Source organism: Dermacentor silvarum, chromosome 5 (assembly GCF_013339745.2).
Source record: "Dermacentor silvarum isolate Dsil-2018 chromosome 5, BIME_Dsil_1.4, whole genome shotgun sequence".
NCBI lineage: Eukaryota > Metazoa > Arthropoda > Arachnida > Ixodida > Ixodidae > Dermacentor > Dermacentor silvarum.
This window is the reverse complement of record NC_051158.1, coordinates 31868346-32090845: the sequence shown is the minus strand read 5'-3', so window position 1 is coordinate 32090845 and position 222500 is coordinate 31868346. Positions and strand designations below refer to the sequence as shown.

The 222500-nt window shown below is 46.8% G+C and overlaps 8 protein-coding genes and 2 long non-coding RNA genes across 13 annotated transcripts; 8 read left to right on the top strand and 2 right to left on the bottom strand.

Moving 5' to 3' along the window:
• Positions 1 to 16346: 16346 nt before the first annotated feature.
• Positions 16347 to 18407, top strand: LOC125945667 (uncharacterized). The gene is made up of 3 exons (XM_049667885.1): positions 16347 to 16358; positions 16971 to 17416; positions 18287 to 18407. Exons 1-3 carry the CDS (start codon positions 16347 to 16349, stop codon positions 18402 to 18404), a joined length of 576 nt encoding a protein of 191 aa, XP_049523842.1. The 3' UTR covers positions 18405 to 18407.
• Positions 18408 to 29445: 11038 nt separating this feature from the next.
• On the top strand, positions 29446 to 35490 carry LOC125945581 (uncharacterized). The gene is made up of 3 exons (XM_049667661.1): positions 29446 to 29513; positions 31948 to 32237; positions 34907 to 35490. The coding sequence occupies exons 1-3, from the start codon at positions 29502 to 29504 to the stop codon at positions 35022 to 35024; spliced, it is 420 nt and encodes a 139-aa protein (XP_049523618.1). The 5' UTR covers positions 29446 to 29501; the 3' UTR covers positions 35025 to 35490.
• A 1622-nt stretch (positions 35491 to 37112) lies between these two features.
• LOC125945583 (uncharacterized) lies at positions 37113 to 48280 on the top strand. Of its 3 annotated transcripts, none has more exons than XM_049667664.1 (3): positions 37113 to 37503; positions 38058 to 38314; positions 48107 to 48280. In XM_049667664.1, exons 1-3 carry the CDS (start codon positions 37492 to 37494, stop codon positions 48222 to 48224), a joined length of 387 nt encoding a protein of 128 aa, XP_049523621.1. In that variant the 5' UTR covers positions 37113 to 37491; the 3' UTR covers positions 48225 to 48280. The 3 variants fall into 3 exon arrangements, with proteins under 3 accessions (XP_049523621.1, XP_049523622.1, XP_049523620.1); XM_049667665.1 differs by lacking the exon at positions 48107 to 48280 and adding an exon at positions 39579 to 39816; XM_049667663.1 differs by lacking the exon at positions 38058 to 38314 and adding an exon at positions 46582 to 46838 and having other exon boundaries at positions 37115 to 37503.
• Positions 48281 to 54581: 6301 nt separating this feature from the next.
• LOC125945582 (uncharacterized) lies at positions 54582 to 57248 on the top strand. Its single transcript, XM_049667662.1, has 3 exons — positions 54582 to 55013; positions 55574 to 55830; positions 57010 to 57248. The coding sequence occupies exons 1-3, from the start codon at positions 55002 to 55004 to the stop codon at positions 57125 to 57127; spliced, it is 387 nt and encodes a 128-aa protein (XP_049523619.1). The 5' UTR covers positions 54582 to 55001; the 3' UTR covers positions 57128 to 57248.
• Positions 57249 to 66660: 9412 nt separating this feature from the next.
• Positions 66661 to 155496, top strand: LOC125945584 (uncharacterized). Of its 2 annotated transcripts, none has more exons than XM_049667666.1 (3): positions 66661 to 66839; positions 67511 to 67767; positions 155282 to 155496. In XM_049667666.1, the coding sequence occupies exons 1-3, from the start codon at positions 66828 to 66830 to the stop codon at positions 155397 to 155399; spliced, it is 387 nt and encodes a 128-aa protein (XP_049523623.1). In that variant the 5' UTR covers positions 66661 to 66827; the 3' UTR covers positions 155400 to 155496. The 2 variants fall into 2 exon arrangements, with proteins under 2 accessions (XP_049523623.1, XP_049523624.1); XM_049667667.1 differs by lacking the exons at positions 66661 to 66839; positions 67511 to 67767 and adding exons at positions 151120 to 151189; positions 153628 to 153872.
• Positions 82284 to 95599, top strand: LOC125945586 (uncharacterized). The gene is made up of 3 exons (XR_007467025.1): positions 82284 to 82345; positions 94303 to 94349; positions 95472 to 95599. It is a non-coding gene; the product is annotated as an uncharacterized LOC125945586 (long non-coding RNA).
• Positions 105086 to 107991, top strand: LOC125945585 (uncharacterized). Its single transcript, XM_049667669.1, has 3 exons — positions 105086 to 105142; positions 106930 to 107174; positions 107836 to 107991. The coding sequence occupies exons 1-3, from the start codon at positions 105131 to 105133 to the stop codon at positions 107951 to 107953; spliced, it is 375 nt and encodes a 124-aa protein (XP_049523626.1). The 5' UTR covers positions 105086 to 105130; the 3' UTR covers positions 107954 to 107991.
• Positions 145656 to 147952, top strand: LOC125945580 (uncharacterized). Its single transcript, XM_049667660.1, has 3 exons — positions 145656 to 145706; positions 146252 to 146634; positions 147770 to 147952. The coding sequence occupies exons 1-3, from the start codon at positions 145695 to 145697 to the stop codon at positions 147885 to 147887; spliced, it is 513 nt and encodes a 170-aa protein (XP_049523617.1). The 5' UTR covers positions 145656 to 145694; the 3' UTR covers positions 147888 to 147952.
• A 2358-nt stretch (positions 155497 to 157854) lies between the features above and the next one.
• On the bottom strand, positions 157855 to 165528 carry LOC119453251 (uncharacterized). Its single transcript, XR_007466815.1, has 4 exons — positions 165235 to 165528; positions 163972 to 164077; positions 160397 to 160479; positions 157855 to 158183 (listed from the first exon to the last, which is right to left on the bottom strand). It is a non-coding gene; the product is annotated as an uncharacterized LOC119453251 (long non-coding RNA).
• A 26188-nt stretch (positions 165529 to 191716) lies between these two features.
• On the bottom strand, positions 191717 to 209868 carry LOC119453250 (ubiquitin domain-containing protein UBFD1). The gene is made up of 8 exons (XM_037715276.2): positions 209673 to 209868; positions 206701 to 206736; positions 205879 to 206025; positions 204915 to 204943; positions 203300 to 203365; positions 195205 to 195310; positions 193632 to 193714; positions 191717 to 192065 (listed from the first exon to the last, which is right to left on the bottom strand). The coding sequence occupies exons 1-8, from the start codon at positions 209755 to 209757 to the stop codon at positions 191967 to 191969; spliced, it is 651 nt and encodes a 216-aa protein (XP_037571204.1). The 5' UTR covers positions 209758 to 209868; the 3' UTR covers positions 191717 to 191966.
• Positions 209869 to 222500: the final 12632 nt, after the last annotated feature.

Here is a 222500-nt window from a genome sequence, read left to right as displayed (position 1 = left end):
TGGAATTAAGAGGGATGACTAAGCGAAGTACACTAAGCGAATTAAGGGGGATGACTAAGCGAATTAGGAGGATCAGTAAGCGAATTAAGCGGATGAATGAGCGAATTAAGAGGATGCGTAAGCGAATTAAGAGGGATGACTAAGCGAAGTAGACTAAACGAATTAGGGGGGATGTGTAGGTCATGTGTCGTCTTTAATGCATCGGCACTTGGGATTTCGCCTTCAAGTCGTCTTAAGAATAACATAAAAGCGCCTGTGAATTTTTTTGTCGCGCCACCTAGCGCTCGACTGCGTTACCCCTTTCTTCACACTCGTGCTCCTACTCTAGTAGACCAGCGGTTATCTGCCTTACGGCTTACATCGCCTGCCCAACTCCAGTTCGTCCTCCTAATCTGAACTGAAATATCGGCTAGACACATTCGATATCCGCACCGCTATCTTCGAGTCGCCTAATGTTATGCCTATCATTTTTGCCGATACCCATGCTTTTTACCATACCATGCTTTTGCCGACACTTTACCATATCTGTCACTATTATCAGCATCGCGGTAGTACAAAGGGCACCGCAGCGCTAGAGTAAAACCGGGGGTCAGAGAGAGAGAACATAAGGGAAACGCAGGGAGGTTAATCAGGCTGATGCCAGTAGGCACTGGGGCAAACGTGGAGGGGGGTTGAAAGAATAGAAGATAAAATATACAAGTGTGAGGAGGCTTGGACAAGTTCGGCACAGCATAATAAACGATAACACATGCACAGAAAAAAAAGGAAAGTGCCACTGCAAGTTCGAGTTTGTCTATTCTGTGTTCGTCTCTTGTTCCGATGTGCCCATCCATTGCTGATGAAATGACATCTGATGCGAAAAGCGCGGTTATCTTATCGTGTCTTCCTCTGAGTTATACGACCGCACTCGAAACGCATAGCGAGTCGACCCTGTGCTAGACAACAATTTCGCAAGAATTCAATTTTAATTTCAATTTATTTGGACATGTGTACAGCATGCTCACGAGATGATGCAAGAGGAGGCAAGGGCTGCATGCCTCCTGACAAATGTCAACGTCCCGGGTAGTAAACATCGGACAGTCAGCGGTTAAGCAAGAAAGAAGTATAAGAAACAAGATGGCGTAGATTATCTTCCGTATGAGTTTTTCTTTTTAAGAACTTGGAAGGTGAGGCCATCGACACTTTACTCCAGGTTATGAATAGCGTATGGATCGATGGATCCCTCCCACTTGAATGGTGACACTCCGTAGTGGTGCCCATACCTAAACCAGGAAAGCCGCCAACAAGCTTTGAAGCTCTCCGGCCAAATTCTTTGACACCAACGATCCGCAAATTGTTTGAATGAATGCTGGTTACTCGCTTTCGTGGTGGCTCGAACACAACCATAAATACCATCCAGCTGAGACCGGATGCAGGCCCTACTTAGGTACGGAAGATGGCCTAGCTATACTGGCCAATGATGTCCTGCATGTCTCACCTTACAGTCATTTGGTGCGCATTGTAGTGGCTACTGATATAGCCAAAGCGTACGGTAATGCAAACCGCGAGACAATTCTACGAAACATGGACACGCCCAGCTTGCCGCTTCAGGCGAAGAAATTAGTACACTCGTTCTTAACCTGCTGAACCTTTTCTATACGTGTAGACGGATTTAGGTTCATTTACATCAAACCCTGGGGTACTACAACGCTCCGTTCTGGCACCATTATTATTTATTATTGCCTTCACGCCTCTAGTGTATAAACTGCAGGACATTGATCATTGCCGACGACGTAACACTCTGGTACACTCACAGAGACCTTGAGATACAATATAAACAACTGCAGAAAGGTCTTGATGTGTTACACGAGTACGGGCAGTCCGCTGGACTCCAGATATCGACACAGAAATCTCGCTCCGTACATACACGTTGCCAACGAACCTTGCAGAAAATCAGTTTCTGATAGCGACTTCCATCACAATATTGGCTCATCATTGATTCCTGAGAATGAAGAGCTGCGGGTTCTTGGCCTGGAAGTTCACCAGTCGTGGTCTAGCCTAAAGGGTATCAAGAAGATAAGCAAAACATCAGCAGAAACAGTTCATCTGATTCGCAGAATTGCGCCACGGAGTGGTGTGGCTCACACTGACGTGGCGCGTTGCCTCGTGCGCTCCGTCCTGCAGCCTATAGCATTATGTATCAAGCGCAGTTCCTACGACTTACTGCTAAACGTTGGGACAAACTTGAAGTTAACAGAAGTGCCATGACAGCAATTATGGCCCTACCTCGTCTAACACCTATACCAACGCTACAAGAGCACGTACAGCTTAACACTATTTCTGAGCTCGTTGAGCAGCGACAGCAAGCAAGAAAGCTTAAAAGATGCCACATACCGACAGTCACGGCGCTCCATTCCTATTAACAGCGCCGCTGTTTAAGCTCTTGGTTGCGCCGCGTAGTGCGAACAAAAACTGCTCTTGGCGATGACGTCACCGCGCGTTGCCTAGCAACCATCTCATGGAGCGGCGTGTGCTTCGCCTCCTCTCCGTGCCGTGCACATGTTGCCTTGAGATGGGACGTTAAGGAGAGGGAAGAAGAGCATGCGCGCGGCACGTGCTATGCTCGGGAGAGAGAAAAAAATAACAGAGAGAGAGAGAGAGAAACAAATTGTAGCAGCACCAACGAGACAACGCGCAGAGATGCTGCCGACGCCGTCCGCGTTTCGCCGCGTTCATGCCGAACGCGCGCGGTGTCCGTGCCTGCAGCAGGGTCCTCTGGTGGCGGCTCGGCAGGTTTCGACCAGCCACGCCCCAGCAAGTGTGGTGGCGCAACCTAGCCATGACGTCACCGGGAAGATAAAGCTCGGAGCCGTCGCGACAGTGGCAGAACTCTCGTTGACTCTGTGGCGAGTACATGTAGTCTTGACATAGGACGACCAAAGAAGATCCGGACATCCTAAGAAGAAGCCGCTCATCTTGAAGCGCGTCGTCCGGCCAAGCGAGAATCTGCACGTCGGCGGCGAGCCGATTCGGAATACCGTGCCTAGCAGCAGTTAGCATTTCCTAGCAAAGCTTAGCCAAGCCTTGTAAAACCTGGAAGAAGCTAGGTCGATCACCAGCTCCGCTGTTTACTCCAGCCTTGCACCACTAGTGCAAGCTGCCCACATTTTTTTCTATGGAGATTGTGATATGACTACGGAATTGGACAATCTTCCACAATGGAAGTATACATCTCTAACCAATAACAACGCGACAAAGCTCCGCCGGCGGGTTCAACCGATTGCATCAACTGAACGCTGTGTGATATACACGGACACGGGGATTAACTCAAAGGGAGGGCAAATAGCCTTCTCAAGTCCGACGCAATGACCTTGTTGATCGTATTGCTCACTTATTCTCGACATCCGTAACTCCTCCTTTCTCCCTCTCCACTTACGCCCGCTCGGTTTGCGTTGCCCAAAAATCCATCATCCAGCGTGAAACGCGTGTCCTCATCCATCCGTGTGTCGGCTCCCTTACCCACAATCTTAATCACGTGGAGGAAGTCTCCCTCCGGAGACTTCCAGCCGGGGCGGCTCTTACACCAGCCGTCAGTTGTGCTTGGGTCAACCACACGAAGACATTGTCCAGTGTCTGAAGTACTCTGCTCCTGCATCTGCAGCGGATGCCCACCAACTACTTTGGATGTGTCCTGGGACAAAGACAATTCGCCAAAGTGTTCTTAAAGATGTGAAATTGAATAGTAATCAAGTAGAAGATTATGAAAGATGGGTTATGAACAGCGCATTTTATAAGTCACTGTTGAAGTATCTTCATGAAACGGACCTGCATGCTTATATTTATCTCCATCATGATGTTATGCCGCGTGGCAACCCAAGCGAAACAAAAGTAATCATATGCTGTATATACTATGCTAATGAAACCATGACACGAGGCCGGATATATATATATATATATATATATATATATATATATATATATATATATATATATATAGAGAGAGAGAGAGAGAGAGAGATAGCACAAGTACAATTGGATTACTTGCAGAATATAAATTAGAAGAATCAGATTTTGGAGGCATGAAATACATATTTAGTAAGATCATCCACAGGATTGCAGGAAAAACACTGATCAGTATAATAAATAAAATTTTATTTCAACGAAATAATAAAGCTAGTCAGAAAATATATAGTAAGTACACAGGCATTTTGTGTGACTTGCAGGAACTAATAGGGAATGTGCTGACACGGAGGTAGTAGATAAATTATTTTGCATGCTTCCAAACAGAACTAAAGAATGACTTGTTGATGATAGTTGATGAAAATGTAGCCTTACTTTGCTCTTAAACTGAAAAACATTTCTGAATCTTAAAACTTCGCCTACCAAAAGCGGATACCCTACAACAGTTATACTATATGGTTATTAATGGCGTGCCAATGTTTTTTTTTTTTTTAGGGGCTGCCCCGAAGCCGAAGAAGTAACAAGTAGTTCACATTGCAGATGACAACTAAGCTACGTTGTGATAAATGACGTAGGGTTTTGTTTAAATCTGCTGCCAATCAAAATTGTAAAACAAAGTCTGGCATTCTTCAAGTGCCAAACTTCAGTCCAGCCTTCAATTCGAGACAAGAATTCTTGTCAACAACTCAAAACTGCAATCAAGGACATAAATAAATTCTTTCCACGTCGATGTGGCATAGCATGCTGGATTCTGTAGGCGTGACACAGTTGATGTATGTACCATCTGCGTCACGATTGATGTTTTGACGTTAGAGCCACAGAATTTCTAATCAGCCGATGCATATAAGAGCGACCGCAGCATCGCACGACGAAATCAAGAATTCCTGGGACAGACGACGGCTGATCCATTAGGCGATCCGGACACAATCTAAAATTAAATATACTAGAAACAGAGCTGCTCGAAAACTTCACCGCTACTGGACGAGTACATAAACAGGTAAAGAGTAAAACATGAAGGTCACTTAAAACAGGACCAATCCACACGATTAGAAACAGTGCAAACACATATACATGGGAACGCACGTATGAGCTCAAAATAACAAAGAAATGGGCTGCAAGAGAGAAAAAAAAATAGAAAGACGAACACTGAAAACAAGCCGAGCCCATGAAAACACAGACAGCACGCACTTATATAAATGGATACGAACGTACGCGGGCGAAAGAAAATGTTTTGGCTGAAAGAAAGGTGGAAGCAAAGGAAGGTGCAAATGTTTAAAAGTGGCAGTTTCACAGAAAGTGCACAGCGTTGGCATCTAAACCAAGATTTAGCGTTGTGCTTGAGCTCCTCGGACGGTGTTTGAACTATACGTGGGCGCGACATACACAGATGCGCCAAAATTTCCGGCACCCTTGAAATATCCGGCACACTTTATAGCGCGACGTGTAGGGCCTCCAATCATAGCTCTACCGCATCGCGCAGGTGCCACTGCGCTTCCCCTAAAGAGCGGCGCCAGTAAAAGTACATCACTTTCAGATTATGATCACTAATATAGCCTTGCACTTTTTTTTCTAATAGACACAGAAGATTTCAGACAAAAGACATTTTCTGCGAATGAAATGCCTCGTGATTTTTGTTTGCGCGCGGCAATTTTCAAAACATTCTGAGGAATATGCAGTCAAGAACACAAGGCGTGGTTTGCCGCGGCTTCGTATATTACGCTTTATGTGGGTCTAAATTTCAAAGCAATTTATACTTCTCTAATGCAGAGGGTAATACGACTCTGCCAAGCGCGCATAATCGCTGCTAATCGCAGTGGTTCCGCTCGCCCAGGCGTCCGTGAAGTCATGGTTTCAATACGGGGTTTCGGTGCTAGAAATCCTGCGTTCGAATCCCGCCGTCGGACAATTTTAATAATGTTCAATTAATCATATATAACTCAGTCCCTTCTTAAAAATGATCACTTTGCAAAGTCACGAAGCCATCCTGAAGCCAGAAGGACGAAGTTTAGACAAATCCATGTTACTACCCATCGTTTCCAAGCTGGCTTAACTGCCCTGCTAGCAGCTACCGCGGACACTGTCGCCACATTTCTCTCTAGTAATTGTATGAGACTCTGCGGGTGCCCAGACCCACTAAAAATACGCCGGACTCAAACCTTATCGATTTGATAATAAAGTTTACGTTCTTCTTCTTCTACGGTCTGAGCATTTGTGACGGTAGAATAGTACAGCATTCATCTCGCATATACGGCAATAGATGAAACATGTCGCATGCATGCGTGTACGTAAATATTTACAGAGCGTCGCGGCTACGGCGAAAAATTCGCCTGGAGTGTCCGTATTAACTGCTACCGCAACAATAAATTGTGGGGTTTGACGTGCCGAAAGAGCACCTTGTCTTATTTTCATCATCAGTTGGGGCTCCTTAATGTCCACCGAACGCGCGTTACACGAGCATTCTTGCATTGCAGCCGTCACAAACGGGAATAGCAACCGCAACCTCCCGGTCAACAATGCAACGCCATTGCTACACTTCGCTAGCGCTGCGAACAAGAAAGGGAAGAGCACACTGAAAACATGTCCAGTCGACAAGAACACACGCAGATCACGTACGCATGGACACATAGATAGATAAGAGCGCGAGCAGGCGACATAACGAACAGAGAAAGAAAGCAGACGTGTGAAATGCGAGCGGTTCTGCATCTCAAATCTTGACGAGTTGTCCGTGCGCCCGCGATCGAAGAAGGCAGATCCCCCCCGCACGGTCGTTGGGTGGTAGGACAGAGGGGGGGGGGGGGGGGGGGGGTCCGACCGGCTCGCCGCGCAGCTAAACCCCAACGAACGGGTTTTTGGTTCGGCCGCGCGCGGCATCGTCGATTCAGGGCACGCTCCTTCATAAACCTCGGTACAAATGGTATCGACGACAGCGGCACGCACGTCTGCTCGCGTCGTGTACGCCGATGTGTAGGCGCGATATGCCCGAGAGTGCCGCGGATGCCTCGCGAGACACTCCGGCGTAATAGCTTATTTTTGAACCCTACATAGACACTCCGTGGGCACAGTGCAATGACGGTGTTGCTGACACGGCTTGACACGCGGGAGCTGGAAGGTGATCTCACGGTTATATATACCTAGAGAGATAGGGAGTCAAATGCACCGCCGCCAAGGACGATGGAAATATACGGTGTGGCGCTGAACTTTAGTCGAGACTTGGAGCTTGGAGGATAAGGTGGCCATGAGCACGAGCAGCGCTTGTATAGAAGGAGCAACTACACTTGACCATACTGACGCGTTTGTTCCTCACTGTGACATCCTTTCATTCAATCATTGAACGGTGAAGTGTTTAAAAAAATAAGGTAAACTCAGCAGCCCAGCGTCAATGACTTGCTTGGGCAGCGGCCCTGCAATGTACGTGGCCTGGCAGGCCCAGTCATACAACCAAACGGATATTTACATAAGCAATGATCAAAATTGAACTTCACTTGAACACGCCACTGCACGCTGTTGTCACTACTCCCTGACCCCGCAAGCAGGCAAATTCGTCCCAAGCCTTATTTTCGTTTCCGAGGCTTGACGTTACAGCGGTGTCGTTACAGGGATAACCTGTTTGCTATTTCACAACTGTTTAGCGCTGTAAAATTCCACAGACCTCGGTGACTCTTTCGTTACCTTAACCTAATGACTGCGAACAGCAGCAGCTGCAAGGCCCCGACTTTCCGCGCGAATGCCTTCCTATAGGTGCACGTTAAAGAACCCCAGGTGGTCAAAATTTCCGGAGTCCCCCACTACGGCGTGCCTCATAATCAGAACTGGTTTTGGCACGTAAAACCCCATAATCTAAGTCAATCAACCAAGTGCTGTCGTGATGCCGTCGTCGTCATCAACGTCATTGCCATCATGTCGACATTGTCGTGCCGTTTTTCACGTGCTTCAAACTAAAAACCAAAGGCTTGACGACCAAACGAATGAATAACACCGGCCCCATTTCGCCCCTCACAACTGGTGTACGCAGCAAACTCTTGCGCATGTTTGGCAAATAGGTGCGCTAACCCTGCTGGTCATAGCATGTTGCGTTACGTTTGGCAGCACCCCACGCTTTTCGAATTTCTTGAACTTGAGACAAGTTATATACGCTTCACACGACCTCAGAACAGTGTTTTTCTTCCCTTGATTTCGTGCAGAACAGGTACCGTGAAAAGAAAGAACAAGGCCAAAACTTCGGATAAGCTTTTCTACAAAACAATACTAGAGTTAACTCTACCACGGCGATTGTATACAGCTGACATGGCAATGAGGTTTAGCACAGGGATTTGTCTGATTTTCCAACTTGTGACTTCAGACATCCTTCTGATAATATACGTTATCCTTCTAAATTGCCAAGAACTTATAGTTTTCTAGATGTGGCAATACAATTAACCAATGTGTAGATGTGCCATCATTGCGAATTTTTGCGCTTATAACACACGATGTTTTTGGACGTGATCAATTTGCTATGTCACAAAACCCTTTCCAGCCAGAGGAACAGGGTCTTAATTTAGACATAATCTTGTACTAACCATCATTCATTTGCTGGCTCAACCGCCATTCTTGCAGTTACCACAGGCACCATTGCCAGAGTTCCCGGTAGTAATTTCTGTAGGAAACGCTATGAAGTTTCAACAGTGTTTTCGAATGTTCTGAACCAGGCTACATTTTCATTCGCAAAAGGAAATTGTTTAGTGGCAGTTCCGTCGCCCGGTTAGAGAAAACGATGACCTCAATGACACAAACGTGCTTTTTTTTCAGCAATGTTTTCAGTTCGACCTGATGCCGTATGATTGCATGGTACAGTTTGTCACAAAAGTTCCCAGGACACAGGATTATCAAATAAAGAAAGATCAATTGCTGTGAACCTTTGACACATAACATCGAATACAGTTTCCGTGTTTGGTAACCCTTGCGACCTACACATGAATCCATTTAATTAGAGTCGCCATGCTTTAATTGACGCCATGACACAGAAGGTGGTCACGTGGGAGCAGACATTGTGACGTTTTGGCACTCATTCGGGCTCGCTCTGTCGTCTGCTATGCTGCTACATCGGGTAGCACAATGAGTAACCGTATAGTAGACGACCTAGCGTGTCGGAGCAAGTGCCGCAATGTAGCGATGGCCTACTACCACGTGACCAACCTTCCGTGTCATGACGTCACGGCACCTAAACCTACCAGGAAATGAAAAGAAGACTGTTCGTTGAAAAGATGTTGTAGTTAATTATTTAAAGCGCTCCGCGAATAGGCGGTTCTGAGGTTTCAAGGTGGAGAGTCTTGATTGGTCGCAATAAAGCTCGAAATATCACGTCATTACACCATTAACATTGCACAAAAGAGAGAAAGAGGATGGAAGAAGGCAAGGCAGGAAGGTTAACCAGACTTGAACCAGTTTACTACCCTACACGTGGGGAGGGAGATGGGGGAGTGCATTGCAGAAATCCACACTTGTTCGAGTGGCCTCTTCAAGAGAGCATTTCTTTTTTTCGCTTGGTTGCCACGCGGCATAACGTCATAATAGAGTTAAATGTAAGCATGCAAGCCCGTTTCATGAAGCTACTGCAACAGTGACATAAAATGCGTTGTCTACAATCCATCTTTCATAGTCTTCTACTTGATTACTGTTCAGCTTCACACCTTTAAGTACACTTTTTGCGAATTGTCTTTGTCCCAGGACGCGTCCAAAGTAGATGGTGGGCATCCGCTGCAGATGCAGGAGCAGAGCACTTCGGACACTGGACAATGCCTTCGTGTGGTTGACCCCAAGTACGAGTGACGGCTGGTGTAAGGGCCACCCCGGCCCGAAATCTCCGTAGAGAGACTTCCTCCACCCTAGAAAGATTGTGGGAAAGGGAGTAGACACGCGGGGGGATGAGGACCCGCGCGTCACGCCGCAGGATGGATTTTCGGGTAATGATAACAGAGCGGGGGTCAGAGGAAAGGGAAAGAGGAGGAATTACGCGTGTCGAGAAAGAGTGAGCAATACTTTCCACAAGGTCATTGTTGTGGTCGTGACCATGTGCCTGCACCCAGTGGACAGTAACGTTCACACTCGCGGAATTGTGAATCTTGTGTATCTGCTCACAGAGACTATAGTTCTCACAGATGTTCCATCGCCTCGTCTATTTGTTTTGGTTTGGTGCATTTGCTTTATCTCTCCGGCATTCTTTCCTTCTTTATTTTCACTTCACTCTTCCGCCAATGCAGGGTAGCAAACCAGAATTTCTTCACACTCGACCTTAAGAGCAACGACCTCGATGGTTCAAATAAGTGTTTTCTGGCTCTCTCTCTCTCTCATGTTAACCTGCCTACTTTTCCCATCGCATTTCTCTCTCTATCATTTCTCATGGAGCCCACGTTCAGTAAACTTTTGTGGCCGACTGTACATGATGTATTGTTCTAAAACCAAAAGCGAGTTCGTTAGAACTGCCGTAGTTGAACGAGATATGGTGTGTAATATGATTGATAGCTGGGCGAGTTGTTGCAGCGCTAAAGGAAGAATACGTGGACGAGATTTTTGTTTGTTTCAATCGCTGATATACGATCTTTTGCAATAAAATCTTCATTTGAGAGTCAGCGTTCGTCCTGTGCATCTCGTCTACGTCTTCGTCCTTTCTCGCTGCAACAGAAGTATGAAACATGTTCTGCTCAGCTCTTCTTTACGTGGAACGGCCGATAACCTGTAACGGTGTGAAGCGCGCGGTAATAAATATTGTTTACCGAAGGTTCCGGAGATTCCCTGGCGATTTACATGCGGGGTGCTTCTCGGAACGCTCCAGCGGCGATTACAAATGGCCCTGGATACGTAGGTTCATAACGCTTCGGGCCAGTTACAGAGCTGCTGGTACTGCTATAAAGCTTGAGTTTCCCTAGAACTCCTACGGCGAGAATTACGGCGTTTTTATACGATTCTGAGACAAATTGCTTCAATTGGAGCTAGCGGGATTTACTCGAGGAGTAATGAGGCAGTTTATTACCGGACCCGAATCGGAGAAAGAGTGGGTAAGGGGGATCCTTGTTTAAGAACGCAAGCAGAAGGCAAAGGTGGTACAGTGGTGTCTTACGTAATATGTAAAACGATTGCCAGGTCACGCACTCTAAGTCGAACTTTAAGCGAACCGAGGAGAAAAAGAACTGTGACTCGGCCAGTGTAGTATCTTCAGACGGCAGTAGGACTGAAGCATATTTTAGTCGGAGGGTTTCTCACGCGCGCTGAGCAATGTTGGGTCGTTGGGTTGCTTTCATGTAAAAAGAAGAACGCAATTATATGCGCAAACAGGTCGGTAGCTTGTCGCGAACCCTTTCGCTTGCGACATTCCGCTAGCAATAGGTCGTCCAGCAGCATACGTGTCTATTGGCTTTGCGCAACTGATCAAGCGGCTACGACTGCACCGTCTGTGTAACTCTGGATTGACTACGAAGGTTGCGGGAAGCGGGCTGATAGCTGACATGGGCGCACCGCCATCACTTTTACCGAAGCTCAGCGGCTTTACTATGCGTAAACGTATCACAAAATTAAAATTAAATTATGGGGTTTTACGTGCCAAAACCAGTTCTGATTATGAGGCACGCCGTAGTGGGGGACTCGGGAAATTTTGACCACCTCGGGTTCTTTAACGTGCACCTAAATCTAAGTACACGAGTGTTTTCGCATTTCGCCCACATCGAAATGCGGCCGCCGTGGCCGGGATTCGATCACGGCGGCCGCATTTCTATGGGGGCGAAATGCGAAAACACCGGTGTACTTAGATTTAGGTGCACGTTAAAGAACCCCAGGTGGTCCAAATTTCCTGAGCCCCCCACTACGGCGTGCCTCATAATCAGAACTGGTTTCACATCACGTGCAATGATCATACGCGTTGCATACAACCCTTGAGCATTCGCTGTCATGTGACTCGGGGGTGTATAATTGTTCTTAACGCGAGATTTGCACGTTGGTGTAAATGCTGCTCATTAAGTTTGTTAGCGTTGTTCCTGTAGATGGCTTGTGCGTCATGTCACCGACACTTCTTCTCCCGGCGCTGGTATTCCAACATGGCGGCTAGGATGATGTCAGTGCACTCGTATTCACTGACACGGGTAACCTGCGTCACCCTCATAGAAACACGGTCGGAACTCTGTCGGAATCTGTGCCAGAACCACGGCCGAACCGGCGAAACCACCGCGCGAAAGGCGAACTGGCACAGCTTCTCACCGTATTGATGCTCCAGCATAGCGGTTAGGATGACGCCAGTGCAAGCTACCTATACGCCGTTTCACACATGACAGGTAACGCTAAAAATGCCAGAGAGATTTCTCTCATTGCTCGCCTCCATGACCAAAACATATTGCGTCACAAATGAAAGAAAGTTATAGGTATACGTCATGTAATTCTAGGTACCCTTAAATCTCTAACTTTTATGCGGCAAACTATGACGCACATATTGCGTGGAAGGCGTCCGGATTTTAACTTGTTCACCAGCGAATGCGCGGAGTGACACATTTCTGGGACCCGTCGCCAAAGCGCTGCACTTTCGCTCAAGACCAAAACATAGTAAGTCGCATAGTGGAAGCAAAGACGTACAAAAGTAATACGTGATGTGACGTAACATTGCATATTGCCTGCAAATTTCCTAACTTCATTACCCCACCTAGTTTTCTGCCATCCTTGACTGCGCTTCCCTTCTTTTGGTATCCATGCTGTAACTCTACTGGTCCACCGGTTATCCATCCGAAGCATTACATGGCCTGCTCAGCTCCATTTTTTTTTCCTCTTAATATCCTGATTAACAGGGCGTTTCTGTACCTCGTATCTATTTCGCGATTTCATGCACGCTGTGACGAGATCGGCACGCTCGAGAACGAGACGACAATAACGTTTGCACTGCTAACTCCGCATACGCAGCGGAGTTTGCAGCTCCTCCCAAGTGCACATCCCACAAATTGTAGCCCTGCTGCGGGCAGCGGAGATTATGTCCCACGTTCTTTCAACCACTATACATCTGTATTCTCTGGAAAGTTTGCCATATTTTCTCGTTAAATAGAGTCATTATCCTACTTCTTCAGAATATCTTTATTTCATTTTATTTCATTTGTTGCTCAATCGATTCACATGCTTTGATTTCTCATCTGTGTGGCCAATCTCCTTCGTGGGCATGTGTCATGTTGAAAAGGAACGGACACCAACTGACCGCCTTGAGAGCCGAACCCACGTCTTCCGAATTGCGCATGCGCAGCTTTACTAATAAAGCCAAAACACGGGGAATCCCTCCATCTATTTTCTTGGGTATTTACGGGTACACGTGCAGAAGATTAGTAGTTGGAGTGTCAACCAGAACCACTCACAGTCATGGCTGCTGATGTGGAACATCTCTTTAACCGCGGGCGTCGGCGCGAGCTTATGGAGCCCCCTTCCCCTCTTTCCCATACAAGCGTCCGATAAGCATTCCTACGCTATATCATGCCATCAAGGTTGCCAACAATTTCGAGGCGCTCGTTATACACTGGGTAAACGCCAATGCTTGAGAACAGTTAGGAACATGCGCTGTCTTATCCATTTTCTTCCTTCTTCGTACTCGTGTCGTACTTACAATCGATGCGTTGCATTTCCTAGCATGAACGGCTTTCTTTTAATGCTTGCTATATTTATCCTTCTCTTAACCACAGAGATCATCAGCGGTGTGGATCAGAGAGCAAACGGTAATATCCGATATTCCAGTTGACACTAAGAGAGAAAGAAAGCCACAGTTTCGTCTGGAAGGCAAAGCATCGATTGCGATAGCAAATTAGTAGCCGGCTATACGAAGTAAGGATAGTAGTTTTATCGGCCGTATAACCTTCCAAACATAGGCATACTAACTAAATTAACAAGCATGGCATCACGCGCGCACAAGCAAACATGTACACATCTCACTCGATGGATGGATGGCTGGATGAAAAACTTTATTAGGGTCCTTTAGGCCGCGCGCTAGCGCGCAGCGGACCGCTCCCACGTGACCGCGGAAGAATCGCTGTCAGAACGCCGGAGTGAGGAAGCGCGGCAGCAGCAGCGAACGAATTGACCTTCGCGCTGCCTCTCGCATCAACACGAACTAAGCCACAAAAACACGGCATACGGCAGACTCTGTCCCCTTCGCCGATGGGTTTCGATGTTGCGCGGCCCGTGCGGGCGCGCGCGGCCGCGCCTGGCGCAGCAGCTGCCGGAGTATGACCCCCCCCCCCCCCCCCCCACTCTTAATTTCCCCTCCCTCTGGAGCCATGCGCGCGACGGAAGACGGTGCGCTTCCTCCGCGCTTTCACTCACACATACAGCATACGGCAGAAATGCGCCTGGAGTGTCCATATAGTTGTTATCGAAATAAAATGGAGCCGGGCAGGCCACGTAATGCGTGGGGCAGATAACCGGTAAACCATTAGAGTTTCAGAATGGGTTCCAAGGGAAGGGAAGCGTAGCCGAGGACGGCCGAAAATTATGTGGGATAATGAAATTAGGAAATTAGCAGGTGCAAGCTGGAATCAGCTAGCGCAAGACGGAGTAATTAGAGATCGCTGGGAGAGACCTTCGTTCTGTAGTCGGCATAAGGATAGGCTGATGCTCCTGGTGATGATGGTGGTGGAGGTGATGATATTATTTGTCCTTCACATGTTGCTATTGCCAGTCGGCGCAAGCTTTTTTTCGCACTCGCCGCCTGACTGTATGGGAGGCGGAGCTCTGTCAAACTGCAATTTGCATTTTTTTACTCCGTAATGACGTTTCATTCTGTAGAATAGCAGAACGTCCGTCCGTCCGTCCGTCCGTCCGTCCGTCCGTCCGTCCGTCCGTCCGTCCGTCCGTCCGTTCGTTCATTCCTTCATTTGTTCGTTCATTTGTTCGTTCATTCGTTCGTTCATTCGTTCGTCCTCTAACGCTGCCTGAATGAGCCGCTGACGGCGGCAATGACGTCACGCCTCGCAGCATATCTGAAAAACATTTTGCACCCTTTAGTGTCTGATCTTGTACCCCTCAAAAAATTAAGCAAGTGTTGCACGTTTGCAAAACGTGAAGGCGAAATCCTGTCGCCACACCGACTGGTAGTGGGCCAGTGGCGTTAGCGCCTTCGCAGAGGGAGGGGCATCATGGGAACGCTGGCACAGTGAGCGGCATCGGAGCGAGTTGTGGAAGAAGACGACGACGAACGTGCGAGCAGTGGCACGAGCGCGTCTCTGTGGCCACGTGACTTTTTTTTTACTCGCAGAAGCATCGACACGGGTTTTTAAAGTGAAGCATTCTGTGTCTCACTGATTCGTCCGTGAGCGCCGAAAACGCGCTGCAGGAAAGCCAAGTTACACAAAAGAACTATCTGCTCATCTGCGCACACAATCGTAGAACACTGCAGCTTACATTCGCAGTTATACCGATAAGAACAATGGGAACTGCAACGTCACGCTACCCAGACGAACTGTATATATCTGTATTGCATTACGAGCGTCACGCAATGCATTCCCGGCTGTCACCATGGGTAGGCCGCGGGTGCAGCGCAAATCACATATGCATCGCATCGGGTCGCTGAGCATTTTTTTTTCAAGGTTCTTTGAAGGTCACTGTGCGATGAGGCATATAAGGCGCTCGTCCTTAATAATGGTCATCCATCTCGCGTGTCATCTCCTTAAACGCTATGAGCTCTTAACTTTGCTGTCGGGAACGCAATGTCACGCCGATACGCGCAGCGCGTTCGTGACCTAGTGGTACCAGGATCGCAACGCTGAAGCGCAAGGAAACGCAAAGCGAGATATACGACGATCATCGTCGTGGGACAAGGGTATAGCCCCCCCCCCCCCCCCCTCCCCGAAAGTGTGCAAATCTTCCTTGGAGCGTAAAGGGACACCGCGCGTACTGGATATCGGTGCGAACCTGTTCCTCTCGCACAGGCCGGTGCCGGATGGTGTGAATAGGAATCGGAGGCTGTTAATCAACCGTCGATAAGCGGCACGAAAGTAAGCGGGTTACGGGGAAAGGTCGCGAGCAGCGGGAGCGGGAGAGTTCCTTCCTGGAGATCGTATCGACAGACAGCGTTGTATCGCGTCCACCCGCACACACGGGCACTCACGCATGTTCACACTCCCGTCCACTCACACTATCCAACGGCACATACGTTGCACGCGAGAAAAAAAAACAGAAGAAGAAAAACGCTAAATGAAATCGGAGAGGGTCGGAGGAGAGGCGGAATTTTTGTCGCCACTCGTTACAAGGCGAACGCGCTCATTTGCCGCATGGTACGGCGGTCCGGGTATAAAAGAAACGGTGTCATCTTTTGGCAACGGACACACGCACGCCGCACGCGTTCGCATCGTCGATCTCGGCCAAGGACTGCACGACATTTCGTCTCCTGCCCCCTCCGAGGAAGCCGCGAAGAAGGAACCATGCGAACTTTCGTGAGTTTGTCGGTCCATTCTCAAAACTTTCAACCGGAACCTACAAAAATATTTAGACGAAGTGCACAAACGAATTACGTTGAGCGCGGACGAAACGCCACGAGTGTATGTACTATATATTCTTTAGTATTATTAGTATTAGAGGTTGTTCCAGATCCAGAGGAGAGATGGAGAAAATAGGCACTACTTGCACTAGTGTTTGCACCCAACAGAGGCTACTGCGTTGGGCTGCTGAGCTCGAGGGCTCGATCCCGGCCGAGACGGCTGCATTTACATGGGGACCAAACGCGAAAAACGATCGTGTACTTCGCAAAACAATCGTGTACCAACGAATTGCGACCCCAAAGCCCCCAAAGCGCGGCACACAAGCGTTCTTGCATTCCGTGACCATTGAAATTCGGCCACCGCGGCTTTCGTGTTTGTCTCTTTCCCTTCTGCCGTTTCTTGTGCTGTTTTTGTTCGTAGCATCACGTGCCGCCTAGACCAACAGCAAACTTTCTTGAAAACCAATCCACCAACAACCTTATGTTTCGCAGCAAAGCGCCGTAGCCAGTGAGCTACCGTGGCAACGTTTCCATGGACTTACTTAAGTTAACCTTTTCGCGAGCGCAGGCTCTCGTCGTGTGCTGCCTGCTCGCGGCCGGTGCCCGGGCCGTTCCCATCTACAGCATCGGCGTTCCCGTGGTGCAGTCGGCGCTGCATCACACCGTCATCCAGCCCGCCGTGCGAGCCACCGAGCACCACAGCACCGTCGTCGAGCACCACCCGGGAACGGCCGTCGTCAGCCACCATCCGGGAGTCGTGGAGACGGTGCACCACCACCAACCTGTGGCCGTAGCCCATGCGGTGGTCAACCCTGCACGCACTGTTGTCCACCACGTGGCGCCGGCCGTGGTCCACCACGCCGAACCCGTGGTGCACGCCGTGTTGCGGCCGGCCGTGGTGGCGCAGCAGAGGGAGCTGGTGTACACGCCGCACCACGAGCACGGCTACAGCGTCGTGCAGACGAAGGTGACCCAGCCCAGGTCCAGCGTGGTCGAGCACCATCCTCTCACCGGGTAGGTTCTATAGCGTAAGCTGGTCGATAAGAAGCCTTAGGAAACATGGAGGTCTGGGCTGTCCGTATAACGTATTGCCGTTTACGGTGAATTCCGGATCCCTTAAGGCGGAGACATGAAGCTATTATAATTCTTATTATTATCATTATTAATAATATTATTATTACAGTCTAGCATCTTGCCTATTTCTACTTTCTATTGTCTCTCTAAACTAAAATCTTTATCTCTATATTGTAAACTTACCTATGCATGTAACAACTCTGACGTCATCCCTTTTCCGCATTTTCCCACCAATGCTGTAAACGTTCTAATTGATATTAAGATAAAGAAATGGAGCTGTGCGGGCCATGTAATGCGTAGGATGGATAACCGGTGGATCATCAGAGTTACAGAATGGATACCAAGAGAAGGGAAGCGCAGTCGAGGACGGCAGAAAACTTGGTGGAGTGATAAAGTTAGGAAATTTGCAGGCGCAAGTTGGAATCAACTATCGCGCAAGACAGGGGTAATTGGAGATAGCTGGAAAAGTCCTTTGTCCTACAGTGGACCTAAATATAGGCTGATGATGATGATGATGATGATGATGATGATGATGATGACTCTAAACGTCGATTGATTATTTCGTCCACTTACTCGTAACGCTCTCATCAAGTTTGAACTGCAGTGGTTCTGGAAGGCAGACGTTGCATGAGGTCCTGGATGGAGTGATGCGTTACGAATGCATGCCAACCTGAGAACGCATTAACGGAGCTTTCTTGCTTTCAGTTTGCTCGCGTTTGAATTTAGGCTAACAGCAGAAGATACGGTAACGTGTATTTTATTGACGGTTGTTTCAAACACTCATCTACTCGAACGGTACGTGTCTCGCAGGCTTCCGTACCGCCAGACCGACTACCACCACGCCCCCGTGGTGAGCGGTTCCCGGAGCTCCGTGCACCACAGCAGGCCCGCCACCCTTGTGCAGCGAACGAGGACCTTCCTGGTCTAAACACCGGCGCGACCATCTTGGATTGCTTCATTTCTACCATCGCGCATTGTAGAATTCTAGATGGCGCTGTCCTTCCACGTTTTTTTTTTTCAACATTTCTTTCAAGAAGTGTTCATTGACTCTGTAATGCTCCGGCCAAATTTTCCTGACGTGTGCGTCGCTGTGCAAGGACTGGGTGATAAGGCAAATTTGTTATCATAAATATACGCATGCGGACATGTAGTTAGTGTTTCTGAAGCACGTCCCAAAGCCTAACTGGCAGGGAGACCGCTGACAGGTTGGTGTTAGACGCGTACAACTGTACATCATAGATAGGGTTCAGCATTATCGTGTTTCTTTTGATTTTTTGAAGGAGGCGGAGGCAAAATTAGAGTGTGCCTGTCGAATGTTTTGTTTTCTTTTTTTGTGTGTGATAGGTGGACTTTATCGGAGCTTTATTTTACAATAAAATTCGGAGCTTTCAACGTTTTTAACGTTATTTTTCTTTCAGATCCCTTCATACTTCTAAAACGGCCTTTGATGCCCAAAGATAGGCAGTTACATAGCCGCAGCAGAATATTCATTTATAATTTCCAGTTACAATAGCAGAACACTTTATCGCCATTGCAAGTTATTAATATTCTGCCATTGTTGGCAATGATCATTACGGCGCACACTTTACGCATTACGGAACAAAACATTGAGAACTTCCTTTCAACGCTCGCACTGGACAGACGCAAGGACACTAGATCCAGCACAGTCCAGATGTTGCCTGATGTTCTATGTATTTCTTACTGCATCTCTGCATTCAACCGTACACAATACATTTTGCAAGTACTGCGAGCTGTGTCGAAGTCATCGTATCACCGGAACACGTGTGTTAGCAGTGTGTGCAATGGGATACAAATTTGCGAGCGTGTCCAAAGAATCGTTATGCATGTAAACACATTTAAATGTAATGTTCATTTTCCCGCTTTTGATGTTATGACAATGATCAATTCAGCGTTGTACCCATGTTCACTGCCGATGGGTGACTGGGGCCCAGTTGGGCTGCGGTTGTAGAGCATTTTTTCCGGCCACCTTTTTTCACTGTAATTTTTAACGAAAATAAAGCGGATTGATTGATTGATTGATTGATTGATTGATTGATTGATTGATTGATTGATTGATTGTGAAAGGTTGGCTACCATGTAGTGGGGGAAAGGGAAGGGAGAGGAGAATATTAAGAGGAGAAAAAGTCCAGTGTTGATATCGCCGACGTAGAGTGAAAATTCATCTTGCAGAAAACTAAGAGCTCAACGATTTCTTAGCCATCCGTCTCATGAGTCATGACACTACCTTGCCAGCAAGGTAGTGCCATGTCTCGTTGATGTGAAATTCTTTCTTCTGAGAGACGCCGGTCGTCCAACTGGTTGAGCACGCCGGAAAGCGATTCTCACTGAACAAGGTACTGTGGGCACTGGCACAAACCATGACAGTTTGTTTTCTCGTCGCCGCAGTGGCCGCGGGCTGCGGTATCGGCCACCCCTATGCAGAACGCGTAGGAACTGGTAAAGGCGACGCCTAACCATAGCCTACACGAAAAGGTCGCGTCTCTTCGGGGACGCCTTGGTAAAGGTCGAAAGCTTAAGGTTGGATCCAGGGTGTATAATCAGGTATCCATGAAATGTGGTTCGGATAATTCCAATAACGCCGGACCCTAATTATGGGGCAGGTGCATAGACAATCACAGTTGGCCCATCAAAACAAATAACATCGACTGCAGCATTATTCGGTAAAACAAAATGCGTATTGAAATTAAAGTACGTCACAGGGAGATAAGATGACTTGGCAAAGCAGTGAGCGAAAGAGTGGGATATTGAGATAGGGAACCGTATGGTGGGTTTGTGCTGCTGTCTCAGCGATGTAACCAAAATAACAAGAAAAAAAAGAAAAGAAAGGAATAGGCTGGAATGTTAACCAGCTTAGCTGGTTGGCCTGAATGGCTAGTTGATTGGCACTGTCTGGGGAGGCGGAAGAAAGAAAGAAAGAAAGAAGGAAAGAAAGAAAGAAAGAAAGAAAGAAAGAAAGAAAGAAAGAAAGAAAGAAAGAAAGAAAGAAAGAAAGAAAGAAAGAAAGAAAGAAAGAAAGAAAGAAAGAAAGAAAGAAAGAAAGGGGGAACTGTCTCGTTGGCTACCTAACACGAGGGGGGAGGGTCCTCCTTCCCAAGTTTGAAACCGTCCATCTTCCATATATGATCACATTTTACGAGGCTTTCGGCGATTAATGCCTGGTTAGGAATTGCAAGATCCTTAGCGAATTGCAAAAGAAAGCTAGTCGCAGGTCAGAGCCGCATCAGCACCTTCCGCATCACGCGAGCTGTGCTTTTACCATTCAGCAACCGTGGCGGCCATACTCTTGCCCACGTATGTATTTTTGTATGTGTGCTAGATTAGCAACGGCCATGGCGGCGGCATGGTCGCGAGTAGCACTATAGCTGACACATCCAAGGCTCGATCTAGTACATACGCAAATACCCAAGAAAGCGGGCGAAATGATGGCCGCCTCGGTAGCTCAATGGCAAAGCACCACTCGCAGATGCGGAAGCTGCTGGTGTGGCTCCAACCAGCGGCTAGTGGTACTTTTCTGTCACTTTCGTTTCCGTTTTCCTGGTTATTTCGACATTTCAGTGAAAACAAAGTGAACTTTTTCCACGCTTTCCCCGGTCTCATTGACTGCTCTCTTCATGTGGCTGTAACTAATGAAAGAGACTGGTATTTTTTTTTTTGCGTTCACCGAACGTGTGTCCAATTAGTGGCGCGCTTTCGAATTTAGTGGCGCGTACCTGGTACAGGCAACGCTGGATAGGTTCATCAGGAAGCTAAAATGCTTCGTCCGGTTCACCGCCGGTTCGAAGGCAGCCGAGACCGCCCAGTTGAGCTGCGTTTTGTCCTCGTGGAAGATGCACTATAACTGCCCATGTCGATGATGCAATGCAGAGAGGTTAACGAGGCTTTGTTCAGTTTGCTAACCTACAGGTGGTTAACCTATAGGTTGCTTAGTTGTGAGGCCAGGCTCAAATGACTTCTGCTTAGGCAAAAGGCCAATCCTCTAGGCAACTCAAGCCACACTGAAGAGCCTGTCAGTGGTTTTCGAACCGACGACAGTCGCAGATGACTGTTGAGATGGCCAGTAGATGAGATGGCCAATAGTTTCTTCACATCTGTACTGAACGCGCATGGGTGAGTCAGCCACTAAGTGCGATAGCTGCGTGAATTCGTAAAGGCTGCTCCGACACACTGCAGAAACTGCACTGTATCGTCATATCCTCAAATATTTAGTAGTAACTTCCATCGCAATGACAAATTGAGGCTGTATAAGTGGCGGTTCGGGTTCGGCGGAGCATTCGAATGATACAACGTGATATTAAGCGCGCGGTATTGCCGAAGCTATCTTGCAGCGTCCACGCTTGATAACGGCGTGATGAGTGTCGGGGCTCCAGCGTAGGTACTCCAGGCAGCGTCATGAGTGACGTGGTTATACCAACGATGCTAGTGTCACGACAGCATTTGCAGTATTAGCATATTGTTCATAGCATTAGCATACAACAATTGCAGCACTGTAGAAACCAATATACCTCAGCTGCGATATTACGTTCCACCAATAAACATCTCTTCCACCAACTATGCAGCTCGGCGGCCACGATCTAGCTCTATAAAGTTTTGAATCGTAATCTGATATTCGTCCTTCCCGGACAAAAAAATAAAGCCGTCTCTGTTCCACAAGGCCAAATAGTAAGTCCAGACCATACCATCCAATGCCAAGGACGTCGACGAGCTAGGCATCGACCTGCGGCCTCCCTCAAGCGAAGAACTTGTCGACTGTCACCTAACGGTCCTCCTTCGCAAAAGAAAAACCAGCTATCTTCTAGAAGGTCATGCAGCTCTTTTCCATCCGTCTCGAACAGCAGAGTAGGATCTGCAATCTAACGGTCGCCCTTTCCAGTCGAAAAGCTGCTCGTCTTCCAGACGGCCATATAGTTCTGCGGCCTGCGTTCAAGAAAATTGGCCTTGACAGCGGTGGCGTTGACATCGTCAGTCACAGTCCCAAGCAAGATAAGGCCGGTCGTGCGTTGGGGCGGTGGGTACTGTGCACACACAAGCAGTTAAATATTGGTTTCTCGATGGCGCATGCTGAGATGCGACGGTGACACGAGATGGGGCGAACGATCCGCGTCGCGTCTATTAATTAGCTTCGCGCTGCATAGCCCCGACATTTATGGTCGCACAAATGTCACAAGCGGCGCCGGACCACGTATCTCAAGCGTCCCCGAGAAACACATTTACCAGCGTTATCTGCAGCGCGCCAAGGACGTCGACGGGCGAGGCATCGATGAACCCTGTTTATTATAGAGACCTGCGTTTTTTCCTTAAAATGACACAAAGAAGTGTCGCTTACTGCTGCTTCGTTCTTGCTGAAGTTTCGCAGCAAGATCTCATTTTAAGGTCCAGGTGCCGAATTCACAAAGCTTTTCTTTCGTACGCACTCTCTGCCACAGGCCAACCGCCTTCGCTAATAATATGTCCACCATCAGGATTGACTGAAATTTTCTCTTACAAACAATTTTAGCGCATGAATGTTTTGTGAATTCGGCCCCAGATTTTTTTTTTCAATACAACTCTTGCCACTGTTCCTTGCCTGGTTTCAGTAGTTCCTTGAAAAAAAAAACCTGCATATCCAAAGCACATGTTGGATTATATGTGAAGTAAAGCTTTAGTAAAGCGGTTATTGAATGCTTTACAACTAACGGCGAAGCGTGCAATTTTGTTTACTTTCATCCTATGCAAGTGGTAATTGCGTAGAAAGTTTATTTTTTGTTGTTTATTCGCCGCAAAGGTCATAATTTAATGTCATGCAGATTTTATGCTTGTGGCCTACATCGTTCGCAAGTTATGCCGTAACGCAAACTCCAATTTAGGAGAATGTACAATGTGAAACATATATTGCCTGAGGGCGAAAAAGAAATGTACGGATCAGACCGTAAGTGACGCTCTGCTAAATTTGTCTAAAAAAATGTCACAGTTTCGACCTAAGGGCGAAGCAATGAGTGCGATAGCAACACAGCAATGTCATACGAAGTAAGGTGAGCGGCTTTGGTAGCAATATGAATTGTAGTAAACATGAGCTGATTAAGTAAGCAGGTGTGCTGCGGCGTAAGTAGACCGACATGAAGAGAGACTCGATGACCACGAGCAGGCGCGTGTGAAACGGTGGTGTTGATGAGAAGCGCTTCCCGTGGGCAGCGCGTGCGAAGGGACACACCTGTAGCGCTGCACTGCCGATCCGGGCAGCATTGCGTGTGTAGCGTGCGTTGGAAAATGTGGCCCGACTATTACGAACTGAATGAACAAGCGTGGTGTGAGCGCGCACAAACACGAAGAGATCACACTGAATGACAGCAGACAACGACTGTCAAAACGCTGGCAGCAAGCATACGCCGCAGCGGGCGAAGGTACGTGCGGTCTATCGCTTCAACGGAAACTGAGCGGCGAATGCACGGCGCTTAAAGGTCAGAGCGGTGTGGAGATAAGAGACGGTGCGAGCGAGCGACGAGCGCGGTTGTTGGCAGAGAAGTGCGCCCCCCCCCCCCCCCCTTGCTCCCTCCGGCGCTGGCTTCCTGCTTCCTTGCTTACGCGTGGGAGATTGAGTGCGTTCGCTCTCCGTGATAGCGCGCGTCCCCGCACGCTTCCTCTCGGGCATACGGCGCGCGGCGGAGATTTTATCTATAGGGAACCTCACGGCGACGGCGACGACGACGGCGACGCCGACGGCAGAAATCCGGTTCAAGTGTCCATATAATTGCTATCGCAATAAAACGCATTCGCAACAGGTGCAACTAACAGTCACAACAGAAAAACACGTTTTCTCATCTTAGCTCGCAGATTTCATACACGTCGATCGGTTACCAGCGCTCACGCTCACGGTCCCGCTTTACCTGGAGCCCCAGTTTTTTTTTTTTTTTTTCTCCGCTCCAGGTGTCCAAGCCTTCCGGAACGCCCAGAGCACCCCTTTTCGCGTCGATCCGTCGCACAGAAAGGACGTAGACGCCAGTCACATTTTTGTGCTCGAACAGATTGAACTAACATACGCAACCAAGTTATTCTTCGACGCGTTCAGTTGACATTGGCCAGTTCATCCATGTCACAATCCGGCCGTAAAGCAACCGCCGTGCCCATCCTCTGCCGCCTCTGTGTACCAAAATGGCTAGGGTGCCTCAACAACGCGTCCCTCGTATCGAGGCACCGCTATAACAATGGCGACCGAGCAGCGCGAGGCTGCTCAAAGACTGTCACTACCCTGAACGGCGGCGTTGCTATCGAGGCACCCTATTGGCTGGCGTTGTCAGACGCCTGGTAGCTGCCAGAGCACTGCTCTTTCTGCCAAAGCAGTAGTCGCCTTGCGTGCTTCGTCACAGCAACATATTACAACAGAGTATAGTTAGAACACCTTCCAAGGAGTTGAAGCGCAACTATAGTATTGACAAACGGAACTTAAAGTTGAGGGACAATAAGTGTGGGAAAAGTACAAGTGTGAGGAAAGTTTCAGGATAGTGCTTCAAAAACGACACTTAAGTATCACATTCCAAAGTAACACTTTTCCGGACAAGCGTGTCGTTTGGTGTCGAGGCTACGTAAATAATTTACGCGTACGATGGGCTTAATCGCAAAATAATAGTTTTTGCAGCAATATAATGCCGAAATAAATGTTGCAGTGCTCGCACACGCACTCTGCTGAGCAAAATAAACCACGGTTTACACTTTTAATGCTTCACTCAAACTCGCCTGGCCACAAGTTCACATTGGACCGAGGTCCAATGCGAACAGCCGCACCGCGATTGTGTGCCGTCATCTCGATTTTTTAGATGTTGTTGAGAACGGGCGGAGTCCGTACGTAGTGTTTGTTGTTTCCGCTTAGAAGGTGTGTGTGCGAACTGTTTGTGTTCTTTTTTTTTTTTCAACCCGCGCACGACGATAGAAAAAAAAAGAAAACCAATTTTTCTGAAGAAGAACGCGCCGTGCTGCTGGAACTTGTCTCGCGCCACCGCAGCGTGGTTGAAGACAAGAGAACGGACGTAGTATCCATCAGTCGGAAACAGGAGTCCTGGAAAAAATAGAGGGCGAATTCAAATGCCGCCATAATGTGACGCCGCGGACGTGGGTTGAGCTGAACAAATGCTGGGAGAATCTGAAAGACAAGTGGCGTAAATGTAACGCAGAAGACATGCGGGAACGGTTTTCTAATAATAATAATAATAATAATAATAATAATAATAATAATAATAATAATAATAATAATAATAATAATAATAATAATAATAATAATGCCGAAAAAGCACCGCTCGCTTCGAAAAGCGCTACCGCAACAAGAATTCCGCGTCGTTATACACCTCTATGGGATTCTGTCGATCCCTGAGAACTGGCCGTAACGGCCGGCGGCGCGTATCGGTATGCCTCATCCTCCGTAATATCGTCCATACTTCCGACGAAATCGACCAAGTCGGCAGGGCTAGTCGTAGCAGTCGGCCATTTTGTTTGACGAATGTAGAGAAAGTGGCACTTAAGGTTGCCAGTAGCTGTACTTTACTGTCCGGCAGTTAAGTGTCGATTAAAGTTTACCTTTAGTGTAAGATTTGTCTCTGAAACGCGTTAAGCGCCGACCGGTTACTTAAGTCATAAGTTAAGGGTAAGTTCCCGCTGTGAATACGGGCCTAAACCTTGCTATCGATGTCAATGCTTCGCTTATTTTGGTGAATCTGCCCAAAAAAAAAACTTTTAATACGCTTTGAGTCATGTTTTGAAATAGATTCTGCTGGTTTGATCTGATCTGACCCGATCTGTACTCTAGCGTTTCCGAAATGAAGGCCACTTTAGGATGGGATCTACTACACATGCGTAGGCAGAAGTTAAGGCTCAAGCTATTACACCGAATATATAACAGTGAGACAGGTATCGATCGCCATATCTATCTACCGGAACCAGATTACATATCGACTCGCTGTGATAACAACAAAAAGATCTCAGCCTATAACTGCAGAACAAACACGTTTTACTACTCTTTTTTCCCCAAATCAATTAGACAATGGAATACAGTATCAAATGATATAGTAAATGTGTCAAATAACGAATTATTCTATTCTATGCTGTGATGGTGCTCTTGTAAAACAAATGTATTTGCTATATATCCTGAAAACCTGTTTGTTTGACATTACTTGTGTCTCTCTCTAAATACTATTGTAGTGCTTCTGTTTGTGAGTATATCTGTGCAAAAGCTTTTCTGTATTACTGGTCATGTTTTGTTCCCCCCTACGTAATGCCTTTATGGCGATGTAGGTACTCTGTAAATAAATAAATAAATAAAAATAAATGCAACTCTAGATTATTTTTGCACCCTCCCCCCATCTTAAATCGCGAGCACTTCACGATATCACCACAAGCATTGTTGCCCAAACTCCGTCCAGTTTCGCACTGGTAGCTACCTAAACATCCGTTGTGAGTTATTAGATAAAAGTGTTGTTCCATAAGAGAGACGCTTCTACGAAGTTCGGTGTGCCCTTTGTAGAGGTGCCTTCGAACACGTTCACCTCTCATGCCCACGTTCCTGCTTACCTGTATCACTTTTATCACTTTATTAAGAGCTCAAAAAGGTTCGTTTACATTGCCCTTAGCTGCACGCCTTAAAGCGCATCGCTTAATCCCGGAACGGAGCATGACGCAGTGTGCGCGCTCTGAAAACACGCGCCGCGTGAGTTATAGACGCGCGCTCTTGGCACACTTGTCCCACCGCGAGCCCTCAAACTTATGCAGATGCACGAATTCAAGGCAACCGCTGCCGCTCCGCCTCCTAGCTAATGGCGGCTATACACTCGACTTTACATAGTTTGCCTACGACAGTCGCTGATGGGTCCCGCGCACGCGACAGTAATCCAGCCGAGCCGTCTCGAAGGTCGAACCACGCAACGGTCAACAGTTCAGCGCAACCGGCTTGCTTCTGCAGCGGTACGCCGCTTATCTTGCGAGCTGTGCGCGCTTGCGGTATCGCCTTAGAAAATTCGACGTCGACGCTCTCCGGACATCCGCCGTCTCTTGTTGGGAGCACAGCCGTCGTCGTTCTCATGGAGAGACTATAGGCGCGGATGTCACGATGAACGAGCTGCTTGAAGCGCGCGCTTTTATCCTGCAAACACTTGCTAAAATGTATCCGCCACAGCAGCCGGCCAACGTAGATTACAGCGTGGTGGTTCCGAGGTTTCGATCACTTCTCGTACAGCGTAAATGTTAAACTGAACACAGAAAGTGGCACGTGTGACACCTAACATACAAGTGCCCGAAACCTTTGAGAATATTCTCCCTGGCTTTCCCTCTACTTTCTTTCTTTTTCACCTTGGATCAACGTCGCCATAAGGAGAGTGCACACTTTCAAAAACTCTTACGGAGATGTAGCTCATCTTATTGATTGATAACCCACAGCAACAAATAGCGGAATTGGTCAGACTTTACATAAAGTTTTCATTATTTCCGTAAGAAGACTACAGGAAACGCGAAACTGGAAGATTCTTGCGTCGGTCGGCATATTCCCTCACGAGCACACTGACTCATACTCGCACCACGCTCATTTCACAGGCGTTTGCAGAGTGTTAATGAGTGATGAACGGAGTGATTGGAGATGGGTATGAAAGAGAATGACTGCCAGTGATCTGAGTCATCGTCATCGGCATCACTGACTACGTTTATAAGGCCGCTGATCGGGGTATTGAATAATGGTGGCAAAGAATACGTTCACAATATTCACTATTAGTTTGGTCCCTTATGCAAAAATGAGTGGGAGAAGTTTTTTCATGTCTCAAAGGAAGTGGAAACAGCTGGATTCCAAACAATTGCAGAATACACGCGATTAAAAAAAAAACCAAAAATTGCTGAAGTCGCACTTTAGGAAACATTGCAGAGCACTGCACATGGCGGGGCGAAAAGCTCAGTTCAAGAACGCTGTACACTCGTGGAAACTCACTGGACTAAAAGTGGACTTGGGCATGAAGTGAAGGCCGGTTGACGTATCAACGAAAACTCAGTAACGTTGACATTGAGTGCGATTATGAACGTGAGTGACTATCTGAGAGTGTGAGCGGACGTAAGAGGTAGTGAGTACGAGTTGGAGCATGAGTTAGAGCACGAGTTAGAGCATGAGTCGATTCCGGCGAGAGTCAGTTGAAGGAAGTATGAACGCAAGTGAGTGTTGGCGAGCAGGTGTGCTTGCGAGTAAGAACGTGAGTGAGTGGCGATGAATGTGAATGTGAACCAGTGGGAAGAACATGAGTGAACTTGAGGCTAGCCCGAAAAAAATATTAGTGAGTGAGTGGTGTGAGTGAGTGAGTGTCGAGGTGATCTGCAAACTGTGCATTCTGAGGGACATTTCAGTGTGCAGGCGAGTACGTCCGCTCCATAGACGCGAATGTGCGCATACCTCCAGTGGCAGACAACGTTCTATGGCATATGCCCGCACGGAAAAGCAAATAGAGGTAGCGCACCTGCCACCGGTAACCGGAAGCAAGCTTGGCTGATGCTAAGATACAGAGAAAACGGGGACTCATTGAGCCTTACCACGCCGGATCCGTGATCGTTAAACTTTTTGTGGCGATTCCTCGATACTTTACGAGTTTTCACTGTCGAGACTATACCGCTAGATCAGAGAATCCGCATCCTCTGTGTCAGACGGAATTAAAAACGAAAAAAAATGTTCGAAGAAAGCAGTGAAAGCTCAAGCAGGAATAAAATGCGAGACACTCTGCCAAGGTCACCGCATCAAACCGACAGAAACACAGCCCTGACGAAAATGGGACATGAAGGTACTCGCACGCTTCTCTTCGGTTCAAGTACGTGGGGTAAGTACAATATACGATGTTTTAGGAAGCTTTTATCGCGTCTGATACAACTCGGTTCCGTGCGCATGGAATTGAATGCTGCAAGAAGATGGGCGGTAGCTTCGAGTATAAAGGAAGCTCTCAATACGCAGTCGGAGCACACGATCGTCTATAGCCAAGTCAGCGCTGGCTTACCCCTCTGGTCTACCTGCTTTCCGAACACCATGAACACATTCGTGAGTACCTATTCTCGTCGTCTATAGTCCCTTCTCACCGCGCTACTATGGCCGCCGCCACGTTTGATCACGTGGTGACGCGTCCATTGCTTGCCTCAGCCAGCCGCCGCTGACAATGTTTACAACGACAGCGCACGACGACGATGCGAGGCAGCAAGCCGCTGTTTCGGCGTATTGCAGCCGACACTGACTTAACGAACGGCGCGAAACATTGGACAACCCTTCAGAAAACATCTAAACGTCGCATATCCATCCTTCAGAACTCGTTACGCCCTGTCAAAATGGCGCGAATACTGCCAGTACGGTGCTTGTACTAGAAATCCGAGCTAGAAATTGTTTTCCGAGACACAGCCGCTTTATTAAATCAAGATTACTGTCATTCTCTCATCGGTTTTTTTATTCTTGTTTATTGTCAATGACTTGGAAACTACACGTTGCCTTGTTTCGTGAACGTGTCAATTACGCTATATTTCTTTACACCACGCTCTTAAACCATCCATAGTACTAAGTTTTATAGTAGCTTACAGAAAGGGCGTAATACCGTTCGTCACCCATTTACGTTGTGCCACGTGACGAAACGTTCAGCTTCGAATACTCTTACGTAGCCTAGTATGTAAACCACTCATTGGGCGGCACACTAACTGGTGCACTCATACTTATTGTGTGACTGTGAGTCTCCAGTGAGTTTTAGTGACAGCAGCCCGACGTTAGTGGATACCAGAAAAATAATGTTTACAAGCGCTAGCGAGTGCCTGCAAAATTTGGGGTGCCATCTTGCCAATATACTTTTATGTCAACTTTGCCTTTCTTATAAAAATAATCGCAAAATTGTTTTGGCACAGCAAAACTTTGGCTTGAGTTAGATGAAGGTGTGATATTTTTTCCGGGGCTGGCGCACAAAAAAAAAACAAGAATGAGGCAAACGTGGGAGGACAGCAGCTTGTTGCATACGGTAAAGCAGAGTTAGCATAATGGCATTACCGAGCCGGTACATCTTTTTTGCTACGAATGGTACAGCTGGCTTCAGGAAGGGATGTTCTACAATGGAACATATTCATGTCAACAAGCAGGTATTTGAGAAATCTGCGGAGTACAATCAACCCTTCTATATGCTTTCATAGATTATGAAAAGACATTTGATTCAGTAGAGATACCAGAAGTCATAGAGGCATCGTGTAATCAAGGAGTACAGGAGGCATAGATGAATATCTAGAGAAATATCTGCAAAGATTCCACAGCAGCTTGGTTCTCCACAAGAAAAGGAGAAAATTGCCTATCAAGAAAGGGGTCAGGCAAGGAGACAATCTCTCCGGTGCTATTCACTGCATGCTTAAAAGAAGTATTCAAGCTATTAGACTGGAAAGGCTTAGGAGTGAGGATCAACGGCGAATATCTCAGACACGTTTTGTTTGCATGTGACATTGTCCTGTTCAGAAACGCTGGGGACGAATTACGACAGATCATTGAGGACCTAAACCGAGAAAGTGTAAGAATGAGGTTGAAGACTAATATGCTGACGACAAAGGTAATCTTCAATAGCCTGGTAAGGGAACAAGAATTCAGGATCGCCAGTCAGACTCTAGAGTCTGCGTATGCTTACTTAGGTCAATTACTCACAGGAGACCCTGGTCGTGAAAAGGGAATCCCCAGAAGGATAAAAATGGGTTGGAGTGCATACGGCAGGCATTACCAAATCCCAACTGGGAATTTAGCACTGTCTTTGAAAAGAAAAGTGTACAATCATTGCATTCTACCGGTGCGAACATATGGGGCTGACACTTGCAGGTTAACAAAGAAGCTCGAGAACAAGTTAAGGACCGCACGAAGAGCGATGGAAAGAATAATGTTAGGCGTTACGTTAAAAGACAGGAAGAGAGCGGTGTGAATCAGAGAGCAAACACGAATAGCCGATATTCTAGTTGACATTAAGAGAAAAAAATGGAGCTGGGCCGGCCATGTAATGCGTAGGATGGATAACCGGTGGGCCATTAGGGTTACAGAATGGATACCAAGGGAAGGGAAGTGCAGTCGAAGATTGACGAAAATTAGGTGGGGTGATGAAATTAGGAAATTTTCAGGCGCAAGTTGCAATCAGCTAGCGGAAGACAAAGGTAATTGGAGGTCGCAGGGACAGGCCTTCGTCCTGCAGTGGGCATAAAGGTAGGCTGATGAGGATGACATCTTAGTGTGACATTAACTGGTTAAATTTGTTGGCTTGTCAACTACGAATTTCGATTTGTTGTTTATGAGATGTCCGCCTCTTCAACTAGTCCAGTTCAGGAATTAAAATTGTGCTACCCGCCTCAGATAATTTTTTTTCACTCTTTATGGCCTAAGAAAATGCTCGTTATGAGTCCTCCACCAGAGTTCTGTTGCCGTTTTTTATACACGACTCGAATGAGCAGTCCCAACTAATTTTTATTTTGTGCCCCAGACCCTGTTCATCGCCTGCCTCCTAGTGGCCGGTGCTCGCAGCGCCGCTGTCGTCCCTTATGGAGTCCCGCATACCGTGTCCGTGGTACACCAACCCTTGGTACACCAGCCGCTGGTACACCAGCCGCTGGTACACCACCCGCTGGTACACCAGGCCGTCGTCGCGGCTCCCGTGGTGGCCCAGCACAAACAGCTTGTGTACGTGCCGCACCATGAGCACGGATACTCTGTCGAACACAACAGTGTGGTACATCCGAAGTCCACTGTCATCCACCACGACCCTCTAACAGGGTAAGGCTGGCAAATTTCCACATTGATAGACGTTCGCTTGCAGAGCACCTAATGTCAATTGACCGCGTATCCTACTTTCTAGTTGTGTGCCAGCAGAACTGTATTGCAGTGTGGCTGTTCTTTTGACATGTATTATCATAAGGATATACAGGTTCCTTCAGCTAACATGTGGCAAGCCTTAAGAAAATCACGTGTGTGTGCGAGAATACAACCAAACTAGTATTTTTTACTGGCCGCTTGAGTAACCCAAGACATTTAACTGTAAGCTTAAGTCATTATTCTAAATAATTATTATCTAACTTCTAAAACATTGATTTAAACGCAAAACATGATACGTTTGTGTGTGACTATACGTGATGTTAAGTGTTTATCACCGTATGTATCATAAGCATCATCCAGCACCTGGAGTAGCATGTCAGACGAGCGGCTAGGCTAACATCTCCAGCATATCATCTAACTTCATTACTCTCTCTCTCTCTGCAACGAAGAAGTTATACAGCCTTTCGAGACGTGCCCAACTGATTAATTTCCACGCGGATAGCTGCAGTGGTTCTCACTCTCCAGGATGGATGGATGGATGAATAACTTTATTAGTGACCCGGGGGCGCCACAGAAATCACGTGAAATCTATCAATGTGCCACGTGTCCAGGTATCTTGCAGGTAGCTAGTGAATAATTATTTCTGTTGCACGCGCACGGAACGTATGAATAGGCCGCAAGCGAAAACTTTGGTATCAAAGGCGACTGCTAAAACCGTCCTTTCAGATTCATCGCCCTCCGCCACCAAGACCTCATCACCTTTTAGAAGCTATGTCAACAGCAAAGAAAGCTGACTGAATTTCAAGAATTGTTATAATCGACGACCTCCTTTGCATGCATGGCTTCAGTTAAATAGATATCTCGGCCACACTGTCAGTGACACTGTCTTCGGTCCAGCTGCACTGCTTAAACTGGATTCATGCGACGGACCAGATTCAGCCGACCAGCATGACGTGGCTGAACCGCAACGAATAGCGCCGTCAGCAGATCATCTGCTATGTCCTTGTGTGTTGCGTGATTGAGCGGCCCTGAGCCTTGTAATGCTGGTACACATAATTTGGTCGCGTCCTGTGAATCCAGCTTTTGCAGACTACTCGTACATCTTTTCTACAGTATCAACCCTTCCTTCGAATCATCTTCGAGGGCCGGGCCTATTGTCGATGCGAGCAATCGCATAGTCACGTGGTACCAATCACACGCGTGCTTCCTGTTCAACCCCGAAAAAATGAAAGCCAAAACCGCTACCTTCATTGGAGGAAATCATTTGGATATTTTCCAATGTGGTTGTTGAGTATCGTTACAAAGAAGAATACGACGCATCTTTCTCTAGCCTTTTCCGTCATCGTTACCAAACGGGCTCATGGTCGTGAACAGCCTTGGCTCCTGTTTCTTTTTTTTTAAACAATGCTTTTCACTTTCTCATTTAAGGCTTTGCGTTTAAATCAATTCTTAGCATTTCCTTTAAAATCATTTTTGTTAGTTCGTGACAAGCTTGATGTAAAAAAGGTGCTTTGAGTTGCTTAACCGAACAGCTAACAATACTGAGTTGGTTGCATTCGGTTACAAGTTAGATATGACATTCTGTACACAACAATTTGATGTTGCCAGTAGTACTGTATATGACGTTGACAGTATTCTTTAAACGCTGCCCACGTTGTGCAGGTCAAATGGCTGGTAGGGGAAGATTTGAACAGTACATGCTGTGTAAAATCTGCCATGGAAATACACATACACTCGTTCGTCCACCATCCAGATGAAACACCAGGCAATGGATATCAGGCCGGGAGGGAACGTTTAAATCATTGGCTCAGAATCGCGGTATGATGTTTTAGGAGGTGCACACATCTTTATCATGGCAATCTTGCCGTGACAGCTTTTTCAATGCGGCACTATCGTCATTGCCAACTGTGCAACCCGGCAAAATAACATGACGTTGTCGCCTAACGCGGGGTCATTCGCTTTCCTGAACTGGACTGCGACCTTGTTATTTAAAGAAAAATCTTCCGCGACACTGCATTCATGATTGATATAACAAAATTTTGCATGCCTCAATTGATTTCTACTTACTCGAGTATCCAAGGTTTCATCAGCACCGCTAAGCTAATATTCTGAAGTTAGAAATATCCGGGTCAAAGACTTTTCTCTCTGCGTTGAGTTGGCAGGGATCATAACGACTATTGCAATGCGTAGGATGGATAACCAGTGGACCATCAGAGTTACAGAATGGATACCAAGAGAAGGGAAGCGCAGTCGAGGACTGCGGAAATCTAGGGGGGGGTGATGAAGTTAGGAAATTTGCAGGCGCAAGTTGGAATCAGTTAGCGCAAGACAGTGGTAATTGGAGATCGCAGGGAGAGGCCTTCGTCTTGCAGTGGAGATAAATATAGGCTGATGATGATGATAACGATTATTAAACCGATTCTTTATGATAACTTACCTGTGAAATCGAGGACAGTGAAAGCACAGGTGGTGACTGTGCTACTGAACGTTAATCGACGATTCACCTGCAAGCCAAGGTAAGTCTGGTATGTCTGAAACAGAAAGTCGACTTAAACCTAAGTTTTGTTTTGTCGTAGCATCCTTCGACGACTGCGCGCAAGCGTTTATCGCTTCGTCCTTTTGTACCGTAGCCTGCCGTACCAGCAGACCGACTACCACCACGCCCCCGTGGTGACCGGCTCCCGGAGCTACGTGCACCAAAGTCGGCCGGGCTACGTCGCTGAGCACACCAAGACCTATCTACTATGAACGACATGCCACGACACCAAACTATTACCACACGTCACAATTACTTGTGGCCGGCTGATAACATTTGTATACACCTTGTTCCCGTATCCCGCATTTTGCGAGTGAATAAACGTTGATATTCGCTCCCAACATGACTGCCTTTTAGAATTTCGCTCGTGCGAAGCATTCTCCATTCCAAGAATCCAGCTCAAACCCAGAATCTGTAATGCTGAATCCAAAACTCCTGACCGCGTAAAAGACTTGTTTCAGTTTATCAACTTCATCGGTCTTATCAGACGGTTCGTATTCTTGCGAAATTTTCCGGCAATGCTCCACCCGGAGCGCCACCTTTCGGCAGAATTCAGGAAGTGTGAAATCTACGATAATTCCAATATGTGCGTCATCCACTGATCTGAGGTGCGGTGGATCGAGAGATACCGTTGATACCTTTTGCAGGCTTTCAGGCCATTATTCACCTCTACCTTCCTCATACCATGTTCTAATAAAACGATTTCAGCAAAACTACGTCACGTAGGGTACCAACGCATATACCTCGTAGAGGCGCTTACTTTACCTCAACATAGCGGCTCGCCGTGGTGATTCACTGGCTACGACGTTCTACTGCTGAACACGAGATCGCGGGTTCGTTTAACGGCCGCGGCGACCTCATTCCATTGGAGTCGCGGAATGCAAACTAAAGGCTCGTCTAGCGGGCTTTCGACGCGCGCTATAAAAGCCCTATAGGTGGTCGAAATTTTCCTGGAGCTTTCCGCTCTTCATGGTTGAGGATGCACATTGAGGTGCCCTGCTTCATAAACCGCGTCTACCGAAACTAGTGCTGGGGCGGACGACCATGTAGTACACCGACCGAACCAGTGTTAGGAGAATGAAGTATCGCCGAGTCAAACTTTTCTCCCTCGAGGCCAACAACTTGCGACCTGCAACTGCACCTTCCAAAAGGCTGCATGCCAATTCTTGCGTTTTCTGAGACACTTAAAATAAAATTAAAATTAAATTATGGAGTTTTACGTGCCAAAACACGATCTGATTATGAGTATGAGGCACGCCATAAAGGAGGACTCCGGAATAACTTGGACCACCTGGGGTTTATTAACATGTACCTAAATAAGTACACGGGTGTTTTCGCATCTCGATTCCATAGCAATGCAGTCGCCGTGGCCGGGATTTGATCCCGCTACCACGTGCTTAGTAGCCCAACACCATAGCCACTAAGCAACGACGGCGGATATACATACACTTCCACAGGGTGAGCCGCACTCCTCCACCAAATGTTGGGCGTAGAAGGAGTACACTACCGCTTAATAACACATGCTCGCCCACACCGTAAAAAAACAATGTATTCTACCCACCGTAAGGCCGCATATAACAATGCTTGGCCTGGATGTGCAGTGTTGAGCATGATCGCTTGTTAGGGTGGCCTTTTCAATAATGCGTGTCGACATTTTGGTAATATGTCCGCTAGTTGCACCGGATTTCTTTGTATTCTCATTTATATGTTTTTCTGCTACCACACAATTCTTGGTGTATCCCCCACCATGCGTTAGTGCCGTTACCTGCGGACACCGTCCCTACCCTCATAATTTCAGCTATTACAATTTATTCCTGTTCATACGATTAACAACGTAAAAGACCCTCGCGTAGTACCCGACTATGGATCCTGCATGTAATACTGCTATAAATATACGAATAACTAAGTATAAGGGAAACCATCGGACAAAAATAAACAAGTTTCTATTCAAAACAATTTTTTTGCGTCCTGTTTTTTTAGCAATCCCGCGACGAGCGAAATCCGCGCGCTTTTAACATAATTTTAGACGTACAGCACCTCGAGACGATCCCTCTAAGTCGATAAGGCCCCTCCGGGAACGCCGAACACTTGCACCGACAATTTCAACACGGAGTGCACCCGTGGAAAGATGAACAGATACAGTGCGGAATGCGTTCTACAGATATATCTCGCCCGCTGAATGGCAAATAACCAAAATCACCACGCCTCGCTGTCTACACTTGCACACCCAGTCATACGACGTTAACTTTTTTTTCGTACTATTCGCACTATGCGGGCATTCCATGTCTACAACACACTACGCTACCAACTGGTCCTGGCAACGGCACGGAATGAGAATAGAAAAAAAAAAGCAGTAAAGGAGGCGGAGACGCTCTTTCAAGCAGGAAAAGCAAAAATAATCCGCGAAGAATGTTAAACCAAAACAAGTTCTCCGTGGAAAACGCACGCGAGCCCTCAGTGGACAGGCGAGGTGAAATTCTCTGTTGTTTACGAACAAGGTGCCGACCCTCCCGCTAATAGCCCATTTGCCTAGGCTGGAAGAAGATCAGCGAATCAATGAGGCGGATTCTTCGTGGCGTATAAAAGCAATCCGTCTCATCGCAGAACACGCACTTCTCTCCTAGTGAGCTACCAGCAGTAACAGCAGCTCCCTTCAGGCCGCTTGACTCGTAAAGCATCATGAAAACTTTCGTAAGTACCCACCACTCTGCTATGTTTCGTAGTTAAGGGAACGCCAATTGAGCGCAAAAAAAAAAAACAATGTCTACCGCTATAGTCTTTTCATAACGTATAGTTCTCGGCAGGCAAGAATTAGGCAATAGCCTATGCTCTAAAAGTAAGCTCTAAAGAAGAGCAAATTAAAAGTTTTCATAAAGGTACACCCGTGGTAAATATGAAAGGGAACTGTCAATTTATATTCAAGCTACAATTACTTGTGACACGTGCATGCAAACCGGATTTAGCAATATGTGTTGAGAATCTCATCCGCTTAACACAATTCTATTTGGTGTGAATATTAAGCTACATTGGCCTCCTCAATGCTAATTCGAGTGTTTTGTTCTGCGTAGCCCGGGGGGAAGGGGGGGGGGGGGGGTGAGGACTCTCTGAAGCTCTCGCTCTTTGGCACGATTTTGCACATACCATGAAAAGCGGCTCCTAAAGTCCTCATAATTCCTTCTTTTTATGTTTTATAGCATTAATCAAGTAAATTAAGCATCCCTCAACAATTGTCGATCCCTCCGCAGACCCTGATCGTCGCCTGCCTCTTGGTGGCCGGAGCCCATTGTGGCGCCATCTACACCTACGGCGTTCCAGCCACGTATCCAGTTGTCCACCAGCCTCTGGTGCAGCCCCTGGTGTACCAGACTGCGGTCAGGGCCCCCGTTGTGGCACATCACAAGGAGCTGGTGCACGTACCACACCACGAGTACGGCTATGCCGTCGAGCAGAGCAAGGTGGTCCAGCCAAAGTCCACCGTCCTCCACCACGATCCACTGACCGGGTGGGAAACGCTAAATATAAATATATATATACACTTGCATTGCAGAGATTTCTGCACCCCGCATTAACCAACAGTCTGGGAGGTACAGAGAGTTGCAAAAACTACGTGGTATGAAAATGTAGGCTTACACTCATCCGGACTGCTGTCTAGATCACTGAATCCGTGCGCTGTCGGAAGCTAAGAAACTCGATATCTATACAATGCGGGTCGGTTTTAGAGACAAGGTGCTCCTGATCAGCGGAAGTCATAGCTACCACCACGGACGACACAGCGTTCAGCCCGGTACCTTGAACCTAGCATCTGCTGTGTTATCACTCTGTCCGTGTCCCGCAGCCCGGCGCCCTGGTGCTCTAGACAGAACTGAGGACGACCGTACAAACCGCGGTCGCCAGCGCAACGAGGACCGCACAAACGCCGAATTGAAAGTTAGCCCGGCGGCTAAAAAGGAGGAAGACAGAAAAACCGTCTGTGCATGGCGGGGTACTTGTTGCATTTGCGTTGTCATATTACTTTTTCCTGCGACCGTGTTTGTACGCGTACATTTTCGTAACATGCATCTGCTGTTCGAATTTGCGAGAAATACGTTTTGTAGAAGCGCGAAGTTGTTCTTACTTGACGTGAGCTGCTCCGCGTGTTTGATTTTTACGGCATAACGCCACCTCTCAACGCAAGACATGCCTAATAGAGCAGAATTCAAACTGTGGCACCACCTAGCACGGTCAAGTGCTGGTGCTAACTTGAAAAAAAAAAAAAGACGTCATGCATCTCCCTTGTCTACCGAAACATACCGCATACCAAAGCTTGTACGAGGCCGAAACAAAGTGATGCTTTTATAAGGCCTGTTATAATTTTTAACGTAATGTATGTCATTCCCAAACACAGTGTCAAGCGGACGACACTCAGTCATGCGCATTGAGGCGGCTCATTGGGCCCATACAATCCGCATAAAATAAACCCACATGACCATTTGATATCTACAATCCCGTGTGATCATGTGGGACTGTTGAACATGGAGACATGTGGTGGTTTGTTTTGTTTTTCACTTGGAAACTGTTTCGTCATGGAACGATCGAGAACAGCGATTGAGAGAGAATAACGACAGTTACAAGCTTGTGGTGTTCGCAATGTTGATGTGATGACAGTGCAAGCACCACAGAGCACACTTCCCAGATAATCTTAGCTACGGTGACATCAATTATGGTTGCGCTAGTGACGTTCCACGCTGCATGTCACATTGCCATCTCGTCCTTTTCCTCCCGAACAGCCTGCCCTACCAGCAGACGGACTACCACCATGCACCAGTGCTGACCGGCTCCCGCAGCTACGTGCACCACAGCCGCCCGGGCTACGTCGCCGAGCGCACCAAGACCTACGTGCTCTGAACAAGCCCCTGTGCGCCATGACACCACACCCAAACTGCATACGGCCAGTTAGCTGACCAACCACTCTGGATTCGTATAGTTGTGTTGTTGCTGTTAATAAATACAAATGATTTATCTTTACTCTGTGCAGTACTTAATATTTTGCGCGGAGCAACACGCAACTGAGCAACGGCACCACTGCGAAATGACCTGCCTGTCGATGCCCTTCCGCTAAAGTGAAAGCATCTTACGTAACACATGCTGTCGCACGATACTGTCAAACATCGACTCACTGATTCTGCTGCGGATGCCCTGTAATTTTAACCCCGCGCTGGCTTAGCGGCTATCGTGTTGCGCTGCTAAGCACGAGGGCGTGGGTTCGAATCCCGGCCCCTGTGGCCGCATATACGATGGGAGGTAATACAATGCAAAAACGCCCGTATACCATGCATTGAGTGCGTGATAAAGAACTCCAGGCGGTCACAATTATTCTGGAGTCTCTCACTATGGCGTGCCTCATAATAAAAGTGTGGTTTGGCACGTAAAACCACATACTTAATTTTTTTTTTTTTTTTGCCCTGGAATTTTCTTAGTGGCACTTATGACTAAATGTCGAAGATGTGGATCACGTGTTGTGAGCGAGTGTTTTGTTGCCCCAGAATGACTGCATCGGGCCTGAGAAAAGATGAATAGCTCTCTCGAAGCAAGCTGAACAATCAATAACCGCATGGTTTGCTGGAAAATCGCCACCAAATCAAGAAGAAATTTAATCCAAGCAACCTCATAAATTGGACTCGTAAGAAATATTTGTTGGGTAACATTGCAAGAAAATGTTTTTTGGCATATGGATTTGCTCATCGTCATTGACTGCAGCGTTGCCTATCGATAAATTACGGCGGTGGTAGTCTTGCTTTGGTTTCCTGGTTTCCGACGAATGTTACGGAACAGAATTAAGTGCTTCAGTCAAGGCTACTATAAATATTAGCCATGACAAATGCATGGTGTCAGGGATGCGAGAATTTCAAATTCAGGATGTTTGAAAACCTCTTACGTTATCAAGCCAGAGGTTTTCCTTCTGTTTTAGATCAGATGATAAATTTTAACAGAAACACGTTTTTTAATAAGATTTATCCGGTGCTAGAATGCTTTATACACTATCCGCCCTTCAGCGTGGTGGACACAAGATCATCAAACAGCCTTCGCAGTCCGATCGTTAATTAAATAAAATAAGTTAACTCTCTAATCTCTGGCTTTAACGCCCATTGTACGATGCCAGTTTTATGGGAGGGTGCCGCGGGAATGAATGAACGAATGAATGAATGAATGGGTTTATTTCTCCTGTTTACAACAGAAAGGAAGCAGAAGCTAAAGGCCGTGTTGCCTGACAAAGGCTTCTGCTCCTACATCAATTCGGCATGCAGGCCATACGCAGCAACATGAATCATACAGACATACCGAAATCAACTGGAGTGTCGCGAGAAAGAATATTATTTTCGTAAAAACAGAACGTCTACAACAAATATGAGAATCCGATAGAATACACTTAAGGTACATTTCGTTTCAGACTAACTGTAACCTGAAAACAATATAAATAAAAGACTGAAAATTTATCCTGCGGTTCTAATCAAAGTCAATATAGTTCACAATGAGAAAAGTTTGGTATGATTTATTGGAACCTTCCATAATTTCATCTTCAAAATCACGTAGGCGATGTTGTCGAAGACTGTAGTGCAAATTAGTGGGTACATTCAAGATATACTATTTGTTTTGTTTAATGTATTGCATCAACTTGTAGTAATACACCTGGTTTGCCTTTAACATAGAACGTTTTATAAAAAATCGTTTGGTTCGAAAGTTTTATACAAGGCCATGATATCCCTCGTATGCATGTGGGACTCTTTCTTGCAGTACTATCAATTTATTATAATCTTTTGCGAAGTAGTGCTGTAGTGCCCCAAATTAATATGCAGTAAGTTAGTCAAAAATATAAGAGTGCGTAGTACAATGAACTTTTCAACCATGGAGGAACCAAAGTACTCAGTCTGTATAAGCAACCAACAGTTCGCCATAGTTCCATACCAAGTTTGTCGATGTGCATGTTCCAGGCGAAATATCCTCGGAACGACACTCCAAGAAATGTTTGACATTTTACCTGCTCTATAACATTTTAACAACACTATCCGTTTTTCCGATGTACATCAACGAAAATTTGTCTTTTTTCGCTTCGATTCCGAAGATAGAGAAAAAACATTTATTTGGACCATCCAGGTCGTTGCTCTTGAGGTCGAGTGAGTGGCGTCCTCATTCCAGGACATCACTGGCCATGGCTGCTCGACGAACTTGCTGGACGAAACCTTCTTGTCCCGCCAGGGTATCACCGGTGAGCTGTACCTGCCACCGACCAAATGACGTGCTAGGCCTCTTTAAGTGTTGAGGTTTGCACCCGCACTCCCACGAGATGTGAAAGAGTGTAGGGCGTGTGTCGCCGCACCAGGGGCAGATGCCGCGATATGTTTTGGGGTACATTTTGCTGTATCTGTGTAGGTTTGGGAATGTGTTAGTCTGAATAAGTCTGAGAGTTACTGCCTCTTCTGTGCTGAGCTTTTTGTGAGGGGGAGGATAAATCCTGCGGTTGAGCCGCTGGATCTCGAGGCGGTCGCAGTAATTGGATGGTAGAGGCACGAAGGTATAGGGTGGGGATTGATAAGACGATTGGTTTTGCCCCGCTCGGTTGATTAGCGCTCGTGCTAAGGCGTTCGCCCTTTCGTTCCCCTCGTGTCCCGCGTGACCCGGCGTCCACATGATTTGATGGAATTCTTGCAGCCTCGGGCCTAGAATCTGAGCCGCCACCAGCGGTGTTCGTCCGTTCCTAAAGTTACCGCAGGCCTGCTGCGAGTCGGTAACGACATAAACTTCCCTGCCCACCCTGTCTTGTTGCTTTATCACTAGCACCGCGGCTATGGTCTCAGCCGGAGCTGGGGTCTCTGCCCTAACGGAGGCCGCGAGGGTTAAGGAGTTGTCTCTCCCGTTCATGGCGGCTACCGCGAAGAGGCCCCCTGCAGGGTACGCCGCCACGTCCACGTACGTTACGTACGGGTCACCCTTGAATTGTCGGCGCTGTCTGTCGAGGCGAGCCTTGCGTCGTCCTTCGAGGAGTTCATGACTCATGTGTTTCAGGAGGGGGTTCGCCTTGATCTTCCTTCTGACCTCGGGCGGGAGTGATCGTTGCGCATCGAGGGCACGGAGCACCGTTGCCGTTCCGGTCCGGTGGAGGATGGCTCTGCCCGCCGCCGTGTTCTGTAGTCTGGCTTTTTGCGAAGCCGTAACTGCGTCCGACAGCTCAGCGAAAGTGTTGTGGATCCCGAGAGCCGCTAACTTCTTGCTTGAGGTGGTGCTATACGTCACTCTGCTGATCACCAGGGCCTGGACGAGGCTGAGCGTGTCCTCTTCTCGCATGCCCTCGCGGCTTCTTGTTATTCGTTTGATAATCCACGAGATCTCGTTGGTGGCGGACCTTAGGGTTTGGATGGTGTGGGAGGCTTTCAGGTTCCTCTGGATCCAAAAACCGAGATTCCTAGTCTTAATGCTTTCCGTGATTAGGGCCGGGTTACTTGTAGATTCCTCCTCCGGGCACCTGGATCACCTCGGATTTCTCGGGCGCGCAATGCATCCCGCTCGCTGCCGCTAATCTCGCCACGGCCGTCTCGGCCTCCTGAAGGGTCGCCTCTTTTCGCGCGAGGGAGCACTTGGTGGCCCAAAACGTGATGTCGTCTGCGTACAGGGCGTAACCTAGGTCCGGGATCTTCCGCAGCTCTTTGGTCAGTTCTAGTATCACGACGTTGAAGAGAATCGGGGAGACTATCGCCCCTCGCGGCGTTCCTTTGTTCGGCACGTCGATTGTATCCGATCGAGTCTGGCCTATTCGGATGCTTGCCGTCCGGCCCGTCAGGAACGATTTGACGTAATTAAAGATGCGCTCCCCGCAGCTGATGTCGTCAAGTCCCTTGAGAATGGCCTCGTGAGAGATGTTATCGAAGGCCCCTTTCAGGTCGAGTGCGAGCAGGAGGTGTTGTCCTCCCTTCGGGATCCCCCCAGAACTTCTTCCTTCAAGATTAGGAAAGCATCTTGCGCAGAAAGTCCGGGCCTGAAGCACAGCATGATGTGCGGGAAGAGGTCACCGTCCTCTATGTAGTGTTGTAGGTGGGCTCCGATGACCCTCTCGTACAGCTTGCCGAGGCGCGAAGTCAGCGAGAAGAGAGGCAGGGCGTCGATCGCGGGCTTCTTGCCGGGCTTGGGAATGGTCACGATTTCCGCGTGTTTCCACTCGTTGGGTACGTGTCCCTTGCTCCAGAGTCCTTCGTTTAGGTATTCCGTCAAGACCAGGATGTGCATCGGGCTCAGGATTCTAATCATGGCGTTGGTGATACATACATCACACCAACAACATTAAGCAGGATCAATCCTGGCCTTCCTACTGGATGCCCACACTGCGGCCACGAATACAACAACTTAGAACACATGCTCTGGCTGTGCCCTGCCAACGCGGGTACGGAATTTCCTGACCAGTCCTCCTGGGACTCAGCGCTCAGAAGCACAGAGCTCATTGCTCAGCTCAAGGCTGTCCAGAGGGCCCGGGCCGTCGCCGAAGGACTCTGTCTACCGGCCCCGAGCTGGGTGGAGCCACCGGATTCATTGGAGGGGGCCTCCGGCCCCACATTAAATCTTTCTCCTCAGGACTTCAATAAAGTTCGTACTCACTCACTCACTGGTGATTTTGTCAGCCCCGGGAGCAGTGTTGCGCTGTGGGGCACGCGCCGCGGCATACACCTCTTCCTCCGTGATAGGAGCGTCCAGTGCTGGTCTTGGTTCCCCTTCGTATATTACGAGGCAGGGTCGTATAGTCTCGCTACCCAGGTATGTGGTTTTTATGGGGTCAATCAGGTCCTGGTCATTCCCGGGGTATGTATGTGCGATTTCTTGAAGCATCCGACTCGTTGTCGATTTGGCCTTGTCGGGCTCGATCAAGCAACGCAGGATGTCCCAGGTCTGCGCCGTACTCAGGGTATACCCTTGAGCGAGGTGAAAAACTACGAAATTTTACTGCGTCAGCTCGGCCGCGTAATTTCTGCTTTCTTCTGTTATACGCTCGATTCGGAGACGGGGTTTCCGGTTTAACCGCTGTCGCTTCCAACTTTTGAGGAGGCCCTCATGGGCTTCCCACAGGTGTAAGAGCCGGCGGTCGACTTCGGGCGTCTCGACCGTGCGCTGAATGGTTTTGGTGGTTTGGATGTGGGCGTCCCGGAGGTGCTGCATCCATTCCACTATGTCCGTTATACCGATTTCGGGCGTGGGGCGCCGGAAGCGCGGCCCACGTGATACTTCCAGCATCGCATTAATTCTTTACGTCAATGGGTTAAACGCCTAACCCTGCTACACTTTCGTGTTTCTCGAGGGTGACTGGCCTTTGTGAACGCTTTTGACTTAGTGGTGCCTTCCGCGGTTGCGTGAACTCATCGCGTCGTTCGTCTTTCCTTCCACTCTCTCTCTCTCTCTCTAATCTTTCTATTCCTCTTTCCCTTCCGTCAGCGTAGAATAGCCAACCAGACGCATTTCTGGTTAACAACCCTGTTTCTTTCGCAATCCCGAGAAGATCAAAATCCGCGCGTCCAACGCAATTTTAGACGTACAACACCGCGAGACGATCCCTGTAAGTCGATAAGCCCCCTCCGGGAACGCCGAACACTTGCACTATACCGCGCGTCACCGACAATTTCAACACGAAGTGCACACGTGGAAAGATGGACAGATACAAGCGGAATGCGTTCTACATATACATGTATATCTCGCCCCCTCAATGGCCAATAACCAAACGCACAACGCCCCGCTGTGTACACTTGCATACCCAATCATACGACGTTAAACTTTTTTTTCCGTACTATTCGCACTATGCGGGCTTTCCGTGTCCATACAACACACTACGCTATAGCTGGTCCTGGCAACGGCAGGGAATAAGAATAGAAAAAAAGAAGTAGTAAAGGAGGCGAAGCCGCTCTTCAAAGCAGGAAAAGCAAAAATAATCCGCGAAGAATGTTAAAGCAAAACAAGGTCTCCGTGGAAAACGCACGCGAGCCCTCAGTGGACAGGCGAGGTGAAATTCTCTGTTGTTTACGAACAAGGTGCCGACCCTCCCGCTAATAGCCCATTTGCCTAGGCTGGAAGATCAGCGAATCAAGGAGGCGGATTCGCCGTGGCGTATAAAAGCAATCCGTCTCATCGCAGAACACGCACTTCTCTCCTAGTGAGCTACCAGCAGTAACAGCAGCTCCCTTCAGGCCGCTTGACTCGTAAAGCATCATGCAAACTTTCGTAAGTACCCACCACTCTGCTACGCGTCGTAGTTAAGGGAACGCCAATTGAGCGCGAAAAAAAAAAAGGTATACCACTATAGGCATCGTCTTTTCATAACGTAGTTGTCGGCAGGCAAGAATCAGTCAATAAAATGAGCTCTAAAAGTAAGCTTTAAATATAAACAAATGAAAAGTTTTAATACAGGTACACCCGTGGTAAATATGAAAGGCAACAGTCAATTTATATTCACGCAACAATTACTTGTGACACGTGCATGCAAACCAGATTTAGTAATATGCGCTGAGAATCTCATCTGTTTAACAGAATTCTATTTGGCGTCAATATTAAGCTACTTTGGCCTCCTCAATGCTAATTCAAGTGTTTTGTTCTTCGTAGCCCGGGGGAGGGGGTGACTCATTGAACCTCTCGGTCTTTTCCACGATTTTGCGCATCCCTTGAGAACCGGCTCCTAAAGTCGTCAGAATTCCGGCATTTTTTGTCTTATAGCATTAATCGAGTAAATTAAGCCTCGCTCAACAATTTTCTATCCCTCCGCAGACCCTGATCGTCGCCTGCCTCTTGGTGGCCGGAGCCCATTGTGGCGCCATCTATACCTACGGTGTTCCAGCCACCTATCCAGTTGTCCACCAGCCTCTGGTGCAGCCCCTGGTATACCAGACTGCGGTCAGGGCCCCCGTTGTGGCACATCACAAGGAGCTGGTGCACGTACCACACCACGAGTATGGCTATGCCGTCGAGCAGAGCAAGGTGGTCCAGCCAAAGTCCACCGTCCTCCACCACGATCCACTGACCGGGTGAGAAACGCTAAATATAAATATATTTATACATTTGCATTGCAGAGATTTCTGCACCCCGCATTAACCAACAGTCTGGGAGGTACAGAGAGTTGCAAAAACTACGTGGTATGAAAATGTAGGCTTACAGTCATCTGGACTGCTGTCTAGATCACCGAATCAGTGCGCTGTCGAAAGCTAAGAAACTCGATATCTATACAATGCGGGTCGGTTTTAGAGACAAGGTGCTCCTGATCAGCGGAAGCCATAGCTACCACCACGGACGACACAGCGTTCAGCCCGGTACCTTGAACCTAGCATCTGCTGTGTTTTCACTCTGTCATGGTACCGCAGCCCAGCGCTCCGGTGCTCTAGACAGAACTGAGGATGACCGTACAAACAGCGGACGCAAGCGTAACGAGGACAGCAGAAACACCGAATTGAAAGTTGTCCCGGCGGCGAAAAAGGAGGAAGACAGAAAAACCGTATGTGCATGGCGGGGTACTTGTTGCATTTGCGTTGTCATATTACTTCTTCCTGTGACCGTGTTTTATACGCGTACATTTTCGTACCATAAATCTGCTGTTCGAATTTGCGAAAAATAGGCTTTGTAGAAGCACGAAGTTGTTCTCACTTGACGTCAGCTGCTCCGCGTGTTTGATTTTTACGGCATAACGCCACCTCTCAACGCAAGACATGCCTAATAGAGCAGAATTCAAACTGTGGCACCACCTAGCACGGTAAAGTGCTGGTGCTAACTTGAAAAAAAAAAAAAAAGACGTCATGCATCTCCCTTGTCTACCGAAACATACCGCTAACCAAAGCTTGTTCGAGGCCGAAACAAAGTGATGCTTTTATTAGGCCTGTTATAATTTTTAACGTAATGTATGTCATTCCCAAACACAGTGTCAAGCGGACGACACTCAGTCATGCGCATTGAGGCGGCTCATTGGGCCCATACAATCCGCATAAAATAAACCCACATGACCATTTGATATCTACAATCCCGTGTGATCATGTGGGACTGTTGAACATGGAGACATGTGGTGGTTTGTTTTGTTTTTCACTTGGAAACTGTTTCGTCATGGAACGATCGAGAACAGCGATTGAGAGAGAATAACGACAGTTACAAGCTTGTGGTGTTCGCAATGTTGATGTGATGACAGTGCAAGCACCACAGAACACACTTCCCAGATAATCTTAGCTACGGTGATATCATTTTATGGTTGCGCTAGTGACGTTCCACGCTGCATGTCACATTACCATCTCGTCCTTCTCCTCCCGAGCAGCCTGCCCTACCAGCAGACGGACTACCACCATGCACCAGTGCTGACCGGCTCCCGCAGCTACGTGCACCACAGCCGCCCGGGCTACGTCGCCGAACGCACCAAGACCTACGTCCTCTGAACGAGCCCCTACGCGTCATGACACCACACCCAAACAGCATGCGGCCAGTTAGCTGACCAACCACCCTGGATTCGTATCGTTGTGTTGTTGCTGTTAATAAATACAAATGATTTATCTTTACTGTGTTCAGTACTTAATATTTTGCGCGGAGCAACACGGCAACTGAGCAACGGCACCACTGCGAAATGACCTGCCTGTCGATGCCCCATCGCTAAACTGAAAGCATCTTACGTAACACATGCTGTCGCACGATACTGTCAAACATCGACTCACTGATTGTGCTGCGGATGCTCTGGAATTTTACCGCCCCCCCCCCCCTCCCCCGCCGGTGGCTTAGCTGCTAGGGTGTGGCGCTGCGAAGAACGAGGGCGCGGGTTCGAACCTCGGCCCCAGCGGCCGCATTACGATGGAGGTAAAATGCAAAAACGCCCGTGTACCATACGATGGGTGCGCGATAAAGAACTCCAGGTGGTCAAAATTATTCTTGAGTCCCTCACGACGGCGTGCCCCATAATAAAATTGTGGTTTGGCACGTAAAACCCCCTACTTAATTTTTTTTTTTTTGCCCTGGAATTCTCTTAGTGGCACTTGTGACAATAAGTCGAGGATGTTGATCACGTGTTGTGAGCGAGTGTTTTGTTGCCCCAGAGGGACTAACCACATCGTGCCTCAGCAAAGTTGAATAGCTCTCTCGGAGCAAGCTGAACAATCAATAACTGCAGGGCTTGCTGGAAAATCGTCACCAAATCAAGAAGAAATTTATTCGAAGCACCCTCATAATTTTGGCTCGTATCAAATATTTGTTGGGTAACTGACAAGCTCGCGCTCGTGCCATCACGTCCCGTGCACTTCGAAGTGCGCGCGCGAATGCGCGGGACGTGATGGCACAAGCGCGAGCTTGTCATCGAACGCTGGCTAGTTGTTGACTCCAACGCCTAAGCTATGCCGCTTAACATGTTCATGTTTCTTTGTTTGTAATAAATCGTCGGCAGCCACAACCTGATGCAAAGACGCGACAGTAACATTGCAAGAAAATGTTTTTTGGCAGCTGGATTTGCTCATCGTCATTGACTGCAGCGTTGCCTTTCGATAAATTACGGCGGTGGTAGTCTTGGCTTCATCTCCTGGTTTGCGACGAATGTTTCGGAACGGAATTAAATGCTTCAGTGAAGGCTACAAAATATTAGCCATGACAAATGCATGGTCTCTTGGATGCGAGAATTTCAAATTAGGGATGTTTGAAACCCTCTTACGGTATCAAGCCAAGGGTTTTCCTTCTGTTTTAGATCAGACGATAAATTTTACCAACACGTTTTTTTTATATAATCAGATTTATTCGATGCTAGAATGCTTAATACACTATCCAATGCTTCAGCATCGTGGACACAGGATCATCAAACAGCCGTCGCAGTCCGATCGTTAATTAAATAAAATAAATTAACTCTCTAATCGCTGGCTTTAACACCCATTCTGCGATGCCAGTTTTACTGGAGGGTGCCGTGGGAGGCAAAAGCAGATTACACTATTTTGAGTGAATGAATGAATGAATGGGTTTATTTCTCCTGTTTACAACAGAAAGGAAGCAGAAGCTAAAGGCCGTGTGGCCTGACAAAGGCTTCTGCTCCTACAGCAATTCGGCATGCAGGCCACACGCAGCAACATGAATCATACAGACATACCCGAAATCAACTGGAGTGCCGCGAGAAAGATTATTATTTTCGTAAAAACAGAACATGTCTACAACAAATATGAGAATCCGATAGAATACACTTAAGGTACGTTTTGTTTCAGACCAACTATGACCTGAAAACAAAGGAAATAAAAGACTGTAAATTTATCCTGCGGTTCTAATCAAACTCAATATAGTTCACAGTGAGAAAAGTTTCGTATGATTTATTCGATCCTTCCATAATTTCATCTTCAAAATCACGTAGGCGATTTAGTAGTGAAAGTGCCTGGTAACTGACTAGTTTTGCGTAATTGGTTCTTATTCTTGGTGTCCTCATATTATGTTGTCGAAGGCTGCAGTGCAGATTGGTGGGTTATTTAGGATATACTATTTGTTTTGTTTAATGAATTGCATCAACTTGTAGTAATACATCTGGTTTGCCTTTATTATAGAATGTTTTATTAGAAATGGTTTGGTTCTAAAGTTTTGTACAAGGCCATGACATCCCTCGTATGCACGTAAGACTCTTTTTTTTTTTGCAGTGCTATAAATTTATTATAATTTTTTGCGAAGTAGTGCTGTAGTGCCCCAAATTAATATGCAGTAAGTTAATCGAGAATATAAGAGTGCGTAGTACAATGAACTTTTCAACCAAGGAGGAACCAAAGTACTCAGTCTGTATAAGCAACCAACAGTTCGCCTTAGTTACATAGCAAGTTTGTCGATGTGCATATTCCAAGCCAAATATTCTCGGAACCACACTCCAAAAAATGTTTGGAATTTTACCTGCTCTATAACATTTTAACAAAACTATCCGTTTTTCCGATGTACATGTACGAAAATTTGCCTTTTTTCACTTCGATTCCGAAGAGAGAGAGAAAACATTTATTTGGACCATCAAGGTCGTTGCTGTTGAGGTCGAGTGGGTGGTGTCCTCATTCCAGGACTCCACTGGCCATGGCAGCTCGACGAACTTGCTGGATGAGAGCTTCGTATCCCGCCAGGGTATCTCCGATCAGCTGTACCTCCCACCGCTCAAATGACATGCTAGGCCTCTTTAGGTGTTGAGGTTTGCCCCCGCACCCCCACAAGATGTAAAAGAGTGTAGGGCGTGTGTCGCCGCACCATGGGCAGATGCCGCGATATGTTTGTGGGTACATTTTGCTGTATCTGTGTAGGTTTGCGAATGTCTTAGTCTGAATAAGTCTGAAAGCTACTGCCTCTTCAGTGCTGAGCTTTTTGTGAGGGGGAGGATAAATTCTGTGGTTGAGCTGCTGGATCTCGAGGCGGTCGCAGTAATTGGATGGCAGGGGCACAAAGGTAAAGGGTGGGGATCGATGAGACGATTGGTTTTGCCCCGCTCGCTTGATTAGCGCTCGTGCTAAGGCGTTCGCCCTTTCGTTCCCCTCGAGTCCCGCGTGATCCGGCGTCCACGTGATTTGATGGGATTCTTGCAGCTTCGGGCCTAGAATCTGAGCCGCCAGCAGCGGTGTTCTTCCGTTCGTAAAGTTACCGTAGGCCTGTTGCGAGTCTGTAACGATATGAACTTCCCTGCCCATCCTGTCTTGTTGCTTTATTGCTAGCGCGGCGGCTATGGTACCAGCCGGAGCGGGGGGCTCTGCCCTGACGGAGGCCGTGAGTTGTCTCTCCCGTTCACGGCGGCTACCGCGAAGAGGCCCCCTGCAGGGTACGCCGCCACGTCCACGTACGTTACGTACGGGTCACTCTTGAATTGTCGGCGCTGTCTGTCGACGCGAGCCTTGCGTCGTCCTTCGTGGAGTTCATGGCTCATGTGCTTTGGTATGGGGTTCGCCTTTATCTTGCTTCTGACCTCGGGCGGGAGTGATCTTTGCGCATCGAGGGCACGGAGCTCCGTTGCCGTTACGGTCCGGTGGAGGATGGCTCTGCCCGCCGCCGTGTTCTGTAGTCTGGCTTTTTGCGAAGCCATAACCACGTCCGACAGCTCAGCGAAGGTGTTGTGGATCCCGAGAGCCGCTAACTTCTCGTTTGAGGTGGTAACAGGGAGACCCAGGGCCGTTTTGTACGCGCCTCTGATGATGGCATCGACTTGTTCTTGGTCGCGTTTGTTTAGTGAGTGGTAGTGATACGGCGTGATATACGTCACTCTGCTGATCAACAGGGTCTGGACGAGGCGGAGCGTGTCCTCTTCTCGCATGGCCTTGCGGCTTCTTGTTATTCGTTTGATAATCCACGAGATCTGGTTGGTGGCGGACCTTAGGGTTTGGATGGTGTGGGAGGCTTTCAGGTTGCTCTAAATCCAAAAACCCAGATTCCTAGTCTTATTGCTTTCCGTGATCTTCTGGACCTCTAGATAGAGGTCGATAGGTCGAATCTACTTGTAGATCCCTCCTCCATGCATCCGGATCACCTCGGATTTCTCGAGCGCGCAACGCATCCCGCTCGCTGCCGCTAATCTCTCCACGGCCGTCGTGGCCTCCTGAAGGGTCGCCTCTTTTCGCGCGTGGGAGCCCTTGGAGGCCCAAAGCGTGATGTCGTTTGCGTACAGGGCGTAACCTAGGTCCGGGATCTTGCGCAGCTCGTTGGTCAGTTCTAGCATCGCGACGTTGAAGAGAATCGGGGAGACTATCGCCCCTTGCGGCGTTCCTTTGTTCGGCACGTCGATCGTATCCGATCGAGTCTGGCCTATTCGGATGGTTGCCGTCCGGCCCGTCAGGAACGATTTGACGTAATGAAAGATGCACTCGCCGCAGCTGATGTCGTCCAGTCTCTTGAGAATGGTCTCGTGAGAGTTATTATCAAAGGCGTCTTTCAGGTCGAGTGCCAGCAGGAGGTGTTCTCCCTTCGGGACGCCCTTGAGAACTTCTTCCCTAGGATTAGGAAAGCATCTTGCGCCGAAAGTCCGGGCCTGAAGCCCAGCATGATGTGCGGGAAGAGGTCACCTTCCTCTATGTAGTGTTGGAGGCGGGCTTCGATGACCCTCTCGTACAGCTTGCCGAGGCATGAAGTCAGCGAGAAGAGACGCAGGGCGTCGATCGCGGGCTCCTTGCCGGGCTTGGGAATGGTCACGATTTCCGTGTGTTTCCACTCGTTCGGTACGTGGCCCTTGCTCCAGAGTCATCCGTTAGGTATTCCGTCAAGACCAGGATGTGCATCGGGCTCAGGTTTCTAATCATGGCGTTGGTGATATATAGATCACACCAACAACACTAAGCAGGATCAATCCAGACCTTCCTACTGAATGTCCACACTGCGGCCATGAATACAACAACTTCGAACACATGCTCTGGCTGTGCCCTGCCAACGCGGGCACGGACTTTCCTGACCAGTCCTCCTGGGACTCAACGCTAAGAAGCACAAAGCTCATCGCTCAGCTCAAGGCTATCCAGAGTGCCCGGGCCGTCGCCGAAGGACTCTGTCTACCGGCCCCGACCTGGGTGGAGCCACCGGATGGATTGGCGGAGCCTCCAGCCCCACTTTAATTCTTTCTCCTCAGGACTTCAATAAAGTTCGTACTCACTCACTCAGTGGTGATTTTGTCAGCCCCGGGAGCAGTGTTGCGCTGTGAGGCTCGTGCCGCGGCATACACCTCTTCTTCCGTGATCCGAGCCTGCAGTTCTGATCTTGGTTCTCCTTCGTATTTTATGAGGCAGGGTCGTATAGGGTATCTGGATTTTCTGGAGATCTGGACCCAAGTATCTGGATTTTAGGGTGTCAAATCAGGTGCTGGTCGTTCCCGGAGAATTTGTGAGCGATTTCTTGAAGCGTCCGACGGGTTGTCGATTTGGCCTTGTCGGGCTCGATCAGGCAACGCAGGATGGCCCACGTCTTCGCCGTACTTGAGTACCCTTGAGCGAGGTGCAAAACTGTGCCCAATTTTGCTACGTTAGCTCGGCCACGTAACTTCTGGCTTCTTCTGTTATATGCTCCATTCAGAGAGGGAGTTTCCGGTTTAACCGCTGTCGCTTTCACCGTTTTACGAGGCCCTCACGGGCTTCTCACATGTGTAAGAGCGGAGGTCCACTTCGGGCGTCTCGACCCTGTTCTGGATGGTTTTGGTGATTTGGATGTAGGCATCCCGGAGGTGCTGCATCCATTTCGCTATGTTCGTTATACCGCTTTCGGGCATGGGGCGCCGGAAGCACTGCCCACGTGATACTTCCCGCCTCGTTCTGATTCTTCACGTCAATGGGTTCACCACCTAACCCTACCAAACTTTTGTATTTCTCGAGGGTGACTGGCCTGCGCGAACACTTTTGACTTAGTGGTGCATTCCACGTTTGCGCGAACTCACCGCGTCGTTCGTCATTCCTTTCTCTCTCTCTCTCTGTCTCTCTCTCCCTCTCTAATCTTTCTATTCCTCTTTCCCTTCTGTCAGCGTAGAGTAGCCAACCAGACGCTTTCTGGTTAACATCCTTGTTTTTTTTAGCAATCCCGCGATGATTGAAATCCGCGCGCTTTTAACGGAATTTAAGACCTACAACACCGCGGGACGATCCCTCTAAGTCGATAAGCCCCGTCCGGGAACGCCGAACACTTGCATCGACAATTTCAACACGTAATGCTCACGTGGAAAGAGGGACAGATACAAGTGGAATGCGTTCTACAGATATATCTCGCCCGCTGAATGGCAAATAACCAAAATCACCACGCCTCTCTGTCTACACTTGCATCCCCAATCATACGAAGTTAAACTTTTTTTTTTCGTACTAATTGCACTATGCCAGCTTTCCGTGTCTACAACACACTACCCTACCAACTGGTCCTGGTAACGGCAGGGATTGAGAATATAAAAAAACAGTAGTAAAGGAGGCGAAGACGCTCTTCAAAGCAGGAAAAGCAGAAATAATTCGCGATGAATGTTAAAGAAAAACAAGGTCTCCGTGGAAAACGCACGCGAGCTCTACGTGGACAGGCGAGGTGAAATCTTCTGTTGTTTACGAACAAGGTGCTGGCCCTCCCACTGATACCCTATTTGAATAAGCTCGAAATGGATCAGCGAATCAAGGAGGCGGATTCTTTTTCGCGTATAAAAGCAATCCGTCTCATCGCAGAACACGCACTTCTCTCCTAGTGAGCTACCAGCAGTAACAGCAGCTCCCTTCGGGCCACTTCACTCGTCAAGCATCATGAAAACTTTCGTAAGTACCCACCACTCTGCTACGCTTCGTAGTTAAGGGAACGCCAATTGAGGGCGAAAAAAAAGGGTCTACCACTACAGGCACCGTCTTTTCATAACGTAGTTCTCGGCAGGCAAGAATTAGGCGAGAAAATAAGCTCCAAAAGTAAGCTCTAACGATGAGCAAATTAAACATTTTCATACAGGTACACCCGCGGTAAATATGAAAGGGCATAGTCATTATATATTCAAGCAACAATTACTTGTGACACGGGCATGCAAACCGGATTTAGGTATATGTGCTGAGAATCTCATCTGTTTAACATAATTCTATTTGGCATCAATATTAAGCTACTTTGGCCTCCTCAATGCTAATTCGAGCGTTTTGTTCTTCGTAGCCTGGTGTGGGGGAGGGGGGGGGGGGTGAGGCCGGGGGGACTCTTTGAGCCTCTCGCTCTTTTCCACGATGTTGCGCATCCCATGAGAACCGGCTCCTAAAGTCCTCATAATTCATTCTTTTTATGTTTTATAGCATTAATCAAGTAAATTTAGCCTCGCTCAACAATTTCTATCCCTCCTCAGACCCTGACCGTCGCCTGCCTCTTGGTGGCCGGAGCCCATTGTGGCGCGATCTACACCTACGGTGTTCCAGCCACCTATCCAGTTGTCCACCAGCCTCTGGTGCAGCCCCTGGTGTACCAGACTGCAGTCAGGGCCCCCGTTGTGGCACATCACAAGGAGCTGGTGCACGTACCACACCACGAGTATGGCTATGCCGTCGAGCAGAGCAAGGTGGTCCAGCCAAAGTCCACCGTCGTCCACCACGATCCACTGACCGGGTGAGAAACACTTTATATATATATATATATATATATATATATATATATATATATATAGTATATTCACTTGCATTACAGAGATCTCTGCATCGCGTATTAGCCAACAGTCTGAGATGTACAGGGAGTTTCAAAAAATACGTGGTATGAAAATGTACGCTTACAGTCATCCAGACTGCTGTCTCGATCGCTGAATCAGTGCGCTGTCTGAAGCTAGAACATTCGATTTCTGTACATTGCGGTCGGTTTGAGAGAAAGGATTCTCCTGACCAGTGGAAGCCACAAACACCCTCCCGGTCGCCACATCATTCAGCCCGGTACCTTGAACCTAGCAGCTTCTGTGTTATCACTCTGTCCTTGTCCCGCAGCCCAGCGATCCGTTGCTCTAGACAGAACTTCGGACGACCTTACAAACCGCGGACGCAAGCGTGACGAGGAGTGCAGAAACGCCGAATTGAAATTAAGCCCAGTGGTGAAAGAGGAGGAAGACAGAAAGACAATCTGCGCATGTCGTTGTCCTTGTACTTCCTCTTCTGACCACGCTTTGTACGCGTACATTTTCGTAAAATGAATCCCTACCACATTTCTGAGCTTTATGCTGTTCGAATTTGAGAAAAATAGGCTTTGTAGAAGCACCAAGTTGTTCTCATTTGACGTGAGCTGTTCCGCGCATTCGATAACGCCACCTTTCAACGCAAGACATGTCTAGTAGACCAGCATGAAACCTTGGCAACTACCTAACACGGTAAAATTCTGGTGCTAACTTGAAAAAGTTATCGTGCTGACTAACGCTTGTTCGAGGACGAAAGAAAGCGATGATGTTTTAAGGCCTCTAATTATTTTAAAGTATTGTATGTCATTATCAAACGCAGTGTCAAGCGGACGACACTTAGTCATTCGCATTGAGGTGGCTGATTGGCCCCATAGAATCCACATAAAATAAACCCACATAACCGTATAAGATGTGATCATGCTTCGTCATGGTACGACCGAGAACAGCGATTGAGAGAACAACGACAGTTACAAGCTTGTGGTGTTGGCAATGTTGATGCGACGACAGTGCAAACACAACAGAACGCACGTCCCGATAATCTTAGCAACGGTGACATCACTTTATGGTTGCGCTGGCTAAGTTTGACGCTGCATGATAAATTACCGACTCGTCCTTTTCCTCCCGAACAGCCTTCCCTACCAGCAGACCGACTACCACCATGCACCAGTGCTGACCGGCTCCCGCAGTTACGTGCACCACAGCCGCCCGGGCTACGTCGCCGAGCGCACCAAGACCTATGTCCTCTGAACAAGCCCCTATGCGCCATGACACCACACCCAAACTGCATACGTCCAGTTAGCTGACCAATCACCCTGGATTCGTATCGTTGTGTTGTTGCTGTTAATAAATACAAATGATTTATATTTAATCTGTTCACTACTTAATATTTTGCGCGGAGAAACATGCGGCTGAGCAACAAGACTACCATGAAATGACCTGCCTGTCGATGCGGTTTCGCTAAAAGGAACGTCTATTACTTTTCGTATGCATGTCCCACGATACAGTCAAACATCGACTGTCTGATTCTGTAGTCGTCGACCCGGAATTTTCTTAGTGGCGCTTAATTTCTGACTAGAAGTCCAGGATGGTGATCGTGTGTTGTGAGAGAGTGTTTTGATGCCCCAGAGTGACTAACTACTTAGGTCCTCAGGAAAGATAAATAGCTCTCTCAAAGCAAGCTGAACAAAAATAACCGCTAGGCTTGCTGGAAAATCACCACCAAATCAAAAAGAAATTTGATCCAAGCAACCTCACAAATTTTACTCGTATAAAATATTTGTTTGGTGGCATTGCAAGACAATGTTTTTTACATGTGGATTTGGTCAACATCTTTGACTGCAGTGTTGCCTTTCGATAAATAATCGCGGTGGTTGTCTTAGTTTTGTCTCCTGCTTTCCGACGAGTGTTACGGAACGGAATTCAGTGCTTCAGTGAAGGCAATTAAATATTAGCCATGGCAAATGCACAGCCTCGTGGATGCAAAAGAATTTCAAATTTGGGATGTTTGAAAATCGCTTACGCCTTCAAGCCCAAGGCTTTACTTCTTTTAGAGCGAAACCTCCACTACGCCATGTCCCGCAAGGTCATTCATCACGTCGCAATGACCTTGAGCCGCCGGAGCGCGAGCTACCGGAGCGAAGGAAGGAAGGAAGGAAATCAACTTTATTCAAGGTCCTGCAAGCCACGAGAGCTTTGGGGATCTCATAGAGTGGGCTTCTCCCACGACAGAACCGGGAGGGTGAGTTTCCTGCCGGCGTCGTGGACCTGCTGGACGGACCAGAGTTGGGGAGCGAGTTCTTCGCTCCGGATTGCTTCTTCAAACTTGCGCTTGTCTGGTTCGAAGTTTATGTGAGCTTGCGAGCACGGTCAGAGTAAATAATAGACGTTAAGGGATGTATTGCAATTGGTGCAATAAGACTTGTCGTAGAGCTCAGGCATGTAGTGGTGTAGTCTGTTTTGCGTGCGGTATGTGTCTGTTTGTAGCATTCTGAGCGTAACCGCTTGAGCTCGGGTGAGCATGCGGTGTGGCGTGCTAAACTCTATACGTTGTAGGTAGTAGTGTTTAGTGATTTGATTGTATGTAGTGGGGGCGTCCTTGTTCTCCGAGTGGTCGGGTGAAGCTTCGTGGTCTGTAAAGCACGCGGGCAGCCTCGTGTGCCGCCTCGTTGAGGTTGGGGACGTCGCTGATCTTTGGTGCTAAGTGTACCGGGAACCAGTATATGACGGGGTGCTTAATCCCTTTGTTTGTGACAATTCTGAGAACCTGTGCGCAAACCGTGCCCTTTTAAAAAGCTCTGATAGCGGCTATGCAGTCGCTGTGAGAAAGATTGAGAAAGATGTGAGAAAGATTGTCGTCGGTGAGCGCAGCGGCGATCGCAACCTGTTCGGCCTGTTCAGGCTTCCTTGCGATTACCGTGGCTGCATGTCCTGTGGATCTGCGGCCGTCCACCATCGCCACTGCGAAAGCTTTGTTTCCCGCGTATGCCGCCGCGTCCACAAAAGCTGAGCGTTCGCGGTTCGCTAAGGCTTGATTAAGGAGGAATTGTCCTCTCGCTTGTCGTCTGCCCCTGTTGTTTTCGGGGTGTACGTTTCTGAGTATAGGTCGCACCGTGATCTTGGCGCGGATGTCCCGTGGGAGGTCCGCAAAGTTTTGTATGTTTCCTTGAGCAAAGCCTATAGCTTCCCGATGACCATGCGCCCCGGAGTCGTCGTCGAAAGCCTACCAAGCTGGGCGCGCTGCTGGGCTTCGGCAATTTATTCCAGGGTGTTGTGCATGCCCGGGATCCCCAGCTTCTCCTTGCTGGTGCTGGTCGGAATGCCAAGGGCTTGCTTAGTGACGTTTCTAATTTGCGCATTGAGGCTGTCTCTATCGGATCTTGACCAATTGAGCATTGCCACAACGTATGTGAAGTAACAGGTGACGAACGCGTGTATGAGTTTGACGAGGTTATGTTCCTGGAGGCCCCTGTGTCTATTGGCAATTCCTCTGATGAGCCCGATAGCGTTGTTGGTCTTGGCGATGAGCTTCTGAACCGTAGAGGCATTGACGTCTTTAGTCTCTACGAAGCGGAAGTGTGGCAGGTGTGACGTCACGTCACGTGATCCGCTGCGGAGAGGCGTCGCAGCTGCGCTCGCTCGAAGCCTCGCTGCTGCGGTACCACGTGGCTAGGCGAGGGATTAACGGCTGCTTCGCCGGCGCTTGGTCACTTATTCTCGCCATGGATGGCGTGTCGACTGGGCCGTCTGTGCGTGCGCTTCAGCGCAAGCAACAGGGTGAATCCAATCATCCAGTAGATATAGCTAGACGGCAGGCTGCGAAATCTAAAGCAAATGCAAAATTGGCTGCTGAAACAGCGGAGCAAAGGGAGGCCAGATTAGCACGTTATAGAGAAGCTTACCAAGCCCGGAAGCGTACATTAATGTAACACTGTGCATAGTCTTCGCAAAACCGAGCCGAACAGACCTTTCGCTCGTGATAACAATGTTTACAGGCGTTAAACCTCAGCCAATTTTTTAGACCAGATGATAAATATTCATATAAACAGATTTTAAAAGCGAAGCTTTTCTTTCCGAATTCTTTGCGAACCTCGCCGGGTTTCGGGACCGTGGCTGCGGCCTTTGGTTGGTTGGAATAGGCTAACCTCCGATTGGTTAGCCTATTCCCTCGCCGAATAGACTAACCAATCACAGCGGAGCACGTGCGCCGCGCGCGCCGCTGAGTTCCTTGCGCTGCCACCAGGTACGCTCGCCTCCGCGCATCCGCTGCCTGATCGCTCGATTATATTCGCCGGGTAGCCGCTGCCGGATTCTATTCAGCCTTAGGGTAAAAGAAGTGACCGTATTCCGCCTCCTATTTGGTTTCGTATTCCGCCTCCTATTCAGCCTGAGGCTGAATAGGTCGCGGAATACGAAACAGCGCCCGTTTACTACACTAGGGGAACGTTATTAAATCAGGAGCCGCAAGTCAATCCCCCCAAGTCATTCACAGTAGTGTTTCTGATATCCCTAAGGCCGATTCAGTGCACAAAATCCATTCATTTATTATGACAGAGCTGAACGTAGCTGGCCAACAGGTATGCTTTCTCAGCCACAATTACTGAACACGCTCGATCTGCGAAAAACCTAGGTAGATAAACCAAAGTGTTAAGCCAAGACATTCTTCCTTCCGCTCCGGCCAAAATAGTTCAGTTTCGGTTCAACTGTAGCGCGAAAAATAAGATAACGGTTCAGCCGGCCTGAATCGGTTTTGTTTTCGCGATTGCAGAATGTTTGCAGGATTGCAGCATAAAATGATTTAAAACGTGCGCTAGCTGTTCTTCGCGTTTGGACCAGTTTTTAAAAAATGGCATTGCGGAAGCACAAGCGTATCGAGCTTACTCCAGTTTACATTCCAATGTAATTAAAAGTGGCCGTACAGCTAGGAAGCGGTTTTTCATTTCAAGATTATACAGTTTTTTTCTACTTCAAATACTTTTTTACGAAAGCCTACAAAGGCTACTCGAATCGCGTCACTACAGAATAATTATCTGCCCAGGCGGACTTCATTTCCAGGAACAATAAAAGCAATCTATTTACTAATTAAACAAATTACATTTATTAACTTTGTCCTTATAAACTTCGGCGCACATGTATATATTGGAAAGTTAAAAAGAGTTGGCATAAAAGTAGAAGTGGGCGAATATCAAACTTTTCGAATACGAGTCGAATACGAATACATAGTAAGTAGCGAACATCGAATAGTCAAACGTAGACACATATATTCATACCACGAATATTTATTTCGGTATAATTGGGCACGACGCTTGCACTGACTGGCGAAAAAAATACAGCCAACAATCACGGAAAATGAGTATCAGTTTTAAAAATAAGATCACTAATTTTCTATAAAAGAACGACGCGAATAGGTTCTGGACATCCTTAGAGCCTGGTCGCAAACAAGTTTAACAAGAATGAATGGGTGCTGTATGAATATACCTTTGCGAAATCTTTAAAGAAAAGATTGTTTTAAAAAAGATCGCAAGTTGTGACAAAAAAGAACGGAAAAAAAACTGCTGAAGGACTTGTAAACTGTAGCCATATATGTAAGAGGGCCCGTTTCAAGGAAAACATAACTCGCTGTAACGTGAAAGATAAAACTTCTACATGACTACAATTGCATGAAACACTACTTTATTTCAACTTTGAACCTTATTTCGCATTTTCCCTCCCTTTTTTACAAAGAAAAAAATCAAGGACAAGGATCAAAAATCTGCACAACAGCAGCTCGAACTTGATTCCTGCCCCTTTTTAAATAAACTAAATTACAGACTACAAGCAAGTATCAGAAGTTGTAATGCAGGCTTCCGCCGGGAAACCAAAAACAAAACTTCGTTACCGAATCTATTACGGCAGTGCTTCGAAAGCTTTTGTCCTTCTTGCACGTCTGGTAATTTGTGATACTTAATTCTATTGCGACGACAATTGCACGGACTCCAGGCACTCCACCGTCGCCGTGATGTTCCGTATAAAGCGCAAGCTGCGATAACATCGCAGCCGCGCGCCGTATGCTGTGCGTGCGAGGGTGGTCCGAGGATGGTGGCACGATCTCGCGCGTGCAATGGAGGAAAGCGGCAAGGAAGCGTGCCCTCTCCCTTCGCGGGCAAGGCACCGGGGAAATGATGGACGGGGGGTGATTGTTTTATTCCTGCGGTGGCCACTTATGGCGCGGGTGAGCACGGCCGAGGTGGCCCAGTCTTGAAAGGGATCGGCGATCGGTACTGAGTCTAGAGCGCCGAGGGTTGATAGCTTCGTACGCGCTGTGCTCTTGCAGCTTAGTTTGCAATTTAGCGAGAGGCAGCACGAAGGACAATTCACACGCTGTTGTTGCCGCTCTTGCTCACGCCAGCGTTTTTACATCCAGTGTCCGCGGTCATCGATTGAGATGTGTTCATGTTTGCCTCAATCGTTTCAAATAAAGTTTCTTCATTCATTCATTCTCCGCACGTGACACCCTGCTTGTTAAATGCGTAAGCATTTCTATGCTAACCCAACGAGTAAAACCGTCCGTGCGTCCATCCGTCACTCCGTCTGTCCGTAACGTAAGCCGATCGCTTTCAAGATAGGGCCCTCAGCACCGGGCGAATTCACGTTCGCGCTGCGTCTCGTTTCAACGCGACCTAAGCGGCGAGAACACAGCGCTCACGAAGCTGTCAGCAGTCGGCGCTCTCTGTCCCCATCGTACATCGCTTTCAAGATAGGGACCGCGCGGCCACGCCATACGCAGCCGACACCGGAGTACGGTTGATCACTGTTCATAATGGTCGACGTAGATGGATAAGGCGGCTAAAGAGCGATAACGTCCTTATACTGATCGGAACGTCATCAGTGACCTGGCACCGCCACCTTGCTGTAGTTTGCTTGCGTCATCAATTCACCTTTAGCCGCCGTTCGCCGGCAGTTCGTGTCACACAGGCACTGTCGTTTATACAGGTCGGATCAAGTTTCATAACATTGATAACGACACAGGGCCTGCGTGGAGATGAGCGAGTGGCACAATGCTTACGCATGCTTAGACAACTCCCAGAGCAGTTTCTGCGTCAATTTTTAATGTAGTTAGTAAGTCAATGTTTACAAGTTTATACGGTTGATAGAGCTACTACCCTTACTTCGTATAGCTGTGTAATAATTTGCTATCGAAATCGATGCTCCGCCTTTCGGGCGTGACCACGACTTTTTAGCAGACATAATCAGGTATCCTGTACTAATAATTTGAGGGCAAATATATCAGTATACATGGCAGTTTTTAAATGTTGAAGCACGCAACTGGACTTTCATGACGATCCCCTTCAAGTTTAATTAATTGATGTCATCACTATGATTAGTCAATGGATTGGCTTGCGTCTTTTTGCAAATCATGTCCGCCCCGGCACACAGTTCGTCTGTAGCGACGTAATTCGAGTAACTTTGTGGGCTTACATAAAAAAGAGTGTTAGAAGTAAAAAAAAAACACTGTATAATGTGTGTTTCACGAAATGTGTTTGGAATTAAGTTAGATAAGATTAGATAATTGAACAGTTTTATATGGATTGCTTTTACGAAGGTATCATTCATGTAATAAACTGACTGAATGCAGTTATTAGAAAACTAATGCACCGCCGTGGCCGGGATTCGATGCCGCGACCGCGTGCTGAGTAGCCCAACACCATAGCCACTAAGCAACGGCGGCGGGTACATACACTTCCACAGGGTGAGCCGCACTCTCCACCAAATGTTGGGCGTCGAAGGAGTAAACTACCGCTTAATAACACATGCTTGCCCACATCGTAAAAAAACATTGTCTTCTATCCACCGTAAGGCCGCATATAAGCATTCTTCGCCTGGATATGCAGTGTTGAGCACGATGGCTTGTTAGGGTGGGCTTTTCAATAATGCATGTTCGACGTTTTGATATATGTCCGCTACTAACATCCGATTTCTTTGCATTTCATTTATATGTTTTTCTGCTACCACCCAATTCTTGGTGTATCCCCCACCATGCGTTAGTGCCGTTATCTGCGGACACCGTCCCTACCCTCATAATTTCAGCTATTGCAATTTATCTTGTTCATACAATTGACAACATAAACGTTCCTCGCAAAGTACCCGACTGCGGATTCTGCACGCAACACTGTTAAAAGTATGCGAATAACCAAGTTCCAGCTATGGAGATTTGTCCAATATATTGGACATCAAATACTCCATCGCTCTGCCGTCCTCAGCGTATTTTCCCCGTAAACACCAGTTGTCCAATATTTTGGACACCTACTAGTGCCATCTATGAAGTTTTGTCGAAGTTGCGCCAGCGGATCCGGAAATAAAGGAGACGACATGGCGGCATTCAGCGGAGCGGCGTTCTACGGCGACCGCCGGAGAAGTAAGTGCTGTTCATAGTATTGTTTGACCGTTTTAACGTGTTCTTTATGATTAACTGGAAAGGTAATGATACAGGAAGTATGCTGAATGGAAAATTTTAGTTACGCGTACGCTTGCTTTTCTCTGCTAGTGATTTGATATTGCATGTCGAACACTTTGGACACTGGCACTCAAGACCGTCATTGCGAATGTACGGTCGCCACGTGCAGTGCGTTGAACGAGCGTTCATTTCGGTGTCACGCGGCGTTTCTTTGTGCTTGCTTGTCTTTTAAGTGCGAAGCACGCGAGGGGCCCGGGCTGTCGGCGTGTCATGTCGTGGTCCCGCGCAAAAACACAGTCAAAACAAGCGCAGAATTATCAAAACCGGTTCAAAATAAAGTAACATGATTCAGAATATTCAAGCATTGAGTGCATTAATTAGCAGAAACTCGTGAAAGTCGTGAAAATCTTGTAACTGTGATCCTCATGTCGTCGTGGCCACGCGCAGCAAAGACTTCGGCTCCACGCGCGTGTTGGTTTGGCTCCATGTGCATGGCGGTTTCCCGCCTGTTGTGCCTTAGCACAGGTGTCAAAACGGATGATTGATTGCTAAACACAAGATAAACGCAAGGGAAGCACCGGCGAATCACTGCTTCGCACTTCCCCAGATTTCACGTTGAGTAGAACTGCATTACCGCCGAGTGTACCAATGCCGCTGTACCCAATTTTCTTTTATGGCGTGCATGAATAAAAGTGCCTCTTTTTTTTTTTTTTTTTTTGTTCTGGGGACAGCCCTCGCTTGTCGGAGGACATGGCGGAGCAGATACTCCAGCAAATAGCGCAGGGCAGCTCGTCAGACCTCGACTTGTCGGACACCGACGATGACATTATCGCTGATCCGAGCTTTTCTGCGCCCCTTCACGGTTTGAGCTCCGAAGAGGATGAAAGAGGCGATGATGACGGCCCATCCACATGTAGCAGAAAGTCAGCTGGGGTGTCCTGAAACCGACAGAATAATCAGCTACTACAGGATAAAGGCAGGCGTCAATAAATGGATCGTCAGGAGCATATTTGACCTTTTCGACATTGCTCTTGGCAACTCGTGGAGGCAGTACACCAAAGACTTGCGCGCACAGCAGAAACGGCAGAAAGAAATACCAATATTCATGGAGTTTCGTCTTGCAGTGGCCGAATCACTCGTTGAACTGGTGCCACGTGAATGAAAACGCAGACGGCGACAGCGACACCGAGTGGGTTCCGCCATCGAAACGCGATCGAAGTACAGCTTCCGCCATGCACCTCCCAAGGTCATGAGGAAGCTGACCTTGGGAGGGCAGCTTCCGGGCAGCGTGTGCATCCTTGAAGCATGCATGAAGACGAAGTTCTTCTGTACAAAACGCCAGCTCTTCTTTTGCGTAACGAAGGAAGGGCACTGTTTCGAATCGGCCCACACAAGGTAAACTTCTGACAAAAATAATTTGTGGGAAGCAAATTAGTGCCCACTTTGTATTTTATTTTATATTTGTAAAGTGTTGATTAATAAACGGTTCTTCCAGCATTGGTAACAATTTTCTTCAGTGAGGTAGCTTTGTGTTACTGCAAGCCCACTGCTTCACAATTTACCTGATAGAGTTCCAGTGTCCAGTATATTGGCATCATGCCATAATAAAACCATGGACGTTATTGAAATAAGAAGCGTCACTTTTCATCTTTGTTGTCTACACATCATAGCTTGAAAGTTTCAGGAAGATCTGCGAACCGAAATACAACCCGGAAGTCAGGGAGGATAAAGGAATTCATAGGACAAGAAAGCTTCTATTAAAAACAATTTCTTTGCATCCTGTTTCTTTTCGTAATCACACGACGATCGAAATCCGTGCGCTTCTAACGTAATTTTAGACGTACAATGACGGGACACGACCGCTGCAAGTCGATAAGTCCCCTCCGCGAACGCCGAGCACTTGCACCTAGGTCCCATAACCGACTATTTCAACACGAAGTACACACGTGGAAAGATGGACAGATACAGGTGGAATGCGTTCTACAGATATATCTCGGCCCCTGAACGGTCAATAACCAAACACGCCACGCCCTGCTGTGCACACTTGCAGCGCCAGTCGTACAACGTTAAACCTTTTCTTTCTTTCTTTTTCTCAGTACTACCAAGACTACGCGAACTTTCCGTGTTTAGAACACACTGCGCCGCTATCTCGCCCTGGTCACAGCACCGAATGAGATTAGAAAGAAAAGTAGTAAAGGAGGCGGAGACGCTCTTCAAAGCAGGAAAAGCAGAAAGAATCCGCGAAGAATGTTAAACCAAAACAAGGTCTCCGTGAAAAACGCACGCGAGCCCTCCGTGGACAGACGAGGTGAAATGCTCTGTTGTTTACGAACAAGGTGCCTGACCCTCCCGCTGACAGCCCATTTGCCTAGGCTGGAAGCGCATCAGCGAATCAAGGAGGCGGAGTCTTCGTGGCGTATAAAAGCGATCCGTCTCATCGCAGAACACGCACTTCTCTCCTAGTGAGCTACCAGCAGTAACAGCAGCTCCTTCAGGCCACTTGACTCGTCAAGCATCATGAAAACTTTCGTAAGTACCCACCACTCTGCTAAGCTTCGTAGTTAAGGGAACGCCAATCGAGCGCGAAAAAAAAAATGTCTACCACTCTAGGCACCGTCCTTTTCATAGCGTAGTTCTCGGCAGGCAAGGAATTAGGCAACGCATATGAGCTCCAAAGATCAGCAAATGCATAACGTTTATACAGGTACACCCGTGGTAAATATGAAAGAAAACAGCCTATTTATTTTCAAGCAACAATTATTTATGACACGAGCAGGCAAACCGGATTTACGAATATGTGCCAAGAATCTCATCAACCAAACACAGTTCTGTTTGGCATCAATATTAGGCTACTTTCACATCCTGAATGCAAATTCAAGTGTTTTATTCTGCTTAGCTCTGAAGCTTTCGCTCTTTTCTAAAGTTTTGCACATTCCATGAGAGCCGGTGGCCAAAGTTGTCATAATTCCTGCTTTTTAAGTTTATTCCGACTTAACATAACCAATTAACAACAAAAGGGTATAGACATTTCGCCACCTATATATATGCATGTGACATCCTCAGTATACGCTGACACAAATGAGGGGAGGTCCCAATCTACTCGGCTCACCCGGCTTTTGGAACATTTTTTGCATTTGTAGGTTTTATAGCACTAAACAAGTAAATTAAGCATCCCTCAACAATTGTCGATCCCTTCGCAGACACTGACCGTCGCCTGCCTCTTGGTGGCCGGAGCCCATTGTGGCGCCATCTACACCTACGGCGTTCCAGCCACCTATCCAGTTGTCCACCAGCCTTTGGTGCAGCCCCTGGTGTACCAGACTGCGGTCAGGGCCCCCGTTGTGGCACATCACAAGGAACTGGTTCACGTACCACACCAGGGGTACAGCTACGGCCTTCAGGAGAGCAAGGTGGTCCAGCCAAAGTCCACCGTCGTCCACCACGACCCACTCACCGGGTGAGGAGTGCTAACTATAAATATCTCCACTTGCATTCTGCGGAGATTTCTGCACCACGTATTAACCAACAGTCTGAGATGTAGAGAGAGTTGCAAAAAAATAGGTTGTATGAAAATGTAGTCTTAGCAGTCGTCCATACTTCTTTCTAGATCCACTGCAATCAGTGCGCTGTCGGACGCTAAGAAATTCGATATCTGTACATTTGGGTCTAGAGAGACAAGATACTCCTGACCAGCGGAAGCCATAGCTACCATCCCGGACTGACACAGCGTTCAGTCCTGGTACCTTGAACCTAGTAGCCGCTGTGTTTTTACTCTGTCATGGTACCGCAGCCCAGAGTTCCAGTGCTCTAGACAGAACTGTGGAGGACCGTAACCGTACAAGCCACGGACACGCGCTCAACGAGGACAGAACAAACGCCGATTTGAAAGTAGGCCCTGTGGCGAAAAAGGAGGATGATAGAAAAACCATCTGCGCATGGCGTTGTATTCGTTGTGTTTGCGTTGTCCTTGTACTTGCTCTTCTAACCACGCTTTGTACGCGTACGTTTTCGTAAAATGAATCCCTTCTCTCTTGCTCAGTTTTCTGCTGTTCGAATTTGAGAAAAATACGCTTTGTAAAAGCACCAAGTTGTTCTCACCTGACGTGAGCTGTTCCGCGCGTTTGATTTTTCTGACATAACGCCACCTCTCAACGGAAGGGATGCCTCGTAGACCAGAATTCAAACTTTGGCACAACTAACACGGTACAGTACTGGTGCTGACTTGGAAAAAAATCGTCATTCATCTTCCTTGTCTGCCGAAAGATACAGCATACAAATGTTCGTTCGAAGAGCTTTTAAAAGACCTCCGACTCTAAAGTATGCCTTTCTCAAACGCAGTGTGAAGCGGACGTCACTCAGTAATTCGCATTGAGGCGGCTCATTGGCCCCATAGAATCCACATAAAGCAAACCCAGATGACCATATCAAATGTACAGTCTCATGTGATCATGTAGGACTGTTGAACATGGAGACACATTGAGGTTTCTTTTTTCTGGTTTTGGTTTTTCAAATAGAACCTGCTTCGTCATGGTACGGCCGAGAATCACGATTGAGAGAATAACGACGGTTACAAGCTTGCGGTGTTTGCAGTGTTGATGCGATGACAGTGCAAACACCACAGAACGCACGTCCCAGATAATCTTAGCGACGGTGACATTATTTTATGGTTACGCTGGCGAGGTTTTATGCTACAGGTCACATTACCATCTCGTCCTTTTCCTCCCGAACAGCCTTCCCTACCAGCAGACTGACTACCACCACGCCCCAGTGGTGACCGGGACCAGCAGCTATGTTTACCAAAGCCGTCCGGGCTACCTCGCCGAGCGCACCAAGACCTACGTCCTCTGAACAAGCCCCTATGCGCCATGACACCACACCCAAACTGCATACGGCCAGTTAGCTGACCAACCACCCTAGATTCATATCGTTGTCTTGTTGCTGTTAATAAATACAAATGATTTATCCTAATTGCGTCCAGTACTTAATATTTCGGGCGGACCAACATGCAACATGCGGAGCAACATGCAAATGTTTGCTTGTGTGCGCGTAACATCATGCTTGTTAATTTAGCTAGTAAGTGAACGTTTAGAAGTTTATACGGCCGATAAAACTGCTATCCTTACTTCGTATATCTGTCTACTAATTTGCTCTCTTAATCGATGCTTTGCCTTTCGGGCGACACTGCGTCTTTTTTGAAGAAAACCCACAAATGTTACTTGAATCACGTCACTAGAGATTAACTATCTGCCCAGGTGGAAATCATTTGCAGGAAAACCAAAGCAATCAATTCAATAGTTCAGCTAATTACATTACTTAAATTTTAGTTACAATCTTTAGGGCACATTTATATACGTAAGGTCGAAAGGAATCGCCATAGAAGTAGACGTTGGCGAATATAAAACCTTTCGAGTAGGAATCGAATACGAATAGTAAGTGTCGAATATCGAATAGTCAAATGCAGACGCATATATTCATGACAGGAATGTTTATTTTGGTATTATTAGGTATCACGCTTATACTGACTAGTGAAAAATATACGGCCAACTATCACGGACAATTAGGATCAGTTTTAAACTTAACATCACTATAATTGTCTATAAAGAATGATGTGAATAGATTCTCAACATCTTTATAGCCTGGTGGCAAACAAGTTTTCCAGGAATGAGTGGCTGCTGTACTGATCACCTTTCCAAAATCTCTAAAGAAAAGGCTCTTTAAAAAGATCACAATCGTTGGACAAAGAAAAGAACGGAAAATGACTGCTGAAGGTCTTGTGGGCCGTAGCCGCACCTAAGAGGGCCGTTTCAAGGAAAACAAAACTGGCTATAGCTTCAAAAATGCAGCTGCTATATGACTATAATAGCATGAAACACTAAATTACAGACTACAAGCAAAAATTAGAAGCTTTAATGCAGGCTTCCGCCACGAAACCGAAAACAAAGCTTTCTTTACCCATTTTTTTTCGGCTGTGCTTCGCAAACTTTTGTCTTCCTTTCACCTCTGATAATTGTGATTCTTTTTATTACGACAGCAATTAAACAGACACTCCAGGTGCGTTTTCACCGTTGCCGCCATGTTCCACACAGTCCAAGAACGATAACATCGCCGCCGCGCGCCGTATCGCGCGGGCAATGGAGGAAGGTGGGGAGGAAGCGTGCCGTCTTCCATCGCGCGCAAGGCACCGGGGAAGGGGGGGGGGGGGGGGGGAGCCGGGGTTGAGCAGCAAAGGAACGTCAGGCTCTCTAGTTTCTCTGCAGACAGTGCTTTCTCTCGCTAAAGAGACGCAAAGGTGTATGAATGAAGGCGAAGCTACTTTCAACCCCAGTCACATCATATGCTGTAGCATCAAGTCCATTACAGACACCGAGGCCAGCGTCAAATCACTCTGCCTGCAGATGATTGCAATCAAGAGCCCGCTACGGCACGGTTTGAGAACTGCGGCACGCTGCACCATTGGCTGAAAATGCGATTACCATTCGCTTTTTATTGCGATAGCAAATATATGGACACTTCAACCGGATTTATGCCGTCGGCGTCGCCGTCGCCGTGAGGTTCCCTATAGATAAAATCTTCGCCGCGCGCCGTATGCCCGAGCGGAAGCGTGCGGAGACGCGCGCTATCACGGAGAGCGAACGCACTCAATCTCCCACGCGCAAGCAAGGAAGCGGGAAGCCAGCGTCGGAGGAAACGGGGGGGGGGGGGGGGGGGGGGCACTTCTGCTCTGCCAAAAACCGCGCTCGTTGCTCGCTCGCACCGTCGCTTATCTCCGCACGGCTCTAACCTTTATGCGCCGTGCATTCGCCGCTCAGTTTCCGTTGAAGCGATAGACCGCACGTACCTGCGCCCGCTGCTGCGGCGTATGCGCTTGCTGCCAGCGTTTTGACAGTCGTTGTCTGGAGTCATTCAGTGTGATCTATTCATGTTTGTTTGTGCGCGCTCACACCACGCTTGTTCAATCAGTTAGTAATAGTCGGGCCACATTTTCCAACGCACGCTACACATGCAATGCTGCCCGGGTCGGCAGTGCAGCGCTACAGGTGTGTCCCTTCGCACGCGCTGCCCACGGGAAGCGCTTCTCATCAACACCACCGTTTCACACGCGCCTTCTCGTGGTCATCGAGTCTCTCTTCATGTCGGTCTACTTACGCCGCAGCACACCTGCTTACTTAATCAGCTCATGTTTACTACAATTCATATTGCTACCAAAGCCGCTCACCTTACTTCGTATGACATTGCTGTGTTGCTATCGCATTCATTGCTTCGCCCTTAGGGCGAAACTGTGACATTTTTCATCTTCGGCGCGTCCATGACTACCGCGATACCGAACCGCCGAACTGAGTCACAGATTTCTATCAGCGGGTGACTGCTTCGGAGGAGGGCCGCTTGGCGACGCCTGCGTCGCTAGAATGACCGAATACGGCTGAGCGTGGCCGCACTTGCCCTATCTTGAAAACAATCTGTGATGGATACAGAGTCAGTCTAGACGCACCGAAGGCTGATAGCTTCGGGCGCACTGTGTTCTGGCCGCTTATTTCGCGTTGAAGCGTGAGGCAGCACGAAATGCAATTAGCTCGCCGCTGTGGCCGCTCTTCCTCGGGCCAGCGTTTTGACAGCCAGTGTCCGCGGTCATCGAGAGGGACGTGTTCATGTTTGCATCTCTGCACTTGTTAATGTCATGCTTTCTAATTTAGTTAGTAAGCCAATGTTTGCAAGTTTATACGGTCGTATAGTTGTCCAATAATTTGCTGTCGCAAACGATGCTTCGTCCGAAACCACGAGCGACTTTTTAGCCGACATATTCTTAGCAGAACGAATAATTTGAGGCTTATTATGTCAGTATACATGGGAAATGCTTCTGGTAGACTTTTATGGCGATTCACTTCAACTTTCCAATATGAATATGGCCCGTAAAGTTTGTAAATAAGAATTTAACTACTGGATTCAGTATAATTATTCAATAAATTTCTTTGGGTTTTCTTGCTAATGATGTTCGCCCGGGCAGATAGTTCGTCTGTAGCGACGTGATTCGAGTAACCTTGTGGGCTTACTTAAGAAAGAGTCTTCGAAGTAAAAAATAAATCACTGTATAAGGGTTTTTTCATGAAACGCGTTCGTAATTCGTTAAATTAGGTGAAGATTAGGTAATTGAATAATTTCATATGGATTACTTTTATACATGCAAGAAATCACTGAATGTAGGAATTAGAAAACTGATTGTGCAAATTCGACACCACGGACCCGAGCACATGAGGGTTGGACCCTCCCACGTGTCGCCGTGCGTGGCTTAGCCGTGTCCGGGGAAAGGGGGATCCTGGGGGTTGAGCCAAAGCCGGGTGTTTGGACCTTTACGGCCCCTCGGCAGAGGCAACACACCTCTTTGGCCTCTGCTTCACGTAGACGGCCCCCCTGGGCTGACCCACCCAGGGGAAACCGGCTGGTCGCCTTTTCCTATCCCCCTCTCTGCCCTTTTTTCTTTCCTATCTCCTTTATTTACTGTCCTGTCTCCTCTTCTCTTCAGTTACTTCCTCACTTTCATAGGCGGCTCGGGTTAAACTTGTGTAGGTGCCCTCTCTTGGGTTTGTATATAAGGTTATAGCGGCAATGTACGGCTGGCGCCTGCAGCCTTACACGTTAAGTGCTGCAGCGTCCCCTTGTTGGACTCCGTGGTGGGTGGCTGCCATTGCTGCCGAAGTACACTATACTCCTATGGGAACACCTGCTTTTCCACGGCTTCTTGATCGTCTGCCTCAGAAGAGGGGACGCACCGATGAGTTCTTGAATTTGTTCACCCGGCCTAAAGACATTTCCCCACGATATCAGGTAGTACATAGTGAAAGAACTGAAAGACTAGCGAGAACCATATCCCCATTTGTAGTTGCGAAAACCTTGACCAACACTCTAGGCCCTGGCTACAAAGTCACCAAAATGCCAAGTGGGGACCTTCAGCTTGAGCTACGTGATAAGGAGCAACACAACCGACTTAGCAAGCTTGTTACCTTTGGTGATGTCCCAGTTACTGTTTCACCGCATCGATCCATGAACACAGTACGGGGGGGCAGTATCCGAAGCAGACCTCATCGACCTATCTGAAACCGAATTGCTAGAAGGATGGAAGGATCAGAACGTCACAAATGTGCAGCGCATTGTTATGAGGCGGGACAACAAAGACATTCCCACGAAACACCTCATACTCACCTTCGAATTGAGCACTTTACCACAAAGCATTGAAACAGGCTACACAAAAATAGCAGTAAGACCATATATACCCAATCCTAGGCGATGCTACCAATGTCAAAGATTCGGCCATGGTTCACAGAACTGCCGTGGTCGACTCACCTGTGCTAAGTGTGGAGTACAAGGTCATGCCTCAGACAACTGCGAGGCCACACCTCACTGCGTTAATTGCGATGGTGAGCATCCAGCGTACTCCCGGTCTTGTCCAAGTTGGAAAAAAGAAAAGGAAATTATAACACTGAAAGTCCGTGAAAACATATCGTTCAGGGAAGCACGCAAAAGGTGCTCACCATTCCACACGACCACTTACGCTGATGCGGCGCGTCAAGGGGCAGCGTCGCAGCGGCTACTGCCACCAGCCCAGCCCGCGCACAGCGAGCTGTCGCTTGTGGCTCCTGCCCCCAGGGTGGAAGTAGCTAAGTCTACTCCACCTAACCAGCAAACAGGCCCGGTTACCCTAGGGTTGCTGGCACCACAACAGCCCTCGGTGGCAGCCTGCGCTACGCGAAGCGAACCCGCAGGCCGGCCCACCAGCAGCTCCCACGGTGGGTGCAGTCAAGGCTGCCTCACCCTCTCCGGCCATTGCTGGCTGTGGTAACACCCGGCGCAGCTCAGGCCCAAAGGCAGCCCCATCGACCTCCGGGCTGGTGGGCACAAATGTCTCGTCCTTCGCGGCGAGACTCTCTCGCGAAACTTCTCGCTCGCAAGAGCGCGTGTCCGTCGCCTCTCAAGAGGCTATGGACACTACACCCATCCCGACGGCGCACCAAGCGCCTAAGGAGCGGCGAGGCTCCCTCGATCGACCGCTTCAAAAAGGACAAATCCCGCGTTACAGGGCCTGGAAAGGGCTCTGTAATCTAAGGCAATACAGCACCAATTTACTTTCATTATGGAAACACAAATCATTCAATGGAACGTCAGAGGCCTTCTTAGGAACCTCGACGATGTCCAAGAACTTCTTTACCAACACAATCCAAAAGTGCTGTGTGTACAGGAAACGCACTTAAAATCGAAACCTACAAATTTTCTCCGACAGTATGTTACGTTTCGTAAAGATCGCGATGATGCTCTCGCATCATCAGGCGGTGTTGCCATTATAATTCACAAAAGCATAGCATGTCAACATTTGCAGCTACAAACGCCCCTCGAAGCAGTGGCAGTTCGACTTGTTCTTCTGAACAAACTCATCACCATTTGCTCGCTTTACATTCCCCCACATTACCACTTACACAAACATGAATTTCAGTCCCTTATAGACGAATTGCCAGAACCTTATCTTGTTCTTGGCGATTTCAATGCGCACAGCAGTCTGTGGGGCGACTCTCGTATCGATGCGCGAGGTCGTCTTGTTGAAGAATTTCTTTTCTCGTCTGGTGCGTGCCTCCTGAATAAGAAGGAACCTACATTTTACTGTATTGCAAACAGAACCTTCTCTTCTATTGACCTTAGCATAGCTTCCCCGTGTCTATTTCCTGAACTTGAATGGGAAGTTACCAAAAATCCGTACGGGAGCGATCACTTCCCAATACTACTGAGAACAACCACAGAAAATAAGTCTCCACCACAAGCCCCTCGATGGAAGGTTGATACAGCAGATTGGGAGAAATTTCAAACTCTTACTAGCAATATCTCCTGGGCTGACATGTCTTCGTTAGGAATTGATGCTGCTGTAGAGTATTTCACTGCCTTCATAATTGATGCCGCTTCTAAATGCATATCCGAAATAAGTGGTGTGGCATGCAAACGCCGTGTCCCATGGTGGAACGACGAATGTAGAAACGCTCGTAGGAAACAGAACAAAGCGTGGGGGTTGCTACGTGATTCACCTACTGCCGAGAATCTTATCAACTTTAAGAAGATAAAGTCACAAGGCAGGAGAACGCGCCGACAGGCCAGAAGAGAGAGTTGGCAGAAGTTTTTATCAGGTATACACTCGTATACAGATGAGGCCAAAGTATGGAACAGGGTTAACAAGGTGAGAGGACGACAAACATATTCACTCCCTTTGGTAAATACGCAGGGCGACAGCTTGGAAGACCAAGCGAACCACCTGGGTGCACATTTTGAACATGTGTCGAGTTCATCGCACTATTCTCCGGAATTCACAAAATGCAAAGCAGCAATAGAAAAACAAAAACTAGACCGAAAGAGCACCGGGAACGAGCCATATAATTTACCTTTCTCTTTAGCAGAGCTTCATGCATCACTCGCCTGTTGCAACCAATCTGCCCCAGGCTCTGACCGCATATTATATGAAATGTTGAAGAACCTACCCTCTGAAACGAAGAAAACCCTTGTCTGTCTGTATAACTCTATATGGACCTCCGGCGAGATCCCCTCTGCCTGGAAAGAGGCCATAGTGATCCCTATCCTGAAGCAGGGGAAGGATCCATCCTCTGTATCGAGTTATCGGCCCATAGCGCTAACAAGCTGTCTCTGCAAAGTCTTTGAAAAAATGATAAACCGTCGCCTATTACATTTCCTAGAATGAAACAGACTGCTTGATCCATACCAGTGTGGTTTTCGCGAGCGTCGATCCACCACTGACCACTTGATACGTATTGAGGCGCAGATACGCGAAGCTTTTGTTCACAAACAGTTCTTCTTGTCTGTATTTTTAGACATAGAAAAGGCCTACGACACCACATGGCGGTTTGGCATACTGAGAGACCTCTCCCACTTTGGTATACGTGGTAATATGTTAAATGTTATTGAGAGTTATCTGCTGAATCGCACATTCCGTGTTCAAGTTGGCAATGTTTTATCACGACCTTTTGTGCAGGAAACTGGTGTACCCCAAGGAGGCGTGCTCAGTTGCACACTCTTTATCGTTAAAATGAACACGCTTCGTGCTTCTTTACCACCAGCTATCTTTTATTCCATCTACGTGGACGACGTACAGATAGGCTTCAAGTCCTGTAACCTCGCAGTGTGCGAGAGACAGGTACAGCAGGGGCTCAACAAAGTGTCTAAGTGGGCAGAGGAAAACGGGTTCAAAGTAAACCCCCACAAAAGTTCTTGTGTTCTTTTCACCAGGAAGAAAGGTCTTGTTGCAGATCCAACTATCGAAATGTATGAACAACAAATACCTGTGAACAAAGAACACAAATTTTTAGGCATCATACTTGACTCTAAGCTTACTTTCATTAGCCACATAAAACATCTAAAGGCGAAATGCCTAAAAACAATGAACTTACTGAAAATTTTATCTCACACATCCTGGGGCACCGACAGGAAGTGTTTAATGAACCTTCACAAGAGCCTCATTCGGTCACGATTGGACTATGGTGCCGTAGTATATCACTCTGCCGCCCCGAGCGCGCTAAAAATGCTAGACCCCGTCCACCATCTAGGTATCCTCCTGGCCACTGGCGCATTCAGAACAAGCCCCGTTGAAAGTTTATACGTAGAATCCAATGAGTGGTCACTCCATTTCCAGAGAACATACATCAGCTTCACCTATTTTCTCAAAGTACACTCCGATCGTGAACATCCTTGTTCTGCAACCCTTAATGATTTGAAGTGTGCAACGCTTTTCTATAATCGACCCTCTATGAGGCGGCCTTTCTCATTGCGTGTAAGAGAACTTAGCGAAGAGATGGATATCCCACTTCTAGAACATCGCCTAATGCCTCCAGCTAAGCTTTCACCGCCCTGGGAGTGGCAGGTGATAGAATGTGATCTATCCTTTGTAGAGGTCACAAAGCACGCTCCCGAGCTCGAAATTGCAATGCATTTCCGCGAACTTCAATCGAAGTACTCGTGCTCGGAATTCTATACCGACGCATCCAAGTCCCATGCTGGCGTATCTTATGCAGCTGTTGGCCCCTCCTTTTCTAAATCTGATGTATTGAACCCCGTAACAAGTATCTTCACAGCAGAAGCATACGCAGTACTGTCTGCGGTGAAACATATCAAGAAATTAAAACTAGAAAAAGCAATAATATTCACAGACTCGTTAAGTCTTGTAAAAGCACTAACATCTTTAGAAAAGCATAAAAATCCTGTTTTTATTGAGCTTTACTCACTCTTGTGCAACATTTACCAATCTCATAGACATGTAATAATATGCTGGGTGCCTGGCCATAGAGGCATCGAGGGCAATGTGCTCGCAGACCAGTTGGCCAAATCAACTACATCACAAGCTATTAATCCTGCTGCTGCTATTCCCTCCACAGATCTGAAGCCTTTTTTGCGAAGGAAACTGCGAGGCCACTGGCAGCGTCTGTGGGACGCTGAAACAACTAATAAGCTCCACTTGATTAAGCCACAGTTAGGTTTCTGGCCCTGTACAACTAAAACACGACGTACTGATGTCCTATTCTGTCGTCTCAGAATAGGACACACATATGGTACTCACAATTTTCTATTGAATGGAAATGATCCTCCAACATGTGGTAGATGTGGCGACAGGCTCACCGTCCTCCACGTCCTCTTGGAGTGTCGGGAAGCCGAAAGAGAAAGAAAGAAACATTTTCCTCTCGCATATCGCTATTGTGTTCCTCTGCATCCCGCTATGTTTCTCGGTAAAGAACCACTTTTCAGCACCAACGCAGTCCTTGCTTTCTTGAAAGATGTTGTGCTACATGTTACTAGCCCAATAAGTTCGTAGTGCATCGTCTCTCTAGAGGATGTTGCTGCGATAGTTTTTTAACTGCACATGCCTCCAGGCCCTTGTGTTTCAAGGGCTCTGTTTAGGCACTTGTGCCTCTGGCCAATTCTTGTATCTTTAATTATTTGTAACTCGTATCATTCTTTCGCAATGCATTGTTCATGTCCATAGTACACATAATCACTCATTGCATATTCTTATTACTTATAGATTTTACGCACTTTACAGCGACTGATTTTAGGCCCCTTTACAGCCATGCCACATCTAATGTTCATATAATTCCCTATTCATCTACCACTAACAAGCCAGTACCATCGTCTTGGCGCGAACTAATACTGTCATGGCGCTCTTTGGCCATACCTGGCCCTTGCGCCACTAAACTCCAACAATCAATCAATGATTGTGCAAATTAGACTAATTAATTTTTTAAACCGGAAAATCCATGCTATTGATCCCCATGGAATGCTTCAACCGCGCCATAGGAAAAACTCATAAGCGATTTCCGAAATGCGTGAAGTGGACGCTAATAATTTTCACATGGTGATCAATAGCGGCCAATTTCACACAGAAAAACGAAGCTGAACAGCCCACGAGCACAACTGTGACACTCATAGAAGACGCCCATGAGTGAGGGGATTCACTGTGTCTCACAGGTGGACGAGCATTAAAAGAGCATCCTTATCAAGTCGCCATCTCATTGTTCTCTGGTTCGGTACTTGATTTCTTGCTTGCTTACTTTCAGCTACAATTTCGGTGTAGTCGGCTCTTCATAATTAAACTTTTCACAGTGTAATGTTATTCAAAATCAACCATCGGAGGGCCAGTCGACCGTAAACAGTGGGAAAACTAACAAATATATTACTAACACGTCTGCCTCACGACGTGGCATGTTGAAAATAGCTCTGATGGTGATGGCTCTTCTAAAATCAGGCTAAGCTCGTGAGCATTACCAGATATAGCGCATAACGCATAATCGAGCTACAAGTGCAAGCAATGCGTGGATGAAAAGCTTCAGGGTAGCTGGCTAACCTAAGCAGTAGACCATTATTACAGCGGAGGTGTTTATTGCTAGGTTCTGCCCAAATTGGCGTGCGTCAACAGGGGGTGTAGAAAAATGTCTCGTCGACAAAATTGAATCCACGGTAGTCTGCTGCGCGCCGAATGAGCTCCCTGGCTCGGGAGTGGATAGCGGAATAAACAAACGTCATTGTGTACCCACCAATGTCTGTGCCTCGTTTTCTTGTGACGTCGACATCGCTCTACAGCGACGTTATCAGCAGTTGTACTTTGGTCGTGCTCTGACCAGAACGCGCGTAGTCCGTGCTGATCAAGAAGAACGTGCATGGAAAGAGCCCCGGCATGAGCATCAGCGTGAATGGACGCGAAGGCGAAGGGAAGCCGCTGTAGACGAACACGTGTCGTCCGGAGGATCCGTAACGTCGGATAGCCGCTCTGTGACCGATGAAGAACAACAGCGTGCCCGTGAGGATCGCCTTCGCGAACAGAAGCGGGAGTGGGCCCGAAAGCATCGGTAACCAATTGCAGTGCAACACAGTGACCAGAAAGCAATGGTTACGAGAAAATAAAAGGCGATACCAACAACGAAGTCGTGTGTATGTTTCTTTATTCAATCAATACAGCAATTAACCATACATACCCCAATATAGTTATCAACAAGTACAGATTCGCTGGTCTTCCATCTTCACATTGTGGAAGGGCTCCGATTTTTTTCTCTCTCTCTCTGTTCGCTTCTGTTGTAACATGACAACAAAAAATTGTTATCTTATTGTTGGGCTCCCGTTCCCGGAAAAAAAAATCACGGGGCTTTTATTTTTCGTTTTCAGTTCAGTTTTGGTTCGCTACCTTCCACAGAACAACCACAAGACAGAAATTGCATTATTTCAAGAATTAGTGAAGGCCATTTCATCTACAATACTTCAACAATAATAATTGGATGACCACTGAAAACGAATTTTTATCAAATTCAAATTGGCCTGTTTTCCCCCGAAGGCGGAACAGCGGAGCGTGACAGCGCGTCCACGTGGCTTCTTCGCTTTTGCAGCCAAAAGCACTGCGAGTCTCTCAAAGCCTTCTCACCTTCTACAGGTGAGCTAGTCGCGCGGAAATCTTTCGTATTCCGCGGGCTTTCTTTCAGGCTCGGATCAAAAATAAAAAAAGACATTTATTAAAAAGCAGGATCGGGAATTTTTTCTTGATTGTTGCATCGTTGCAGACGAAGATTTCGTTGAACCATTTATTCGGTATTCTCACAATGAGACTCGTTGCAGAATTAATCGCTATTTTCCCCTATTTAGACCACTATCACGACGCTCATATAGCGTCTGCTCGAGAACACGGGAGCAGCGCCAGACGACAAGAAACCAAGCGCCACGCGCAAATTGGACCAACACAACCGCAGTGTCCGGCCCGCAGCGTCCGGCGTGATCCCACGGTCGTGCCGCACAAAATAGTCGACAGGCACAACTGCGCCACAGCAATGCGCAAAAATACAGCACATGAAAAGAAGACAAGTACATATACAACAACATCCTGTTGTTTGTAATTGTTGTTTGCAAAATGCTGTTGTCTGCAATTTTCTCACTGACCCTTTTCCTCTGCATATAATGTTTCAGCAGTTCAATGATTAATAATAACGAAATATGTAAATATGCGATACACAAAAAAATTATTCTCACTTGCTCCAAGCGACGGCCAACAACATTATCTTGGTTCTGTCCTGCTATATGTGGCACTTGGATTTTTTTTTGTATGTTTTTACATTTCGGCACAAGTTACTTGGGACATCCGGTATAATTGCTGCTGCAAAAAAAGCCAAATTCTAGAACTGGGAGCCCTCCGAGTTAAACTGATTCATTAAATTACACAATGCAGTCGGGCAGTTTCGGTATTCCCACACACCCACATTAAGTATTCCCACACACCCAAAGATACCCACACTATCTCACGCCTTCTGTCTCTTTCCTACGAACACACGAACACTCACTCACGCACATACGCACGCACAAGCTCGCAGCTGCACACGCACACAAAAACACGCACTTTCACAAACGTAAACACGCTTTCGCATACAAGCACACACGAGCCCACCTGTTTGGTGACTATGTGTACGTGCAGCGCGAGGATGGCAGACGCGAGCCACCTTCGTAAAACGAAACCAGAATAGCTAAACACCCAGAGTCAACACGACTCGCTCAATGTTACTGCAGCAAACCGTTGGTCGTTAAACAACTTTCTCTTGCCTCGGGGACTACTAGGCTTCGCTGTCGGCATCACATCACCGGATCTTGAATCTCGCTGAGGATGGCACGAGGAAAACGTTAAGCAAGAGGTGGTAAAAAAACTAAGCATTCCCGTACTATCAAAAGCAAGAGATGCTGTTAAAATCTTCAGATTGTTTGAAGCGAAGCAAAACATTGGCGGGAAACACCATGCCCGCGTAGTTTATCTCGCGTTTTAAATTATTTTAGGTGTGCAGTGGAGGTGAAATGCAGAGCTGTTTACGAGCGGTATTATCGGTCCTTTCTCGCGGCTCATTTGCCGCTGCGACACGCAGGGCCACTGAAGAAAAATACAGGATAGCGAGGGACCCTCTTTGGGTATAAAAGTAGCCCGTCTCACCAGCATCAGGCACAATCGTCTCTAAGTCTGTCAGCACCGGCAGTTCCCTTGGGGCTAATTCACCATGAACACCTTCGTAAGTACACATCGATGTGCTCCTTTTCTTATATTCCGTAAGTCGCACATTCGTACCCTGTGCGTGGCGTTCTATTTTCTGATAATTTGAATAGAAAATTAAAATCTGTCACGTTGTTGCCTCATTTCGGACAAGTATATTCTGACTCTCCAATGAGCCAACTTCCACTTCTTATTAAACATGTGTGTGCTTACGTAGGCTTGTTAAGCTTACACGCCGTGCACTGTTATTTGGATATGCGAGCTCCGTACACCATTCACTTATTTCACATCCCAGACCCTGGTCGTCGCCTGCCTTTTGGTGGCCGGAGCCCACTGCGGTTCCGTCTTCACGTATGGTGTCCCTGCCACCGTGTCCGTAGTCCACCAACCCGTGGTGTACCAGGCCGCGGTCAGAGCTCCCCTGGTGGCCGAGCACAAGGAATTGGTGCACGTGCCACACCACGAGTACGGATACGCCGTCGAGCAGAACAAGGTAGTCCAGCCGAAGTCAACCGTCGTCCACCACGACCCACTGACCGGGTGAGCAGCCTAAGTATATATCAACCCTACCTTTCTGTCGTGATTACGGCGCCACGTAGTGTCACAGTTATGCGATGTGGACAAAGCTGTGGAAAAAAGCGTTTCGTAGAAGCCCCAAGCTGTCCTAACTCTATGTCAGAAGTCACGCATATGCTACTTTTGTGGATTAATCCCACCTCTCAGCGCAAGACATTGCTGGTGGAGCATAATTCGAACTCTGCCAACCAAGTTAGACGGTGACGTACTCAAGATGATTGGAACAAAAATGGTTGCATGCCTTTTCTTCTGCTGCAGCAACATACAGTCTATTAATATTTGTTTGGAGGCGATAAAAGGCAGTATCTTGGCATTCTCGTAAGCCATATCACCACTGAAAAAAATCTATGCCATTATCTAAGTAATGCTTAGTCAAACAGGCTTTTCTGCGTCAGACTTATGCAGGCCACTGTGATGATGGAAACTCTTTTATAGAAACCCACTGCAACCGCAATAAGTAAACCGATGCAACCTTATAGAATGTATGACGCCATGCTATCATATGCAATTACTGAATGCGGAGATAGTTATGTGTCATTCGATTACTATTTTCTCGTTTCGGAACTGCATCTTCATGGCGCGACAGAAAACAGTTTATGCACGAATAACGACCCTATTTGAACTTGAGAGACCAGCAATGCTGATGCGATGACATGAAAAAATCCGCAGAATTCACGTCTCAAGTCAGCATCGCCACTGCGATGTTATTTTCGTGGTTGTTCGGGCAAGGTTTGACGCTGTGTGGCGCATAACCATCTCGTCCTTTTCTTCCCGAGCAGCCTGCCCTACCAGCAGACCGACTACCACCACGCCCCAGTGCTGACCGGATCCCGCACCTACGTGCACCACAGCCGCCCGGGCTACGTCGCCGAGCGCACCAAGACCTACGTCCTCTGAACATGTTACTTTCCATGATCCCCAAACCCGAACTACATATCGCCACTTGGTTGACCAACCATCCTGGATACGTATCGCTTTGTGGGTGCCGCCGTTAATAAATACAAATGTTTCGTCCTCAAGAAAAGTGTCTAGTATTTATTATTTGGCGCGAAGAATTTGACTACTGGCGCATGCATACGACATAAGAACGACACTAACCGTAAGGAACCAGCGCTTCGATAAACTATTATTGCGATAGCAATTATATGGACACTCAAAAGCAGATTTCTGCCGTCGCCGTCGCCGTCGCCGTGAGGTTCCGTATGACGTCATTTGGAGAAGAAATCGTCGCCGAACGCTGTATGTGCGAGTCAAAGGGCGCGAGGGGCGCGTCTTTCACGGGGAGCGAACGCACGGCGGAGAACAAACGCGCGTTCTGCGCCGTGCTCGCTTAAGGGCTGCAGAAATAGGCGTCTCTGTTCTCCTTCACAATCACCATGTATGTAGAGCAAACGCGCCTTCTTCCGACGAGCGAGAGGCCGTGGGGGAGGGGGAGGGAAGGGAGGCGACGTTTAGCTGCGGCACGCAGTGCCTATTTATATCAGAGGCTCCGGCAACAGTCACCAACGCCGCATGCATTTTGAGCGAACGCGGGCAAAACGCCGATGGCGTCGACAACAGTTCTGCGTGTTGCCGATGCTGCTGCATGTCCAAGTTTATACAGCTGATAAAGCTAATATCATTACTCCGTATAGCTCTCTACAAGTTTGCTATCGCAATTGATGCTTCGCCTTTCAGGTGAAACTGCGACAACTTTTTTAATTTGTGAAGAATCGAAGATTAAAGACTCAAGGTAATTCATGCTGTCATACGACATCGAGCCAAGCACCAATTGACTGACTCGATCACCGATATCCTAGGGTTCTCCCAAAGTTGCGCGCTCGTGACTGGAATACAAAAACGCAAAATAAGTAATGTGTAGCGTCAAGTTCACCACTCTGTTTCTGGACAAAGAATGAATCTCAGAGCAAGCAGCCTTAACTGAACGCCCAGGCATACACGAATACAGCCCTAAACAAGCAGAACGTCAGTGGTATAGAAACTTGGCCCAGATGGTGAAGCATAACTCAAATTCTGGACGACCAGTGCTTAGACAAAGCAGACGGCAAAAGCGAAACACACATTGCACTGAAGCTTTCACACCCAAGAGCAAAGTCTTTAGTACCACAAAAATTCTGAAAATTTGCTTCGTTTTAAGCAAAAAAATTTGACGGCGGAGCAAGTTCATACATAATGCAGAGAAGATGGACGAAATAAATGGACACGTATAAAGACTATGTGTCTCCATTTGGTTTACCGTGTGCTTTATTGCTCTTTAATGTTGCTCATCCTGTCTCACCAACAAGGCCGAACCTCTCCGCTCGTAAAACTTCATGTTATATTCTACGAAAATAATTTTAGCCGATGACTGAGTTTGTTTTAAAAAAAAAACATAAGGCAGCTTTGGTCGTTATCGGGCGTTGCCTCCCGATAAGGAGCGAGAGTGATTCCTCGCATTTTTCTCGACGAGAGTTACGGATTTTAAGTAAAGGGTTCCAGTGCAGGCCACCCAAATACATAAACCCGAGAATTCTCTGGTCTCATTAATGCAAGAATAAATATCACATCGCCGTTTGAGCCTGATTGCGATTGAAAGAATGTAATGTCGACAAGCTGAAATCGTTTTATTATTTGTATAGAAAAAAATAACAACGAATCTCTAGTTCATCTTACGTCAATGTAAATGAGAAGAACAGCAACATTTACTACGTGTAAAAGAGTATTAGTGCTCTTTCTTTGCGAAAATTCCGAGAGATCCACGACTTACACTCGAAAAAAAAAACATGGCAAATTCTACGAACATTCGATGCGTGGTGCTCCAGAAACCACTTCAAAGGAGCCGAGTGGTTGCTACTTATCGAAAAGGGATCGCCTCGGATTACGGAACCAGCTTGCTTCTGCTGAAATGCGGTATTTATCCTGCTTATAGACCACGCGCAACGACGGCTGCGAAGGAATTTATGAGGCGGCGTCGCTGACTTTCAGTAGGAAGGGACTTAACTGGGGGATCACGTATTGACGCTTCGTCCCACTCGATTTCACCTGTTTGTATGGGCCGTGGTGTTATGGTCGGTGAAAATAATTTGAACTAAAATGTGGTCCCTTCGCGCAAAGCTGCGACTGAAAGGACTTGCATTCAGGTCTGTCAGGCACATGGTGCTGCGGACGTACATGTACGTGCTGTTGCTCATCAATCGCCATTTTGAGTGAACGTGAACTGCATGCGGTACACAGGCAGCCGCATGCAGACGGTACTGCGGCGACATGTAGCATGCACTTGGCTAACGATGGCTGTTGTCTCTGAAGTTTTTGTACACATCTTAGCGTATTTCATGGCTTAATTTTTTTTTCTCGCATGGTTAGGCATAGCACGCACAAGAGGCTTCAAACAAGATGACACTTAACCGTACAAATACGAGTTTACCTTGCTATCGCGAGTAAAATGTTTCATAATTACGCATCTTCTGAGAACTGTGTTGGGCTGCTGAGCACGAGGTCGCGGGATCGAATCCCGGCCACGGCGGCCGCATTTCGATGGGGGCGAAATGCGAACACACCCGTGTACTTAGATTTAGGTGCATGTTAAAGAACCCCAGGTGGTCGAAATTTCCGGAATCCCCCACTACGGCGTGCCTCATAATTATATCGTGGTTCTGGCACGTAAAACCCCATAATTATATTATTTATCTTCTGAGAACTTACAAGCGAAGCTTTTCCCTACGAGCTTCGCCAGGTTTTTGCAACTGTGGGTGATGCGTGGCTTTTCTCTAGACGAATAGGCCAACCAATCACAGCGGAGGACGCGCGCGGCGCGCGCCGCTGTCTTCCTTGCACCACCACCAGATGGCGCTAGCCTCCGCGAATCCGAGACAACGTTTTTCCCTCCCTTTTTTTAAATATAGGTAGGGTCTCAGGCAAAATATTAGCAGTAGCTTGGTGGCGCAACCCATCACCCCGTTTCATAGGGAACGCTCATAGCATCCATCCATTCATCCGCCTCATCTACAATGGCAAAGGTGATAAGGATAAGACGAGCTCGTGCAGCCCAGTTACGGTACCATCGGGGATATATAGAATGGTAATGCAAGCCATAAAATTAGAACCATCGAAGTGGGTGTAAAAGAAATTATGTACTGGGGGGACTGCAGAATGGGTTCAATTGAACCAGGCAGACGCTTAGAGGATACTCTCTAAGTTGGCACTTATTCAGTGCATAGAGATTTCAGTAGCTTAGAATAAACCTTTATGGATAGCATTTCTAGATTTTAAAGGAGCCTACGACAACGGAGACAGGTAATTCTTATGGGATATTCTCGAGCGCGAAGGCATAGATGACAATTTCGCGGTGCTGCTGAGGGCTATATAGAGAGACAACCAAGTACAAATTGTATGAGAATGCGGAAAATGTAATGAGGGGTGGAAATTCACTAAGGACTGAAGCAAGGATGTCCTCTGTCTCCATTCATCTCCACGCTTTATGTTAAAGGCATAGAAAGACGACTGGAAAACAGTGAATTAGGGTTTGATTTCTCCTACATGCGTAATGGACAAATGGTGCAAGAGAAGGTCTCTGGACTGATGTATGTGGATGACATAGTTCTGTTAGCGGAGAATGCAAGAGATTTAGAGACATTTTAGAATATGTGTGGCAACGCAGTGACAAATCTAGGCCTTAAGTTTAGCACAGAGAAATCGGGAATGAATCTTTAATGAAGAGGCGAGTAATTACGTGATGTCAATTCAACAGCGAGTCATACCTGTAGTCAAGCAATATAAATAACTCGGCGTATGCAGAAACGAAGGAAAGACTTACTCAAGCACCCACCAAGACAATATGAAAATTAAGGGAAAGCGTAATGAAGCAATAATGAAACAGAGCACTTTGGGGCCACAATAAATATGAGTGGTGCGCGGAATCTGAAAAGGAAGAATGATGCCAGCGCTAACGTTTGCAAATGCCATTCTGTCTTCAAATCGGATATCTTGTCGGGGTTGGAAGTTAACCAAAGATCGCTAAGCCGGCTGGCTTTGGAAGCCTATGGCAAAATCACAAATGAGGCAGTGCAGGGTGACATGGGTTGGGCCTCGCTTGAAGCCAGAGAAGCGCAGGGCAAAATTATTTTTGAACAAAGACTCAGCAACATGGATCAAAATTAATGGGTGACTAAAGTGCACAAATATCTGCATGAAAAGCGTGGACACAGAATGAAGAAAGAGGTCAAGAAAGTTGGCAACCAAGTACAGGGTATTTGAAAGTGTAAATAGACAACCAGAAATAATCAAAAAGAAAGTGAGAGAAACAGAGACAGTCAATCGGATGCAAAGAATGTAAACAAAAAGGGCCATGGAGATGTACAAGAATGAGAAGAAAGAAATTAGAAAGGAAAATCTGTACGATAACACTAAGGGAAGTGTCTTTCTATTTGAGGCTCGAATTGGTTACCTAAGGACATGAACATACCGGAGGAAATATTCGCAACAAAGAAGGCATGTGTAGGCTGCAGCAAAAATTCGGAGACCACTAAGCACATCCTAATGGAATGCCAAACGATACACCCAGTGAGACCCGTAGGTAACGTATACCTTCCAAAAGCGCTTGAATTTAAAGTGGACGGAAGCATCAACCAGTCAGCATACGAGATAAGCAAGAGAGTATTGGTGGAAAAAATCAGGCAAGAGATTGATGCGACCCTATCCGTTACAGATATAGGTAGCGGCAAAAGGTAGATAGATAAGTTTTGTGGAAGAGAAAAAAAAGGTTAAATAGATGCATACAAAAATGCTAGAATGAAAATCATTTATAACATACCTGAGTAGGCAAGGGGATGACTTGTCACTGCCCCGTTTCAAAGGGGATGCCAATAAAACATCATCATCACTGCGGCGGCGCCGGCCGTGCGGAGGAAAGAACCAGAAAGCTCGCCTTCGCACACCCGCGGCAGCGGCATTGCATTAGCCTCTCTACAATGTCTGACTAAAGCCTTCCGTGTCACTTTCTGCAGACATTCAATAAACACAAACTCGTGTTTCGACTCTTTATGTACTCACACAAAGGTTCGCTGTATATAAATTTCAACTCGTTGGATCTGCTGCATTTTCTTTTCGAAATGAGACAAATTCACAAAACCAAGGCTATGCAAGATAGAGCTGTAGTTAAAAGAAAAACTAGGCAACTTTCATTTAGAAAAGTGTCACAACGAAATGAGGCAAATAACGCAAATGCGCGGAGGGCGCAGCAACTCTGTTGATTAAAAAACCAGGCAGATCCTGCCGGTGTACGAATCAAAATGAGCGAAATCCACCCAGCCAATAGGAGAGCGAATTCCGAACAATGTGACTGAGCCAGCATAGCAGTCTCATTGCAAGTTGCGTGGCCAATTAGTCACGGCCTTCCGTCATGCTCGAGAGACAAATCTCGATAGAATACGAAGTCTGCTTATACTTACAACAAGACAAACCTGCTCTCTGTATACATAATTCCCAGTGTTTATGAAGCATAGCAATGCCACTAATTGCCAATGTTCTAATGGATACTGAAATCGCACGTACTCATTTTATTGCGATAGCAATTATATGGACACTTCAACCGGATTTCTGCCGTCGGCGTCGCCGTCCCCGTCGCCGTCGTCGTCGCCGTCGCCGTGAGGTTCCCTATAGATAAAATCTTCACCGCGCGCCGTATGCCCGAGCGGAAGCGTGCTGGGACGCGCGCTATCACGGAGAGCGAACGCACTCAATCTCCCACGCGCCAGCAAGGAAGCGGGAAGCCAGCGCCGGAGGGAGCGGGGGGGGGGGGGCGGCGGCGCACTTTTCCTCTGCCAACAACCGCGCTCGTCGCTGAGCCGTGCTCCCTCAAGGGCTGCAGAAGATAGCGCCAACCTTTCCCTTTTCCCTCAAGAACCACTTATCATCATCGTCGCTCGCCGCACCGTCTCTTATCTCCACACGGTTCTGACCTTTATGCTCTATGCGTTCGCCGCGAGTTTCTGTTGAAGGGGCTGCTGGGGCGTATATATGCGCTTGCTGCCAGCGTTTTGACAGTCGTTGTCTGCAGTCATTCAGTGTGATGTATTCATGTTTGTTTGTGCGCGCTCACACCACGCTTGTTCATTCAGTTAGTAATAGTCGGGCCACATTTTCCAACGCACGCTACACATGTAATGCTGCCCGGATCGGCAGTGTAGCGCTACAGGTGTGTCCCTTCGCACGGGAAGCGCTTCTCATCAACACCACCGTTTCACACGCGCCTTCTCGTGGTCATCGAGTCTCTCTTCATGTCGGTCTACTTACGCTGCAGCACACCTGCTTACTTAATCAGCTCATGTTTACTACAATTCATATTGCTACCAAAGCCGCTCACCTTACTTCGTATGACATTGCTGTGTTGCTATCGCATTCATTGCTTCGCCCTTAGGGCGAAACTGTGACATTTTTTTTTCAGTCATGTTCAACAAAGTTATCGCCAAAAACGCATCAATTCCAGTGCTTCAATTCCAAAAGAGCCAAATGCTAAGTTTACATTTCAACATTGGTCAAATTTGCTGCATAATTTTCAGCACTTATTGTTGCAACCTTACCCCAGCTGACTTCTAAAGCGCATATCATATAATTGACTGGACACCTTTGCAGTTTGGTCCGATAACAAAGTTTCGCGTTGTTCTAAATTAGTGTTTAGGTGGATTTGACTCACTTAAAAAATTGGAGCAGGACCCATCTCACGATTGCTGTCGACGGTAATGCGTTAGCAATGAATCAATTTAGCTACACAGCGTATTGCCACCATAGAATGGAGTTGTGTATGAGGCGTGTACTGCAGCGGGACTTCTGTATCACGCTTCCCCAAGAACACCCCGTGCCCTCTAGTGGCGCCGCCGCGAAGCCTGCGCGTGGCCTCCGAAATGCACGGCGCGCGGGTGCGCGTGCGAACGCTGAGAAACGCGTCATGCGACAACCGGGCTCCTCGGGTGCGAGTTTTCACAACAAATCCGTCTAGGGACGAGGCCTCACCTCGATGACGTATCACCATTTTCTTTTTTTTTTCTCTTGTTTGGCGGCGCGGTCGGTGTGCGACGCCTCAGTTGGGATCAGCTCATTGCACGTGAGCGAGAAGTTGGCGCGCGTATCATATTCGCGGCGTGCGTTGTTTTGTTTCGCTTGTGAAAGCGCGGAATGCAACGATGAGCGAGCCTCCTGACCGACAGAAGGTGATCGAAAAGTACCTCCAAGGGTTACATCATCATGAAGACGGCTACACCCATGGCTACCTGAAGTCAGACGATGAGCTTAAGCTTTTTGAGAGGTCCTTGGCTGCCGTCAACGAGAGGTATGCTGTGCGGACATCAAGAGACCTGAACAAGCCGTCTAAATGTAAGGATGTATCGACTGCTTCTTAATGTTTCGCTCTGCGCGCATATTTATCATTGAAAAACGCAGTAGTAATTTTAACCAGGGACTCAACTTGGCAGAACGACTTGTTTTCAGTTGCGGTTAGTGCGCAACACTAGACAATTGATTTGTCTTGATTCGCCTTTTTGAAGATCGGGTTACCATTGTTCTGGTTACAGGTTCAGAGTTCCCCTGGCCCCGATTTATTTCGGTTTGAGTGGAGTATTGTTCTGGTTACCGCGAGGTGACCCAATCCTCAGAAATTTTGATTAACGTAAAAATAACTGAACTGTTATTTTTCGGTTTCAGCCATGATTAGAACCGCGCATACAAGCTAATTGTGACTTTAAAAATGAGAAAGTCTGCCCATGTGCTCTTTACATAAATGCTTCAGAGCTGCGCTTGGGCGTTTGTTTTGTAAGCATCTGCGCATGTTTGTTTGTTTGTTTGTTTGTTTGTTTGTTTTTTGTTTTTGAACGGTTTGATGGAGTCAAGGAGGAAATCGGTGTAAGAGACGAGGCGTCCTCCGCACGGTCAATTTGACAAGGTGATGTGGTGTGCTCCGATGATGGTGGTAATCATGGAGGAAGGAAACAAAACAGGAGAGGCCCTGACGTCACTTTTTTGAAGCCGGAAGTGCAGCCATGTTGGTGTGCCACCTCTCTTTGCGCCTCCAATCAGGGGTTCTGCAGCTCGCCGAAGTAGATGGGCGCGTACTTTGAACTTGCATTGTTACGAGCCGCCGGAAGTGTGTGCTCCTGACGCGCGTCAAAACAAAGCCTACATAACTTCTGTAGCAGGTTTAGTGAAGAAGACGCGCTCCTGTGTTTTTCCGTGGTACATTGAAGAAGACAACGAAGATTCGCGCCGTGATTGCTTGAGTGTATCTGTTGCTGGCCGACACTCACACTCACAGACCCAAAACACAACTTTCAAGCTTACACACCACACTCCAAAGTCAGCTTTTCTCGCAAACAAAAGGTGCTGCGGGAAAGACACCGGCGGAAAATCGTATCTCACTTTTCAGAGACCGCGAGCAGCAGCGAAAGCTTCAGGAGCTCGGTTGCCATGGCAACGTTGACATTTGGGCTACCCGTCCCAGTGCTCCTTTGCGAGAAACGGCACGTGACTTCCGCCACACCTTCTCCAATACGATTGTGCTGGCCAGGGCCTCTCCTGGGGTTTCCTTCCTCCATGGTGGTAATGGTGGTGGGAGATCTTAACCACGGTGGAAGAAGATAGGTGATCCGACGGCGGCGCGATCTTAACACCTAACACCGTGATCTTAACACCTCCACCACTTGAAACACCACGGTCGAAACGATGCTTTATTCCAAGAGGGAAAGATGGCGCCGACACAAAACGAACACGAGCCGATGATTGACGATGGTTTTGTACAGATGAAGATGAAGTCTGCATAAATGCTTACAATATATTTAACTTCTTGTGTGTGGTCAGCCTCCAATTTCAATTACTTACAAAACAGCCTGCCGACCAGGCGGTTTACCGTCACAAACTCTTGACTTCAGCACGGTTACTCATCACTTCAACACAGCTACTCATCAGGGACTTGTGCGCGCCCATAACGTCGATACTAGCAGGAAAATCCAGATCAATGCCCCGGCTCCGGCGGGACCGATTGACTGGAGCGTTACAATTCGTCCACTTGGCTTCATCGGTTTTGCACCCAGACAGAATGTGCCTCTGTGGAGGCCTCCTAACGTGTGAGCTTTGTGCGCCGTCGATATCAGGACAGCCTGACGGTGCTAACGATGACGGCGTGAATGTTCTTCGAGCATCCATGTACATAAGAGGCCTCAAATTCTAGGCCTGTATAAGCCCCCCAAAGTAAGCTTGCACTTTGCGTTACACAACGTACAATCTGACAAGTGCAGATGTAAACGGGCCAATCGCCTCGATATAGTCCACGCAAACACGGGCGCACGAACGCTTACTTTCACACACGTAAACACACACTCATAATGAAGCACGCACACACGCAAACACGCAAGCAGACACGCACACCTGTTTGGTAACTATGTCTACGTGCAGCGCGCCTGGTTGAGAGAGATGTGTCACCCTCGTGAAACGAAACCAGAATGGCTAATTACCTAGAGTCAACACGCCTCGCTCAATGTTACTGCAGCAAACCGTTCATCGTTAAACTTTCTCTTGTCTCGAGTATGACTAGCGGTTCACTGTCAGAATCATATCCTCGAATCTGGGTTCTCGCTGAGAACGGCACAAGGAGAGTGTTTAGCAGAGGAGAGAAAAAAAAACCTTCCGTACGATGAAAATCAAAAAAAGCTGTTAAAATCTTCGAATCGTTTGGAACGAAGCACGGGTGGAAAGTTCATGCGTGCATAGTTTATCTCGCGTTTCAAATCATTCTAGGTGTGCAGTGCAGGCGAAATACTAAGCTGTTTACTAGGGGGCTCACCAGTCGCTTCTCGCGGCACATTTGCTGCTGCACCACTTGAACCTGTTGAAAAAAAACATAAAAGACTACAGGATAGCGGGGGACGATCTTTGGGCATAAAAGCAGCCCGTCCCGCCAGCACCAGACACAGTCGTCTTTAAAACCGTCAGACTCAGCTGTTCCCTTGGGGCTAACTCACTCGTGATACATCATGAACAACTTTGTAAGTATGCATCGATGTGCCTCCCTTTCTTATAGTTCATAAGTCGCCTATACGTGTCTTGTGCGTAGCGTTCTCTTCTGTGATCGCTTAAATAGAAAATGAAGGTCTCATACTATTACCCTATTTCAACGCAGTTTATTGTGACTCCCTGTGCCACTACTTGTTATACAACAGTAAAACATTTTGCACCGTTAACGGTGCTGGTTTGTCCGCCCATATGGCTAACACCATCACGATAAAGGTGAATCATCGATTCACGGATGGGTACCAACTACGTTTTCTTTCTTTTTTTTTTTTGCAACTTTTTCTCTCAGGTAACCATGATGATAGCTGCGACCGAGGACACGAAAGCTGCATGAAATAAAGTTCAATAGCTACTTCTGTCAAACTATCATGTAAGATATTTAGGTGTGCACTGGGTGGTCAGAATCATTACAGTGTTCAACCCCGGCGTCTCTCCTCAAAGCAATAGTTTGAGCTCACTTTTTATAGCCCTAAGAGTAAGGGTGTAAGGCATGGGATACACTAGCACCCATAAAGGTGCAGGAATTTTTACTGAGTAAATCTTACGCAGGCGACTTAGGCTTGGGCGCAAGTTGTTGTTCTTGTTGTTGTTTTTCCTTTTTACGAGCTTCCCCACACCATACATCTATTCCTCTTCACATCCCAGACCCTGGTCATTGCCTGCCTTTTGGTGGCCGGAGCCCACTGCGGTGCCGTCTTCACGTACGGTGTCCCTGCTACCGTGCCCGTGGTCCACCAGCCCGTGGTGTACCAGGCCGCGGTCAGAGCTCCCGTGGTGGCTGAGCACAAGGAATTGGTGCACGTGCCACATCACGAGTATGGATACGCCGTCGAGCAGAACAAGGTAGTTCAGCCAAAATCAACCGTCGTCCACCACGACCCACTGACCGGGTGAGCAGGCGTAATATGTGCCCCCTCGCTTTGTGTCGAGGTTCTTTCACAGCGTATTATCAACTATATACGACATAGAGAGTATTATTACTAGTATATACTATATTTCTATTAGGGGTTTTGGGCGGTGGGTGGGTTCAGGGCTACACTGGTCTCTGCGGCTCACTGGGGTTGATCGAGAAGAGCTCTCTGGCTCTCTAGATCTTCGCTGGCAAGCCAAACCTCACACTGCCTGTTACCTGGCATTGCGCAGTAAGGCGCGAATCGGAATTCGTAAGGCGTAGCTTACACGTCCATATTGCGTGGGCAAGAGTTGGCCGCACCCCGAAACCAAGGACAGGTATCCCCATACAGGGCAGGGTGTACCTTACCAAGTACTTGGAGTTCTGGATATGTTTTTGTCTGTCGAGAAAGTGTGCAAAAATATGTTTCGTAGAAGCCCTCTGTTGCCCTAACTCGATGCAAGACGCTAATTGCATGCGGTTTTGGTGAAATAATCCCACCTCTTAGCGCGAAGCATTACTAGTGGGCCAGAATTCTTTTTGTTTTTACAACTTGACACGGTGAAGTACGTAAGCTGGTTGGAACAAAGCTATTTGCATGCGTTTTCCTTTGCTCAAGCTAACATGCAGCCGTTATTTGTTCGATGACAATAAAAGGCAGTGCCTTCAAACGTTTATCAGACATACTACTAGTCAAAATAATTTATGTAATTGGTTAACAGGTGGTTAGTTAATCAGTATTCGCTGAGTCCCTATACACTGACCACAAGGAGAACCTTTTAAATAAATGCATTACATGCACATCAAATCAACCGATCTCATCATATTGAATGTGCGATCCCATAAGATGATATGGGATCGCAGAATGTGGCGCCAGTCATGTGTCCCGTATGTTCTTTTCTTATTTGATAATTCCTTTACTACGATATGCCTGACGACAACGACGGCCAGAATAACGAAGGTTATAAACTTCTGGCATCGATATTGTCGATGCGATCACAGTGCCACATCCACCGAACGCATGTCTCAGATGACCTTAGCGAGCCTCAAATCACTTTCGTGCTTCTTCTTGTGCGATTTGATGCGGCTTGTCAATCTCGTCCTTTTTCCTCCCGAGCAGCCTGCCCTACCAGCAGACCGACTACCACCACGCCCCAGTGCTGACCGGATCCCGCACCTACGTCCACCACAGCCGCCCTGGTTACGTGGCCGAGCGCACCAAGACCTACGTCCTCTGAACATGCCCCTATGCCCCAAAATGCCGCACCAAAACTGCTTACTGCCAGTTCATTTAACAACCATCCTAGATCCATGTATGTTCCTTGCCATTGCTGTTAATAAACACAAATGCCTCTTTCTTTTTTCAAAAGAAAGTAGTTGCCAACCACTGTTATTTTGAGCGGAGACTTTGACTACTTGCTCATACAACGGACAAACGACACCACAACCAAATGACCAGCAGTTTTGGTGTCATCTTCGGTTAGTGGAGTACCGAAGATGAAAGCTTGTTAGATGACGGATGCTGTCATACAATGCACAGATAAGCACCAACATCTTAGAGTTTCCTTAAACCTATGCACTCGTGATTGCAGCGCGCAAGACTGTAAAACACGTGTTGTGAAGCGCCGGAGTGACCACACTCTTTCTGACCAAAAAAAAAAAAAAGGGGGGTGGGCAGCTTTCTAAAAGCAAGCAGCCCCAACTGAACATGACGCAATGACTACATGACTATATATGACTTATGACTATGTTCAACATATTTGAATATAGTCGTAAGTGAGCAGAACTGTCATGCTAAATAAATTTTAAAATCTACATTGTATTAAGTAAAAAAAATTTAATTCCACTTTAAAACCATTAAAGCGCAACCTAGAGCACACGGACAAAGCGAGTGAACACACATCGAGCGTCTATAAGTATGTGCACTTGTTTTTCTATATGCTTTATTGCGCTTGAAACTTCCACCTTATGTCTGGCCGACAAGGCTGAAACTCTGCGCACGTAATACTTCGGGGTACACTTCCGGAGAATGAGAAAATAAGTTTCGCAAGTGCCTAAATGCATTTTTTAAGGTCTCACGATGAATATCGACCCTAAACTGCAGCCGGAATTCTCTTTCACGATTCTGCGGTGGCGCCATCTATAGCTGGGGCACCACAAATTCCGCGCGGTGGGTAGGTTCCATTCGACAGAGCACCGGAAATTTTTACACGATGTTTACAGTCATTGCATTAGTGGTGCAATTCTCCTTTAAGCTTCTCTCACTTTCTTGCATTGGACAGTGGCAATAAGGCAGTGGCACATTCCCATTAACCAACTTGGCGTCAAAAAGGTTCATTGAAGAGCGGCGCATGCGCAGGACTACAAACCCAGTGACCCAAGTTGGTCCGTCGGTTGGTTTCGAACATTTTTCTCTCGGCCCAGCTGCCCGATGCGCTGTACATTCGACCATAGACTAACCAGTGATTCAGGTTGGCGGGAAAGCGGTTAGAGACGTAGACAGTCAGCCCCCGAAAAGTACTCGAAGTACTCTAAGGAATGCTAATCGCATTAAGAAAGCATGAAGCAACATTGATCGTTAGCATTGACTAAGCGTTCCGTTTTGATAAGCAGCGGGAAATGACAACTTTCTGTTCGCTTTCATCGTCTTCGGCCAGAAATACGGATCCGGAATGAGCATTCCAGTAGAGACCACCCAAAAACAAAACGACGGTAAATGCCGGGTCTCGTCGAGGCAAGAATAATTATCAAATTGGGTCAGATGACGATTGAAGAAGTGAACGCCACCAAGCCGAAACATAATTTGTTTTATTTTCCTTATAGACGAAAATTACTTCAAATCTCGCGTTTGTCTTACGTCAATGTAAACACGACGAATAGCAACATTCTGTGCATGCCAAAGAACCCATGTATTAGTGTTACCTCTTCTCGAAATTCCGAGATATGCGCGGCTTACACCACAGAAAAACATCGCCAATTCTGCGAACGATCGATGCGGCTTGCTCGGGAAACAAGTTCAAAGGAGCCGAGCGCTTGCGATCTATCGAAAAAATCATCGACTCGGATTACGGAATCGGCTCGCTTCTGTGGAAATACGGCGTTTATCCTGCCTATACCATGGACGAACAACAACGACCGCGAAGGAATTTACGAAGCTGCGTCGGGGGATCACGTCGGTGAGGTTGGAAGCTTCATACCTCTCGATCTAACTTCTGTCTGTATGGGTCAGGGAGTTACGAGTGATGAAAATAATTTGAACTTTAAGAAGAGCTCTTCGGCACACAACTGGGACTGTGAATTTAGTAATAAAAGAAAGAGTTTAGTTGTTTCTTGCACGTGATGTAGCTGACATGCGTACTCTTGCTCGTCAATAGACCCTTCAGGTACAGGTTGATGAACCTGCACCAGCCAGCTGCAGTCGCTATGCGCCTTGGTGAATATTCTGCGTTTGCAGCAGTGGTGGTATTACGGCGCATGAAGCGTGAACTGTGAGAACGAACGGTTTTTGCCTCGCATAGTTTTGTACACAGTCTAACGTCTTTTATCGCCTTAATTCTTTATTTTCTTGGTTTCTTACAAGACTAGGCATAAAACATTCGAGGAGCTTCAGGGCGAGGTAACCTGAACCAGTGCAAGCACGGAGTGTAGCTTGCTATGGGAAGTAAATGTTTACCTGGTTTTGTATCTCGGTAGCACATATGACACACAAGACGCTTCAGACAAGGGGCATCGCGAAATATTCAACCGCTAAGTATAATTGATAATTGCATGTTTTGTTTTTCGTTTGTCATTAGAAATAGGACACAAAAGAGGCATCAGACAAGATGATATAAGCGAGTGCAAGCACTAAGTGTAACTGGCTATATAGCGAGAAAAGCTTTCCGTGAATACGCATCTACATCTACTACATAAGCAGTTTTTTCCCGAGGTATACTGCTAACAATTTCATTTCTAGGAAACGACGTCACCATCAGACATTTCTCAAGCCAAAACAGCCCTCATTTATCAAGTCAGCATATACATATGTCCATCTTATTACCGCTACAGATGCTCCGACCACTGGCACTTTTCTCCACAGAATTACACAACGAAACAACAAGCGCTACCTAAATAACCTCACTGCAATAAATACACGCCTTGAACCCCGCCCCCCCCCCCCGCATCATTCCTTTATAAACCAAATTGCTTTATTTCACTCTTTCTCCTGTTTTCCGGCAATTAACTTTGGCGCTCCCTCCCGTTTTCGTGGTTGCATTTCTTCGCCTAAAGGGACCCTCTAAGACTTTTCAACGCACATAAATACACGCCTTGAACCCCCCGGGGCCACCCCCCCCCCCCCCGCATCATTCCTTTATAAACCAAATGCTTTATTTCACTCTTTCTCCTGTTTTCCGGCAATTAACTTTGGCGCTCCCTCCCGTTTTCGTGGTTGCATTTCTTCGCCTAAAGGGACCCTCTAAGACTTTTCAAGCCACAGTCCTTTTTGTTGCAGGTTGCGTAGTTTGATGGTTGGAGCTGCCTCTAGCGTAGAGCAAAGCACCAATTTTAAAATATGATTTTTTTTAATTCACGCAAACAAATGACTTCATCACTGCCGACCGCATAATCGCCCAGTGGCGTTCACCGGAAGCATGGTCGACGTCACCACTCGTTCGTCCGTGATTGGTTAAACACATACAGCAACAACGTGACAACGATTATGTTTTATTTTTGTGTGCTGTACTTCTTAAACAAACGGAAATAGGCCTGGTCGTAAGGAAAAAATCACAACCACAAAAATTGGAGGGCGCTTCAGCTTCGCCTTTAAGAGTGGAACGCGATAGCATTCAAAATCTCTGAATGCTTGTCAGGTTTCCCGGCAACTGCAGCTTTTTTTAACAGCGGAGCTGTTGAAGCCGGCCGTAATGTCTGCCGCCTGCCACTGCGTTGCCTAGCAACCACCTCGCGGAGCGTCGCGCGCTATGCTCGGGAGGGAGAAAAAAAATGTCACAGTTTCGCCCTAAGGGCGAAGCAATGAATGCGATAGCAACACAGCAATGTCATACGAAGTAAGGTGAGCGGCTTTGGTAACAATATGAATTGTAGTAAACATGAGCTGATTAAGTAAGCAAGTGTGCTGCGGCGTAAGTAGACCGACATGAAGAGAGACTCGATGACCACGAGAAGGCGCGTGTGAAACGGTGGTGTTGATGAGAAGCGCTTCCCGTGGGCAGCGCGCGTGCGAGGGGCACACCTGTAGCGCTGCACTGCCGATCCGGGCCGCATTACATGTGTAGCGTGCGTTGGAAAATGTGACCCGACTATTACTAACTGAATGAACAAGCGTGGTGTGAGCGCGCACAAACAAACATGAAGAGATCACACTGAATGACTGCAGACAACGACGGTCAAAACGCTGGCAGCAAGCATACGCCGCTGCGGGCGAAGGTACGTGCGGTCTATCGCTTCAACAGGAACTGAGCCGCGAATGCACGGCTCATAAAGGTCAGAGCCGTGTGGAGATAAGAGACGGTGCGGCGAGCGACGAGCGCGGTTGTTGGCAGAAGAAAAGTGCGCCCCCCCCCCCCCCCCCCGCTTCCTCCGGCGCTGGCTTCCCGCTTCCTTGCTTGCGCGCGGGAGAGATAAGAGACCGTGCGGCCGAGCGACGAGCGCGGTTGTTGGCACAGCAGAAGCGCCCCCCCCCCCCCCGGCTCCCTCCGGCGCTGGCTTCCCGCTTCGTTGCGTGCGCGTGGGGGATTGAGTGCGTTCGCTCTCCGTGATAGCGTGCGTCGCAGCACGCTTGCGCTCGGGCATACGGCGCGCGGTGAAGATTTTATCTATACGGAACCTCACGGCGACGGCGACGGCGACGGCGACGACGACGGCGACGGCGACGGCGACGCCGACGGCAGAAATCCGGTTGAAGTGTCCATATAATTGCTATCGCAATAAAAGAAAATGAAAGCGAGAGAGTGTGCGCGCGTCGAGCGCTGTGCTGGAGAGAGAGAAAGAGAAAATGAGAGCGAGAGAAACAAATTGTAGCAGCACAAACGAGGCAACGCGTAGAGGTGCTGCCGACGCCATCTGCGCTTCTCCGTTTCCCCGCATTAGCGCCGAACGCTCGCGGTGTCTGTGACTGCAGCAGGCGCCTCTGGGGGCTGCTCGGCCGAGCTCCCACCAGCTGCGCGCTTTCGCGCATGTGCCGTGACGTCATCCAGGCGTGTCGTCTGCTGCGCGCCGCCGATACACTTTGCATAGCTTTCACCCCACTTCCCCTACGTGTGCTCGGACTGCAAGTGCTTCGCGAGGCATTCCCCGATGCCACGGACCACGAGGTAATGCTTATACACTTCGTATAACTTAACATCACTTGGCATTACTTCATATAACTTAGCATCACTTCGTATAGCCAGTACCAGCTAGAAACCGATTAGCTCCACTGTGTTTTTAGCCTTGCGCCACTAGTGCAAGCTACCCGATTTTACAGTGTAAGCTGTTATGGGCTCATTCGAATAGTCGTTTCGGATCGCGTTGTTGTCCGCCGCCGCCGCTTAACCGCTATCGCCCGAAATGCGAAAAAATGTATCCGGTCTCGGCCGGGACCTAACCCAGGCCCGCTGCGTGGGAGTCGGATACTTTACTACTGAGCCACGCAAGCACGTCTGAAAAAGGCCCTATAAACGCGCCCTAGGCAGTCGCGCACGCGCAGACGACCCGAGCCTCCACCGGTATGGTGGCACCATCTAGTTAAGGCGCCTGCAAAAGCCGCATGCGCAGGCGCAGACGACGAGATGCCATTCAGACGAGGCGCGCAATACACGCGATCCCGATGTGAGATGTGCGCCACGTATTCTCGGTACCTCTTCGGTACATGTTATGGCGTCTCCTCGCAAGGTACGAACCACTGCTGAAGAAGCGAATCGTAGAGCTACGTGCGCGGCTACAACCAAGCATCATCGGGCTCAGCAGACTGCTGTGCAGAGAGCATTACAGGCCGCAGCTTGCCGTCGACGCTGGGCGGACAGTTGAGATGGCTCTCGTCAAAACGAGGCGAAGAGACTTTGCCGCGAAGACCCTGTTCTGCGTGGTGCCGAAATTGCTACTCTTAAGCCGCTCGGTCCACCAGCTTACGCTGTGACTGTGCTGCGTGTGCAGCGCTGGCCTGTTTTCTCCACCTTCGCCGCTGCGCGCTGCTGCCGTTTTACGCTGCCGAGGAGGCGAGTGCCATCTGGATGGTGTTTTTGTAAGTAACCTACCCGGGCGCGCCGCTGTTGGTATGGTAGAAATGCTGGAAAAAAAGGGGTTTGTGTTTGAGTTTCTCGTAACAGGGTTATGTTTTCTTGTATGTTCAAATTACAATCCAACGCTATCAAGTCTGTAGGTTGTCCTTAAATCGTACTTTACGATTTTCCTGACGTATTTCACTTTTAGAAATTCCATTAGTTCAATAACAACTCTGCGCCACGCGGAGGGGAGGACCTGTGTGGTCGGAGTGGTTCGGAATGAATTCTCCGCCACCGACGCCGGCCGCCCACGCCGACACCGACGCCGGATTTTCTGCGACACGGGGCCCTTTCTATATATATATATATATATATATATATATATATATATAGAGAGAGAGAGAGAGAGAGAGAGAGAGATTTGCAAGTTTTCAGTGCGTTTGAAGATGCTGAACATGCATCAGTGAACGTTATCTTTGTCACTGAGAGACATGCTTATCAATCATGCATAATTAATCGTTCCAATGCAGTGCTGACAACTTTTTGAACAGTGTCGCTAAGACAAGAAGGTTGATAAAGCTCCTACTAATACTCTCATTTGTTCCAATTAAAATAGGCGTTTTGGAACACTAATATAAGCTAACGTGAAGGGAATCATTTACAAAGACGTTTCACGTTTTTATACTGTTCGTGCTGGTGACGGTTAAACAGCGAGTTTACCAACACGGTGCAGAGGGCTTCTATTTATTTATTTATTTATTTATTTATTTATTTATTTATTTATTTATTTATTTATTTATTTATTTATTTATTTATTTATTTATTTATTTATTTATTTATTTATACATCTATCCATACTGCAATCCCACCTGGTGATTTAGGCCGGGAGGATTACAAAACAAAAGTGATTATAAAATTTGCAGAAATATAACAAATACAGATAGAAATCACAGTATACAAAAGAAAAAAGCACACCATCTCCCGACACTACTTTCGATGAAGAACTTCAGCATTAGACAGTTCCACTAGTTAAGAGTTTACGAAAGAATAGGTACAAGCAAATAACGCATGTACGAAAGGGCGTTACTCTTAAATTAGTGAGGAGCATAATAAAGGTCGAACATTATTTTTTTAAACCGAGGCAAAATGTCAACGGCCAGTTTATATACCGGTCATTTTCTCTTGTTCATACAGTATTTTTTTTTTTTTTAGGATTAAAGTTTGGGAGGTGAACCGATATTCCGGTCCGAACATGTCTTGGACTGCCCGGCGACAGCCTCCTCTGCAATGCAACTGTACAAGGCACGTTCAGCAGGCGGTTCGTACCCCGGTCTAGCGAGCGTGATTGCTAGAGCACGTGACGATGAGGCGCGAAAGACAATCTTCACTGCCTCAGCAAGGAACACGTAGTAAAAATAGTATGCTTACGTGGGCCTTATGGCATTGGCCTCAGCTGTTCTTTTGGTGGATTTACCAGTGCGCAGCCGAATCACGCACGTCGCCCGCTTCTGACTAAAGTGCCGGGGCGAAAGGGGGGGGGTTACGTCTCTGCATATACGCCTATGTTTATGTAGGCTCGTGAACAGCCTTGTCGCCTCGCTTTGCACGTGCATTGCACTAGCGAGTGTTGTTCACGGGGTGCAAGTTTCGCTCCTGAGTACATCGTTGTTGCCGCACCCTTTTTGTCGTTCCTGGTGCTGTGCTGAACATCCTGCGCAAGCTACGAAGGAAGATAAATACGTTGCACAGTCCCGGGATTATCGACCAGCAGTGAAAACCACGAAATCTGCGAGAATGTGGGAAGGTCGTTTCCGAGCATAGCAACGGCCGCGCCACCAACACACCGGAGTAACCGGAATACGTAGAACATGTACGCAACCACGGAGTACGTACCTCCACTGCGTAGGCGCTTCGAGACTGTGGTAGCGAGTGGTTAAGTCAGCGAATGAGAGAAATGGGCACAGGAGACCGCGCAAAATTTGAGTTCAGGGTATGCATTCTTTGTTCTTGTATTTCGAAATTTCTCCGCTGAATAACATCGGACTGCGTACCCCTATATCGCTGCCATTCGTGTTGCATTTATCTCTATCACCGTCAATCTACACAGCCCGCGACCGAAAAACGGTTGCCTGAACAGTGTTCGAGGGCCCCTATATTACTTGTTCTCGCGCAAACGAGCTGCGACGCGCGTGCGCCGCCCAACGCTGACAGACAATGTGAAATGTATAGGAGGTGAGCGTAAGCAATTTTCTGCTCAAACTGCGTATTCTTTTTTTTTTTTTTTTTTTGAGACGCGCGGGCTCTGGCACGAGAGTGTCTCCGCCGCTTGGGCTGACGTTTCCGGGTTGCGTTTGTGACCGCAATGCACTACTCGTGCCTTGTCGGGATGTGCCGAAGCCATGAGTGATCTTCCATAGCTAATACACATTTTATTGGCATTTACTTGCTAACCTATATGTGACTACTTTGAATGTTCCTGAGGCACTAACCGGCCGCGTCTTCTGCGGTCACCTACCCTGGTTAAAATATCCACTAGTCCCTTTTTTTTTTCTACTTCGGTAGAAGGCCTTCGATCTTCAATCCCTGGACGATTAAATTCGGTCAACGCAGAAAATTTTTTCATCAAATTAAGAGAGTCAAATTCCAGGCCTAGAAGCCCACCTCAGTAAGCTGGCATACTGCATAAATATAGCGTACATAATGCAATCGGACAGCTGTAGCTGTGAATCCCCTTCGATAGAGCCAACATTCCCTCACACTTTTCGTATATACGGTCTTTCACCGTTGCCCGTCAATTTCCTTTTTAGCACTCATTACACCACGGTATCTCTCGTATATGTACACACAAACACCCGCTCACTAACACTCGTACACAAACACACTGACGCGCACACTGACGCACACACAAATCCACGCAGTCTCTCACACACACACTTAAGACACTCGCTCACGCAAAATCCCGCACAAGCTCACACACACCCCCAGTTTGTTGATTATGTCTACATGCTGCGCGAGGTCGACACACGGGCGCCACCCTCGTAAATCGAAACCAGAATGGCTGATTAGGCCCAGATTCCACACGCGTCGCTTACTGTTACCTGCACCGTTCGTCGTTAAACTTTCTTTTGCCTCGCGTATGGCCAGCTTTCACTGTCGAAATCTCATCACCTAATCTTTCTTCTCTCTCGCAGAGAACGGCCTGAAGAAAATGCTAAGCGATAAGAGGGCGAAAAAAAAGTCTTGCAGTACCAGGAAAACGAAAAGAATCTGTGAAAATCATCAAATTGTTGGAAACGAAGCACAGACTGACAGGGCATGTACGCAAACTTTCTCTCGCTCTGCAATCCCCTTTAGGTGCAAATTGGAGGTGAAAATACCTAGCTGTTTACGAGCGGACTTATCGTTCTTTTCCGTGGCTCATTTGACTGTGCACCAAGCGGACCTGTAGAAAAAAAAAAAGATGGCTGGGGACCATCTTCGGGTATAAAAGCAGCCTGTCGCACCGGCACGAGACACACTCCTCTTCAAGTCCGTCAGCACACCACCACTCTTCAGGCTAATCCACTCGTGATACATCATGAACACATTCGTAAGTATACATCCATGGGCTCCTCTTTTTTTTTTTTTTTTTGTACTCCCTAAATAGCCTATTCGTGCTTTGTGCGTAGTGCTCTCTTCCGCGTTTAATAGATTGAAAAATGAAGATATCTCATACTCTTGCCATATATTTAGGGCTGCTCCTTGTTATAGAGCTTACGCACGCGTGTTAAATTTGCGTCGTAACGTAGACCTAACAGAAAACTCGGTCTCACGGAAGCGTCACAATATGGATCTAAAGCTCGAGGTACGACATATCGTGAAGCGGTCTCTCTGCATTCACCAGAGAAGTGATGGCTCGAGGAGCACTTCTCCTGGCAGATTTGTTTCTTCCAGTGTCCTTTTTTTAACTTCGCACTGCCAATATATATGAATGTTGAAGTCTCTAACTTTTTTTTTTATTTTTCGCCTCTTCGTCCCAATTCATTCAGCATTAACAGTGCGCGTTCTCCGTCCACCAAATATACAACACATTCTCTTTAGTGGCGCTTGCAGAGGGAATACAGTGGTCTGCCCTATATACGGGGTGATCATTTTCAAGTTTTACAGAACTTTTCAAAGTTGCCTGTGGCAGATAGCGTAATTCTACTCCTTGAGGTGGATTATTCAAAGAGACGGACATTACTCGACGAGAAATCGAAAGATATAAATACAACTGATTAACAGGAACGCACTAATTAACTTCTTATTTAATGACTTTACGGCGAATATTGCAAGTTACGAATTGTAGCCGGTGTGCTTGCAAGGCGCATCCACTTGGATTGAATTTCCAGGATGGCGCCAGTTTTGAGATATGCGCCATGAAACTCGACGTAAAAAGGCACTGCTATTTCCCTTACTCATTTAGCAATACGCTGTTTCATGCATTGAAGCACAAAAGTAACAGGAAAGCCCGTGCTTTTCATCCCCCACTTTGGAATGTAATATCTCGAAACTGGTGTAATCGCGAAAATTGACGTCATGCTGAGCCATGCATACGACGTAATGATAACGCCTTTCTCTCACATTCACCGCTAAATGACCACTGAATTTTTGTTTCTTTCGACTATACACTGTACACCGTCAAGTTTATGTTTCTCCAAATGCCGTCTTAGATAACGCTAAATTCATGTTCTTGCACAATTTTGCTCCAGTCTTGCACAGGTACACAAAAAGTAGTGATCCATCTTGAAGCTTTGCGAGAGGACATGTATAAAGGCCAATTAGTGACAGGTGACGACCTGGGTGATAAAGAGGAAATCGGCGGAAACATGAAATGTGTCGGAGCGCACACGGAGGCATTCACATGCAATAGAACCAACGGCATACCGATGTCCTTGAAAATAAAGCTATGAAATTAGTACCTTCTACCAGTACTAAACTCGTAATAGAGAAAATGGGTGGTATCTGACATTCTAGCTATTATGAATAAGTGTAGTTGAGAAGGTGATGTAATGTGTAGACGCACATACCCTGTCATCTCTTAGGAGTTAAAACGGAGTGGCGGCAGGGAGGAAGGAAAACGAGTCCATGATAGCAGAGAGCATACGGTATGAAAATTTAGCAGGCATAATGTGATCAAATCAGCTGGCCAAGACAGAGGTAATCGAAGATCAGTCGGCGAAGCCTTCGTCCTGCAGTGTACATAAACTGGGATGATATTTGCTAGAATGATGGTGATGCTCATGGTGATTACGATGATGATGATGCAAAAAATTATGTGTGATTTTTTTTTTTTTTGGGGGGGGGGGGGGGGGCGAGCTGCCCTAAACCATGCATGTATTCCTCTTCGCATCTCAGACCCTGGTCGTCGCCTGCCTTTTGGTGGCCGGAGCCCACTGCGGTGCCGTCTTCACCTACGGCGTCCATGCCGCCGTGCCCGTGGTCCACCAGCCCGTGGTGTACCAGGCCGCGGTCAGAGCTCCCGTGGTGGCCGAGCACAAGGAATTGGTGCACGTACCACACCACGAGTACGGATACGCAGTCGAGCAGAACAAGGTGGTCCAGCCAAAGTCAACCGTCGTCCACCACGACCCACTGACCGGGTGAGCAGACTTCATATGTGCCCCCTCGCTTTGTATCGAGGTTTTTTTTTCACAGCGTATCGTCGAAGGTATGCAATGAAGAAACATTTTGGGGGAAATAACGCACCGTAGAAGCCCAAAGTTGTCCCAACTCAATGTAAGACGTTAAGCGTGCACATGTGGCCTTTGTGAATTAGTGTCATTTCTCGAAGCAAAATATTACTAGTGCCACAAAATGTGAAATTTGGCAGAAACCCGACACTTTTAAGTGCACAAGCTGATTGTAACTAAAATATCTGCATGCTTTTTCTTTTCTTTTCTGTAGTAACATAAATCCTATGATCATTTGTTCGAGGACGATATAAAGCAATGACTTCAAATTTTTATCAGACATACTACCAGTGAACGTAATTCAGGCCTTTATGGCGTTGCGCTTTTGAGCTCCAGGTCTCGGGTTCATTGCGATGGAGGCCGGATCGCAAATTACGATAGCACTGACGACAACGACTGCGAGAACCCATAAACTTATGACATCCATATAGTCGATGGCATCAGAAATGCGACATTCACAGAAGGCAACTCTGAAGTGAGCTTAGCGAGCCTCAGATCATTTTCATGCTTCTTTTGGTGAGGTTTGACGCTGTATGGTGCATAACCATCTCGTCCTTTTCCTTCCGAGTAGCCTGCCCTACCAGCAGACCGACTACCACCACGCCCCAGTGTTGACCGGATCTCGCACCTACGTGCACCACAGCCGCCCGGGCTACGTCGCCGAGCGCACCAAGACCTACGTCCTCTGAACATGCCCCCATGCCCCATGATACCGCACCCGAACTACATATGGTCAGTTGGTTGACCAACCGTCCTGGATCCGTATCGCTTTGGTGGCGTCGTTGTTAATAAAGGCAAATGTTTTGTTATCAAGAAAAGTGTACAGCACTTATCAATGCTATTAGCAATCTTTGGGAACTTCTCCCAGTTTGCGGTGTGTCTGCATCTATCTATGTATGTATCGATGTACGTCCGCGCCTAACCTCTTTCCCGCTGACTTGAGCCACCGTGTGTGTGTCTGAAAACTTTATTCAAAGGACCAGAGGCTCGACTTAAGCCGAGGCGGGCCGCTCCCACGTTGGCACTGTCAGGCCAAGCCCTTCAGTGACATCATCGGCCCTCTGGACAGTCATTACTTGATTTTGAAGCAATGGGTGTTGGATTCTCTTTTTTTTCCCCATTGTGTATATATAGTGTGTCCATTGTGTCCATAGCCACCGGGTAGTCCATATAGTGAAATGGGCATAATATCGGACTGCTGTGCTGACGAAACGGGGTACAAAACCGACCCTAGGACCAACTTGGATCAGTTGATAGGTGCCGCTCTTTCGCACAAACTTGGGTAACTGTGTGTGTCGCTGGGTACGTCCAGCTCTTCAATGATTCTCTTTGACGCCTATTTGGGTCAGCGGGGTATTTGCCAGCTGGGTATGCGCTGGGTCTTCAATACATCTCTTTAGTGCCAACTTGGTACGTGTTGGGTAACTGCCACTAGATACGTGCCAGCTTTCATAATGAAATTATACAAAGCATATCATCAACACTTGCACACTAACCTCAGATTGATCGTTAGAATACGATCAAATTCGCCAATAACATCTGAAGAAAAAATGCACTGCCAATTTTTTTTCGCCCGGAGACTGACCAGATCACGCTTACAACATAGCAACGACACTACCGCGAGATGATCAGCGTTTCAAAAAAATGTGGGGTTTAACGACCCCAAATGCCACAGTGCGGAACGAGGGATGCCTAGTGGAGGGGCTGAGGATTAATTTTGACCGCATGAGTTTCTTTAACGCGCCCCCAACACACGGTCACACGAGTGGTGTTGCAGTTTAAGAGAAACAACGAGAGTCTAGCTGGGGCCCTACTCGGATACCGCTTATTCAAATACATGTAAATCGCAGAAACGCTTTTTCTGGGAAAACCACTGAGGCCGACATTACTTAAATGTGTTGCATTTGAAAGAGAAAGCTGAATTCTTGTAACTGTTCAATGCGAATTTACGATTTAAAGCTTGAACTTTCAAAAATAATTTTCAAAAATTGGTAAGCTTGAAAAAAAATATATAAGCACGAAGCTTACAAATTCACAGCTCTGCACCAAGAACCGATATTGCAGTGCGGTAAACTGCATCCATTAGAACATTCAAAGTGGACAAATTTCATACATCAATTTATATCTTATGCGAATTCGTTACATTGTTTACAAGAGTTTTGCAACAGCCCTACTCACATATTAGTGGTCCATTAAAAACTCATGTATAATTCACCAATATTGTCCGCTTTAGATGTACTACTATATCTGCAATTAATAGAAGGCTGATATCGTTTTTCATTGCAGAGTTTCAGAGTTGTAAACCATATAGTTTCGCTTTCCGAAAAGTTCCAATTTTCAACAATTTTTTAAAAGAAATAGTCAGTTTAAAGAAAAAGTTCGCTTTAACAGTAATTTTACCTTCTTTTGTTTTAAATGTAACGCCTCTCATCCAATTTGGTGCAGTGATTGCTGCGAAAAACGATTTCTCCTTCCCCACGCATTTAAGAATGGAGTTCTCGAGCTACAGCTTCATCTTAAACCCCGTCACAATGTGGCCGCAGCGGCTGATAACGAACCCGCGTCCTCGTGCTCGTCAGCGCAATGTCACATAGCCAATGAGCTACCCCGGCGGGTAAATGCTAGCGTTTCTATGCCCTGTTTGGGTGATGAACTTTGTTCGGCAACGCAAGCTATCGTACAAAACACCACCAAAAAACCGATTGACGAACTCAATCACCGATGCCCCACATATTTTTCCTAAAGTGCTGCGTTTGCGGCCGAAAGACAAGAACGCTACACACGTGTTACGACCACGTGTTGTGGTTGCACCAGGGTGGCCACACCGGTTCTGGCCAAAGATTCCATAGCTTTCTCAAAGCAGGTAGCCCTGGCAAACGTCAGGGCTTACTCGAATATAGCCCTGAACAAGTGGAGCCTTTTGTCCCAAAGAAACTTTCAAGATCTGCTTCGTTGTAAGTAGAAAAACAGTAAAATTCCGCTGTGATGAGAATTCCTGTGCAATACAGACCACACTGGTGAAGCAAATTGACACATGTCAAGGGCCTGGGCACGTCTGCTTACTTCTCTGCGTCCTTTATTGCGGTTTAATTAACGTCCTGCACTGTGTCCCTCCAACAATGACTAACCTCCCCGCTCGTAAAATTTTGCGTTACATTTCCTGAAAACAATTTTGGCAGATGGCTGAACTTATTGTTTAAAAAAGCATGAAGCAACTTTGGTTGTTATATATCGTTGACTACATCGTTGCCTTTCAGTAAGCAGTGGAGATAGTAGTTTTCGGTTTGCTCGCAACGTTTCCGACGAATGTTACAGGAACCCAACGTAAATTATCCAGTGCAGGCAAACCAAAAATAACGCCACGGCAATCGCCTGGCCTCACGAACGCGAAAATATACATCAAATTGTTTTGTGAGCTCCATGGCGACTGCAATACTCCAACGTCACCATATTGAAAGCTAGTTTTCACTTTTCATAGACGAAAGTTACTTCAAAAGCTTGGGTTTGTCTTACTTCAGTGTAAGCACGAAGAAAAGCAACACTTCCTACATGTCACAGAGACCACCTACTAGAGCTACCTCATTAAATATCGCGAATATCACCGCTTACAACAAATCCAAACACGACCCTTTCTGCTAACTATACAGAGACTCGATGTTCGGGAAGGTACTTTACTGGAGCCGAACAGTTGCGATCTATCGAGAAAAAGAATGATCGATTGAGAACGGACTCAGCTCGCTTCCGTGAAAGCGGCGTTTATCCTGCCGGAGCCACTCGCAACAACGACTACGACGAAATTTATCAAACGGTGTTGCTGACATCGAACACGATGGGGGTAGAACAGCGGGACCAAGTCGCAATATCTCATTTTTGCCCCGCAAGGTATGGGTTAGTGGTAATTTCTCAGACCAAATTCAGGGAATCGAATGTCGAATACGTTTCTAACAGTTTTCGAGCATTGAACCGCTGTTTCAAACCTTAATATAAAACAATGTTCACATCCTAGGGTTAATAGCGTTAGCGTTAATAACGTTAGCAAAGTCCCGTCATTCCATTCTACGTTAAGAATTATTGTTTATTAAAATCCCTATTTGTACTTTTGCAACAAATAAGAAGTGTGTTCGCATACAGAGGGACTGTTCGGAGAGTGCGAATGTTCGCGATTTAGCCGGTGCCGGTAAAGTCTCATTCCCGTGACCAATGTAACCTTCTCCGCTATACGTAACTTCTCATGTATTATACACACTATATGGACGATGGAATGAAATCCATCGCACTTTTGCTTCGATTCCATGTTTGATTGCACACAGTTGACAATTTTGAGTACAGCGCGTGGCGTCTGCAATGCTATTTTAACATATCGACATAATCAAATGTCGGGTCTTGGCGTCGCACCAAGCCAGCTGGCACGTTTGATAAAATATAGCTTTTACACGATGAAATCTGACAGCTGGCGATGTATCCCACGTTGAATCCACGACGATTGAATCAACATTTACCCACACGCAGTACGTGAGGGACTGTTACAGACATTGGCGGTGCATATCGCACTCCTCCGTCGGAACCTGAATGGCTAATGGCACAAAATCAACCCTCCTCGCTCAAAGTCGCCCCGACATAGCGTTAACGGCGGCATGCGAAAAAAAGATCATTCGTCTGAGAAGCAAAAAATATATCGCGTACCAGGAAAAGCAAAAGAAGCCGTTAAGATATTCGAGTCGTTTGAAACGACGCTCTGGCGGAAAGGGCATGTACGCAAAATTTCTCTCGCGTTTCAATCCATTTTTAGGTGCGCAGTGCAGGTGAAATACTGAGTTGTTTACGGGCCGGCTTATCGGTCCTTTCTTACGGCCCATTTGCCGCTGCAACACGCGAACCAGCTGGGAAAAAAATGAAGATTGTGGGGCCCAACCTCGGGTATAGAAGCAGCCCGTCTAACTGGCACCAGACAAAAATCTCTCGAAGTCTGTCAGCATCGGCAGCTCTCTTGAGGCTAATACACTCCTGATACAAAATTAGCACATTCGTAAGTATTTCGGAAGGACAAGAGATACCGTTGTACCCATTCGTCCTCGGTTTATTTGGAATAAAATTAAGAATTAATGAAAACAAAATGTGCACCCCGCCAACGTAGTGTTCTTTTGTCGCCTCTGTTCTCTCTCTTCAATTTGCTTTCTATATGTTCCCGCCGGCCGGAATTATCGAAGCAGCTATCCAGCCTGTACAACAGCTGAATCGGTATTTTGGCCAGTTTCACTTCAGGTGTACTAAGCAAGCACGCACTTACTAGGCACTCTTCACCCGGGAAAATCATTTCGTACCTTGCATAGTATCCGATTCTGTGTTTTATAACCTTGTCCAAGCGGAATCCTTGTATCTTTGTATAGCCAGCTTTTTTTTTTCTTTCTTTTTGGGGCACTGGCACCTCGGCGTTCCCCTTAAATACTCTTGTTTAAATCTTGTTCGCTATGCTGTCATTGCCTTTCTGTTTTGTTTTTTTTTTTTTCTCCAGTAATTCAGCTAAGCGCGTGCTCACTAGGTTTGCTGGCTTCCTGTTTGTTAAGCACTTGCTTGACTACTATTACATCCGCAGCTGTTATGGGCAGTGGCCAGTGCTGCCAACCTCCGAAGACATTTTCCCTTAAGTTCGATTTTAAGACATCCCATATTTCTCTATATTTTTAAAAATGTATTGTTAATCAGTTTTTCAATGTGATTTCTCCAAAGGCAATTTTTGTTTGTATTAGGAAAATAGACTATCAAGATTATGATTTAAACTTATTTCTGCGCTCGTTTCAACATATTGAAATAATGAAATCCCTGCACTAAGGCTGAAATGATGTCGCAGTGCAAGTTGTTACGCTAACAAGAATGCCTCCTCCTTAAGCCGTATTCAGAGAAGACGTCAGCACGTTTACAAATTGTTGTTGTCCAAACTTGCTTTGCACGTAAAGCAGAGTCATGATTACACAGAACTTTATTTGAATTGTAAAAAAAAAAATCTTGCCGCAAGGTATATGAAGAATAAAAAAAAAAGTTAAATAACAGCTTCCAAATTGTGCAAAACTGCAGCAGTGTCTCTGCATACTTATTGTCCATCACCCAACGGTTGCAGGTTTCAATGTATAGGTCTGACTTCAGGCCGGCATTTCCTAAAATCTTAAGTCTTATTTTGAGCACCAGACCTTCCCTTACAGAATGTAACAATGTCAAAACAGTGCGCCCCTTCCCGACACTAACGTGAAAGATGAGAGAATGTCTTTATTTTTGCATGCCGTGTACTATTACCTGCAGCAAAGCACGCAGATACGCGGCCATTTTTTTGTTTCCTCCAAAGCAAAAACTTCCCCAAGCAAATGGCCACTGCGACTGTGTTCTGTGGGCGGTTGCCGAGGAATCTTACTATATGCGTGCGTAGTCGGCGGTTTAGCAACTACGACCCCATGGTCATGCTCGCCGATAGGTATAGTGTGTTTTTTTTTTTGCCAAATTTTCAAAAAAAATTGCCTGTGGCAGATAGCAGAGTTCTAACATTTGAGCTGAGTTACTCGATGAGGCGGCCCATTGCTTGTACGAGAAATTAAAGTTATTAGTTGAATAATTAGCGGCAATTACGCTAATAACTTCTTAAGTAATTACATTACGGCGCACATTTTAATCTGCTAATTGTAGCTAGCAAGTTTGCAAGGCATATGCACTTGTAACTAAGTCTGAGGACGGCACCGGTTTCGAGATATGCGCCGTCAAACGGGCGGTCATACTGCACTGTTGTTCCGCTTACTTTTTTGAGAAAACGCTGTTTCATGCACTTAAGCACATAATGTAACTGGAACGCCAACAAATTTTGTCGGACACATTAGGAATGAATATCTTGAAACGGTTTAAGCCCACAGAATAAGCAAGAATTTTTTTTTTGCATTCCACTCTAATCAGAACGCGGCCGCTGCGACCTTGAATCGAACCATGAGGCATCAAATGGCTAGGCACGGCGTAAGCGCCATCTGTCTAAAGTGAGCGAACTAGCCCGTGAAAAGGGTCTATAGTGGCTGGTACTAAAGGACACATCCGGTTAGCAGTTCGCCTTGCTTTAGTGTAATGCGATGCAAGTGCAAAGTGACATGGCCCAAGCCGATGATAATTGTTTCTTTTATAGCTCAAGAAGTTACAACAGCAATGTAAGTTACTCTACTGGATGTACGTCACAACAGAATATGCCACGTTGACAGGACTTCTAACGCGACACATGAACCACGTGTAAGAGTTCCATTAATTGAACCCTCGTCATAAAAAGGAGATGGGGGAGACAACAAGGTAATTTATCATGTGTTGTTAATGTTGCATGGTTCGGTATAGCACTCAACCGTTATTCTCTCCTGCCTTTTTGTCTGTGTTGTCTGTCATACCAGCAGATTGACTACCAGCATGCCCCAGTGCATGGTGTCCGGTTCTCGAAGCTCCATGCACCACACAGTCACCCGAGCTACGCAACCTAACGTACCAGGACCTTCGTCTACTAAACACGCCGTTTCCAAAGATGACGTCATCGACCGAGTGAGGACGCGCTAGCTTCCCGCCCTTTTCTCCACGTTCCCGTCCTTCCTTCCTGTCGCCCACTGTGTGTCGTGCGATCGAATAATAGTGATAACTCTCCCCCACAAGACACCCTCCTGGCAAACCTTTGGACTATAACGTAGGCCCGAGGTCAGGTCGTCAAATGAGGCCCTTAACAACCACTCTGAGCTCGAAGGCGAACGAGCGGTTTCGCTCTTGCCTTCGCTATTTTTCCCTCGGACGATCTCTTCTTCTTCTCGCCTCACACATCTCTAAAAGACACGTGGACACTACTTCAGTACCGAAAGTCACGTTTGCGCTCTCGTTTGAAAACGTCCTCAACTTCTGCCTATCAGGAGTCCACGCATTCCGGCTACACGCCATTGCCACCACACGCTCAGTGCAAAACACGCTACACGAGGTTAAATCAGTTGATTGCGCCCGGCAGGCAAGCGAAACGACAAGGAAGAGCGGACGTGCGATTGCATGGAAATGTCGTACTATAGTGGACGGATCGGAACTGACGTCAGTAGTACGTCACCAAGTCCTCAACTCGAACCTCGGTCGCATTACGCGCATGGCACTTCACCGTGTATCAAGAAGGAGCAGAAAATAGACAAACCAACTTTAGGATACTACCTCGGTGACGACGAGTTGTCACCAGATTGCAAGGTCGCAGCTCTCAATGACAGAGAGAAGGACACACACTCTCACACAAAGCGCTTGCAGTCGTAAATCACTCTGTGCGTGACCTCCTTGATCTTGTCTCCGAGCATTGGAATCTTGTGTCGATGAAAGTTCGCTCACGTAGACATCGAGTCGAGAAAGACGGCAGTAGCGACACATTCAGTGAACCAATACAGAGATGAGACGATCGGCGAGATCACGTTTAATTACTCCTATAACTCTGCCGCGGCGGCGCTTGTGTCAGTAAGATAGCAGCACGGGAAATGTGTTTCCAAGCAGGTCGTTCTTCAGTGTACTGCGCTCGCCCCACTGCCGCCACCACATAAGACAAATTACGCTATACTCCAAACATTGTTTCTTACAAACCCGTCAGAATTAACTTTGCTCTGTTGCGCTGAACTAGCACTACAGTGCTCCAGGTTTTACGGCGATTCACAGCTAATGCCGAAGCAAGCCTACCGACTATGTTTCCACCACACCTTAGTGATCGAAGGAGCCGAGAACTGACCGTCTACGAACCGCATACGGCCAGCGAGAATATTCATTTATAGAAAATACCTTACAGGGCCCCTTATGAGGCATTGAGTAAGGAGGGCTTAGAATAAGTTACACAAATAAAAAATTAAATTGTAATGTTTATATAAATGAGAAATGAGCGAAAACTGAACACATGGGGAAATTATTATATAAAAAGCAACGCTATAGTACATACATAACATACATACATACATACATTACATACATACATACATAACATACATAATCATAATACATACATACATACATACATACATACTCATACATACATACTACATACATACATACATACATACATACATACATCATACATACATACATACATTACATCCCTACATACATACATACATACTACATAATACATACATACATACTACTACATACATACATACATACATACATACACCTACATACATACTACATACATACATACATACATTACATACATACATACATACACATACATACATACATACCTACATACATTCTACATACATACCTACATACATACATACTACTATCCATACATACATACATACATACATACATACATACATACCATACCATACATACATACATACATACATACATACATACCTCACATACATACATACATACATACATACATACATATCACAGGAAACACCACAAGATTAACCACTATTCAATAAATGACCAGTCGACGAAAAGTTACCAAATGCAAAGTACTGTAACAAACAATTTATCATGGTAAAATACGATTAATAAAAGTTTCCAGGGGCTAACGGGGGTATCTATGCTAAATGACCGCATGTCTTGCCTATGTATTGAGTGTGCGTTGCGGCTACCAGCAACAAAAGCTAAGCTTCCTGTACCTTTCATGATTCACCGAGATATTTAAAGGAAATATGGCGCATTTTTGAGAAGTGATATGGTGGCAAATTTTGAAGTGTGCGAGTGAATCACGGGTACAATGAAAAAAAAGCCGCAGTTTCTCCGCAAAGGCGAAGCATCGATTGCGATATCAAATAGTGGACAGCTATACGAAGTAAAGATAGTAGCTTTATCAGCCGTATAAACTTGGAAACATAGGCACACTAAGTTAACAAGCATGGTGTCACGAGCGCACAAGCAAACATGAACGCATCTCACTCGATGACCGCGGAAACTCGCTGTCAAAACGCTGGAGTGAGTAAGCGCTGCGGCAGCAGCGAGCGAACTGACCTTCGTGCCGCCTCTCGCATCAACGCGAACTAGGCCGCGAAAACACAGCGCAAGTCGGACTGTGTTCCCGCCTCAGATAGCTTTCCCGATGCAGCGGCCAAGCGGGCGCGCTAGGCTGCTCAGGCCGCCCAGAGTAGAACGCCTCCCCCCCCCTTCCCCTCCCCCTTCCCTGCCCTCCGTATCTTTGCATGCGACTGAAAGACGGCGCGCTTCCTTCCCGCTTCGCTCCCTGGCGTGCGCGAGATTGAGCCGCGATCGCTCGATCACCCTCGCACTCTTTCACTTCCACATATAGCATAAGGCGCGCGGCGACGATTTTATCGCCCTTGGAATTTATACGGAACCTCACGGCGACGGCAGAAATGTGCCTGGAGTGTCCATATAATTGTTATCGCAATAAAAGCTAAACCTTAGTTTCTGCCCGTTTAAAGGCGTTCAACTAAAACGCTTACTATGTTTTCCCCTGGCCCTGGAAGAACCAATGGATATCCCCCCCCCCCTTTTTAATGCGTCATAAAAGTCGCACGGTTGACTTTCCCAGTCTCCTCGGTTAACAAAACATGGAACGTTGTTTATATCTGGTTGAAATAGGGCGGATGTTATGGGTGATGTGCAATCAAAGTTTAAGCTGCCTAGGTTAATTACAAACATTGTCAAAAGTTACGCAAGCGTTCAAGAGCGTTAGGAGGTTATTTTAAGAACCGCATACATTGCAGGGCCGGTGCATAGCCAGAGGAGGGCCCTAGCCCCCCCCCCCCCCCCCCCCCAACATTTAGATGGGCAGGAGGGGGATTCTCCAGCAGGGCTCCCGCCACCCCATTGCGCAAAGGAACTGGTCAACAGCTGCTAATCATGTGCATGACTGAGCACATCTTTGCGTACCCATGTCGTACGGCACCGAGTACATCGGCCGAACGTCTTTTTATTTTTGGCTCTCAGTAACGCGGTGTTATTTTCATGGATGAAATCTATTTACACGAATCGTTCATATAAAAAATGTACTATTAGGAAGATTCATCTCAAAACTAAAAATATAGCACTATTAATAAAATAGTATTTAAAAGTCACTTAATGTACATGCTGCGATTTTTACCGACAATAATTACTGAAAAACAGGTGGTTTCCTCAATTAGTGAAGGCCTTCAGCAAGTGAAGGCCTTCAGCAAGCAATTAGTGAAGGCCTTCAGGCAGTAACAAAGACAACAGCCGCGACAACAACAACAATACTAACGGCCGAAAACACACCGGCATCCCGCCCAACCACAACGAGAGTGCCCATCTCGTCGCGAGGCAGCTTACCCGCCGCGACGCGATCACCTAGAGGGCAGCCGCCGTAGTTGTGCGGGACCCCAGCTGGAGGAGTTACCAACACAACCCAAATCGCGGCGGACGGAGCTGGGGGCCACGGGGACGCCGACCGAGATATCGAGGAGTTTCCAGCCTCGTACCGAGATGTTCTTGAATACTACAGGAAAGGACGTAAGCAATATCCACAACCCCACGGGCGGCTGGACAGGTCCCAGGCAGTCGACCTGAGGCGGTTGCAGACGGTCACTTTCACCAACCCTTACCACCTGCACCGCCTGTGGCCCGCGCTGCACCCGTCGCCGGCTGCCCGTGGTGAGAGCACGAACGGGCTGATATGGCACATGCTTTGGGAATGCCAACGCCATGAGCAAGAAGGACCAAGAGGAAGGGGGAAGACAACAGCAGGACCCTCTGAAGTGGGGTTCCTCGCTGAGAGATGGCAAGCCGCCCTCCTCAGCGAGGCACCCGAGGACCAGGAGTGGACCGTCCAGCGGGCCAGGGCCATTGCCGAAGATCTCGGAAGATTTTTCTCCGGCGATGGACCCCTGGCAGCCTAGCCCCGGGCACCAACAGCCATAACCGTTGGACAAATAAAGTTTATTCCTATCCTATCCTACATCCTTATTCATATTTAAGGGTGTAAGTTATTTTGCTGTGTAAGAAGTTTTCCCAAATGTCCCGAAAGAACTCAATGTTCCACAAAGTTGGCATAAGGATTGAATAGGGGCATCTTATAGGTTGTGTACGGGCAAAGCTCCAAGAGCGTCGGTAAATTACGGGCTTTCCAAAAAATTCATTAGGCGAATGCTTGAAAGCATTATACGACCATGAAGAAAACCATCCTCTCCTGCCACCACACGAATTCGAACAGATGTTACTGCAGCAATGTGCATTCGGGAGTTGGGGGCGCTAACCACCACGCTATCGGGCAGCAACGATGTTGGGCAATTGTGACAAGGCTGTACGCTCCACACAGATTCTGCAAGTGTGCAAGTGTGATTGATTAATTGATTGATCGGTTGAATATTTGATTGATTGATTGATTTTTCGACCACCCCGCCCCCTTGTCAGGCGTATACAAGGCATGACCTACCTCCGCAAAGCGAAACAGCTGCTCCTTCTGGAGCGCTACTTATAAAACTTTGCAACAGGTGTGAAAAACTGTTTCAGCTCTCTTATGCAGAAGCTTACAGGCCATTGGTTACGTTCGTATTCACTGAAGCAACAGACGGAAAAAATAACAGACTCGAAGCTAAGAAAAAGCGATGCTTTGAAGAAGGCGTACTTCACGAAACAGAGCAAATTCCGTAAAGTGAAGTTTTGCTGCATTGTTTAACAAGGTACAGAACTAAGCCGGACGACCCCACACAGTGTTATGCGCAGATGGATGTGCGTGTTGTTCTTTTTTATGCATATTGTTCTGCAGCATGTGATATGAGCTACGTGCTTTGTTAAACTATACAGTGCAACTTAGCTTTCGTGAGGAAGAACCAACTTGCCGCTACGCAACCATTCGTTGAGAACGTGGAACCTGTTCAAATACCATACCAGGCCACATGTATGCCCCCAAGCAAGTTGTAATCCATTTAGTTTCATTTTGCACGTGCATAGAACATTGGCGTCTTCTGGTATGGTGAACAGAATCTACTTTTTTGTTTCGTGAATGTGAACACCATCTGCAAAGAATTATTGAAGGCTCACGTTTTAACCCTAGTAAAGAAACACGAACATTAAAGTGGCCTGATCGAAACAGTTTTATGTTTTTATGTTAGTGATCCATGCCGTGGCTGATTCGTCGTTTTAAAGCTACAGTCCTGACCTGCAAAAGAGTCCTTACTGCTGTGCATAAAGTTCCAAGCTTTCGACTGTACACGAAAATCTATATATCTGATCATGGCCGCAAAATTTTCTTCGCAGGAGTATTTCAGACCCCACTTTAGAAAGCATTTTGTGATAACAGCTGCCGTCATCGGTCACTGATAATGACAAAAAAGAAGTCCCAGTGCAGGAGCACGAAACGTGTCAGTCGAGCATGGAGCACCCTAGCAGGCCGGAGCTGAAAACGCAAAGAGAAATCTCACTGGATCAATATGTGCTCCTCGGGTCCGCGACGTGACTTAGGTGTCAATGTGACTGTGCTTGAAAGCAGGGATGTCATCTGGGACTAACCAGCTACACTAGACTGCCAAATTCGTTGTTTTACGTTTGTATCCAAGGTTAGCACGTTCTGAGGATCTGTGACCAAAGAGCCGACTCGAAAAAAAAAAAACAATGAGAGGAAGATAAACCACTATTTCGCATACGCCGCTATGTCTTTATAAATGTATATAAAGGTATAGTCGTCGCTCAACGTTTCAAAGTGATGCCGACAAGGTAAATGAACGGAAAGTCACCACTAGGATGTCACCAAATTTGCAGGCAGAGCTTTAAAAGCATCATCCTAATGGCACAGCACGCTCCGAAGAGGAGCGAGAACCCAGAAATTAAAACGCAAGAAGTTCACCGCCGAAAGCCTGACGCATCTCACTACACATTTGTTATTAGGCAATATGTGCATTCCTCTTAAGATAGGACGCCAGCGAGAAGACAAAGTTCTGAAACTCCTGTTCTTTTTTTTTTCTCAAACACGTCTTTTTTTTCTGCACAAACGTCATTACTCGAGCGCATTTATGCAATTCACTGCGCAGGTCATCGAATTCTTCGAGAGATTTACGGGACATTTTTTGCAAGATCGCCTCGAGAAGCAGACGAAAACCAGCGGCAACGCCTACTGTTTCTAGCGCCTAGCGCAGTACCTTGAGACAGGGAAAGAGAGAGAAGACAAAGCATTTATGAAACTGAGGCATCGTTTGTTGAATACGCAATTGCTTTGTTGTGTAAGGACACAAAAAAACACCCGCCACGCTAGCCCGGTGGCTTTTGGAACGGGGCAGTCTGTGGCTATTCAGAAAAATTTTCAGTTTAATCGACATATTTATGCATTTTTTTCGCGTACATGTCACTTTGACGTGGTGAGTTTTCGCGGTTTTGTGAGGTCGCGTGAGAGACAGGCGAAGTGGGCGATAGCCAGAAAACATTGGACCAATAGCGGAGGCCTAATGGTGAAAAGGCGTCGAATCCGGAATGACTATTTTTCTTTTGTGTGATTTAATCATGCATAATCAGTGTGTACACGTTATATCAGATGGGGAGCTATCGCGGTTTTCGTGACATCGCTTGACAGACAGACGAAGTTGGGAGTGGCCCGAAAATGTTTTGACCAATCGCGGAGGCTGATTGCAGAAATTGGAATTACAACAGTTTGGAATCATTTTACGTTATAGCGCCCCTGGTGCGCAAAACCCCAGAATTGAATTAATTCATTTTACTTTAAGGTCCAAATATCAAATGAATAGATTTATAATCGAAGCAGCGCGAGTCGATAGGTTTGCCCAAAATGTGATAGCACTCCGTTTGTTTTTTTAAGGAATGAACTGTATTTTTTTTTGCTGCCGCTTAGGTATAGATTGCCGTGTATGATGGTTTTGGGGCACATGAAACCCGTGATGCAGCTTCCAATAAATAATTGTTGAATGTTAGCGCTTATGTGTGTTTCGCCTTCTGTCTGTCTGTTATTGTGCTAAACACTAGAACAGACGTACGTACCAACAAGGACGAACCCTAGTACCCTAGTAAAGCACAGTAGTTCTGCTCAAGGCACAAAAAGGTGCAGTCTGTTTGATGCAATCAGTACATCTGCTTGGTAACAGGATATTTTACTGCCACAGCAGTTATGTGCTCGAAACCTGCCTTGCCTTGTCCGTTCGTCTGACCCTTCCATATGTCCATTCTGTCACCTGAACGAGGACCGAGATGTCGTCATCGACGACCCACAACCAGTAATCTTTTCGCCGTCAGGCCACCTCGTCAGCTTCGCCATTGCCAGAGCGTGAAGAAAAATTAAATTTCCCCACAACTGGTATTTGAACACATGCCCGTCAGGCAAAGCGCACCCTGGAGGCGAGCGCGCTAACCGCACCGCTATTCCGCAGCAACCCTGCTGTAGAATTGCTGCAACAATTTGCGCTCTACACTGCCTCTGAGAGCAGTGGCCCCTGTGCGTGTATTTCGGAGGCCAGAATGTGCAATACTGTAGTGGACACAGATCGCATTACGTGATTCACTTAAAATTTGTTCTTGTCGAGATGGCGGTGTTGTGTGCGTCATATTATTTCTTGTTATTCTCGTGAAAACAACGTCTGCAGCGCAAAGTGGCACATGATATGCCTCAAGCATGGCACATGCCTACAATAGAGGATGCGCCGAGAATAAGGTAGTTGGTGGAAAAAACACATCGAAAGTATCGGCAACGCCAGTGCCAACACTTACGTCGCAGCGAAAACACCACGTAGTTTACACTGCAGCTGATGCTATTCACACGCGCCAAGTACTGTGAGTAGTAGTACGGAAATTAATGTACACATAAAATGAAATGGATTAAATATCGTGTTACTACGTCGTTTCGGTCATGACATTAGTTGTGCAGTAGTAGTAGTAGCAGCAGAAGTAGTAGAAGTAGTCTATCTGAAGGTGCAACACGAGATTTTCTCGAAACTAGTCATCGAGCGTTAAATGCATGAACACTTCAACACAGCAAATTTCACCTAATCTGCGGCCGAATTATTGATTTACGCAAAATATGAATTTAAAAATGGTGCAAGAAGACTTGATATTTGAAGGTCTTCTTGAAAGCCATGCTGCTACGTCCTACTCAGTGTTGAAAACAAAGAAATTTGACTTTTTCACACAAGACAAACAAAAATAGAAATGATACACCAAGATCATGAAAAGGAAATGTATTTAAATAGTGAAATGTTGAACCGCCGTGAACAAAAAAAGAATCAGCATAAGCCTTTGGCCCAACAACTGCGAATAAAAGGTTCTATGAAGCTATACACTTTAATTAAGTGAATATACCCTACTTAGACACGGAGATTCTGAGAGTGTTAAAGTCCGTCTTAGGTGCGTAGTTCGAATTCCAGAACATGAATTATTGTGCCATACAGAAAGGAAAAAAAGATCAGAACATTTGTAATCCACATTTCTTTATACCATCATACAATTAATTACCTTTCGATTATTACATTAAATATTTATTTTTCTCTACCCAATTTAAGGTATACGTTTTTATATGACCACTCCCGTATCTTTATACCATCATACTACGGCACGCAGTGCCTATTTATATCAGAGGCTCCGGCAACAGTCACCAACGCCGCACGCATTTTGAGCGAACGCGGGCAAAACGCCGATGGCGTCGACAACAGTTCTGCGTGTTGTTGCTACCAAAGCCGCTCACCTTACTTCGTATGACATTGCTGTGTTGCTATCGCATTCATTGCTTCGCCCTTAGGGCGAAACTGTGACATTTTTTCTATACCATTATAGAATTTAATTACCTTTCGATTATTATATTCAATATTTATTTTTTCTACCGACTTTAAGGTATAAGTTTTATTGCGATAGCAATTATATGGACACTCAAAAGCAGACTCTGCCGTCGGCGTCGCCGTCGCCGTCGGCGTCGCCGTCGCCGTGAGGTTCCGTATGACGTCATTTGGAGATGAAATCGTCGCCGCGCGCCGAACGCTGTATGTGCGAGTGAAAGGGCGCGAGGGGCGCGTCTTTCACGGGGAGTGAACGCACGGCGGAGAACAAACGCGCGTTCTGCGCCGTGCTCGCTTAAGGGCTGCAGAAGTAGGCGTCTCTTTTCTCCTTTACAATCACCATATATGTAGAGCAACGCGCCTTCTTCGGACGCGCGAGAGGCCGTGGGGGAGGGGGAGGGAAGGGAGGCGACGTTTAGCTGCGGCACCAAGTGCCTATTTATATCAGAGGCTCCAGCAACAGTCACCAACGCCGCACGCATTTTGAGCTAACGCGGGCAAAACGCCGATGGCGTCGACAACAGTTCTGCGTGTTGTTGCTACCAAAGCCGCTCACCTTACTTCGTATGACATTGCTGTGTTGCTATCGCATTCATTGCTTCGCCCTTAGGGCGAAACTGTGACATTTTTTATATGACCACTTCCTTCCTCCCACCGCCCTATGACAGCTGGGTCCTTCTCCAGTTCCTCGTAGCCGGTGAACGCATATATTTGAGGAAGAAAGCGGCAACCAACACTTAAATGTCTAATTAATTTTACTTTCTACACCTTTGATTCGTCACCCAATTATTTCTATAGTTTTTTTTTTGCAACCTTCTAATTCCATGCGATGCTTCGTCATTCCCCGTAGTGGTATAAGCAGAGGGCAAACACACAAACTAACAAACAGGCTCGTCAGAAGCGAGTTCACGTTAACGCGTTCACGTCGAACTCTGTCAGCCAGGTCTCTGACCATACGCGCCATCAATGCGTGACATCATCATCAAATGAGATGCTGGTCTTCACGATGGGAGAATGCTTCTGCCGCAGTAAATGGGTTCAGAACCGGAGGAATCGCCCAAGTCTGCTGTCCTTTTTTTTTTTTCGTCGGTTGAACCCAGAGCCCAGATGCACAGATTACCGCATGTAGAGATCCACATCGCCAGTGGCCAGGGCGCAAGGGAGAGGAAGAAGACGACGAAGAAGAGAAGCCCGCCTAAGAATGCCACAATAAACCGATATAGTCACGATGTCTACGTAGAAACTTTAAATTGGCGCAGTCGACAGGATTGATTTAAAGGAACAGCCAAAGACCCAGCTGCAGCGACAGAAATACCGGGTGACTATGAGGATGCACTTCGATCGTCGCCACAAAACAAAAATGCCAGAGATCGACCCTGGATCCACGATACTGGTTCCAAAAGGATTGTACTAAGATTGCATTCACTCATCCGTATTTCGTTGTTAAAACAGCTAAGCAACAAGAACTGTTGAAGACCATCTATTATAATGGACCAAGTGGTAGAATTGAAGAGGCATCTGTCGGAAATGTGCTACCATGTTACCATCGTCAGGTCAACGACAGCCGGCCGGGAGAGTGTAGTTATCCACATCGCCAGGGGCCAGGGCGCAAGAGAGAGGAAGAAGACGACGAAGAATAGAAGCCCGCCTAAGAATGCCACAATGAACCGATATAGTCACGATGTCTGCGGAGAAACCTTACACCGCAGAACAACGGGGCTTTGGGTGCACATAGCGGACACATAACACATAACACACATAACACATAACACATGCACAGAACAGCTTTGACACACGCGATAAGCAACCCCGCTCGCGGACCTCCAGTCGCTGACTGAACACGAGCACGTGGAAAGGTAGACGCCCTGCCGAGAGCGCCCTATTACTCGCCGCTCGCCACCTGAATGACCAATGACCACACAAAACACACCTCGCTGCGTTTCAACTACCACCAACCGTTCATTTTTTTTCGTTTACCTTCGCTTATTCTCTTCCTTTTGAACTTTACGAGCTTTCAATGTCGAAACCATTCCGCAGTATCGGCTCAATTGGATAAGGAAAAAGATAAACTTGACCAGGGGGCAATGAAAGACCGTGTCACAGGAAAAGCAGAAAGAATGTGCGCAGAATGTGGGAAGCGAAAAATAACGTTGAAAGATGTATGTATGCCCTATTGGCAAGGGCATGCGAGAGTTTCGGGTAGATTTAGGTGGTCGGTTGAGGCAAAAAACACCCTCGCTTGTTTACTATACCAGGCGTTGGCTCCCGCAGATAGTTGATTTCTTTGTGCAAAAAAAAATGGATCACTCGAAGAGGAGAGTGCGTGCCGTGTTCGGGTATAAAAGCCGCCAGCCTCACTGGCCGAACACACACTTCTTCAAAGCCATCAGCAGCACCTCGTATTGGGTTATTTCAACTTGTCAAGCATCATGAAGGCATTCGTAAGTACAGATCGTTTTACCACAATCATGTTTTTGAGTTGTGCCTGTTACGGGCATTCAGGGGCCCATTTAAGTATGATGCGTGGAAATTTCTAGAACGCTTCACTAACTTTTCACTCTTCAAACACTTGAGATTCAAACAAGATATGACTGCAAAACAGACAACGTTCCTATTTATCCATCTGGGAGTTATTCTGCATAGGTTGCCTTAACATACGCTTAAGCATGGTACGCTCTGAATCCTGCGTTAAAGCTACGCAGTCTTTCATTGAGCTTCAAACGTCTTTTTCGACGGTTTTGGATTTAGGCCTTCTGCCGCAAGTCCTGTACGCACTGTTTCCCACAGCGGTTGCGGTAAACCGTGGTCGCGTTTGGCCTAAAGTTACAGCTACGCCGTTGTCTTTGATGACGAGCGTTCTCATACGTTACAGTCACACCATAACCTCAACTTTTTTCGAAATGTCGACAAATTGCAAATACAAATTTGTGTATATTTATTTGCCATAGGAGATGTTTAGGCACTGTCCGTGACGTCCCATTCCGTGATTGCCTTCTCTTATGGAAATTCAGCATAAGAACTCTGCAACGCTCTACAATCCAGCAGCCTTAAGTAGTAATGTTTTACTTGAAAATTCTCATAGAAAACAATTCAGCACCATGCCGAAAGCTTAGCACATATGTTCCGCAATGACTGTCGAATCCCCCACGGACTCTCTAGGACGCTCGGCTTGTGGCTATTACTTGAGCTTCCCCAAAAGAGTTTCATGACGCAATGGATGATACTCTTGTAGCCTCATTCTGGGTCATTATACGCCTTATATATATATATATATATATATATATATATATATATATATATATATGTATACCATCGGCGCCATAGTACCTGGATTTTTCGATGGGCCAAGCATATTTCTAAAAATGAGATATAACATTACATACAAAAATAGTGGCCCTGTAAGGCACCGAGAATGTGTATGTCACATTTTTATCTTTCTCAAATATCAGCAACACTATCACAGTTATTGATTTCTCAGGCATTTTCCTCAATATATGTCCCATGTCTGCACAATGGACTCTTCTGAGAACATCGCATAAGTCGTAAAGCTATATAACGAACACATGGTGTTTTTCACCAGAATAACACCGCCGAACCATCACACAATACCAGATCCTACCAGATTCGCCTTCTTTACGTCTGTGGCGAATAAGCATTCTAACCCAAACTATTTCTCCGATCCAGACGTTAGTCATCGCCTGCCTGTTGGTCGCCGGAGCCCACTGCGGCGCTGTTTTCACCTACGGTGTCCCCTCCACCGTGTCAGTTGTTCATCAGCCCGCGGTTCAACATGTGGTGCACCAGCAGGTGGTTCAGCCCGTGGTGCACCAGACGGTGGTGAGGACCCCCGTGGTGCATCAGCAGGTGGTTCAGCCCGTGGTGCACCAGACCGTGGTGAGATCCCCTGTGGTGCACCAGACCCTAGTGAGGGCCCCCGTGGTGGCTCAGCACAAGGAACTGGTCCACGTGCCACACCACGAGCATGGCTACACCATCGAGCAGAGCCGGGTGGTCCAGCCAAAGTCCACCGTCGTCCACCATGACGCACTGACCGGGTGAGGAGACTATGAGCACCGCTCTCTGGCAGTAACCACTCGGTCGCGTGTCAAGGAGTTGTTGCCGAAGACTGAACCGTGAGCAGTAGTCACCATTGGTTAAATTGTGGGAAGCTACGCTTGGTATGAGCGCTAACTCGTACAAGGGGTAAGAAAACTTGTTGGTCGAGCTGGTTGAGGCGCGCTTGTTCTACAAGAGAAGCAGCACTTAGAGGGTCAAGAACACAGAGTGCGTACTTTCCACATTTCTTTATGTTGTTACTGAACTTGGTTTCCGTAAATGATGATTCTGCGAGAGCTCATGCTATGCTACGAGTTCTGACCTAACGCTGTCTCTGAAAGTGCGCTGCGCATTTTGTTGTTCAATAAAGCGGACTAAAATCAGAGAAACAAGTTTACTGCGAAAGCATTGTCCCTACAGGTTATCATACCAGCGATTCCCAACTGCCAGGCGCACTGACAAGCTGGACTGAACTTGCGGCGTAAATTCAGGCGCCTTCTTGCGCATCGCTTTTTTGTGGCAGGTTACATCCGAGTTATATTTATACCCAAGTCAACGTAAAAATGATATCAACAGACATGTGAGTGAAGAAAGTTCTCAGCCCATTTAGTTGAAGTCGTTATTCGAACAGAACTTTCAGTAGAGTACGCAAGTTAACCACCATGGTGGCTTAGTGGCAATGGCGTTGCTCTGCTAAAAGGACGAGGTCGCGAGTTCGAATCCCGGCCAAGGCGGCCGCATTTCTACGGGTGCGAAATGCGAAAGCACCCGGGTACCGTGCACGTTCAAGAACCTCAGGTGCTCAAAATTAATCCGGAGCGGTCCCACCCCTCTACGGCGTGCCTCATAATCAGATCGTGGTTCTGGCACGTAATACACCAGAATTGAAAATATTTACCGGGCGATAAAAATATGTGCTATTTCTACTCGGCATATGATTACACAAAGATGACAGTTGCAGTGATGAGAATATCTGTGACAATGGTGATCAAGGCTTCGACAATTTTAATGCTTGAGAGTGCGACAGCTACACTATGCATGTGCGAAAGCTAGCAAACGTGACGTTTATCCCTTTCGATTTCTTTCTTCCGTCTTCCCGAGCAGCCTGCCCTACCAGCAGACCGACTACCACCACGCCCCAGTGGTGACCGGTTCCCGCAGCTCCGTGTACCACAGCCGCCCAGGCTACATCGCCGAGCGCACCAAGACCTACATCCTCTGAACATTTCATCCCCAACAATCACACTCCTGACCGACTTATCACCACTCGACCATACTACCATCACGCTCCTACGAAACGTTTCTTTTGTGAGCGAATAAAGTTTGGTGTTTGTGCCCAACGACGCCTTGCTGCAGATGAATTTATTTCGCGCCAGGCCTTGTATTGTCTGCATGTGAAAAGCATCACGAATGCGAACCCTTCGATAAAGTCTATGCCGATGGCACGACCAGAACGAAATCTAGATAAAAGCATGCTAAGTGCTCGCGAAGTTTGTCAATCAAGGCCGCAGCGTGCCACACATTACTTCTGGGAAGTGTGAGATCCATCTGCTTATATTTAAGCAATTTCTTATCTCCACTTCTGGTTACCTATCCATGCTCAAATATCACCAATGTTTTTCGACTAATGTAGCAACCATTGAAAAAAAATCGCTTTCACATTTCGTGCGTAATATATTTGGAAAGGGCAGCATGGGACGATGGATATGGACAGGGACATGGGGCCCATGCTTGCCTTGTTTCATGGATACACGTCGAATGTATGCCGCATTAGAATAGCCGACCCTCGTTTAGAGTCTTCGGATTGGGTTAGTTGATGGCTCATAGCTCAGGAATTCAACGGCCCAAAGCAGAGGCGTACAAGGAACACGTACCACAGGAGGGACGCCATCCAGGAGCATCATGGCACCAGAGTTCTCATGTGTGTTGTATTTTCGCGTCTCTATCGCACTACTGAATTCCCCATGTATGAGCTCTTGTCTCTCTCTCTCTCTCTCTCTCTCTCTCTCTCTCTCTCTCTCTCTGATGTGTGAGCCTTCTTATGTTCCTGGCTTGAACGTGTACGTGGTTAGGCTTGCGTGCAAGTTTAATATGTTTCAGTATTGGAGTGCAGTTCGCAGACAACAATGGTGCACTTCGTCTGTTTGGGACCAAATAAAACCCGATTCAGCAAATGACGTAGCAGAGAACAAACCAGCGCTCTGCATAAGCCGCAAAGCCTTTCGGACGAGGTGGAGTTCTTCATGCACATCTTGAAGCGCCGCCGACGCTGCGCCTTTGAACGAATAACTAAAGCACTGATAACTCCGCGCAACCGCCACATGTGCTTCAACAGCAGGAACCTAACAGCAGAAGTGATCCTGGGGTCAAAACAAAATGTTTTACGAATTGAACGGTCTACTGCCTGCAAATATCATAAGCGAAGACCTGAGAACTTCTACCTGAAATACCTGAAAGATCAAACTGCTTTATGCTCGGCATTCCCCTGAACCGTTTCCATTAGGTCTTTAAGTTTACAGTAAAACGTTAAGTTCTACAGATGGTACTGCAGCAACAGCTTTATTAAGGGCATTAATTATTGTTCAACTGTTGCCCGATAATTGGAAATTTTCATGAAATAAATAATCAAACGCACACATTTGTAACTCCACCGAGAGAGACAGAAAGAGAACAGGCAGGGACTTAAACCGGAGGATGTCTCCAGTTGGCTACCCTGTACCGGGGAAGGGAGAAAGGGATGCGAAATGTCAGAGAAAAGAAAACAAGAAAAAAAAACAATACAGAACTGTCTCTGTGGGCACTATCACACAGTCCGCGAGGGCGTGAAAATCAATATCTCGATACTTTGAACTGCCTCGGTTGGGATGTCCAAAGAGTACAAAGATTTATGCTTTACTCACTGCTCTAAAATATCAAAGCAAAATTTTAGGCCATCCTGAGGCAAGACAGACACAATGAACGTCATCGTACTGATCAGGGGAAGACAAAGGGCTCTCAACAGGCACGACATTTTTAGCAGAAAGCTTTCTGTTCCCTGGCTCCGCTTCCGTGCGCAGTATTCCTACGCAAAACATGAAACTATAGTGTCTCAGATATATCTAGAACACAGCAACCTCTTGATAGAATGGTTAATTATGTTCCGCACTTTGTTTGATTTACTTGGAGTAAGCATTCGCTATGGGCCACTGTGGACGTGCTCGATTATTCGTTGTGTCAATTCAACGGGAAGGCATAGTCAAGCAATATGAGTACCTCGGCGTATACATGAACGATATGAAAGACTTAGTCAAGCACCCACCAATATAATCTGAAAATAAAGGGCAAACGGCATGCAGGATTAATGAAACACAGATCATTGTGGGGCCACAATAGGTATGAGGTGGTGCGTGGAATCTGGAAAGAAGTAATGGTGCCAGCGCTAACGTTCGCAAATGCCATTCTGAGCTTAAAATCGAATATCTTGTCGAGGTTGGAAGTTAACCAAAGATCAGTAGGCCGGTTGGCTTTGGGATCCCACGGTAAAGCCACAAATGCAGCAGTGCAGGGTTACATGGGTTGGGCCTCTCTTGAAGTCAGAGAAGCACAGAGCAAAATTAGTTTTGAAGAAAGAGTCGGGAACACAGTGAAAATAAATGGGCTGCTAAAGTGCACAAGTATCTGCATACTTGAAAAGCGTGGACATAGAATGGAGTAAGAGGTCAAGGAAGTTGGTGACCAAGTGCACGGTAATTGAAACTGTAAATACACAACCAGGAGTCACCAGAAAGAAAGTGAGAAAGATAGAGACAGACACTGAATTGGATACAAAGAATGGAAATCAAAAGAACCATGGAGATTTACAAGAATGAGAAAAAGGAAATTATAAGGGAAAATATGTACGATTACACAAAAGGCAGTGCCTTGCTGTATGATGGTCGAGCCGGTTGCCTAAGGACCAAAACATAGCGGAGCAGATATTCAGGACTAGATTAGGCAAGTGTGTGCTGCAGCAAAGATCCGGAGGCCACTCAACACATCCCAATGCAATGCAAAGGGATTCTCGCAGTGAGAACCGTAGGTAACGTACATCTTCCAGAAGCACTTGGATTTAAAGTGGACGGAAGCATCTACCGGTCAGCAGTCGAGAAAAGCAAGAGACGTTTCTAGTATTGGTGGGAAAAAAAGCAGAGAAGTGATAGATACGACCTGATCTCTTACAGCCATAGGTAGTGGTACAAGGTAGATATTGAGAAAAGAGATTATTGAAATGTATACGAAAATGCTAGATGGAAAACATGTATAGCATACCTGATTAATTCAAGCAGGCTAGGTGACTATTTGTCACCACCCCGTTTGAAAGGAGATTACAATAAATTATGCATCATCATAATCATGCATAGGGATGAATATACAAGATTGTGCGCATCGCCTTTTGTTGCAAAGCATTTTATTTAAACGCTTAACGAAAGCTTCGCATCGCATGGATTCCAGCACATGGGTTGTGTCAGCATATTTCTTTCGGTATTGTTGGAATTTTTATAACTGTGATAATTGAATAGACTGAGCAGCCTCTTCACTGCGCATGTTCCTCTTGCTTAATTCTATCACACGTGAGCCGAGAAGCAACCCACCGAGCCTACGTGAACCCATGTATTTCGTGAAATAAAGTCATCTTGCAAGAGCTGCTGCAACGTCTGCATCGGTTGTTACAGTAATGATTGACATCAAAGATGTCACTTTTTCATGTTACGTCTAAACACGAGTGCATTGTTGCACGAAGCTATGATGCTGCGCAAATGCCGAGTCGAAGGCACTTGTCGTGCCATGTGTACTCATGAAAAAAATATTCGAGCTCAACACTGCGCTTCTCGCGTCGAGTTCTTACCCTGACCTCGTTTGGTTAGCCACTGTGTCAAGGACGCAAAGCGCCTCCCGAGCAGATCAAAAGAACCGCGGCAGTGACGGCAGCCATTTTGTAATATCGACCATCTCGCTCGCCCCATTCCGCCCAGCGAGCTACGTCCCCGCTCGCTGGCTGATCGGAGCGGAGCCGAGCGGGGCGGGGCGGGGCGGGGCGGGGCGGAGCGGGACGCAATAAACGTTCTGCTAAAACTGTCTAATGTTAGAAGCGCCTGCTTCTTGGCCGATTCTCCGCAGTGGGCAATAGGTGGTTGGCCAAATCCATGTCCCTACGACGGCTCTCTCAGAGTGCTTAGTGAAAGCCTATCTCGGAAAAGATGCTTTCACTAAGTAGGAAAGAGATCCTACAGCAGGCGCCGGAAGTGCATGGTTACTGGAGCCAGAAGGTCGTCATGGACGCCATGCCTTAGACGCAGCTTATTGTCATCGTTTAGAAAAAGCAAGAACCAGACAGAGTTTACGGGACCCGCGCCATGACTTTCCCGCAGTTTCAATGTGACTTTTCAAATGTTCGTGCTACCGAGGTAACTCGGTGCTCCCATTTGTTTTAATTTAATAATTTTCTACGCACCATAGTCGTATAATTAGCTCGTTTGATTAAAATTAGCGTGGTTGAATGAGGTTAAACACAGTTTGTCGAACGAGAGCCCGGCGTTGCTTGCTTTGTCAAAGGACACAGACGCTGCTCAGCGCCGTCAGCAACTATCGCATCTACAATTGCACCACAAGACAACACACAGACGCTGCTGAGCGCGGCAGCAGCAGCGAGCGAATTGACCTTCTTGCTGCGTCTCACTACAACGCGAACTAAGCGTCGAAAGCACAGCGCATACGAAGCTACCAGCATTCGGCGCACTTTGTATCGCTCTAATATTTCACACTGTAAATCACAATTCGGCTTCCACGTGCCATCAAAAATTATCTTTGGTAGAAATCATACATAAAGTTGAACGGTGTAGCAATTGACTTTAATTCAATAAATGTCTTACACACCACTTAGGCGGTTCACATGTATTTAAACAGAAACATCCAAGTCGGCCGGAAGCTAAAAGTTAACGCATCAATTAAACGTCAGCAGACGTAGAATCGTTCACTCAAGGGGAGGTTAGTTTAAGTATGGGCTTGCTATGGCCAAACATATTTTAGAACAAGCTAGGTGGTGCATAGAAACATTTATTTAGCATTGCCCTAATATTTGCCTTTCTGTCATTTAAAAAACAATATTTTTCTGCACTGAAGTAAACTCGATTAATATGTAAGGGGGTACTAATATTCGGATCCGGCCAAGGCCCATTAAGGCAATACACACTTAACCCACTGCGGAGTCTCGCACGAGAGCTTCCTTAGTGAAGAATTCCAGCCCAGATCTTCATTTTCTATTCGCGCTTCCCCAAATGGGCCTGGAGTCAAAATTTAAATATATTATCCTGATCCGATCTGCTCATATTGTTTAAATGCACGACAGATTGATGAACCTGATCGACTCATCCTCATCATCAACAGCAGCAGCCTATATTTATGTCCACTGCAGGACAAAGGTCTCTCCCCGCGATCTCCAATTTCCACTGTCTTACGCTAGCTGATTATAAAATGTGCCTGCAAATTTCCTAGTTTCATCACCCCACCTAATGTTCGCAGTCCTCGAAGACGCTTCCGTTCCCTTGGCATCCATTCTGTAACACTAATGATCCACCGGTTACCTGCCCCACGCATTACATGGTCTGCCCAGCTCCATTTCTTTCTCTTAAAATCAACTCAAATATCGACTATCCCCGTTTGTTCTCGGATCCACACCGCTCTCTTCCTGTCTCTTAACGTTAGGCCTAACATTTTTCGTTCCATCGCTCATTGCGCGGTCCTTAACTTGTTCTCGAGCTTCTTTGGTAACCTCCAAGTTTATGCCCCATTGGTTAGCACCGGTAGAATGCAATGATTGTATGCTTTTATTTTCAACGACAGTGGCAAGCTTCCAGTCAGGATTCGGTAATACCTGCCGTATGCACTCCAGCCCAACTTTATTTTTCTGTAAATATCATTCTCGTGATCAGAGTCAACTGTGAGCAATCGACCTGGATAAACGTACTCCTGCGCAGACGGTCGAGCCTGACTGGCGATCATGAATTCTTGTTCCCTTGCCAGACTATTGAACATTATCTTTGTCTTCTGCATATTAATCTTAAACCCCACTCTTACGCTTTCTTGGTTAATGTTCTCAATCATTTGTTGCAATTCATCCCCAGTGTTCCTGAACAGGACAAAGTCATCTGCAAACCGGAGGTTGTTGATATATGCGCCATTGATTCTCAATCCTGGCACTTCCCAGTCTAATAGCTAGAATACATTTTCTAGGCATGCAGTGAACATCATTGGAGAGGTTGCGTCACCATGCCTGACCCCTTTCTTGATAGGCAGTTTTCAACTTTTCTTGTGGAGAAGAAAGATAGCTGTGGAAATTTTGTACATATTTCCCAAAATATTCACGTATGCCTCATGTACTCCTTGTTTAGGCTATCCACTCATGACTGCTGGTATCTCTAGTGAATCAAATGTATTTCCATAATCTATAAAAGTCATATAATATTGTCGAGACGCCGACGCGAAAACTCCTCCCACGTTGTCGGAATTCCCTCGTGGTGAGATCGAATCACTGGCGCCACGACCAGAAGCTTTTCAATGTCTATTTCGCCCTCGAAAACAGTGCAAAGATGTGGTTTGAAAACCGCTAGGGAAGTCTGACAACGTGGGAGGACTTTTCGTGTCGATGTCACGACACATTTGGGGACACAAATCGACGTGAAAACACACTGTGCCTTCTCGATACGCGCATCCACAAGCCAAATGAAGGTCTCGCTATGTTTGCCGAAGGCATGGCGCGTTTGTTTCAACGCGCAGATCCCAACATCATCATCAGCTTATGTTTATGTCTACTGCAGGACGAAGGCATCTCCCTGCAATCTCCAATTACCCCTGTCTTGCGCTAGCTGATTCCAACTTGCGCCTGCAAATTTCCTAACTTCATTACCCCACCTAGTTTTCTGCCGTGCTCGAATGCGCTTCCCTTTTCTTAGTATGCATTCTGTAACTTTAATGGTCCACCCAACATTCCCAACGTGCCGGAGGCTAAGAAGCTGAGTCATGTCATGCGTGGTGTCAAGGAGCAGCTCTTCGCTGGCCTCGTACGCAATCCGCCGACAACAGTGGACGAGTTTATTAAAGTGGCCACTCTCGAACGCAAGCAAGCAAGCATTTTCTCCCGAGTACGGCGCGGTACAGCTGCTTCTGTATTAAAGCCCCTGAGCTTTGTGAATCACGACAATATAATCATGACCATATAAAGCCGACAGACAATGAACTCAAGGAAAGCATCGGGGAAATTAGCTGTCTTTGAAATTGCAATGTAGAAAACATTAAAGAAAGGAGAAATGAATGTGGACGAAAAGAGAAGGCGTGATCTGCAGGTTTGGGTTCGGCTCTCAGCAGATGAGAGTTACCATTTCGTCCACATTCATTTCCCTTTTCTTTCATATTTTCTACATTTGAATTTCAACCACAGCTAATTTCCCCGATGCTTTCCCTGACTTTATTCTCTGTTAGCTTTATGTGGTTCTTAATAACAGAAATCGAGCGCCTCGGTTTCCCTTCTTATCTCATTCATTCATAGCGAGGAGTCTCGAACCTGGCAGCCTTGATGTCATTAAGTAACATACGAAGGTTTCTCTGCCCGTGCCTACTCTCCTAAGTTCACTTGTTACGTGACACCATCGGGCAAAAGGGATGTTCGACATCCGCCTACCATGGCTCTGAATGGCGCTGCCAAACTCTCCCAGGGCTAGACCTAGTAAACATAAATACCCAAGTTAGTGGACGCATTGATAGCCGTCGCTGTAGCACAATTGGTAGTGAAACGCACGCGTAATGCAGAGGTTGTGGTCTCGGCTCCACCAGCGGCAAGGTATCTTTTCATCCACTTTCAGTTTCCTTTTTCTTTCATATTTTGCGCATTTCAGTTTCAACCACAGCTAATTTTCCCGACGCTTCACGTCACTTCAGTGTCTGTGGAAGCCGAAGTGAACTTATGCGGCACTTGTCCTTTAAGGGGCATGCAGGTTGCGAGCGCAATAATAGTGTGAATGCCCCAGGAAGGTATTCAGTAGAATTCATTTGCCCGGCGTCAACGCCACAGATGCCCCCTGTCGCCGAATGCACTCTGTTCCACAAAACTCATACCGGCAACTGGAGGTTGGCAAAAACACACGCGCATAGCCTTTTACTCGACGATCGCGACTGGAATCACCAACTACCGGAGAAAACACGTGTCGCTGGGTAGCATGGCGTCGCTATAGTAAGCATTCTGTCGGCAACCTTGCTTTCCCTTCTTTTTAGTTGAAAAGCTTTCACTGTCCAGATTATTCCACAGTATCTGGCGGATAAAATAATGGGAAAATGTGAGGAGCAAGCCCCGCAACCTCATGTAGCAGGAAAAGCAACAGAACGTGCGAAGAATTCGGGGGAAAAGAAATTGTGAAGTTTATACGTACTCACTGAAAAAACGGCATGCGGGCGACGTTTCGGATCGTTTTGGGACCGCAATACTGGTGACTAATGTCCTCTTGTTTACGAAAATGATGTCCCAGGTTCCCTTCCCTCTTATAGGGTATATTACTGCTCACAAAATGGGCCGCTCACATAAGAAGGCGTGTGTCGTTGAGACGTATAAAAGCCCCGACTCTCAGCCAGAAGGTCTCAAACGCATCTGCGAATTCACCAGTATAGCAGCTCCACTCAACTTGCCTAGCATCATGAACGCATTCGTGAGTAAACATTGCTATACTGTCGCTCGTCTAGCGCAATGGGCAGTGGGCAGGCATATTTTTTTTTTCTACGTTTGAGACATCGCGACATCGGCTTCTAAATACCAGACGTGAAAAGTCCTCTGGTGCCATATATTTAAGTCCTCAGATAGCCATCAGTGCTGACAACTTAAAAGAGAAGTATGCACCCTCGGTACTGTGAAAACGACGTCGTCAGGATATGTCAAGAGACCGATGTCCACTATAGATTCATGCCTCACAACGAATGCTATACCGAAGATAAGAAATGTCGTGACGCGTTACTCGTAACTCTTGAGGCCTGTTCACACTTGGCGTTGTCACTCGCGTGAGCAAGTGAATTCACTTTCGTCATTGCCGCCTGCACAGCAGCCAAGTTTGACAAACTTGCCTTATGCTTACCTGCTCATTCAACTTCTCGCAGCGTATTCTTCAGCCAATTCATGTACATTACACGAGTATTTCTGCTTCGTTGTCATCTGTTTTCCGAATCTTCTAAGCGACGCTACCCTATAACGCCTTCTCCGCCCTAGACTTTAGCCATCGCCTGCCTTCTCGTGGCCGGAGCCCACTGCGGCGCCGTCTTCACCTACGGCGTTCCAGCCACCGTGTCAGTCGTTCACCAGCCCGTGGTCAAGAATGTGGTGCAACAGCACCTGGTTCAGCACGTGGTCCAGCAGCCCGCGGTTCAGCCGGTGGTTCAGCGTGTAGTGCACCAGCAGGTCGTCCACCAGCCCGTGCTGCACCAGCAGGTAGTTCACCAGCCCGTGGTGTACCAGACCGCGGTCAGAGCTCCAGTGGTGGCACAGCACAAGGAACTTGTCCACGTGCCACACCACGAGCACGGCTACACCATCGAGCACAGCAAGCTTGTCCAGCCAAAGTCTACCGTCATCCACCACCACCCTCTAACCGGGTAAAAAGAAGTGCACATTTATTTTTTATTATTTTTTTGCTGGAGAAGCTCTTTCTACGTAGGGAGTGAGAAATTTGATTCTGAACACTGTTTCGAGAACAGTCGCTTGCGGGGAATACGGGGGAAAAAATATACAAGATATCGTACAGCGGTGATATAAAGAAATATTATACAGCGGTAATTAGAGATCACTGGGAGAGGCACTCGTGCTGCAGGGGACATAAAAATAGGCTTTGTGATAATGATTATTACAAGAAGCCGATGCGCGACGTTACGAGTGATTGAGAAAACCAAGGAGTGTTGGAGCCCGCACCGCAGGACTGACATGCCACGAGTTATGTGGTAGCTGAGTAATTAGCTGCCGCAATGTAAGGTGTACTAAAATTGACAGCTGGTCGATTTGGTGTCGATTAATTATTGTAAATGGCGCAAAAAAGACCCTCGCTGACATGCAGCGCACGTCATATCATGGCCTCCGAAATCAGACAGCGCGCGCCGCTTTTTCTCGGAGGCCTTACTCCGTCCGTCGGCTATGGTCAGGTATGTCTATCCGAGCTCCGCCCGTATCACTCACTGCGGCGAACTTGAATTTCATTGAAAATACTGCGGCCAGAAGAATACGTTAATCTTCGCTCTTTCGACAGGTTATCTTCCATTGTTAATTCACGTTCTTTCATCTGGTGGTTTGTTTTGCAGTGCTTGCGTACAGCGCTGTCACGTGACTGCGGCTTCGCGTTCATGGAACGCGTATCTGTGGGTCTAGCCTTTTTTTTTATTATTCGTTGCCCCTTGTTTTCTCGCGCCATATACAAATTATGAATGCGACGTGTGTGACTGGCAGTGTCTTCTTCGTGGTCCAGTCCCTTATTACTGCTTCCAATTTAAATCCACGTTTCATTCTTCTACTACGACTATGCTTGAAACTTCATACAGCTTTATACTATGTCTCAATTCGTTCCCGAGCAGCCTGCCGTACCAGCAGACCGACTACCACCATGCCCCAGTGGTGACCGGGTCCCGCAGCTCCGTGTACCACAGCCGACCGGGCTACATCGCCGAGCGTACCAAGACCTACGTCCTCTGAACAGTTCGCCACCCACGGTCACCCTCCTGATCGACGTATCATCCATTCATCACTCTTTAGCCACTATTATCATCAGGGAATAAATTTGATGTTTGCCCTCCACAACTTTGTCGTGCAAAGCGTTTCACTGAATGAATGGTCTGACTTTGAAAAATCTTGGTTGGTTATGCATCGAGAAAGGGACCCAGAAGGAGAATGATTGATTGATTGATTGATTGATTGATTGATTGATTGATTGATTGATTGATTGATTGATTGATTGATTGATTGAATTTAACGTCCCGAATCAACACTGCGGTTATGGCAGCTAGACACGGTTCTGAAGGGCTACAATATAATTTTGACCACCTGGGGTTCTTTAACGTGAACGTTAATCTTGGCACACGAGCGATCGCCACGGCCAAGAATCGAACCCACGACATCGTGCTCCGCAGCAGAACGCCATAGCCGTAGAGTCAACACGGCGCGTAAAAGGGCTGATCGGTATCTCGGGTAAGTAGCAAATATTTACGAAGGAAACCCCTAAGGGTTCCTCAGAAAAAAAGAACATCGCCATTTCAAGGTGTATTGAACGCAACCCCACCACCTCAGCAAGGCAATCGCTATGCATGCAGATCCTCAAGAAGTGGAGTACCGCGCTTAATTGCAGTTTGAAAGTGGAACCTAATCACGACTTTTCGCGAGTGTAATCGTTATCGTGGTCCAACCCCGAAGATACTGCAGTCTAACACAGCGGTAAATACCGCACGGCACTACGGTACCGTGTGGTATCGCACGGTGGCACGGGGAGTGTTCTCGCATTCTTCCCTCTCGACAGCTAGCGTTTTCAGACGCTGTCGTTTGAGACGCTGCACGGGGCACCGAAGTGGTCCTTGAAGAACTGGCGCTGGAAGTACTTGTAGGCCCCGCGTACGGGTAAGGCATGGTGGCAAGGAGAGCGCCACCCATAACACGTAGTGCAACAGAATCTCTCAAACAACCATCACACAAAGCATGCCGAACACTGATTAAGCTCCCTGTCTTTCCCTCGAATTGTTCTCGTCATATTCGCACTGTCACGTGATTTAACCAGAAGGATTGTAGATGTCGAGGCGAGGTGAGGTCTTGCTCTAGCTATGAGCGAAATAAAAAAAACGGGACCACAGTATTTTAACCAAATGAGTATTGCGCAAACCAGCAAGACTGAAATGGCTCGCCTAATTAAAAATGTGTGTCAACCCGAGTCACGCAAGCTTCGCGATAGTTACAGATCATGAGCTTAGTATCAACATTCCCTTTCATTAATTTTCCGCCAACCTGCGGAGTTGCTCAGAAGCCTACAGAGAACGTTTAGATACTAACGTTTAGATACTAACACAGATATTAACGTTTACTGCACACGCCATGAAATCAACAGGCGTTGGAAAAGGGATGTCGCTAATAGCCTACGTCAAGGCAATTTCAACGTTTCTTGGCAGCGTTTATGTAGCTCCCTCTCTCTAACCCCCAATGGCGAATGAGAATAGGCGGATGCAAGAAGTCTTCCGATATCAAGCTTAAATCACATGTTAGGTTATCAAGTGCACTTCCTGAAGACCCCCTCAAAACATTCTTGAGGATTCCAATGGAGTCCACAAACCATAGTTTGAGAATCGTTTGTACCAGATACTTCCTGAGTATCCGGTGAGTAATCTAGATAAACGTACTCCTGCGCAGAATCTAGAACTTGACTGGCGATCATGAATTATTGTTCCCTTGCCAGGCTATTTAACATTACCTTTGTCTTGTCCATATTAATCTTCAACCCTACTCTTACACTTTTTGGTTAAGGTCCTCAATCATTTGTTCCAATTCATCCCCAGTGTTCCTGAACTGGGCAATGACATCTGCAAACCGAAGGTTGTTGAGATATTCGCCGTTGATTCTCACTCCTGAGACTTCTCAGTCTAATAACTTGAATACATTTTGTGGGCCTGCACTGAATACCATGGGAGAGATTGTGTCGCCTTCGGTGACCCCTTTCTTGATAATAAATTTTCTATTTTTCTGTTAAAAGCAAGGTCGCTGAGGAAATTTTGTACATATTTCTCAAGATATTCACATATGCCTCCTCCTGTACTCCTTGATTACGCAATGCCTCGATGACTGCTGGTGTCTCTACTGAACCAAATGCATTCTCATAATCTATAAAAACCGTATAGAGAGCTTAATTGCACTCCCGAGATTTTTTATTAACTGATTGATGACATGGGTGTGATTCATTTTAGAATATACTTTCCTAAAGCCAGCCTGTTCTTTTGGTTGATTGGAGTCTGGGTCGTGATTCTATTGGAAAAGATATTACTGAATATTTTATGCATTACTGAAAGCAATTTAATTGGCCTAAATTTCTTCAATTCTTTAACGCCTCCCTTTGTATCGATTAGAATGATGTTGTCATTTTTACATCCTTCTGTAATCCTTTGAAGTAGTGACGCATTCCGTATAAAGGGCCGCATGCTTTTCAAGCATGCGATCTCATCCATCTTTGGTTAAGTCGAATGCTATTTAATCTACTCCTGCCGCTTTTTCCGGGACATATGTCTTGCAACGCCATTCTGACCTCATCGCTAGTTATATAACGAGCCTCTGTGTACTGGTCATCGCCGCTTACAATTAGGGTTGCGTGGCTGCGGTACTTTAGAGGTCGGTATTGAATTCCCTTCTGATGATTTTTACTGTATAATAGAAATTGCTGGTGACATTACCCTGGTTATTTCTCACTCCGTAGATCTTGCCCCATCCCGTGCCAAGTTTTCTTCTCACTGATTTTATGTTGTGGCCTGAACAACTCATAGAGCTTTAAATTTCCGCCTACATTGTATGTGGTCGCTTTTCGTCTATATACGGCTGTGACTACAAAACAGTTTTAAGCAGTCAGTACAATTCGTTCACACCTATGGTTTCAAAGAGAAAGAGCATTCGAAAAGTTTGATGCCACTTAACTTGAATGAACATCAAAACGGATGATGGTGATGATGTATGGGTTTTATTGGCGCACGGGCCAGGATGGCCAAAGAGAGCCAAGAAAAACGGTATGAAGCAGTCTATTAAATGGTAAATGACAAATGGCAATTGTACTATGGCTGTATAGAGGCCTAAAACATTCGCAGAAAATGGCGTAAAATATCTAGGCACAAAAATAATGACCATGATAACTGATGTGGGCTATGGCCATGAAAGTGGATGACACAATTATACGCATATGGTGCTGCAGCTAAACGTCGCCTTCCCTCCCTCCCATCCCCCCACGGCCTTTTGTGCAACGGAGGAAGTCGCGTTTGCTTTCCGCCATGAGTTCTCTCCCCGTGAAAGCTCGCGTCCCTCGCGCGCTTTCACCCGCACATACAGCATACGGCGCGCGGCGACGATTTCATCGCCGGTGGACTTTATACGGAACCTCACGGCAACGGCGACGGCGAGACGACGACGGCAGCAATCCGCTTGGAGTGTCCTTATAATTGCTATCGCAATAAAATGTATCACTATCAGTGACACCGCCGCTTTACAAAGGTCCTTGAGCGCAAGGGCCCAGAGGATGTGCCTTACACCACAACTATCGCAGCAGCACCCGTTTATAGAGAGGGCGTGCAACAAATATGTTGGATTGATAGCGTGCAACAAAACATAATTTTAAAAAATTAAGCACTGCTTTAGTATCGAAGAACGCTTCCGCGCCAAGAAACAGTTCGGGATGAAGGAGGATTCGCTGTTGGTATGCTAGAGGAAAGTGCTTTTTCTGTTCAGGTTCTGCTTCCCGGCGCTTCAGCAAGACGTGGAGGATGGTCAGCCTCTCACCACATCTATCACATTCGGGAGGTTCAGCAACAGTTAGGAAATAAGAATGGGTACCCTATGTGTGCCCTATCCTCAGTCGACAAAAGAGTGCATCACATCGTCGTGCCTTTGATAGTGGCGGTCACTTCCCCAGGTGGGGTTTAATTACGCGGAACTTATCCAATGTTTCGGTATTCCACAAAAGTTGCCAATATCTCTTGAGCTTTTTACGTAGTAATGGCTTCAAGTCTCTGGCAGGAACTGCTATGAACAGATTGCTAGCTTTCGTTGCTATGGCTTTAGCCATTTCATCAACTAGTACATTTCCCTCGATGCCACCGTGCGCAGGCACCCAGCATATTACAATGTATTGGTTAGCTACATAGATTGTGCATACCAGCGCGTAAAGATCGTTGATTATAAAATTTTTATGGTTGTGTAGTGATTGTAAAGCTTTCGATACTCTTAAAAAGTATGTAAATATAATGGCTTTCTGTAGCTTCTTTTTTTTTTGCTAATATCTTTAACAACCGCCATCACTGCATAGCCAGAGGTAGCAAGCAAGTTTTATACGAGAAGACCCCTTGCACCACACCGGGAGTCTCCCAAAGACTGCTGTGAGCATTAAAATCATCAGCAGTTATGAACGGTTCTGGGAGCTGATCAATTAGCGTGTACAGTTCTGTTTTGCTGAGTGTAAATGGGGCAGTTGGTATAATAACGTGTTGAAAAGAATCACTCGCACAGAAACCATCTTGAGGGGCGTCTAGAGAGAAAGATTCTGGCAAGTAACAGACTTATCTACAATTATTGCTACACCTCTGCACGAGGCAATAGCGTCGTCACGGTCATTCCGGAAGATAGCATAATACCTGAGGTAGTTTTGGGGGGAAGGATTTAGATGTGTTTCCTGAACACACATCACCTCTGGATGATATTTATGAAGAAGCGACACCAGGTTTGGGGTATTAATTCCCGAACTTTGCGGAGAAATACATAGGCGTTCCAGTTACTTTTGCGATTCAATGCATAACACAACGTTTTGTTAAGAAAGGAACTGGAACGCCAATACATTTCTCCGCAAAACTCGAGCATTATCTCGAAACCAGTGTCATCCTTAGCATTTGTTTCAAGTGGATCCGCCTTGGGAACTCCACAGCTAGAATTTGTAAATTTCAATATGGGCAATAATTTAATTAGTTAGAAACTTATTTAGTGAATTTTCCTAATTAGTCCATTATGCATTTTAATTTTCTGTGCCGCAAATGTCCACCTCTTCGAGTAGAACAGCTCATGAGTGAGAATTGTGCTGTCTGCCAAAGACAACCTTTAAAGGTTTTGAAAGTGTTCGCTGAATGACTCTGCATATTATCACCAATGTACCCAAAGTGAAATTTTGTTGCAGTTGTCATTTAAGGGGCCGGTTGCGAGCGCAAGAATTGTGACGCAAGTGACACCTCGGTGTCGCGTGTCCCCGTGAACGCCCCAGTAAAGAATTCAGGAGAATTCACTTACCCGGTGTCAACGCCACAGAGACCCCGTCGCCTAATACACTCTGTTTAACAACAATCAAGCAGTAGCTGGAGGTTGGAAAAGAAAAACACACCGGCATAACCTTTTACTCGACGCTCGCGACTGGAATTACCAACGATCGGCGAAAGAACGTCTCGCTGTGTAGCATGGCATCGCTACAGTAGGCATTCCTTTGGCAATATTGCTTTCCCTTCTTTTTAATTGAAGAGCTCTCACTGTCCAGGCTATTCCACAGTATCTGGCAGCTGAAATAATGAGGAGGAAGTCCCGAAAGCTCATGTAGCAGGAAAAGCAACAGGACGTGCGAAGAATTCGCGGGAAAAGAAATTGCGAAGTTTATACGTTCTCTATAAAAACGGCATGCGGGCGACGTTTCGGATCGTTTTGGGACCGCAATACTGGTGACTAATGTCCTCTTGTTTACGAAAATGATGTCGCAGGTTCCCTTCTCCTCCTATAGCGTATATTACTGCTCACAAAACGGGCCAGTCACATAAAAAGGCGCATGCCATTGAGAGGTATAAAAGCCCCGACTCTCAGCCAGCAGGTCTCAAACACATCTGCGAATTCACCAGTACAGCAGCTCCGCTCAACTTGCCAAGCATCATGAACGCCTTCGTGAGTACACATCACTATACTGTCGCTCGTCTAGCGCAATGGACAGTGTGCAGGCATCTTTTTTTTACGTTTGAGACATCGGGACATCGGCTTCTAAATACCAGACGTGAAAAGTCATCTGGTGCCACTTATTTAAGTCCTCAGATAGCCATCAGAGCTGACAATTTAAAAAGAAGTCTCCACCCTCACTACTGTGATAACGACGTCGGCAGATAATGTCAAGAGACCTATGTCCACTATAGATCACACCTCACAACGAATGCTATGCCGAAGATAATAAATGTCGTGACGCGTTACTCGTAACTCTTGAGGCTGTTCACACTTGGCGTTGTCACTCGCGTAAGCCAGTCAATTCACTTTCGTGATTGACGCCAGCACAGCTGCCAAGTTTGACAAACTTGCTTTTATGCTTACCTGCTCATTCAACTTCTCGCAGCGTATTCTTCAGCCAATTCAGGTACATTACACGAGTATTTCTGCTTCGTTGTCATCTGTTTTCCGAATTTTCTAAGCGACGCTACCCTATAACGCCTTCTCCGCCCTAGACTTTAGCCATCGCCTGCCTTCTCGTGGCCGGAGCCCACTGCGGCGCCGTCTTCACCTACGGCGTTCCAGCCACCGTGTCAGTTGTTCACCAGCCCGTGGTCAAGAATGTGGTGCAACAGCACCTGGTTCAGCACGTGGTCCAGCAGCCCGCCGTTCAGCCGGTGGTTCAGCGCGTAGTGCACCAGCAGGTGGTCCACCAGCCTGTGCTGCACCAGCAGGTGGTTCATCAGCCCGTGGTGTACCAGACCGCGGTCAGAGCTCCAGTTGTGGCGCAGCACAAGGAACTTGTCCACGTGCCACACCACGAGCACGGCTACACCATCGAGCACAGCAAGCTTGTCCAGCCAAAGTCTACCGTCATCCACCACCACCCTCTGACCGGGTATAAGAACTGCACAATTATTTCATTTTATTTTTGTGTTGTTTTGCTCGAGACAGCGCTTTCTACGTAGGGAGTGGGAGAGCTGGTTCCTGTTTTGAGAACAGTCTCTTGCGGGTAATACGGGGGAAATATTATACGAGCTATCATACAGGAGCATGAATATAATACCGCAGTGATTGGAGGTCACTGGGAGAGGCCTTCGTCCGGCAGTGGTCATAAAAATAGACTGATGGGGCTAATGATTATTACAAGAAGCCGATGCGCGACGTGGCGAGTGATTGAGAAAACCAAGGATTGAGCGAGTGCTGGGGCCTACACCGCGGGACTGACATGCCGCCAGATATATGGTAGCTGAATAATTAGCTATAGCAATGTAAGGTATACTAAAATAGACAGCTGGTCGTTTTGGTGTCGATTCATTATTGTAAATGGCGCAAAAAATACCATCGCTGACATGCAGCGCACGTCAGATCATAGCCTCCGTGACCAGACAGCGCGCGCCACTTTTTCTCAGAGACCTTGCTGCGTCCGTAGGCTATGGTCAGGTATGCATATCCGATCTCCGCCCAAATCACCCTACGAGAGTGAACTTGAATTTCATTGAAAATACTGCGGCTAGATTGATACCTTATTCTTTACTCTTTCGGTTGGTTTTCTACCATTATTATTTAACGTTCTTCCTTCTGGTGGTTATTTTGCAGTAACAATACCGTGCTTTAGGCGAGTTGGTTCGTCTTGACAGTTTTCATAAAAACGCGCTAAAGACGAAGACAAAAGGAACGTATACCGTTGTATGTGTTCCTTTCGTCTTCGTCTTAAGCGCGTTTTTATGAAAATTGTTTCGCAGTGTTCGCATACACCGCAATCACGTGACTACCGCTTGTACAAAACAGGGTGTGTTCGCGCTCATGGGATGTGTATTTGTGGGTGTGGTCTTTTTTCGTTGCCCCTTGTTTTCTCGCACCACATACAATTATGAATGCGACATGTGTGTCTGTCAGTGTCTTCTTCGTGGCCCACTCCCGTGTTGTCCATATTGCCGCTTCCAATTTAAATCCACGTTTCATTCTTCTACTCCGACTACGCTTGAATCTTCATACAGCTTCATAATATGTCTCAATTCGTTCCCGAGCAGCCTGCCGTACCAGCAGACCGACTACCACCATGCCCCAGTTGTGACCGGATCCCGCAGCTCCGTGTACCACAGCCGACCGGGTTACATCGCCGAGCGTACCAAGACCTACGTCCTCTGAACAGTACACCACCCACGGTCACCCTCCTGATCGACGTATCATCCATTCATCACTCGTCATTTTCACCAGGGAATAAATTTCATGTTTGTCCTCCACAACCTTGTCGTGCAGCTGCTGCTTCGCGCTAGGATTCAGCTACGCCGGTACGAGGCGAATAAGTGCTTCACTGAATGGATTGTCTGACCTTCTAAAAATCCTGGTTGGTGAGGCATCGAGAGAGGGACTCTGGAGGACATTGATTGATTGATTGATTTTAGCGTTCCAAATCAACACTGGGGCTATGACAGATGTCGTTCGGAAGGGCTACGGTATGATTTCGAAAACCTGTGGTTCTTTAACGTAAACCTAAATCTTGATTTTGAGAACCTGTGGTTCTTTAACGTGAACCTAAATCTTGGTACACGAGCGATCGCCATGGCCAAGAATCAAACGTGCGACCTCGCGCTCAGTAGTAAGAACTTACAAAGCCCTAAGAGTTTCTCAGAAAAAAAAACATTTGAAGATCAATTCGTCATGCTTCGGGTATTGAACGCTGCCCCACCACCTCTGCTATCCACTGCGATCTGCGCCGACGAAAGAAAAAACGATCGGCTGAGATTACGGAAGCAGCTAGTTTCTGTTGCGGCGGGTCGATACGACCGAGACGGTAAGAAACGCAAAAGAAATCATCCGAGACGATGTCGACATCCTCGGAGCATCAGCCACCGCTCGAACGGCGTACGTCAAGGCATCGTCGAACTACACGGAGAGACGGCGTGCGGCCGTTAAGCGCTAAAGCTGCCCACAATCTCACGATGCTAGAGACCTCTTCTCCTGTGCAACGAACTGAGACATAACGAAAAAGGGGATGTAACGAAGTGCATATGCCCATCGTGGTTCGGGATAGAGAAAGACACATTCTTTATTTGGTCTTGTAGATGTTTGCTTGGCTATACGATAGGCTTGCTAATCCAGATTTTATGGGTGTTTATGAAATTGCCCATTCATACATAGCGCACACGCATGTATAAGCACGCACGTTGACAAGTTAACTATACTGTTTTGTCGAGGCCGGTGTCCCGGAACAAGACTAGCATCGCCTTCGAAGCGCGAAACACACTACCAGTGCTGCTGGTAGTGTCAATCAATGTAATGTTAGATCTGTGTCGGTTACGAAACAATTCGCATACCTATAGGCATAAACAGCGGCCACTTTCGTTCAACGAACGTTGGCAAAGCTGAGCCGTTCTGTAGGCGTAAGAAGCCGCGTCGCTTCTATGGTGAAAACCGCCAGAGGGGTCTGTCGTGCATCAAAAGAAGACCTCAAGGACTGTCTGTATAGTGCTGGATTCCAGTAAAGGTTCCAGCAAACGGCGCCATTATAGGTCTGTGCTATTGGACAACTAGCGGTAACAAGATAACAACGCGATCGAAAGACGAGGCCACCGAGAATGACAGGACCACCGCTAACGTTCAACTACGTTTTTTAACACCGAAATAATTTATAGCTTCGACAAAAATTAAAGCAATAAAATAATATGGAAGCCGAGACAACCGGCAGAAAATAATAAAAAAACATAATGCCTACGTGATATGGAACCATGCGTATTGTTTTCCTCAATTTTTTGTTGTTTTTTTTCTTTGTTTCCGGACTAATGAGTATCATTGAAATTCAGAACAGACACCGACCATGCAAGGTGAATAAATTATTCAAAATTTATAGTTCAGATAACCACACAGAAATCTAATGTTTTCAGTAATTTCTTCACCTTGGTCGGAGTCTGCTCCGTTTTCTACACGATCCTTCTCCCAAGCAGACAATATTTCGTAATACTCTCGACTTCATAGTGTATAATGTCGAGCCTATATATATATATATATATATATATATATATATATATATATATATTGAGCGCTGGTCTCGTCGTTTTGTGTGTACTGGTCTTTCGCTCGGGCTCTTCATCTGTTGCATAATTTCGAGGTACGGCGCTAGACAACCACTATATCTGAATTGTGGCCATGATTACGCAACTGCGCTCGCACGCAAGCACTGCTTCTCAAAGGTAGATGTTACGCTGCTAAAACGCGAGCTTTACTTGCGCCACTCAAGCAAACCACGGTGGAATTTCGCTCCTCACATGCAGGTTTTGATTCCGCACGTTACTGTCAAGGACACAGCAGGGAGCGAGCAACAAAACCTTCGAAACTGAACGGGTCCATCCATCAACTCCATGAAGCAATGGCGATAGTATGGTAATGGCCTTTTTAAGAAAAGCCACCACCAAGCAGTCAGACGCGTTTGAAGCTTCCACTTCAACGCCAGTCACAAGAAGTAAGAAAAATAAAACATCGCTGCTCAAGAAATACAAGATGCAACGCTCCCTGCTGACAAAAATAAAGAAGGTTGCTTTCCTACATTTTTCGTTAGTGAACTTGCTGCGAAAATCAATTTATTCATCTACAGTTCGAAACCAACGACATGAATTATGGAACCTTCCCTCCGGTTACATCAACGCCTCTGACATCTCGCCTTGTCTAATAGAGCTAGTTTTACTACACCGCTGGCTATACGGTTGCGATAGCAACAAAACATTGTGTGCCTTCTCAGCGCATTCGCACTGCAAACCGGCTATCTTCTTGCGTATACGCAAGTGCAAGCAATAACACATACCAGACAAACGTATACGCAAACGGACCTCCGGTAGAGCCAAGCGTACGCAGTTGTACGCTAGTATTAGTATCTAACGTCCAGAGCACATAAACGTGAAAGAGATAAATGCGCACGCGCTTCTCTTCTTTTTCTTCTTTTTTTTTCGCCAACCAGGATGGGCAACGACCAGAGAAGCACCATGAATCAGTAATCACGCGCGCCCGACCGCTCTTCGTCAAACTTCTTACTCTTGTTTCAAGCATTACGAGATTTAACCGCCGAGATCATACTGTCATATCTCTGTGTCACCAGAAAGAAAAAGTTTTAAAAGAAGAGAACTAGAGTGAGCACAAGGCCCCTTAAGCCTCGTGTAGCAAGAAAATCAAAAGAAGCCACTAAGAGAGTTTAACCAAAAACCACCTTTCTTTGGAAAGGGCACCAGAGCGTTCTGTCACGTTCCTAATGCTCGTTGTGAGGAGGTGAAATACTGGGTTGTTTACGAAGCAGCCTATCGGCACTCCCGCTGATACCTGATTTGCCTAAGAAAGTTGGTGTAAAGGTAAAGTAAAGGTGAAGGGTATAAAAGCAGCCCGCTTCGCCGGCAGAACCCGTCGGTTCCAACAGCTTCACTTTTTCGGGCTACTTTGAACTGTAAAGCAGCATGAACACCTTCGTAAGTATATGCATGTCATGGTGCTCCATATTTTCCGAAAGCAGCGCTCACGACTAGCAGATATGTTCTGGAATGACGACCTGTACTCGTCCTGCCCGAATATTGTGAATAACCGGAGTTAACTGTCAATGTTGAACAGATATTTTTCGTCTGTTTGTCAGTACGCTTCAAGATCTGTTCAACGTGAACTTTACCCGACTAGCCCGTCTCGTCATTTTGGTGAATTGTCAAAAACGTGGTTAGTGCTGGCAAACACTCCCAGGGCTGGGTTAATTACCCATACACAGATACTCAAGGTGGTGTCGTGCGGAGGTTGTGGGTTCGGCTTTCACCGGCAGGAGGTTGTCTTTTCCTTCACTTTCATTTTTATTTTCTTTCTTTTTTTCTTCTAAACCCGTCATTTCAATTATTCAATTACCGAACAATTGTTTTCCCCTATGCGTTCCTGGCTTCATTTTCTTCTTGGCTAATTATGCTTGTTACTAACAGAAGTTCGAGCTCCTCAATTCCCCAGATACTTCTTGTTCAAAGTATTTCAGTGAAGCAACATTTCTTTTTAATTAAACTGATGGAGTCCACAGCACAATGATGGGGCTTCCAGTGAAGGTATTTCCTCAAAGCCGGCCAACAATTAAAATCTTTGCCCGAGCCTAATTTCTTTCTTGGGGAACTGAGCAATGAACGCACAAAGACGCCCTCGGAAAACTTTTTCAGAAAACTAGCACCGTCCCTGCACAGTAGTGGAATTACTTGCAAAAGCACGGAAACTACATCTACGACAAGAAGATCGGATGACGGTGGTGCCTGCTGTACATCGGTATCCTGGCCCTGCTTAATTTGCCACCAGGACAATGCCTGAGCATCTTCTCCGCCCTAGGTTTCTCCCAAAGACGCCATTGTTCATCTCAATGTCAAATTCTGGAGCTGTTCTCGCAAATATCCCGCACAACCTTGCCTGCAAGTTTTCGATTCTCTTCAGCTGCGCTCACCAATTTCTTGTTATTTTTCTTGTTCCCTAGTGAAATGGCTCAACCCACACTCGAGTATCCGGCTTTTTTTTTTTTTTTTTTTTTTTACCATGAATTACCAACTAGCCCAAGCAGCCACCCTCACTCCCGGGGATCGGCCATAAATCTAACTCTATATTTTTTTTAGGCAAGTAAGATTAAATGAAATAAGTATCTGCTTTAATGAGGCTTAAAGTGTCCACTGTTACAGCTATGAATGATCAAATATCTAAGTATTACAGTAAAAAGTTATGCGAGCATAATAAGTATTAAGAAGAATTTTAGCATGCAATTCTTTTTGTCTCATACCCGCCGTGGTTGCTTAGTGGCTATGGTGTTGGGCTGCTAAGCACGCGGGCGGGTGTGAGACGAAAAGAATTGCATGCTAAAATTCTTCATGTCCCGGCCACGGCGGCCGCATTTCGATGTGGGCGAAATAATGAGAAAGCACCCGTGTACTTAGATTTAGGTGCACGTTAAAGAACCCCAGGTGGTCAGATTATTGCGGAGTTCCCCACTACGGCATGCATCATAATCAGATCGTAATTTTGGCACGTAAAACCCCTTTTTATTTTTGTCTCACGCAGAAAGATGCAGAGGCCTTCACAAATGTTCCTGTGGCTGTAAGCCAGTACGGTAGCCCCAAAGGAAAGATTTGCTGGAGGAGTCAAATTGAAGTCAATGTTTTGGAAGAGTTCTTCTAAGAATATTTTCCTTTAAATAATGAACCGGCGGCGTTTATCCACCCTTGACATTAGTCAATTATTATTATTCTCGGAAGATCGCGCTTGACTGTTTTCCACAGTCTCCCAAGAACTTGCAGCTCGATTCGTGCAAGAAATTTCTTGAAGTCGCACACTATCAAGTTCGCATCACTCGGTTCTTAGATCAACTCAGTAGTTTCAGCAATTATCTTTCTCGCCACAGACACTGCTCGCCTTTTCTGCACAGCTTCACATCTCAAACGCCACAATACACAATCTATATAGGCGGGCATTGTATGCGATTCATGCGCAAGACTTGTAAACAACATGCGATGACTCAACACGAGAGGGATAGTAATGAACACTTGTTTATGGCCCCAGTAGTAGGGCCTTGAACCATTCGTCTTAGCAATGTAGAATTTTTTCCTGGTAAAGATGGCTAAGGATTTCCAGAGCTTTTGCTAGGTGCCCCGCCAAGAGTAGCGATCCGCTATTCCCAAGAGTATGGTTGTAGAAATGAGAATACCTTGACGATATGTCTTTCTCATGCGCTACGTGACTGACTAAGCACAAGCATAAACGATAATGTCTGTACACTTAATGGCGTCTTGTATGGCGGTCCAACTTGTAAGTATGAGCGTTATGTCCTGCCCGTTCTTGGGCTTCTTTTGAGAACTTACGCGCTGCGAACTCACATACTAATAGCCTATTCCCGTTTCCACCACAGACCCTCGTCGTCGCTTGTCTCCTGGTGGCCGGAGCCCACTGCGGCGCCATCTTCACCTACGGCGTCCCGGCTGTCGTGCCAGTGGTCCACCAGCCCGTGGTGTACCAGACGGCGGTCAGAGCTCCCGTCGTGGCCCACCACAAGGAGCTGGTGCACGTGCCACATCACGAGTACGGTTACACCGTCGAGCAGAGCAAGCTCGTCCACCCAAAGTCCACCGTCGTCCACCACGACCCACTCACCGGGTGAGAAGCGCTCAAGCTCAGAGTATAGGACAGCCGATGTACCCTCGGTTTGCCGAGAATCGTCGCACCGTTTTCACCGTGTGCCATCTTTCGAAAACCCTTTTCCTTGTGCAAAAGCAAGTGAAAAATCTCGTCAAATAACAGTACCGGATTCGAACGTCGTACGCCCATACATGCATTCTGGCTGCAGAAAGCCATAAAAACATCACTGCGATTTCTGACGGTAACCGGACTGAGAGACCGTCTGTGACACAGCGCTGATAAATAACTACGTCAGCGAAATCAGCACTGACATTTCTCTCCGTCTCCTAATCTTCTCCTTCCCTTTCCCCGTTACAGCGTAGCCAACACGACTCGGTCCTGATTAACTTCCCTGCCTTTGATTTATCCTTCTATCTCTCTCTCTGGCTGTATAGGAACAAGCCCGGTCAAAAATTCATGGGATCCGAGGTTTGAGAGAAAGCAGAATATTAATTTTAATGTTCCAAGGAACGCAGCCTAAATTTTAACTGTGCTACGCGTACAGATGCGCGACCATATACAAAGTGCTGTCCTGTTTTAATGTCTGCGGGCTATAACTGGGTGAATGTATCGTACTTTTTCGCGGAACCCTGATCCCGTGGACTATTGACCCTACCTGTACGTCGACAACGGCCTCCTCCAAGATAGATCGTACATGATTACTGAAACCTATAATGCACACAACTACGGATGGGACGAAAAGAAGACGACACTTGATTGCTCCTCCATTAGTACAGATGACGACAGCACTTTGACGTGATCTGCCTCCTTTCTAAGTCCCTTACATAATCGTAAGAAGTACACTACACCTGTAGAGTTTATTGGGGAGTCCTAGCAAGCTCAACTTGGTGATATTACCATAACTGGAAATATTAGCCCAGTCAGGCTCATGGCGGGCTTATCCTCGTGGCAAGGGCGAAAGACGAAAAAGAATAGGAAAAATCTAAAAAGCAAGCGACAATAGGAAACCGATGTCACGCGCTTTTTCGAGACATAAACACAGATGCGCAGACCTTTGTTGCGCACTTTTCATCATAGCGAGCATTGTATGCAAGTATTCGAGGAAGCACGAGTCATCGCTATCATCAGACATTTCTTAGGAGAAAATGACAAATGTTTTCGTACAACCATTACTATATACACATGATAGTTTAACTAATGTGCTTTCAGGGCTCAAAATAATACACGGTGAAAGAGTTTATCATCCCCGCAAACACCTAAATGAGGACGTAGTCATCGTCGGTATCGTCACCGGTGGCGTCGTAGTGATTATTGTTAACGCTCTCACATCTCAAGGATAACGTCGGCAATTTCCTTCTTGATCGCATTTTTTTAGTTGCCCTTGGGCACGTGTTTAATAGCTGTCTCGTTCTTCTGTTGCCGAGCAGCCTGCCGTACCAGCAGACCGACTACCACCACGCCCCAGTCGTCACTGGTTCCCGGAGCTCGGTGCACCACAGCCGTCCAGGCTACGTCGCCGAGCGCACCAAGACCTACGTCCTCTGAACGTGCCACGAGCGACGATCAGGTGCCGCAACGACTTGCTGACCAACTCTCACGCCTACCCCTGTCCCCGTTTCCCACCTCCTCTCACGTGTGAATAAATGGCGACGTTTGTCCTAAAAAAAAAAACAATCTTCTTCTGAGCAGTTATCTCTCCCACCCGTATTTAGGTGCACGAACTCTACGAGCTTTGCTGCAGTAAAGGCAGTGCACTCGCGGGCACAGTGACAAACGTGGACTGACACGGAATAACACGTGGATACACGGACTAACGAGCGTTGGACTGGAACTAAATGTTTATTTCTGTGCGAGAAGCGAAAGCGATTACGGCGCAGAAACAGACAAATGACGAACAACAAAGACGGACACACAAGTCCCCGTGTCCAGGCACAGTGACCTCATCAGTGGTCACTGAGATGGCACCTGTCTCCTAGTTGGGACGTTTTGGGGGCAAAACATGTTCTCAAAACTTTCTAGGAATCGAGTATTTCAGTTGCCTTAAGGATGTGTATTCCTTCTATATGTATATCGAATAAACGATTCGACAGGCCGTCCAAGGCACTCGACTTCGAAATTCGATCACCATGCCACTGCAAGTTCGAGCAGGATCTTCAAGGTGACGTCGATAGCTCGTTTATGCGCGTTCTCGCTGCTTAGCCAAGCCTCCCGTCACGGAAAGAGCAGTCGCTTGGTATCACTTAAGGCGTTATTTGTTCATACGGGTAAACTTATTTCTCTAGACTTATAGCGCACGAACCAGGTTCGATTGTCGCAGAGAAGAGAGAGAAAAGTTTAATGAATGATACGAAATGCAGAGAGATCGGCATGAGGTACATTCCTCTGGCCAGCTACTCTGCGTTGGGGAAAGGGGAAGAGGGAGAGAAAGAGGGAAGAAAGAAACGCATGATGGGTGACGATGACGAGAGGAGAAGGATGGAAAACATATAGCAAGCAATTTGGTCTACTCAAAGCCTACAGTCCAGGCCCGCACTTTTTGAATAGTCCAGTAACGCCTGGATGACCTTAACACTCGATTGAACGTCTGGCCAAGGGCCCAAAATAACGTCCTCCGACAACGGTGAGCTGTCGACGCGGGTAGGGTCATTGCTCAACTTATGTCACTCTTCCGCGTACACGTTGCACGCCGGTCACAAAGCTCATGATCTATATAGTCTCATTCGCACTGCACTGTCGCATATAAGAATGACGTCATAAAGATATACCCCGCGGCACTGCAATGTTCGGTTAATGTGACACAGCGTGACCACGCCTCGAAGAACGGCACTTTGAACTTTCGTTGAAAATACTGTTATAGTGCCTTCATTTCACTATGCGGCTGCGTGTGCCACAATATACGCCATCGTACCTTAGTCATCTGCGTTTCCAAACGTTTCTCGCGCATACGTACATATCGCGTGCAGCATTTTCGCGTACAAATGCACTGCAGCTAAAATGTAAATGCTCTTCCTGGTGAAATGCTCAAGTAATTTATTTATTAATTCAATTTACCCCTAAAAGGCCCTCCGGGTGAGGGTACTACATAGGAAGGTTTTGGTACAAACAGAGTTATAGCAGCGCGAATATGATTCCAAGATAATTATGATTAACAAAGAGGAGAAACTATAACAAACTATAATTATTTAGGTTGATCGTTTTTCTAACAACGCATTAAGCTTGTATTTCCGGCAGATTTAATGGAGACCTGGCCGAAGAACGCGAAATAAAGAAACATAAGCACAATATTATTGCGCAAGCAAACATACTAAAACAAAACGTTATGTTATCGCGATTTTTCAAGTTTTCCGAGTCTATTTTAATGCGTACAAAATATTCCTGCTACACGTTTTTTTTTTTCTAGTGTGGTCTTTCTAAGTAACTGGTGGTTCAATTGTGCCATGTCTACTGTCATTGTGTTACCAATAAACTACAAATATTACTGCATTACCAATAAACTATTCTGCTAGGTAGAGCACTTCGGCTGAGCGAACTGAACGATAAGCAACTGAGTCGTTGAAGGTGAAAGTTGACGTCGACTTAGTCGCTAACTATATACGTGTAATAATTATACATTGATTGTGTAGCGATATCTTCTAACGACGATTTCTCTTCCTTTGTCGAGTGATTTGATTATCTTATTTACCCTTTCCTTTTCTTCTTGCTCTGCCACTAATTCTTCGCGGTTTGAAGCGACCCCATGAATTTGTTGTACGTATATCTATCTATATAATTTTTCGGTCAAGCTTATTTTTTTTTCTTTCTTTTTTTCTGCGCGCAAAGCAGTTGCGCTACCTTGTGAAATGCCAGAGTGACGTTCGCTGTCATCCTGCATCCGAAAGATGCCCTTTAGCTAGCCGTTTCCCCCTCCCACCTCCATCTCCACCTCACCGAAGAATAATACCCTTGTTGCCGTGGGTACAGAATAAATACAATAAATAAATAGCGATGAGGAATCGTCGTTCCACATTTCTTCCACGTCAGCGCCCCATCTTCGTCCGTAGCCTCCCCACGTACGCGGCTCTCCGTTGTCGCATTCGTCTCCGTGCACGCTCAAGGCGCCTACAAGAGTAATTTGAAGAAAGCCGTTGGATATGGGTCTCGGTGGCTGCTTTCGTATACGCAGCTCACTCCAGTCTCGCTCCTCCAGTCTTCGGGAAGCTTCGTTGGCGAACGTGGAGAGGAACGCGGGAGCTAGCCGCGTCTCAGCATTGTTTTCTTGATGGCTCTCACGAACTGGGCCGGCACCCAGTACAACCACACGACGTCCGAGAACATTCCGGTCACGATGCACTGCGCAGATCAAAGTCGCGCCACCGAGTTGCCGGTGTATGTGTTAACTGCCAACTCTCCCGAAAATTTTTTTCGTAAACGATACAAATTTTAACGCCACAGCGTTAAGGGCCCCGTGTCGCAGAAAAATCCGGCGTCGAAGTGAGCGCGCCCGCGTCCGTGGCGGAGAAAATCATCCCGAACCACCTCGACCACGCAGTCCCTCCGGGTGGCGCAGAGGCGTTAGTAAACAAAATTGAATTTCTTAAAGTAAAATCCGTCAGAAAAATCGTAAAGTACGACTTAACCAGAACCTACAGACGTGATAGCGTCGGATTGTAATCTGAATGTACGAGAAAACATAATTATGTTACGCGGAAACTCAAACACAAACCCCCTTTCCAGCATTTCTACCATTCGATACAGGGGCGCGCCCCGGTCGGAGTTGCTTGCAAAAACACCATCCAGATGGCGCTCGCCTCCTCGGCAGCGGCGCGATGAGGCGCAGGTGCAGAAAAAAGAAAGCTGCAGTTGCCGGGAAGCCTGACAAGCAGTCAGAGATCTTTGAATACTATCTATCATCTCGTTCCACTCTTAAAGGCGAAATTTAAGCGTCCTCCAAATTTTTGGAGCGTTTTATGATTTTACGAATGTGTTGCGTCCCGTTTTACGAAAAAAAATGCTGTTCGCGAAAGGGTTTTGCTCGTCGGTGTTCGAACCTCCCTCCCGTTCGAAGTTTTACTTAGAGAAAGGGTGAGAAAGGGGTGCTTGACTTCGAGCTATAGTTGATACAGACAAGTTCCCGAAGCAGGCGAAGTCTGCAACAGCGAAGTCGCAGACGAAGGACTTACTGTGATATCAAAGACAATGCGTTGCTTGTCACTCTCGGCTGTTATAACTTTGTTGCTGCTTAAATGCTGCGTCTAAAGCTGAACCGTCGTTATTGAAGTGTACACTAGCCCCCCAAAAGGCGTGTGCTTAAGGAAAGTTTTAATTGAATACGTGCTACACCCCCTCAACCCCCCCCCCCCCCGTCTCGTGTCCGAAGGATTATTTATGAATTTTCATGTTCACAGGTTCAGGTATGATTACAGTCAATTTGACTTTGACCACTAAGAACGAGTCATCGTCATCCTACCAAATTGTACAGCACGACAAAAAGAAAGAAAACTGCCGACGACGACGTTGGTACACTTTTTTTTTTCTGCTTGTCTTCAGAGCCGGTGCGCGGCATCGGATACACTCTACATATTAAAGGAGGCTTGCACGCCTGAATCCATGGCAAAAAAATTAGCACAAATTGATAAAGTCGAGAGTTGGGCTAATTGTAGACCGAACATCTTGAGAAGCCGGAAGGCGTGGAGGCGCACAAAACACGAGCAAAGAAATTATTGGACGAAAAAATCACGGCACTGCACGGTAACCAGGTTATATTTCGGGAAAAAAAACTGTTCTATACTTCTATGACCACTATGCAACGTAAAATTGGTTTTCGCAACAAAAACGCACTAATGTTTTTCATCGATTTATTTTCCTTTACTTCTTTTTCGTTAACCCCCAACAAAATGGGGAATCATGCTATGAACCCCTCCCCAAAGCAGAACAGTCCTGACGCCATCCGTGGCCAGAAGAAAAGCGAGTAACGCTATAGTTTATTTTTCTATGAGCAACGTCACCATATATAGGTATATGCTTAGGCTTATTGCCGTGTCGTGACGTCACGGTAATGTCGATGACACCAGGTTTAACGTATCGAGACCAACTTTCGTACCGAGTTAATATATCCTATGTCTGGCCCAGCTTAATATTGGCGAGTGTCATCCTTTAAGTCCGAGAATAGCGTGGCGGAGTTTATACAACTTCAAGAATATGCGACGGTATACCGCGTCAAAAATCACGCTCAGCTCGAAGTAGGGCTGACTCAACCCGCCCCGACATTCCCCTCGGCCCGACCCGCTAGCGTTTAATTCCACGAACCCGACGACCAGATTTCGGCCCGCCAAGTCGACTTGGCCCGGCCCGGCAACGTCGGATTTGTCTAGAAGCTCTTAGGCGTTCTGCATGCCAGGCATGCCCGTTCTACATGCAGAACAGAAGCATCACGCTGTGCTGCCTAAAACACAATTTACATACTGTGCTGTTCAGAACACTGTAGCATGCAGCGGGAGGCATTACAAGTTCAACAGCATATTCGTGGCCCGACAGAAACCAGAAAAACCCAATCGGAAACTCACCATTATGTGATACTCTTCGTGACCCTCGATGGGTTGGCTGACCACGGTCAAGACTTTACTCATGGAATATTTCTCTGTCGTATCTGTAACGTGTCGTTATGGTGCAGTGAGCGTAAGTGAAATACATAACGCGTGAATGGCACATGTCAAGGAGAGCTACACGCAATTTCCCGGCTCGAACGGTGCAGAGGAACCTATCAGAGTGTCCATTGCTCCTTTCATTCTACCTTCTAAAGCGAAGCTTTCTTAGCCATTTCCACAACATTAGTGTAGTTTCTAACCACTATCGACTGCGCAGGTGCACACTGACGTCAGAACGCCGCACCCCTACAATTGTTGGGCATCGTGCCACAAGATATATAGTCTTGTATCGGCTTATACAGGGTGTTTCACTCAACTTGGACCAAACATTAAAAATATGCATATGCTACGTTGCTATCGTGTCCCGATACGGCTTTCTGCTGCTCAATACGTGCTACGTAAAAGTGTTTTTTCCGAGCGTGAAAGATGCCCGCGAATACACGCAAAGTGACTCGAGCGGCCAGTCGGGCGGCAATGGACGACGTTATCTCTTTGGATGTTGGTGGCGCACTGCAATGCCGTGAATAATTGTTGGCGAGGTTGCGCGTGCTGGTCCATGCCCATGCGCGAGTTTGTTTACGCTCCGACGCTGGCTTCCAGCATTGGTGACCCAGGTGAAGCAGTAATGGCATGACTAATTTTCCCGGGGGAGTAGTAGGGGCCGTAGTAGAGACCGGGCCTGCTCTCCTGGAGCAGTATCTTCGCTCGTGCCAGGATTTTAGTACGCTGCTCTCCGTGGCTTTTCAAAAACATTTTTGAAATGCTCCCCTTTGAGTTAAATAAACGTCCTTCTGCAAAAACATGTCCAGAAATCGGTAGAGGGTATCGGCGTAGCTTGTGAAACGGAAGCAAAGCAGGTACGTCCGACGTATCTTTAGCCTGGCACGAGTGAAAACACTGCTCCAGGAGAGCAGGCCCGGTCTCTACTACGGCCCCTACTGCTCCCCCGGGAAAATCAGTGATGTTATTCTGAAGGTAGAGCGCCGTAAGGTGCGAGAAAGGCATAATCCGGCATGACTGACTCAGCACGAGCACCGCAGGCACGAGAAAGTCTGTCCGACGGACCTTCAGCTTCTGGGATTCGCGTACGTCCGACGTACACAGCGATCACCAAATGGGGCGTCAGTGTCCACTGCTTCACCAATGCCGGTACGCCTAGGGACAAACGCGTACAAAACGAGCAAAGAAACTTCTCCTCCGTATAGTACCTAGGCAAAGTCAGATATTCGAGGAGCAAAAGCCCCCAGATTTTCTCTCTCGCGCCCGCTTTTACTCGCGCCTGCGCACAAACGTCGGGCGATTCCTGAAATGACCGTCTCGTCCCACCCTTGCGCCCGCCAATGTCGGAGCTTTGTTCTGACGTCCTCACGGGCAACGGGATCTCGCGAGAGCGTTCCGCAGGAGTCCGCAAAGCAGGAGCGGAAGCAAGAGATGCGTGCTAGCTCATACTTCTGCTTTCTTCATACATGGGCACCGTTAATAAGTTACAAGCATGCGCACGTAAGGCCGTTGCGTATACGCTATTCTAAAATGTGGGTGCGTCAGAAACGTGGGACCCAAAATTAGGACACGCTATCAGACGAAAGGCACAAGCTAACGTAGCTGAGTACAAAAGAACGCAAAACGCGCGCAAAGGACTTTGCGTGTTTGGTATACGCAAAACCGCTTGCATACGCTGCTTGTAAAGCTCCCTATTGTCTACTGACTGTATCCACAACAAAGCATAACGCACAAATTTCGAGAAGGTGAGTTTGGTAACTTGTCATACTGATTTAGGCGCGAGGAACTTCACGCAAAGCCTTTAGTCGCGTTTGTAATAACCCTGAAGCGAATTTCACCAGAGGTGGATAGCTCAGAAAAACCATCACTAAAAAAATCATTAACTACGAGGTCTGTTAGAAAAGTATCCGAGCTTTGGCCGAAGAAAAGAAACTGGCATAACTGGAGCGTTGGAAACCTAATCACCCTCAAAGTAGTCTCCTTGGGACTCCACACACTTCTCCCAGCGGTGCTGCCATTGTTGGAAGCACCGACAAGGCCTCTTTCGGAATGGAGTTTAGCTCATTTGTCGTTGCAGCGATAATGTCCTCTCTTGTCTGAAATCGCGCTCCTTTCAATGGCCTCTTGATTTTGGGAAACAGCTAGAAGTCACAGGGGGCCATATCAGGAGAGTAAGGAGCCTGTGGAACTGCAGGAGTCTGGTTTTTCGCCAAAAAAAGTCTGAATCAAGTGCGAGGAATGTGCAGGAGCATTGTCCTGATGCATGCGCCAATTTCCTGTTGACCACAACTCCAGTCTCGTGCGCCGCACAACATAACGTAGGCAACGGAGGACATCCCTATAGTACTCTTTGGTGATTGTTTGAACCTGTGATGCGTACTCGTGGTGTACCACACCGCGGGAGTCAACGAAAGCAGTCAGCATCACTTTGACGTTGCTGCGCACTTGTCGGGCCTTCCTTGCTCTTGGTGACGTGGAATGCTTCCACTGTGACGACCGGGATTTGGTTTCCGGGTCGTACCTTACACCCAAGACTCGTCACCAGTGATTATGGTGTTCATGAAGTAGGGGTCACTGTTTGTGGAATCCAGCATGTCCTGTGAGACGAACACGAAGTTGCTTTTGCTCCACCGCGAGCAGATTCGGCACGAATTTCGCCGCAACTCTCTTCATGGCCAAATCTTCGGTCATAACGGAATGTGCAGAAAAAGTGCTGATGCCCACCTCTTCTGCAAAATCTCGGATAGTCACACGACGGTCCCGCATCACCACAGCGTTCACTTCGGCATGTTGATGGCCGACCAGAGCGTGGCTCGCTCTCCACCGATGTTCAGCCGTCTTTAAATCGGTTGTAGCACTCCTTAATCTGTGTGCTGCTCATAGCATCGTAACCGAAAGCCATCTGAATCGGCCGAATGGTTTGCACTTAGCTGTCACCCAGTTTCTGGCAAAATTTGATGCAGTAGCGCTGCTCCAGTGCGCTCCGTCATTTTCCTTGCAATAAAAAAACCGACGAGAGCTCTGCGCACTACCTCACTCAAACGCGGCGTCCCAGCGACTGACGCTATCGGCAGGCGGGAAAAAATTCGCCCATGCGCACGAAGGTTCAAGGTCAGCTGATGCAAGCGCGCTTGTTTCATACCATCAGGTGTTCGCAAAAAAAAAACATAAGGTCAGATACTTGTCTAACAGACCTCGTATACTAACATGTAACTCAAATAACATTTCATCGTTCTTGAGGGTTTGGAGAGGGTATGAATGTAGTCTCCATGGCCCGAAATAAATATGAGCAAGTTGTTATAATATTCCTTTACGTGAGGTAAAGTTTGGGCTTTCTGAGGTTATTCGTGTTTTCTCTGCACGAATTTCTGTGCAACTACGGCGTCCTATAGCCAAGGAATCAGCCAATATGGTTAACAGACAAGCTCTTGTGGAGGGTTCGTGCGCCTATGTTCTTGTCCTCATCGTTACTTTTTCTTTATATTTTTTGTCACCTTTTGTGCTGATCCAGAACTGATCCTCTTCAAGTCTGAGCGTGAGCCGAACCTTTTGCTTTTGACTGTTCAGCATTCCAGTGATCGGGCCGTTGGGAAGGTTCTCCTGCATTAAAAAAATATTTAACAAAAACGGCGGTGACTGGGGACAAAGGGGGTTGTAATTTGGGTTCGGACAACCCCTGAAACATTATTAACAGGGCTGTTTACCACTCCAACCACGTCTTTGCATCGTGGTGGGAATGAGAAGATTGTTTGCCATATTGACGGAAATGAGCATGCTTGTATCCCATAAACAAGGAAATGTATATTTAGTTTGGCGCTGCAAGTGGCCCAAGAATGGCGTGCGGCGTCGCTCGACGATGAAACAGTGCAACCAAACCTCCCTGTACCTTCAAGTAACCAAAAATCAGCGCAGGGAGAGTTATCTTGCTTGTATACAATATTGTATTGCCTGAAATTGTATTTTATGCTCTTCTGCTAGCTTTTTTTGGCGTGAAAGAGGAATTTCTTTCGTTTCCAGCTAGCGCGTGTTGAAAAGTGGCGCCGCCTTGTGTAAAAACGTATGGAGCGACGGCGAACGGTGCGGTATACTGATGCACCGCCTCCGAGATTGCCATCGTGTCCTGTAACCAGTGCTGTCGGCGTGAGTACAGAGTTCTTAAAAAGAGACTACGCAGATCGAACAAAACTTGTTTTAAGAATTTCTACTCGCTTTCCAGGGAAACCACGGCACGTTCACAGACGTAAAATAGGATGCATTCTATTGCACTACAAAATTGAAGGTCCTTGAAAAGCGGTAGACAGTCGCTTTAGTAACCCTGACAAGGGCACCTCTTATTCTGCACAGCCAAAAGCCGTACACCCCTTAGGGCGTAATAATGTCACAGAACAAAAATCTCCATCGATGCTGTGTACATTTGATCCCACCGACGCAGTGCGCCGGCGACTTTTCTGTCAAGTGCAGGTAAAATCGTAGTACGTTGCCTCCGAGGTTTTTCAGCGTGCCGCGGGCGGTGCCCGATCTCAGAGGTCACGTTTACTTTTGTCAGCCTTTAGTAATGCATCCACAGGTACTTCAAGCGTAAATTTCGCACGAAGGCTGCTCTGTACCAACGCTATATGGTATTAGGCTTCTTGCGCAGCCCAAAATTTTGCCAATGCGTTATCTCAAGTGCCATGGACGGCACTGAACATGAGCTATGGGTTGTTGCAAATGGACGGACGGACACAGACAGACAGACAGACAGACTCCTGACTCACGTGAACATTGGCGATACCGGGATAAGCGTCATCCGGAACTCCGTCGTCGATTATCGCCTTGTGTCTCTGCACGAAACCGTTGCAGATGCCTACAGACAAATGTATTCGGTGTGCCCGCAACAGAAGTCGCCACGGCTCACACAGAAGGACAGAGCTTTAGTTTATCTGTGAACAGAATACCGTTTACGAACTAACCGGCCTACCGAGCTCTGGACAGCAGTAGGCACGCTACTAACATCTTGTGACGCTGTGTTCTGCTACAACACATTTGCAAACGGTACTTTACAGCGAAGCTGTATACCTCTACCAGGCAAGGAAATTTTCGTGTAGCCGTAAGCAAAAAACGCCAGGCTAAAAATTTAATACAAACAACATATCTCCTTTGAAATCAGGCATGCAGCATACAGCTCAGCACTCGTTTTCAAAAGAAAAACCACAAAACAAGCATCAAAACCACATGACAGATGATAAGGCGCGTGTGAAAAAATGGGAACACCCTCCTACGCGTTCCGGTAAAGATTAGGTTTGCAGCTGCTTTGAAAGGCGTTGAAGTCATTCAAAACCCTCGTGAAACCAGTGTCTCTGGTTTCACTCTTTGTAGAGCCACGTGTGTGAATTCAAGTGACGTCACAATGGGTAATCGTTGTGGGTGTCGTTTACAGTGTTCCTTCTCCCGCGTGCATTTCCCGGTAAAGGTTATGGTTGCATAAGCTACTCCAAGTAGAAAAGTACCCAACAGCATAGAAATCACATAATGACGTCACCACGGTCTAGTAACTCATTCAGTTCATTCCAGGCTTCCATGGGTAGACCACGGAAAGTAAGGACGCCAGAAAAACAGTGTGAATATGATGTCGTTGTGAAGTAATAAAGGGTGTGGTTAAGTACATTTCACTTAACTCTGGTTTCACTCTTTGTAGAGCCACGTGTGTGAATTCAAGTGACGTCACAATCGGTAATCTTTGTGGGTGTCGTTTACAGCTTCGCTGTCCAACCACCTTCACAGCGTGGATTGGAGCCACAGTATTTTTTAAAGCGAAAGCTTTACTAACCTAGTAGAGCCGAGTTTCGCCGTCGCCAGCAATTTGACCTTCATTTGACCGCAGCTGTGCGTTAGCCTTGGCAACGCATCACGGACTCGCCGTGCCGAGCTTCGCCGGCGTCTGACCACCACGCGGATGCTGCCCGGCGAGCTGTTTCACTGGAGAGAGTCCGGAATGCCAAGCACGCGAAGCTAGCGCCGGAGATTGAGGAAGAGCGAGCCATTCGGCTCGCAAAACGCTTGGACTTGTCGGCTTAATTTATACCCGGCTTACGATGATCTTATACATAAGTATAATTTATACCCGGCTTAACGATGAGTGTATACCTAAGTATAATAATTACACCTAAATCAAAGATTAACCAAGTGAAACCAAGACTTAACCAGGCTAAACCAAGCCTTCGCTTTGCATATCCAGGGTTAGCTGAGCTAAGCTGCAGACAGTTGTTGTTGTTGTTGTTGTTGTTGTTGTTGTTGTTGTTGTTGTTGTTGTTGTTGTTGTTGTTGTTGTTGTTGTTGTTGTTGTTGTTGTTGTTGTTGCGTGAGTGTTCGTGTCTAAGGAATGTCGGAAACGGAACGACCATTCACGATTATGTCGATACCGACGCTTTGCACCAGCATTTAAGCAGAACATGATAGGTCACTGCAGAATTGTGTGCTCTCTGATTAAACTATGCGTCACAAGAAGTCGGTGGCACCGTTTACCCGTCCGCAAAGGGTTATACGTTTGCGGACAATCTAACTCATACTTTCACATTGTTTTTTAATGACCAAGAAGGTCGAAAGGCGCATTTCTCACCAGGACCAACGGCCAAAATTTGTACTCACTGCCAGTTTGCAGAACGGCTGTCTCTTACCTGAAACAGAAGCGAGGAAGAAGAGAGGGCTATCAGATAACATCCGGCGAATAAAAAGCTGAAGCAAGTATTTTTAACAGCGGAGCTGTTTAAGCTCTTGGTTAGGCCGCGTAGTGCGAACAAGAAACTGCGCCTGGCGATGACGTCACCACGCGTTGCCTAGCAAAGCCTCGCACAGCTGGTGCGAGGCGTTGCTAGGCGACGCACGTGACGTCATCGCTCAGCGAGGTTACCAGCCTCTCCCCGGTTACCCTCGCCACAGCGCGAGGCGCGGCCGACGTATCTGGCGTTCGTCGGCGTGCCCCGGCTGCAGCCGGCGTCGAGATGCGACATGATGCATTTCGCGCCGGCCTCGTCACCCAGAATGGACCGCATCCGCGTGTCGTCGAGCAAGATGGGCTGGTGGATAGCCGTGATTATGGAAGGCACGAAAACCGACCCCTCTATAGTCCAACGTGTGCGCCGCGCCGCGCCACCTAGACGCATGCGCATTTTATACGAAACTAGGAGCTCCAGGATGATACGAAACTGCGAACTCGCTGCACGTGCCGCCTACCAGTATCCATCAGCCCATCTTGCTCGACGAGACGCGGATGCGGTCCATTCTGGGTGACGAGGCCGGCGCGAAATGCATCATGTCGCATCTCGACGCCGGACTGCCGCCGGCGCATGCTGACGAACGCCGGATACGTCGGCCACGCCTCGCGCCGGACCATAGAGTGCTGCGCTTTCGCTAGGCGTGGTGTCCCCGTGCCGAGCGCGCTCGCGCGTCAACGCTACATAGGACTATAAAGTGGCCTTTAGAAGACTGCGCGCCGACCCCGGGTATCAGGGTCGGCTAAGTTTGACTAAGAACCAGCCAAGCCAAACCAAGTTAAGCAAAGCTAAAGCTAAGAACCAGTCAAGCCAAACCAAGTTGAATAGAGGGAAGCAAAGTTAAAGCTAGGGAACGGCCACCAGCTTCGCTCTCTGACCACTATTCGCACCACAAGCTGCCCTTAATTTTTTTTCTATTAATGCGAAAGCATTCTATGCCCCATTACAGGAAAATTCGGTGCCATCGTAGTCGGCATGACCGAGCTATGGTACCAAAAATGGCCGACGCCAGAAAGGATAAAAACACGTCAAAAACGCTCGAATTGACGTGAAATTTCTCAGGGAGGTTCCTGTAAACAAAGTGAATTAATAGGCTTTGCACAAAAAATTTGGTACATTTCGGTCTGGGTGCGAATCGAATCCGGGCATCCGGGGTATACGAGACGAGCATGCTTACCCGACGCCAATGCGGCTCCACGGTTATGGCTGACTAAAGGTGTGCCTAGTGCAGGTGTCATTGCACACGTCACGTCGCAGCCATGAGGCTGACTAAATGTTTGACCTAGGGCGTGCGTCATTGGGGATGTGACGGTGCAGCCAATAGGGAGGAGGTGGCACCACGTCATGAGTGTGTATAAAATTAGCGCGCTGCCTCCCACGCGTCCCTTGCTCTTCGGATTTCATCGGGGCTCTCTCTACTGCGATGGACTCTGAAGCGTCTACCTCAGCGTCAGCTGTGAAACGTGGTAGTCCACGGAAGTACGCCTCAGACGTTTTTATAACTGTGCGCAAAAAACGAGGACACACGAAAGAAACGTGTGTCCTTGTCTTTTTTGCGCAGTTTTAAAACGTATAAAAGCTACGAACCAACAAGCCCACCAGAAAGTCCTACTATAGTATGCCTCAGAGGAAGAAGCAAAAGAACACAAAAAAGCTGCACGGTGAGCAAAGAGGCAGGCGCTCGCTGTAGCTAAAGCCACCACCAGCCTGTCTCCAAATGAACGACGTGAATATCGTTCTGCAGCATAATGGTCCGAATGTTTCCATTCTGTGGCCAACGTGTACCCAAACACACACACCGAATCACCAGAAAGAACTTTTGCATGCCGAAAACATCAATCCAAAGCGTTTCACCAAAGGCACTGTAGTGCTTTCGTATTCCCACACGCAAGCAGTCTTAAAGGGGCCCTGAACCACCCATCGGGCTTGGTGAAATAACATAGCCCGCGGGTAGCATACGCTGCTGTGCACATCTCAGCCAAGTTTTGCTGTCGTACGCAATGCGTGGAGCTCGCAAGCGGAGCGCGAAGTCACCTTTCTGTCAAACGCTTTCTTTTGAAAGCAGCAATGATGCTCACTCTTTTTTGGACGCTTTATTTTGTAATAAAGTGGATTCCCACACGCGGCTCCTATTGGTCGCTGCGGTCGGCTACACCACGGCCGCCGCGGGGTGCCGCCACGAGTCCACAGGCTAACCGCACTGCGGCTCGCTGAGGACAACCGCGTTGCCATACCTTTAAACCTTGGTGCATCATAATTGGGATACCCTGTATAATACAATAGCTTTTCTACAGCCAGTTTCCCTTTCGTTTTCCACAAGGATACCGTGTGGTAACGTCACGGCACGGTACGTGGGAGCAGTAAATTGCGACGTCTTGCCCCTCACTCCAACAGATTTTCAGCCCGGGCTTTTAACCTTCCCAAGTGCGACGAGCTACTCACGTAATGGATTGGTTTGCGAACTCTTCTCAGGCTTGGGCGGCAACACGGCATCAAGGTCCCTCGCGGTCGAGCCCACCAGCAATATCTTGGAGTTCGCCGAGAGTCCAGAGTCCCGCAGGCTCTTCTTCTCGTCCACTTGGGTCGCACCTGCAACGCGCCGCGCCACGTCGGAGAGCCGAAGCTGCGCGACCGCTCGTCATCAATGGCCTCCGAGATCGGCTGACACAATTGTCCGTTGACATCGCTGCCAAATCTCGGAGGCTATGCTCGTTGCACGCATAGAGCTTCAGACGATTACTAGAGGGAACTGTGTCTACGGGAGCTGCGAGCTGGGCAGAATTCTGCCAGCAGGGGAATGATGGGTAGTAACATGGATTTGGCTAAACTTCGTCCCTTCTGGCTTTAAAAACGGCTTCGTGACTTTGTAAAGCGATCGTTTCTTTAAAGAAGGTAATGCGTTATAAATTATCAAATAGACATTGTCAAAGTTGTCCGACGGCAGGATTATAACACAGGACATCTAGCACAGAAGTCCGATATTGAAACCATCTCGCCACGGATGCATGGACAAGCGGAACCACTGCAATTGGCAGCGAGTACGCGCGCTTGCAGAGTCTTATTACCTTCTGCATTTGAAGAAAGTATAAGTTGCTTCGAAATTTAGTCCGATTCAGGCCCAGATAAAGCTTAACAAACGAAGCCACAAGAACGTCTGAAGCCCCAAGCACGAAGATCAGACAAATCCATGTACTACCCATAATTCCCTCGGTGGCTGAACGATCGAAGCGCCCGAGTTCCCTCTAGTGATTATTGTAGGGAACTCTATGGTCGCACGTGTAGCGCGGGACTCGATATGTATCGATGACGCCATGAAGTTTTCTGCTGCATTTACAAGGGGAAGATGTGGCGCTGCGATCGTTCAACTAGACCCCTTAAACATTAGTAAGGGTGTAAATCGGACTATAATTTACCCCCTTACAACCATTTTGGGTGTAAGGCTGTGAGTTATAGACCGATTCGCACCCTTATTCACTTTTAATTGTGTAAATTGGTTTACAGCGATACCGTGGAAATAATGGGTAAAACGTGGGTTTATTTTATTTCCTAAACGCATGAAGCCAATAAGACTTGGCGCAATACCATTGTCGTTGCGAATTGGCGCATTTATACCGCCACGTTTCGTTAAAGATGATCAATTTGCATTGAAGGACAAAGTTTAGGCAAATTCATTCGTATTATACCCCTCATCTTCTTGCTAGCCGAACCACCATATCTGCTGCTCCCGTAGACAACTATACCGCCACAGTTCGCCTCCAGTAATTTTTGCAAGAGACTCCAGGCTTGACACTAACCAAAGTCACCACCCAAGTGCATACCGAAAGTTCGTTTCGTGAGTCTCAACAATAAGTATGCATCAACGCCAACTCGCACAGTTAACTATTTTTCGAAGCGGTGTGTAAAAAATTGCACGTCTCTTAACCAAACGCCACAACGCAGGCAAAAGGAGCAGACTACCCCACTGACGCTTCTCCACTTCTTCGCTGCTCGCCGTTTCGGACAACAATCACTGCCACACAACTTTACAAAGCTTATCCACGTCTGTTAAACTTGCCCGTCGAGAACGTTATGCCAAAAGTATTCGCGAAAAAAAATTTCACACTTTTTAACAAGTCCTCCGTTTCTCCTGTTATGGTCCATGCACTTCCGGAGGTTACTTGAAAAAAAAAAGTTTATCTACATTTGTGGATAAAACACTTAAGGTCCTGTCCTTCCTCTGCCTGTGCACACTTGATCGACTTCGAGGGGAAAAAAACATGTATGCATACGCTTTTAGACAGGCCGTCCGAAACATGGGTGCGAATGGTGGCTTATTACCAACGGACTTTCATGGGAGCTTTTGCTTTTGTATTATTTGTATTTTTATTTGACAATCGTCTAAGTGCGTTCTGTTCCAGTACATCTGAAAAGTGCAGTTAGCGCAAGCTAAATCACCAAATGAAAAAATGCGTTCGTTGCGTTCGATGTTTTGTGTTACAACACGAACTAAGCATAGACTCGTTGCGTGATGTCAACAACCCTGTGCCAACATTGACTTTCCAGTATCTTTCCGGCTTTCCGGCACCATCGCGAAAGGTAGACGTGCGGCCGAGCGGGCTCTGGTACAGGCTGCACTGAACGTTAGTCCGTATTTCACACTAATTCTAACAGTAAAGTGCAGCTAAAAGGAATTCGCACAGCGCACACATGGCTATGTATAGTCAGGTCAACTTAAGAAGGCAGGAGAGGCTCCGCCCAGATGACCGAAGCGCGGCAGCCGATTACCTCCGCGACTAAAGAAATAGTCCCGCTGACCCGACTCAGCTCAGCGCGGGCTGCCAGGTTCTCCGTCGGCGGGGTCACCGGCCGTTCGGCTCATGACGTCAGTCTAGTGTGCACGCCCATTGGTGGAGACTCGTGTGCATCCGCGTTTGAGGTGCGAATGCCGCTGCCTTCGAAAGTTGCAGCCGACTATATAGTTATCCGTATTTCAAACTCATGAGCGACAGATCCGTTGTGAACGGCGAGTCATTTGTCTAAAGCCGTGTAGGCGACAGCAGTCACATTTCTCGAGCCAAGGATGACATGCCGCGCGGCGGCGGCTGCGACGAGTTGACCCGATTACCCGATCGCGTGGTCGAATACTCCATATAGCGCTTGCACTATATAGTGCATATAGCACTTCGGTCGTGCTAGATGACTGCGCTGGATTGCTACAACGGTAGAACAGATATCGCAGCACAACGCCCCCTTTCTCTGTTTTTTTTTTTTTGTCTGCACAATTTTCTCTGCTAATCAGCTATAGTCGTAATTCTCGCAGCATTTTTCCGTCGCCGCTTTCGCACTGTAGTATACAGGGTGTTCCACGTAACTTTAACCAAACCTTAAAAATATGCAAATGCCACGCAACTGGACAGAACCAAAGTAATGTTGTTTGCCGTCGCTTGGAGATACTCAGATTATTTTTGCATACGGCATAATTGCATAATTAGTCCTAATTAAAGAATCTTCTCGAATCTTATAATAAATTAAAAGCGCCAATGGGAAAATTGCACAGCAACATGAAAAACTCCTGATGCAGCTTTCTGTTGCCCAATACGGGCTACATAAAGATGTTTATGTGCACGCATTGTAAAAGTGCCACGAGCGGCCAGTCGCGCGGCAACATAGCGTGTATTCGGGGCCTTCTTTCAGGCTCGGAAAAAGACTTTAATGTAGCACGTATTGAGCAACAGAAAGCTGAATCGGGAGTGTTTCATGTTGCTCTACAGTTTTTCTCACTGACACATTTCACCTTACTATAACATTTGAGAAGTTTATTCATTCATGAACACTAACTATGTAATGAGGCGGAATGTAAAAATAATCTGAGTAACTCCAAGCGGCGGAAAACAACAATACCTCGGTTCTGTCCAGCCACGTGGCACGAGCGTATTTTTAAATGTTGGTGCATGATAGTTCGGGCACCCTGTATATAGTCGACGACGCATTCGTGGCGCTATATATAGCTCGGCAACATGGCTTAATTATATACCTATCCTGTTGCCGGGAACTGAGCTTGTGATCGTAGGGCCATGTTATGCAGCGAACACGCTAAGTGCACGCCAGAAAACCGCAGCAAACTAAATGACAGCGGCAGCAGAGCCAACGCGGTCTTCAAACATCCTACGTCTGCCCTGCGCTCCCCGCGCACCATCCTTCACGATGGTGGTGGGAGCCCAACATGCGCACAGGGTTGTCGGCATTATGCAAGAGGTATATTCCAATCGATTCCTTCGATTTCACCGCTCGAATGCGTCTCGTATATAGGAAGCTTACATGCAAGTCAAAACAGCGTTTGCGTGTATAGGCTCCCTAAGGCTCACTGCGGCATCTGGGGAGCGACGAATTCAACGAAGTAAAGCGTATTTCCGTTCGTATATCCGGTAGGCACGGGAGCAACACGTACCTTTGTAGCAAAGCTTCTGCATTGACGGCTCGATTCCTGCGACAGAAAAAAGGACGATAATGCGAAATCACGACGCCACCGGCCAGACCAATCTTCTCGTTCGTTCTGCTCTCACCTTCGTTTATCAAGTAATGTCAAACCTTGATATAACGAAACTCGCTTTTACGAAATATTCAATTTAACGAAGTGGTTTTGATACCCTAACGACGTTGAAAACCTCGAAGTAACGAAGTGAACTCAACGTATCGCTCGTTATAACGAACCTGAAATACGGACGTGCTGATTGAAGGATAAAAAACATGTGAAGGACAAAAAACACGCTTAACGGGCTCGCTGTCTACGATAAGGATGATATGTGGGAATAATTACACCTGCATTTAATTTTTTTGGTCTTGAGTAGATATATAATGTTATTTGCTTGATGTGTTTTAAAGAGGCCCTGAAACGCTTTTCTACCTAATCATAGAATGGCCTCACTAATTTTTGAAACTCCCCAACCTTATTGCCCTAGGCGCTTCTGGACTTCAGAGAGTTTTAGCGGGTTCCGTATTATGGTGTAAGCAATGGCGTTCACGGATTACCTGGTTATTTGAGGCGTGCACTTGAGCGGTCGAGTTGGTAGTGCCACCTGGTGGCGCAGAGCTCAACCAAACACAGATATAATATTGCAGTGAAAACGTGTATTTTACTCTGCTGCTGGGGGTGCAAAAAGCTTCGGCAGCGGCATAGCCTTGAACAAGTGACCTTTTTAAGTGTTTTTTTTTATTTTGACAGGAACACTCATGGCACATGAAAACGTGTGTTTAAGGCATTGTGGTTAGACGGAACGTCACAAGATGTCGTTATCAGAGTGTCCGGTAACCCGCCATTACGCACACGCCCTTGCGTAAAGCGGGATATAGGACATACTAAAACTCTCTCTAGAAAGTTTTAGCGTGTCTGGTATTTCAGCAAACGCGGGCTGTTTGGGCGGATTACTAGTTGAGTGGAGGAGTAAACGTGAGATGACGATGATGATGATTTGTTGGCGTCGCCTTTGAAACGGAGCAATGACAAATAGTCACCTAGCCTGCTTGATTTAATCAGGTATATGCTTTTCATTCTAGCACTTTTGTATACATCTCCTTATCTCTTATCTCTTCCTCAAAACTTCTATTTTTCCAGTAATACTCTAAACGTCTCTTGCTTATCTCGACTGCTGACCGGTTAATGCTTCCGTCCACTTTAAACCCAAGCGCTTCCGGAAAATGTACGTCACCAACGGATCTCACTGGTTGAATACCTTCGCATTCCATTAGGATGTGCTGAGTCGCTTCCGGATTTTTGTAGCGAGAGCTACATTGGCCGTATTCTCGCCGTTTCGCTGTGGCCGGTGGCCGCACCGCGAGCTGAGCCATTGTCTAGCAACCGCCGCAGCTGGCAGCGCCGCTCGCCGCGCCATCTGGCATGACGTCAGAGGAGGAGCCGGTGAAACCGCGTTGCAACAACAGAGGAGGAGCCGGCGTTGCATCGTATATATAGAAGGGGCGGCTCGGTGGGATTCATCGGCAGATATGGAAAGTGAGTTGGAGAGAATGAAAGAAGCCAGGCTTCGTCGTCGGTACAAAACCAAGAGGAGGCAGCGAGCCGAGGAGACGGAGTAAGAAAGAGCCGCTCGATCGCCTCGAGAAGTGTCGTAAGTACAAAGCGGCCAGGCAAGTGGATTCAGATGAGGATAGCACCCGAAATGGGTTCAAGTCACTGGACGACAACCCCTTATCCTCCCGCCTCACCGACCGTCTTTGTGGCAATTGAGAAACAACAAGATGAAGACCGCCAATATAAATGCGTTACACTTTAAAAATGTCTAGTCTTTAATGTAACCGTAACTTACCGAGAGGTAACAACCAAAGCTAAACACTCAGACGTACGCAGCTAAACGATAAAGATGTAACCGTAGAGAGAACCAAGCTAAACAATAAGATTAACCGTACCTCTCGCTACACACACCCAGGCACAACTGAGTTAAGCCACAGACAATTTTTTTTTCTGTAGCATGCACATGCTTCATCTTGTTGCGAGTATTTGCTCCGGTATGTTTTTGTCCTGCGCAACCAGCTCGAACCTCAAATAGCAAGGCTATGCCCTTTGTGCTATCGTACATAATTTCTCTTCTAATTTCTTTCTTCTCATTCGTGTAAATCTCTATTGTCTTCTTTGTTGCCATTCTTTGCGTCCAAGAGTGGCCAGAGTGGTGGCGCCAACTGGTGGGGCAAAGCCAAAAAAGACAACCACGGAGCTAATATTGCCGTAACCAAGTAGTATACTCTACTTCACTGCTGGTGTAAACTTTAGACATCGGCGTAATCGTGAACACGTTGCCTTTTTAAATGTTAACAGTGTTTAACACTTGTTACCGCAATATTAGCTCTACGTTTGACTGGTTCTGCTTTGCACCACCAGGTGACGTCACTACTCCAGCCGCGCAAGTTTATGCCTCCACTCACCCGGTTATCCGTCCAAGCCGCCTGCGTTTGCCGGAATACCGGACGCGTTATAACTCTCTAACAGACAGTTTTAGCAGAGCGTTACCGTATACCGTGAGCGTCACCGTATACTGGCTGCCACGACTGCACATGCGTCTTCAGCGGGCTGTATAACCTCCGCGGAAAGAAAAAACATGGCAGTGCCCAGACTGCCCGCTTCGATCCCAATTCACTGGTGGTACTTGTTCACCGCCGTGACAGCAAGAATAGTGAAATCGGCCGGTCGCTCAGCCTCATCTCACGCTGAGGACAAACTATAAGCGCTCTTTTAACGTGATTGCGTTAAAGGCCCCGCGTCTCAGAAAATCCGATGCCTGCGTCGGCGCCGCCGCCGGTGGAGTTTCCGCGAGCTAAAATTTCTGCATATATTTAGGTATATGTATATGCCACGCTTTGTTATATAGCACGTGATATGTGCGGGTTATATTGCCACACCAGGAAAGTTGCTCATATCTTGTCTTACATTATATTGACAAAGTTAATTATTCCTCGGAATTTTGAGAATGACAGCCCACAAACAAATATCACGAAACGAAACACCGACAGCGCAAGCCTTTTTATGTTAAATCTTATCAGGCTGAAATACTAAAAATATATAGTAGAAACCTGCAAATGATGTAATATTCTTGGCGCGGATGTGCACTACATTCGGGATCGGCCCACGCAAGATGTCGCGTTTCTACCAGAAAACTCGCCTGCATAGCGTTCGCCGCCGGCGTTTTCCGGTAAACATTACGGTTACAAAGGTGCAGTTGCCGGGAAGCGGTGAGAAGCAGTCAGGGATATTTGAACGGCTATCGCGTTCCACATTTAAAGGCGAATCTTAAGCGTCCTCCAAAATTTTTGTCGATGTTATTGAGATCGGTTGTTGTTTCAACGCTTCTACTCACCGGTTTTCTCCGTTATCGCCTTCTTGAGCCGGGACATTCTGGCCGATAGCGGCAGCTCGATGTCGTATTGCTGCTTGTTGAAAATCACGTGCAGGGTGACGGGATCTTCCCCGTCGACCTCCTTCTCAACTTCGGCGTCTTCCTCAACGTCTCTCCCGCTGTTCACTTGCTCCTCCGTCGCCACTTGCTCCTCGTTCTTCTCGTCTTCCCTCCTCTCGTCCTCCGTCTTCAAGCCAGCCTCTTTCTTGTTCTCGCCCTCAACGTCCGTTCCCTCTCTCAAGTTCTGCCGGCCGGCTTCTTCCGACGCAGGTTGGTCCGCGGGCGCTCTCTCCTCCTCTTCGCGGCCGAACAACGCCGCAAACGCAGGCTATCAGCTCGTCTTCCTCCATCTCGTCCTCGGTATCGTCTTCAGCCTCGTCGTCCTCAGTCGTCTCCTCGTCCTCGTCGCCGTCGACCAACACGTCGACCAAGTGCCACTCGCCGTTTTCGTCTTCTTCCATGACGAGAATGATGTTTGCGAAAGGGTTGTACTCGTCCTCGTCCTCGCTTCCTTCCTCGCTCCTCCTTCTTGGCCGCGTTGTTGTTCTCCTCACCTCCCTCCCGCTTCTCGTCGTCTTCTTTTTTTTCGCCGCGCTCCGTCTCTGCAGCTTCCTCGGCGCTGCCCGCATCTGTAAACGAACGATACGTGAGTGGCACGCACCACCCGCCGTGGCGGGTAGAGTAATAATAATGATAATAATAACAAGCATAATAATAACCAATCAATATGTTTACTATAGTGCCCAAGAACAACTACAGGGCCTTTGTATTGGCACTTAAATAGTAATACCCGAGGCGCTATGTGCAGAAAATGCAAATGTGGTAGACAAAACAATTTGAATGAGGGAAACAAATATGGAAAAGGAAACCAAGGAGGCAGGCGCAAGACAGAGTTAATCATACAGCATGGTTATCTACACACGTACAGAACACAGGGAATGAACTCTGAAATATATTAATACAGGCAGAGTACTTGTTACATGTGTTTTGAAGTCGAGTCACAGGACAGTGACTACTGCAATAAGGCCATGCAGAAAACGCGGAATGCGGTTGCCTGGTATATTTTTGGCGCACGCAAACATGTACATGATCAAGAATCTTATCGGGCAATGTTTCTCATGAACCACCTCGTGAAGGAACATAAGGCCTTATTTAATACGTCTTGACCTTATAGGTGCGAGTTGAGGCATACCTGAGGGGGCAGGGCCCTGGTCGCTAGAACGGCAACAGCAGCTAGTGCTTGAAGATAGACACAAATTTATTCCGCACGCGTTCAAGGAGGTAAGAATTAGATATGCAAGTTCCGCCCCAAACTACGGACGCATACTCGAGTAGGGGGAAGCACACAGTAGAATACAATTTTAGAAATGCAACAGGGGAGTGGAACAGAGTAACCAGTTGGGCTTGTTGGTTGTACCCTGGAAGTCACGGGATGCACGAAAAACAATACCAAGAACGCAAAGGGCACGTTGTTTCGCATTTTGTTCGTCCAGCATGGCAGTACTGGTTATAGTCACATATATTTGCCTAGAGTCCGTCCTTCTCGCTTCAAACAGCGTCGTGACTTTGTAATTAACTCATCATTTTTTGACAAAGTACTGTTTCGTAAACATTATAATAAACACCTTTCCAACTGTCCGACGGCAGGATTCGAACGCACGAAGTCTAGTTAAGAAGCCAGATATAGAAACCATTACGTCACGAACGCAAGCTTCTACAAGTGGCATAAAACACCCTTAAGAATTTCCCTCGGGTAAGTGGGCGCGTTCAGACGCTTGACGCGTTTCGATTTGGCCTTGATTGATTGATTGATTGATTGATTGATTGATTGATTGATTGATTGATTGATTGATTGATTGATTGATTGATTGATTGATTGATTGATTGATTGATTGATTGATTGATTGATTGATTGATTGATTGATTGATTGATTGATTGATTGAAGCTAGGGCGCGGTAGGGACATTTCAGCGGCTCTCGGCCCATCTGGCATGGCCCCGCACGTATACGAGCAGTGTCGCGCTTACCCTCCTCGGTGTCATCTTCGTTCTCGCCGGCCACCTTCCGCTTCTTCGGATCACTCTCTCCGTCCGTCTCGTCTGCAGACTGTTTGTCGTTCCTGTCGGCGTCCTTGCTCTCGGCGTCTTTTCTGTCGGTGTCCTCGCTGTCGTCCTTCTTGTCGGTGTTCTTGTCCTCAGTGTCCTTTCTGACGGTGTCCTTGTTGTCAGTGTCCTTGCTATCGGTTTCGTCACTCTCCTTGGCTGCCTCGCTGGCTGCGAGACGGAACCGACGCGCAGCGCCAGTGAAGTGAAAGCGAACGTCACTATTTATTTATTTATTTATTTATTTATTTATTTATTTATTTATTTATTTATTTATTTATTTATTTATTTATTTATTTATTTATTTATTTATTTGCTAACTGTTTGGTCGACCAAATGATTCATCAACTGATCCATCAATCGTTCCACTAAGGAATAAGAGACTAACTAATGGATTCGTCGATTCATCGATTGGTTTATTGCTAGTGTGTATTTCTGAATGAATTATTAATTTGACGTTCGTCTCACTCGGTAAATTATTTATCGTTTTCCATGATAAATAATTAAGTGATACTGCGGTGGCGGGGCGGAATACAGGTTCCACTGACTCGCTCTGTCCTTAGCGTGACGCTACAGAGATTAGCGCTGCTTTGTTGTTGTTGCTTACTCTCGGCTTTCCCGTCGTCTTCGCTCTCGCCGGCGACCCTTCGCTTCTTGGGCTCCCTCTCGCCCCTCAGTGCGTCCGCCTTGCTTGCCGGTTTGTCGCTGTTGTCGCTTCTCCGCTTGGCGGCTGGGCCGGCTGCAAGGTGTAATCGATGCGCCACCACCAGCGGGTCAGTCGCGTGAAAGCGAACCTGACTGAGTGATCCCGACCGACCGAGGCTGCCATTCCGAACAATGTCAAATTCCGCCATATAGAATAGAATACAAGTTTATTTACCACATAAGTACACTGCATGATGTGTACATCATGCGCGGCGGGGATGGCAGGATAAAAGCAGCGTAACGGCAGCTTGGCTGGTCGCACCTCCCCGTGAACCACAGGCAGCAACATGGCAACAGATTCATTATGCATGCTTGCGGCAAGATTTTAAAAAATGCACACAGCAAGAGCAGAACTGTCACAACGTTGAAACGGTAAAGAAATACTTTTCAAGTGACACCCAAGAAAAGGTAACATTCGCAAAAGTATTTGCAGTAATCTGTTTTTGGATACAGGACGTAAGTTTTCATCATTGAGTTTGTATTTGTTGAGCGCTGAGGGAAGACATTAGGAGGGTGTTTGAAGGTCATAATTAATGCGTGGATGCGGAGCTGCCCAGTGTTCAGTGCATAGATTTACGCGATAAGCTGGATTCTGTTGCAAGTTTGCAATGTTTTTTGATATGAGTTGTGCCCTCAATCATCTCACATTAAAAAGAACATGCAAAATTTAAACTTCAGGAATAAATTCGCCATCTTGCCAGCTCTGATTGGCTCGCGGGACTGCCACGGCCTCTCTGATTGGCTCACAACGCCGAAGCCTCTGTATTCCATCGCACGTAACGTAAACATTTTTCATCAACGAACGCTTAACTAGCCTTTATTAGCAGATGCCTCCAAAACCCATGCGCCGGCGGAACGCCGATATTATCATACAAAAAAGTACGCGTATTATAAACTATCTATAGTGAATCATTTAGGTCGTTCTGCGAAGCGCCAGTTCTTTCCTCGGGTTTAGTGGGTTCGGATTTGCATGTTATGCGAAATAAAAGACAAGAACGCCATGTCAACACTCGTTTAAGGGGCCCCTCACCAGGCCACATAGCAAATTTCAGTTACACTCTGGAATTTGTTACGTGCCTTCTAGGTAGCGTTGTACCACAGAATTTTTCAAATCGGTTAATTATTGCAGAGTTAGAAATATTTGAAGTGTCCCAAAGACACGATTTCAGGAGGCGAGCTTCACTGCCGACATCGACACACTCACCACTTTCCCCCGTCTAGCCTTCGCAAGACTTTCGATAGCCCGCGAGGTGTTGCCTTTGTTTCGTTTCGCTCTGAGCACGATCTTGCGAGCTGCGCACTAGAACGACTGCGTTGTTGTGTGGCTGCTTCTGCGAAATGGATCCCTCAGTGCGCGCATGTTTGGAGAGACAGGCCCGGCTCAGAGATCCTTACCGCATGGAGGATATTGCGACATTTTTACGGGCCCCAGACAAGTGGTACGATAAGTCAGTGCCACATGAACAGTGAGGCAGACGCGATCGGATCAAATAACACGATAGCGCGCTGAAACACGGTAGAAAATGACATTGTTTCTTTCTCTGCGCGCGCGACTGCACGACGTGAGAAGCAGACGAAACTGAAGTACATCTCTCTTGCTACGGTACGAAGTAAAGCAAGGACACGCACACATTCGGTTTGTATGACTTATTATTTATCTAAACTTTACTTCGTCTATTGAAACAACAGATCAAACAAATAACTGACGTTGCCTCGAATAATTCTCGAAGTCACGTATCACTGTGAGTGACGTCACAGCACTGCCATTTACGTAGGCGCAGTTGTGTGACTGACGTCGACTACGTAAACGTAGCGCGGCGCGTAGCGGTGTAATATTTTGCAGACACGATCGTTAGCGCACACTGTGTGCACTGCGCTTGTCAGCTCAAAATGGCCTGACCTGGTGAGGGGGTCCGTTAAGGATAACGCGATTTCCGTGTGCCGTTCCTTCGCGTATGTACTCGATAAAAGGCTCGGTCGCTCCCACCTGCTCTTGTTCCGGAGTCGTCCCCCGGGTGCCCTCGCCCTTCTCGTCCTTGTTGAGCAGCCTGGGCACCTTGGCCTCACTCTGGCCACTTTTGTCGCCCTCTGCCGGCCGCTTCCGATGTTCCCGGTCGTCATCATCATCACTGCTCCGCTTGGCGGCCATGCCCCAACCGCTGCACCGGGACAAAGAAGGTTAAGGAATTATCAAAACGTTTTTCTTTTTGTTCGTTCAAAAGGTTTGTCCACGGCCGACCACCTTCACATCGGCCAATTTGTAGGGGTTTAGCATTTCCGGCTCCGACAACTCGTATCCGAAACCCTTGCGGATTTCCGCTTAAACTGATCCGCTATCTGTCGCTGTCCCAGAGCCTCGATTTGTCGATTAATTCGGCCTCGCTCTGCGAAATGCTATACAGTCCCGTGGTTAGCTCAGATGGTAGGGCGATCCTCCCGGGGAGGCGTGTTGGTCCCAGGCTCGAACCCCGAATCGGGACGTGGGTGTGCGTGTCACAGGCTACAAATCGCCAGCCAGTTTGTAACCCGGCGTTCACGCGCGCGGGCGATGGAAAGACATTGGTCCCAGTTTCGATCACTGGCCTGGGTCTAATTTTTCTGCCACTGCGAAAATTTATTTCTGAGGGAACAGTACGTAGGCTTTCTTATAGCTTCCTGCTATACGCTCTGGTGGATGACGCTCTTCCTCTTTATTGAATTTCTTAGGTATACTTGACTGTAGCGTGAAATGAATTTTGTGAAAAGGGGACATATCCCTTGCGTGTGTTAGCGACACAGCCATCACATTGTATTCTGCAGAAATGTGCTTTCTTGAAAAAAATGTTATCATGGTCATGTAGTTCCATGTCATACCTTGGCTCTCTGCGCACGCGCGGAAGTTAACTTTTTTTCTGTACGTTCTGACGCTGTCATTAAACAGTTGGTAGTTTGGCACTTAACTGTCTCCTCTCTTCTGTCCCCTTTTCACAAAATACATTTCGCGCCACAGTCAAGTATACTTAGGAAATATCAGCACCAAGAAGAAGTTCCTTTAATTGAACTTCCTCCCTATTGCCGGTTTACGTGGCACTGCTGATGTAAAGGCGTCAGCTACAACACTCATTGACGCATAGTAACTACGCTATTTTGTTTTGTGAGAACACTCATGTAACACGAAACGTACATTGTAACACAAATTTTGTTTGGACTATCTCGTTAGTTAAAGTATATGCAGGGCAGTGCGTAAAAACACGGACGAAGAAGGGAGTCGTAAACAGGACGGGCGCACACTTCCACCGATATTTCAGAAATTAAAAACAGGCGCGACATCAGTGAACGTCTACCTGACATGTGCCACTCGAATGCCAATAAAGGTGGAGGGAAGACGTATTCACGGCTATGGATATACCTTATCTAAAACCTGACGGCCTCCGCGAAACCACGTATACACCTCGCGGTTGATCAAACTGTCACAAGGTGTCGCTACCAGCGCTGTTCCCTTAACACCTGTTGTCAACCAGCCGGCCGATATTCCACAAGCTAGATCCTCTGCCATTAGCGGACGCCATAAGCGCCCGCCTCGGCTGCGGGAGGTTGTGGGTTCGATTCCCACCGCCACCGGGCACCCACTGGTTCAAATGGGTACAAGCGTACCCCGGCCTGGCGTTCGGCTTCCTTCAGGGGTGATACGCTTGGGAAAGGAGCCGGCGCCCTGAATTCCCGTCGAAACCCTCGCGAGCACAAAAAAGTCGCAGTTTCGCCCGAAAGGCGAAGCATCAATTGCGATAGCAAATTAGTAGAGAGCTATTCGGAGTAGGGATAGTAGTTTTATCGGCTGCATAAACTTGGACACATCCGCTTACTAACTGAATTAGCAAGCGTGGTGTCAGCGCGCACAAGCAAACATGAATAGATCACACTGAATGACCGCAGACAAGGACTGTCAAAACGCTGGTAGCAATCGCAGCCGCCGCAGCGGGCAAGGTTCGTGCGGTCTATCGCTTCAAAAGAAACTGAGCGGCCGATGCACAGCGCATACAAAGGTCAGAGCCGTGTGGAGATAAGAGACCGTGCGGGTGACGGCCACAGCCGGGCAAAGTACGAACGGAGTTGTTGGCAGAGTAGAAGCTCAAGCACCTATTCAGGTGGGGAATCCTTCGGGTTGAGGACAAACACCCCTTTACAAGCGTTGAGGTCCATAACGGCCAAGCACCAGGCCGGGAGCGCGCTTGCACCTATGTTACCGGTAGGTACCCGGCGGCAGCACTTGCCTCCCACAGCCGCGGCGGATGATCTTCAAAAAGGCCGTCTGTGGTTGGGCAAGAGGCGCCCAGAGGCAACTCCTGAAATCTCTATTGGGCCCTCTTTCGAGATGTGAACCCCCTCAAGAGCAGATCACCAGGCCAGGAAACATCTCTACCCATTAGAAAAAACCGGCGAGTCTCCGGCGGCACCGGGATTTGAACTCGCTACCTCTGCATACGAGGTGGATGTTCTACCGCTAGGCCACCGCTGCAGGTAGAGCGTCAAGGTTCGGAGCAGCAGTAGCAGCATTTCTCTTCTGGAGCAGTTTGGAGAAAGTGGAGCAGCACTTCTATCACTGTCATAGGTGCTATGGTGGCTAATATTCTAGACCAATTCTGCCACGCTGGCATTTGGGCCATTCAGACATGGCGTATAGCCGCTCTCTGAGGCAATCAAAGATGGCGAGATAACGAATTTGACCGTGTCCGGTCCAGACTAGCATCTCAATTTCATTCAAAACTGTGCGCTGTCGCTACAGGAACTGCTCGTTTCCGTGGTCTCTTTGTGACGTGGGTTATCTGGCACCACGGAAATAATGCCTGCACGCTCTATTAATGCAAGTACGTATGCTCGCTTCAAGAAAGCGAAAGCGCGCATGCACGTCACAAATTTGCGCGGACTGTTTGAATTACTCGCCACCTTGATACACAACATATCACCATTGCTGCTTCATCAAGTCGCCTTTACACAACAGCTGAGAATTTTATCCGCAACCTTACCCGTCGTACAGGCGCCGTAGATCGAACACATGCAATATCGGGGCAGCATAGGTCCCATGTACCACCTGAGCATTTAGGACCTCATGATCGTCGCATCTCAGCCAGCTACTGCAGGCAGCGCGAAAAACGGTGCTCTCGGAGCAGGTGGGCAATCACACTGTGCTTATACTGAATGCGAGCACGCAATACATGCCTCGGTGTACACCACGTCCAGCGCCTTCCAGCAGCCCTCGATGTCCTGGGTCGCCTGGATACAGCCGGGACGGAGGCGGCTAGCCCACAATTGATAATGATGATGAACCTCTGTCATGGCTCGTACCCACTAAGGGGGATTGTTGAGGTGGATGATGATCGTGATAATTATGACCTCAAGGACTATGGTGCATGACGTTACACATAGTTGTTTCTTACTTGTCGAGCGCGTTGCGGTGACATGCTCCTTTCCTATGGAACGTAAAATTTGCATCAGCACAACCGTTCGACCTCATATCGAGCGATCAAGCATGCAGCTGAGCGCTCGGCAGCAGCAAATCAAGCATTCAAGTTTGATGGCAGAAATTCTGTTTGCATTCTCTTGCTTCGGTCGCTGTATAGCCATCATCAGCGTTGACCACGTAATGTGAAGGGTGTAAGAGTCGAGACCACGGTGGTTCTGACTTGTAAACGAAGTCCTCTACGCAAGTAGGACAGATAAACTTTGGCGACGCAATCATCCGCGTAGATGATAGGCGACGTGAATGCGATTAGTAATTTTTCCTGCGACTTGTGCGTATAATTGGTTTATATGTTTTATATGTTATCATGATTATTATCGTGTAAGTAACAAGACAGAGTTGACATAATATGTACAAGTGCAAAGTGTTTATTAACCCTTCCAGCATCACTGACGTACCGGTACGTTTCCGCGTTTCTATCCCATGATTCTTCTGTCATTCCTTTTGTCAGGAATTCGTGCACCGCACCAAGAGAGCATTTGCCATTATCCGTGCTCTTTCTTTTTTACTTTCCAGCGAAGCTGTCTATGGCTAGGGTTCTATGCATTTTTCGTATCCGTCAACAGATCAGCGTATGCAAACGCTCAGCTCCCGAATTTGATGCAACATCGCTTCATTCTAGCAAAAACTTGTACGTCTCATCACTTAGATATGCATTTTCAGTAGATAATTTGTTTCCGATAGGCACCATTTTCAAAATCAGTAGACTCTCAGGTAGATAATAAGAGTTTCTCAAAGATATGCCACTGTGCGACCCACGTCGACCATGTGTACACTCGCACCGCCCTCTCTTTGTTGTCGTTCCAAGCGCTTTCGTGCCTAGTTCCTTCCGCTCTCCCGGCGTGGCGGTCCCGTCGCGCGTGTCTAGTTTCCTCTGACTCCCCGAGGTGGCGGTGGTCTTCCACGCGAATGTATGCCGCCGATCAAGCCCCGCTGATCAAAATAAAAGTGTGCATGCGGGTCTTCACGATGACCGCCGTCACCGCTCAAGCGAAATAAAATTTGCTCATACCGGTCTAAATTTTTCTCACCTCTATCTCGTGTGCTAAACTGATTCGCTGGTAATCCACACAGGTAGCAGTGGAATGAAGCGTGATTCTTTTTTTTTTCATTTTTGTACAGCCAAAAATAAACCGTTGTGCTCGTTTTATAATATTCCAGAGGAAAATGGCGGTGGTGAGGGCGTGTCATATACGGAAAAAACCCGACACTGAAAGGAATAAAGAATTTTACGTGCTATCTTTATTTGTTCTATGCACTCTAAAAGCATTTTACACTCTATGGGGTGCATATCTTTGTCCTAAAACGATAACCGTCATGACACTTCTTTGCATTAGTACATTCGTGAAGTGGGGTTGAAAAAATCTAAATTATATATATTAACCCTTCCAGCATCACTGATCGACGTACCGGTACATTTCCGTGTTTCTGTCCCACCATGATTCTTTTGTCAGGAATGTGAGCACCACACGCATACAGGGTGTTTCAGCGAACACTTTCAAAAATTCTTAAAGCGTGCCTGTGGCAGATAGCCCAATTCTAGTTAATCAGCTGGTCTACTCGAAGAGGCGGACATTACTTGCACAAAAATTGATATGCATAATCGACTTATTAACAAAAATTCACTAATTAAGTTTTTAACTAATTATCTGATGGCCCGGCCATATTGCAATTTACAAATTGTAGCCGTGGAGTTCGCAAGGCGGATGCACTTGGAATTAATTCTCAGGATGACACGAGTATCTAGATATTAATTCCCGAACTTTGCGGAGAAATGCATTGGTGTTCCAGTTAAATCCTTTAAAAAATGTCGCTTTATGCATTGAAGCACAAAATTAACTGGAAGGCCAATGCATTTCTCCGCAAAGTTCGGGAATTAATATCTCGAAACTGGTGTCATCCTGCGAATTAATTCCAAGTGTATCAGCCTTGCGAACTCCACGGCTACAATTTGTAAATTGCAATATGGGCCATCAGATAATTAGTTAAAAACTTAATTAGTAATCTTTTGTTAATTAGTCGATTATGCATTTCAATTTCTTGTGCAAGTAATGTCCGCCTCTTCGAGTAGACCAGCTCATTAACTAGAATGGGGCTATCTGCCACGGGCAACCTTAAATCAATGTGGAGAGCGTTCGCTGAAACACCCTGTATATATAATATAGTCGAATATCGATCATTCGAACTCGAAGGGGCACGAAAATTAGTTTCAATTCAATTAACCTCATTGAATGGAGGAGGACTTCCGCACAGTGCTGCATTAGGGGGCACATTGTGCATTAATTGATCTAATACACGAGATACGAGTTCCGGAATTGTGCTTCACGACAGCGTGGCACGTGCTAATGTAAATACCGTGAAAAGCAGCGATACTGTGTGTAATGATAGGCTGCAAATTGTATACTTCTTCTATCAGTTGTCTGGCATATTTATATTGTAGCCCCTCCTGCTTGAGCCAGATTGATGGCTCGCAGTATCTTGAAGTAAAATAAAAGTAAAATGAAGTTGGCCTACCCCAACCCCATGTATTTTCCTATGTATTGTATTGCCCTACATATGCCTACGGGAAAAGTGTAACGCTTATACGTTACAGACATGAGTTTGCTTTCGAAATTGCTGGAGACTCGCCAAAGAATACTATGCATTAACACCACGGATACTACTTTAAATTAATAAACGTTAAAATGTGGGCCAATCCTGAAAATAGTCTAAAAATCTTAGTCGATCCCGAATATTGTGCAGTCTAAATGTGCGAGCTGATCCCAAAGATAGAGCATCAAAAAATATCCCAGTTTCGCTATACGGGCGAAGCAATGAATGCAATAGCAACATGTTAGAATATTACACGAAGTGTAAGACTCGTAGCTGTAGTGCCAGTATAAATTGAAGTAAACGTAAGCTGACTAAGTAATTTACCGAGTTGTTGTGCTAGAGACTCGCTGTTTGAATCTTGCCATCGGACAATTTCATTTAATTGTATTAATTAAAGCCAACGCCTTTCTTAGCGACTTTACCACCACTTTTCCGTATCGGGTACCTTTCAAACCTCTTTCCTAGGCCGATCCCCGAGGTAGTGCACAGCCGCAGCAATAATAAATATGCTGGCTCTCCCGTAACCGAGAGTAAATGTAAGCATGCAGTGGCTATCCTATGGCATCTTTTGCTGCCTGTGGTGCCGCCATCTTCAACCGTTTTTCTTCTCCCAACAGTGCAGCACGCTCAGTGTCTGTTATACAAATGTGCGATTACGCTCCTGCCAAAAATTCACACCAGCAGCAAAGTAGAATACACTTGATTACTGCTATATTAGTTCTGTTTGGTTGAGCTCTCTGCCACCAGGTGGCTGCACCGTCCGGGCCATTCTAAAGGCCGTTCACGTTTGCGCCTCCGCCCATCCCGTAAAACGCCCAGGCACAGTCAGCTTGCTCTTGAGTTTACCCAAATACCGGACACGCGAAACACTATTGTGGTGTATAGTAATGCTTCGGTGTGAGGTGACGGCCACAAACGCGTAGATGCTGCTGCGGATCGGATACCGACAACCAGCGCTGCAGCCACTTCGCTCGCATGTTTGCCTTGCAGAGGGACACGATGTCGCAGCTTGATATGTCGCTGATCGCTACGTTTGCAGCCCACAACACAAGGGCGAACCATGGTGCTCGCGAAAAGACAGATTGGGACCAACACAGACCGTGGCAGCTCGCATCAACACGGAACACATTGTAACACAAGCAGACGACACTTGCTGTGTGCTGCAAGTGCTTTCAAGAATGTAGTGATACGTTGTCCTTGTGCATTCTATTTCTGTTACTTTCTTTTTATAAAAACGAATAACTAACATTTCAATTATTACGAACAACACTTATTCACCATAATGTTTGAAAAATTTTCCATGACACGCCCTGGGCAGTCAATCGGATAGCTCGCTCTACTGACGTCATATGGTCAAATCACGTCACCTGGTCAGGGGCGGCTGAAAACTCGGCCGATTGGGGTGTTGCGATCGGTAGCGATGTGCCTTTTTAAAACGTTACAATAAATTACCACTGCTCTCTACTTCAGAGGGCAAAACATAGTACAGATCAGTGTAAATTACACGCTTTACGCGGAGCACTCAGATGTGTCAATTAATGATCAGAAGGACCCACCCTAACGGCTCAGTACATTTGTACAAAATCGTTTCAGGATCCCTTGAAGGCTAAATCGGCTTCCAACTTTTCTATTTTTATTGGCGAAGCCAGCATAGGCGATGTCCATGGGACGACCGCAGTGATAGTTTTGTAACACGAATGGCACTGCCTACTTCCGTTATAAATTCAGCTTGGAGCCAAGTCATTGACAGGTGCAGGTCGCAGTTTCACGTCGCCGTGGTCAGGGGGCGTTAGGTGTCTGAACGGCACCGATTCTGCATGCGCAGTTGGTGCGAGCGAAGCAGCAAGAGGATGCAAGCAACACATCTGCTAGGCTTGCTCCGCCATTACAACACCCCTTACATCGTGAATTTCGTTGTGCAGTGCTCGGCGACTGAAACGCGATCTCGGACAACATGGCGGAAGGAACTTTTTTGCACCACCGGTGGGCGCTGATGAAACTGAGATGATGCATGTTTGTGTCATATGAAAGCGAGAAGCTTTTTCATGCATCGTAACTGCAGTCCTCAGCGACCAGTGGCGCAACAAGCGGTAGCCGCCATGCTGTCCCAAATCGCGTTTCAATCGCCGACCACTGTACATCATAGCGTCCACCAGCTCCAAGGAGTCGCGCGACGCCAGAAGTAACTTATTTTGGATGATATCAGCTACGACAAGGCAGGTCGCATGTTGTAGCGCTGGTATCAAATTTGAGAGCCGGTTTTTTTTAATACCTTTCATTCAAGGAACATGATGCAGACGACAAATACCATGAAGTACGATTCTAGTCATTATCATCATCAGCATATCTTTATGTCTACTGCAGGACAAAGGCCCCTCACAGTGATCTCCACTTACCACTCTCTTGTGCTAGCCAATTCCAGCTTGCGCCTGCAAATTTCCTAATTACATCACGCCAACTAATTTTCTGCCGTCTTCGACTGCACTTCTCTACCCTGGACAGCCATTCTGTAACTCTAATGGACCGCTGGTCATCTACACTATGCATTACATGGCCTACCCAGCTTCATATTGGCTCCTAATGTCAACTAGGATATCAGCTATCCCTGTTTGCTATTATCCCAGTTAGCAAACAGGGAAAATTGATGTAGTACACTACCTTTAACAGCTATCGCTGTAACCTTGCTCCCCTGGGAACAAGTTCATTCTAATGTTCGAGCCTTCCGTATGCTTGCAAGAACACGATTGTTTTTTTTTTACATAGGTCTAGTTCCAAGCTCTCTAAACCCTAGAAATAAATATTGACAAGTGTCAGAGCACCATAAATAATTTAGCATATTACTGGTTCTAGTAACGAGTTCCTGTTACAATAACCAGGATTGATATTGGAACAGGAAAAGGATGCATTATGGTGTAACAATACAGCTCACTTCGCTTCTGCAATCGCTCTAGCTCCCACGTTCTACACTCTTGGTAATTTTTATGGTCAACATCATCCTACCTAGGCTTATGGGTACTTTCTTCACCAAAGTTTGCTTTGTGTGGTGACATCATGATAATGTCAACCACACCAGGCACAGATTTTCGAGGCGAATATATTAGTACTTCCCAACCAGGAAAACTGGAACACCGATTTCTCTCTCTGGAACGAAACCAGAAAAGAAAAAAATTCTTCGGTTCAGGTTGGCCACCTCCGCTAGAGCTCATGCAACCCCATGCTTTGCCTGCACTTGTGGCCTTAACCATGCTAGTGCATCTGTCAATACATGAAAGCCCGCTGTCATTTTAGAAGTGGCAGCACCGCTAGTGCAGTTTTCAACGTGGCACACTGGGAGGCAAGAATGTTAGTAATACACTCGATCGTGAGCATAGGTCGGCGCACTCACTCCCGAGTATGGGCAAGTTTTGATCACATCGCTATGTAACGTGTGAAGTGGTGCAAGAGAAATTGCACACTACTTCTGAGGTGTGCTATGAGGCTAAGCAAAGGAACATAAACCAATTTGAACCATTTTCGCTGAACCGAAACGAACACTCTGTTCCCCAACCTGCATGCTAATTGTCATCTCTCTGCATGCGAGAAGCAAGAGCATCCACAACTTGGAAAACATGCATGTATGAAAACAAAACTTCACACCAAATCCCCATCTCCATTGTCACAGCTCCTTTTTTTTTTCTCACAGCACGCAACCTTTGGAGCACCCCTGCTTCAGCGTCACTCGTACAGCGGAGAACAGAAAGGAAAGGGTTGTCCCGAGTGTAAAATTGCAAAAATATCATGCTCGTCAAAGTGTTTTCTTTCACTCTCGGACGTCATCAACACTGAATATGAACATAAGAACAAGAGGAGAATCAGCACGGGAACGTTTCGGTTCTACTTCCTTCATGGCCGTCTTTCAGTTATTTTCTTTCTCCCTTTTCTCCTGCGTCTGGACTCCAGTCAATTTATGAGGTACTGTGCTTATTTTCCTAGGATGGTCTCTTTGATGGCATCCACGTACTGCGCGGGAACCCAGTAGATCCAGTAGCGGGAGGCTTCTGTTGTCCCAAGCTGAAGAGCCTGCAATAAATATTGCACACAGCCCGAAGAAGCAATTTATTACACAACGAGGTACTACATTCATCATTGGCTAATTCAACTGTGTTTGAAAGTCATGGCAGGTGCCCGCACGCTTGCACAGAGGAAAAGGCTTATTTAAAATTTACCCTATATTGCACATTTGATCATTTATACTAGAGACAGCAACTCAACATAGAGATTATGAACTCTACAGGTTCTGCTAAAGACTCTGCACTACTTTCTAGTTATTTTTGTCCTACATATTTCAAGCACATAGCTGACAGTACTGTCCCATTTGATGGTAATCACCGTACAACCCTGTGGACACATTTTTCAAGAGACCGCATGAAGAAAAAAGTAACAATGAGAAAGGTCGTAAATCGCCACAGCAACGTCAGAAACTTCTTGGAATGACTGCCAGTACAGTTCGTACTGTGACCGGAGACGGTGCGTGCGCAATTAAGGGACAAGTAATATTCGTGAGGATATCCCCAAAACACTTTTTAACTCACTTTACCACACAAGAGCGCACCTACTGCGGCGAAGCCGACTTCAGGGAACCGCAAAAACTCCAATTGCACCAAGACATGCTATTGCCTATTTCGCCTGATTGAGAAACTTGTCTGTGTAAACTTGTCCAAAGCAACTGCCCCTCCGGTGTTGTTTCGCAATCAAAAAAGTTAGAGCGGAAAGTTCAGAGACGGAAGAAAACTTTTCTCCTGACACTCCTGCCTTGGCTGCCAAAAGGCCGCTGGCAGTATTGAATAAGTAAATAAATAAATCAAATACAAACAAACAGAATTAATCTTTCTTAAAAAAACTCATCGCCGCATTCATAAAATTGTAAAACCAGTCAAAATTGGTAAATCTTACTGAAGTATTCAGGAGAGTTGGCAGCTATGTAATTACCAATGTTATCGGAGAGGGTTCAAGCTTGTGTCGTAAAACCAGACCCCCGTTTTCGACCACGCACGCATTTTGAAGGACACGAGCCATGGTTATCGGTTATGCTAGCTCGATTCCTGGTGCTAGTTAATGAAGCAGCAAGGGCACAAGCTATTGGCAACAGAGGGCTATGTCATCAGTGCCAGCCCACGCCCTGGATTAAGCTAACTTACTCATAGTACCGCAAGTGATGTCCTTCACAATGTGAATACAGAGCAAGACTAACACTTAGTTTCAAAGCGATACTTTCTTTGTATTTTTTTCCACCGAGTTCATAAGTGCTGGCTGAAGCTGTCTTGTCGTGTAAGACAACTGGGGCCACTGGGTATGCGCCCATTTTTGACCTATCACCCAGAACGGCTATACGGTAGACTTCCGTTAATTCAACTCATTAGCATAGCTAGGCTATTGGCCAAAAGCAATGTCGAGTCCGCATTCACGCAGTGCTCCTAACGAATGTTACCACAATACGAAGGTAAGATGTTATGGTCACTTTCTCGCTTCCTGAAACGTTTCTCAACATCTAGCTGTTTGCAAGCACAGAAATAAACAATGCGCATCCATGCTTGGCGCACCATCTACAATTTTCACATGAATGAAACGATAAAACCAACAGCATACCATTATGTGATACTCTTCATGACCCTCAATAGCCTCGCTGATGACTTGGTTAATAGAGTTCATGTTGATTTTTTCTGTCCTCTCTGAAAGACAAGACGACCACGTAAGCAATGACATCGAGGCATTTGCTGCTGATAGCGCCTATCAGTCATGAGATGAAAACTGCAGCTTCTGTTCAATATTGTGTCAAATAGAAACGGGGACTGTGCATCTGTTCAGCAAAGAAAGACGTGTTGGTGCAGAGTAAGAATTCGTGCACTGTTTTCTTGATACATTCGATAATTCAGCATTCAGTGAATTCAAATATGTCTTCCGGTCCCACGAAATTTTAATTAACAAGATTTTACTATTACCTTTATAGCAGTGACAAACAATTAAGCTTTTTTTTCTGTAAACGCACTACTGCAGTGAAAAATGGATAAGTATTGTATTCAAGCCCGTGTAATCCAAATCCTGCCATTTTACACAAGAACAAATTGATTTGTTTTTACGAGAACAGCAAACTGACAGGTTTGTTCACTGGTAAACATAATTGTCATAGTTTCCCGCATATAACCCACACCAAGCATTTCAAAAAATTTCACAGTAAAATTCGGTGTGCCCGGTCATATGCTAATTTCGCTTTGAGGTGCAGCTTCACAGCAGCAAAAATTTCGCCTAGAAAGCACGTAATTGTTGTTTTGGGTTACCGCATGGGAAATTGCCGTGATGGGAGCAGGCCAGGCGATCCACATTTTTAAGGTTTTGTCGTAACCACAGGGTTCAACGGGATCTGCATGGCACAAGCTCCTTCCCTAGGACAGTCAACAAGGTTAACAAATCTAAGGAAAGCCGAGTGTCGGGCTTAGCCACGCCTGTGCTCGTTTGGAATGAACCACGTCCTCCCACAGCCGAGGTGGACACTTAACTACAATGGGGTTGTTGAAAGTACGCAGCAAGGAGAGAGGTGGCACTAGTGGGGAGGTTTGCAAAGGCAAGCGAGAAACAGTGGCAGGTGTGTAGCTGTTCATCGATCGTCCGGAACTTAGCGAAGACATCATTTTAAAAAATTCTTGCAGCCCGGTTCATTATAGAGTGGTACACGTCTGCCACTACAAGGCAAAGTTACACACTTATAGAGTGGTTTAGGAGCCCTTAAGGCATAGAAAATGATGGTTCAACTTTCATGCATTCTTTAGTTTCGACAACCGCCAGAAGACCAGACCAATACGGACAAACGAAAAACTGTATTTTACTGCTAATTTCTGGCAGCGCAGGTGACACAGAAGGATAACGAAAGAGACAACTCATCGATATGTCATCTGCACTGTAGCAAACCAGTCTCAGATTACCGACAAGAGCACATCTTGACATTGCTTGTGTTGAGTTAATTTCTTGTTGGTATGACAAGTGAACTGGTGTCTAGCACAAAAGTTTCAAGACCACGTGCTTGTCCATTCGTCTAGAGACTACACTTGTGTGTCCACCTCCCTTTTATCCTCTTCTCAAGAATATCACGATAAAACACCAGTTCACTAATCTTGATGCTTTAGCAGGGCTTCTTACTGGCCACCACCACGAATGCCTTACTCACCTTTCGTGCCGATCCAGACCTGGTCTAGCTCAAGCTTGAACGTGAGTCGCACTTTCCTTCCAGATTTATTTCGCATTCCCGAAAGCGGGGCTGCTGGCAGTGAGTCCTAGGGTCAAGGAACAAGGGGTCGAATGAGCACTCCACCGAGGCATGAGAAAAATATGGCAACAATCACTGCCATGCCAGTTTTAATGTAATCGTGTATGGCAACCTGAATTATCATCATAAACACTTCGAAATAATGCTTTGTGCGATGTGCAGTGCATCATGCTATATCCTGTTGCATCCTGTTGCAAGTGCCAATATAGCAAGAGTTCGCCCTGCTGAAAATTTTGCGCTTATGCTGCTTCATTGTCACTTTTCATAAAAATTCAATTGCAAGGTTTTACGTGCCAATACCATGATCTGATTATAAGACACGCCGTAATGTAAGGCTGCGGATTAATTTTGAATACCTGGGGTTCTTTAAGTGCACCCAATGAACGGTACGCGAGCGCTTTTGCATTCTAGCTCCAGAGGAATGCGGCAGCCGTGGCTGAGGTTAAACCCATGACCTCCAGCTCAGCAGCGTAATCACTTTTCATGAAGACCGAGATTTAGCTTTTCGATATTAGTATTGCCTTTCACAAAGTGACAGTTGCTGGAGACGTAGCTGGTAGTAACAATGCTATTAGCAACATCTTGTGAAGCTTTGTCTAACAGTGCAATAAAAACGTTATTGTTCACAGCAGCAACAAATGGTGCCTAAAAGTCACACTTCCAGGACTTTTCAATTGTGTTAGCTAAGTGCACATGCGCCGCCTAATGCAACAATGTACATAAGTCCTACATGCAATGAGCTTCCTTTTGAACTCCGTTTAATTCAAACAAACTATCAAGCACCTTCGAGTTTGAATTATCTACATTCGACTACATATATCTATTCGGACAAGCTAATGCTCTCTGTAATGTCATCATTTGGTACACATTGTTTGCTTGCGTGGCTTGCGAAGACAAAATTGAAAGCCACCGTTGTAACCCCTCCTCATCATCAAAGAAGCGAGATGGTGCCGACAGCTGTACTGATTTCACTGCCTACTAGCAACTAAAAGTATGGATAGACGAGGCAGATAAGCTATGCGACAATGTGGATCAAACAATGCAATCTTCTAACAATATGCACGCGAGAACTGGGCAGGAGGTAAGCACGTAATGCTCCGTTTAATGTTGCCAGAATGAAAGACTAGCACTTCTCAATGGCAAAGCTGGGAGAAATAAGTTAACTTTTGTAAGGACATGTTAGTCACGGTGTCAGGCATACATATTGGGTGACAATCACCAATAGTGTGACAAAGTCAACCCATTCGACGCCTGCATTCAGCGGTTGAAGAGGACGTATGACCTCCAATGCAGATATCCTACGTCATCTGCAGGGGCGTAGCCAGGAGGCGGGGGGGGGGGGGGGCTGATGGGGCTTCAACCCCCCCCCCCCCCCCCCCCCGAATTTTTTCGTTCCGGCATGCACCGCTGACCAAAACTACCACCGACGCCGGAAATCATTCTGGATTCTGTCCTACAATGTCTTTTTCACGCTCGAAAAGACATTTCGGCACGAACATTGCGAACTTAGGCTAGATTTCGTGGCAACGCCCTTACACCTGGAGTCACGTAACGTAAGGAGCCCCACCCGAGCACAAACTTTCAAGGGCTTTTCGATAGCGAGCGGGCGCGTTGCGGCATCTCGCAGCGGCCGCGGAATCTACGGAGCGCATGGATTTCAATTACGAAACTTTATGACTATAAAGTTCTCATAAATTTTTGACGCGAAAGGTGCACTGACATTTCCAAAGGCGTGCTTTAAAAGATTTTCAATTCTGGACCTTTATGGGGTTTAATGCTCTTATACTCTTGGGCCAACATGCGTGCACTGGAGCCCTTGTGTCCAAGCCGTTCCAGAAATGAAAGCACGCGCTCGCAATCTTCCACGCACACGAAAATACTAAATATTACAGTGACTGTGAGCTAGCAGCTGATAATTTTCTCCAAACATTTTCAGGAAGCGTGCCCAATGTGATCGATCAGCTGGACCAGGGCAGGCGAAGTAAAGTATGAGAAAACAGAAGAAAGTAAATGGCCTGTTATTGAGGAAATTCTTTTTGCGGGCGACGAGGTCTGGCTCTCCATGGCCACAGGGACAGTGACCCTATGGATTTAAGCATAGCCCGCGCTGAAAAGACAAGTATTTTCAGAGCGCTTCTTCACATGTGAGCTGATTGTGGAGATACATATCTGAAGAACCATTTGGAAAGTTGCCCCAGTAAGGCCTCGTATTTAAGCCCAGATGCACAAAACCAAATTATAGAAATTTGTGGTGAAATTATCAAAGAAAGCCTAGTTGCAAAAACAGGCTGCTTGTCCATACTTCCTGACAAAACGACGGACATCGCTGGAATCGAACAGCCTACTGTTTGTGCAAGGTACCTAAACAAGGATGCCAACGACATCGAGGAGTGTTTTAGGTTTTAGCACCGGAATAGATGCCCTCTCTCATTGTGACTGCAGGTTCTATGTAAATGTGTACAAACAGCTGCAGATTCTAGTCACCCTTCCAGTGACCACTGCCAGCGCAGAGAGAATATTTTTAACAAGAGTTAACTAAAAAACTACTTGCGCTCTACAATGTCTGTGGAACGCATGGTTAGGCTGGCGCTTCTATATACACCAACAGAGACGTCGGCATCAAGGTGTCCGAAGTCATTGACCGCTTCGCTCAACTTCCCCGCCGATACAAGTTTGTCCTTTAGATAGCGAAGCAGCAAAAATTAATGCAAGTAAAAAGTTCTGTTCATTCAGGTCCATAAGCTCGTAATTATGAAAACGTATGACTGTTCGTTAGTTTTTAAAACCGCAGATATTTAGCCGTTTATTCTGGCAGTTAGCATCATGATCAAAATTATCATGCGAATACGAAAATTACGAGGACATCAATAACTTATTTTGACCGACCTTGCTCATTGAAAGCGCGGCCGACGCGGCGTTTGCCAAAAACTCACTCGGATATTAGGTAGTTCAACTTGCCGCATCATCTGTGGCTTTCGTTTGTCCTTTTCTTTCCTGTTTAGCTACCTGATTTTATTTCTTTTATTGCGATAGCAATTATATGGACACTTCAACCGGATTTCTGCCGTCGTCGTCGCCGTCGCCGTGAGGTTCCGTATAGATTCCAAGGGCGATAAAATCGTATGCGCGAGCGAAAGCGCGCGGGGGACGCGCGCGCTATCACGGAGAGCGAACGCACGGCCGAAAGCAAACGCCACCGTCGCGCGAAAGGCCTTGGGGGTATGGGAGGGAGGGAGGGAGGCGAGGCGACGCTGTGCTCCGGCACCAAAGGCGTGTCTTGCAATCGGGCGTAAGGGGAACTTGCCACTCAATCTCCCACGCGAAAGCAAGAAAGCGGGAAGGCAGCGCGGGAGGGAGGGGGGGGCGGCAGCTTGTATATACTCTGCCAACAACTGCACTTGTACTTTGCCCCGCTGTGGCGATCTCCCGCACCGTCTCTTAAAAGCGATCTCCACACGGATCTGACCTTTGTATGCGCCGTGCATTCGCCGCTCAGTTTCCTTTGAAGCGATAGACCGCACGAACCTTGCCCGCTGCGGCGGCTGCGCTTGCTGCCAGCGTTTTGACAGTCGTTGTCTGCGGTCATTCAGAGTGATCTATTCATGTTTGCTTGCGCACGCTGACACCACGCTTGTTAATTCAGTTAGTAAGCGGATGTGCCCAAGTTTATGCAGCCGATAAAACTACTATCCCTACACCGAATAGCTCTCTACTAATTTGCTATCGCAATTGATGCTTCACCTTTCGGGCGAAACTGCGACTTTTTTTTTAAACGAAGCAATACCCTCCTTTAATTTTGGGTGCAGAATAATTGTTGCCGCTGTGCAGGCAGATAAATTAGACATTTTCGTACGGATTTCTGCATTATTCCTCTATTATTCTGCCCATATGGCGCTGCCGCGACCGCCGCATGGCCCGAGTACATATCACGATTTCTGCGATCATAGTTTTGTTCTTGCCTAGATCATCTGTCTTTCTGTGCGCAAAGTTTACTATCTGTGACTGCGCAACATGTTTATTTGTCTTGTTTGACGCATTATATAGAGTGACGTTTCCTTCAATACATAGATTAATTGGATACTTAGACGTATATTTAAATACCTTGTTGCGAAGTTTTGTGTATACAAGCAGTGAACTTTGTTTCCAGCGACTCTTTTTTGCCCTTTAGCGAGTTGTAGCTTTGCATTTGTATATTCCATTCTATCTTCGCATTTCTAATGTATATTTAGCAGAACTCCTACTTTTTATTTCTACTCACTGTTGCGAGTGTAATATCGGTGTAATTACAATACACGACCGGTAACAGCTGCTCTTGCGCAATCTATTGCAACGAGGGACAACGTCATTAAGGTTTTTTTCCTGGCCCTTGCATATGTACAAAAATGTAAACAATGAATGACAAAGATTCATCAAAATATTTGTCCTCAACTTATTCATTTCATCGCCTTTACGTTTTTTTATATCAGCTGCATGCACTGCTTTGCTGGTTTTGAACTGATATAGTTCTAAAGTTCGTGTGATATTTTCTTTATTATTAAATAGACAAAAAAACGCGGCAGCATTGATATCAGTTATTTCTGCCACAATTTTTGGGACATACGAATATATTCTTGTATGAAAAAATACATATTTTACTTGACAGTGCGAAGCGTTCAATAATTCGTTTGCAGCATCTAATATACAGTGGCATTGGCAATGCAGTTATTATTCATGTATTTGATCCCTCGACAAATTCTATAAGGAGGAGGCCGCGCTGCAACCTGAGCCCCCCCCCCCCCTCCCCTCCCCCCGATCTAAATTTCTGGCTACGCCACTGGTCATCTGTGCTGTAGACATGCACGGTACCTTGCAATCACGTGACATGTTCGCCACAATGAGTGTACTGTACTTATTCGAATACGCCCGATTTTTCAGACGTGCCCGATAATTCGGACGCCTTCGTGGCACCGCCACGTACCTTCATAAAGACAATGTATAAGAACATCGAAAATTTCGGACGCAAAAAACCTTCGCCGTCCCATTTTCCGAACTTTTTACCATGACCGCTGGCCCGAAATGGATTAATCGAAGCCACCGCTGCCATTTTGATTATCTCGCCACCTCAAACCGGCGCTCACGCACGCAGATCCGCTAGCTGCTGTAGCCACTTCTACGGCAACGCTAGGCCTAACTACTTCGACGTTCGCTGCCAAGCTTCTTTCTGCTCAGTGCCGTATTTTTCATTGAAACAATTCACCACTGTGAGCTATGGTGCCGATTCCGCCTTTGTAATCCTCGCCAATGTCTTGGAAGCTCTGAAAGCACGGCGCGCTAAATAATGCCGATTTCCACAAGTCAGCTTCGCCTGAATTCAGCAATGTTACGCAGTCAAGCATATGCAAAGTATTGCAGTAAAGCATCCCAAAAGTTGGAAGGGGCAATTGTCACGGAGCACGGTATCTATTCCTTAATTATACACGCTTGCACCTGCCGCCTCCTATCACAGTACGAGTGATACGCCTAAGTGATGCACCTAATAGTGATACACATAATTAGTGATACACCTAATAAGTATACTGACAGGCCTTCAGACACATTTCGGACGTGCCCGCGACGAATTGAGCACTTAAGGGCAGTAAAAGAGATGCATTCGTTTTTTCGGACAGCCTATTTTCGGATATTTTCGCGGCCCCTAAGCAGTCCGAAAAATCAAACGTTGACTGTATTAGGCAAGGTCGTTTTTTCCCAAAATCCTTGGCCTAAGACTGATAGATTCAGTTACTGTTTCAAAATGGCAGCAGCAGTCCAGATTTCAGACCACAGCGCAAATTGCCGCAACTAATAAACCTTGGCAGGTGAGGCAGTACTATATTTTGCCCATATAATCCGCACTGAGAATTCAAAAAGTTGGACAGCAAAGGCGGGGTGTGAGTTGTATGCGAATTTTGCCTTGAGGAATGACTTCACAGCAGCACAAGCTTTGCCATAAGGTTTGACTTCACAGCAGCGCAGCGCACATTGCCGTAAAGCCACACCTTAAGGCGAAATTTGCACTGCCGGGAAGTCGCACTGCAAGGCCAAATTCACGCTGCCGTGAAGTCGTGAAAGGCTAAATTCGCATATGACCCACACCTATTTTTCCGGCGGCTTTCGATTATTAAGTTTTCTGGGAAATCCCCGCCAATCCTGAATAATTTTTAGCCGCCCTATATCGCCCTATATTAACGTGCATACTTCAGTTATTTTTTTCGCGTCCCCCAACTTGTAACCTCGCCGTATATTAGACTAAATACGGTGTGTGCTACCACCTGATTACTCCTTCGTGTGAATACACCGTCAAACTAGAACAAGTCCTCCTAGTGACTGCTGCTTACAAGCAAAGAATAATGAGACTAATAATTAACAATAACTTGAAGTGTTTTCACATTGTGTCTACACAACTGCACACTCCAGAGCTTTACATTCTAGTCACTGCCTGATGCTCAGGTTCAGAGATTGTGACGTATAGCTTAGTCTTAAAGGTGAAGTAAGGCACAGCAGTATATTCTTAAAATGCATAACCACGTTTCTCATTACATGTGATCAGCACGCTCACAATTCTTCTCAAATGTGACCACACTAATAAAATGAAAATAGGGGAAATGCATGTTACAGGCACCGGTCTCACTTTTGGCCAGTTCTTTACATTAGTGTAGTCATTTTAGCAATTTTTTCCATTGATTTAGCGGCTTTCTTGTCTGTTTAGCATTAAATTTTTCAATTTAGCGACCGGTCACTTTTTCAGGTATGTGACGGAACAACTTTGGCAACATTATAGCGACTTCAAAGCTATGAGAGTTTTTTTTTTCCAAAAATGGGCTTCTAGAACGCACTTTTTTACTCAAAGGTTAAATCGGTGCGGCAGAATTTGGCTGTATGTCACGCAAGCTCTATGACCATGAAGAGGCAATAGTTGCCTTCACAGGATTCAGTGTGTTCACAAAATGCAAGCGTTTTTCTTCTCTCTTAAACCGGTTTGAATGGTACTTAAAGGTCCGGTTTCTGCTCTTGTGCTAAATACGTTCAATTCGTGGACATTTCCAAACTTTACAGTGAAATTTATAACGGAGCAGGTGAATAATAAGTTAGATCACATGCAGAAAGATCTATGTTGTCGAGCCTGAACACACTGCTTTCTTATTGCATGAATCTTGGACAAACGAGGGATGCTATTCTGGACGTTGACAAGGTCCGCCATGTTGTCAAATTTGCTATCTTGTCAGCTCTGATAGCCTCAGAGGGCTGCAACTGGACTGCTACAGCATCCCTTGATTGGATAAAAATGCTGTAATCACAAGATTTCGACAATGTGGCAGAATTTTATAATGTCCACAAAGCACCCCAGTACTACGAAGAGCCTTCAGATAGACCAACGGGTGGAACCGGAGTATATAACCTGCATAAAGGTCATAGAATGTCATCGCTGTGTTAACATATGCGACAATGTGCGTCTTGCAGGGCTTTGCTATCCTTTCAGGAGTGTAGAGAAATTGATAAAAAAATTTCAGGGATAAAGTTGATAGCGTACCTCTGCATGCTATCGGAAAGTCAGATTGCTTGTGTTCTTTTAAATCATGCTGGATTTGGAACCTCATAATAACACCGAACTTCAGCTGTCATGCCAAGTATAACAGTAAATTAAAAGCTCACTACACACACTGCTAGTTAATTCGCTGTTTATTCCTCACTCGCATGGGCCCTAGACAAATGTGAGATGTTTCGGTAAATGATTTACGCCATGCTAGCCTATATTATAGTGCTCAAAAACACCTATGTAGCCTAAAGTTTTAGCGACCTTGCAGCAAATTTTAGCGACTTTTTCATCTCACTTTAGGAGGCACCTCAAAAAATTACAACACTGCTTTTCATGCACTTCAGGCCTAGACTAACAGCAAGTAGACACAGCGTGGTGTTGAAGCGATCTCAAACACACGACTTTAGCATGCCAGGGGCAAACAAATGACTTCACTAGGCTCACTTTGGCATTGCAGATTCCTGGGATGGCGTCTTCAGGAACCCCCTTTTCGACAACTTTCTGGTGCACCTTCAAGGGAAGAACGAAACAAAAACCGACAATTGTTTCACAAGAAGAGAAGACGTAGTGTTGTTTCACAAAAACAAAAAGAAGAGAACAGAAAGAGGTCATGGTTAGTATAATGTAAGGATACCCTTCGTTCTATGCTTTATCTTCTTTATCATCCACAGTTTGTGACTGGTACATACTGGTGATAACATGAAGACACCACCATTCAGACCACCGATGAAGCACAAGAAAGGAACACCAATGGAATATGATCATTACATTATCCCGGCCCACGATGACAATGCAGATATTTCAAGGGACACTGAAGGTGAACATTAATTCAGTTTGGACTTGTAAAGTATTATTTCACAACTGTGCCTCACTGATTTGACGGAGAAGGGTTATTCACTAAGGGGGGAAATAAATGTCAATCTGTTCTTGACTTTGAGCCGAAAAATCTGTGATGACAGGTCAGTGTAATGTCATAGATTTTAAATTACTGCAGTTTCCCCACTATAGTTTGCAACCGGCATAGAATTTTACAGGGGCCAGTTTGGGCTTGAAATAATGTTAATAATGTTTTTTCTGGATATTTCGCACCTGCCGTACAGTCCGCAGTGACGGACTTTGACTGAAAATATGTTTTTTTAGTTGTCTGCAACCAGTATAATGTAGGCAAGCAAAAATGTCATTGTCAACCAGCAAACGCCTAGCTTATTTTTTTTAGCCTTGCATATAGGAGTCAATTCTGAAACCCAACAAAATCACTCTCGTCGGGGCTTCAGAACAAAACAAGTCGAGCAAGTCAGAATCGATGAACGGCTCTTCAATGTCTTCATCGCCTTCACAATTCGATCTCTCTGATGAAGCAGTTTTCAGTCCACCTTTCGTGAAACCGTCGTACAGTGACGAGCATTGCAAAGGCTGATTTCAATATGCAATTTAGTGAGGCAAAAATTTGCAGGCACAGTCTGGCCTTGTTTCTTTCAAACGTGTTTCCAATGTTAAATAATGACATCACATATAGCCTGAAATTTCAATTTTAAACACCCCACAGACTATAGTGCCAAAAATACAGTACATTATCATGTTCAAGCTGCATTGGGACAAAAAAAAAGTCAAAACGTTTTAGGCCAAGTCTTTCGTTTCTTTAGAACATGGCGTAGTCCTTCCCTAGAGAAAAATAATTAATGGCACCCTAGTAGGAGCTTCCTAAATTCACAATGTCATGGAGAGATGTTGTATTAAGTTCAGGACGGCATACCCACCTGTATTCCGTTTCCGCATCTCTTCTCGCTTACCTTATCTTTCATTTTCTTTTGCTAACGCAGAACCGTAATTTACTTATATACATTAACCCAATGTTCCTCTGTACTGTCTCTTTAACAACTGTATTTCTTATGACTGCCTGAGAAGCAACGGCGTTTATGAAAAACAACTGAATGACTGAAGCAACTTGAATGCAGAACAATGGTTGAGTGAACGGATATACAGTGCCTTTGTTCAACATGCTTACTCCAAGAAGTTAAACGGTTGGGAAGCAACGGCTTCAAGAGAGGGAGATACTCACTTTTTGTTTACTGATTGGCTCTCTCGTGGCTGAAAATAAAAACGTAAAAGCAAAAAGTCAGCAAACAGCATGAGCTTTACAAGTTGGTGCATATGTGTAAAAAACGGAAAAAAAGAAGAAGAATCATGCCACGTAACTTCCAATTCAAATTAACCTCCGCGCGTTATAACAGTGAAATTATTTCACAGGCACCAACGAACTCCTCGTTGTCCAACAATTCTAAGTGCTGAGCAGAATCAGTGCAAAACAATAGAACGTAAGAAAATAAACAGACGCAGTCACATGAATGGATGAATTAATGCACTGCTCTAACTTCTGATACCAACAAAGATACGGATAGTTTCCATCAATGTTTCCATTCACCAAATGCATTACTTCAGTGGCAACCTGTTGAAACAAACATGTATTTGCATACAAAAAAATGTTAAGTTGGGCAGTTTCGCTCGAAGCGCAAAGCATGGACAGCAATAGCATTATTCAGCAGTGCACCCGAGTTTGTTGCCCAGTGTTCCAACATTACACAGGGTGACACGTTGGCGCAATGCAGCACCCAAGGTAACTGCAGCGTCGCAGTAGTAACATAGCCCTGGCAACTACCAGGGTGGCAACGCGCATAGATGGTGCACAAGTTGTCATTCAACGGAAAACCATCAGTGTTCGTAGCTTCAAAATTACTGCCCGCTCAGACGACCACTGCATGCACCACGGTGTGGTATGCACATATATATCTGCAAAGCTGGGCCGCTAGTTTTTGCACGCTCAACACTCGTGGTGACAGCGTAAGGCAGAACACTGCTTTCATTTTTACAGTAGAACGCGCTGCGCATCCGTTGCGCCTCTGAAGACCTTACCTTCCACGCACAAGCACCATCAACCGTGACAGCATGGCGGTGCTGACGACGCAAAGGTGCCTCCCAAGCGTCCGTATAATTGCTATCGCGATAAAATGTCAAGATAAACGCACCCTGTGGCGTGTCGTTCTTGAGCTGCTCGGGCGTGGGGACTTCTAGGTTGATCACATCGTCCAGGGTGGAGCCGACCAGCATGAGCTTGGCGTTGGCAAACAGATTCAACTCCAGCAGACTCTTGGTATTGTCTGGTTTGGGAGCACCTGCGTATGCGCACACACGTAAGAAAACACACCACAACACTAGAGTGAAAAAATGTAGAGTGCGTGCACGACATAGCCTCCAGTGCGTGGATCTGCTATTAAACTAGTACGCTAAAATCTCCTTAATTCGAGCCCGCTTAATTAGAACTTCCGGTAGCCGAGGTATTCGCCCTTGTGCAATGATTTTCATGCTGTATGCTCGTACATATAAAGATTCCGCATGTTTGTGATAAAACTATATCAAACTCACTGTTTCTAGATTAGGTCCTGCATACAGCAGCTAGTTCGCTGTGCTAATAAATATATACATATACCAGACGCAAATTGGTATAGGTATAGTGAAGACCAGTATCAAGTACAATAAGTCTCTCATGTGTCAGTGTTCAGATTTTTTTTTTTAACTGACACTGGTTTTGTCCAAATTATGTGTATTCTAAAGTACCAACTCATGCAACCGTGGCTGCACGAGTTGAAATTTCTAGATGTTACCTCAATTTCGGCCCTAACTTCGACTACTAGCAAACTGTAGCAATTTAAATGCTTTCCTTTACAAGGATATCGGTAAGCTGCGAGTTCCTAAACAATTCGACAACACCCTCATTTGCAAGGCTGTCTCCAAATCTTTCGGGGCCCAATGGGACAAATGAGAGCTCAGCATTAGATAGCAGCACCCACCTTTGTAGATCAGCTTTTGCATCGGTGGCGGGACCCCTACAAGACAGAAGAAACAAATTAATTGTACAACTGGGTTCTTGCAGGGCCACTAAAGGCAAGTGTCAAGACTGCCCGCAAAACTCTCGCATGTCCTAATGTTCAGCTTCCCCACACAACATGCATGCAAAGGCAGTAGTCGTAGGAGCACAGCTATGACAAGAGACGGCAGAAGTCCTCCTACGCTAGCGCCAGCCTGTGGCCACTATGGGGACCCTCAGCTCACGTACCCTGACATTCATCTTTCCCGCATGGCACACGTGCTCTAGTGGTGGAGCCATTGTTCTAGATGCATAGATAAATGAGACGGCACGAGCGCTCGCATGCTAGCACCGACTGATATCATGGGTGGCTTAGGCGCAAGAGGATGTTTCTGCCTCCTCTTTGGCTGAGAAATGTCAACACACACTGACCATGTGCTCGCTGCAGGATTAGCTTGCTGAAAGCTTCCCGTTTGGCCCTGAAGTGTGACACAGCAAGGACAAACATGATCATTCGGACAACGGCGATTTGTCAAACTTCCTCGAATGCGTAGCGTAATAATTATTGGAGAACTAGGCTCTGCATGTCATTTAGCTGGCGTTACTTTACATAAGAATAAACTTGGGCTGAAGTGCATACGGCAGGCATTACCAAATCCTGGCCGGGAGATTACCACTGTCGTTGAAAAGAAAAGTATACAATCATTCTATTCTACCGGTGCTAACATATGGGGCGGAAGCTTGGAGATTAACAAAGAAGCTCGAGAACAAGGACCGCACAAAGAACGATGGAACAAATATTTTAGGCCTAACATCTTAAGAGACAGGAAGAGAGCGGTGTGGATCAGAGAACAAGCGGGGATAGCCGATATTCTAGTTGACATCAAGCGGAAAAAGTGGAGCTGGGCAGGCCATGTAATGCATCGGATGGATAACCGGTGGACCGTTAGGGTTACAGAATGGATACCAAGAGAAGAGAAGCGCAGTTTGGGACGGCAGAAAACTAGTTGGAGTGATGAAGTTAGGAAATTCGCAGGCGCAAGTTGGAATCAGCTAGCGCAAGACATGGGTAATTGGAGATCACAGGGAGAGGCCTTCGTCCTGCAGTGGACATAAACATTTTCTGATGATGATGATGATGATGATGATGATGATAATCAAGTCAAAAAGCCAATAAATACTTCCTTTGCATTCGTTTACACTACTACGTGTTGTGTCCATCGTTCCAAAGCTAATCAACCCCACAAGAAAGCATAATGATGGGACAGGATCAGCGCCACTGCTGTAAACATACGGTGCCAGCTCCCAATGGTGTCTGTGCCCCGTTTACATGCCATAAATAGCAGCGATGGCACCACAATGTGGCATGCATGGTAGGCTGCGCCACTGCACCAAACATAAACAGAGCGTGGCTAGTGAAACCATGGTTCCACACTCACCTTTAGTGCACGTCAATTTCAGGCATTTCTTTTTGTTATTTTTTTTTCTGTAAGGTAGTGCAAGCTCTAGTCCCGTAAATATGGTAACTGCAGAAGTCGCTCGCAAACGGCAGTGTGCTAATGCGACCCCCACAAGAAAAACATGGCTATAAGCTAATTTTAAATTTTCTATGAATTTGTCACCTTAATGTGAAACTAGAGCCTTCCTTCACCTAATATCCATAGTACTTTGCAAGCTCTCCGCTTTTATGACAACGAAAGCAGGAACAAAAGTGTTCTAGTGAATATAAAATGTAACGAGAGGCAATTGTGAACTGCAATATTTAACTTTAGTTTTTTGAGTGCTGACTAGTTATGCATGTGGTGTGTGTGATAGGCTATCGTGGTGTAATGGGTGTGAAACAAAGAACACAAGAGAAGGGGCGGACAAAAACACTACTCCCAATTGAAGGACCTAAGACAACACAACTAAATAGATTAAAACAGGCCTCACACCGGCTCAAAAAACCAGGCAAGGCGTGACAGAGGAGGACCAGGAAGCAACACCAATCATGTGTCCTTATAACACGTCTGTCTCATTGGCAAACAAATTCACTAACTCAACCACCCGAGTTCTTGACGATAAGGTAAGCTTCGACAACTTGTCGGATACCCTTTCTTTTGTGCCGAAGCAAGGTCTATTCAAGCAGCAGCAGCAAGCAGCCACATCTCACACAATGGTTGGCCAGGTGGCTTCTGGCCTTCTCCGTTGACACTGAAAATGTGTAATATTCATGCGTCTACCTGTCTGCCATAGATTGAGGGAACACTCTCGAGTTCTGTTGGGCGCCCATTACACAACGATGATTCCTTACCAACTAGGTTAAATTTCAGTTCTTCAGTGACAGGTTACGCCTTGTACCACTGTTACGGAATTGTCATCTGATACTCGCCAAGACCTTTCATCCCATTGTCACATACCGCATAGACTTGTGTAAGGCCCGCACCCGTGCACGGTGTAAGATATATACTCTTTAGGTGAGGACATCTAAGCCAAGTTGTGGGTGTGACCCTTACACCGTGCACCCGTATAAGGGCCGCACCCCCAACTTGGCAGTCCAAAATTTGTTTTTTAAAAATTCCAACAGAGAAGCAAACGCGTTCTGTGCCTCGATGCTTGACTTGCGCATCGGTGAATTTTCGCGCGCTGCGTACTTCAGCATGCCGCTACTAGGTGGCGAGAGCCGGGGTGCGCACAAGTGACCGGCTGCGCCGGAATCATTTCGAACAAAAGGTTTGGTCTCGTGTAAAGGCCACACCTCGTCAAGATTATGAAAACAAAAGGTGAGACCCTTACACGATCCTATACGGCCCCTTTCACGCACTGTCGCACAGCCATCACATACTTCTCACAGGTCGTCACACAATCGCAACATTTTAGCTAAGCTCATCGTTCTTCATTTCTACCAACAACGCAAAGACCCTTGTGCCTCTCTTGCTATCGCCGCCATTTCGGGGACAGGCAGCACGATCTCACCAGTGAGCTTTTGTATTTCCTCCTTGAGCTTGGCCATCTTGGCCGAGAGCGCCACCTTGACGTCGTACCGCCGCTTGTTGTACATCACGACCAGCGGCACGGCACTCTCCTCCTCCACACTATCCTCCTTGCCATCTTCCTCTTGTAATGACTGCTGCTTGCCGGCCACCAAGCTCTCGGGGTCACCGTCCTCTGAAACCACAACAACACACTCTGTCTGAGCACACTTTCCCAGCATGCAACTAGAAGGCCAAATGAAGCTAAATTTTACAACGCTTTAAAACAATTGTCCTAGCGATAGCAGACCGGCCAACCTTATAATTCAAAAACACGACAGCAGAAGCCAAAAGTACAAGATTTCCGCGAAAATGCCAAAAATTATTTGGCTATACATACATGTTGACTGTTTACTAAAGATTCCCAGACAGTGCTTTGTAGGGGTGCTGTGAACAGCCACTCTGCTCTATCGCAGCAGCAGTGGTCTGCACCACATAACAGCATAAATGCTTGTGAAGTTCATTAATGAAATATTCACATGACGGCTGTCAAAGATTCGGCTGCTGTTGTACATTGGTTCTATCATTCGATGTCGCCGCCACACTAGTAGATCCGTAAATTCAACGTATCCAAAACAACGGGCCATATCAATCACTCAGCAACTCTATTTGTCTTTATTTTGAAAAACCCACAAAGCTCAACGTATCATTTTAAGACGTTGGCATTCCTAGATTACCTCGCACACTATCCAGGGGCTATGTACCTATCTATCTACGTACGTTTGTATCTATATATCTAACCGTTTTCTCACCTACCTGGGCCACTGGGTTGTTCGTGGTCGAATGGGTAGTGCATCAGGCTGCTATGTTGAGGAAACGGGGTTGAAACCCATGGACCAACTTAGGTCCGATCAACTGGGTAATGCTGACACATTACCGTCGACAGTCATCGTGAGATTGGTTCTGCCGAGATTTTTGATATATTGAATTTGATACCTAAAAGCTCTGATTTAGGCACTGGAAACCCAATGCAGAACCTGGAGGGAGCTTCCAGTTGTAGTTGGTTATGCAAATCAATTACTAATTAATTACCATATTAGTCACTTTTTAATGAGTTATGAATTCCACTGTTTTCTTCGTACCAATATAATCTCCATGCCAGAAATAAATCTGAATAAGATTTTTTTTAATTGTCCTTGATGTGGCATAAGTTTGCGCGTCGTGTGGTGGAATTGGCTTCGCCCTAAGCTACCGCATAGACTCGTGTAAGGGCCCCACCCGTGCAAGGAACGCACCCCCAACTTGGCAGCCCAAAATTTCGAGAAAAGAAATTTTCAACGGAGAAGCAATCGCGTTTGTTGCCCCCGAAGCCACGCGCGCGCATCGGCGAATTTTTGCGTGCTGCGTACTGCCACGTGCTGCTATTAGATGACGAGAGCTGTGCATTGACCTTAAAAAGGGGGCTTTAATTGACCTCCGAGGCGATGGAACATCCGGGGACCCCACAAGTCGCCAGCTGCGCCGGCAAAGGTTCGGTCCCATGTAAGGGCTGCACCTCACAAGTGCAGCCCTTCCATGAGTCTATACGCTATGCGCAAATCAATAGGAAACTATTTGTATATCAATACGACAATCGTAAACGAGAGCTAAAAGGCCAGACATTTTATAATAAAATCGTAAAAGTTGGCAGGTATGTAATAGGGTAGCTAAAGGAGAAGGCCCGCTGCTGCAAAGCTTTGTGTGTGTGAACAGGTGCATCAAAATCAATTGAGCAGAAGACAACAGAGGCATAAAAGTTTCTGCCCCCACTTTCAGGCAATAAAGATTCCTGCTATTCTTGTGAACAATTTTGAGAGGCGTCGACGGGAAAGCTAGGAAGCCTTATAGTGCATGCTTGACAGTGCTCTCAAAAAACAGCCGCGCAGACTAATGCGCATTCTCTTAAGATGAGGAACAGGAAAGAAATTATCTCGTTTACTATAGTATTTATATTAAAATAGACAAACTAGTACTACTCTAGTAAGACGGGCAAATTTAGTGTAATTCGCAGGCCCGTCACATAGAAAGGTTTAGCGACACTTGCTGTGGAGTGCACTTGCCAGCGAGTGTGTTAGACGAACTCACTTCGCTGTGCACACAGAAATGTGTAGCCACAATAGGAGTGCTTCAAGGATAAACAAACTACCCGATGCAGAGTCGTCACTAATTCTAAGGCCTTTTTTTTATTGCGTGTGTGAATTAAAATGTTACGAGCATCCCCGTAACATCAGCGAAGCCAAAGCAGGCTTGAAACATTCATTTTTGGCATCCATCGAGCCCTCCACGGATTCAGCCATTTTAACTGCCAGGATTTTGGATATGTTTCTTAACTGCATTTGCTCAGAAACGAATAGATGTGTTAAAAAGATTACACTATTTCTATATTTTATTGCAAAGGTTCTTGTAAATATGCATTTTTTCCACATAGTTAATTGAGTAACCCTTTCCTGAATAACCCTTCCTTTTTCCGTCTAGCACCCCGCCGCCAAAGTGACACCCAACGAGCCAAGTGCACTGGCTCAAAGTGTCACTAATGGGCTATATATATTTTTTTTATTTCTTTCTTTACTTTGCTCTTCTGAGCCTTTGGCAAATGCAAGACTTGTCACAGATAGCAAAGCTGTGCCGATTCGCATATCTGCTCCTAGAAAACAGAGCACAAAGCGCTGTCAAACTCTGCCAAATTACACTTCCCAAAGTGTTGATTGATTGATTGATTGATTGATTGATTGATTGATTGATTGATTGATTGATTGATTGATTGATTGGTTGATTGATTGATTGATTGATTGATTGATTGATTGATTGATTGATTGATTGATTGATTGATTGAAGCCTAAGGACGCGGTAGGGACATTTCAGCGGCTCTCGGCCCATCTGGCATGGTCCCGCACGTACGAGCAGTGTCGCGCTTACCCGCCTCGGTGCCCTGGTCATCTTCGTTCTCGCCGGACACCTTCGGCTTCTTGGGCTCTCTCTCTCCGTCCGTCTCGTCTGCAGACTGTTTGTTGTTGCTCTCGGCGTATTTTCTGTCGGTGTCCTTGCTGTCGTCCTTCTTGTCGGTGTTCTTGTCCTCAGTGTCCTTTCTGACGGTGTCATCGTTGTCAGTGTCCTTGCTATCGGTTTCGTCGCTCTCCTTGGCTGCCTCGCTTGCTGCGAGACGGAATCGAATCGCAGCTCCAGTGAAGTGAAAGCGAACGTCACTATTTATTTATTTATTTATTATTTATTTATTTATTTATTTATTTATTTATTTATTTATTTATTTATTTATTTATTTATTGGCTGACTGTTTGGTCGATCAAATGATTGATCAACGGATCCATCAATCGTTTCACTAAGGAATTAGCAGCTAACAACTGAATTCGTCATTTCATCGATTGCTTGATTCATAGTGTGTATTTCATTGAATAATTGATTTAACGTTTGTCTCGCTCGGTCAATTATTTAGGCAGTACGGGCAGCAACTTGACCTTACACTATAGTGAACGTGATGTGTGCCCTACTCCGGGGCTTGACTTTTCACGGTGCGCTATCCGCGAACGCTACAATGACGCTCGAGCACGGGGAATCTTTGAGGCTGCTGCTATCGCAAGGAATGGTGCGTCTTGCGTCAGCACTCCGTCTTTGGCCTTGTCTGAGGCAGAACTAACGTATCTTAACAACCGCAGTAATTCGGGGGAAATCTAATCGGTGTCTCACTCTTCTCGGCCATGTCCTGTGATGTACATTTCTTTTTCTTTAGGCATATATTTGTGTTTCTTTCTGAATAAAGAATTCAGTCGTCAGTCAACACTGGTGTCTGTTTCCCTTCTTGTCTTTCGTGGTTTTTTGTTTGTTTGTTTGTTTGTTTGTTTTTTGTTTGTTCTTGTTTTTTTTTTTTTTTTTGCGCTGTTCCCCTGTCGAGTATGTACCGACTAGCCCAAGCCTCTACGGTGTTGCAAGTTATTATAGTTTTCCGTGATAAATAATTAAGTGATACTGCGGTGGCGGGGCGGAATGCAGGTTCCACTGACTCGCTCTGTCCTTAGCGTGGCGTCACAGAGATTAGCGCTGCTTTGTTGTTGTTGCTCACTCTCGGCTTTCCCGTCGTCTTCGCTCTCGCCGGCGACCCTTCGCTTCTTGGGCTCCCTCTCGCCGCTCAGTGCGTCCGCCTTGCTTGCCGGTTTGTCGCTGTTGTCGTTGCTCCGCTTGGGGGGTGGGCCGGCTGCAAGGTGTAATCGATGCGCCACCGCCAGCGGGTCGGTCGCGTGAAAGCGAACCTGACTGAGTGATCCGACCGACCGAGGCTGCTATTCCGAACACTGTCAAAATCCGCCATATTGTCAAGTTCGCCATCTTGCCGTCGATGATTGGCTCGCGGGACTGCCACGGCCTCTCTCTCTCTCTCTGGTTGGCTCAAAACGCCGAAGTGGGCGGAATTGAGTGTACAGAATAGCTCCCCGAGACGAATTCTGATCGACACGACACGCCTGGCCCAACCCTACCGACTGACTTACGAACTGACCGATTGAGGGACTCCCTAACTGACTGACTGACTGACAGGTTAATTGACTTACTGAATGATTGGCACACTGTCAACCGGTTTGTAACCATAAGGGTGCTTTCTGTCCCTGACTCACACCCTTATACCCCTTACGGGTGTGAAGGAGTGAGTTCTAGACCAATTTGCACCATTAAGGGCGTAAAACGGTTTGGTTTACATGGCAGATTGACTCTCTGACTGACCATGCACTTGACTTGCTGGCTCACTAACAGAGTTATTGAATAATGGATTCAAGGCCCCAAAAATTACGCATGGGCAATGACAGACACTGCAGTGGGAGGAGCTATGGATTGCGCACCCAATGAACAATACACGAGTGATATTGCTTTTCCTCCCCTATCGGAATAGAGCCTCCCCGAGCGGGATTCGAACCCGTTACCTCGCGCTTAGCAGTAGAACGCTATAACCGGCAAGCCACAGCGCCTGACGGAACATCAGTCTCTGATCGCCTCGAGTTGCGCGTGAATCTTCTTTATTTCGTAAAGTCTATGAATTGCCGTTCGCTATAGGTCAAACACATCTTTATTCATCTGAAAATTTCTGTATCGTGACTCAGGTCCCTTCTGTGGCTACAATGGCCTACACTTGCACAACTACGAGACGCTCCGAGGTCTCCTGTACGCGGCACCGACGACTTCAATGCAACGCCGCCGCGTTCATTGTATTTTTCGAAAATTTCGGCATTTCGCGAGAAATGTTTCGCAAAAGTTGTGAGGTTTATAAAGTCTTTGCATTCCCTCGCACGTAATGTAAACACTTTTCATCGACGAAGACTTAACTAGCCCTTGTTAACATATGCCTCCAAAACCCATGCGCCGCCCGATCGCCGAGGTCATCATACAAACAAGTACGCGTATTATATAGACTATATTATAGTAAATCATTTAGGTCGCTCTGCGAAGTGCCAGTATTTTTCTCGGGTTTAGTGGGCTCGGACTTGCATTTTATGCAAAAAAGACAAGCCAAGAATGCGATGTCAACACTCATTTAAAGGGCCCCTCACAAGGCCACAGAGCAAATTTCAGTTATACTCTGGAATTTGTTACGTGCCTTCTGGGTAGCGTTCTACCACGATAATCTGTTCAAATTGGTTCATTATTACCAGAGATGGAAATATTTGTCGCAAACTCATTTCAGAAGGCGAGCTTCACTGCCGACATCGACACACTCACCACTTTCCCCCGTCTAGCCTTCGGAAGACTTCAGGTAGTCCGCGAGCTGTTGCGTTTGTTTCGTTTCGCTCTGCGCACGTTCTTTCGAGCTGCGCACTAGAACGCCTGCGCTGTTGTGTGGCTTCTTCTGCGAAATGGATCCTGCAGTGCGCGAATGTCTGGAGACACAGGCCCGGCTCATGGTTCCTTACCGCATGGAGGATATTGCAACATCCCTACGGGCCCCAGACAAGCAGTACGATAAATCATTGCCACATGAACACTGAGGCAGACGCGATCGGATGAAATAGCACGATCGCGCGCTGAAAGATAGTCGAAAGTGTCGTAGTTTCGCTCTCAGCGCGCGCGACATGCACGACGTGGGAACAAGCAGACGAAACGGAAGTAGATCACTCTTGCTACGCACGAAGTAAACCAAAGACACGCAAACATGCAGTTTGAATGTTTTATTATTTCTCTAAACTTTACTTCGTCTATTGAAGCAACAGATCAAACAAATAACTGATGTTGCCTCGAATAATTCTCGAAGTCACGTGTCACTGTGAGTGACGTCACAGCACTGTCATTTACGTAGGCGCAGTTGTGCGACTGACGTCGACTACGTAAACGTAGCGCGGCGCTTAGCGGTGTAATATTGTGCAGACACGATCGTTCTCGCACATTGTGTGCACTGCGCTTGTCAGCTCAAAATGACCTGACCTGGTGAGGGGGCCCGTTAAAAATAACGCGATTTTCGTGTGCCGTTCCTTCGCGTATATACTCGATAAAAGGCTCGGTCGCTCCCACCTTGCTCTTGTTCCGGAGCCGTCCCCCGGGTGCCCTCGCCCTTCTCATCCGTGCTGAGCAGCCTGAGCACCTTGGCCTCACTCTGGCCGCTTTCGTCGCCCTCTGCCGGTCGTTTCCGATGTTCCCGGTCGTCATCATCACTGCTGCTCCGCTTGGCGGCCATGCCCCAACCGCTGCACTGGGACAAAGGAAGGGACAAAGGAAGGGACAAAGTCAATGGATTCTCAAAACCTTTTCTTTTTGTTCGTATAAAAAATGTCGCAGTTTCGCCCGAAAGGCGAAGCATGAATTGCGATAGCAAACTAGTAGACTAGTAAACTAATAGCAAACTAGTAGCTATTCGGAGTAGGGATAGTAGTTTTATCGGCTGCATAAACTTGGACACATTTGGACTAACTGAATTAACAAGCATGGTGTCAGCGCGCACAAGCAAATATGAATAGATCACACCGAATGACCGCAGACAACGACTGTCAAAACGCTGGCAGCAAGCGCAGCCGCCGCAGCGGGCGAATTGTTCGCGCGGTCAATCCCTTCAACGGAAACTGAGCGGCGAATGCACAGCGCATACAAAAGCCAGAGCCGTGTGGAGATAAGAGACGGTGCGGGCGACCGCCAGCGCCGGGAAAAGTGCAGAGGAGTTGTGCAGAGAAGTTGTTGGCAGAGGAGAAGCTGCCCCCCCTCCCTCCCGCGCTGCCTTCCCGCTTTCTTGCTTTCGCGTGGGAGATTGAGTGGCCAGTTCCCCTTGCACCCGGTTGTAAGATAAGCCTTTCGTGAAGCAGCACAGCGTCGCCCCGCCTCCTCCCTCCCTCCCTCCCTCCCATACCCCCACGGCCTTTCGCGCGACGGTCGCGTTTGCTTTCCGCCGTGCGTTCGCTCTCCGTGATAGCGCACGTCCTCCGCGCGATTTCACTCGCGCATACGGCGCGCGGCGACGGTTTTATCGCCATTGGAATCTATACGGAACCTCACGGCGACGGCGACGACGACGGCAGCCATCCGGTTGAAGTGTCCATATAATTGCTATCGCAATAAAAAGATTTGTCCACGGCTGACCGCCTCAAATCAGCCAATTTGTAGGGGGTTAGCAGTTTCGACTTCGACAACTCGTATCCGAACCCTTGCGGATTTCCGCCTAAACTGATCTGCTATTTGTCGCTGTCTCAGTGTCTCGATTTGTCAGTTAATTCGGCCTCGCTCTGCGAAATCTCGTGGCTAGCTCAGATGGTAGGGCGATCCTCCCGGGGAGGCGTGTTGGACCCAGGTTCGAACTCCGAATCGGGACGTGGGTGTGCGTGTCACAGGCTACAAATCGCCAGCCAGTCTGTAACCCTGCGTTCACGCGCGTGGGCGATGGAAAGACGGTGGTCCCAGTTTCGATCCCTGGCCTGGGACGAATTTTACTGTCACTGCGAAAATTTATTTCTGAGGTAACAAACAGTACGTAGGTTTTCTTGTAGCAGAATCCTGTGACTCTCTGGTGGATGACACTCTTCTCCTTTAATTGAACTTCCTCCCTTTTGCCGGTTTACGTGGCACTGCTGATGTAAATGCGTCAGCTACAGCAGTGGCGCACCGACGGGGGGGGATTCGGGGGTTGTAACCCCCCCCCCCCCTGAGGCCGCCTTAAGCCCCCCTTTTGTTTAACCCCTTTTCTTTGCTTACGCATTTGAGTACTGCAACTAAGATGTAAGACGCGCAACCGTCTGCACACTCGCAAAAAGCGCATTTTTTTTTACAATTTCCCGTGAAGAAATCGAAATTAGTGGTGTTTAGATGGTATTGGCAAACTATCAACCCCCCCCTGGCAGAGATCCTGGGTGCGCTACTGAGCTACAGCACTCATTGACGTATAGTAACTACGTTACTTTTTTTACGAGGACACTCGTGTAACACAAAATGCACATTGTAACACAAATTTTGCTTGGACTATTTGGTTAGTTTTTTTAAGTATATATACACGGCAGTGCGTCAAAAAACACGGACGAGAAAGGGACTCGTAAACAGGACAGGCGCAGACTTCCAACTATATTTCAGAAATTAAAAACAGGCGCCATATAAGCGTACGTCTATCTGACATGTGCCACTCGAATGCCGATAAAGGCGGAGGGAAAACGTAATCACGGCTATGGATAAACCATATCTCAAACCTGACGGCATCTGCGAAACCACGTATATACCTTGCGGTTGATCAAACTGTCACAAGGTGTCGCTACCAGCCTCTGCCATTAGCGGACGCCATTTATGGACGTGTGGACAATGAACCCCAAGGTTGATCCGCGCTCGTCCACCTCATGGTGAACGGGAACGTACGCTTATTCTTGGTAGGTCACCGACGAGATTTTTCGGTAGATTTAATCGCAATGACATCGTGGTGATAGCCATTGTTTTGAAACATGAGCAACAGCGAAGTGCCGTCTTTCCTGTTTAGTCTGGTTCTGTGACCGCTCTCGCAAAAAGAGGACGACGGCTCATGACAGGCGACCATGACGTCACGCGCAAACTACAGCATGCTGGTGTTGAGCACGCGTGCTTTTTCGTCGGGTTTTCAATGGGTATTTCGTGTTTTATATCAGTGTTATCGAAAGGGCGCGCACGCCAGCTTCAAGCAGTTGCCCCAAACGATTCAATTTCGCGCCGCCAATCTACAGACAAGCACGCGCTCGGAATATCATGATGTTGCTCAGAAGAGCCTGCACAACCTGTTGGCCATATCGTTACTGGATAGGCACAATATGGAGTGGTTGCTACGTGGAGGACATGCGTCAGTTGCTACCGCATTTCCAACACCGCTCCGATCCCATGCCAGTAATGGAAGCGGCATTTTACTTCTTGCAGCAGATTTCGGAGCCGAAAAAATTCCGCTTTGGATCAGTCATAAGTGTTTTCGGAGCAGCTATTAGTGTTTTCGGAGCAGGTGGCAAAATATTCCATACGACCATCACCGAAGCGTCTCATAAATATTAATATTTGTTATGAAACATATTGCACATAATCAACGCACATTTCAAGAAATGAACAATTAAGATGCATGGTTATCGAATGCGCAGTAAAATGAGCTTATATTTAAAATACCAGTACTTGTGGCAGAAATGAGATCAAACCGGTAAAGCTGAGCACCACATTATAAAAGTAACCACAATTCTATATAACCGTTGCCAAAGTAGCAGTTGATAATCGGTATGGAATAGAAGTAATTTCAGTCACTTTCACATTTCCCCAAGATAGTGTGCGTGGAAAGTTTAAAAAAAAAAACCAGCTAAATGGAGCAATATATATAAAATGCCACTTTTTGTGCCAGAAATGGGATCAAAACCGACAAAAAGCTGAGCATCACAATGTAAAAGTAATCAGTCACACATCACAGCTGCCCCAGCAGCAGTTGGTAATCAGTATGAGATCGAGTTTCCCAGCGCCGTATCGGAGCAGGTTCGGGGCATTTACTAACAAAAATGACAGTTCGGAGCAGCGTGTAGCAGCACTTCTCTTTTGGAGCAGTTTGGAGTAAGTGGAGCAGCACTTCCATCACTGTCATGTATGCTATGGCGGCTAATATTCTAGAGCAATTCTGCCACGCTGGCATTTGGGCCAATCAAACATGGCGTATAGCCGCCCTCTGAGGCAATCAAAGATGGCGGGATGACGCAGTTGACCGTGTCCGCTCCAGACTAGCACTTCCATTTGTTTCAACACTGCGCGCTGTCGCTACAAGCTACATGAACTGCTCGTTTCCGTGGGCTCTTTGTGACGTGGGTTATCTGGCACCACGAAAATAATGCCTGCACGCTCTATTCATGCCAGCCCGTATGCTCGCTTCAAGAAGGCGAAAGCGCGCATGCGCGTCACAAATTTGCGCGAACTGTTTGAATTTCGCGCCAGCGTGATACACAACTGATCATCTCGTCAGTTTACATTGTTTTATAGTTTGGTGATTTGTATTGATTTGATTTGTTAATTAGAGTATTGTATTTGTATTGGTACATTATATAATATATGTATAAGTGTATCCTTTCACAGAAATGTTTTTGCCACTTCCGTCTGTAATGCTTCGGCCCTGAGGGTACAATAAATAAATAAATAAATAAATAAATAAATAAATAAATAAATAAATATTTCCATTGATGCCTCATCAAGTCGCCTTTACACAATAGCTGAGAATTTTCTCCGCAACCTTACCTGTCGTACAGGCGCCGTAGATCGAACACATGCAATATCGGGGCAGCATAGGTCCCTTGTACCACCTGAGCATTTAGGACCTCATGATCGTCGCATCTCAGCCAGCTACTGCAGGCAGCGCGAAAGACGGTGCTCTCGGGGCAAGCGGGCGATCGCACTGTGCTTATACTGAATGCGAGCACGCAATACATGCCTCGGTGTACACCACGTCCAGTGTCTTCCAGCAGCCCTGGATGTCCTGGGTCGCCTGGATACAGCCGGGACGGAGGCGGCTGGCACACAATTGATGAGGATGATGATGATGATTATGATGATGATGATGATGATGATGATGATGATGAAGCTCTGTCATGGCTCGTACCCACTAAGGTGGATAGGCCAAGAGTTGTTGAGGTGGATGATGATGGTGATAATTATGACCTTAAATACTATGCATGACGTTACACATGGTTGTCGCTTACGTGTCGAGCGTGTTGCGGTGACATGCTAGCTCCTTTCCTATAGAACGTAAAATTTGCATCACGACAACCGTTCGACCTCTTATCGAGCGACCAAGCATGCAGCTGAGCGCTCGGCAGCAGAAAATCAAGCATTGAAGTTTGATGCCAACAATTCTGTTTGCGTTCCTTTCCTTCGGTCGCTGTACAGCCATCATCAGCGTTGATCACGTAATGTGAAGGGTGTGAGAGTCGAGACCACGGTGGTTCTGACTTGGTAAACGAAGTCCTATACGCAAGTAGGCAGATAAAATTCAGCGGCGCAACCATCCGCGGAGATGATAGGCGACGTGAATGCAATTATCAATTTTTCCTGTGACTTAATTGTGCATATAATTGGTTTATATGTTTTATATGTTATCATGATTATGATCGTGGAAGTAACAAGACCGAGTTGACGTATGTACAAGTGCAAAGTGTTTATTAAGCCTTCCATCATCATTGACGCACCGGCACGTCACCGCGTTTCTGTCCCGCCATGATTCTTTCGACAAATTCCTTTTGTCAGGAATGCGAGCACCACACCAAGACAGCATTTGCCATTATCCGTGACAGTGACAAGAACTTTAATTGGTCCTGAGAAACTGTGGCCAGGAGTGTTCCTTTTTTTTTTTTTTCAGCGAAGCTGTCTATGGCTAGGGTTCTATGCATTTTTCGTATCCGTCAACAGATTGGCAAAGACTCAGCTCCCGAATTTGATGCAAAATCGCTTCATTCTGTGCAAAAGCTTATACGTCTCATCACCTGGATATGCATTTTCAGTAGACTAGTTATCAATAGGCACCATTTTCAAAATCAGTAGACTCTAAGTAGATAATCAGTTTCTCAAAGATACGCTCCTGTGCCACCCGCATCGACCATGTGTACGCTCGCACCGCCCTCTCTTTGTCGCCGTTTCCTTCCGCTCTCCTGGCGTGGCGGTTCCGTCGCGCGTCCCACTCCCCGAGGTGCCGGTGGTCTTCCACGCGAATGTATGCCGCCGATCAAGCCCGCTGATCAAAATAAAAGTGTGTATACGGGTCTTTCTTCACGATGAGCGCCGTCGTTGCTCAAGAGAAATGAAATTTGCTCATACCGGTCTAAATTATGTCTTACCTCTATCTCGTGTGCTAAACTGCTTCGCTGGTAACCCACCTTCACGGCTAGCAATGGATATGACGCGTGATTTTTTTTTTTCATTTTTGTAGAGCCAAAAATAAACCGTTGTGTTCGTTTATAATATTCGTGAAGCAAATGGCGACGCTGGGGGCGTGTCACATACGCAAAAAACCAGACACTGAAAGGAATAAAGAATTTTATGTGCTATCTTGATTTGTTTTATGCCCTCTAAAAGCAGTTTACACTCTTTGAGGCGCACTTTGTCCTACAATAAGAACCCTCATGACACTGCTTTGTATTACCGTATTTTTCGATGTATAAGGCGCGGTTTTTTCAGAATTTTTCGTCGGTGCGTCTTATAGAACGGTGCAACTTACGTGCGTCTTTTTTTTGTTGTTGTTGTTGTTGTTTTTTTCTCGGGAAAACTGCCGTCAAAATCGGATTCGATGTTATAGCCACGCGAAGCGCGCTGGTTTACTTAATTGCTACGGGTTCTGTGCGCGCTCCGCGGTGCCGGG

Excerpts from the sequence above, each read along its gene's own strand:
- LOC125945667 (XM_049667885.1), top strand. Across the intron at positions 17,417-18,286 it reads GAGCACCATCCTCTCACCGG|GCTTCCGTACCGCCAGACCG; the intron begins GTAGGTTCTATA and ends CGTGTCTCGCAG.
- LOC125945581 (XM_049667661.1), top strand. Across the intron at positions 32,238-34,906 it reads CACCACGACCCTCTAACAGG|CCTGCCGTACCAGCAGACCG; the intron begins GTAAGGCTGGCA and ends TTTGTACCGTAG.
- LOC125945583 (XM_049667664.1), top strand. Across the intron at positions 38,315-48,106 it reads CACCACGATCCACTGACCGG|CCTGCCCTACCAGCAGACGG; the intron begins GTGGGAAACGCT and ends CCTCCCGAGCAG.
- LOC125945582 (XM_049667662.1), top strand. Across the intron at positions 55,831-57,009 it reads CACCACGATCCACTGACCGG|CCTTCCCTACCAGCAGACCG; the intron begins GTGAGAAACACT and ends CCTCCCGAACAG.
- LOC125945584 (XM_049667666.1), top strand. Across the intron at positions 67,768-155,281 it reads CACCACGACCCACTCACCGG|CCTGCCGTACCAGCAGACCG; the intron begins GTGAGGAGTGCT and ends GTTGCCGAGCAG.
- LOC125945585 (XM_049667669.1), top strand. Across the intron at positions 107,175-107,835 it reads CACCACGACCCACTGACCGG|CCTGCCCTACCAGCAGACCG; the intron begins GTGAGCAGACTT and ends CCTTCCGAGTAG.
- LOC125945580 (XM_049667660.1), top strand. Across the intron at positions 146,635-147,769 it reads CACCACCACCCTCTGACCGG|CCTGCCGTACCAGCAGACCG; the intron begins GTATAAGAACTG and ends GTTCCCGAGCAG.
- LOC119453250 (XM_037715276.2), bottom strand. The coding sequence starts at position 209,757 with ATGTACAACAAGCGGCGGTACGACGTCAAGGTGGCGCTCTCGGCCAAG. Across the intron at positions 204,944-205,878 it reads CAAGAACGACACGCCACAGG|CCACGAGAGAGCCAATCAGT; the intron begins GTGCGTTTATCT and ends TTTTATTTTCAG. Across the intron at positions 203,366-204,914 it reads AGCCAATCAGTAAACAAAAA|GTGCACCAGAAAGTTGTCGA; the intron begins GTGAGTATCTCC and ends CTTCCCTTGAAG.